The sequence below is a fragment of the Ursus arctos genome, unplaced genomic scaffold, assembly GCF_023065955.2.
Source record: "Ursus arctos isolate Adak ecotype North America unplaced genomic scaffold, UrsArc2.0 scaffold_12, whole genome shotgun sequence".
NCBI lineage: Eukaryota > Metazoa > Chordata > Mammalia > Carnivora > Ursidae > Ursus > Ursus arctos.
In genome coordinates this window covers 26458014-26746371 of record NW_026622786.1, presented here as the reverse complement: position 1 = coordinate 26746371, position 288358 = coordinate 26458014, and the positions used below count along the sequence as shown (strand labels likewise).

General features: G+C 37.5%; 1 pseudogene; it reads left to right on the top strand.

Moving 5' to 3' along the window:
- The first annotated feature begins 120978 nt into the window (after window positions 1-120978).
- Window positions 120979-123205, top strand: LOC113254302 (bifunctional 3'-phosphoadenosine 5'-phosphosulfate synthase 1-like; annotated as a pseudogene).
- Window positions 123206-288358: the final 165153 nt, after the last annotated feature.

Sequence of the window (288358 nt, the reverse complement as noted above, 5' to 3'; positions counted from 1 at the left end):
GAAAAAGGGGGAGAGAAAGCAGGAAAAAAGAGAGGGGGCAATGGAAAGGGGAAAGAGAAGAACAGAAAAAGAGGGAGGGATAAAGAAGGAAAGAAAACATCAGAAAGAAAAAGAGAAGGAAGGATAATAATAGAATTGTGGCAAAATCTGAAAGAGAGGGGTGCCTGGGTGGCTCAGTCCTTACGCATCTGCTTTCAGCTCAGGGTGTGATCCCAGAGTCCTGGGATCGAGCCCCATATAGGGCTCCTCCGCTGGGAGCCTGCTTCTTCCTCTCCCACTTCCCCTGCTTATGTTCCCTCTCTCACTGGCTGTGTCTCTCTCTGTCAAATAAATAAATAAAATCTTTAAAAAAAATCTAAAAGATAACATACCAGGATGTAATATTATCAAGTGCTGAATAATTAACTTTTGACTTTCTGCTTGTTTCCAAGAAAATTCTAATTTTTTTATTTATAAAGTTTCTGGTCATTGACAATGCCCTGGGTTTAAGGCTATCGTTGACTTCTGTAAGCTATGTTTCTCTTTGGCATTAGCTGTACAGAAATTATATCTAGATATTTGTTTCCAAAATTATTTTTTTTTACTTACTCTAGCATCTATTACCTAATATTGTTTTTAGTTCTCGATTACCCTTTCTTTATATTAAATAGATATGTGACATCTGCTAAAGGTCTTGAAATTTTTTTATTTTTTTAAGGTCTTGATATTTTAAAGCTTCTACAGCTCTCTCCTGAATTAGTTTCAAAACATTTACAAAATAGTTTCTCTATACTACTCAATAGATCCATAATATTCACATTTCTTTGATGTAGGGATGATTATATGTGTGGTGCAACCCTGGTTTCTCAGTTGCTGTTGAGATTCAGTGGGCTGACTGATAATAAATGGGTCATTTTGACATTAGTGACCCATATTTGGCTTGTCTGATCCAGTTCCTACCTGCTATTAGAGTCCTCAAGCATTGTAAACATCTTCCTCACCACTTACGAACTTCTGGAACTCCCCAAGGGCTTCCAGCACGTGCTTGGAAATAAGATTTGTCGAGCGCAGTATGGTTTCTGACAGGCACTGCTACCATTCCCTGAGCCCCACTTGCATGATCTACTAAGTCTGCACAACAGGACTGCCTATGCCACACTCTCCAGTTTCATCCTCTGGTACCATTGCCAACCCTTTTGCTGGGGCTGCTCAAGTGCTGCAATGTTTATGAAGCTGAAGTGCCAATGAATTCTGTGGCAAAATAGAGGAAAATGCTTCCTTCCTTCTTTCGTCCCACTCTATGTCTCCTCTTCTCCCCTCCCCTCCCCTCTCCTTTCTTTAATGCAATACCTTGCAACAGGCACCCAAGCTGTGCTACTTGTTCTTTAATTATGACAGTTTCTAGTGAACACAGATCCCTCAGTTTTTATTCACAACCATCCTCCTCTCTAGACTCCAGATATGAAACTAAAGGAATGACAGAGACTCTGCTATGGTTAGAATCCTTCCAACAGTGGATATGGTGGTAAGTGGGCAAATCTAGGCTGCCTGACTCCCCCTCTTTCCTAAGGAGGGGCTGGTTCTACCACTCTCTGCAGCCCCTTAAATCGAGAGACCCCTGCTTTGTCTAACTCAGACAGGTCAGGAGACATGCTCACAAGGGTCTTGCTCCCAGCAGCAGACACTGTTTAGGCATAAACTAGGAGTACCATCCTGCAAAATCAAGGTTTTTATATTCCCATTTCCTGTCTTTGAACACTTCACTACTTTAGGCTTTGACCACCTCACAATTTTACATTTTCTACCTCTTGCTAATCATATAGATAATTTTCCAATGCAGTAATTTCACCACTTATTTAATTCCAAGAGAGATTATATTGAGAAAGAGAAAATGATTATTTGAGAAATACCTTATGTATATCAATAATCCATGCTACTCATGTCTTCCATTTTAAAAGCTTACGGATAATTGACTCACTTGGCAATTAAATCTGAACTATACTACTTGTTTGCTATCTAACAATACTTCATTTTGACTAGTTAATATGTTAATATGTTTCCAATATGTTAATATGTTTCCAATATGTTTCCTATTACACACAATCAGCTTTATTATTTTCATACTTAAAACTATATCATGAGAAAGCAGACTTCAGCTAAGAAATATGTTCATTTGGGGTACCTCAGTTGTTAAGCGTCTGCCTTTGGCTCAGGGCATTGATCCCAGGGTCCTGGGATCGAGCCCCACATTGGGCTCCCTGCTCAGCGGAAAGCCTACTTCTCCCTCTCCCACTCCCCCTGCTTGTGTTCCTTCTCTCACTGTGTCTTTCTCTTTCAAATAAACAAAATCTTAAGAAAAAAAAGAAATCTGTTCATTTGCCAATCCTTTCCTCTGATAAATCCCCATAGTTTAAGGGTGCCTGGACCATGTGCTAAACATGTTGGATGATTGAGTAAATGAATGAATGCCTCAACCAATAATTCAATCAGGTTTTCCCAGGATACACTATGATCTTGTTAATTCAGTCTTCACCCATCCCCATGATTTATTTAGATTTCTGTTAACCTAAATAACTTCTACAAAAGGATTTCCCTAGCATCTACTTTTATTTACAGTATTACCTGTAGGGACCGGCCTCCATTCTTGGGTGCTCCATTCTGTATGCTAGGAGTTGTTTATAAGGAAGAGTTAGTTCACTGATTTCTTTCCATAATATTCTACCACACCTTTTCCTTTGCTCCCATTTGCTCTCTTTCCCTTCACTATCACTGGTCTGGCTCTCCACTTCCTCCTCTGCTTTACATGTCCAGTTCTCATGACCATTTACTACTCTGGGTCTTCACCTCCAACTCTGTTCTTTTGAATTCCTAGTACAAATTCTCTCCTTTTGATGGGCTATTTCCTTAGCTATAGCAATACAAATCAGGTAAGTCCGAGACTCCCTTTCCCTGTCAGTTGCCCCCACCAGGCCAGCATAGTCCCAGAGGCAGACAAATAGATGTTATGAAGTACTGTCTCTCAACAGGAGATCTAGGAATCTGTTGATTCAGAATTACCTGCAATGATTTAAAAGTGAAGATTCTCACCCTCCTGTTCCCAAGAAACATGCAACTGGTAAACTTGAAGATTACATCTAAATGCATCAGAACATACCCTTGCTTTTTCTTTCTTTAAACTGTGCTTTATCCTGATTGATGTGAATATAATAATATCCCCAAACTTCTTTAGATCCAGTACTACTAGAGTTAATTTCAATTTAATAATTTCAACTTGTGTGTAAGAAAGCACTCAAGCTGAAATAACTGGCTTACTTTGTAAAGCCCATCTTCACATTTGTGAATTCCTCTGAACAAAATGTGAGAATTCTCTGTGTATGTATCCTTGGGCATAGTTACATATATAAACCATTCTTAAGCTGTCAAAGTGCTTTACAGGTCAGAATTTTCTATTAGGTTTATAAAAACTTCTCCCCTAAATAACTTGAGGCAGCTTTTTGTTAACATATTTTGAGATTCACAGATTTAAGTTCTGATGTCAATGTCTTGAACTAAGTTTTCCTGGATTTCCCTAAGAGTGGCATTTTCCAGCCCAAAACTCCATAGCATTCTGTTTATCTCTAAGGGTACTTATCATGTTGTATCTTGAATTACATTTGTTTTCATTTATTTTATCTTGATGGCATTTCAGGGCAAACCACTACCACCTGTCAGCAAAATGTGAGGGTAATGAAGCTGAAAATCAGGGGAGGGTCAGGAATTGGATACTGAAGAATTATTATCAAAATGCAAAACTCATTCATGTTCCTTTCATGGAAGCAGAGTTGAAAATGTGGCTAATGGAACAAGACACATTAAATCTATACAGGGCACGTGCAAGAATCCAAGTCCATGGGGAAACATGAGGTCACAGTAGGAGGAAGCTAATAAAAAGGCACATGTGGAAAGTAATGGTGGTATTCACTTGTTCTATTCAGATTTATTGTCATAGATGGACTCTCATTACCATTTTGAGTTTTCTTTCTAAGGTCCAGGGCATCTCATCCCTTAGTCAGTCTTAATGAAGTGGTCTGCTTCATATAACAAGTAGAGAATCCTATTTCTTGTACTCCTATAACTCCACTGGCTATTCCTATTTTTTAAATCTCCATAGCATTTAACACTTACACATATAAAGCAATACATGTGAATGAGTGAATGAATGGTACATACATTTTTCGCTTTTAAGGGTTAACTAAAATTTTTGACAGACAGTGGTATTTGGTTTTACATACTTGTATAATTTTCTGTGGTTGAGGTAGTGAGTTCTCCAATTATACTTTCTATTGCCTCATTAGTCTTTACCTATTAGCAAGTAAGTTTTCCTTAATGGGGTATTTAGGATCATTTTAGTGATGGTCATTTATAATAAAAAGAAGAGACTACAGTAAACTCTTGCACCGAACTTTAATGTATTAATTCTTACTCCATCTGCAAGTGTTTATTTTCTTTTATTAACTGTATCAGAAGAGGCTAATTTGTATAGCGTTTACATGCTATTTTCCCCAGTGAGGTGTCTGCTGTCATGCTTCTATGGCTCTATTATACCAGAAAATGATACTGCATTGCTTTCAATTGCCTTAATATAAAAATCAATAAAAAGAATTATATGGGGGGAAATCCCCTTACAACTGAGAATATGTAATAAACAGGAATGAAGAAAAATCTTGTACATATTTGGTCAAACTTTTTTCTTCTTTTTTTACCTTTCTTCTTAAAAATAAAAAGTCACCTCCTTCATGTCTCTGAGGCACAGCTGTGTTAGTGATGTGCCACTGCTGAGTCATCTGTGGCAGTCACTATGTACTAGTTAATTCTGTACAGTGCACGGTAGGAAAAGGACCCATCAGAGAGAGTCTACAGCATAATTAAGAAACACTCTGCTCATCCCACTGCTCTCCATTATCTCTTCTTCTCACCTTGCCCTGCATTTTTCTTCTTTATGAAATGGTAGTAGTTTTTCAGTCTCAGTGAGAAAAATAACAATTCAGCTAACCCCAAATGATTTATGCACCAAGTTCCAAGTATGTGGCCCAAGAGAGAGATCTTGCTTAGTCATTTTCAGACCAAATCTGAGGCAAATAAAAGCAAAGCTAGAAAAATGTCTGAGGCCAAAAACTATTAGCTGAATTCATTAAAGAAATTGGATACTGTTTGATTAATTAGAGGCTTTTTATTTCAAGATGGCTTCCCCCCTCCCCCGTCTTCAGAGATTTTTGTCTTCATAAATCAAGCATTTTGTTTGAAGTAATCTCTACACCCAACGTGGGGCTCGAACTCATGACCCTCAGATCAAGAGTCACATGGTCTACTGACTGAGCCAGCCAGGGGCCCCTAAACTGAGCATTTTTGGCAAAGCATTTCTGGTAGAGCTTTTTTGGAGGGTAATACCCACACCAAGGCATGACTTGACATGAAATGAGACCTCACTTAAATACCACTTCGTTTCAAAGTCTCCAAGCTGGCAATCAGTCAGATTATCAACATATGACAAATATTTACTTCCTTGTGCGTGTGTGTGTGTAGCAAAGTTAGAGGTACATAGCATGGTGGGTTTGAAAATTTGCTTCAGGGACATGGCTTCACATTGTAGATATTTTATAACGGAAGCCCCAAGCATGCACACACCACCAAAATATTTTTCTATCTTCTCATTTCAGTATCTAAAATGAATCCTACAATATAATCCCCAAAGTATTATATCATATGTTTTATGGGTCAGAATTTTCTGTTAGGTTTATAAAAACTTCTCCCCTAAATAACTTGAGGCAGCTCAAGTTATACATTCATATATATATATATGGATGTATAATCACAAAGATTTTTAAGATTGATATGACTTGACTAGTAAAGCAAAGATTAAGTAAAATCATATATATGAAAAAGCATTATAAAAACTATAATTACATAAAATATAAGGTGTTGATTTTTTTTAAGTTTGCAATGGGACATACACTGTGTTTGTTTCCCCTAACTTCTACTTATCAAATTGGACCCTTTTTTGTTCTTCATAGACCATAATGGAGTCATTTTAGAAGACAGACTTGAGAGAAAGCCGCAAAAAGATCTTGTCATACTCTAAATAAGGAGAAAAATCATGTTTATCTAAAAAAAAAAAAAACAGATCAGGATGGCTCAAAAAAAAATGGTGCAGGAGGGAGCTTTTGCTAAGGCCACTTGGGAGCTATTCATGTGGGTGGTGGCCATTTACTTTTCAATAAAACATGACCACTTACCATAGCAACCAGATAGTGAATGGTACATGTGCTGCCTCTGAGATACGGTACTTTAATAAAGAAATACTTGCAGTGAAGAATGAACAAACACATAGGCACATTTTTATAATCTCATAATAGAAAACAATATCTTTTGCAAAAGCATTTATATTTTCCCGATTTTTAATACCCAGCTACTGTGTGATAATCAATACAATATGCTATAAGCCATTTGTCTTTCTTTGTGACTAGCTTGCCTTTGAAAGTGATGATTTTTATTTGTGTGCTTGTTTCAACAGGATGAATGTTGTGTTTTAGAAGGCACAAACCTGCAATGGGAAGGTAGCCTTTCTTCTTCTAGAGAAGAGAATACAAAATGACTAAAGGTCCTGAGAACTGGATCTTGTGATTCTCTAAGGTCTGTCCAGGGATATGGCTCACATATTATCTCCTAATTTCCTTCAAGTTTCACACAGGAAGGAGGAGCCTGAGGGATTTTAATGAACATAGTAGCTAGGTTGCGGTGGTCTGCTGAGGAAGCTGCTTTTGGCTACAAATTAGATCCTTGAGCTTTTTTCAAAGCTCATTTATGTACTTTGGCTGTATGTTTACAGTTTACAACACCCTAAGCTTTGCATCTGAAAGAGCTGAATTATCTTGTTATGACACTACTCCCTGTAAGTTGTTTCAAATTTTTACAATAATGTTTATTTTGCAAGTGTGGGATTATTTATGTATAATTACTATAAGCAGGTATATTCCACATGTTATAAAAGTTAAATTTTTCCTTGGAAATCATAGCTAAGGAACACTTTTTTTTCCCAATGAAAGTAATTTAAATTGAAGTAAGACCCTCTAATACCACCATCTGTACAAGTAAACTACTTTCAGAGTAATTAAATATGCATATCTGATCCACGTATTATACAGATGAATGAAGTTTTATTGAAGCAATATGCTATATAAATCCCCTAGGTATTAAAGATGAGGAACCAATGGCATTTTATATTCATGCAGATACAAATAAGCACAGAGAAGATATGTGAGCAGTTTCATTTTTTCTAGAAATACATTTTACCAACTTTTCCTAATGTTTTTACCAAATAGTGTGATCAACATTTTTATTGGTCTAATGTTCTGCATTGATTTCAAGCTTCACCAGCTATTTTCATGTTGTATGTATGTCTGGATTTATGATAGGTGCCCACTCACTTATCTTTTGCAGGTTCCTAGGGAGCTGAGCAATGCAGTGAAACTGAAATCATTATGTCATCTGAATTCATTACAGTTGGACAGGGCCCTCCTTGAAACAGTATTGCACAACCAATAGGTATTCATGACCCCAGCCTTTTATCACATCATTATGGTTTATAGTCCATAACAAATACAAATACAGAAAGGAACCACAACAATATGATACACCTGACCTGCCAGCCTAACTTCCAAGGCTTTGTCTGATGAACTTTCATTTTTACTGCATGGGGCAGAAGCAAAGGGAACACACTCTGTTTTTACCCCCTTGTAAGGCTGGACCTTGGGTTCTTAGCCCACATCTTTGATCATGTCATCACCACCAACTGTCATCACAACCAATCTCAGTTGGGAAATGTAGTCATTTAAGTAAGATCTTCTAGTAACAAGGTTTTTTTGTTTTTTGTTTTTTAAGATTTTATTTATTTACTTGACAGAGAAAGAGACAGCCAGCGAGAGAGGGAACACAAGCAGGGGGAGTGGGAGAGGAAGAAGCAGGCTCCCAGCGGAGGAGCCTGATGTGGGGCTCAATCCCAGGACTCTGGGATCATGCCCTGAGCCGAAGGCAGACGCTTAACGACTGAGCCACCCAGGCGCCCCTAGGAACAAGTTTTGATGAGGGTTTATGGATGGCAGTTTAAAAGTGGCTTCCCAATACAGTGAAATACCCCAGTTGCTTTTATAAAGCGTTACTATCTCCCTTACTAGAGCTGACAAGTGAAGTGGGTGCTAGAAATGGTCTTCCTTTAGGAAGACTCTGTCAGGGACATTTTCATCCCAGATCCTTAGGAATGGAGTATCTTTTTCTCAGATTGTTCTTAATCCTTGGGAATTTGGTAATCAATTTTAATTTCTTTCACATCAATAATTTCCATTAAAGTCAAATTATATGTTAACTGGAAAGTGTTGCAACTTTTTCTTTTCTTTAGCATCCTCTCATCTTTGTAACCATATTCAAAGTGGGTAAAATTTTCAAGTGATATGGAATATTTATTTTATAATTTATACTTAGCTGTCCTTCAACAAACAGACCAAGTAACTAAATGAATAATTCCTTAAACAAAGGAAATTCCAAATTGCCGTTAGAACAGAAGAACCATGGGATGCTCTACATATCTTATCATGTAATTTTTTTTGTTTTGGGGCATTTGACTTTTCTGTTTGTTTATAGTAAGTTACAAGGACACAAAATATAATACCTTAAGTATCATATTAAGGTTCCATATATCATTCAAAATGCATTTAAAACTATGGTATTAAAAACATGGATCTGTTGTCTAAATATTTTATCTTTGCCCATGAATTGAAACTGTTATCTAACACTGACTACAGATTCCAAAGTCAAATAGTAATAGCAAAACAGAGTCCAATATACCTTAGAAAATTTTAATCATGGAATCTTACAAAAATTTATATCCTATGGTTTGTCTATTCTCATCTACTCTGGATAAACATGTTTTTCTCTCAAGTCCCATTTAAGGCTCAAGGAACTCTTTGCAGAGGAAAGGTTTGGTTTTTATTGGGGACTGCTGATGAAGTTCCAGAGTCTCCCAGTCTGAAGTCTGTCACATCTGCTACACAGTGGTCACTGCAGAGATTCCATAAAATCTAAAAGACTCAATAAAGAAGAATAACTGGATAGTCTGTACACCATCATGCCTTACTTGGAAAAACTTAGGTTAGATGGGAAAGAAAGAGTTAACTCTGAATTTCCACATTTTCTTCATTTTCTGCAATGATTATATATTACCTTTCTAGAATAAAATAATGAATAGTTTTAAAAATAGCTGATCTTGGCTTTAGGCTGACTCTGTGTTATAATTTTAGAACTCTATGGTACACCATAACACAAACAACTAAGTCTTCCTGGTCCTCCTACAAATATAGTATAATCACAGTGACCATCATCATCTTATTAAATAGAGAGAGGGGTCTCACACAGAGTTGTTTTTTTTTGAGCTGTCTAGTGGCTGGAACTGGGAGGATTCATAAGGACTGGCAAGAGTACGGAAATGGAGTACCCTTCAGAAGAAATTAAAAACTGAACTATCACAGGAGGGTCAGGCTAGTTGAAATAAGCAGCAGATAAGCAGCTCTCTCAGAAATGTCTGCTTTCTCAAGGCATTTCAACCAAAATATGAAAGTAGCTCTTACTACCTTTAGTCTAAATGTAGAGGACCAAGCAAATGAACATATCTCTACTTTGCACATTTTCTGCCCTCAAATTTCCAAATACCTCTCAGTCAAAATCGGAGTAGCAGAAACTTTACCTGAAAACTTTGTCCCTTTAGAAAGTACATACTTTCTTATCATGGATTTCAAATACATGGTTTTTGAATGCCCTTTGTAGTAATCTTCAAATTCTTTATGCTACTCTAAATTAAGGATTCTCCATTACAATGCCCTTTTATATATTCACATAAATAAACCTATACTGCTTCTGAGCACTCCTCTCACTGCTACCATTATACAAAATCATGGAGCAAGCCAAAAACTCATTAGTAATCACCATTATAAAACTAAAAAATTACTATGGGGGTCAAAAGAAATTTGTAATTCAATATGGAAAATTATTTCAGATGTCTGACCTGCTTGCTTCTCCATGTATTTTGTCAGTTTTTTTGTTTGCTTTGTTTGTTTCTGTTACTATTTTTTTGGTGGAGTTTATGTTCATCTTATTATTATTACACTTTTACTGAGATTTTGCTGGACTACGGCTTTTGTTACTAAAGGAATCTGAGAGATGAAATCAAATGAGCCCTCTTACTGAAAACTGACTTATGCTGTCAAGTCCAAAAAGCATCCGACAGCATTTGTTCCCATCCTCCAACACAAGTAAGGTTTCACCTCCTCATTTTTTAACACAATCTAACTTGGATATTTTCTATTTTGTTCTACTCCAGGAAACGGCCAGTTACTTGAAATTTTTAGATACGCTTTAGTTTTCCACTTTAGAGGAAGATAGCATGGTGTGAGAGATATTGTAACTACGCAAGATTGAAAGCTTTCTCTTGTGCCCAGTGGGTATATTTATACTTGTTCATGACCTTGGAAAACAAAACTATGTACACTTCCTAAAATTACTTCAGGACCTAAATAAAGTAGATTTCAAGAACAATGCTTTTTAAATGGTAAGGAAAATAACAGAATGATCCTATGTTTACAATTCTCCCTCAGCTGTTTTACAGATAGAATTTTAAAATAGATTTTTGTCTCTGAAAGACAGTATTCATTTAAATTGTACTAGCATGAGATGATGCCACAAGGTATTATCATCTATTTAAAATAGTTTTTAGTCTCTTGAGATTTTTTTTTGAAATAGATAAACTAAACTAGAGTTTCTACTGGGGAACAATTGAAACTCTAGAATTTTTTTTTTATTCAACATTCTGCAAGGCAAAAGAAAACTTACACATTTGGGGGATAGCATAGGGAGCATCTTCTCAGACACTGAGGCACCATTTGGTGCTTAAATTCTAATATCAAATATGGTGTTGAAACTGCATTTGCTTTGAGATCTCTGGCAGAATATGATAAAGGCCAGATGTAAAATAGTATCTTTCACTTGATTCTCAATTTTCTCATTCTGGAAGTAAGAGTTAGAGTAAAAACTATTTACATGACAATATGTAGATGTTCAATTAAAAGAGAAATTTGGGGATTAACTAATATATACCCAAAATAGATATTATTGAGCCTCCCTAGACAAGTGCCTTGGTAGGCTTACTCACAATTCCACAATAGAAGAAAAATCTAACGAAAAAAAAAAAAATTCAGATTTTTAGCTAAAACTAAATTCTTTTTTTTGCACACAAATGTTTATAGCAGCTTTACTTGTGATAGCTCAAAATGAAAATGTCCATCAATTAGTGAACAGTGGATGCATGGTATATCCATATATATATGAGCTTTATAATCACCCCAGATTTCTGCTGGGAGACAGTTTCTAGACCATGGTGCAGGGAGGGAGAACCCAAGAAAACAACAGAAGTCTTACCAAAATGAGAGGACAGGGATCAGCTTTTGGTAAGGCCAAGGAGACTAGAATTTTCAAGGGAGAGTATGAAAAAGGAGGGAGATAGATATACAGAAAGTGCTTCAGAAATCTGCATAGAGTCCTCTTAAGTATGTTAATAGATACTAATCTGCACACACCTATGTAGAAACTCTATGAAGCCAAGCAAAAAGCAACTTTTAGAAAAAGAACAATTATGGGACAGCTACAAAAATGATTCCCAGAGCTGACACAAAGCAGAAAATCATTCAAATCTCAACAAGCCAGATTGAGGAAACCTCACTGACTATATGGGACATTTATTAGAGAACTCAGAAGGTTGACAATTTATTAGCAGGGCTAAACTAGGCCTAAAATAAATTCTCTATGCCTACCCTAAAATCCTAAAAATAAGACTCAGAAGGATCAAAGTGATTCTCAAGTAACTTGACTATTCTGTTTAAAAAAATACAACAATCTCCAGTGCTTACAAATGAGAAATTCACAATGTTTGATTTATAATCAAACATTATTAGATATAAGGAGTAACAGGAAAACTGATACATAATCAGGAAAGACATCAATTGATAAAAGCATAATCAGAAATGACAGAGATAATGGAAGAAGCCAAAAAGATGTTGAACAGTATGCTCAAAGAATTAAAGAAAATTAGCACCATAATGTGGAGAATAGAGGATTTTACAAAGACCCAAATGGAGTATAAAATAACTGAAATTAAAATCTCACTAAATAGTGCTAACAGCACAATAGATACTGCAGGAAAAAAAAAAAATCAGTGAGCTTCACAAAATAACAATAGAAATTTCTCAAATGAAGCTCAAAATGAAAAAAAAAAAATATCTGAACAAGAACAACAACAAACCCAGAATTTCAGTAACTATGGGACAACATCAAGTGCTCTAATGTATATATAATTGAAGTTGCCAAAGGAAAGGAGAATGTGAGGACAGAAAGAATACTTGAAAAAGTAGTGATTAAAATTTTTTCAACTTTGGTGAAAAGATAAACTTATAGATCCAAGAAACATTTAAGGTCTAAGAAGGATGAACAACAACAACAAAAAAAAACACACCGAGGCACACATAATCAAATTCTTGAACACCATTGATAAGGAGAAACTCTCCAAAAAGGCCAATAAAAAAGAAGACTAAAAATAAGAATGACAACAGATTTCTTACCAGAATCTCAGCAATCCAGGAGATAATGGAATGTAATCTTTAAACTGCTAAAGAAAAACAAATAAATAACCTGTGAATATAATATTGAACAACAATTTTTAAACATCTGAAGAATGAAGATGAAATAAAAAACTTTTCAGACAAACAAAAAATGAGAGAATTTATTGTCAGCAGGCCTTCACTTCAAGAAACATTATAGGAAGGGGCGCCTGGGTGGCACAGCGGTTAAGCGTCTGCCTTCGGCTCAGGGCGTGATCCCGGCGTTATGGGATCGAGCCCCACATCAGGCTCCTCCGCTATGAGCCTGCTTCTTCCTCTCCCACTCCCCCTGCTTGTGTTCCCTCTCTCGCTGGCTGTCTCTATCTCTGTCGAATAAATAAAAATAAAATCTTTAAAAAAAAAAAAAAAAAAAAGAAACATTATAGGAAGTTCTTGAAACAAAATATTAACAGAGGAAAACTTGAAGCTATACAGTGGAATGAAGAGAGACAGAAATGGTAAAAATGTGGGTAAGTGTAAAAAATTTCTTTAAAAAATTTCTTCAAAGCATAATTGACTAATTAAATCAGAAATTCTAATCAATGTTTTGTGGAATTAGTAACATATGTAGAAAAAATATGATATCAATAGGCATAAGGCATATGAGGGATATGTGAAAGTAAACTGTGGTAAGGTTTCTACATTCCACATAATGAGTATCATATTTGAAGGAAGATTATAACAAATTAAACACTCAACGTTTAAATCCTAGAGCAACCACTAAAAGATAAAACAAAGAGATATAGGTGACAACCCAACAGTGGAAATAAAAGAGATCCATAAAAATACTTAAACAAAAACAAAAGGCAGAAAAAAGACCCCCCCAAAAAAGAGAAAAATAAAAAATATAAGTAGAATAGAAAAAGAGTAAGTTTGAAGATTTAAACCTAGTAACACCAATCATACTTCCATTAAATGTAAAAGGAAAAAAAAAACCATTGAAATTAAAAGGAAGAGATTATTAGACAGCCTAAGAAGAAAGCAAAACTCACTTATATGCTGTCTGTAATAGAACCTGACTTTACATACAGATATAAGTAGATATAGATATAAACATAGATGTGAAAAGATATACCATGAAACACTCACCATAAGAAAGCTAGAGTGGCTACATTAATATCAATGTGGACTTCAGAATAAGAAATATTATCAGGGAAAGAGATATTTCATAATGATAAAGAAGACATAACAATCCTAAGTATGCATACGTGCAGACACAAAGCTTCAAATGCCCATAAGAAAGCCTGACAAACCTAAAGGAAGAAATAAATAAATCTGCAATTGTAATTGACCATTTCAACATTCTCACTCAGTAATTAATAAAACAGATAGAAAATCAATAGAAACATATACATGATTTTAAAACATTATCAACCAACTTACCTAACATTCATAGAACACTATACCAATAGGTGGTTAGTACAGATTCAAGGGCACATGGAACAAGTCTCAATTATTAAAGCAGTAAAATAATACAGATTATGTTCTCTTATCATGATAGAATTAATTTAGAGATTATAACAAAAAGTTATTTGTAAAATTCCCAAATATTTGGAAGTTAAATACCACAGATGAATACGGTACTGGAAATCCTAGTTAATGCAACAAAATAAGAAAAATAAATACTACATATACATTAGAATAGAAGAGACCAAATTGCCATTATTTATAAATAATATGGTTGCATGCACAGATAATTCTGGATGAATTAAATTAATCATTAGACTATTATGAAGGTTCAAGATTCCCACATATAAGGTCAACATATAAAATTCAAAAGCATTCCTATACATAGTCAGGATAAATGGTAATATTTAATGGAAATAAAGGATTTCATTAAAAAAAAAAGAAAGGAGTACTTTTCAAATCTATTTCCTAACAAAACATCCTGTGGAATTTAACAAACTAATACTAAAATTTATATGTGTAATTAAAGGACCAAGAATACCGAAGACAATTCTAAAGAACAAATATGGGTAGTTGCTTATTGTAAACAGACTAATTACACTTCCATAATAATTAAGACAATATAATATAGATGTAGTGATAGACAAATGGACAAACTAAAAAGGAAAGAAAGCCCAGAAATAGACCCATGAACACACATAAATTAATAAATATCTGTGGTGATATTATAAATAAGTAAAAAAAAGGACAGTCTTGTTAAATAAATGGAATAGGGGAAATTGGTCAAATATGCAAAAAATAGAAACTGGTTTCCTGCTTCACATTATACATAAAAATTCAAGCTGAAATTAGTAATTTCCTAAATTGTATTTGAATTTGCAAAATATTACATATTTAGAAGAAGACAGGACTGAGTAGAATTTCTTAAACATGACACAAAATAATACAAACCATAAAGAATAATAACATTTTTTTCAAATGTTTAGAATAAAAATCTTCAAGTAAAGTAAAGAAAAATAGCCACAAAGTTGGAACAACTAGACAAAAAATAGGGCAACAGTGGATTATAATCTCAAGTATAAAATAAATATCCATAACTCCATACTGCTATAAATAAATGATTAAATAAATAAATGGGAGAGAATAGACAAATCCCCATGCAAAAGAATTCCAAATAATTTACATATTCATTTCATCTCCAAGGAGGCAGAATATAGCTTCCCACTACTTAAGTGTGGACTGTGCCTATAGTGACTTCCTTCCAAAGGGTACAATATGGAAAGGGAAAAAAAAAATGAATTACTTAATAATGGAGAGATCTGACAAACACTACCATAGTCAGGTGATTGATGTTAATATCAACAGTAGTAAATCATGTTGATAGTATGTACTCTTCATCTGATGTGATGATAATGGCACTTATCTGTGATTTTCCTCCCCAGAACCCTTAACCTCTGTGTAACTATGAGAAAAATATCACACGATTTCCAACTGAGGGATACTTCATCAGTATTTCTCCAATTATTAAGGTCATCAAAAACAAGGGAAAACTGAGAAATTGTCACAGCCAAGAGAAGCCTAAAGAGACATGATGACTAAGTTAATGTGACATCCTGGACGGGATCTTGGAACGGGGTGGGGGAGGGGAGAAGAACATTAGGTAAGGAAATTTGAATATAGTATGGACTTTACTTAATAATACCATATGATATTGGTTCATTAATTGTGACAACTGTACCACACTAACGTAAGATGTTGATGATAGGGGAAACTGGGTGTGGGATATACCAGAATTTTCTGCTACCTTTGCAACTTCTTTGTAAATCTAAAACTGTTTTAATTTAAAAGTTTTCTTAAAAAAAGAAGAGAGCCATAGTCCAGGAGAAAGTTTTTGCAATATGTATAACAGATGAAGATTAACATCGAGGATATATAAAATAAGTAAAAAGCATGTAATCTAAAAGAAAAATTGGCAAAGAATATGAACTGTCAATTCACAGAATAGGTACTTTCAATGGCCATGGACATACACAGAGTAACTCAACCTCATAATTCATGAGGGAAATACATATTTAAATTAGCATGTGATTTAAAATTTTTAAATTTGACATTATAGAAGAGGAAGTGGAACAGTGATGATTCTCATGCTCTAATTATGGTGTGAAAATTAGATCAAACTGCTGTAAAGCTGCTTAAAAATATTTAATAGAGTTGAAGATGCACCATACATTTCAACCCAAGTAGTCACTTCAAAGTATATACAGTAGAGCAGTTTTCTTCCTAATGCTGTATTCATATAAATGGGGGTATACAATGATGTTCTAAGGAATATGCAGGCATAGATAGTTTTACCGCAACTTTGAGGTGCCTGGGTGGCTCAGTCAGTTACACATCTACCTTCAGCTGAGGTCATGGTCTCTGGGTCCTAGGATTGAGCTGTCAGGCTTCCTGCTCAATGGGAAGTCTGCTTCTCTCTCTCTCCCTCGCCCCTCCCCACTGCTTGTTCTCTTTCTCTCTCTCTCTTTCTCAAATAAATAAATAATAATAAAAAAAAGACCCTCAACTTCCATGGTACCCTTTTTAAACCAAGAGTCCTCAGAAAAGAGGTCTGCCTATTTATCCTCTTTAACTACCACTACCCTCCTTCATAATCATCCTTTACAAAGAGAAAGAGAGAGAGAGAGATCCTCCTCTTGGAGCCTTACAATGCTGGATTGCCCTAGGTCTAAAAAAATCTCTGGGTGCCAAAGAGATATTTCGAGAATGCATATAGCTCATGAGGGGAGAGTCCCAGGACTATAAGCAGTAAGCTTGGTTAAAAAACACAGAAGGGAGTGGGGCCTTATTTAATCCAAGTGACAAAAACAAGGCAAAGCCCATGTCTTTATCTTTTTATCTCTCCTTCTTTCTTTCCATCTATCTTAGAATTCAAAAGTGAATTGGTTGTCATAGAAATGAGTATAAAGCACTCATATTTGAATTGAAAAATAAAGCTATATATTTCTGACAGAAAATAAGTCTGATAAGTGTTTGTTTTGACGATGAAGACTGGTTTGCCCTTTTAGTTAAATGATAAACATTTCCCACAAATCAGATTAGCCAAACCTGCTCCAAAGTTTTGACCAAAATATTTTTAAAACATAAATACAATATAGAATATGCCAAAACATGTATCCTTTGTAATTCTTACCTTGGATTAAAAAAAAAGAGTTAACTTAAAAATGTACAGAGGGGTACATAGTTTTCTAATAAACTAAATGTCTATCAAAAGGAAAACAGAGTAATGAATTCTGGTATATTCATACAATGTAGTAATACACATCATCATTTAAAATGAATGAATAGATTTACATGTACCTTCAGGTACATCAAAAATGTGAAGCTGAAGAAATAAAGCAAGCTACAGAATACATTCTGTGAATATCCTGTCAATTAGTATTTATTGAAAAGTTATTCTATTGCAGGCATCATTTTAGGTGCTTGGGATATAGTGTCAACAAAACAAAACCTCTGCTCTTACAAGACTCACATTTCCTTGGAGGAGGAAAATAGCCAATCGACAAACAAACAAAATATTAACAAATACGTGTGATTCTAAAGCTATCTGTCAAATAATGGCAAGGATGGGAAAGCAGGACAGGGAGTGCTAGCACAGGCAGAGTGTGTGAGGTATCAGGGGAGTTACAATCATAAATAGGCTGGCCAAAGACAGCTTCACTGAGAAAGACCTGGAATACTTGAGCTAGTGAGCCATGTGTTCATCTGGAGAAAACAAGTTACAGGCAAAAGGAACAGGAAGGGGAAGACCAAAAGTGGAAAGGTTGAGAAACATTAAGTAGGCCATGTGGCTTATACAGAGTGAGTAAGGAGGACAGTAATCAAGGGGATCATACAGTAACAGCTTCTAGATTGTGAATCAGATAGGAACGAGTCTTTGGAGGATTGGAAGATTATCTAATTCTACTTATAAAAGCATCACAAAGCTTCTAAGTTAAAAAAACAACAACAACAAACTATTGAGGTAGGGAGCAAAAGCAAAAGGTGACCAATTAAGAGATTGTTGCAATAATCCAGATGAAATAGGATTAAAGTTTGGTCTAATGTGGTGGCAAAGGAAGTGGCCCAATGTACTCATATAGGGATTTACTTAGTAATTGGAATAAAAAATCAACTTGTCTTAATAGAATAATTTGCATGGCATGATACCATTTATAATATGTTTGTAACTATAAAAACCAATACTCTATATTGCCTTTTTATATACACAGTATAATTAACACATGAAAACCTGTATAGGAAAGATGAAGACCAAATTCATAATTGTAATAATCACTGAGTAGTCAGGGGACTTCAACTATTTGTATATTATAATTTAAACAGAAGATGTAATATTGCTTCTGCTCTCAAGAAACTTTCAATCCAGCCATAAAAAAGATCAGCATACATTTAAAGTAATGACTAATATAAGATAGAAAACGTGCTGAATTATAGGTATTGATTAAAAATACCAACAAATCCAAAGAATGCAGCACTATGACTTGAATATTTCTAGTGTGTAATACTGTTGCACAAAATCCTCCTTATGGCCAAGACTTAGTTGCATTCGTTCTTTTATACTAGCCTAGAGAAACAAACCTGGGGTGAGAGTGAAGCTGTGGAAGTACCATCTCAACCATATCAACATTGAAGTTCATAATCATATCAGGTCGACAATGTATATGCATGTGTGCTCAGGGCTGGGGGGGCAACAGAAGTCACATTTTAAAATAGAGAAAACAACAGTATTATACAAACTCTTCCAGAGTCTGCTATATACTTAGCAGATTTTTATGAAACCAGATTTCACTAATAATAAAATCTGACAATAATTTTAACAAGAAAGAAAAATGCAGACCAATCTCTCTAATAACATACTTACAAAGATTCTTAAGCAAATTATTAATTGAATCCAGCAATATATAAAAAGGATCGTTGAGTGTGGACTTAATATTAAAAAAATGAACATAACTCACTTTTTTAAGAGGATAAAATGGTAGAATGATTGTGAATATCTCAAAGATGTAGAAAAAGCATTTAATAGAAATGAATATCTATTGTTAAAAAAATTTACAAATTAGAAATAGAACGGTCCTCTCTTAATCTAATAAGAGTCTCTACAAAAAAATATAGAAAACATCATAATGATGAATTATTGAAAACTTTTCCCCTGGGAACAATCATAAGATAAGATGATGAATATACCATATCCATTCAGTATCACACTGGGGGTCCTAACCAGTGAAATAAGGCAAGAAAATGAAAGAAAAGGTATTAGACTTAGAAAAAATAAAATAAAATTTCATTGTCCCGGGAGGACATGACTGTGTATAAAAAAGATCCAAAACAATCTACAAACTATAAGAAGTAAATTTGGCAAGGTCACTGTACGCAGGCTAATACACAATATTTGTATAACTGCACACTAGCAACAAACTATCAGAAGATAAAAATTTTAAATAATATAATTTCTGAAAGCATAAAAAGTCAGAGATTATGAATCGATATAATAACTGATGTACCAGACCTCTATAAACTATAAAATACTACTGAAAAAGAGTAAAAAAAACCTAAATAAATGAAAGCTAAATCATATTTGTGACTTGAATAGCTAATGTTTTAAAGACAGCAATCCTCTTTTTAATCAATAGATTAATTGTAAATCTAATTAAAATTCCAAGATGTTTTATGGAAGCTGACAAGATAATTCTAATATTTATATGGATAGACAAAGGTCTAAAAATTGCCACCACATCTTGAAGAAAAGAAATGAAGGTGGAGAACTTACACTATCAGATGTCAAAACTATTAAGTATTGGCATAAAAAAAAGAAAAAAAAAACAGAATAAAATAACAATTCCAGAAAAATATTTACATTTAAGTATAACAAAAGTGAAAATCAGTGATGCTGCAGTGCAGTGGGGTCAAGAATTTATCTTTTCAATAAATGGTCTTGGGTCAATTGGAGATCCATTTGACAAAAAAGAAATCTTGACCCCCCCCTTCCTCACACATAAAGAAATCCAGAATGATTAGAATCCAGAATGAAAGATAAAAATAATTTTTAAATGAGTGAATGAAGAAATGTATAGTACATTTTAGAAGAAAACAGAATATCTTAATGAGTTGGGGTGAGAATAAGTTTCTTATACAGGATTAAAAAGAAGAAAAAATGGGTAAAATGGACATTAGGATTGAGAACTTCAAATTATCATTAAGACACCATTAAGAACAATAAAAGACAAAAGTAATAGTAATAGTTATTTCAATATCATGAACTCCTATTCCCAACATAAAAAGATCTCCCAACAAATCAATAAAATGAAGTTAGACAACCGATTTTTTAAATCGGGAAAAATTGAACAGATACGTCTCAAAATAAAATAACAAATGAAAATGTGCTCAACCTGGATTAGTTATCAGGAAAATGCAAATTAAAACCACAATTAACACAACTGTAACAACACCAGAATGACTAAATAAAAAAGACTGTCAAAACCAAGTATTGGCAGAATTTGGATCAACTAAAACTCTCATACAATGCTGGTAAAAATGTGAATTGATAAAACTCTCTGGAAAACTGTCCAGCAGTACCAATTAAAACAAAATAATGCACCTAGCAATTTGCATAATTTTCATAGGAGCACCATTCATTATAGTCATAAACTAGGGGTGCGTGGGTGGCTCAGTTGGCTGAGTGGCCGATTCTTGGTTTTGGCTCAAGTCATGATCTCAAGGGTCATGATCTCATGGGTCCTGGGATCTAGTCCCAAGGCAAGCTCCATGCTCAGCAGGAAGTCTGTTTGAAGATTCTCTCCCACAACCCCCCGCCAAGTCATACACACACTCTCTCTCTCAAATAAATGAATCTTTAAAAAAAAATAGTCAGAAACTGTAAATAATCCTGAAATCTGTCAAAAGTAGAATGAATTATGATATATTCATAAAATGAAATACTATGTACTCCATTGAGAATAAATGAACTGTAGCCAAATGTAGTATCATGCAAATCTCACCAACATAATGCTGATCCAAAAAATCACACATAGAACTACATACGCTATAATTCCGTTTATATAAAGTTCAAAACTAGACAAATCTAACCTATGGCATTAGAAATGAGATAATGGTTACCCTTAGGAAAAAAGACAGTGACTAAAGGAGGCCTCAAGGAAACTTCGGAGGTCCTGATTATGGTCTGTTTCTGAATCTGGATGCTTGTTATTTTGCTGTGCAAATTTACAAGCTATATATTTGTATCTCTACACTTTCCATAGGGGGGTAAGACTTCAGTATAATTGCAAAAAAACAAACAAACAAAAAAAACAAGACAAAATACACGAACATGTTCTTGAGGAAACTGAGGGAAAAATGCTTAAAGATGAACTAGGTTCTATTTTTAAGTTAAAACTTTAATAAATAAAAATAAAAATTTTAAACAATTTTTTAAAAAATTAGTAACAGAGCCCCAAGCATAAAATTCACTAGGAAGAAAGAAGTCTGGTAAGAAAAGCCAGAGCAGGGGTGCCTGGATGCCTCAGTTGGCTAAGTGTCTAACTTTGGCTCAGGTCATGATCTCAGGGTCCTGGGATCCAGCCCTGCCCCAATCAGGCTCCGCAGTCAGTGGGTCAGCTGAGAGTCTGCTTGTCCCTCTGCTCCTCCCCTACACCCCCCACCATGCTCTCTTTCTCTCTCTCCCTCTCTCTCTCAAATAAATAAAATCTTTTTTTTTTATTTGAGAGAGAGAGAGAAAGAGAGAGCGTGGTGGGGGGGTAGTGTCAGAGGCAGAGGGAGAAGTAGACTAGCTGTTGAGCAGGGAGCCTGATGCAGGACTTGATCCTGGGACTTGGGGATCATGACCTGAGCCAAAGGCAGTGGCTTAACTAGCTGAGCCACCCAGGCATCCTAAATAAATAAAATCTTAAAAAAAAAAAAAAAGCCAGAGCAGATGTAAGTCCTGATTGTAAGCAATGAATAATGCCCAGGGTGTTTGGTATAAAGCAGCATGTTCTAAAGTAACTCCTGGGTGTGATATAACCCTTCTGTTAGTTTGGTAGGGCTGTCACAACAAAGTGCCACAGACTGGCTTAAACAGCAGAAATTTATTTTTTCACCATTCTGGAGGCTAGAAGTTCAAAATCAGGTATTACCACCTTTAGTTTTTTCTTTCTCCTTGGCTTGCAGTTGGCTACCTTCTCCCTGGGTCCTCACATGGTCTCTCTTCTGTGTGTGCCTGTCCCTGATGTATGTGTGTATGCGTGTCTCTTTTTAGTTTTTAAAAATAGATTTTATTTTTTAGAACAGTTTCAGGTCCACAGAAAAACTGCGGGAAGCAGAGAAATTTCCCATATATCTCCTCCCCATACATATATAGCTTCCCCCATTATCAACAACCCCCCCAAAATGGTACATTTGTTATCACTGATAAGCCTACACTGAGATCTCATTATCACCCAGAGTTCATAATTTACATTAGGGCTCACTCTTGCAGTTGTACATTCCACGGGTTTGGAAAAATGTGTAAAGACTTATATCCATCATTATGATATCATACACAATATTTTCACTGCCTAAAAATCTGTGTTCCATCTATTTATACTTCCCTTACCCCTCATCTCTGGCAATCACTGATCTTCGTATTGTCACCATAGTTTGGCCTTCCTTAGAATTAATTGTAATCATAAAGTATGCAGCCTTCTCAAAATGACTTCTTTCACTTGTTAGTAACATGAATTTTAAGGTTCCTCCATATCTTTTCATGGCTTGAGAGTTCATTTCTAGTCACTGCTGAATCATCTCCCATTGTCTGGATGTACCACAGTTTCTTTATCCACTCACCTACTAAAGGATATCTGTGTTGCTTCCAAGGTTTGGTAATTATGAAAAGCCACTATAAAATCCATGCATAAGTATGTTTTGTGGACATAAGTTTTCAACTCCTTTAGGTAAATATGAAAAAGCATGATTGCTGGATCATATGATAAGCGTATGTTTAGGGACTGACCAGCTCTTCAGCATTTAGAGTTAAGGAGCTATAACTACTTCCAGAAACTACAATGCAAAAACAAGAAAGATTTCACCAGTTTGTGTCAGACTAGAAATTGCCCCATGAGCCACAATACATTTTTCACTTCCCACTCCCTTTTTCCATGTCCATATCTCTTCTTTTACTTACATTTCTTCTTCTTTCCAATCTGTATCTGCCAAGTACTTTCTTCTTTTTATGTCTGTTCATGAGTACTCCTGTTACTGTGGGTATATTTCTTTCCTTGCTGTTTGCCCTCTTTTCCTTTTATCTCTCTTCCTCTCTTTTCTGTCTTTCTACTGTCTCTTTCTACTTTATCTTTTTTTCACAATCTATACCTTTTCCCACTTAACATCAGGCACTGTGTAGAAATCAAGTGGATTTTTAAAAAATTATGTTATATTTAAATAAAGTTTGTTACTTCTTGATTTTAAAAGCAGATCAAATATTGATGTATACAATTTTAAGGGCAACTATAAATTAGTTGTATCCCAAGAACGAGAGGAATGGCCTCCTCGGTGTCAAGGCCAACTCCACTTCTTCAGGAAAATCCTTGACCTCTAGATTAAGTTAACAACCTCACCCTGCCTAGCATGTAATAAGAAACTTAATAAAATTCAGCTATTTTTTTTCTCATTTAATGACTTTTTTGTGCTAACGTTTAAATTCTGTGAAGCCAGGGAGTATATTGTTCTGTACACCCTATAAGGCCTAGCACCTAGTTGAGTATCTGGAGCACAGAAGGGGGTTAAACGACATTAAATGAACGAATAAAGTTATGAATGAAAAATTTCTACCCGTCTCCATTTCCATCTTGTCAGAAATAGCCCACCTTTCTCAATCTTTGTAACTCATCTGGAAGTTGTCTACTCATTCTACAGTTCCCTGAAAATGTGAAGACCAGGAATGAACTGTGGAGAATGTGATATGAAGCCATTCTCATAGGGAGTGATTTCGGAAATTCTGTAAATTTTAAAAGTTTCTGTTGTGATCTCATCTTTAAACTATAATGTGTGACACATTTTTCTATTTTCCCCTTACTCCTTGATGCTCCAGAAATATCTTCTCTAACATTACCTTGTTTTCTACCTATTTGGCTTTCTACTTATTAACCACAATGGGCCTCTTATCCTTACAGTTTAGTATCTAGTGTTTCTTATTCCCATCCTGCAGTGTGTATTTTTTTTTCCTAGAAGGGTAAAACACCAATAAATGAAGATAAATTGTTGGCTTTGTTCCAAAACAAGCTTGTTGTTTTAGGACCCCAAACTGTCTCAAACATCATTAAGAAGCAGCAGGCCACCCAAGGTTGTGCATCAATTAGCAATTAGGTCACACATTGGGTGGTTGGAGGCACTCAGCCTTTGGCCTTGTTCCTTGCAGCACACCCAAGCAGGGCACCAGTATCCAAACAATGCCCACCCTGCTGTATCTTGTTCCTTAATTGGGATAACTTAGAGATGCTAATGTGCACAGGCAGACCCTGTCGCTCCAATTAGGCCTCATTAGTGGCTCTGCCAGTGGTGACCACTGCAAAGTGATATTTGCTCTTGGGAAGGCTTTGTGAGGTGCTCTGGGTTCCTGCAGAGAAGCAGTAAGGACATGTTTTATGCTCTTTCCAGCAGCAAACTCCTACCCTCGATCTTCTACAGCCACTGTCAGTTTGGCGAGCATTACTTTTCGTGGTTCAGTTATACGACCATGAGTACTGCTGCCTGGGGTGATAGGTGGAAATTCTGACAGACGCCCACTTGGAGAGGACTGGTTTATGTGTCCTCCTTTGTCCCCACCCCTCACTGATCTTCCATGAAATACAGAAAATTTGTTCAGAGACAGGCTTCTGAAACCCAAAGACAACACCTCCCTGAACCCCACAGTATCCCATAAATAATTTTCAGCTGTATAAAAAGCAAAAACCAGAAGACAACCATCTTGAAAAATGCACAGGGAATGAAGAATACTTTTTTTAAAAGTCAGAGATATTTCAAAAGGACAAATTTTGAGAATGATGCTGTTAACTCTTCACTATGGGAAACTGGTTGTTGGTCTAACCAAACTGTTAGACAGAGGCACATGTCCACACTAACAGAGGACTGTAGGTATTTTAGTCCTTGCAAATTTAGTTTAAAAGGAGACACGATGTGATCCTTCATGACGGTCATTGGCATAAACCCATCTGGCTTATAACCATTGTTAGATTTTACCCCACAATCCTTGCAGACAAGATCTCCTTAAAGGTAAGGATGCCAAGACAATAATTCCCTGCATTGGGATGGAGCAGGACTGGGTAGGCATATGATTAGAGCCTGCTGCTGCTATCCCCTCAGTTCACTAAAAGGACATTAGAGTTCTTGTTTTAATATTTTCAATTTTTCTTCTTAAGAATAGGAGAAAGCAAAATAAATATACTCAAATGTGTAAGACGAGACAGATTGATCAATAATAGAGGACATTAAAAAATGGCAGATCTGACAGTGTCGCTTGCTTGTAATTGGTTATTTTAAAAATCCTTTTTTCTCTTTCCTTTACCCTTCTTTTTTTTTTCTTTCTTTCTTTTTTTGTTTTTTGTTTTTTTTTTTTTGGACCATTCACACTCTAGCGGCTGCCTAAACTCCTGGCATTGTAGTATGTATCAAGACATTCACCACCTAAAGAGCCGTTAGGAGAATCATAAGAGTAGAGCTTTCCTAGTGGCCATTTCCATCATGTGATTCCCCCCCCCCCCCCCAGTTACTTGCATCCTTCTTCCTGCCCCTTGACTTGTATGAGCAGTTGCTGCAGAGATGGCAGGATGTCAATGCCCCCAAAATTGAACCTGTGATTTGTTTTTCTTTGATTTATGTTCTTGTAGTCAATAAACTTTATAAAGGAAAGTATCAGACTGAACAATCAATCAAAGATAAACAGATTCCTGTCCTTTAAAAGCATTTCAGCCCAGTAGGTGAGTGCCTCATTCATCTTTTGCAGGCACGCTTTTGGCCTTTCCACTGAGACACAACCGACTGCTCACTACAGGCAGCTTTTCTACCAAAGGGCTGCTGCAGTTGAGCTGAGATTTATCAATTTCATGGCACCAGTGGTCCTGATATGGTATCATTTTCAGGATCTAAATGGTTAAGCATGCTGTTTGCATGCTGAGACCTGGCCTTTCCATCTACTGGTGAAAGGGGAGAGAAACGAGTAGTTTTAAACACTCTAGGTTTACAGTATATAGCTCTATAAAAACGCTTATGTATTTTTTTTATTCTAAAAAGCCAAATTCCTTCCTTGCAAAAAAGAATTCCCTCTTCGTTCTATTAGTGGTTTCTGAATCTTCCCTAGAATAAGGCAAATGTCATCCTGCATTTTTTGCTTCTCCACAGCACAGATGGTGTGCATATGCAGATTGGTGATTTTCTAATCAATACAGTGGCACTTGGGAATATCTGTAAGTATTGTAATAATGCATTAGTCAGGAGTGATGTTGTAACACACTGAGATCATACACATAAATCTAAGACACCATGTCTAGACACTCCAGGGAAGATGGCATGGCATGGGTTAGAGCAGGCATTAAGGGAGGGCAATATTTCAAATATGATGAGAAAATAATGCAATTTGCAGACTTTAATAAAACCACTGGGGAATTAATTTCAGTAGGGGTACATTCTCTCCCCAAACATTCTCATTCTTATGTTTGCTTCATGGACACTTGTAATGAGATACTTTTCACCTGTTATCTCAGGCATAAACACAGAATGGGATCTGTGAATTGAGCTAGATTTTTAATGTGCTGAATATGAAAATAATCCCTTTTAGGTACTGCTTTAGCTGTACAAAAGTGCATTATGCAAACAACACATAGACGGAATAAACCTTAGAGATTCAGAGTTAGGAGAGCTTATAAATTAATCTCCTACACGTACCTTGAGCATGCTCAGAGTCCACTCAATCATAAAACTTGACCAACTGAACCTGCAAAGTTTTAATAGAGATGGGTTTGAGGATGAAATGTGAAAACAATATTAAATGTATACCCATTTTAACACTTTCCAAAAGTTAATGGCTCGTTATACTTCTGCTACCTTCAATGCCATTTGCTCGAGTCCTTTACTTTAATCAACCAGACTCAGTTTAAATTCTGCAGGCTGATGATGGACCCAACATCACACACTTGCCTTGACAGAAATGCTGTGATAAAAATGTTAAATCAAATATAGCCAGAAACGAAAACTGTATTTCCAAGCCAAACACAAGTACAGAATGCACAGACTGCCCCCAGTCCCCTTGCCCATAAGTTTCAAGCAGTAACACAACAGGTCCCACACACTGCTTAGTCTGTCCTCCGGTTGTCATTTTGGTCCACTGCTCCCTAAGCGAAGTCCCTTCAAGTTTCAGGCCAGCTCTGGTCTTCTAACTCTCTCGAGGATTTTCAATTAAAATGCGAGAGAAGTGAAGGCTAGATGGAATCAACCCAATTATCTCTGTAGCCATAGAAATGCACATGATAAATGAACTCCAACCTTTTCCTTTCTGATGATAACTCGGGCTCTGAATAGAGGTGTGGGGTTTTTTTTCTTTCTTTTTTTTTTTCTTTTCTTTTCCTCTTTTTTTTTTTTTTTTTTGAGTGTGAGGAAGAATGTAGTTTTCTTTAGTAGAGAGTGAAACGCCACTTGCTTGGCAAAATATCTCAAGGCATAATGCTTCCAGCACCTGTACAATTTGGTTACATGAAGGCCTAGACTTAGAAAAAAAAATTTTTATCTCAGACTGTCCCTGCTGTCCAGAGGGAGAGAACATTGTAGCATCTCATTTGCAGAAGTCTCTTCTTGCAGCTTTAGTGATTCATTCCCTTATTACGTTAATTTTTAAATTTATGTTTCTAAATATTTTTCTCTGTATCTTTCTTCCAAAAATTGTCTTTAAAGGAGGAATAAGAATACACACAGAACATAATAAATCTGTTTTATTTCCTAAGCCCTTGACCTACTTCCCTCTTGGTGGAAAGCCCTTTTATCTACATTACTAATACTGGACATACATTTTGTGAGAAAGGTTAGAAAGCTCAGCAAGAGCAGAGGTCGGTGTACAGTTTTCCATATTTCTTGGTTCTTCCCCCATTCACACACACCCAGCAGTCACTCAGTCAAGGGTGCACAGTGCAGAGACTGGCTAGGGAGAACTTCAAGAGCACCTTAGTAAGTAACACCCACTCAAAACACAGGACACAGTTCCTCTTCCTTTCTTTCATATTGAGGAAAACTAGAAAATTCCATCCTAATATTTTTTTTATAGCTCTTATTTTATCCCACTATTTTCTTTTTAACTTTAGCAATCTTTCTGTCAAGTGAAGAGTACATGAGTCCTTGTTCTTTTTTTTTCTTTTTTGTCAGTGTGCCTACAGTTCAAAATACTACTGGAGTTTATCCCATTTGAATTCTTAGTCATACAATAATCAAAACTTAAACCATCATGTTCCTTTTGCTATTTTTTTCTGTCTTATTCTCAGGGCCACTTTAATTCCCTAGTTTGACATTTAAACATTTTATGATAGCTACCACCAAAATACATGTTTAAGACTATGTCCCTGCAAACACTAACAATTTGACTCACTTTTTGTAATCTACTCCACCATGATCTAATTACCCAATGTCAGTTTCTCCTGGCTCCAGAGAAATTTTAGATGGTGATATGATCACAGAGATAATGTGTATTCGCTTTTGTTTAATATTTTGTAGTTCACAAAGTGGCTTTGGGAACATAAGAAATAGCAGTCCCAGTTGGGGATGAAAAGGAGAAAAAGGAATGATTATTAAACAGCATTTATGCATGATCCTTCATATCAGTCAATCCTTAGGATATCAGCCTGAAGATGAAGGATGGGAGGTCTTTGTGAGGGGCTGAGCCTCATGTTATCAGCCTTCCATGTTGGAAGAGATCTCAAAAAAAGAGACACAACACTGTCCCTCAGAAAGGGGTCAATGAAGGCACAGGAACCATTTCAAGCAGAAAACAAAATCATAGAGTTCTTCATATCAAGATCAATCATAAATAAAATTATTTTTCAGGAGACAAAGTTCATTTCTACATTTTAACTCAAACTCTCATTGTGGCAGTTTCTTCTCTGAGCCCATCGAAGCTGTCTGACTTATTAATACAACCTTGAAGCTTACACTTCACGATCTTGCTCAGCTAATAAGATTGGATCCTACATGTGACAGAGTCCGGAAGAAGACCCCACTAAAATATCTGTCACCAAACCAAACAGAGAAATCCTGATTTCTTTGGCTTAAGGCTTTGTTTGTCTGTTAAAATGCAAATATTCCTATGGAAGATAACACTTTGTTAATCACTTACATTTCATTATTAATGATATTATCAGATCTTTACCTAATAACAAATATTAAGACACAGGTCTCAGAAGCCCATGGCAGAGAATATCTCAGAAAAATGAAGAATGTGTCACCAAACTGGGGAAGGAAGATAGGGGTAGCAGAGGATAGTGAGAAAGTTATAACAAAAGAAAGCTAGTGACACTGAAAACTCATTTCTTTGCTCATCATTATGCCCTGAGCTGTCCCTACCTGAAGTTGCAACTGCGGAACAGGTATTTCTAAAACAATAAACAACTATCGCTAAAATAAACAGTTTTCTATATGTACTCTCCATTTGATTCAAAACTGAAAACAGGCACTAATTACTGTTTCCCCAGCATGGGACATTATGCCCAGAGGTATGGAGCACGGGGTGAAAATGCAGATTTCTCATATTGTGGTGTTTATAAGGAATGCTGGGCTCCCTCTGTCTCCTTGTTCTTAGTCCCTTCCTATTTTCTCCAGGCATACCAATTTATCATCAGATGGCAGATTACTGATTAAACCAGTCTTAGAATCAGTTTAAGTCTGAGTCCTCTAGAGACAGAATCTGGCATTTGAAGGGCTATGGGTCTCATTCTCTCTCTCCCTTCCCCCAATCATTTTAAACAACTGAGAACATAAAGTTCTTAGAATAATGCTGCAAGTAACTTGAATTATTCACAAAACATTATTTCTCTATACTATTTTAATGCTTTTTTGCAACTCCATTTTTTTAATTAATTGTGCATGAAAATAAGAGGACTATTTTCTCCTTTGCTTCTCTTCTGACATTATTGAGGATTATGTAATACTTTATATCAATAATACCATATAAAAATAAAATGCCATTTCAAAATGTCTGCATTAAATTAAATTGCCTGAGCAGTCTGGTAAAGAGGATGAGAACTGGATCTGTAAATCAAAGTGGACCCAGTCCCAGTTCTGCCCTCCCTTGGCAAGTCTCACAGCCTATCTAGGACCCAGTGTCCTCTTCTGTAAGATAAAAGGGTTGGACCTTTTAGCATCAACAAAATTGTTCCATTTCATCTGCCAACTCAGATCAGTTTGCTAGTTGACTATCTGAACTGCTGTGTTGGGGTGCTTGGGTTGCTCAGTCGTTAAGCATCTGCCTTGGCTCGGGGCGTGCTCCCGGCGTTCTGGGATGGAGCCCCGCATCGGGCTCCTCCGCTGGGAGTCTCCTTCTTCCTCTCCCACTCCCCCTGCTTGTGTTCCCTCTCTCGCTGGCTGTCTCTCTCTTGCTCTGTCAAATAAATAAATAAAATCTTTCAAAAAAATAAAAAATGAACTGCTGTGTTAAGAAGGACTATGATTCCCAGTCCTAGCTCTTCCGTTGATGGGCAATATCTGTCAGAAGCAAAGTAGTAGAGGGTAGCAGGACCTGGACCAAATTCTGCCACCCTGGAACTAGACGATCTTAAAATGTTCCTCTTACTTCTGGAATCTCCATTCTCAACTACAGAATAATTTACTTTTGTTGTTAAAAAAAAAAAAACCATACACAGGTATAAAACCGAAAATTATCAATTTATATTTTAAAGAAAGCTGAAAATTATCAATAAATTACATATTTAAAAGTAAAACAAGCTGTTTATAGGGTCAGGTAAGCTTTATTGTAGCCTTGAGCACATAGTGCATTTATATAAAAATTTATCTTAGTATCTGCAGATTCTGTCCCATTATTTTAAACTATTTTGTCAATCCCCAGTGCTTAAAATAAAAAAGTCCTAGAGCTCACTTCTCTTTCTCAGTGCTGATGGCACTGTGGTGAAGTAATTCCATCTGAAAAAAATACATATTTGTGGAATTTTAAATAGCCTCATGTGTTTTTAGATGAACCATACTTTTCATCTAAAAGTACATGGTAATTGTCAGGAATTATGACAGGCAATGTGTAAGTCTCATTTTATACCAGCATATTCAATATGAAAAGATTATCATCTTGTGGTTGATATTAAATTAGGAAATCCCATGTGATCACACCATATCACAAGCTGGGAATGACTTTATGTTTAAGGGAACTTAATTATCATCTTCTTTTTTTTTTAAAGGAAAAAAAAGTTTTCTCTTTTCCTTAATCGGCAATATACCCTGTAAATAATGTTGTTCCCTTCACATTGAAAACCATTTAATTCCCCATTATCTCACTTCATCAGCCAAATGTCCTGTTTAGGCAAACTCTGAATATAAAGCACATTATAATGTAGTAGGAAAATAATATTTAGAAACAGCCTTTAACTGAAAAGAAAAACCCAGCAAAACAGAAGTCAATGCAGATGATATGTATTCATTACATTCCAGGCTATTTCAGAGATCTAGCTCTATTATGATTGACCCTGACAATCAACTGGGAGAAATTTCCACATGTACTAAGTTAACAATGAATTCTGGGATAGGCAAAAGTAAGAAAAGTTAGAAATTAATTTTCAGTAAAGATTTTGAATATATGTAAGACCTTGGACCAAACTAGAAGAGCTTATGGACCAGGAAAATCTTGTTTCATCAGCCCATATCTCCATCCATCACTGCCCTCTCCCCAGCAAAATATCCTTTGAAATGTAAGGAAATAGGAATAAGGAGTACCTTTAACAGGAAAAATAGTTACAAAGAAGAGCCTGCACTGTGTGTATAAAGAAGGTGATCCCCAAGAAGGAGGTATGGGAGAGGCAAACATAAACACTTCAGACGTATGTTAGCCTTTGCTGACAAAACCACTTCCTTCATCCTCTCAGATTTCCATTCTCAGTTCACTGCTCACTCACTACATCAGGAGCCGTGCCCTAAAATAATGGGACCTAAGTCTACCTAACAGAAACGACCCCTCACTGTCAAACTCAGGTAGTCCCCTTAAATAGGAGCAGAGTTGCAAACAACTGCTTTCCTCTGGAGGCTCAGAGAATGAGAGATAGCAAATGTCAGGTAGACCTTCCTGCTTCAGTTACTTCTCCTTCACATTAACTGAAGGAGCTGTTTCAGCTCCTTTTCAGAGACGAAAAAAGATCACTGGAAAGTACAAACCCATACATACTATGAAATAAACTTTCCATTTTTTACTTAGTACTGTAATAGATGATACCCTAGTGTCATCATCATAATGCTGCTCCTTCCTTGCCAGGCCTACCTTTAAAGGAGGATTAGACCTCTTATCCCACTGATATCAGACTTAGTCACGTCTTCTTTGGCCAATGAGTGAGAAGTGGAAGTGTCAATGCCATTTCTGAGTAAAAGATTTAAAAGCCTTCAAGAGGTCACATCATTTTTCTTTTTCTCTATATATGGACCTGGCAAAGTGTTGCCAGAGGAAAAAAAAAACCACCAAAAAAACAAACAAAAACAAAACATAGGACATGCAGTTAAATTTGAATTACATAAACACCAAATAGCTTTTTTGTATATGTATACCCCCAAATACTGCATGGAACACGCTTGCACTAAAAACAATCATTTATTCTTTATCTGAAATTCAAATTCAAATGGGTGTTTTATATTATCATTTGCTATATTTAGCAATCCTTGTTCTGCAGGATCCCAGATATCAGGTGCTCTATTGGTCTGTGTTCCAGAATGAAGAGCAGGTGCAATAAGACCTCACTGGACTTGCAGCCAACCAGAAATGCAGTCAAGCTTTGCGGTCTCAAGCCACTTAGAGTTGGAGGTCACAGTTTCTGAAGTGCAACCTAGAGAAATATGACTGATAAAATCATCATACATTCCTCACGAAGATAGTAGCAAAGCCCTTAACTAGGAGGAGCTAGGGACTGTCCCTCTGGTTCTAGTTTGAATCCCTTCAATGCTACTCTTCACATTAGCTTCTATGTTCACTGCTTATCTGCGCTGGTCCAGTCCAATGCTCTTCCTTGTGGGTTTGCTCACTTCTTGTTATCGGAACCCCTTGTTAATGGCAGTTCTCAGTCTTCCTACCTGCAACTACTGGTGAATTTAGTCTCCATGGCACAGAGGTTTTACTCCCCTGACTACTCACTACAAACTGTATTCTGGTTATGCATTGGTGGTTCCCACTAGCAGTTGAATTCCACTGGACAGAGAGCCAGGGACTGGCTTTTGTGTGATGAACAGAGCAGACGTGATAATTGGCCTCATGGAGTTTACAGTCTAGAGGGCTAGAAAATACACAGACTTCTTTTGATTTAGGAAAAATAGATAAATATCTTATGTAAGGTTTGGATATTTTCTCCTCTTTAACCTCATGCCTCCCACTTTACTCACATGCTCTCTTACTTTCAGATTTATATCTGAAATCTCAAATGTCCCTGTATCTGTAGTAGCTACTGGTTAAACTTTTTTACCTTCTACTAATATGAACTTTTTAATTTAATTATTAATGCCCCTTTAATTAAAATTTATAATCAGTTCCCTTAGGGAATATACCACATTTTATTCTTGCATGTGTTACTTCAAAAAAAGCATTCTACCAAATGCTCACTTTCGGTGGACACAGGGCAGGAGGAGGGTGCAGTTAAAAAAAAAATCAAAAGACACAGTCTCTACCTTCAAAGAGCTTACACTCCCAGAAAAAATTAAAACTAATACCTCTAAAACAGTTAATTAACTATATATGGCACAAATAGTAAAAGTTAAGAAAATGATTACAATAACAGCTACAAGATGTCAGAGAATGAAGAGCGTTCTGTGGGCTCAAGAACTTGGGAGGTGGAAATTATATGTGGCCATGAAGGATAAGTAAGAGTTTCACTGGGCACAGAGAAAGAGGGCAGGGCCTTGTAGGCAGGAAACATGGCAAAAGAACTTAGGTGAGAATCAGCAAGGAGGAACTTTACAGAAATGATGAAGAGTCCTTGCCACAGGTATCCTAGGGGCAGCTTGTAATAGATCTGGAACACCAGACTCAAGAGTTTACATTCTAATGACAATGGGATACAAATAAACATTTTAAACCAAATAATAAATAGCAAATATTAATTTGCCTCTTCTTAACAATTATGATACTTGTGGCCTTTATTTTTTATATAGGATAGAGTCTAGACCACATATTTTAGCATCTGTGTGGGGGTGTATGTGTGTGTGTGCACAGAGCTAAGTGACTGTTTAACCATTCATGGCCCTCAGACTTGTTTCTATTCAAAACTACATTTTCCTCCCATGGATCTGCAAAGGCAGAAGGTATTCATGATACATATTTTAATTGCAAGTGACAAAAAAAAAAAACACAACAACTTGAAAGGCTTATAGAAATAGGAGGATTTATTGGGAGAATAATGAGATATCCCATGGAATTCAACAAAAATCTCACATGGAAATGTCAATAATGTCGCAGGGCTCAGGCATTACCAGAATTACCAGGGAATAGAAGACCATCTCCAATCAATGTACCTTTTTATTCATCTTTCCATTTCTCTTTCTCTTTGTGTATACCAGCTGGTTCCACGGCATGGCATAAAATTGGCCACTGACGGAGCTCTCAGGTTAATTGACATTTAACATCTTTAATTACAAGAGAGATTGCCAGAACTCTCACCCTAAAATTCAGAATTTCACTAAGTAAAAAAAGTCAGAGAAAGACAAATACCATATGATTGCACTTACATGTAGAATCTAAAAAACAAAACAAATGAACAAACAAAAAGCCAAAACAGACCTATAAATACAGACAACAAATTGATAGTTGTCAGAGGGGGAAAGGGTGGAGGGATGGGCAAAATGGGTGAAGAGGAGTGGGAGGTACAGGTTTCCAGCTATGGAATGGATAAGTCATGGGGATAATAGGTACAGCACAGGGAATACAGTCAATAGTACCATAATAGCATTCTATGGTGACAGATGGCAGCTACACTTATGGTGTAGCACAGCATAACACATAGACCTGATGAATATATCGTACACCTGAAACTAATGTAATATTGTGTGTCAACTACATCTCAATTAAAAAATTAATTAATTAAAACTCAAAAATTCTAAATTTCAGGGAAGAGGTTCAGTGGCCCAGTTTGGATAGGATTCTAACTATTGAGTCAATCAACTGTGGCACTCAAGGGCAAAGTCATATTGTATAAAATGGCCATTCTCATAAAAAGTGTGGATGCCAGGAGGAATGTCCCTAGAAAAGTTGGAGACAGGCCACATACACACAAAAAGAGTCTTATCACAGAAGTGATAATTACAACCATCTTTTTACATAGAGAGAATGTATGACTTTTAACTAAAAAGACAGCTACCACACAGGAATACTAAATCACTACTCAAAACTTAAACCAAACTGAAGTAATTCTATAGACCACCAGAGTCTCAGTCCGGCTACACTACTACATTTAAGGGTCTGGGCTCCATCTCTAATATGAAAACAAAAAAGGAAACCCAGAAGACAGGACGCTGATGGAGAGGTGACTTGTGAATAAATAACCTCTGAATAAATACTGGTGTGCCCAACTGGTGTGCCCAACCTCTGAATAAATACTGGTGTGCCCTTCTGAAAAACTAGAAGGGTCCCCTCAAAATGGCCCTAGCCACATGTTCAGTATGAGCATGTACTATAATCACCCTTCTAATCTGCAAAGAGCAGATGGTGACATCAGCTACTACTACACAAGGTTTGCTGCCATTGCAAAATTGGTTGCTGTAACAAGCACACATGGGAAAGGACAGTGTTGAGATGATCACAAATGGGATTTTAAAGTCTTTTCAAACTATCACTAAGATTTACCATTAAACTAGAATTTTGAGGGGATGTATCATCTCAGGAATTCTAAGTGCAAAATGCCAAGTTTCTAAATGTACCGATTTGCATGTATAGGTACTCTTGCACTAAATTTTTAGTTTACTGCAATGTGCATTTCAACTGAAATACAAACTCTAAAGGTAAGGGCCCTATCTAAAATTTCTTTGGCTACAAATCCCCTTCTCTCCATGCCCCACCTCACTACTTCTATGTAGCAATTATGCCTAGAATATTGCCTTGTCCCAGGAATTGTTCAATTAATATTTATTGGTAGATTCATGACATAAAACACTGTAGAATCCCCAGATGGTTGTGTGCAAGATAGGTTGGGTAGTAGATAGAAAAAAAGACTAGATATGGCAAAATAAATTTGGCATGGCTTATTAGTCTACATACATACACTATAGTGTGATGGCAATGAATACGAAAATAAATATTTTTTTTCAAAAGTATTATGAAGAAAAGGAATTGATAGCATTTAGAAAATGGAAAACAACATAAGAAATAAAAAGAAATAAGTAGAGGGCAATGTGAGTTTTTAAACTAGGAAAATCATCAAGTTAGATGAATCTGGAGGGGGATTTGGGGAAAGGATAATTTTTAGGAGATAAATATTTAAATAAAAATATCTAACAATATTTTATTGCTTATGGTCATAACATCTTCCAAAAGGAAGCAACACATTGAATACGTGTTGTACTGAATACAGGATGAAATTCAGGCAAATTGTCATCTGAGATAATAAAGCCATAAGGTCTTATGCTTAAAAAATCTGAAGCAAATTTTATCTTCACTGTCACTTTCCTTTAAATTTACAAATACAAATGCGGTTGGAAAAAGTTCCATGTATAACTCATAATCTACCATAGTAAATAGACCTACAGTGGGTCTAGGGAGAAAAAATCTGGAATTGGAGTTCAAGTTTGGATTCTTATCTCTGCCACTAAATAGCTACATGATGTTGGTCAAGTCATACAACCTTGCTAGATTCACTGTCCATCTATAAAAAAGAGGATGTTTGCATAGATGTTCTTCAAATTTCCTTCCAGCTCTAAAATTCTAAGATTCTGCTTTCTATCTGGACTTGTAGACTTGGCTTTTAAGGGCTACCATTCTATTTTCATGTAATAGAAGTTGCTGATTCAGTCTGACATCTAGAGGTATTACGGAATAAGGATTCAGTTCATAAACAGAATAAACAACTTTGGCAAGGATGGTTTAGTAATTATATTTTTGCCTACGGTAATCCAAAATGGCTATCAATTTGACCCAGCCTGTCATGAGTAGAACAATAGATGATTTTGCAATATATCTTGACGTTTTATCTACAATAGTCTATGTTGGTATGACAATTCTATCACCCCATGAGACATTTGGCAAAGTCTGGAGATAGTTTTGGTTGTCACAACTGGCAAGGGGTGCCACTAGCATCTTATGGGGCAGAGGCAGGTATTCTGCTAAATATCCTACAATACACAGAAGAACCAACCCCTCCCCACCTGCAACAATTACCCACTCAAAATGGCAATAATGCTGAGGTTAAGAAATCATTTCTCTTTTTCATCTTTTGTAAGTCCATTACAAATTAACGGAAACCTCATACAGTATAGCCATTTCATGGATGTCCTGCTCACAGTCTTCTTACATTTCCAGCCTTACAAAGTTGAAGGCACACAACCCTGTTTTTCCTAATCTCTGGGAGATGAAGAGGGAAGGAATTAAGAAATGGACCTGCAAGATGATTTTACAGTTGTGTCTATTCTCACAACCTAAGTGATTAAATTATATTTGCAAAAGAAGTTTGGTGTCAGTAACATAACAGGCTTCATTTTTTTATTCTCTACTGAATTTTTCACTTTTGATCAAGTTATTTTGGCAAACAGAAACCAAGACTTGTAGGGGAAGCTAATGAATTTATTCAGGAAGCACAATGTAAATTAAGTGACAGAGTTTTAAAAAATTAACTCTTAGAAGAGGCTTATAAAAATTGATTAACAAGCTAGTAGTGACTATTGAAAGAACATGCTTTCACATCTTTTAGAAAACTGCTTTAAATTATTATGAAAGCTTATACATATTCTGCATTAACATACATTTAAGTATTTCAGTGTTCTTTTTTCTCCTAATGTCCCACTTTCAGCTTCTTCACATTTGATTCACAATTATATTATCTGGAAAACAGAAAAAAGTGTGCAACAGTAAACTTCGGCTGGTGTTAAAGCAATCTGTGTTACATGGCTCCATTTTTTTCCTTTTTGTTATTGTTTATTGGTATTTTGCCTGTGGCAAAACATAGGCTTTAAATGTGGACTTCATGGTGTTGTGAGTCAATCTAGAGAAAGCAAGGTATTTCAAAGGCAACACAAAAGATAAGTATTTCTGAATTTTAATTTTAAGCATTTAGCATACTTGTGCAATGGAGGTTTATTTATTGAATTTGAAAAATTAATTCCTTACAGCCTTGAGTGTATTGCTTTGTCTGCTCCTGGGTTTGTACATATTGGTGTTTTCTTTTTTCCTTTTTAATATTTCAACAGGTGAGGTTAGCAAGACGGCTGATGATGCTGTTTTACACCTAGAGGTCTTATGGAACCAGGACTGCATCCATAAGCGGAACAAACAACTTTGGGGGATAGTTTAATAATTGCCTATGGAAGGACTTGTCTCACATTCATTAAAAAGTCTAGGTGAGGCTGCTTCCTTGATCTTCATTCTTTTCAGTTGCCAAGCAAACAAAAATTCTTTCCTGAAAGCTGTTTAGTTATCTAACCTAGAATATCTTTGACTAGGGTAGAAGTTACACATCTCAAATATCTCCACGTTTAGATGTTGGAACTTGGCAGACATTTGCTGGAATGCGTGACTAATCTGCTTTTCTTGCTTTGGAAAGCATTTAAAGTAGTTTAGAATTTTAACCTTTATAGAATACCACCATATAACAGTTTTCACTCTTAAAAATATTTTTGTTTCTTCCTCTTGTGAATAAAAAATATCATGTTGCCTAATTATCTTTGATGTAGGAAATGACTAGAGAATAATTGATATAAAAGATCATGATTTTTATTATTTAGGAAATGATAAGGGAATACTAAAGCTCTCTGGTTTATAATTACAGATACTTGAACTCATCTATCTTCTTTCCTCATTTAGTTTTATAACTAACTCTGAACTTAGGCTTGTAAAAGTGAGAATATATACGAAGCCCACAGAAATGTATCTTGTATAGAAAGTAGACAGCAAGTATTCACTTTTGCCTGTCAAGGAAATGCCCATAAGAATTGTTGGTAGGCGTCTAAACGTGGAGGTAAGTAATAAGCAGGTATTGACTTCTGTTGAGATCAATATCAAGATTTGTTGACCCAAAGAGGTTAAAATTGACTGAAGAGTGGGACAATAAATCTTGTTATTGACTAGAAAGCAGAAGTCAATATATGTATTATTATAAACATTCTTCTTTTACTGTAGATGATAGAGGTGGAGTCATCTTTAAGACCTCAAATGCATATAGCCACATGTTGTTTATACCATGGTGGTGGCCAACACAGGCTCCTTGGCTTACTAAAAATGTGTTGACTCAGATGACATCAATAACATTCTTAGATCATTGTTCGTGGTGTCAACCATTCTTCTCCCTGTACTTTACGTACTTTCATCCTGATTAATTTCAAATTGAAATGTGGAATGCCCAAACCCGTATGATGTAAATTTGTTTAAAAGGGAAAAAAGCAGGAAAAAACACTTAATTTTTTTTTCCCTAGAGCGTAGTTCAGGTGCTCTCCAGATCTCTGATTACTGCTCCCAGTGTGTATGTGTGTGTGTGTACATGCACACATGTTTTTGTGGACACATGCACATGTTCTGTGTACCCACTTAGTATTCATATATTTTCAGGTAATAGAAAGACTTCCTTCCAGGTTGCCCATTGCTAAGATGACTCTGCTCTTCAAATGAGATATTATATTTACTAGATAATCTTAAAAGCATGTCAAGATAAAGACACTTTTAAAAAGGTATATTTAAAATAAAGTTTTCTGAAACCACAAAATATATGCAAACGGGGTGTTACCAGGTCATTTCTGAGTTTCTTATTCACACCAACCACCCACTCATACATAAGCCAAATAGAGATTTTATATTACCATAGTTGAGAGAAGTGGAAATGGAAAACAATTTTCCATTGTTCCAAATAGCTCTCATGTTGATAAGAAATCAAACTCTGCACATCCAAGCTGAACAGAGCGTGCTGGGTTACACTAAGTCTCTGTTTGTCTAGTAGCTTTGCCTGAACTGAGGTCTGTACACATGGATCACGAATGCATGAAATCCTGGAAGAATATTCGGCCAGGACATTGATGTTTCAGACTACTAACCCAAAATTCTCTCATGCGATATGAATCCACCCTCAAACCCCTGTCTCCAGCCTCAAGGTAATAACAAAGGAAAAACACATAAAGTTTCTTTCCTTTCTAACCAGCTCCCAAAAGATGGTACTTCATAAGGAATATTCAAATCCATAAATGCTCTGTAATCTGCAAGTTAGGAATGAAACATGAGAGATGCCTTCAATGTCTCACACTATGGGATGCCTCCAACTCCTCAATACACCCCATTGTGCCTCACGGCTGGAGAAAGCTCTGCACAACCCATTTCCTCCCTTAACTGTGAATTTCCTCGCTTCTATGGGTTTAGATTTTAATGGTTGAATTACATTTACATCTACTTGTGCATTTGCCATCAGCAACCAAGTTCCTGCCTAAAGCCTTTACTAACTTTGAGAACAAGTTTCTCATAAACAGCCTCATTTAGTTTATCTATATAAATTCACATAAGAGTTCTTAACTCCTAGGAAGCTCTGTGACACCTCTCTGTACTAAATGGCAGGTCTTCTTGGCTATCTATTGGTTTTAAGTACTTTACAATGAATTATAGCTCAAGACAAATTGTTAATTATGCTGAAATGATTCCAATGCCACTGGAAATGTGGCAAAATGTTGGTTAGCCAAAGGTACTGATCCACTGAATTAAGTCTTAGGATTCATGGTCTTCAGTGAGAAGGAAATAGTTCTACAATGAGAACACACCCAAATGGTACTGAAGGGTCATCTAATATAAAATAGTATATCAATAATACTATAGAAACACATCCATGTTCATATACCAAAATGTCTGCATTCCACCATAAATATGAGAAAGCACAGCATGAGGCAAGCATGTAGTTAGGGCATGGCTCTGAGTTACCCACAAAAAATTATATTTTTAAGGGCTCCTTGGTGGTTCAGTCAGTTAAGCATGGTCATGATCTCACGGGTTGTGGGATGGAGCCCCATGTCAGGCTCCCAGCTCACTGGGGAGTTTGCTTGAAGATTCTCTCCCTCTGACCCACCCCCCACTCTCATGCATGTGTGCTCTCTCTCTCTCAAATAAATTTTTTAAATTATATTTTTAATCTAACAAACCCTGTTATACAAATTCTATGTATCTCCATATGTATGTGAATTTTCTACAAAAATCAATAAATTTCATTTTGACTCCTTACTAGTTGTAATTATTGTGATAATACACAATCTTGCCCTATGCCTCACACACATTCTGCACATAAAGATGTCAATAACCTAAGCCCTTTGTCTTCTTGTGGTGACAGATTTACAGGAGCCACCTGAACTTTCTCATTTGTCCTACTATTTAGTAACTTAGGTGGGGTAACAGACGTCCTTGAGTAGATGAAGGTCAAGGATATTCAGGTTATGAGACCAACTTTTTTTTTAAGTTTTGATGCCCATGACAATAATGACTATGAGTAGGGCTCTACATATCCCATTTGATCACTGGAAAGGATTCATTCAATTGGCTAACCCATATCTGTTGATACTATACCTATAATTTTGACTAAGAAATTATCCCCCATCATTGCCTAAGATGATTTAATTGTTTCATTGGTAGATAAGCATTTTTTTAACTTGGAAGTTTAGAATTAATTTCAGAAATACTTAAGAGAACCACAGACATAGTGTTAATATTTATGTGTTAAGGAAGCATGATTAACTTTTGAGTATTTATAATGTTTAAGATATTTTAGTTTATTAGAGAACAGGTAAAATTTGCAATTCAACTTAAAATGCATAATTAAGCAATTGATTTAGACCTGTGGATTTAAGTAGAAATTTAATTTAGTTTATATAGTAATTACAGTAAGTATATAAAGTATTAAAACATTTAAGAGAACTTGAGGTTCATGGTATTTCTAGGTCTAATTTATTAGAGCCATTAGAGGTATTTTAAGTATTCTGGAAAGTTTGTTTTAATCACACATTTGAAGTATCTAAATAAGAAGTCACATATATTTAATTTATAAATTTAGTTTAAAATGTTTGAAGGAGTTTAATTAACTTAGTTTATACATGGGTCTAAACATTAATCAAAGGCTTCATAAAAGTGATTGCTAAATTTGCTAGACTTACAAATACAAGATTATGGAAGAGCTAAGTTTTCAAATTTTTACAACTAATAATTCAAATATATTTTTAACTAAACTCAACCTTTGAATAATCTTTCCTGTGCACAAAATCTGCCCTTGGAAATATGGACATTGACAAAGCAAAATAGGCATGAAAGAAGCAAAAAATCGACACTGACAAAGGTAGCATGTAAGAAGATAAAGAAGCATTAAATTATTGCACTATCCTACAACTACTGCCTACCACAAATCTCTTCAAATACTCTCAATTTCTGGCAAGTCTGATGGTATTAGTACTGAGAAGCAGAACAGAGCAGTGGTCACAAACTCAGGCCCTGGACTCAGATCTGTGTGGTTTGTACCCAAGCTGCTCTGTGTACTAGCCATGAAATTCTGGGTGATTGTTAAACTTTCTAAGATTCACTTTCCTTATTTGAAAACTGAAAATATCAATACCGCATAGTTATAAATTATTGAGAGACTTGAACGAGGTAATGCTTGCAAGTACTCAGCAGAGTACCTGGCATCAAAATAAAGGCTAAATAAATGTTAATTAGTACTAGGAGGAAGAATCTTCTCCTATAGGAACTACTCTCACTCTGGTTTTTAAACAGATGCCCTTAGAAACAATTCGTGATAATTGCAAATTCAGTGAAAACCTTTCTAGAAATTTATGTACCTGGTAGTGTATATAGAGAGGAAAGAACAACTTTTATTTATTTATCTATTTATTTATTCTGTTGAATAGAAACCACAATAATCAAGAATTAAAAAGGATACTGTTTATCAACAATAAGCAACTTTTATTTGTCTTCTGATAAAAACTTACATATTCTTATAGCTTTTTAAGTGCACCCAACAAGTTTATGACCTATTTAGTTTAGACCCTGCCCAAGTGTACCATTATAAAATGAACTGAGAAAAGAATCATATCAGTACTAAAAATTGTACATTTAAAAATATTTAATGCTGTACTGTTTATAATTAGAGGAAAGAATGGGAACCAACTTACCTTTATAACAATAACTAATTTACTAAATAAATGATAATACCTCTATAAATGGGTATACTATTCAGCTTTTAAGATCAATTATGGAAATGTATTTATGTTATCAGGGTAATGCATTTAGAATATACTAATGAATGAATTTTACAAGCAAGTTGCAAAGAAATATATATAAAATAGTTCATTTTTTGTTAAAAAAAAAAGAGGGAGAACTACCCCTATTTTACCTATGTATACCATAAATAACTGTAAAATATATAAATACATAGAAACAATCTAGTTCTATATGGTTACATGCATTGTTGGCAAAAGATTTTAATATCCATGTCTGAGGTTGAGAAAAAGGTCTCCCCTACATAATTTGCTAATAAAGGAATCACTACAACCAAACAGAAAAGTAACAGAACAGTTTCCACTGAAATGTTAAATGAGGAATCCTATTCTTAAGACTCTAAATAGATAAAAGTGCTAGCATATACAGAAAGATATATACTTTCAGTCTTTTTATCTGTTGACTAAAAGGGGGAACAGTTTAGATGCTCATTAGTGATACCACAGAAATGATGCTGTGAAACATCCATGGCTATGTCCTAAAAGACAGTGAATCCTCTGCCTTGTTCTCTGTTGGATTACTCACCCATGGGAAAGCCAATTGCCAGGTCATAAAGATACTAAAAAAAACGTAAGCAGAAGTCAATGTGTAAAGAAATAGAGGCCTCTTTCCAACAGCCAGCAAGAAGATGAGGTCTCCAGCCAATAGCCAGCTGCTTTGGAAACAGATCCTCCCACCTCAGTCAAGCCTCCAGATGACTGCAGCCCCAACCAACACCTTGACTGCAGCTTCCTGAGAAACCCTAAGACAGAATGACCCAACTAAGCTACTCCTAGATTCCTGACACTCAAACTGTGAGATAGTTATTATTTTAAGCCTCTATAAAATTTGTGAATGGTCATACAAACATTATAGTTTGTAACTAAAAAAGAATGATTTAGATATATAGATTACACTGTTAATTGAAAAGGAATGATTTTGGTATATGCATATGTATGTATATTAACATATTTAAATTTAACATAATAGTATCAAAAATATGATTATATAATAATGCATAGAGTATGATTCAAAATTTGTTTAAAATATCTAAGGTTATCTACTTTCTTGTCTATATTTGTTTGAGTACAGAGGAAAGTACCAAATAACTCATACCCAACTACTAATATTGGTTAACTTCAGTAATGTGTGAAAGAGAAGATTATAAGCTTTTTCTTAATATACGTTAGTGCTATTTACATCATATGAAGATGATATGTTACTTCTACAATTTTTAAAAATATAATAAACTAAAGAAAAGTGGGGGGAAACATCAGTAGCTGTATCTGGGTACTAGGATTTTGAATTTTTTTTAATTACTTTTCTTTCTTTTTGTGTCTAACTTTTGCAATGACCATAAATAAATTAGATAGATAAATTTAGTTTTTAAATGTTTTAAATAAATTTTAAAAATCCCAAGTCCACTATGAAAGAACTTTGAAATGTAAACAAGAGACCATTGCTCTCAGTGGAGCTTCACTTGCCAACCTCATTGTAAAGTTTGCTCACAGATCCATTTAAAATGGGAAACTCATCGGATGCGTTTCATCAGAAGAGTGCAGAGTGTTTCTAGTCTATGAAATGATTAATATTTAAAGCATTTTTTATTTCTGAAGTGGGCTTGATGGGGAAGACGGTCAAGTACTATCCCTGGGAAATGCAGTCACAGAGAAGTGAAAAGCATCACCCAGGGCTATCCAATAAACTGGGAATAGGGCACATCTCTCCATGTCCGTGCCATCCGTTGACATCTTATTCCTACCAACACAAATTGGTACAGTTGAAAGAAGTATGTGTACACTTAGACACATCTGGGATAAAACAAACAAACACAAAACCTCACTGGTCACTTTACATCAGTTAATTTTTTGTAGTTTGGCAGACAACAAGCACAAGGTCCAGCAGCCATTACTTTGACAACAGGATGATGAGCCAGAATTGGTTTATTCCATGGCAAACTACAGCTTTTACCTAGCAAACCACATGACGGGACTTAGTTGTCTCATGTTTCTATTTTCTGTCTTCGCAAAATTAGATTTCTGCTAGTCAACTTAAAGTGCCAAACTGAACTTTAAAGATATAAGTATATTTGCATTTCTTTTTTTTGAATACTTTAAAAAAATTTTATTTATTTGAGAGAAAGAGAGAGAGCGAGCATGAGTGGGGAAAGGGGCAGAGGGAGAAGCAGACTCCCTGCTGAGTAATGAGCCCGGACCCCCCCCCCCGGGGGGGGGCAGTCTCAGGACCCTGGGATCATGACCTGAGCTGAAGGCAGATGCTTAACCAACTGAGCCACCCAGGCACCCCCATATACTTGCGTTTCTTATATGAAAAATTTGTTTTGAAGAAGGTGAGAGGAGAGAATCATTAACCTTGATTATCTCTTCTGAGCCAAGATGTTGAAATCACAGCAGCAGCCACTAAAGTTAGGGGAAAGATATGAATAAGAAGGAAATGCATATATCCCAATCTCACTGTAAAAATGTTTTTGAAATATCATGTCCCTAACAAATAAATATACCTTTAATGAAATCTTGTAATTTTTTTTCTAAAAATAGGAAGAAATCTGCTTTATTTCCTTTTTAATGGGTTCATTGCTGAGAATGATCCAAACTCATGTTCCTCTTAGGCTTTAATTGAAAAGCCTTTTTTGCTTTAGATGACAAATCACTTCCACATTTGTGATCTGTCTAATTCTCACAATAACATTTTAAAGTCAGTTATCAGCCCTCTTTAACAGAGGCAGGAGATCAAGTGCAAAGAAACAGAGTGATTGACTCATAATGGCCATTCCATGCCACTGACAGGACTCAAAATTAGGTCCTCTCTCACTCTCTAAATGCTATATACCTTTTCTCCTCTGCATCTGCCTTCCATGCTACAGCCTCTGTTGCAGGCTTTGAAAGCTTCACAAGAATACCTCAGCAGCCCTACTTTGCTTCTAAACACCACCTTCAAAGCCTAAAATGGAAAAGCCAACACATCAGAATTAGTGATTCAAATAAACATTGGGCTATAACACTGATTATTGGCAACCTGCCCACATCTTTGATATGTGAGCAACTATTCAGTCTACACCCGTCACCTAAGAGAGGGGCTCATGGGAAAGTGGTGACTCATTACATGACGAGTTTTGGCAAAGAGAAAGGCTGAGGAACCACCTGCACATAATAATCAGGAGGTATTGACTTCTGCTGAGGTCAGGAACAAGATTTATTAACCTAAGAGATAAATATTGACTGAAAATTTGGACAGTTCCTCTTTTTCTTCCCAGAGACCTGGTAAATTACTCAGACTGCCACTCAGACACTAAAAACTTAAAGTTTTCCTCCAGTTTTATGTCCATCCCTAGCTATAGACCTCCTGGGGGAGGAAAATCTTTTACTATATTTTAGAGAGATATTTAAAATCCTGCTAATTATTGCTTCATATTTATCTATTCTAAGACTCACTGGCTAGAGGCCTTTTATTATACAGTAATAGGTTTTCACATCCTTAGGGCTTTTTTTCTATGGTCTTCAGTGTCTGGCTGTGAGTCCAAATTTCTATTCATCTCATATGATAGCTTCTATTCTTTCCCCCTCTAGTTTCCTCTCATTCCTAAGAAGTGGTTTGCCCCCTGTGGAAAGCCCTCCTAGGCCTGCAAATTGTGCAAATGATGCCTTGGGAAAGTTGTGTTCTGGAAGCCCCTTGTTGTGACATGCTTATCACTAAGTCAGAGCAAACTCTTTCCTCCTCAGATAAGTTATTCACAGATGCCTCAACCCAGAAGGCCTGGTTTGAACTGTCAAATATCCAGGTCTCTGTTCTTTTGCCCCATGGCTTGGAGTGGTTTGCATGTGTCTTCAGAAGTTGGTCAGATTTATTCTCTTCTCATTTTTGAGAACACATAACAATCACCTCAGATAACCTGCTTTCCTTTTCAGACCCTTTTCCTCAATATTTCTTTTCTTTTCTTGGAGATCTTTTCCTTTCAGTAAATTTAGAGGTACATCCCCACATTATATTAAAAGCTTCAAATTATAAATCTGTGAGGCTTCAAAAATGTACTCTCCTCATTTAAATATACTCCTTCTTGATCAGAAAAATCAACACCTTCCACAGACTGTTCTTGCTAAGAATGAGTATGTTTAAAGCTCTTATCTCCTTGACTCCAATAAATTACTAAAAGTATTCATTCTACTTTGAAATATCTTAGAAACATTTGTGGCATTAACACAGTGTACTGCAGATCTTGAAGTTTTATTGCTTTTCAGTTCTTTTTATTATTATGTATTTAAACTCCAATCCCCTTTCTTTTCTTGAGATGACTGTGTTTGACAAAAACCTGCATAGAAGTATGCCTATCTTCATATACATTTTCCTCCACCATCTCATTTCTTCAGAGACTGTTATGGATTTATAACTGCAGATTTGCTAACATATTTTCTAATTCTTTCTGAGAGTATCTACCATGCTTTGACATGACTGGAACCCACAAGGCACCGAATCCAGTGTGATGCCCAGGTAGGAGGTGGGAAATCTTGAGCAAGACCCTCTTCCTAGTAGTTACACATTTTCTCAGCAAGTAACATTTGAGTAAGTGACAACCGTGCTGTGTCCTAAAACAGGTTTTAAGTTGTGTTGAGCTGAGGCTTATACAGCATTCTTTCTTGATTCAATACTTTACATCGTGCTTGTGGCTACTAAGGTTGGAAAAACAGAGCTGAAGAATCAGGTAAACTGGGGCCACCAGCTATAATGTACTTAATGTGCTCTCCTAAACTTGTGAATGGAGAATATCCTTGACACAAAGAGACATATTCTCAGGGCTAAATTCTCAGGGCTAAATTCACATAGGAGTCCTTGCCTCAGGAAAGAGTTGGGGATAATCAACAGCAAGAAAGCCCTTGAAATTCTCCACCACAAGATCTAAAGAGGCTGAAAATCAACCAGCAGCCACAAGGTGGCGTAATCACATTGATGTCCTTCTTACTGCTCTGATTTCCCCATAGAAACCTTTTAATGTCAACTATCTGAGGACAAAGGTATCATTTTTACATTTAAATAAAAACCACTTATCACTAAGATTTACAAACCATTTCAGTGCATCCAGACAGCTATCTGCGTATACTGGATAGTGTATAAATAGGTAAGGTTGAGGCTGCTGAATAAAAAGAGAACCTACGCTTTCCCCACACTTTTGATGACCATTTTCTTTCTGGATGTAGTCGATTTCATATGATACAGCATCCCATGAAAAATGTAATTTAAAGATTAAGAATGGAAAACCTTTAGAATATATTTTAGAGCATATCAGAAAACTTTTGTAAAGTGCAATTTACCTTAGATACAGGGTGAGCATGAACAAGGATGCAGATATTAGAGAAAATGTCTTAAGTGCCATCACAGGAGGAAAAAACGGCAGCATCTGGATGCAGTCACGGCCATGTATCCTGCTGTTACTGTTCACTGGGGCATGGGTTCTGTTCTGACTGGTGTTTTCAAATCCTGGCACATTCACTTGTATTCTTGGGGATTTCATTAAACTCTCTGTGCAACAATTGCCTCATATTTGAAAATATTTGAAAACTGTACTCCAAAGCACTGCTGTGGAGATGAAATGGATGAATTCATATAAACAGAGCTGCTAGTAGCCAGGAGCACATCGTGGAAATTAGATAAAGGTGCCCTTCAGGGTGAACACATCCCCTCTCTAGGATGCACAGCATGGCAAAAAAGCTCCTGCTAGATTTCAGCCTACTCTCCCCCTTACCTGGCCACTCTTGCTTGGGAAACACCTTGTACAACTGTTATGTCTAGGTTCTGCATGTAAAGCACTTAAAATGAGGGCTGGTCCAAGTAACATAAACCCTTTAAAAATGTTTGCTGTTGGGGCACTTTCGTGGTTCAGTTGGTTAAGCATCTGACTCTTGGTTTCGATTCAGATCATGATGTCAGGGTCGTGGGATTGAGCCCCATGTCAGGCTCTGTGCTCAGTGCAGAGTCTGCTAGAGATTCTCTCCCTCTCTCCCGACTTGTGCTCTCTCTCTAGTAAAGCAATTTAAAAGATAAAAATGCTTGCTGTCATCGTCATCATCATCATTATGATCTCCCCTATGGCCTTCTTGTAGCCTTATTATGTCTAGTTTATTCTACAGATACATCAGAAATGTACCTATAGGTGGGATAACGTTGGGAAGCAATATTTATTAACAGCTTTATAAACTTATTTGTTGACCTGATGGTGAAAACTGTGATGAATCAAACTTAATAGTGGGAGTAGTGTGGGAGAAAGACCACGAAAGAATACAGAAGTCCCAAGGGGTAGGACTTGATTCCCCAATTACACCACAGTGTAGATCTCCCTTCCAGCTCTAGTTCCCTGCCTAGCTTAATGCTCACTCCAATGGGTATTGAGACCTGGCTACTCTTTTAAAATAGGCTTTTTGCTGTATTTACAGTGCTTTGGGGAACACCAGACCTCTCGGACCCAATACCACCACATGACCTTCTAGGTGATACCCATTCCTACAGGGTCTGATGTGTCAGCTTGCCCAGATCAGTTTAGAATGATGACTACACTAACTGGTGGAGGATTACATGGCATCCCTGACTGTCATTAGTGAGTATGCAGAGGATACTGGGCAAGGAACCAGTTGGCAGAATCAAGCTCTGACAAGCCACAGGGTTTCAAGGTGCCTTTTTATTAAAAGAGCATTGTTATTTGCTTTAACTGTGGCATTAGAAGCAGTGCCAATAATTTGCATTCAAGAGAGTGCATAATATAGGCAAGGTGCCTGACCAGGGATCTTTCAGTCTAAATAAAGCAAGTATTAACATAGGGGAGGTGAAGAATGAGATAGTTTTGCTCTTACAGTTTGCATCCAGTTCAGAGGAACTTGGCCCCCTTTCAGAAGAGGAATAAAGAGTATTCATGCCACGTCATAGGCCACTTGACATTAATCCTGTTTTACTGATTTATTCTCAGAATGCAGTTGGTGACAATATGTATATTTATATTGCAAAAGGAGAATTTCTAAAATATTGGTAGAACCTTATATGGGGGAAGGGGCTAGCTTAGAACTTAAACATGAATAATATGTTTTAGTAATATAGCAATTAAGTCAGTTTTGTTGTTTTGGAAGTGCTAATTTTCTACTCATTCAAGGGAGAAGGGGGCTTTTGTTTTCTAAAACAAAAATTTTCAAACTGTCAGGTTTTATGCTACAAGCTGCAAGCCCTTTTGACATTATCTTTTTGTGAGGCACTTCTGAAGTAAATGTGTTATTAGTACAAGAAAATTATGACTATTGTAAACAAACAATAACTACTAGTTTTTGTTGTGTTTGTCAGACACATGGTTATGGAGTTATGGCAGCACTAAGCCAGTTGAAAAGTCATTGATCCAAAGCACAGTATTTTCAGGGCAGCTATTGCAAATTCTTCTGTAACAGAGTCATATTGGGTAGTTTACGACAAGCTCTGAAGCAGTCACTGGTTACAACCTGGAAACATTCACAGGGCAAAAGGAGAAACATTATATAGGAGTCCCATCCACAGGGACAGCATGGGACCAATATGAAGCTGTACCGGGGGATCTCTCAGAGTGGTGGTGGGGCCTCCGCATCAGCCCAGGGAACTGCTGACATGGTACCTTAGTGACATGGTGTTCACTCTACAAGGAATAGCAGCTTGGAGAGGTAAGGGGGTAGATGAAGTGAAGTTCCAGGATCTCTACCTAAACTTCAGAATAAGCGGATCTGAACATCTGTTTTACATACTGGACTTCTGAGCAAGACTAGGTTTAAAGAAACTAACTATTTTTTAAACTGTTGTTTTATTTTTTAACTGATTTAATAGAAAAGGTTAGTGCTGGGAAAACAGAGAAACAGAGCTGAAGGGAGAATGAAATTAAGTCAAAACAAGAGGCATAATTCACACTGAGTTCTTGGGGCATCGTTCCTGAGAAGTGTATGAGGATGGGGTGTAGAAGCCGGGTCAGAATGTCTTAACAGCTTTGCTGGGCTCGAGGATGGAATTAATCTGGATGATGAAGAGCAGGAACAGAAACAAAAACATAACAAAACAAAATCTCTCCTGAATGGAACTTTTAATTCTGATATACCAAGCTAAGAATTTAGGTTATCTATTTTATCTATTTTTTTTTCTTAGCAGAAACATTTAGTTTATTTCAGTTGACATGGCTAATTTGATGTGTTAACTTGGCTAGGCTATGATGTCCAGATGTTTGGCCAAACACTCATCTAGATATTACTGTGAAGGTATTTTGTAGATAGGATTAATACTTGCAATCAGTTGACCTTATGTAAAGCAAATCAGCCCCCATAATGTAGATGGTTCTCATCCAGTTAGTTGAAGGACCCATTATTAGCAAAAAACTGAAGTTTTTAGATGAAGAAATTCTGCCTCAGTAACAGAAATCCTGCCTCAGTTTCCAACCTACAAGCCTGCCCTACAAATTTCAGAGTTGCCAGCCCCCCTTATAAATACACAGACACATATGCACATAAATAAACGTATCCTATTTGTTCTGTTTCTCTGGAGAACCCTAACACACCAGTCATCCTATTGAGGTTCTCATTACATTCTAGCCTTATACTAAGAGATAGGGGCATGACTTCAGGGGCCACACTGCCCAGATTCAAATCCCAGCTCTGCTAAATACTACCAAATTTCTATATAAGTTACTCAGTTTTGGAGTGCCTGGCCGGCTCAGTCAGCGGAGCATGCAACTCTTGGTCTTAGGGTTGTAAGTTCAAGCCCCACATTGGATACAGAGATTACTTAAAAAATAAATAAATAAAATCTTTAAGTTACTCAATCTCTTTTATCCCCAACTATAAAATATCAGTCATGTTCCTTATCTTCCTGGTATTGCTCTTATGAGAATTAAATGGGAAAATACCCATGAAAATAGACAAAACAAGATTTGGCATTTAGTAGGTAATCATAAATGGCAAAAATGTGGATTATCTATTTTATCTAACATACTGAAAAAACATTCAGACTGCTTTACCAGCTATTCAGGTCTAAGAATACTAATCCTATCTCAGTCCCTACTTCCAAACATAGTTAATTAAAAATAGCCTTAAGTATTTATAAAAATGTCCTAATTTGGATTCCATAAAACAATAGTACCATGAAATCATTGAAGAAAAAAGGGTCCCAGATTCAGATAAGAGCAACAGCCTGCATACTATGACACCCTTTGGGAGACTTGCATTTTACATTAGTATATTAAAGACTGAGAAATTCTGCAGTCTCATTTAACTTTGTGTAATCTAATTACAGTTGTCATTAGGCCTGTTTACAAATATCCAAGTTTCCCTCTACTTTCCTAGGAGCACGGTTTTACTTCTATACTCTGAAATTAGATGTGGTCATATGACTTATTTTGGATAAAAAAATCTCAGTGGAGTGACATGTAACACTTCTGGGTGGACCGATCAAAGCGACTTCCCTTTTTCCATGGACACTGCAGAAGCATGAATGAGATGGAACTTCAAGCAGTCTGTCGCTGAGTGATGACAATGAGCATTGCGCCCCTCTCTGCTGATCTGCTTTAGACATGGTACACATGACTGAGAAATCAATTTTTTGTTGCTCTAAGCCAAATTTTGAGGTTGTTTGTTGCTGCAGTGTAAGTTGGCTGATCTCATGTCAAACAGGATTTTGGGGGAAAAAAAAGTTAGGTGTTGCTGTAAGAAAACCCTAAAATACATGGCATGTGTTAGTAGTTAGGTTGCAAGTATTAAGAAAACTGTTAGCACAATCTGAAAGGACAGCAAAATGTTTTGCAATATCAGAATGTATATAACCACGGAATCATTTGTCCTGGAACCTCTATTAGCTAACATACTTAGGAAAATGCTAATCCAGAACGGTTCAGGGCAATCCTTTCCTTTCTCTTTGCATGTGAATTCTCACATCTGCAGAGTAATAGCAGTTTGCCCCTGGTAACCAATTCTGTCCCAAGTGACCCTCTCCTCTGGCCAAGTTTCCTGGGCTAGAAATGGGCTACTGGACACAACTGGGACAATCAATGATCTTCCTATCTTATTCTTTGACCTTACTTGATTTTTTCAGATATGATTGATCAGCTCCTTAACCAAGCTGAGTAAGAAAAAGAAAGTCAGGGAAATTGTCAGTCCTTTACTATGTAACTGGGAACTGTCAGCTCGACGTGTTCTGCAGTGTGCACCAATTATTCAATCAAAGCCTATCTGCAGAGATAAAATACATATTAGAAAGGAGCAGATTCAATGCACTTGGCAGGCCCAGCTGTGCCCCTACCCTGAACTCCATAAGACACCCAGTGCATAAGACATCTTATGATAATTATGAATTCCCCCATTCTGTTTAAGCCAACCTGGTGGATTTCAGTCACTTGCAATGAAAATAATTTGACTCAAGACCTCAGGTGGATCTTGGTGACGATCTGAAGATGCAATGTTAAGAAAATTGGCTGAAAACCAGAGGGGTTTAGAGAAATAGGACAAATGGTGAGATACTGAAAAAGTAACATGGCTTAGGAAGTTATGGTCCAGACATGGAGTAAGTGTCCTTTTATACTGCACCTGACATGGTAACAGACCTTCTGAGCAGGTAGAGTTGTTAGAAAATATGGTTCTGAACTGATCAATAGCACATTGTCATGTGTTCACGGGGGTCTCCCCTGGGTTAAGAAGGAGTTGGAATGGGTAAGATGTTTATTGTGACAGCCAATGACAGCATAAATGGTAAAGGGTAGCAGAATATGCCACCCCAAAATATTCTACTTTGGCGTAAGAATTATTATGAGCTGAAGGTAACTGAAAAAAAGTACATAGAAGCAAAGCCCTCTGTCCTTCCCCTAATTGCCCCTATAAGCAGCACATAATTTTGTAAAGCTTTCGCCCACTCTCCTCTCTACCAGGAAGGACAAAAGTTAATCACCAGAGACCACTCTAGATTCTTATCTGCCCAGAAATAGCACCAAAGAAATCTATATACCGAACTTTACTAACTAGCCCTTATCTTCCATTAGTTCCCCCGTACCTGACTGCCTTCCCATAATTTTCTGAAATTCAAAGTCCTTTTCCATTGTGTTTTGTCATTTGTCTAAAAATGCATTGTTCTTTTGTTAAGATACTGTATAAGCCCAAGTTCTAACCACCTCTTTGAGTTACTCATTGCTAAGTGCTCCCACATTTATGAGAGATGTGTATGTTAATGAACTTCTGTTTGTTTTTCTCTTGTCAATCTTTTGTCAGTCTAATTTATAGCACCCCAAGCAGAGAACCTAAAATGGGTAGAGGAAAGGATTTTTCCCTTTTCCTACAGTTTAGACAGAATTTGAACTATGGTTGAGAAAGTTGTTCCATTAAGTGGAATGGAGATGAGGTGAGGCAATAAATAAAAAGATCACAGATTTAAATATGCAAGTGGGAAGACAGGGGAACTCCTTATGCAATTTGTTACTATAAATAGTTCAGAGCTAACAGCATGGATGGATAATGCCAGGTTGGCAGCTGTTCATCATTTTGTTCTGTAGTTCACACTTTTTAAACCACATGTCATAATGGTTAAGAGGGTGGAGACCAGAGTCCCACTGCCTAGGTTCAAATCCCAGGTGTGCTACTTTTAGCTTTGGAACCACTGGTTAGTTATTATACCACTCAGTACCTCAGTTCCTCATTTATAAAATGAGTGTGTAACTTAGTCACGGCTATGTAATATAACAAACTCACTGGCCTGAGACAAACATTCATTTTTGCCCACAGCTATATGGCTCAGTTGGATTTTTTTATGATCTCAAACTCACTGTTTCTTCTGATCTCAGCTGGACTATTCATGAATCTGACTCCAGTGTCCATGTTCTTAAACCATATGCTATTTGGCTTCATAACCATAAACCATATAATCTGCTGATCTTGGCTTGGTTCTCTCACATATTAGATGAAAGCTAACCTAGGATGGCATTTGCTGGCACAGATCTCCTGTTTGTAATTTCTCACCCTTAAGTGGGCTACCTCAGGCTTGTGCACATGATGCTGGCAGGGTTCTGAGAGAGACAGAAGAAATGTGCAAAGCCACTGAGTCCTGCACTCAGAAATGCCATAACATCACTCCCAATGCATTCTACTGACCAAAGCAAATCACAAGATCAACACAATTCAGAGGGTAAAAATACAGACTTTACCACTTGACAAAAGAATCTGCAATGCCATATTATAAGGGATGTTTACAAAGAAGGATTAAGTGAGAGCATATTTTGCATTCAGTCTAACACAATGGGGATAATAGTATCTACTAGACAGTGTTACTGTAACAATTAAATGAGTTTAGCACAGTACTTGTCCAATGATCAGTGCTACATAAATGTTAACTTTTATTATTATCTTAATACATGAAAGGAACCAGACAGAACAACACATATGCCACCTTCTTAGCAAGGGACAACAATGCTATGATCATGGGGTTTTTTAAATCAGATTTTTAAATTTAAGTCAAAGTGTGTATCCATTATTGAACAGAGTAATTTTCTCTCAGTGTTCAAAACTGTAGGAGGCAAGAGGTCTAATCTCCATTTCCATTTTTGCCATTGCTTTACTGTGACTTTGGGCAGGATACCACAAATGCCCAGGCTTCCATGCCTTTCAGTTGTAATGTGAGGGTTTTGGACTGGATAAATCTTAAGTATCTCTGTTAACTGTTGATGAATTCTTCTAGGGATATTCTCCCCAATTTTATTCCAAAAACTAACAGGAAAGGATGGGTCTTCCTATTGCATCAATGGCTTTTAACAAGAGAGAAAGCCAGAGGGAAATGGGCTGCAGAGAGTAACCAAGAGCTCAAAGTGAATTGTCAAAAACAAATTGACCTAAAACAATTTTCTCAAAGTCAATTGTTGCAAAGGATAAATTGGTCAAAAAGTATTATCTGATATGGATTTTTCATCTTAGTAATTTTGATGCACTTGAAGAAGCTTGTGAGTTTTCATGAACTATTAAAGCCTTTTTGTCATTTTTTTAAAAATTTTTGGGAGGGAACAAAAGTTCCTTTTCTTCCTCATTCCTAATTCACATACAGTCAATTATGTGTGTTCTGCTCATTTATCTGAAACATAATTGTTCAAAAATCAATGTTTCCAACTACCAGTTAACATTTTATAACTTTTTGAACCTTGGTATAATTTTTACAGCTTTTATCCATATTTTTGATTAAAAATCTTACTTTTTTCTATATAATTTTGCTTTTTAAAATGTTTAGGTTCATTTTTTAGCCAGTGATGTTAACTTCATTTACTTACCCTTATTTTGTGTTCCATTTTGGTTGTACATCTAATGTATTTTAGCAAATTTTACAGAAAAGTATTTTTATTACTCAAGGCTGCTGTCAGAATTGAAGCTATAATGAAAAATATGCACAGTCTCAATGTGGCTTCTCAGACAGCTTTAAGGTTAGGTTTAAATTTATCAACCTAACAATGTATAAAGTGATATATGAATAAAACTCTTGATAGCAGATGACTCTGAGCCACTGATATCTTCACTACAGAAGGGAGAGAAGAGAAATACATGCTAGCTTTTCTAACTCAGTTAATCCTTACATTATTCTGATAGAAAGACTTTAATATTGAAATAAAAAACTCAGAATATTCTAGGTGAATAAAGTGAATACAAACTTCAATGACATCCAATAACTTTATTTTCTACAACCGACCTTTACTATATCATGTCTAATTCTGCAGATTCCCTGGGGTTTCTATTTGTTCTATAATAATAGAACAAATGACTAATTAAAACAGATTTTAGACTGGCTTGTTTTGGACAATTTGGTATAAAATCATTAAAGGTTTGCTGAGAAAAGCAAACATGATTGGATGAAAATGCACCATGAATTAAAAATAAAAGTTTAAAGACTGGAGAAAAACCCCCAAAATTCTGAAAAATGTTTTATTACATTAAAATTCTAAAGACCTTCTCCAATGTCTCAACACTAATAATATACAAGTAACCAACTACAAAAAGAGTCATGTTTAATGATTTTTACCAGTTTGGTTTTAGGCAAATTGTTTTCACCAAGATGGCTGGTAACAAATAGAACTAGTGATCAAAGCCAAGACCCTTCAAATGTGGCTTCAGCTAGTTCATGGTGCTGCTTCCAACAAGGCACAATTTGGTCTGAATTTGTTGACATTGACAATTGGTTTCTCTCTAAGTCCTCAACTTCCTGCCCTCTGGTTCACAGAGTTTTCAGTTCTGACTTCCCCACATGTGTCTGATCTTGGGATTCTGGTCCCTAGGCTGTTCCTTAATTTACATCTAGTTAGAACCAGGTCATGTGCTCAGCTCTCTGCTTTTACCCTTAGTTTTGTTTATTGACTCCTTTTCTTTTTTGGGGAACTAAAATGGGCCAAGATGCTCACCAAGATTTCTCCTCTGGGTTATTTCTAGTCATCGCCCTGTCTATAAAGCTACTGTCTCAGGGGTTCCCTCAATTCCCTCTGCCTCCTATAATCAAACCTGGGCCACAGCATCCTGGTCTCCAGGATCTGTCTGCCAGCTTCCAGTGGGCCTGACGTTCTTACCTCTTCCTCCAGAGGCACAACAGTGAGCCAACCAGCAGCCATGTTTGTATGAGATGAACCACCTTTCTTAATCATACCTTACTGGACCAGGAATGAGCACTTTAAAAAAACTGGGTCAGATTTCTAGAAATTTTGAAGATTATTATAGTCTTTTTGGGTGATTAAAATATATAAAGTCAGATGTTGAGGATGAGAGAACATTTTGCATTATGTCAACAAGCAAATCAGAGAAAGCAGGGTTTTTGGTTGTTTTGTTTTGTTTTTTTTCCACCTCATTCTTTATTAAGCAATATTCCTTCACCAAAAATCAATGCTGGACAATTTAACATTTATTGCTACCCACCACAGCCTGGCTTTCATTCAATTGTATGCAGTATGTGTCGACTACTTAGCATCATTTTCCTGCTTAGTAAATCCATGTGCACTATTACCAGACAAATTAAATTACCCACGATCATTTACTTTTTAAGAATTGTGGTAAAATATGCATAATATAAAATTTATCATCTTAACCATATTTAAGTGTACACTTCAGTAGTGTTAAGTACCTTCACACTGTTGTGTGACCAATCTTCAGAATTCTTCATGTTGCAAAACTAAAACTCTATACCCATTAAATAACAATTCCCCATTTTCCTCCTCCTCCTCCTCCTCCCAGCCCTGGCAAAATCATTTTAGTTTCTGTCCTTATGATTTGACTACTCCAGGTACCTCATATAAGTGAAATCATAAAGTATTTCTCTTTTGTGACTGACTTATTTCACTCAACATAATGTTCTCAAAGTTCATCCTTGTTGTATTATATGTCTCAATTTCCTTCCTTTTAGGGCTGAATAATATGCCACTGTATATTGTATGTACCATATTTTCTTTATTCTCTCACCCGTTGATAGACACTTGGTTTGCTTCTCTACCTTTTTTCTATTGTAAATATGCTATGAACATGGTACACAAATAGAAACCCAGCTTTAAAATGAAGAGAAGTTTAAAAAAAAAAAACATGCAGAGAAAATAAGAGTTTACAATAAACAGAGGTTTCTCATACCTTTCTTATTCCTGGTTCTTCTTATCTATTGAGATCCACCTGAATTTCTGTTGTTGGGTTATATGAGTCACCTCTACCCTTTTACAATAAATTCTCTTTTCACTTAAAATAGCTCAAGCTACTTTCTGTTATTCACAACCAAAGAGTCTTGACTAATATACGGGTAGGAGAATTAAATAAAGACAAGTTCAAGTCATAACATATATTCCTTTCATTTAGTAAATAAGAAATATGAGAAAATTTCAGTATTGACAAAGGCATTAAAAACTCTAAATATCAGTATAAGTCAAAACACCAGTGAACTTCCAGACCTTTAGTAAACAGCTAAAATGAAGGAAAAGTTTCTAGATGAAACCTAAAAAGGAAGGTCAATGAAATTTGAGATTTTATTATTAGTTTTTGTTGTGTTTTTGCTTTAATTTTTCACTGTTTGTCTGTAAAGCCAGAACAATCCAACAGGGATGGAATTCTCTGTGAATAGTTTGTCCTTCACGAACTTCACAAATAAATGAACCATCAAGAGAAAAGCAGATGATACTATCACTTCTGCAAGTTTGAAACAGTTCTCCCAAATAGTTATTGTATGCCTCAATTTTTGTTAATCCCTTAACTTCATCAATTTTGTGATTACTGCTATAAAAGTTAAATAAAACATACTGTTAATGTCCATGGTGTCCAAACAGAAAAACTGCTCTCATCCCACATCTCACAGAAACAGGTGAAACAAAAACAAACAAATCTCAACATAGACTCTCACTCCTGTCTTGTGGTTTTTATAACTCCGTTAGCTTGGAAATTTTATTGAGTCTGAAAAATGCTGAGTGGTCTCTTCCCAAAAATGGCAGTAAATTTTCCTCTTCAAGAGAAAATTAATTTCTGTATGTATTTGGCACAATCTTCTATCCATTTTCTCCAAAGTAATTTCAGTATTCAGACCTTGACTCCCCACCCCCGCAAAATTCTTGATGTTTCCACCTCTTGCTTTCCCATCACTCCTCTAATTTTCTCAGATGACCAGCTTCTTTTTCTCATCATCTTTTGGCCTTGTATTTTCTTTAGCTTTTTTTTTTTTTTTTTCATTTTTTCCACACTGTCTGGATGGCTTCCCTTTAAGACTTGATTTCTAAGAGACAGTGCTAAAAAAAAGTATATATAACATAGAGAGAGGGGAAGAGACAAATTTTTTAATGTTTCTAAGTGCTCATGCTGGTATTCTCTCTCTGTGCTGAGATGCAGCAACTTGAATTTATGGCATGTTTAGAGTTTTGTATTGAGAAAGTATAAAGACCTTTGAAAATCATCCCAAAAGTCACCTGACGAAATCCATACATGCTGACATAGTTGAGCAGACAGAAATCTAGGAAAAGTGGACTCTTGCAAATTTTCTTCAAGTTACAACCCTTGTCTGACTAAATTTCTTATATTAAATCAATGTTAGAAAATGCAACACAGAATTGAATAACTTCTCTTAAATGATTTTTCCCTAAAATAACCACTGAAGAATTACTAAAGTTAAATCTACTTTTGGCCTTACAGAGATTACTTTAATTCAACAATAAAATGTCCTAGTTAGTTATATTTTCATATATATTCATGCTCTCTGAAGGCCAGGAGGAAAAAAATAGTCTTGTGTAGATTTAAAACACAGATGCCTAAACAAAAGCAAAAATAAACAATGGGGTTACATCAAACTAAACTTCAGCAAAGGAAACAATCAACAAGATGAAAAGGCAGCCTATGCAGACCACAATGCTTTGAAACTCAAACTCAATCACAAGAGGAAAGTTGGAAAGAACTCAAATACAGGGAGGCTAAAGGCATCCTACTAAAGAATGAATGGGTCAACCAGGAAATTAAAGAAGAATTTAAATATTCATGGAAACAAATAAAAATGAAAACACAACTATCCAAAATCTTCGGGATACAGCAAAGGCAGTCCTAAGAGGAAAGTATATAGCACTACAAGCCTTTCTCAAGAACAAAGAAAGGTCTCAAATACACAACCCTACACCTAAAGAAGCTGCAGAAAGAACAGCAAATAAAGCCTCAAACCAGCAGAAGAAGAGAAATAATAAAGATCAGAGCAGAAATCAATGAAATAGAAACCAAAAGAACAGTAGAACAGATCAATGAAACTAGGAGCTGGTTCTTTGAATGAATTAATAAGATTGATAAATCCCTGGCCAGACTTATAAAAAGAAAAGAGAAAGGACCCAAATAAATAAAATCATGAATAAAAGAAGAAACATCACAACCAACACCAAAGAAATACAATTATAAGAACATATTATGAGCAACTATATGCCAACAAATTAGACAATCTGGAAGAAATGGATGCATTCTTAGAGACGCAGGAAGAAACAGAAAAGCTGAGCAGACCCATAACCAGCAACGAAATTGAAGGAGTAATCAAAAATCTCCCAACAAACAAGAGCCCAGAGCCAGATGGCTTCCCAAGGGAATTCTAGCAAACATTTAAATAATTAATACCAATTCTTCTGAAACTGTTCCAAAAAACAGAAATGGAAGGAAAACTTTCCAGGAAGAAACAGAAAACCTGAGCAGACCCATAACCAGCAATGAAATTGAAGGAGTAATCAAAAATCTCCCAACAAACAAGAGCCCAGAGCCAGATGGCTTCCCAAGGGAATTCTAGCAAACATTTAAATAATTAATACCAATTCTTCTGAAACTGTTCCAAAAAACAGAAATGGAAGGAAAACTTTCAAACTCATTTTATGAGGTCAGCAGTACCTTGATGCCAAAACCGACAAAGATCCCATCAAAAAGGAGAATTACAGACCAATATCCCTGATATACATGGATGCAAAAATTCTCACCAAAATACAAGCCAATAGGATCCAACAGTACATTAAAAGGATTATTCACCATGACCAAGTGGGATTTATTCCTGGGCTGCAACGTTGGTTCAACATCCGCAAATCAATGTGATACACTACATTAATAAAAGAACAAGAACCATATGATACTCTCAATAGATGCAGAAAAAGTATTTGACAAAGTACAGCATTCTTTCTTGATTAAAACTCTTCACAGTGTAGGGACAGAAGGTACATACCTCAATATCATAAAAGCCATCTATGAAAAACCCACAGCGAATATCATTCTCAATGGGGAAAAACTGAGAGCTTTTCCCCTAAGGTCAGGAACACAGTAGGGATGACCACTATCACTACTGCTATTCAACATAGTACTAGAAGTCCTAGCCTCAGCAATCAGACAACAAAAATAAAAGGCATCCAAATTGGGAAAGAAGAAGTCAAACTCTTTCTCTTTGCAGATGATATGATACTTTATGTGGAAAACCCAAAAGACTCCACTCCAAAACTGCTAGAACTCATACAGGAATTTAGTACAGTGGCAGAATATAAAATCAATGCACAGAACTCGGTTACATTTCTATACACCAAAAACAAGACAGAAGAGAGATAAATTAAGTAATTGATCCTATTTACAATCGCACCCAAAACCATAAGATAACTAAGAATAAATTTAAACAAAGAGGCAAAGAATCTGTACTCAGAAAACTACAGAATACTCAAGAATGAAACTGAGTAAGACACAAAGAAATGGAAAAACATTCCATGACCATGGATTGGAAGAAAAAATATTGTAAAAATGTCTATGCTACCTAGAGCAATCTACACATTTAATGCAATCCCTATCAGAATACCATCAACCTTTTTCACAGAAATGGAACAAATAATCCTAAAATGTGTATGGAACCAGAAAAGACCCCAATAAATAGCCAGAGGAGTGCTGAAAAATAAAACCAAAGCTGGTGGCATCACAATTCCAGACTTCAAGCTCTATTACAAAGCTGTAATCATCAAAGACAGTATGGTACTGGCACAAAAACAGACACATAGATCAATGGAACATAACAGAGAGCCCAGAAATGGACCCTCAACTCTATGGACAACTAATCTTTGACAAAGCAGGAAAGAATGTCCAATGGAAAAAAGTCTCTTCAACAAATGGTGTTGGGAAAATTGGACAACTACATGTAGAACGAAACTGGACCATTTCCTTACACCACACATAAAAATAGACTCAAAATGGATGAAAGACCTAAATGTGAGACACGAATCCATCAAAATCCTTAAGAAGAACATAGGCAGCAACCTCTTCAACCTCAGCTGCAGCAACTTCTTCCTAGACACATCGCCAAAGGCAAGGGAAACAAAGGCAAAAAATGAACTATTGGGACTTCATCAAGATAAAAAGCTTTTGCACAGCAAAGGAAACAGTCAACAAAACCAAATTACAACCGACAGAATGGGAGAAGATATTTGCAGATGACATACCAGATAAAGGGCTAGTATCCAAAATCTATAAAGAATTTATCAAACTCAACACCCAAAGAACAAATAATCCAATCAAGACATGGGCAGAAGACATGCACAGACATTTCTGCAAAGAAGACATCCAAATGGCCAACAGACACATGAAAAAGTGGTCAACATCACTCGGCATCAGGGAAATACAAATCAAAACCACAATGAGATACCACCTCACACCAGTCAGAATGGCGAAAATTAACAAGTCAGGAAACAACAGATGTTGGCGAGGATGCAGAGAAAGGGGAACCCTCTTACACTGTTGGTGGAAATGCAAGCTGGTGCAGCCACTCCAGAAAACAGTATGGAGGTTCCTCAAAAAGTTGAAAATAGAGCTACCCTATGACCCAGCAATTGCACTACTGGGTATTTATCCCAAAGATACAAATGTAGTGATACGAAGGGGCACCTGCACCCCAATGTTTATAACAGCAATGTCCACAATAGCCAAACTATGGAAAGAGCATAGACGTCCAGTGACAGAGGAATGGATAAAGAAGATGTGGTATACACACACACACACACACACACACACACACACACACAATGGAATATTATGCCATCGAAAAATGAAATCTTGCCATTTGCAATGACGTGGATGGAACTAGAGGGTATTATGCTAAGCAAAATAAGTCAATCAGAGAAATACAATTATCATATGATTACACTGATATGTGGAATTTGAGAAACAAGGCAGAGGATCACAGGAGAAGAGAGGAAAAAAATGAAACGAGATGAAACTAGAAAGGGAGACAAACCATGAGAGACTCTTAATTTCAGGAAACAAACTGAGGCTTGCTGGAGTGGAGGGAGGTGGAAGGGATGGGGTGGCTGGGTGATAGACATTGTGGAGGGTATCTGCTATGGTGAGCACTGGGAATTGTACGACTGATGAATCACAGACCTGTACTCCTGAAACAGGTAATACCTTATAGGTTAATAAAAATAAATAAATAAATAGGGGCACCTGGTTGGCTCAGTCTGTTGAGTGTCTGCCTTCAGCTCAGGTCAGGATCTCAGGGCCCTGGGATCAAGCCCCGCATTGCCCTCCCTGCTTAGTGGAGAGCCTGCTTCCCCCTCTCCCTCTGCTGCACCCAATCTCTCTCTCTGTCAAACAAATATATAAAATCTTTAAAAAAACAGACATGATTTTTAAAAACAGAAAGAAAAGGCAACCTATGGAATGGGAGATACTTGCAAACCACGTATCCAACAAGCTGTTAACATCCAAAATGTATAAGAAACTCATAACTCAAAGCACAAAAACAACAAGCTAATGGGCAAAGGACCTAGCTAGACATTTTTCCACAGAAGATATACAAATGGGCAACAAGTAGATGAAAAGATGCTCAACATCACTATCATCAGGGAAATGCAAATCAAAACCACGAGATATCATCTCACACTTATTAGGATAGCTATTATCAGAAAGACAAAAGATAAATACTGGTGAGGATATGGAGAAAAGGGAACCCTTGTGCCCTACTGGTAGAATTTAAACTGATACAGCCAATATGGAAAATAGAATGGAGGTTCCACAAGAAATTAAAAAGTAGAACTGCCATATGATTCAGCAATCCCACATAGGGACAGACACCCAAAGGAAACAAAACCATTATCTTAAAGAAATGAGATATCTGTACTCCCATGTTAATTCACCATTATTCATAATAGTCAAAATATGGAAACAACCTAAGTGTCCATCAATAGGGAAATGGATAAAGAAAATGTGGTATATACAGATATAGATATAAGGATACAATGAGATACTGTCCTAAAAAAGAAGAAAATCCTGCCATTTGCCACTAAATGGATGAACCTGCAGGGCATTATCCTAAATTAAATAAGCCAGACAAATATTGCATGATTTCATTTTTATAAGTAGAATAAAAAAAATGCAAACTCATAGAAACAGAGTAGAAAAGTGGTTGCCACAGTATGGGGGGTTGGAGAAACAGGAAGAGGTTGGTAAAAGGGTATAAACTTTCAGTTATAAAATAACTATATGGTCTTAGGATCTAATGTATAACTAGTAGGCAACTAGTTGATAACACTGTACTGTATAACTGAATTTGCTCAGACGCTATAACTTAAAGTTCTCACCAAAAAAGGGGGCAGAGGAGGGAGTAAAGAAATGAAGAGATGGATATGTTAATTAGCCGGAGGGCAGGAGAAATCCTTTAACAATGTATATGTAGAGCAAATCATCACACTGCACACTTTAAATATGTTACAATTTGTCAATTATAGCTCAATAAATATGAAAAAAACTGCTGCCTAAGTCATATAAAAATTACTTTGATTTTTAAAAAATTATTACATATTGGTAATATACAATAATAATACATAGGAACTGATAGCATAATATAATAATACAGAATACTAATACATAGCAATTAATATGATAGCATACTATCTAGGCTATAATTCCTATTTTAGTATGAACATGTAAAAGCAAATGCTGAATCTCAGGCATCACAGCCTCTATCAAAGCTAAAATGCACAGTAAATACATGAAATTTGTTATTTAATCAAATTTTTATCAATACCTATTATGGGCATTGTAGGGAAGAGATCCATACAAGACATGGGCAACTTCCCTCAAGGGATTCATTAGCCTAGTTGGAGAGACAACATACATACACAAAAAAATTATTTAAAATATAATGTATAAACTGATAAATGTAAAAATTTCAAATGAAAATTATGAACAAAATTCTTAGAGAGATCCAGACAAAGGAAATATTCACTGACATGGATGGCATGGAAGGTTCCACACAAGGGGGAGGCTAAGCTTACTTTGGAAGAGTTTGTAGGGATCAAGAAGTAAAAACTTAGAGTACTGCATTATAGGGACATAGCTACAGGATGGATAATACCAGTGATGACAAAAGCAAAATCATTCCCAGCCTGTTCAGGGGAGGAAAAAATAAAAGAATAGAGCAATGTATTGAGACAACAGAGTTTTCAAGGGAAAGAAAGAAATCTATCTGACTTCAATAAAGGAGAAAAAAACCTTTTCAACAAGTGATCTATTTATAGAGGTACAAGTGTTCTAGCTTGATTCTGTTTTATTCAGAGAATGAAACAGGTATCTAACTAAAGCAATCTTAATGACTTCCAACAAATATTTCAGTCACTTCTACATTCACAGACAGTAGATTTCTAGGCCAAGAGATCATTTAATGGGAAAGGCACTTAACAAAAAATCAAAATAAAGCAAATTTCTCTGTAGTATATCTGTGGATTTTTTTTTCAAGATAATATACATATATTACCTTGAAAAAAAAAACACATACAGATGCACTCACATGCGTATATGTTTAAATTAAATACAAATAAAGATCATATTGCTCGTATCTTATTTGCTTCTTTATAAGTAAAAGACTGAGATCTGTGAAAAGAACTTAAGGCTTTAAAAATCAAGAAGCAAAATTTAATCAGTAAGAAAGTTGAAAAATATTTCTTGTGCATCTTCATTAATGATTAGACATGAGACTTCCCTTATAGAGCATAAAGAAGACTATTACCTGGGCCTGATGTACTTTATTTTTACAGAGGTCTTCTCAGATTGGATTATGTGCACATCTCAGGGTATGTGGTCGTGTGCTAGGTGCACAATGCCATGAGATAAATGCAGTGCACCTTCCTAGAATAACAATTTTATCTGATGATTTAGAAGTAGGGTGGGCCAAGTAATTTAATAGTAAATAACTGAAAACATAGTTTTTACATTAAAGCACATACAGAAAAATTATAGTGCAGAATGCAAAATGCTCCTGAAACTTCATGAAAAAAATATGAGGCATCAAATAAATTTCCTCCATGTTTGGTTGCATAAGCTATTTCCCCAAATGGCAAGAGGAGCAAAAAAGCTACTTAGAGGGGTTTAGGGCACATTTATTCTCTTTAGAAGTTCTTTGGGAGAAACTTTTACAGTATCATTGCTCTAATAGATTCCTTATTTCCCCCATACATATGTATCTTACTTTTTACTTAATATTATTGGAAGAGTAGAAAAGTGATAGGCAAGTAAGGTTGCTTTCCAGATTTTAAGGACAAGTATAGTAGCCCGTTCTACGTTTAGCAAGGTCCTTTAGTTCTTTTTACAAGGCCTCTGGAGCTGGAGGTTGGTGACAATCCCTCCAACCCTATCTCCATCCTGTTTAGATGGTCCTGGGTCCCAAACTCTGTTCTCTGGGGCCGTGGGTAATGCCAGACAATCAGTTCAGTCTGCACCATTAACCTACAGGGATTAGTAGCTCTCTGTGCAATTGAATGTTCCCAGATTAGTCCCTGTGGTGAGCCACCTGCCAGGACTCAGCACATCACAGGCAAGCTAAGAAGCTGGTAAAAGATTTAAAGCTCAAACTTGAGCTGAGCAATCAGGATATTTTTCTCCTACAATTTACAGCCACTGTGGCATGACCTAATTTTTCATTCCCAGTTTGGCTTTTTTCTTTAAATTTTGTAGCCTGATTTACCTGATAGAATTTGTTAAAGGAAATTAATGGAAGTAATTTCCCTATCAGAAAATTGGAAAACATACTGCAATCCAACATATCCTTTAACCTTCATTAAGTTCCCATTGTGAATACTTGATATGTATTAAAATAAGGGTTCTTAGCCTCACGCAAGTTAAGGGCTAGCCTTTCTTTTGTGAGATAGAGACACTCAACCAATAACAGAAAAATGTGTAGGGAGCTCTGAGTCTGCAGAGTGTATCCAAAGTTACAAATCATAAAACTCAGGCTTGACTTGCCACTGCTGATACATTGATATGAAGTGGCATAAGCTTATCAATTTGCATGCTTAAAAAAGGATAACTGTTTTGCTATCAAATGAAATAGAGTAGGGAACAGATGTACTCTACTCCTGCCTGAAATAATGAAAATAAAACAGACAAAATATACAATAAAGCAGTTTTCATTATATTAGGCAATGAAAGGCAATAAATTCTGAGAGATGTAAAACAAGCAAGGAGTACACATAGGGATTTCCCCAGCTTACTGCCTGAAGTGTCCTGAGACCACAGTTCACAAAGACTCTCAAGTAAAGCCTACAATTTCTCTGAGTAGAGTAGACAGAACTGGAAATTTGGGGAGAACAAAGTAGCTAGTTTTGCCAGACAGAATCCTGGAGAAGAGACAGCTTACACAGAGAGAAAATCCCAGAGACTTACAGCATCCTCCTCAGCTACTGATCAGTGCTACTGATGTGTGGAGGAACTCCCCAACGCTGGACAGAATCATCTCAGAGGAATAGAGGGAACTATGCTCAGTGAAAAGGAATAGCACCTCTTTCTATCATGCAGACCAGAAAACTTAATTCATGGCACATTGGGTAGAATGTTCAAAAGGGTCTAGCCTCAGCAGTGAGCAATAATTAGCCCTAGACTAAATGCTGCTCTGTTCCCACATTTAACGAGATACAAATCTTTTAAAAATCTTAAAAGAAAGACCAAACTGGATCAAACTATTTCTTAGTAACCGAACTGTTTCAGAATAAAGCTCATGAATAGTTACAGGAATATAAAAATATCTAGCACTCAAAAAGGAACAGTCATAGCAGTCATGCAGAGGCAGGAAAATATGGAATCATAATGAAGAGGAAAATCAGTCTATTGAAACCAATTCAGAACAGAGATATCACAATTAACCAACAATGACATTAAAACCATAATTATAGCCATATTGCAGATGTTAAAGAGACACAAATTGAACATCTAAAGATGAAAACTACAAGATCTGATGTGAACAATACTCTGGTTGGGATTAATAGCAAATTAAATATTACATAAGAAAATATTGGTGAACCTGAAGACACAGCAAGAGAAACTATCCAAAATGAAACTAAAAGAGTACTATATGAAAGAGCATCAGTGATCTATGTAACAACTTCTAACAGCCTAATATAAATGTTACTGGAGTTTCCAGAACACAGTAAAAGTATTTGAAGAAATAATGGCTAAAAGTATTCCAAATTGATTTAAAAACATTACACACACACACACACACACACACACACACATATGTGGAAAGAGGCGCTATTCCATGTGTGTGTGTGTATATACACACACACATAAACTCAAATCCAAGAAGCTCAATGCATCCCAAGCATAAGACACACGAAGAAAACAATTTCAAAGTACTTCACAATCAAATTGTAAAAAAAAATGATAAAGAAAAATAACTTAAAAGCGACTAGGGAAAAAAGGCACATTAAATACAGAGGACTAAAGATAATAATAACAGATTCCTCAACTAAAACAAGGCAAGAGAGGAGTGGAGAAACATCATTAAAGTAGTCACAACAGAAAAAAAAAAAAAAAACTTGTTTACTCAAGAACTTTTTACCTAGAAAAAATATCTTTCAAAACTGATGTGGAAAAAAAAAATGAAATATAGAATTTGTTTTCAGGCATACAAAAGCCAAAAGAATTCATTACTAGTGGATTCACACCAAAAGCTATGTTAAAGAAAATACTCTAGGCAGAAAGAAAATAACATCAATTCAAAATATCTATTTACATAAAGGAATGAAGAGAACCGGAAATAGTGATGACATGGGTAAATACAAAAGTTTTTTTTTCTTTTTTTAATTTCATTTTTATTTATATTTTGCTTTATTTTAATTCCAGTATCATTAACATGCAGTGTTATATTAGTTTCAGGTATACAAATAGAGATTCAATAATTCCATACAACACTCAGTGCTCATCATGACAAATGCACTTCTTAATCCCCATTACCTATTTAATACAACCCCCTGCCTTCCTCCCTTCTGGTAACCATAAATTTGTTCTCCGTATTTAAGAATCTGTTTCTTGACTTTTCTCTCTCTCCCTCTCTCTCTCTCTCACCTCAGTTGCTAGGTTTCTTAAATTGCACCTATGAGTGAAATCATATGGTATTTGACTTTGACTGACTTATTTCACTTAGCATTATACTCTCTAGCTCCATCCATGTTGCTGCAAATGGCAAGATTTCATTCCTTTTTATTGCTGAATATTCCGTTGTGTATATATTGCTTACGGGAATGCAAAATGGTACAACCACTTTGGAAGACAGTTTGGTTGTTACTTATAAAACAAAACATACTCTACCATATCATCTACAATCATGTTCCTTGGTATTTATCCAAAGGAGTTCAAGATGCATGTCCACACAGAAACTGTACAGAGATGTTTATAGTACCTTTATTTGTAATTGCCCAAACTGGAAGCAACCAAGATGTCCTTCAGGAGGTGGATGGATAAACTGTGGTACCTCTAGACAATAAAATATTATTCAGTGCTAAAAAAAGTGAGATATCAAGCCATGAAAAGAAACAGAGGAAACTTACTAAGTAAAGGGCCATCTGAAAAGGCTACATAAATTCTAACTACATAACATTCTGGAAAAGGGCAAACTATGGAGACAACCAAAAGATCCGGGGTTCGGGTAGGGAGGAGAGATGAATAGGCAGAGCACAAAGGATTTTTAGGAAAGTGAAAATACTTTGCATGATATTATAGTGATGGATATATGCCATTACACTTTTGTCCAAACCCACAGAATATAACACCAAGAGTGAACCCCAAGGTTAATTATGGACTTTGAGTGATTATGAAATGTCAATGTAGATTCATCCCTGGTTAAAAAAAAAAAAAAATGCACCATTCTGGTGAGTGGTGTTGATAAAGGAGGAGGCTATGTATGTGTGGGGGCAGGGGGTACTTGGGAAATCTCTGTACCATCCTCTCAATTTTTTGTAAACCTGAAACTGCTTTTAAAAATAAAATCCCTTAAAAAAAAAAAAAAAGGTAATCATACTGGGAGAAAATATTTGCAAAGCCAGAACATACAAAGAATTCTCAAAACTCACAAGTAAGAAAACAACCCAATAAACAAGTGGGCAAAAGATTTGAATGGATACTTCTCCAAAGAAAATATAAAGACATATGGATGGCAAATAAATAGACAGACACATATATAGCATTAGTCATTAGGGAAATGGAAATTAAACCACAATGTCAGACCACCATTAGACACCTCTTAGAATGACTAAAATTAAGAGGACAGACCATAGCAAGTATTAATAAGAACTTGGAGAAAATGAGACTCAGACACTTTGCTGGTAGGAATTTTAAATGACATCACCACTTTGGAAAACAATTTGGCAGTTACTTAAAAAGTTAAACATCCAGTTTCTATATGGTCCAGCTATTCTACTCCTGAGTAGTAACTCAAGAGAAAAGAAAAGTACATGTCCTTACAAAGACTTATATACAAATAAACAACCCAAAAATTCCCATCAAAAGGTGAATGGACAAACAAATCATACTATATCCTTACAATGGAATACTATTCAGTAATAATTAGGCTGAATGAAAAAAGCCTGACTAAAAAAGAATACATTTTACATGATGCCATTTATGTAAAACCATAAAACATGGAAACTAATCTATAGTAATAATGGATTAGTAGTTTGTTGAGGAAGGGCAGAAAGAGTGGCAGTAGAGAGGAATTAAAAAGTGCATGAGAAAACTTTCACAGGTAAAGAATATGTTCATTATCTTATCTTGGTGATGGTTTCATGGGTTTATACATATGTCAAAACAAAATATGTTCAGTGTATTGTATGCCAATTATAAAGTTCTTTATTTTTAAAGGTAGATAAATCATCCCTATGAAAAGTATACTCCTACCTATTTAACATATCTTTTTCTATCCTTGAATGTATGAATCAAATAACAGTCATTTATATCTGTCACAGTTGGTTCCCTAAAACCATGGTGCCCATCTACACAGTTCACCCAATAAAGTATATTCATATACATGCCAACTGTCCACAGGTTGAGGATTTAGATTTTTAGGTTGTCCCTTATTCTAACCTACTTTACACTCCTGAATATAAACCTCGATGCTTGTTTCTTTTTTATTTTTAGTTGACCTCCTCAAATTTCAGTTTGAAGTCTGTCCTTCTAGTTGTAACTGTAGCTCATCTCCAGACAATGATTTTGGGTCTTTATCTCAGCTACATTTCCATAAACCCCCTTAGATCAAGTCTTCCTGGTCACCCACGACTTCTACATTGGTGGTCTACTCCCATTTGATCACTGACTCCAGGAGCAGAATCATGAAACCTTTGTCCTATAAGAACTTGAGGAAGAGAGCTAAATGACACAGGCAGAAATATGAAATGGTGGAACCACACGCTTGTTCCCCTAAAGGATTTTTAAAAGACTGAAAAAGTTGTTTAAAGAAACTATTCTTAAATAGTGATGAAGCATCAGAACCAATATGTTGATATCCTGAGAGACATGCCCGTTTTATGAGATTACAGAGTCTTAAAAGCTGAAACAAATGGAAGTATCTGCTATCTAGAAGGCATAGTTCATGGGAACTGCCACCACTTAGAGCCATTACAGGCAATGGCCGAGGATGCTCTGGAGCCCAGACTATGGAAGCAACAGACCTGATGACTAACTGGGCAAATAGATCTGTTTGGGAGGAGAGTCCATTCTCTTTTTAAACTAGCTATCACTCAGTATGACTTACTCATGAGTCCTGAGTCTGATGGCTTAAATTTCATTCTACTACTCAGAGAAGTAAGAACGACGGTTTCCTTTCAGATCTGATGAAAATGAAAACCCTGACACTGTGATTTGGGTCTCAAGTCAGTAATGATTCTAAATTTATAACCAGGCCCTTAAAATCCCAGTGGAAGGTATGGCCCAGAAAGAGAGGACCCTTTAAAGACACTTAGGAATGTAATTGTCCCCTACACGCCACTTCAGTGGTATCTTTTGGGGCTCAGGCCTTGTGGATCAAAATATACTCAACCATTCATCTAAGGTAACTAAGACATGAAGTCAAAGAAACTTTCTAAGGACAAATATGAACCTGTGCTAAATAATAAGCTATGAAATTATTAACTCGTAGATATTTGGGTTTCACTGAAGCCCCACACCCACATATAAAAAAGTAGCAAACATAGGAAATATGAAACAACTTAAATACAATAACAACGCTAAATAACGGATTTGACTGTATTTGGCTAGTTCTAGTTTAAATGACTACATTGATTACTTGACTTGGCAGCTTGGACAAGGAAAATAGACTGGGGTTATGGTTGCAGATTATGCAAAAAAATCTTGATATAGAGTTAATGTTTTTAACAATATATTATAGACTTCAAAACAAAAATTCAAATAATTGCTTTTAATTTTTCTGTTGTATACAGTAACTCTAAAGTTAGATCAATTAAGAATCAACTTAGGGGGCACCCGGGTGGCTCAGTAGGTTAAGTGTCTGGCTTTGGTCATGATCTCAGGGTCCTGGGGTCAAGCCCCACATCACACTGGGCTTCCTGCTCAGCAGGGAACCTACTTCTCCCTCTCCCTCTGCCCCTCACCCTGCTCATGCTCTTGTTCCTGCTCTCTTTCTTCTCTCAATAAAATCTCAGAAAAAAAAAAGGATCAACTTAGATTTTCCTTTATATACACAGTACTTGATCTATTTTTGCTCTGTGAGGCAGAAGGGGAAAAGAAGGAACAGAATGAGGGAAAAGTGGATAGTTAAAACTAGCAAATTGTGGGTTACTGATTCCATGTGAAGGGACAGAGACAGAACAACCCAGTGCCATATACTTATTATCCAGTTCTAAGTAGAATACATATACTTACAGCACATTTTTCCATGCTGTAAGTATAAATTCCACTAACTTCCACAGGTTTTTATTTTCCACAAGAAAAATTTTAGGAAATATGAATAGCCGTTGGCTTTATCTTAGGGGATTTTTTAAAGAATACATGGCAGTACACTAGGGCAACACCTGCCAGGATAGCAAAGGCCAACAGCTTAATTTGAGTCACAAAAGTAGTGTGAGAAATTTCAACACTCTATCCACAATGCAAGAGGCATTCACTGCCCTTTGCAGGGTAATAAATTGATTTTGCTCCCTTTAAAAGAAGACGTTTTACTTAAATTGTGCAAACACAATTTACAACAATTAGCAGCAGTGTGATTCTTAGACTATGGGGCCAGCTCAAAATGGGCAACTCACAAACCACAATTTCTAACCCAGCAGATGGAAAATGATCCAAAATTTTATATATGCTTTTATACCCTTTTTTTTCCCTAACATATATAATACAAAAATATTTTAATATAAAAAATTAAAAATAAAAACACTGTCCTAATATATATGAAATATATATATTTGAAAAAACAGTGTCAATATTTAACCTATTATTTTGGGTATTAATTGTAACACACTTACTTTTCCTTCCTTTTATTACACTCCTGGAATGTTAATGGCAAAGAGATAAGACTCTGATATGCTCTGGCATTGCAAAAGACATTACCCAGAGCATTTTGCTCAACTATGGCACCCCTCACATCGATGGAAGAAAATCAAACACTCTGATCCCCTGTGCACTGTTCTCTCTCTCCTTCTCCATCCTCTCTCCATGATCAGGGCTCCCTCCCCTCCACAGCACCCACAATCCTTTTCTCCCCCAAATCACATCTCCATACCTCCTACCTTCCATGATGTGGCCTCTTCTTTCCCTCTAGCTGTGTAGTTTGTTCTCTCAGTCCTCAGATTGATTTCTTGGGTATTCGGAATGATTTGATATTTATCTAGCTTTGTTCCAGGGATAAGGCAACCATAGGGTCCTCCTACTATTTCACCATCTTAACTCCCCTTGTCTTATAATTTTTTTAAAAGCCAGACATGAGGCACAGAGTAATAGGAACTAAAGTAAAGAGGCCTTTAGTGTGAGATTTTATGTTCATCTGACTGTAGGTATAGGTTCCAGAGGCTTTAAATTCATCTAGCAATTTTGCTTTTGTGTCCTTCCTTGACCTAGGTCTTCTCTAAACACTTCTCAGACAGCATCTGTGTCTCGCAGCTCTTTCACTTGTAATTCAGGATATATTAAATCAAAGCCCCATTGGTGTGGTGCTAAGGTGTGGGGGAGGGAAAGAAAGCATTCTATAATTTTATGATTAAATCTCAGTTGGCTCACATACCTGGCCCATGACCATCACAAGTGTTTCTTAGGTTACTTTTCCCTCTGCTTAGGTGAAACAGGAGGGCTAGAGGGACGGGAATGAGAAAAATGCCCCTCAAGTGAAATGAGGTTCTGGTAGTATTTTCTCTTGGAGAATAGACCCTTGTTATGGAGAACATGCTGGGCATACCATGTTATAATGGTTACTCCAACCTTGCCAGAGTTACAAGGAGGAGATCTTCAGATCTGCACAGGGAGAACTTGGTGGGGTTTCTGGAGGTAAAACCCTTGAAACTCCGGGCATCCCCTAACACTGTAGTCTCAGGAGTTTCTCACAGTCACACTTGCCCACACTTAGCTTCCAACAATTCATCCAAATATGGCTCCTGTGGCTTCTGCTCCCAAAAGGCAAATCTCACCTCTGACTCTAATCTCACCTAGCTGAATCAGATTTCAGGATACAGTTTGCCCTGTGACCTCAGATTTCCAGTGAATCAAGAAAAGTTAATTTTCAGTTTGTTCAACTTGTTCTTCTTTTAAGAATGGGAATGAGGATTTCCAAGCTCTTTTTATGTTGGGGCAGATTCCAGATGTCTACATAAGGTAATATTTTAAAAAGCAATGTTCTAAAAGAAATAACATGATAAATCCCTATAATTAACATGCACTGGGAAATGTATTATGTCCTTTATACGTGGTCTATTATTTAAAAGATATAAAAAAACTATAAGATAGTTTTCAGAAGATCTAGTTTCCAATACTGTATGCTTTCCACGAATTTATGTTGCCTTGTGTTTCAGAAACCTTGGTCACTCACATTTAAATGGAAAGAATTATGGGAAAATGTTTTATTCAGTAAAAAATATTTTGTTCAGCAGTATTAAACTGTATTAATTACTGAAACACTGTTTGACAAGCAGACTCCATGTTGAGAAAAGGCCTTGAGGCTTCTATCAAACCCTCTTTTTTCTTCTGTTTGGTCTTTAAATGAATTACAATTTATTCATACACCTTTAGAATAAGAATAGGATATATTTTTTACAAAATGAAATGGCTGGGGAATGGGGAAATTCTGAGAATGGGAAAAACTTGCTTCTTTAAAAATATTTTCCAAATAAAGGGAATTTTGATAGGACAATTGTCAGGACAGACAAATCCTTAATAACATATGAGAACTATGGGAAAAAAAATGTTGCAACATATGGCACTGTATTTTCTTTAGGAAAGCAAGCCTCCTGGGACCCAATTCTTTGATACTAATCACAGCAGTAATTAGAGATGATGTTGGTTAGTGTTCACGACTGCTCTCCACGTTAAGCGCAAATATACAACCAAAGTATCTTCCTTCTCCCACCCAGCTGGTGGCCTGACAAGTCCACCTCTAAGACTGGTTTCACTATTGCTGATTCCGGAAACTTGTCACACACATTTCCAAGGATGAAACCAGAAAACCACTCATTTGGAGGCAAGTGAAAGCTTTTCTTTAATTATAGTTGTTTAGCCTCTAAATAATAGTTCTGAGATTTGAGGGAAAATAAAGCAAATAGGAGGCAGTCCTAAAGCAAATTTGAGCATGTAAAATTAGGTTTATCAAGTAAGCATTCCAATAAAAGAATGCACATTGAGTCTCACAGAATTTTTTACCATCGTTATTTATGTGAATTGCATCGTAAATTTAAGAGAGAGGAGAACATCTAAGCTAAAAAATTATATTAAGAAACACTGCTATTACAATGTTACATAGAATAAGCCTACATTGTGACCAGGTTGTTTTCAAGTGCCATGGAAAGATTTTAATCAGGACAGCACGGGTAGTATTGCTGGCAGAATTTTGTGCTGGAAGTACAGAGGCCTGTCTAAGCAGGCTGATGGCACAAAATGTGGAAATAAATTAGAAATGAGGAAACAAAGAGGGGCAATTTCTCTAATATTTCCTTTTTACTTTCTTTTTTTTTTTTTTTAAGAGAGAGAAGGAGAGAGGGCATAAGCGGGAGGGGATGGGGGCATGACAAAGGGAAAGGGAGAGAGAGGATTTTTTTTTTTAAGATTTTATTTATTTAATTGAATGAGAGAGGGAGAGAGCACAAGCAGGGGGAGCAGCAGAGGCGGAGGGAGAAGCAGACTCTGCACTGAGCTAGGAGCCTGATGTGGGACTTGATCCGAGGACCCTGGGATCATGACCTGACCCGAAGGCAGACGCTTAACTGACTGAGCCACCCAGGCACCCCAGGGAGAGAGAGAATCTTAAGCAGACTCCACACCAGTGTAGAGCCCAATGTGGGGCCCGATTCACTACTCTGACATCATGACCTGAGCCAAAATCAAGAGTCGGATGCTTAACTGACTGAGCCACCCAGGCACCCCTCTAATATTTCTAATGGAGGGTGGGACTGGGGGAAAAGCAGCATTAGATGACACAGTATTTTTTTTAATTAGGATGTTTATTTGTAGTAATTTCTTTTGGGAGGTCTGTAGTATTCTTCTTATCCCTATCATTATTCACCTGTGAGAAGGTTAATGTCACTTCTGAGTTTTATATGGAAGGCAGGAGCTGCAGAAGTTTCCCCCGCTTAATACAAGGAAGGCTAGCAAGTCATGGGGAAACTCACTAGCTAAGTTGCAGAACAAACTCATAGCGCTACTCTGACCACTAGGTTGAGCAGTCTCTGAGGAACAGGGTCAAAAATACAGAAAAAGCAGACCTCTGTTGAATCACAAGGTTGAGCAAGCTGCAGGGTAGGCAAAATGAGTGCTACAAACAAGGACAAAAGGAGCCTTATGGGAAAGGTGTACGTCAAAACTTCTAAAGGTTGCTTGTAATTTTTCTCCACTGGAGAAATCATGTTTCTAACATTTACAGAAGGTGAAATTTTAGCCTGGTTAAACATGCTTCTTTCCTTTCCTAGCTGTCACCAGGCATTTATAACTAGCATCAAAACAAAATAAGTTCACAAGAAACTTTCTGAAATATCTCTTATTATGGATGTTCCTCAGAAGGTTGATTATTGTGAAGCTAGAAACATACTCAGGGTTGATACTTGATTATATACACTAACAGAGAGACAGGGAATAAACAATCTAAACCACAGAAATGCTTTCTTTGATATTCTCCAGAATACACACTTTTATAATTTCGCACAGTTTTCCTCCTTAAAAGCCTTTCAATTGTTCCTATAACCTACTGGATACAGTCCAAAATCCCTAGCATGGCCTTTGTGATCTGTGACCTTTGTTTCCATAGGTCTCTGTTCTCCAATCACACCAAATTATTTGCAGTTCTTTTCATCTCTGTAGTCTTTGTATCTATGGGCTAAAGTGTAGCTGAAATTCCCTACTCTTTTTGGCAAATTTTTACTCTCCCTACTATCATAAACTCAGACTCTCCTCTGAATATTTTTCCTCCTTCTGACTCAATTCACTGGAAGATACTAATGAGCTCTACTCTCCATTCTCTCAGAATTTGGTCACCACCTCAGAATTCATGGCACCATAGAATAATTACCTACATACGTAGACAAAAGACTGAGATACTTAAGGCCAAGAACCAGTCAGAATACCCAGAGATCCCAAATAGCAATATGATGAATGGTAAATGACTGAGGGACTGAGTTATAAAAGAAAATGTAGATCAGAAGACTGCAGGAAGAGAGAGAACTCTGGGCTTAGTCTTTTACAGGAGATAATCCACACAGTACAAAATTTCCCCAGAACTAATTCAGAATTAACATTTCATATGTGCACGTCCCCCATCCCCTAGACTCATGGAGACCAGAGAGAACATTTATACAAGTATTCTGCCCTAACAGAGTTCATTTTTCCAACACACTTGACAAGTGACTTCCAGAAAGGAAGAATTCACTGTCTCACAAGGAAGACCATGCCATTCTTAAATGTTTCTGTTAGAAAGATTTTGTTTGTTTGTTTACTCTAAATATCAAACTAAAATCTTTTTTCTCTTAATCTAGCTCTTCTCTCTTGAGAGTTAGAATTTGTACTGAAAGGCACAAAGAATAAAGTTAACATAATTTCACATATAAAACAATCATGAAATATTTGAAGTCTGAGATCTGAGGAAGTTACCTACACTCCCTGAGACTCAGGTTTTTTTGTTTCTTTTTTACATCTTTCAATGGAACCATTATAGCACAACCTTACAGGGTTATAGTGAAGATCAAATGAAATAAGGCAATGAAACATGGAATGCAGCTATTTTGTTATTATGATTTTGTTATTATTTGAATATATTATATCCTCCTTCTCTTTCTCCAGTTAAATAGCTCCTGGTTCTTTCAAACATTGATCATATAAAACTTCCTCCAGCATTCTGACTGCCGTCTTCTTGATGCACTGCTGTTTATAAAAATCCCTCTGGTAATAGTGTCCACAACAGTACACATTATAACAAATGTGGATAGACCAGCACAGACTCCAGTGGGATTATTTCAATCCTTGATGAGACACCATTCTTCCACAGGAGCAACATTTACATTAGCTTTTTGGCAGCTCCATTAACACTATTGATTTATATTGAGTTAACAGTTGACTAAAACTCCTCAGCCACTTGTGAATGAAATGCTCTAACCCAGGTCTCTACCACTCTGATCTTGTACAGTCATTTTGAACAAATGTGTCAAATTTTAATTTTGATCCACTTATATTTCGGGATCTCTTTGTTAATCTCCTCAAAGTACAAGTGCAACATAACAGTAGCTATCGTTTTGTACTTTTGCTGAGAAACTAAAATATAAAATAAGGAAAATAAAATTCTGACCTGGGTTGTAGAAAGGATTAAATGATACAGCATATATAAAATTTCAATCATATTACCTAGAACATAGTGAGCACTTAATAAAATATACTTTCCCTTTATGTCATATTCAAATTTGATAATTGACATCTTATATATTCCAGGATAGGACCAAAATAGACTACTTCTCAGCAATAAAAATGAAACAGATATTAGTCAACCATTAATACTATTCGGGGATGGCTTTACAATCTCCTACATGTCCATTTAATTATATTATTACATGTACTTTCTTATTATCTTACACTGACATAACTACCTTTGATTATGCTTTCCTTTACAAAATGGTTCACCAACAATGAGGGTGTATTTTATGAGCTCCCCTGCTTTCATTGATGATAGCGTTTGTGTGTGTGTGTGTGTGTGTGTGTGTGCGCGCGTGTACACATGCACATGTTTCCCAAAGGACTGTCCAAGGCTACAAGCATAGGGAGAATGCATTCCTCTAAAGAACTGATTTTCTTCAGGCTCCTCTCCTCTCTGCAGGACCTTTGTCTTCTCCTTAAGCTTCTCTTTCAGTTTAAATTATGCCACTTTTCTATAAGACATTGCCTTGGGTGACATATACCGATTCTGTTAAACTGATTCAGGTTTTAATTCTTCTGAAAATATTTTCATTTTAATAAAAGACCACTGAATCTTTCATGATTCAAAACACCGATGATAATTTAACAGGACTCCAGGTGGCTTAACTTTGGCAAGGTCTTCCTTGCCACATCCAAAAGAGCACCACAGATCTAACAGTCCATTGATAAAACAAATAAAAGCAAACTATCCACCACATTAATTCATGCATTCAACAAATGCTTACTGATTACATACTACGTGTGCCAGGCACTAAAGATAAATGATGAACAAGACAGATATGGCCCCTACCTCATTATGCTCCCAACCTACTGAGGAAGATGGACAATAAACAAATTAGCCCAACACTGGTTGTGATGATACTTTGTAGGATAATATTTTAAGATCTTAGTCTTTTTTAACCTTTTCCTTCCTTATTAGTGTCCTGGGGAAGTTTGTGGCAGGAAGAAAAGCTAAAACTAGGCTAATTTCTAGCTTTTGTTTCCAAATGCCAAGAGTAATTGAGAAAATTATACTAGGTGTTCTAAAAAGAAGGTCATTTTGTTTGAAAATAAAAGCAATACGTAGAGGTTCAAGGCCGAGAAGAATATAGGCTCCAGGAGGAGTAGAGACAGGAACCTGCCCCTGGCAGCACCTTGGGAAGGAAGCTAGTCCTCAGAGAGGAGAGGCCATTTAGTCTTCCCACCTCTGGAATGAGAAATGGAGCAAATGGTTTGCCATGATGGCACTGCCTCCAGAGTACCTTGCATCTTTCCACTAACCTGAGGGGACAAAGCCCCAAGACTGACTGAGTTTAAAATCCCCTCCATCCTAGGAAAATGACACCTTAAAATTAAAATGCATAGTTCAGGCATGTTCAAGTTCTTATAACAAAATGAATAATTCTTTAAATACTCTAAATAAAATAAATAGGGTATTATGACAAAGTAAGTGGTCAGAATACACCTCTCTGAGAACATTTTTAATCCTAGACCTGAAGGATATGAATAAGTCAGCTAAATAAAGAGCTGGAGGTAGAGAAAGAGTAAGCACAGAACCATCAAATAAAAAAGAGCTGGGCACATTTAAGCACCTGAAAAAAGACCAGTGTGGCCAAGACATAGTGAGTTAAGGAGAAAGTGGCAAGAGGTGAAGAGGCAAAGATCAATCTATGCAGGGCTTTCTAGACGGTGTCAAGGAATTTGGATTTTACTCTGAATGCAATGGCAAGCCATGGGGTATTTTATGCATGAGAATAGTTTTATCTAGTTTTCCTTTGACAACTACCATTCTGACTGTTGTATGAGACTGAATTAATATACGGCTGGCAAGTGTGAAGAGATATAGATAAGGGCAATAATCTAGATGAGAAATGAAAGCAGCCTAGACTAAGAAGGTAGCAGTGGAGGAGGTATATTTGAAATATATGGAGGAGAAAGAATCAACAGTATTTACTAGTGGGTTGGACAGGGAGTGGAGGATATAACATATCTAGGGGATTTATGGATATCTCCTGGTTTCTGGCTAGTGAGCAGGGTGAACACTGGGGCCAGTTACTGAAATGGGGAAGACCAGAGGACGGATAGGATTGGAGGAGAAGAATAAAAATCTCTGCAATTGCTATGTCAGGTTTAGAAACTCAGAGGCAGCTCTAGAGTGTTTGTATATATGAACTGATTCTAAGTTCCACTTCTGGCCCTGGCAGCTTATTAGTACAAATCCTTAAAGAGTTTTCTATGTCAGTGAAGGGCACAATATCATACAGGTTCAACATATTAGGCTGCTCATTGTGAAAATACATAAAACTCATAGCTAGCTGAGTGGGGGCAGCAGAAACACATGCGCCAGTCTCTTCTCTGATAAACATACTAGCATTGTTTAACGTAAATATACATAAACCTTCAAACAGTTGGGTGGAAATAGCAGAATTAACATGTTCACTAAACAAATATAAGACTGATATAACTTGGTTCAGTAAGCATAGAAACCTTATGTTTTCACAGCTCAGGGACACCTGCTTTTACCATGGGAACACATAAAGTCCCTTCATTCTACTAATGCTAGAAGATCAAGCCTTTAGCCTCTAGTCTGAGGCTATGGACCTGAGTCTGCTGAGAATCTCATACCTATCCTAATCTGCAATGGATTAGGAGCCCACCAGGAAGGGAGAAAGCACCCATACCCACAACAACAAAGGTCAGATGCCCACCCAGAGGCATTATACTTGTGTATATTAATAGAAAGGTTTGCTTTAGATATATTATATCACATTATATAAGTTTGTATTTGAAATCTTTTATTGTGGGAATTAATTCTTCAATAAATAGAAGTAATGCGATCAGCTTCCAAATTATCACATCTATGCTGATGGAGATTATGTAAACTGTTCGTTGTAGGTCTCAGACAACCCTGAGACCTATTTTGGCCAATCAGAGATGTCATAAAACACTTAAATACATGAGATTGAAATTCACTTTCTTATAGATGAAGGAGCAGATTCACAGAGAAGTTAAGTCACACACCTACTTGTAAATAATCAATTTTCTAGTTTTTAGTTTGGGAATTTGGTTTATAGATGTTTATTAGAATATTAGGGAAGGAGAAAGAGAAGGATGTAAGGAGAAAGAAAGGAAAAAGAGGAGGAAAAAAAGGGCCTTTCATATCCAATAATGAGAGCCAGGAGCCAAATATATCATTTCAAAGGAAATTGATATGTCATCTGGAAATTATTAAAAATTTTAGGGTTAGTGTATGAGAATCATGTTAATGCAATTATGCCATGTCTTTAATACCTCATTTGAAATTGAAATTATTTTTAATTAGCATATCCACAACCACAAATTCAATTAGCTTCTATAAGCCAATGATTCACAAAATCTGTATCTTCTGTCCAAAATTCGCTCTAATAGCTTGTTGGGCTCCTTAATCTGTATGTGGAAAGAATGACACACAGTAGTCTGGGGCTTAATAGAAGCTGTATTTTATATCCTGCCACCTACTGGTTTTATCATCTTATTTAACTTCTTAAAAATAATTTATTTGCCCTTTAAAATCTACTTTGATTTCTATATTCCCTTATATATTTAAGAGGATTATTACCCTCCGTCAGATCCAGAAACCTCTCTCTCGTAAAAACATCTACTGGTTTCATTTCCTAAATACACATCATATGCCTACCATTTCCTCTCTTTCTCAATGACTTATTTCAAAATTAGTAAATAAAATTAAACTGATTTGGCAATTTTATTGAAAAATCTCAAAAGACTTTTGCAACAGAACTGGGAGAACATAGATACTATCTATATCTATATCATCGATCTATATAAATAAATGATGACAAAAATCCACAAAAATGGGTGAGCTATTTTAAAATTTAAATCTAAACATTTTGTCTTATTGTCAGTAAGACTATTTTATTGATTAAGGTATAATATAAACATTTTTCTCTACTTTTCATATTAAACTTATAATGAAAAAAACTTTTGAGAGACTACACAGAGAAGAAATAATCAAAATATGAATTATAACACATTATAAAACAAAAATTATTTATTAAACAGATTATGTAATTATTAAACAGATTATGATTCATCAGTGTTTCCATTACAGCAAGAAAGACATTTAAGCATCAATTTAGAGTGTAATGAAACACCTTCATTGTTGTGGTAGCAATGAAAATATAAACAAAATAAAAAGCATGCTTTTCTATGGGGATTGCAAAGAATGGTAAGTTCAAGAAAGTCTTGATGAACTAAATTCCAAATGCCATATACTTGGGAACAAGTACCTGTTCTCTGTACAACTGGATGATGGAACAGGCTTGCTATTAATGGACATACAGTAATGGGACAAGGAAACAAGATTAGACAGCGAACTTGAACAACTTTTCTGTAGGAAAAATGTACAGATTGCATGTGAAATGACCTAGCCAAGAGCAGAGAAGTTGGGGGGGGGGGAATTACGCACCTTTCTGCAGGAGCAGAAGAGGGCACAGATATAAATAGGATTTGGCAAAATATTATGATGTAAGCAGCAAGGGAGATGGGCGTACAAGAAACACAACTCCACTATTTACAAGTAGGTGTGTGACTTAAGTTCTCTGTGAATCTGCTCCTTCCTCTATAAAAAAAATCCCCACAGAATTGTTGTGAAGACTAAATGACCTAATTATTAATTAATCTAATCATCACAAAACATCAGGCAATCCCAAATTGAACAATATTCTAACAAAAACCTGACTTGTCCTCTTCAAAAATATAGGTTATGAAAGACAAAGAAAGACTGGGTACTATTCCAGATTTAAGGAAATTAAAGAAACAGGACAGGGGTGTCTGGGTGGCTCAGTCAGTTAACTGTCCGACTCTTGATTTTGGCTCAGGTCATGATATCAGGGTCATGGAATCGAGCCCTGTGTCGCCCTCCATGCTCAGCAGGAATCAGCTTGAGATTCTCTCTCTCCTTCCTTCCCCCCACCACTCTTTTTCTTTCTCAAATAAATAAATAAATCTCAAAAAAAAAAAATGACAAAGACATGGAATGGATTCTGGATCAGAAAAATGTTTTTTGTTTCTTTTGCTTTAAAAAGCACCACTGGAACAATTCACAATAGTTGAAGAGCTACAGATTTTATAATAATATTGTATCATCATTAAAGTCTTGATTTTGAACCTGTACTGTAGTTATATAAAACAATGTTCTTGTTTTTAGGAAATACACACTGACTTACATAATGGTAAAGGTTTTTGATTACCAAGCTCCTCTCAAACAGTAAAATTTAATATGTATGTTATACTTAAAATCTACAGTTAACAGTTCTTTTCTTTAAAAGTTAACATTTCTACACTTCTGAATGATACACGTTTCAGAAATCTTAAACTCCAGTAATTCCAATTCTATCTTGTCTGTCATTGTTAGCAATTATCATTTTTAGCCCCCAAAGTGGAGATTACTATTGCTATTTACACAATGATTATTTGTTTAAAATGATCTACTCATTGTTTTTAACATTTATTCACCATTCTTTCTTTCACTTTACATCATTTTGCAGGGATCATTTTCTTTTTTGCCTTAACTACCACCTTGAGAATTTCCTCTAATCAGTATATGGCAAATTATTGTCTGAAAATGTCTTCATCTCAACCACATTCTGGAACGATAGTTTTGCACAATGTAGAATTTTACATTGACAGTAATTGTCTCCCAGATATTATTTCCCTTTCTTATGACTTTTGATAACTATAAGAAAGCCAGCTTCTACTATAATTGTTCTTCCTTGTTAAGATTATTTCTCTTTTTCTCTCTGTGGCTAATTCTAAGATTTTCTAATGTCGTCACTTCTCTGCAGTTTCACTCTAGTGTATCCAAATGTGAATCTCCTTTTATTTATCTTCTTTGGGTTTCATTTTTGATTTTTGATTCTGATCATTCAATCTGTAATCAGCCCCTATGTCTTCATTACTATCTTGCCTCCACTCTCCCTTCTCTTTTCTTTTGGAAATCCAAATAGAGGTAGCTTGGAGTAACTACTCTTATCTCCATGCCTCTTACATCTCTCTCATATTTTCCACCTCCTTTATTTCTCTACTTTATTTGACAATTTTTTTCTGGTCAATCTGCCATTTAACTAATTTGTTCTTCAACTATCTCTAACTGCTGTCTAAACCACTGATTTCATGTTCAGTTTCAATTATTATATATACTTTTTCATTTCTAGGAGTTCCATTTGATACCTTTTACAAAGGTATTGCCTAATCATTTTTATAGTCTTTTAATCGTCACTCATATTTTGGGTCCACATTTAGCCTCTTGAATAATTTTTAATATTATCACTTTGTGTTCTTTATTTAATTATTCAAAAATCTGAACTTTGGAGGTTTAGTTCTCTTTTATATGTTTTTCTTGAACTTTCTCTTACCTGGTTTCCCCACATAATTTTAATTTTGGTTTATTTAAGTGACTTTAATCTACAAGTATCCAGAGGAGTGTGAATTGAAGTATAACCCGCTAAAGAGGGTATGTGCTTCTTCCTGCCAGGCATTCTACGCATGAAAAACCTAAGAACACTTTAAAATTATTTTACTTGAAATTTATTTTATCACCCAGGCATTGAAAGTTCAAATGCCACAGCTTCATAAGTATAGGACTATGGCTACAGATTCTCTTTTTGCAGGTGAATGGATTTTTGTAGCCCTCATTTTCACCAAAGTTTTTGACTTTCAAGGGTTCGGATTTCAAGAGTTCCTACACTGTACTTAGGTGGGTCCAAGGCCTTGCCTCCTTTACATTTTTAAAATTATTTTTAAAGATTTTATTTACTTATTTGAGAGAGAGAGCAGGAGCAGGGGAGCAGAGGGACAGGGAGAAGCAGGCTCCCTGCTGAGCAGGGAGCTTGACGTGGGGCTCTAGCCCAGGACCTCGGAATCATGACCTGTGCTGAAGGCAAACGCTTAGAAGACTGAGCCACCCAGGGGCCCCTCCTTTACATTTTTTTAAACCTCAAAATATTTGTCTCCTAGCATTAATTTATGCTCATCACACTAGTGGCCATTTCTCTCCACAGAATTTGCCTGCTGTACTTTTTCTGCAAACTCAGCTAGAATATTTAACTTTTCACTCTAGTACTTTTAGCTGTTGGTAATAAAACTTTTTCAAAATATCTAAACCACCTTATTATTAGAAGCACAATTCAGAATTGTTTTAATTGCAGTTATACTTATATTAGGTATAGAGAACTTGTTCTCTTCAACTAGTTCATGATTGTCTTAGTTAATTTGGGATAATACAGCAAATTACCATAGACTGGGTGCCTCAAACAACAAATAATATTTATTTCTCATGATTCTGGAGGCTGGAAGTCTGAGATCTGGGTATCAATATGGTTGGGTTCTTGATGACAGCCCTCATTCTGGCTATAGCCTCTCATAGTGAAGAGAGAGATCATTTCTCTCATGTCTCTTCTTATTTATAAGGGCACTAATCCCAATTATGAGGGTTCCACCCTTAAAATCAAATTACTTCCCAAAGTCTCACCTCCAAATACCATCACAGTGGGAATTAGGGCTTCAACATATAAATTTGGCAGGAGGAGTGCAGGGGACACAAAATCCAGTCTATAGCAATGATCCAATACCATCATTTTCCAGAAAAGGACCCTCTTTAGAGTTCTTATTTATTTATTTTTCATTTATTTATTTATCTACCTATCTCCTTTCATTCTCTATCTGCAATTCAATTTTCTTCTTTCCTAATGGCCATTCATTTTAAAGTGTTTAACGTATAATCTTTCATCTTTAGGTGTACTTGTAAAACATGCAATATTATTTTACATGCATATGTTTTAACTGACATTAATGCTATTACACTCAGTTGACTTGATTTTTACTCTGTCAACCCAAGCTGTTTTTATGGTCTATCATGTCAGTATACTTCCATCTGTTCCTTTGCCTCCAATTGCTGAGAAGCATTTTACAGTGAGCACTATTAGTAGCATTTACCTAGATTGCCTTCAACTCCCTGTTACCACAAACAACATTGTAGTGAATACTCTAGTGCATGTTTTTAAATGGACACATGTGAGAATTTCCCTGAAACATATATTTACAGGGGACACTGCTGGGTCACATTTATTTATATTTCCAATTTAGTTAACAACTAACAGATTGCTCTTTAGAATGCCTGCACAAGTCTACACTCCCAGAATGTGTATCTTTACACCTTCAAAGATTTGAGGGAAGCATCTTGGCTTATTCATCTTTCTATCTCTTACAATTTGCTCATCACCTGTCATATAGTCTTAGTACAATATATTTATAAACTTCAACCAGAAACCTCATCCGTAGAAATATGAAAAAAATTGTTTCTAAATGTTTAATACCAATGCTAATATTTAAGACTAATACTAAAGTAACACTTCATAAAATAAGAACATAGTACGAGCATTATTGCAGTTTTATTTCCTTTTAAGCTTAATAGTTCTGTTTTAGCTCACATTCTAATGTAGAAAAACTACTATCACTATTGCTTTCTTTCCTCTATCATATTTCTATGGATGAATTACTGACACAACGAAAGTCTTTTTCATATTATATCCAGTTAAAAATAGTCTTAAGTCAATAATTCAGTTCAGTTTTCAAACTACCCATGGCTCCTACTAATCTTTATGTTTCATTATGATGTCTTAGTTCTTCAAAGAACTTTGTTTTCTTCACTGGAACCAGGTGTATTGAAGTTGAAATTTTGTTATGTAAGAAGAAGTATTTTAAATACAACTTATTAACAATGTAACTCTAATCTTTTTTTAAAGATTTTATTTATTATATTTTTTGACAGAGAAAGAGTGAGAACACAAACAGGGGGAGCAGCAGGCAAAGGGAGAGGGAGAAGCAGGCTCCCCACTGAGCAAGGAGCCCAATGCGGGACTCGATCCCAGGACCCTGGGATCATAACCTGAGCCGAAGGCAGACGCTTAACCAACTGAGCCACCCAGGCATCCCAAACAATGTAACCTCTAATCTTGACAGCATTTCCTGAAATACTGTACTCTGGAAAATCTGTAGCTTCAACTGGGAAAGCTAATGTTTTCCCCTCTCCAGACTAGTACATAATATCCCAGGTTTGGGGCAATAAGCATATACATCCCTGTTTCAAAGATATTGTTGCTATTGTGAATTGATGTTTAATAAGATGTTCTGTATTCAAATACCCCATCTTACAAAGTTTCAGATCACAATGCTCCTAACAATAATGTGTGATTGAGATAGGTAGAGATAATTTGTAGAAAGAGCAGTTTACCATTCACTTCTATTTCCTTTAAGATACATGCTTTTTTACTTTGTTTCTAGATGAATTTTTTCTGCATAATTGCTACAGTCATCTTCAATTTTACAATCTTTGTCACAAAGTAAATGCATTATGATATCTTGTGCTTTTATGTATGTGGGACTTTTAGAGCTTTTCATAAACATGAACTAATCTATACCCCCTGTGATTAATAGCTGATTCTTATTCAAACTACCTGATTAAGTCTTTGTTGGTAAAATAATATTTTTGTTGATCACAGCTTTATCCCCAGCTTAAAAATGGTAAATAATCATTTCAACAAAACCAAGAGATCAAAAATGCTTGCCTGAAATTACTCAAGTTTTTCTTTTCCAATATAAAGAAGAGATCCGTCTCTACCTTGTTGCCATTGCTTTAAGTATGTCAGAGCATATAATGATATTGAAAAAGGTTAGATGGACCACTGAATTACGATATAGATTCAGTTACTAGACTAGAAAGCCAAAATAAAAGTTATTTAAACATGACAGAACTTTACTTCTCTCTCATGTAACAAACTAGACTGAAGCATCCCAGTGATGATATGAAAGCTCAACAGTGTCAGAGACCAGACTTCTATCGTGTTGCTCTGCCATCCCTAAAATATTGCTTTCATCCACGTAATCCAAGAGTAAGCAGCATGATATCTACATTCCAACTGGCAGAAGAGGGAAAAGAAAGAGGAAGGAGGGGAAAGGCATGCATCTTCCTTTGAAGGTCATGATTCAGAGGCTGAATATATCCAATCAAATCCCTTTGACCAAATATAGTCATGTGGCCACACATAACTTCAAGACAGAATGAAAATATAGTCTTTATTCTGTGTGGTCATCAACCCAGTTAAAATTCGAGCACTCTATTAAGATAGAAAAAGGGAAGAATTGATACTGGGAAGTAAGCACCCATATTTTCTATACACTGTAACTTAATTTTAACTTATATTCCCCATTCAGAATGGATAACACTTAAAGATGTATGAAAACAATCCTAACATTTTATTTACAAATGATTAAATAATGAGCTTTCCATTTTTGTGAAGATGCCATTTGTCAGTCACACACCTTACAGATTTCCAATATAAGAGTAAACAGAGATGAGTTTTCTATCAGTGGAAGAACAAGTGGATTCAAAACTCTCAATTTCTATCTTCCAGTGTTATCTTTACATTACCTAAAAAGGGGGGGTCTCTACCTTTAAAATATGATTGTTGTGCTATTCCTTATTGAGGATGAAACAGCTTCTGTTTTGTGCCCAATGAGCATGATGCAGAAAAGGAAGTCTAGGTGTTTCTAGACAAATCTTGAGCAGGAGTAAAGCTCAAAAATGCAATTGGCATAATGGGAGAGGTAAGCTGAGTTCTAACCATTTAGCAGAATTCCCATCTCAGGTTCTGCTTCTAAAGAAGCCAAATGAAGAATTTTTCTTTAAGTAGGTTTAATTTTCTGTTAATGTGAGACGTAATCAAACAGACACAGATACCATGCTCAATCCATGTCATCACCAACTACCATTCTGAAGAGACACATCCACATATTTTCACTAATGATTTGCTCATTCATAATGATTGATGTTCATAATCCATTGATGTTCACATCAATGGATGTGAACATTACAGTACAGATAAACATAGCTTATTTAATCTTTACAAGAAATATTTTTAGCCATAAAAGATGTAGTTATAGGCCTAACACTAGTCAATAAATAACTTTGATAAACACATACAATAAAATTTTACCATAGTGTTATTAGGAGAAAAAATTAATTACATAAAATGCACAGTCATGTTTTCATGAGGCTAATGAAATAACACAGATGAGCCTACTACCAAGAAGAGGGGCTAATCTCTGATTATGCTACTATATATCCAAATTCGTATTATTGGAAGGTTTATTATTACAAGTTGCCACTCTATGTGACTACTTGAATATTCTTGAGGTCTACAAGATAAATTTGGTCCTGGAACATCTCAATTCTGACTCTTGCATTACATCTAACGTTCAGTGTCAAGTTTACCAGTTTTATAGGGGAAAAATGTATTTTTCAAAAGCCCATAAGATGTAAAAATTCCTCAGAGTTTAACCACATAGTCCACAATTTTAGAATAATTCTACGAAATATATACATATTTATAAAATGCTATTCTGTACTTTTTAATGGGCATTTTTAATTTTAAATAAAATCTGTTTCACTTGAAACTAAGTCATACTGATTCAACAGATACTTAATTATTGAGATTTACAGTCCAAAGGCAAACACAAGAATGTAAAGTATGATTCTGGTCGCTACTCACATCTCTCTTAAATGTCATATTTTCCTGTCACTACACACCGGGAAACCTCATCTACTTCTTGGTTTTGTGTTCCATCTCTATGTTTTTGACTCTCATGCCATTTGTACAGCTTCCTTTTTTGTCTGCAACTTAAACATATTTACTCATTTGTTCAATCCTATAATACCTAAAAAATAATTTCAGGATTGCTATACCCATAGCATTACCAAAAACAAACCGTATAAGCAAAGTTCATAATTTCTCTGCAATTCTCTTTATCCTTAGAATATATCCCTCTGATGACATATAGTCAGAATACAGCATTCCAAAGTTACGTGGATTATTTTTTCTGCTTTGTGGTTAATGAGATACAAAGTTTATTTGGTTCTGCTTGTCTTCAGTACCAGGTTTCTTCTCCTCAACTTTTGTTCTTTTTTTTTTGAATTTGCAAAAATACATGACTCAAAATCAAAACTATATAAAATACATACTCAGAGAAATCACAGATCCCTATTCCTTCCACTTAATTCATGTGATAATCAATTCATTACTTTCTGGTTCATTATTCCTGTATTTGTTTTGGCAAAACTAAACTTATATACACGTATGTATATACCCTTATATATATGTGTATATAAGTGTATGTATATATACATATGTGTAGATATGTGTATGTGTACATATAAGCAAATATACATTTATTTATATTTGATATAAAATATTAATAAAATATATTTAGATATGTTTACTTACATTTAAGCATATATGTATACACATTACATATATATATGTATATCTATATAATTCTAAATTCTCCTTAATTCTTAAAGGAAAGGTAGCATATTATACATATTCATTTGCACCTTGTTTTTTCCTTATAATAATATAACCTAGAAATTACTCCATGTCACTTTAAAGAGATCTTTATCATTATTTTTATTAATTTTTTGGACAGTTACATAATACTACAATGTGAATGTGCCAGAACATATTTAACTTTCTACATGGCATTCAAGTTTCCAATTTTTTGCTAATGTCACAATGAGTAATCTTGAGTGTATGTTCACTTGTATTCCTGGGATTGTATCTTCAGACTGAATTCCCAGAAATGTGATTGCTGGATCAAAAAGTAAATGAATATATAATTTTTTAAAATAATCCCAAATTCCTCTTCATTGTGGTTATACCATTTTGCATTCCCACTAGTAATGTATGGAAGTGCCCTTCTCTACTCATCTCGAACAGTCTGTGGTCAATCTTTGGGTCAGCAATTTGATAAGTAAAAATTGATACATCACATGAATTAAGTGGAAGGAATAGGGATCTGTGATTTCTCTGAGTATGTATTTTATATAGTTTTGATTTTGAGCCATGTATTTTGCAAATTCAAAAAAAAAGAACAAAAGTTGAGGAGAAGAAACCTGGTACTGAAGACAAGCAGAACCAAATAAACTTTGTATCTTATTAACCACATAGAAGATGTATCAATTTTTTCCCTTAATATGAGTAATATAGCACTTTTTTCCATATATTAAAGAGTCATTTGTATATCATTTTGTATCCACTGTTCATGATTTTGTCTATTTTTTCTTTTTTTCCCTTTTATTCTCCATTTTAAGAGTTCTTTATGCATTAAGTCAATTTTTCCTTTATAGTTGATGTATTATTTTCCTAGCCCTATATCAACACTGTCTAAGAAAACTTTGTTCAGAGATGGACATGTTCTATAACTTCATTGTTCAGTGCACTCACTGCTAGCCACATATAACTAATTGAGCACTTGAAATGTGGCTAGTGCAATTAAGGAACTGAATTTTTTATTTTAACTTCAGTTAACTTAAAATTAAAGAGCCACATTTAATGAATGGCTACCTTACTAGGCAGCATCATTCGACATAGATACTTAAATCTTTATCTTTTGAATTTATGCGTATATATACGAGGAATTTATTTATAAGTGTGTGGTACCAGTTTTATTTTTTTCCATATGGACAATCAATTGATACAGCATCATTTATTGAAAAGACACTATTTTGCAAGATTATATTATAATAAATCCAGTAACCAGGAATATACAGTTTTGTTCCTGAACTGTTCTGATCCACTAACCTATATTTCAATCCTTGTACCATTAACACACTGGTGTAGAGTGGATTTATAATAATCTTAATATGTGGACATATAAATCTTCCAACTTTATCATCTATAAGATACTATTTTTGGCCCTTTAATTTTTCACATAATTTCTAAAGTCATATTGTCACTTCACACAATTGGGAAATTTTACTCTTTACAACAATGTAGAGAGAATCAACAACTTAAAACACTGAAATCATCTAATCTGTGAACATGGCATACCCTTCTATTTATTAGTTTTCTTTAACTTCACTGAGCAATATTTTGTAGTCTTCTATATCTTGCACACCATTTTTAGATTTATTCATAGATATTTAAAATATTTTTATACTCAGTAAACAGTATCATTTTAAAATATCGTGTTTCTAATTATTTATTGCTGTTAGCTAGAAATACAACTGACTTTTGTATACTGACTCCACATTTTTAATATTTGCCAAACTCACTTATTAATTTAAGTAGTATATCCATAGATTTGTGTTTGCTTTCTTCAGTGAACTCAATCATGTCATATATGAATAATAAAATTTCTTTTTCTTTCCAATCCCTAGCTTTTATTTCTCTTTTTTTATTTATTTCATTAGCTAGAAACTTCTGTATTGTTGATTAGAAGTGGCAATGGGCATTTCAGGGGAAATATTTCTATATTTTACTATTAAGTACAATATTTGCTCCAATTATTTGTAGACAGACTTCACCAAATTAAAAAAAAATCCATTCATTCCTAGTTTACAATACCTTTTATTATGAATGAAATTTGAATTTTATCAATAATTTTTCTATTTATTGAGATGATCTTGAGACTTTGTTCTTTCATTCTGTTAATGATGAGAAGTATACTGTCTGGTATTTTCAACCAGGTAATTCCTACATATACTCTTTAATGAGATTCACCAATCGTTTACAATTCTCCCCATTCATTCTATTATTTTTTTACTTTCTCACTTATTCTAGCATATATATGTGCAATATATATATATATATATATATATATATATATATATATATATATGTGGTTTTTTTTTTCTGAACCACTTGAGAGTAAGTTGGAGACATCATGTTCCTTTACCACTAAAAATTCAGTCTATATTTCCTAAGAACAAAGACATTCTCATATATAACCAAGTAAAGTTAACAATGCACATTAAACTGGACACATCAATTGTCCAAATAATGATTTTACCTCTTCCTTTCCTGGTAAAAGATTCAATGAATAATCCTAAACACATTGTTAATCCTAAATGCACTGCATTTAGTTAAAGTCTCTTTGTATATTTTAATTTACAAATGCACCTACATCTTTGATTTTCTTGACCTAGATATTTTTGGAGAATCCTGACTAGTTATTTCATAAAATGCTCCACAACTAAGGTTTGTCTAATATTTTCTCATGATGAGATTCATACTATGCACTTTTGGTGAGAATACCAGAAAGTGATACTGTGTCCTTCTCAATGCAATGGGAGATACATGATGTAACAGATGATACATAATGTCTGTCCTAATAACAGTGACATTAATTTTGATTACTTTGTTAAAATGGAGTTTGTGAGGTTTTACTACTGTAAAATTAGAATTTCATTGATTTTGTTAATACTAAACAAAATATACATTTCTGTAAGAAGTCCAACAAGGTAGTAATATATTATTATAATTTATATACATTGCTGAATCTGACATTTTAATATCATTTTAAGATACTTAATCCATGTTCATAACAAAGATTGGCAACTTCTGGTTTTATCAAATTTTGTATCAAGGTTATGCTGGTCTCAAAGATTAGTCAGAAGTCGTTCTTTCTCTTGTATTTTTTGAAGAAATGTTTTATAGATATGATTCTGATTTCATTTTATCTAAACTTTCAACTTGGTGGACAAAAAGTGTTTATAATATTTATTGATTATGTTTTAATGTTTTGTAGGGTTTACTGTAATGTACCCCCAATCATTCCTAATAGTATTCATTTATCCCTTTTGATTTTTTTGTAATCTTGCTATTTATTAATTTTTGTCATTTGGAAATAACAACTTCTGGTTTTGCTGATTTTCTCTGTTTCTTTTTTTTTTTTAATTTTTTATTATGTTATGTTAGTCACCATACAGTACATCCTTAGTTTTTGGTGTAGTGTTCATGATTCATTGTTTGTGTATAACACCCAGTGCTCCATACAATATGTGCCCTCCTTTTTTTTTTTTAAAGATTTTTTATTTACTCATTTGACAGAGATAGAGACAGCCAGCGAGAGAGGGAACACAAGCAGGGAGAGTGGGAGAGGAAGAAGCAGGCTCCCAGTGGAGGAGCCTGATGTGGGGCTTGATCCCAGGATGCTGGGATCACACCCTGAGCCAAAGGCAGAAGCTTAATGACTGAGCCACCCAGGCGCCCCAATATGTGCCCTCCTTAACACCCATCACCAGCCTATCTCAATCCCCCACCCTCTCCCCTCTGAAGCCCTCAGTTTGCTTCCCAGAGTCCATAGTTTCTCGTGGTTCATTCCCCCTTTTGTTTATCCCCCCTTCATTCTTCCCTTCCTTTTCCTACCAATCTCCCTGCTATTTCTTATGTTCCGTAAATGAGTGAAACCATATGATAACTGTCTTTCTCTGCTTGACTTATTTCATTTAGCATTATCTCCTCCAGTCCCGTCCACGTTGCTGCAAATGGTGGGTAATCGTTCTTTCTGATGGCTGAGTAATATTCCATTGTATATATAGACCACATCTTCTTTATCCATTCGTCTGTTGAAGGGCATCTCAGCTCCTTCCACAATTTAGCTATTGTGGACAATGCTGCTATGAACATTAGGGTGCATATGGCCCTTCTCTTCAATACCTCCGTATCTTTGGGGTAAATACCCAATAGTGCAATGGCTGGGTCATAGGATAACTCTATTTTTAACTTTTTGAGGGATCTCTGTTTCTTTTTTATTTCATTAAATTCTTTTATTATTTCCCTCATTCTACTTTATGTAGATTTAAATTGCTGCTTTTTTGCTTGCTTCTTCCGATAGATCCATAGAGATAATTAATTAGTTTCAAGCCTTCAAATATATACACTGAAGGCTAAAAATATTTGTCTTTAAAGATTGCTTTAGCTCCATACCACAAATTTTATATATTCTCTTTTCATTACATTTTAACTGAAAATCTCAAAATATTTTCTAATATTTTGACAATTCTTCTTTTACTTATAGCCTATTTTTCTTTTTTAAAGTTATGCTAAGCAAAATAAGTCAGAGAAAGACAAATACCAATATGATTTTACTCATATGTGGAATTTCGGGTTATTTAATTTTCAAGCTTTAAGGAAATTTTCTAATTATTTCTGATTCAAACTTAATCAAACTTAATTCAAACTTAACTGATTTCAAACTTAAACCTATTGTAGTCAGAAAACACATCTGCATTATTTTAATTATTGAAATTTGTTGAAATTGCTTTATGCAGTCAAGCATACAAAAATTTTGTAAAATATTCTATGTGCACTTATGCATATTTGTATTATGTATATTTATATGCTCTCTATCAATTAGAGCAAAGTTTAATAATCTTTTCACATATTCTATTTTTATTGTTTTTGCCTGCTTTTTCTATAACTTTCTGGAATTTTGTGTTAAAGATTTTTCCTGTGACAGTGGATTATTTATCTATTAATTCTTTCAGTTTTTGTTTTATAAGCTATACAATTTAGGTGCATACAAATTTAACATTGCTATGCATCCTGGTAAACTGACCCTTTTTTACCATTATGAAATGCCTTTCTTTACCTCCAGGAATGCTTCCTGTCTTAAAGCCTATTATGTTTGATAATGGCATAGTTTACATAAAGTTTATTTTAGTTGCTGTTTCAATGTTACACCCTTTTTCATTTACTTTACTTTCCAACTTCTTGTGTCTCTATATTTATTTTCATCTCTTGTAAGTAGCATATAATTGTATTAATTGTCCATATTGACAATCTTTGACTATTAATTAGATAAATGAATAACTTTATTATTAATTAATTACTGATATATTTGGGTTTAAATCCACCATCTTAATATTTTATTCCACTTATACCACATGTTCAAGCTTTCCTTTTCTCTCCTTTCTTGCCTTCTTTTGGGTTTATCAAGTATCTTTTAATCATATTTTTCTTCTCTTCTAAATTATAGACTCATTAACCTTTAAAAATTCGTCTTTTTGGTTGTTCTTCTATGGATTCCCTCACTTCCTAAGTCTTATATATATTTGCATTCCCTGACAATGCAAAAATATTAAAACACTTTAACTCCACTTATCCCTTCCCACTTTTGTGTTATTCTTGTCATGTACTTTGATTAAATGCCACAGTATACAATTATTGTTGATTTGTATAGTCACTATTTATTTGAATGTATTCACATTTCACCACTTAAATAGTTTTCCTTTCCTTTCTCTAATTCCCCTCCACCCTATGACATGATATTCCTTATACTGAAGCAAATCTTGTAGCATTCCTCCTAGTGACGTTCTGCTGGTATAAAATATTTTGTTTTTGTTTGTAAGCAAATCTCTTTTGTCAATTTTAAATGGCTATTTCCACTAAAGGAAGAATTCTTTTTTTTTTTTTTTCAGCATTTAAAGTTTTCATGTCAGACTCTTCTGGCTTCCATTGTTTTGCTTAAGAAATAAGTTAAGAATTGTACAACTGTTCCTTTCAAAGTAAGTTGTCTTTTTCTCTATTTCCAAGATATTTTCCTTTGTCATTACTTTTCATTAATTTTACCACAATGTGCCTGAGTCTTCTCTGTTCGCATCTGGTTTAGGCTTCATACTGTTTAGGCTTCATACTGTTTCAGGTCTGTCTTCCAGTCCTAAGAGTCTATTTGTCACAAGTACAGACTCTCTGTATATTAGGTATCTCTTCTTCTCTTTTCTGTATCTTCAGTCCTTTTGGATGTTTACTGACTTACCTTTCAGAATCATTAATCCTCTCTCTTGCACCTCTTGGTAGCCAGTTAGTGTAGAAGCTGATCATCTTAATGCAATTAGAAATTGAGCTATTTGTAAATGTTTTTAGGCTTGGTCTTCTAATTCGCTATTATTCCTAGTATACATTCCTTCAGGAAACTTAATAAATGCCTAGAAGGTTTAATGTAATTTTCCCCCTTGCTTGACTTTTAACTCCATTTTTTCATCTCCAAATATCACTATAATTCTCTTTCTTTTTGCATCTGTCTGCTTTTAGCTTCAGAGCCTTTCCACCCACATTGCATATGCATTAACTAATGACTCAAAGGAAAAGGCTGCCAAGAATAACACACTTAGCTAGTCTTCCTTCTCTCTGGAATCCAAGGCCTCCCAAGTTTTGTTTGCCTTGATTGCTTTCTGGTGTGTTCCAACAACTTTAAAATTTTATCCAGCTTTTACTTTTCCTCTCAGTGGAAGGGTAGTCTGCAATGAACTAGTTCTTCCTAGCTGGAGTACGAAGTTCTAGATATTTTTATAAGTCTGTGTTAATAATAACTCCTTCATGAAACTTTTTTCTTATCATCTCATCAGAGATAATCTCTCCCTCCACTAAATTCCTATGAATGTAGTGGTTAATAGGAGAGAATCCGTGGTCATTTGAATCAACCTCCACCATGACTTTGGCAAGTTATCTATTTCTTTTTGCCTTAGTTTTCTTATTTATAAGATGAAGATAAAATATGTATTTATGTCACAGTGTTGTTATAAAGATTAAACAAGATAATATATGTAAAACACATAGTAAGCATATAGCAAGCATTACATAAGTAATACTCTAATATTATTAGTAATATGATGGCACCTTTCTTAAATACTTGTTATCTGAGTGCATATATACCTGACTAGACTGCACATTCCCTGATAGAGGACAATGTCCTCCTCGCATTCATTTATTTCCCAGGCTTAGGATTTTCCCAAATAAAATATCTATTCATTGCATTAATGAATGAATGTAAAATTAATTGAATACACCCAGATTGGCTAATTCAATGAAATGAAATGAAATGGTAATTCATTTTGGAAGACCCATGGCAGGAGGAAGAAGTTTAGCTACTGCAAATGAGAACTGGATTTATAGATTTTCCATATCCATTTTAACATTTTTTTAGCTCCCTGAAAGATTAAAATTGTTTTTATTTCATGTCTCCATCTCAGCACTTAGTTCAATCTTGGTTAATTTGACAACCAGTGTTTATTGAATGACTGAAAAAAATGATCATTTGGTCATATTTATTACTACTGATTATCTAAAATTGTCTTTACAAATACTTGCTTAAGTTTCAATTTATCATATCTTTTCTAAAATGTAAAAAAAAGTTCTAATTTTTCTTTTAAAAGCCCATTTTCTTTCTCTTTTTCATTAAGTTGTATTTTCCACTGACTTTATTTTTAAAGCGTCTTATAAATGATCCACGTCAGACAGGTATGTTTCTGTTATGCTGAACTCTTAAAATGCAAGTGTGGTGCAGAAGTCCATAAACCAGCACACCAAATAATTTAAATACCTCATATGCTACAGGAGGCAATGAAAGATTCTCTATATTTTTCTTTTAAGCTGAAATTATCCTTTTAAACTTTTGATCCTAATCTTTATTTTTCATAACATTAGCCAAAATCTCGTGGATTTTATTTTCTATATTTTGCGTTCCCAGATGTCCTTTGATGAAGAGAAGAAAATGTTCAAAGAGTCAATCTGGACAAGAGAGCACCACACAGCTGTGCTGTACCTTTTTTTTCCCCCCTCTGCCTTGACCTTACCCTGAAGAAAGTACTCCTCTAGGCTCAAACTCCTGAAATTGACTGAAGTGTCTCTTAGGATATACTACAGTCATAGAAAAAAAAAAAAAACTTATTTAAATTCCATTCCAGGTACAACCTCTCTTTATTTTATAGATTAAAGTGGAAGGTACCATTGGGAAGGGAAAGGGGATCATGAGTATTTAAAGTTTATCACAAATGAGAAGTTTGTGAACAAAGCCTGCCCATGAGACTGGGGTTTGCATTACATCACCTCTTGAAATCAATCTGCAAAAAGGAGTGTGCACCAATTATACCAAAAAAGAAAAATCCAGTACATGCCTCATTATCACCCTGAGAAACGCCAACACCAATGGTCTTTTTTAACCTCTTGATCACCTTTTGACATTTTTCCTTTAAGTCACATAGGCTTTGGTGGCTCTCACAAAAGAAAAATTATTTTTTTAGTCAATTATAATTGATTTTTGTTTTCTTTCTCACAGGTTTTTTTAAATGAAGACAATACAAGAGAAAGAAATTTCTTATATGAAGACAAGGCAAAGGAAATACTGGCATAAAATGACTCATTGCCAATGTTATTATTTTACTAGAAAGGAGAACCAGTAGCTTTTGAACAAAAGTTTATAATAATAATGTTAACCATTTATCTATCAACAAACATTAATTAAAATATGCTATGTGCCAGACACCACAAAATGGTAATTGAATTTATACTTGCCATGATGCCAAGTTTCTATAGTCACATACCAAGCTCTAATCAGCATCCAAACCATAAAACAATGCTATTGGGTGAGATTATATAAACCCTATAGCACAACTCCACTCTCAAGTATTCCTCACTTACATTGCTTTCACAATACTACACACTAAAATCATGGTGTCTACTGGTGAATAAATGACATGTAATCCATTTTCCTAAACATCACTGAAAACACGGAATCCATTCAATAATTGATTCATTTAATCAACAAACATTGTAATGCAAGGACACCCTACATGAATCACACTCCACTTCAGCATACTCCATATTGTTGAAGTTACAGGATCTAAGACAGGGATCAGTGCACTTTCTATAAAAGACCAGGAAGTAAATATCTGGGTGCTGCAGGTCACACACATCTCTCCTGCAGGTACTGCTGTACCTTCTTTTTCTTCTTCACCACCCCTTTCCCCAACCCCTACTTCTTCCTCCACCTCCTCAACCCTTTAAATATGTAAAAATCATTTTCAGTTCAATAGTTTTACAAAAATCAGGACTTGGGCTGGATTTGGCCAGGAGACCATGGTTGGCTGGCACCTGGTCTAGGGAAATGTCTTCATCAGGATATCCAGGTTAGTTTAACACTCTTACTCTCAGCCTCTTTAGGATCCTCAGTCACCATGAGGGGAATATTGGCCTGCATATTTCTCTTCCCATCATTAGGTTTTTGCCTCAGTCCTCAGAGAGGACTGATTAAACAAAGAAACACACATATATTTATATTTTGAAGTCATTTTTCTAGTGAAACATAATCACCATGTTTGCAATTCCATTCAAACTGAAGACCCCTTCAAAATTATCATGCAGTATGGTTTTTCTCCCATTGATTCAAATCTCTCTAACAAAATCTAGAATTTTTATTTCCTTTTCAGTAATAGAAAGTCCATTAAGGTGACCAAAATACAATTCTCAAAAAAACAAAGCACTGTGGTTTTTAAACATCAATGCCTAAGCTCTAGACTCTGTTCTCCAAGGTTCCAAAATAGTCTCAAGTCTAGGCTTGGAAAATATAGTCATACACAGACACACAGGCAGACTAAGAAAACATACATGCAGAGAGAGAGAGAGACCCTCATATATTGTGACAATGAAGAAATTAGGCTGAATTTTGTATTATGGTTCTTAGAATCAGTATCATTTGTTTAGTGTTATATCTAATATGTGTATATATAGGTATACCGTATTACATTAGAATTAGGAATACTAAATGACTATATTAATGGGGATACATAGTTATATGTAATAGAACCCAAAATAACAATGGTTTAAACAAGACAGGCATTTATTTTGTTCTCACATAAAAGTCCTGATATAATTTGTTTCATGACTGATAATGGCTGCTCCATAGATATCTAGGACCTAGGTAATATCTGTCCTGCTCTTTATCCTCTGGATGAGTCCCTCAACCTCATGGTCCAAGACATGGCTTCACCTCACAAAGGACAGAAGAAAGCCCATATCCCTTTCATTAAGAAGAAATTCCAGAAACAGCATATATCGTAAGTCTCTCACATCTCTGAGGCCAAAACCTAAATCTTAAAGCTACAGAGTGGGCTGAGAAATACAGTGTTGTGAAAGGCATGAAAATGATGTGTTCAAGAAGAGAAGAGATATTGAGAAGCAAACTAACTGTGATCAGAAAGTTTTAAGACCATTTAGGGACATTTAAAACTAATGTAATTATGGTGAAGTAGGTGAAGGGGATTAAGGGTACACTTACCATGTGATGAGCAGTGATAAATGTATAGAATTGTTGAATCACTATATTGTACATGTAAAACTAATATAATACCGTATGTTAATTTAACTTTAAAAATAATTTACAACTTTTTAAAAATTAATGTTTTATAATAAAAAAGATGGAATTATCTATAAAGAAGAAAACCTAGAGGAACTTCCAACACAATAAGTAGAATAAGCATCCCATTAAAAGCTATTTGCAAATATTCAGTAAAGACTTAAGAACCTTAATTAGGAGACACTAAATGGCAAATAAAATCATATATTTTTACATCGGGACCATTTGTGATATTTTTAGCATTAAGAAGAGAGGGGATAGTGGTCAAGTTTCATTCTTTTGCATGTAGCTGTCCAATTTTCCCAGCACCATTTATTGAAGAGACTGTCTTTTTCCCACCGGATGTTTTTTCCTGCTTTATCAAGTATTAGTTGCCCAAAGAGCCGAGGGTCCATTTCTGGGCTCTCTATTCTGTTCCATTGGTCTATGTGTCTGTTTTTGTGCCAGTACCATGCTGTCTTTGTGATCACAGCTTTGTAGTACAGCTCGAAATCCGGCATTGTGATGCCCCCAGCTTTGTTTTTCCTTTTCAACAGTACCTTGGAGATTCGGGGCCTTTTCTGTTTCCATACAAATTTAAGGACTATTTGTTCCAGTTTTTTGAAAAATGTCCTCGGTATTTTAATCGGGATAGCATTGAAAGTGTAGATTGCTCTGGGTAGCATGGACATTTTAACTATGTTAATTCTTCCAATCCATGAGCATGGAATATCTTTCCATCTTTTTATGTCTTCCTCAATGTCTTTCAAGAGTGATTTATAGTTTCTAGAATATAGGTCCTTTACGTCTCTGGTTAATTCCAAGGTAACGTATGGTTTTTGGTGCTATTGTAAATGGGATGGATTCCCTAATTTCTCTTTCTTCGGTCTCGTTATTCGTGTATAGAAATGCAACTGATTTCTGAGCATTGATTTTGTATCCCGCCACGTTACTGAATTGCTCTATAAATTCTAATAGTTTGGGAGTGGCTTCTTTTGGGTTTTCCATATAGAGTATCATGTCATCTGCCAAGAGAGACATTTTGACTTCTTCTTTGCCGATTTGAATACCTTTGATCCCTTTTTGTCGTCTGATTGCTGTTGCAAGGACTTCTAGTACTATGTTGAATAATAGTGGCGAGAGTGGGCATCCTTGTCGAGTTCCTGATCTTAAGGGAAAGGCTTCCAGCTTTTCCCCATTGAGAATAATATTTGCAGCTACATGCAAAAGAATGAAACTTGACCACTATCTCACACCATACACAAAAATAAACTCCAAATGGATGAAAGACCTCGATGTGAGATAGGAATCCATCAAAATTCTAGAGGAGAACATAGGCAGCAACCTCTACAACATCGGCCAAAGCAACCTTTTTCATGACACATCCCCAAAGGCAAGAGAAACAAAAGATAAAATGAATTTATGGGACTTCATCAAGATTAAAAGTTTCTGCACAGCCAAGGAAACAGTCAGAAAAACTAAGAGGCAGCCCACGGAATGGGAGAATATATTTGCAAATGACACTACAGATAAAGGACTGGTATCCAAGATCTACAAAGAACTTCTCAAACTCAATACACGAGAAACAAATAAACAAATCAAAAAATGGGCAGAAGATATGAACAGACACTTTTCCAATGAAGACATACAAATGGCTAACAGACACATGAAAAAATGTTCAAAATCATTAGCCATCAGGGAAATTCAAATCAAAACCACACTGAGATACCACCTTACGCCAGTTAGAATGGCAAAAATAGACAAGGCAAGAAACAACAATTGTTGGAGAGGATGTGGAGAAAGGGGATCCCTCCTACATTGTTGGTGGGAATGCAAGTTGGTACAGCCACTCTGGAAAACAGTGTGGAGGTCCCTTAAAAAGTTAAAAATTGAGCTACCCTATGATCCAGCCATTGCACTACTGGGTGTTTACCCCAAAGATACAGACGTAGTGAAGAGAAGGGCCATATGCACCCCAATGTTCATAGCAGCAATGTCCACAATAGCTAAATCGTGGAAGGAGCCGAGATGCCCTTCAACAGATGACTGGATTAAGAAGTTGTGGTCCATATATACGATGGAATATTACTCAGCTATCAGAAAGAACGAGTTCTCAACATTTGCTACAACATGGACAGCACTGGAGGAGATAATGCTAAGTGAAATAAGTCAAGCAGAGAAAGACAACTATCATATGATTTCTCTCATCTATGGAACATAAGAACTAGGATGATTGGTAGGGGAAGAAAGGGATAAAGAAAGGGGGGGTAATCAGAAGGGGGAATGAAACATGAGAGACTATGGACTATGAGAAACAAACTGAGGACTTCAGAGGGGAGGGGGGTGGGGGAATGGGATAGACCGGTGATGGGTAGTAAGGAGGGCACGTATTGCATGGTGCACTGGGTGTTATACACAACTAATGAATCATCGAGCCTTACATCGGAAACCGGGGATGTACTGTATGGTGACTAACATAATATAATAAAAAATCATTAAAAAAAAAAAACAAGCAGAGAAAGACAATTATCATATGATTTCTCTCATCTATGGAACATAAGAACTAGGATGATCGGTAGGGGAAGAAAGGGATAAAGAAAGGGGGGGTAATCAGAAGGGGGAATGAAACATGAAAGACTATGGACTATGAGAAACAAACTGAGGACCTCAGAGGGGAGGGGGGTGGGGGAACGGGATAGACCGGTGATGGGTAGTAAGGAGGGCACGTATTGCATGGTGCACTGGGTGTTACACACAACTAATGAATCATCGAGCCTTACATCGGAAACCGGGGATGTACTGTATGGTGACTAACATAATAAAAAATCATTAAAAAAAAAAAAAAAGAAGAAGAGAGGGGATAATTGTAGCTTTGGAGTGTCCCCTCCATTCTTTTTGTCTAGTGAATAATGCCTAGTTTCCTTTGGAAGACTCACTTCTATTCCATTGTATGCAGTATTGGTGTAACCACCAATAGGTGCTTTGCCCAATTGATGGGTGTGGGAACTCAGTTAAGCCTATGCGGTTCTCTTTTGGGACACTGAAACCCAATTAAAATGACACCAAGTTGGGAAAAGAGGTTGAACTGGTTCATTCCTGTGACCTTCTGATGACCTGCTGACCCCATAGCTTCCCCAGTTCCTCTCTATTTGGATCTTACATCTATATACCAATTTCTTTATTTCATTGAGCCACCCCAAATCATTCCAAGTAATTCTGTTTCTGCATGTGCTAGAAAGCATTATATCCTGCTACTTACAGACAAGAACAACAAAAATCTAGCTATATCTGAACAATAAATTCTATACTGGGGGGAGTATCTCTCTCACACACACACCACACACACACACAATAGAACTCATGAAAAAAAGGACAGAATTTACTGTAATTCTTTCTTTTTTACGTGTTCTTAGTCTGTTTTGTATTTCTGGACATATATGCTGAAGGATGAGATATCCTACTCTAATCATATGAGAAACAACTGGAGGAAATATTGATAGCTAGGACAGAAAGCATATGCTTTGGTGGATGGGAAAAGGTAAAATGAAGCATTTTTAGGCCAGATGGAATATCTACTCAGCAGCTTAATGATCTCAAGAAAGTGATTTTTCTGGGTTATATACAAGCCTAATATTTTTAAGGATCTTGTTCCTAAGGATAAAATCATGCAATACAAATGAAAACACAATGCATGTATTAAATGCCTCTGGTCATATGAATATTGAGGGCTTTTTAAGTGTGTGTGTGTGTGTGTGTGTGTGTGTGTGTCTTTATTATTGCTCTTCTATTGTCATTTCAAAAAAGGAATTCTAACAGAGCCCTCCTAAAAGGTACTTCAGGCTTAATGGCTATAGCATTTGTGAAAGTGTTCACAGGGTCAAACTGATTCAATTATTTTCATTTGGATAGAAGGAACAAACATTTTTGAGAGTCTACTACGTTGGTTCTTAACCTGGGTTGAAATATTAGATTTACCAGGGAGCTTTTTAAAATGCAGATTTCCAGAATATTTAAAGCCCTCCTCCCCATCCCTATGATTTTTATACATCTTGTAAGTATGTGCAAAGGATTGCGCTATATACTTTATACATAACATCACACAGGGTAGTTCAGCAATTAAGCAGCCAGGTTGTAGACCAAGATTACATTCAAATCCTGCTTAATCACAAATTGGCTACATAACTTTGGGCAATTTACTTAACCTCATTGTGTTTCCAGTTCTTGTGGTATAAAATGAGAACAATATTAGTACTGTCTTTTTTTTTTTTTAAAGATTTTATTTATTTATTCGACAGGATAGAGACAGCCAGCGAGAGAGGGAACACAAGCAGGGGGAGTGGGAGAGGAAGAAGCAGGCTCATAGCAGAGGAGCCTGATGTGGGGCTCGATCCCATAACGCCGGGATCACGCCCTGAGCCGAAGGCAGACGCCCAACTGCTGTGCCACCCAGGCGCCCCTCTTCTATGTAGTTAGCATTCATTAATGTGAATTACATAATGACTGATTTTAAATTCTTATAAAAACCTACTGAGGGGTGCCCTGATGGCACAGTCGGTTAAGCTTTTGTTTTGACTTTTGTTTTTGGCTCAGGTCCTGAACTCACAGTTGTGGGATCAAGCCCCATGTCAGCCTCCAAACTGAGCTTGAATTTCTCTCTTCTTCTCCCTCTGCCCCTCCCCCATCTCCTGCACACACACACTGTGTCTCTAAAAAATAAATAAATAAGTCTTTTTAAAAAGATTGAAATGACTATTATTTTCACTTTACATATAGGGAAACTAAGGCTTAGAGATGAAAAATAACTTTCCCAAGGTCATCTAGTTGCCACCAAGCTAAAATATGGTGTGTTTAGCAATGATGGAGAATATAGGATAAAAAATTACTGGGGGTAGTTTTGGTCATGGTGACTTTGAAATGGTTATAGAGCAGCTAGGTGGAAATACCTAGTAATAAGTTAATTGCGTAACATGGCTCTAAGTCTCAACAGAGTGGTCATGGCACAGGAATATTAATTAGGGGTCTTTGATATATAAATTGTGATCAAATCCATGAGTAGGAATGAGCCCAGGCAGGAATATATATAAAGAATAGCAGAAGGTTTAGGGCATAGCCCTTGAGAACTCCAACATTTTATAGCACAAGTAGTCATGTCGAGATTAAAGGAAGACTAAGAAGCCAGAGGCAATAGTAAACTCTGAGAAAGTGTTAACATTTAGAGAGGAAAGAGTTTCAGAAAAGAAGTGTTGGTTAAAAGTGTTAAATAACCTCACAGTTCAAGGGAAAAAGGTGTCATATGGCTTGGGGAAGGGACCTAAGGCACACAGTTTCATTAGAATAAATAAGTGGACATATAAAGTATGCACTCCCCTTATAAAGTTTGGTGTTAAAGGGAAAGAAAGAGAATTATATATAGGAAAGAACATAAGGTAGAGGGTTTTCAGTGGAAAATAAAGGTAATGGATCTGGGGCTAAATGGCCTTAATTTTCTCCGGCCACTTATTTTGAATTGAACCACTTCTGAATAAGTACGCCATACGAGCATGTATGTGTACATGCATAAACATGTCAGAGGTATATATATTTTGAGGACTTTGTTCAATGGGCTTATAAAACTTAACCTCCTCGAGTCATAAAATTATTCAAGTCAAATGACTCATACAAGTCAAAACTGAGTTGGAAGATACTTAAGATATGACAATCATTACCAAGTAAAAACAAAGGAAATTTATATTTTCATTTTAAAGTTAACTGTACACAGGAGAAAACTGAGGTTTTTCTTTTTATTTAATTCCCAATAGACTAAGGATCAAACAAATTTTGGCAAAAAACTGCTGTCATCTTACAATGTCTTCAAGTACCTTTCCTTCATTATGGTGTTTTTGGAGATAGTTTTAAAAATTCAATAATTGTATATTAATATGCCAAACATTCAAATTTCTAAATAGACAATGAATGATTCTTTCTCCAAAATTAATGTATGGAAGTGAAAGCAAAAAGAACTACTGTTTGAAGAATATTTATAAAGTTTTAAAGATCATATACCATATGAAGATCCCGGCTTCCTTACTCTTAAAAGTAGTACCAAAGTGTCACATGTGAACAATTCCTTTCACATGTAATCTTTTTTATTTTAAAAACATATCTCTATGAGACATGACTTTGTGGAAATAGAACTCAACATAGACTTTCATTCTATTTTATGATATGTTAGAATCATTGTATTTCCTTTCAGTTCTGTGAATCATTTTAATTCAAATGTGGTGAAGCTGGATTTGATACTTCAACTATTTCTTTAAGGGAAAGTTTTAACTGTGAACCAAACATACTGCTTCACGCATCATATCACAAAGCTTTATTATCACAATGTTAAGAGAACCCAATTACTGAAGTGTTTCTTGAATAAATTTAAAAAGCAGTCATGGTCTCTTTGTAGATGAACAACTATGAATGACCTCCAATGAAAAACAAAACACCTAAAGGTGGAGTAATGAAAATGATATAGCTATCAATCCTATTACTACATGCCAAGGGACAGTGGGGTGGGAGGCCTCTGGAACAGTTTCACAGAGTAGAAGCTGACTGGCTCCCCAAATGAGGTAACACTGAAGAAGTTGCAATAAATTAAAGGAAACAATCTACCAAAATGGATGTAACTGCATCTCATAGAACATGTGTGTAAAAGAAAACATTTTATGTAGGAATATCTGAATGACTGGATCAAACAAATATTTGTCAACAGCCTCCTACTCAAGGACAATGGTTGTGACCAAGTACTTGGTAAGAGACAAATACAAAGCTGAATGCAACTACAGAGATGAATACAAATATAAAACTGAACTTCTGTTATCCTTCTATTGAGCTGCATATCCTCTGAGGGCAGAAACTGACTCATTCTTGTATTCACTGAAGTGCTCAGAAAGTTCCTTGTTAATATTCCATGTTTAATAAATGTTTGTTATTTGGGGAAATGTGGGCATTGTAAGCATACAATCTTAAACAGTGTCTATCTTGACCTCACTAAACACTAGACCTGTGAGTATTAGCAAGTTCCTTCAGCATTCTGAGGTCAATTTCCTTCATTTCCAAATAACAATATATAGACTAAAAGTTTGTCATAAGAAGTAAATAATATAACAATTGTGATACAATGCCTTAGCATATCTTGGCAGAATGTTTAAGATTCATAGTGCTGAATAAACACTAGTTCTACCCTTTTTCCCCCTTTGTGATTCCTTTTTATACCCAATTCTTGATTGCCTCTGAAAACTCAGAAACTTTCATTAATAGCTCTCTTCTCTGATTCTAGCCCAGGACAATCCTCTGTTATATAATTCTTGCTTTCTGACTCCTGGCCCTGCCTAACCTTGTTGTCTCACATAGTTCCTGTGCATACATGATCCACTGCCCCGAGCCCCCACCATCAGGTCCCTCATTTCCAGGACCACTCACTCCAGGAGTTCTTACACCACTCTATCTATCATCACTTGCCCCACACTCCTCTACAGTCTTGACCTAACCCTGTGGGTACTGACCAATAACTCCAGGTTCTGGCTTTAACTTCCATTTCTCACACTTTTTAGTGCCTTATCCCATATCATAGCCCCCTCTGGGAATGTCTTTCTTCACCATCAACTCCATTCCACATCCATAACTTTCTTCAAAGTGCAGTTCAAATAATACCTCTTCCAGAAAGGCTACTCTGATCTTAGAAACAAGGAGCAATTTAATTCTAAATTCTAATCTGGAGGGTGCTCCATTCTCAAGTCTTATGTTGTCAGTTTTAACTCTGACAGGCTGCATTGCATTGGAGAGACAGCATAATCCAATGATGATCCATATGGTTTTTGAATGCTGGAAGATTTCAGATTGGATCCAGAATCAGCAAACCTGTGTAACAGTGGGCTAGTTACTTCACCTCTTAGTGCCTTAGTTTCCTTATAACTAAAATGGAATTAACACTTACGTCACAGGGTGTCTCTGAGGATTAGGTGAGGTAAAGCATTTAGCCAAGTTCCTGGAATATAACAAGTCTTTATTCAATGGCTATTGCTGTTAATGGGTTTGTGCATGTGTGTGTATGTTGTATTACTTTTTGTATTACCTTGTAGCTGTCTGTGATGTTTAATGAATGTTCAACTTATCATAATTTCTCAAAAACTAAGACTCTGTGCCTTATTTGTAAATCCAACTCTTGACTTTCCTGATTAAATACCTAATATGTTGCCATGCATATGTTAAAGCTGAGTGAATGATTCAGCTGACATCTATGAATGAAATTACTATTTTTATAGTCATGTCTAAGTACTACCACTTAGGGCTCATAAAATATATAACTACTCAAACTAAGTACTGAATCTGGAGACAATATGAAGATATTGTCTGTATTTACTTCACTAATATTTTACTTGTTGACATTTTAAAGCACTTTATAACTATTTTTAATAATTAATTTTTTAAAAATTTGTAAGTTAGGTAAAACATATATAAAACTTTATATACACATACATATACACATATACACAACATATACATACATATATTTGCAATAATATTTTGAATTTGTTCATTTTTTCATTTGAATCCAGCTTCATCCAAACACCTGTTAAAAATGTAAAAGGACACTGACATATACACACATTATCACTGGGCAATAGGTAGAAAAACAAAAGGAGCAGTAATTTCCTCATATATTCCACCAATCCCATCTGTTGTACAGAGACATTCAGAAAAATGAGCTTTAGCATTCAGGTGCTGATGTTTTAGTAGGAAAAGCTGTAAGTTTCTTGACGCAGAAAATAGAGAGAGTGGGTTTTCTACATAGCGTGCACATCAACACATTATATGTATCTTAGCTCCACTGTTGTTCTTGGGTTAGTTGTTGGTAAATGACCATATATCTTTTATCCATTTTTAATAGATCAATATCTCCTACTTCACACTCTGAGCTCCTAAAGTCAAAGCATGGAACTATATGACAGGTAATAACCAAATTGCATTTTTATTGTAGTAAAAACGAAAAAGGGAGAAATACAATGATTGATATATCTTGTAATTGTTTATTATGTGAATCGAAATTGTAAAATAATGGATGTTAAATACTAAGCAGCAAAGAACAAGCAACCATGAGCATAGTTCTCACTATACCTTAGATTTGTAAGAATTTTAGGTCATATAATTAGGCTCATTTGGTGGGGAACAGCCTGTCCTTGCAATTGAATATTTAAAATTGGCCTTCACCCCAAAGACATGACCTGTTCAAATGAGAAAGCTAGTAATTCTTAAGCATCCACACAGTTCAACCATGGACTCAAACTTCTCTACCCAAATACTGCTCTTCTTTATGCCCCTTCTACTACAAATCTCCCTCATAATCCATCTCTGTCTTCACTCTTTTCTTAAAGGTTCCAGTAGCTTCTGAGTTAAGAGCCCTACCTACAGGTATTTTCATCTTGTCACTTGTCTTATCAAAGGGAAGCTATCTATAATCTTTGTCTCCTGAGGAGTCTTAGACAGCAGGTCTGGTCACTTGACTATGATTATGTATTTGATGGAGTACCCAAGTGTCCCAATTGGCAATTGTATCTAAGGAAAAGTAATACTAATTATTGTAATTTATCTAAATGTCTTAGAATCTATACCTAATCACTATGCAAGACAATAACATTTATGCATATTTTTAAGCATGTCAGATTAATTTTATTAGACATCTGGTTTACTGTTAATATTGAATGCAGATCATGCTCATTTTATCTTTATGGTTTGTACCCATCTAGCTCAGCACAGAATTTGAAACAATTAAAAGTGAACAATGATCAAGAGACCAGAGCTCTGCTCTGAGCTCTATCAGTAGGTAACAGTTGACCTTGGCCAGAGCACTTAAATTCTTTGAGCATCAGCTTCCACAGTTGTTAAAAATAAATAAGACCTTGCCCACATAATTCACAATACTGTTATAAATAAAGTACCAACATAGATATCATAGCTTTATACAAATTGTTGTACAAGTAAAAGTACCCTGTAGCATAAAAAATTTGAGACTCAGAATTAATTTATTCAATCAAAAATTTAGCTAAAACTCATCTTGTCAATGTTTCAAACCACTAAAATAATGTTTGATTATTGCATCTTGCACAAAGCACTTTTATTGCTGGATCTAATTCCCTTACTGAATTATATTACACTGGATGTTGTCTGCAGATACTAATCATATATATGGAGCTGTGTCACCATTAAATTACCCATGTGAAATGTTTCAACATTGCCAAAGGCTGACTAGATAGAGTTTTCCATGGTTCCATAGCAGGACAATAACATACTGTTAATCTTTTTGAAATATATCAGAACCACCAAAGAAAACCATTTCAAGTTAGTTCCTCAAGAAACTGATAAGACAAAAAATACTGACATCATTCCATAATACAGCCTCACACAATGGGTAACTGCTATTAGAGAAACAACATTCAGTACTGGTATCAATTAATGCTGAAGTGCTACAATAATAAAAATTTATAAAATCTACCAGGAAAGTTTTGGATTTCATACCTGCTAAATTATTTGACTTGGAAGTTTGATCCTAAAGAGCAAATTCTTGTGAATCATCTTTCCTTCTTAAAAATGTATTTTGCTGATTGATAAAACAAAGGATCACCTGAGAGATGCAATTTTCTCCATGTGCTGTTAAATAAATTATGAAAAGCTAAAAATATTTATTGCACAAAATATATCTACACTTGGCGTACAAATGTATACTGATGGTTGGCATTTACTTCTGTAAGTCCATGCTCCAAGACAGAAAAAAAACGGGTTCCTAAAGAGAATTCTTTTTTTAGTCCTCTGAAGTTTTTCCACCATTTAACCTTTCTGAGCCTCCATTTTCCAATCTGTAAAATGAAAGTATCTATTTACTATGTTATGCTCTTAAATTTAATCAAGCAATACATGTAAAGCATCTAGTATCCTCTCTGGCACACACTTGTAGTGTTTGATTATTAGTTTTCCATAAGAAATCAATTAGCTGCGTAAAGTCTTCCAAAATTCCAAAAACATTTATTCATGCACTCAGAAATGTTCATTCGTTCTCTAAGGATGAAATCACTATATTAATACTTGCCTAGATTCAACGGTAAGTGAAACACATAATTCTTAGGAGAACTTAGAAACAAAAGAGGACATAGAAATTGCTGTAAAATATTTTTAGCTACCAATTGAGATAGGGTATAAACTATACACACAGACTGGTCATGATTTACAAGCATTCTGTGCTTCATAAATTTCGTGGCAATATCAATAATTACATCTGAGAATACATTTTCTAAAAGAAATATTAAGTATGGAGGTTGAGGCCACACACCAATTTCCATGGGCCTAATTATTTCATTCATTTTTTTCAACAAACATTTAGTAAGTATCTACTATGTGTAAGGCAACAAACAGGTAGCCTCTGCAATACAAATGTGAAAAAAATGAAATATGAAAAAGTGAGCCATTATATAAATTAACCTATAGAGCCACTAATTCATATGTAAGTACAAACTGTAATAAACCCAATAAAGGAAATACAACAGTGTGCTAAGAGTGAAGACAGTTGAAGCTTTTTATAATTTTGTTTAAAGCTTTAGGAAAACTTCCTTGGGGAAATAACATTGTGAGCCATGAAACAAAAGATGAGTTAGCCAGTTGAAGAATTAGGAGGTATGAGATATCTTTGCCGGCCCCATTCACCTTCTCTCCATTCTGGGCAGAAGGCTGAGCCACTGGACTGCATTAGTGGGCTCCCTTATCCGCTGGCTTCTGGTTTGGTTAGGGCAATGGGAAAGAAGATATTATAAAATGGGAGAGAATGAGTTTAGGTATTTATTTTCCTAGTTTTTTCCTCTGTTGTATTACAGTAGATGACTGTGTCCCTCTGCTAAAGACTATAGCTCTTGCTGGTTACCTTCTCTAAACAACCCTTTCTAGTTCTAGTAACCATTCCCTTCCATTGCCTTTTCACGCTTAGAAGTAGTAATAGCCTTCCACTTTTAGTAGCCTCCAGGTACTTACTTAATACGGTGGCATGGGAGGAAGTACAACAGGAGAACAGACATTGGGAGAACAAATGACTGCGTTAGTTGATTACAGTGACATCAATAATGATTATAATGATTATGAGATCAGCTGGATGCTTCAGATGACCCCACAGAGATTACCCAGGGAAAAAAAAATTGACAGTCATGAATTTCTAATTCAGAATCAGGACTGAAAATCATAAAGCCCTAATGATAGCTCTGAAGGGTCTTTCATCTTCTGTAGTCTCAGGGGAGAATGGATGTAAACTAAACCCAAAGCCTGGCTATAAGGTTTGTAAAATGGCAGTACAGATTGAGTGCTTAAATGTCCTGTGCTAAAATCAGGTTACTAGTGGGAAGGAGTAGAAACTCTGAGTGAAATCTATTATGGTAGAAAATGACAAATGAAAACCCATGGAACTCCCCGCCTTCCTCCACATCTGTCAAGAAAAGTAAACCAAAAGCAATTTTGCATTCTCAGAGTCATTATAGAGGTTAGTAAAACCATCAAAGACTTTAAATATTCCTATAATATCCCAATTTCTTACAGCTGTATGTGTAGTTCACAAACCAAATGGGTCGTGGAAAATGAAAGTAGATTATCACAGACTTAATCAGGTGGAGATACCAATCACAGGTGCATTTCTAGATGTGATATCTTTAATGGAGCAAATCAACCCAGCCCCTGGCAGCTAGCATGCAGCAATTGACCTGATTGACCTGGCTTTTTTTTTCTTATACCCTTCAGCAAAGATAATCAGAAGCAGTTTGCCTTCACAGGTACAACAGTATACTTTTATGGTCTTGCATTAGGGTTATGTCAACTCCTGTGCTGTCATAATATAGTCTTGAGGCCCCCTGATCAGATATACCATAGAACATGACACTGGTTCATTACATTTGTGACATTATGCTAACTGGATCTAATGAACAGGAAGCAGCAAGTACTTCAGATGCCTTAGTAAGACATATGCATACCAGAGAGTAGGAAATAAGGCCTACAACAAGTCAGGAATATACCATACTCTAGGGGTCCAATCATCTAGGAACTGTCAGGATATCCTCTCCACAGTAAAAAACAAGTTGCCTGTAAATTGTATTTGCCACCATGAAGGAGTGTAACTTGCTGATTTTCTTTGTGTTTAGGGGAAAGAACATAAACCATATTTGGTAACCTATTAGGCTTCTCACTTTTTTCCGTGCAAAGTTGCCCTTTTCATTGGCATTGTAATCTTCTGGGCCCAACAGCTTTGGCAGGGTCTGTGGCAAACAAAGATATCATATGAAGCTTTGACCAATCCCAATAGATGAGTTGCAGCTAAGACCACTAAGAGTTGGGAAGGAGGCAATGCCCTTAGCTAACCATTGTTCTTCTTTGGAAAAAGAGTTCTTGACTAGCTTGTGGGCCCTGATGTTGCCTGATCCTATATCTATGAAATCCAAGTGATTTGTAATCTATAAATTAGAAGTTATCTGATTCATTACATCATCAATTTAGATGTGCACTATAGCACTACACTGTAAAAAGAAATGATACACTCAGCTTGGTACCCAAACAGATTTGTAAGGCACAAGTTAACTTCATTGGTTGGTGGTTCAGATTTCCAAGATACTTGCTGATACAGTTTCACTGACTATTCTACAACCCATACACGTAATCACATAGGGCTTTCCTATGCTCAATCAATGGGGAAAGAAAAAGCAAGACCATAGTTTATAGATAAAACTGCTTAGTATTGTCATTTATGCTAGAGTTGATAGTCACTTCGATATAGTCCAACTCAGGGGTTCCCTTAAAAGACAATAAGCAGTGAGGGTAAATATTTCCTGTGGGCAGAAATTAAGGTAGTACATCTGATTGTCCATTTTTCATGGAAGGAAAGCTAACCTTAAGTGCAGGTCTATACTGATTCATGAGCAGTGGCCAACAGATTGTCTAAATGGTCAGGAACATAGAAAGAATAAAGCTATATGAGTGATGGTTTATGAAGGAGGTTTAGAGTACAAAGTGTGAATTTTTTTTTCCCCACCAGAATAAATCCTCTGTGGAGAATGCTTTCAATAATCAGGTGTCCTTTCAATAAGCTGTCCTTTCCAGTGGCTATCAGTCAGCCTCTTTATCCAGCCATGCCAGTGCTTGCTCAAATGAGCCATGTCTAGAGTATTTGTGAGGGCAGGACTGAGGGCTATTCATGTGTTCAATAACACGAATTTCCCCTCATAAAGACTGGTCTTGCCACCACCACACCAAGTGGCCAATCTGCCACAAGCAGGTTGATATGACACCATTCCCTAGGATACTGGTCTACTTCCTGGTGGCAGTTGATTACAATAAACATTTCTATTATAGAAGAGACAGTGATTTGTCCTCACAGACACAAACATATATTTCAGATAGAGAAATTCCTTTACTGTCCACAGCACTTTTGCCAATACCATCCTTCCAATTACCTTATCTGCAGCCATAGCATTGTAATATAACCTTACAATGGGTGACACATATTACAGCCAAAGATGTGTGGCAATGGACTTACACCCACATAATTCACTGGCCTTACCATGTCCCCCCATCACCCAGAGAGCAGGTTGCTAAACAGAATAGTATGATAGCCTTTTAGCATGGTTATGGAGTTAGCTAGTAAACACGATGAGAAGGTGGGGTTCTAGCATAGAAGATGAAGTATATTCTTAAACCAGGAGCCAATACTTAGCACTTCTGTCCTATGGCCAGAATTAACAGATCCAGGGATCAAATCATACAGGTGAGGATGGTCTTTCTCAGTACTATACCAAGTTTTTCTTCCCTTCAAATTTGCTTTTGGGAATGTTAGTATACGTAGAGGAATGCTGGTATCCAATAATGAAATCGTGTATCCACTAGGATACAAAGTCATAGTCTTGTTAAGTTAAACGCTGAGATTGCCTTCTGAAATTTTTGGATCCTTGTGCCATGTAACAGACAAAAAGGGTATCACTGCATAGTCTGATGACAGATCATGATTACAAGTGAAAACTGGGTTGCTGCTACCCAGTAGGTACAAACTATTACAGGAAGCAGAAAATTCACTACGGCATTTAGTATTCCCTGAGCTCAATAATTCTGAACTATAGAAAACTATGACAATCCAATAAAAATGGGATCACTAATGACTCAAATCCTACAGGAATAAAGGTTTGGGTCACCCCACCAGATAAAGAACACTTTTCAGCCAACACGGATAATAATGGGAACATAAAATGCATTGTGGAATGCAGCAACCCAACTTAAGCTCCATGATTATCTACAGAAGTAGAGTCTATAGCAGTTATGTTTTATGCTAGTTAATTGTTTCTCCTACACTGTTTCCACCTCTCCTTCCATTACCTTCTATGAAGAACACTGGTGGTAGCTAAACTTTTCAGGTTAAGATTTTGACTGAATTAGGGGCACCTGGGTGGCTCGCTCAGTCATTAAGCGTCTGCCTTCGGCTCAGGTCATGATCCCAGCGTTCTGGAATCAAGCCCCGCATCAGGCTCTCTGCTCAGCGGGAAGCCTGCTTTTCCCTCTCCCACTCCCCCTGCTTGTGTTCCCTCTCTCCCTGATTCTCTCCCTAATAAATAAAATCTTAAAAAAAAAAAAAAGATTTTGACCAGATTAACATACTCCATGATCAGATATTGTATTAGTTCAGGGAACTTTGGGTATCCTCTGCAATGAGGAAACAAATATTTCACCTGGACAAATGACAAGAGGATGCCAAGAGACAAATGTGTGTGGCTGTGCTGGGTATCTTCCATATAACCTTCATATTCTTGCTTCACCTTTCTACCTGGGCTATGTCCCAGGAATGAACTGCATCAACAAGCTCCTTTGCTTTCTGTTTCCATTTGAATTCCAACTAGACAGGAATTTAAGGGGAAAGAAAAGGCAAAATTTAGGACTTTCCTTTTCTCTGTTTATTCCTTATTGTACGACAGCTTGTCACGGGCTGTTTCTCTAAGACCATAGTTCATGTTCTGTGGTCTTTTTATAGCTACAGCTCTCTCTCCAACTCCAGATTCTGTTCATCTTTCACTCCTTTGTTCCTTCACATCTATGGGTCACAGTAAATCTTATGCATTTGTGGACAATTGATTTAAAACATGTGAAGTATTGCTAAATCATGGGAGAAAGATGCTTTCTCAATCATGTTTCATTAATTAAATATCTATAATGGAGAAAACATTTTCAAAACATATAACCAATGAAGGACTCTTACCTGAATATATTAAAACTCCTACAAATCTAAGAAAAAAAGTAGATAACCCAAAGGAAAAATAGGCAGGTGGCCCAACAGGCAACTTTCAAAAGAGGCAATCTAAATGACAAATAATATAAAAAGGAGCTCAACTTTGCTGTGATAAATGCAAATTAAAACCATAATGTGATACCACTGTACACCAATTAGTATGACTAAAGATTTTTTTTTTAATGACAATACTAAGTTTTGGCAAGGAAACAGGGCAATGGAAAATACTGCTAATGGGAGCCTCAGCTGACTTAACCACTTTGAAAATCCTTTGGCTTTACCAATGAAAGCTGAGCAGACACAAACCCTATATCCTGGCAGGTCATTCCTATGTATAAATCAATACAACTATATGCTTGTGTGCAACAACACATGTTCAAGAACATTAAAAGCAGTGATTTTTATAATATTCAAAAAAATAATAATCAAATGTCCCTAAATAAACTGTGGTATAGTCTTTCAATGGAATAGTATACATCAATGAAATGAACAAACTACAGGTACAGGTATGAATTTTACAAACATAAAATTAAGAGAAACCAGACAAGAATATATTCTGTATGATTCCATTTGAAATTCACAGAACATTTAATATTAAACTATAGTCTTTAGAAATACAACTTTAAGGACGTGTTTGCCCTATGAGACATAATAATGATTACCTTTAAAAAGTGGTATCACTACCAAACTTATAGAAATAAAAAGTACCACGAGGAAACAAAATAATCAATTGTATGCAAACAAACTAGACAATTTACAGGAAATGGACAAATTCCTAGAAACAAATTACTGAACTGGCTCAAAAGGAAACAGAAAATTTGAGATCTATAACAAATAAAGATTGAATTGTAATTTTAAAACTTCCCACAAAGCCAAGCCCAGAACCAGAAGACTTCACTGATAAATTCTGACAAGCATTTAAATATGAAAACCAACTCTTCACAGACTTTTCGAAAAAAGAGGAAAAGGCAACATTTTCCAATTCATTCTATAAGCCCAGTTACCCTGATACCAAAACCAAAGATGTCACAAGAAAACAAAACTAGCACACATACTTTTATCTGCCAGAGACCCAACAGCTGCGATCGCCGGCTCCATCGAAGTCCTGAGCGGGAGCGCCAGCTGACGTCAGTGCGTCAGTGCGTCAGTGCGTCAGTTCGTGCTCTCCAGGCGCAAGGACTTCCCGGCTCTTCGGCCTGCCCCCTCTTCTCGCCCCGCCATGTTCCCCCTCAGGCTCAAGTTCACGCCTCCGGTGCTGAGAACCCCAGCACTGTGCACTCTCTGCGGCTTGTAGGCCCCAGGAGCCTGTGTGAGAAAGTCAAACTGAGAAGCTACGGAGCTGCAGCGAGCAACGAAGGCCGATCAAGCTGCCATGGCCGCGCGTAAAAGAGAGGTAAGGTAGTATGGACCAAAGCGGGCTTTCGTGGTTGTATAGTTTGACTGACTGCCTCATGTGGAGCGGGGAAGACCACCAGTGACTATGGCTTTGGAGGAGTACTTGGTTTGCCATAGCATACCGTGCTATACTTTGGATGGTGACAACAGTCACAGAGGTCTCAATAAAAATCTAGGCTTTAGTTCTGAAGACGGAAGAGAATATTCCGTGCATTCCAGAAGTTGGTAAACTGGTTACAGATGCTGGCTTAGTGTGAGTCACAAGTTTTCTCTAACCTTATACTCGGAAGAGCAACAATGCAAGGCAAATTTATAAGGGTTTACCTTTTTTTTTTTTTCAACTTTTTATTTAAATTCTAGTTGGTTAAAATGTGTAATATTGGTTTCAGGAGTAGAATTTAGTGGTTTACCTTTTTTTTTTTGAAGTATTTGTTCATTCTCCTCTGCATGTTTATTATGCAGAGATGTCAAAGGACTCAACAAAAAAGCACAGGGCTGGGGAAATTAAAGGTTTCACTGGAATTGATTGTGAATATTAAAAAAAAAAAAAAAACGAGGCCCCTTAATTGGTGCTAAAAACAGACTCCTGTGATGTAAATGACTGTGTCCAACAAGTTGTGGAACTTCTACAGGAACGGGATATTGTACCTGTGGATGCCACTTACTAAGTAAAAGAACTCTACGTGCCAGAAGATAAACTTAATTTGGCAAAAACAGATGCAGAAATATTACCAGCATTGAAAATTAATAAAATGGAAATGTGGTGGGTGCAAGGTTTAGCAGAAGGCTGGGCAACCCCACTGAATGGCTTCATGAGAGAGAGGAGGTCCATGCAGTGCCTTCATTTCCATTGTCTTATGGATGGAGGTATCATTAACTTAGCATTGCCTATAGTTCTGACAACTAGTCATGAAGGTAAAGAGAGGCTGGATGGCTGGTCTGCATTTGTTCTGATGTAGGAGGGCTGCTGTGTAGCTTATTCTTCACAATCCAAAGTTTCTTGAGCACAGAAAGGAGGGTTGTGGTGCCAGACAGTGGGGAACAACATGCGAGAACCAACCTTACATTAAGATGGTTATGGAACAAGGAGATTGGCCGATTGGAGATCTTCAGGCCTTGGACTGAATTTATTGGGATAATGGTCTTGATAAGCATTGTTTTACTCCTATTGAGTTATATATAGCAGGTGTTTAAAAATATGAATGTTGATGCTGTCATTCCATTTCAGTTATGCAACCCAGTGTATGCTAGGTTGGGTCTAACCTTGTGGTCTAGACATGCTCTATATAGGATACCTATAAGCAACTTCTAAAGGGTGGCTACAGGCACCCTGTCCTTCTTCACCCTCTTGGTGCCTGGACAAAGGATGATGATGTTCCTTTGATGTGGTGTATCAGCAGCGTCCTTCAGTGCTAAAGGAAGAAATTCCATATCCTAAAACAATAGTAGTGGCCATCTTCTCATGTCCCACTGTGTATGCAGGACCAAGTGGAGTCCAGTGGCATTAGAGAGCATGGATGGTTGCAGGAGACAATGTTAACATTGTTGGACAAGAGCCTGCTGGCATACCTCATTCAGAAACAGGGAGGATCTTTATGAGCCAACTGGTGGCACCAAAGGACTGACTATGGCCTCTGGCCTAATCACCTTGAAAATATTTCCCTTCTGAGTTGCAGCTGACAAGAAAAAGAAGCATACAGACTATGACCCTGAACACCACGAAGACTTTGAATTTATTTCAGGAACTTGAATGTGCAAACTTGCCAAAGAAGGCCAGAAACCTCCTGAAGGTTTCATGGCTCCCAAGACCCGGACTGTGATGATGCAATACTACAAATCCTTAGAGAAAGCTTAAGCTGTTAACCCAGTCACTCCAACTTTGACCTTCACTGTATTACAAGTGGGGCCCAGATAGTTACTGTTGGCATTTCTTTGAGGTAATGTCTGTCTGGATACACCTTCTAAAAAGAGACCATTTTCCTTAACTAATATTAGCTTTCTTCTGCCTTATGAGTTCTTTTTGAACCAGGGTAACACACTGCTGGTTTTAATGTCTTTTCCACTGCTTATAGGTAATATTCCTACAATAAAATTTTAAAATCTTGCCTTTTTATATTATGCTTCTATCTCATGATTTTTTCAAGCTGTTGTATTACTTGTAACCAATAATATGTACATTGACTCTCACTTTTCATCCCTTGAAAACAGAAAAAAAAAAAGTCCACTAAACAGTAAATTTGGCTAGAACTTGTTTGTTGAATTTTATAAGACATCTCTAACAATTAGTTTATTTTTCTACATTAAAAATATGAACTGTTTTCTTTCTTCCTTCTTTCTGATCAGCTGTTGATCTTTAGCTATTATAAAGTATTCTTATGATCTGAGGTAAGCCCCGAATGAACTATTTTATTCAATAAAATTAAAATTTTGTCTTCTTAAAAAAGAAAAGAAGGAAGGGAGGGAGGGAAGAAAGAAGAAAACAAAGATCAATGTCCCATATGAATATAGATGCAAAATCCTCAACAAAGTACTATTAAACTAAATACAGCAATAAATGAAAAGAATTATATACCATAACCAAATAGGATGTATCCTAAGAATGAAAGGTTGTTTTAACATCAAAATCAATTAATGTAATACATCGCATTAATATCCTCAAGAGCGAGACTTGAGGTGCCGTAAAGTGAAAAGGTTCCCCTTTTCCTAGCTATTTGGTTCCATCTCCACAAATCTTTCCAGTAATTCCCATTCTCTGATTTGTATCTTTCTGTTCTTGAAACCAAAGAATCCTTGAATAAGAATTAAGATATTTGTCCCTCTTTAGTCTCTCAAACTCAAAATATCCCTGTAGGACTTGTGATAGAAATATTTCAGTAACAAGTGAAAAAAAAATGAAATGAAATACAAAGTTCTAAATTCAAAATGACTTAAACAAAAAGGGGATATTGACTTATGTAACAGAAAAGTCCGAATGAGGCTTGATCTTGCACCTCAGATGAGATCTCCAAGGACCTTCTTTCTCATATGCTCTCTATTCTGCTGCTCTCTGCTATTTCCCCCATGCTGCCCTGGTAGCCCTCTGGGAGTTCCAGGTTCTTCTGGTAATTTCAGCAAACTGTTTTCAGCAATCCCAGACGTCATATCCTCATAGGAAAACACTCAGGAAAGTTAGAGTCTCTTACAGTAGCTGCTGTACATGTCCTAGGAATCAGTTCCTTTCATTGATAATTGGAACTCATGGCCTTCCCTGATCCAATCACTGTGACAAGGTTACAGTACTCTCTGACTGGCTTTTAAACAGAAAAGATCCACCCCAAAGCAGGGCATGCATTCAGTCTCACCCAAACTGCAAGGCTGAGAAAATGGAAGGAGCAAATTTCCTCCCCAAATATAAAAATATTCTTGGTTACAACAAACATACAAAGAAAAAACCCAAGTGAGAGAGGGGTAAAATAGATGCCAGGTAGTCAATAAAAAATAATCTTCAAAATGGTTTCCAGGAAATATTCTATAACATGGTATCAAAATCATTCTATGTAGGCCAGAAATTTCAAAAATTATTTTCAATTACTTTTCACCTTTGAATCAACAAAAAAGTTAACATCAGAATAAAGCCTTCCAGGCTAAAACAAAAAGAAAGAAAGAAAAATAGTATTTTGTATTTTCCTGTATTGCATGATGGAGCAAAGGCTTGAAATTGTGGTGATGAATGTTACCATGCAAAGTCAGTGCACTGAATATATCGTCTATTCCCATCTTTCATTCAAATTCTTTGCATATATTAGTGAGGGTCACTCAGAAGCACCTACGTTAATCAAAAAAGAAAAACTGTTGTTGCATGCTGCAAACAGCCTCTATTCCTGGATGAATTAATAACACTTAAAGTTGCTTGCCTTCCTTTATGTAGCCAATATCCTGCAGGTATTTTAAGGGAATAGTGTTCCTAAGACAGCCACAGAAAAATATTAATGAAAATTGGTGATACATCTTATTAGTCTATGAAAAGATAGTTTTTGCATTTTCAAATTAGTAGAATATTTAAAGCTACCTCCAAATAAGTACATCAATGAAATTGCTTTGTTACTTAAAGGGGAAAAGAATACAATTATGAATTATACCTTTATCGTCATTTTCTCCCTTCAGATACACAAAGTATTTATACCTGCCTCATGTATGCAATCAAATGAACAAAAAATCCCATGTTTGTAAAACCCCAGACTATATAAAAATCAGTTTGACTTTTCAATCATGCTACAGTCAAGTTTGTCATTAACAATTACACTAAAATACACAATCACCACATTTCTGTTGGCAAAAGTATTTTGGCAAAATCTTCAATTTTGTATTTATAAATGAGATCCTAAATCAAGAGGATTAAGAGTAATGTACATTGCTATAAATATTCTGTAATTTTTTATTCCAAATCTGGAATTTGATGTAACTATATTTTAATTCATCATGTATATGAGTTTTTCAGTGAGTTTTATTTTTAAATATACACTTGTTTTAAACACAAATTTTCTTATTCTTTTAAAAGGTAAAACTAAATGCTACAACCCTTTTCCCCCTATTAGTTGAATGCGCATTTCAAACTCATTTTCCCCATGTTTAGAAGAAAAAAATACAATACCTGAGGTTTGAAGAATTTCACCTATTTAAATTCGGTTTTAAAATTACTTGGCTTGAGCTATGAAATGTTATTGATTCTTTGAACAATAGTATTTTACTCAAGGGAAGAATAAATGTGACCCACCAAGGCTCTGTATACAGAACATAGAAAAACCAGTTCAGGGGTGCCTGGGTGGCACAGCAGTTAAGCATCTGCCTTCGGCTCAGGGCGTGATCCCGGTGTTGTGGGATCGAGCCCCACGTCAGGCTCCTCCGCTATGAGCCTGCTTCTCCCTCTCCCACTCCCCCTGCTTGTGTTCCCTCTCTCGCTGGCTGTCTCTATCTCTGTTGAATAAATAAATAAAATCTTTAAAAAAAAAAAAAGAAAAACCAGTTCAGGAAAAAACTAATAACAAAATTATTACATTAGTAAAAATTATTAAGCAATCCTAATGTTTCAGTTCATATTACTAAGTAAACAAATGATTGACGAAAATTTACACCTTTCCTTATTCTGAAGTTGTAAATATAATCTCTTATAATTTCCTCCAAAACATTTTAAACTATTGCTATCACATTAGATCTTTAATCCACACAGGATTACTTAATAGTGTTTGGTTAGGGACAGAGCTTCTCAATTTTTTTTTCCTCCATATTGATAACCAAAGATCTGAACACTGATCAATAGCCCATCCTTCACTGGTAGGCAGTGCCGCCTCTGCCATATATCAGGTTTCCATGTGTGCATTGATCTATTTCAACTCTCTGCTCAGTTCCATTGGTCTATTTATCTTTCCTAGAACAATGCACAGTGCTGTTATTGTTCATAACTTTATATTATTTATAGTTTGTAATAAGTATTTGTATATGGTAAGGAGGTCTCCTTATATTGTATTTGTTCAAAATTATCTTGGCTATTTAAGCCCTTTGCACTTCCATATGTTATATAATCATCAAGTTCTGTAGAGGTAAAACAAAAAAAGAAAGAAAAACCTTTTGAGATTTTGATTGGAATTTTGTCTTATTTCACTGGCTTACATAGCTGGGTTTGATGGGTCTGGGGAGGGTGTGGCTTAGATGTTAAACATCAATTCATTTTCTTCAATAATTAAGGATTAGTGAGGTTTTTACTTTCTTCTCAAATTGCTATTGGCCAAATATATATTTCTAGAAAATGGAACATTTGTCTTAAGTTTTCAAATTTAATGACCTAGAATTGTTTGTAATATCTTCTTTAAAAAAACATGTTTCTGGGGTTATAACACTACTCTTTTCACTGCCAATATTTTTCTTTAATGGATTCTTTATCTCTCTCTTTCTCTCTCTCTCTCTTTCTCTTTTTCTTGCTCAGTCTTGCCAGGGGCTTTCTATTTTATTAGACTTTCGAAAACTGTTTGGCTTTGTAGATTGTCTCTTTTATCTTTTTTTTCTATTTAATTAATTTTTCCTCTTATTATTTTCATTTAAATTTACTTTGAGTTTATTCTGTTGTTCTTTTTATAACTCCTTTAATTTGGAAACTTAGATGATCAGTTTTCAAACTTTGTAAATCACAGGATGTTAAAAAATTATTTTAAGTAAAGCTCTACCTACATCCCCTAAATTTTAAAATGTAATGTTTTCATCAGTTTTCCATCCTAAGCATTTTCTAATGTCCACTGCTCTTTGTATTTAGACCCAAAGGTTATTTGGAAATGTCTTTCATTATAATTTCCAAATCAATTTTTAAATCAACATTTTTAATGATTTCTAAACAAGGTACATTTTAACAAAAAAATCACCTGTTTAACAACAATTCTTTGACTCTTTTTAATAGCTGCTTAATAGTATAGAATGTGAGTTCTAATAAAAGTTCCATGTATGCATTCTCTAATTGTTGGATATAGAGCTGTATATATGTGCCCATTACATCAGACTTGCTAATTTTGTTGTTCAAATCCTCCATGTCTTTACTAGTGTTTTGTCTACTTTCTCTATCGGGTACTATGAATGAGTTAAAAATTGCCTATTATGCATGTTAACTTATAATTTTACTTTATAATTCTGTTAGTTTTGCTATATATGTATTAAAAATATAGTACATATATAAATATATACACATAAAAAGACTATGCTTTTGGGTGCTTATAAGTTTAGTTTTTAGTCTTTCTGTGAGAATTGGACCTTCTATCATTAAATATTATAATGTTTAATTAGATTGAATATTCTTCACCCCCCCCAAAATTTTTTTTACTTTAAAGTCAGTTTTGTCTAATAGAGATAAACTTACATAGCTCTATTTACATATTTATAGAGATGTATTACCAAATTATTTTGTTTAGTGTTTGCCTAACATATTTATCCTTTAACTTTCCACTTTTATGTGGTAACTATTTAAGGTGTGTTTTGTCATTTATCCAAACTTGAGAATATTTGTATTTTGACTTGCATGTTTACTCTATTGACATTTATTGTGATTACTAGTACATTTTGAGTTGGTTCTACAACTTTATGTTTTATATTTATCCTGCCTTTTCTTTGTTTCTTTGTATTTTCTCCTTTCTGCTTGCTTTTGAATTGATCGGGTTATTTACATTTATTTTCCCTTTACCAGTGGCTAGAAAGTTATATATGTATTATGTAGGGCAAAACTAACTTTTGTAATAAATCTCATATGTTAGTGGCTTCGTACAATACTGTACAGCTTACCCAGAGCTGGAGCAAATAACTGGTGGGAACAGAAATGGCAATTGATAAGTTGCTGAAGACTGAGTGTGGAGTAGCTCAGGAGTTAAAACTCCTAGGAGACCAGTTTTAGGGAGGCCCCCTACACTTCCATGAGTTCTACTTCCAGTAGCCCAGATAAAAGAAAACCCCCCTCCTGTTTTGGAAAGGCAAAAAGGAAGAGTAACTATTTTGAAATATACCCTGAGCATTCTGTTCTTCATAACAAAGTCCTGCCCTCAAGAGAAACTACTATAGCAAGCATAAACAGGGACATAATGTAATGATAAAGGAGTCAATTTTCCAAGAAGACCTACCAATATAAAGTGTGTATGCATTTATATACGTATGGGTATACACACACAAATATGTATGTGTATGTGTGCATCTACTAATGTGTATGTGTACATACACACTCAGGTGGTTATGTGCATGTTCTTTTATGTGTGTGTGTGCATAGTATATCAAATTTGGTTTAGCGGTCTTAACAGATGTACGTACTAATGTAAAATGTTAATAATAGGGGAAACTAGAGTGAAGGTGAGGAAGAGTATATATAGGAACTCTGTACTATTGCTCAATTTTTCTGTAAACCTAAACTGTTCTAAAATATAAAGTCTATTAAAAAATCAACACTCTTAGCTCTCAGGCCTTACAAATTCAGGCTGCAGACAAGATTCGCCCTGCAAGCACTAGTTCCTCGACTTTTGATCTAAGAAATCTTTCTGGTGTCTATCCCCATCTTCTTGGAGTCTTTTGGAAATGTCTTTGGTGAGGTATGACAAACTCCATTGGTGGTAAAATCTCATTTTCGTTTGTCAGAAAACATCTTGATTTTATTCTTTTTTCGAATAATAATTTAGTGGGAAATTTAATTTAGGTCAACAGCAAGTTCTCCAGACATTTTTAAAGTAGTATATACCTGTCCTTTTTCATTCTTGAAAACTCTGCTCTAGTTTTTCTTTTCTTTCCGATTACTTTTAACACTTCCTGTTTGTCTCCAGTGTGCTGCGTTTTTGGGAATAGCCTAATTGTGTGTTCAGTGGATTTCTTGTTATTTCTCTGTGAGATTTGGGGAGGATTCTCAACTTTGCAGTTTTACATCTTTTAATAATTCTGGAAAATTCTCAACCATTATCTCTTGGAATATTTCCTCTATTCCATTTTCTCTGTTCATTTATTTTGGATTCCATTTAAATATATTTTAAAACTTTTCACTCTGAACTTGGTATTTCTTAACCTCTTTCATATTTTCTACCTTTGCATTGCATTTTGTGTAATTTTTTTATACTTATTTGATTGCACTAAATCTCTTTTTAGCTGTCTCTAATTTATTTAACTCATCTACTCAGACTTTGATATCTGGATTTTTTTTCCCCTCAAAGTTCTGTTTAGCTTATTTTAATTCTGCTGGTCATCTATTTTCCTAATAGTACCATGCTTTTTAAAAATATTTTTATTGCAGCCTTTATTTCTTTAAATATTCTGAGCAGTCAAATTCTGATATTCCTGCTCATAACCCTTTGACATTCACCTCTATAAGCCAAAGTCTATTACCGGATGCCTGCAGCTCTCTGCCTGATTAATTTTTCCTGACCCCAGGAGCATACTCAGCCCACACACATGGCAAATCCAAAGGCTGGGAGAGTTAATGTTCCCAGAAGCATCCTTCAACCAATGATGGATGAGAAGTCAATGTCTAAATCAGCTTTCTTGTCTCTCATTTGGAATAATACTGAGGTATGTTCTGTCCTTTCTAGTGACACTGGGATCCAGTTGCCCAAAATAGAAACTGGTTTAGTAACATTTTGTCTACTAACTTTTTTCCCTTTTCTGTCTAATTTTCCCAAGTTCCTACTGGTATATCCTGGGACCATCGATTACATAAACTACTGCATTTGAATTCTTCCTGTAGAATCTGCTTTGGGTGGAGGTGGAGGGGTCTCAAAATTTTATATTTACCATTTGATATTCTCATTATGTGGAGCTCTTGAAGGATGCCTCTGCTGGGTTTTCTTTTCCATTCTTTTTCTTATGACTCCTGAGAAAAAAATGAATTATGCAAAAATTATACAAAAAATTCCTATGATGACCTCTGTGTGTGTGTGTGTGTGTGTATTGCTTGTTATTTTTTGAATTGTGGACTTATGTCTTGCATGGTTTATCTGTGGGAATCTTACAAGATTTGGGTTATGGTCTCTTCTAAGAGATTTATTCTTGCCTCTGCTACGGTTGCCAGAGTGTTATAAACCAATACTCAAATTATGATCATTTTTTAAATTGAATTTCCCAAACAATGCAGCATGGTTCTTTATTTGAATCCATAAGTGGTTGGAGGAGCCAGAGTGTCTCCTTGAGTGCAGTTGAGTTGGGCCTGTGGGGTCTTCTGGGTCTCCAGAACTGCTGCAGCTTTCATGGAAAGCAAAGAATCCATTACAGATGCTAACAGATAAGATGGTGGCAACAACAGCTGATCCAACAGAGGCCACGGCTAAGGATCTCCATGATGGAGCTGCTGCAGCTTTCATGGAAAGCAAAGAATCCATTACAGATGCTAACAGATAAGATGGTGGCAACAACAGCTGATCCAACAGAGGCCACGGCTAAGGATCTCCATGATGGAGCAGGCTGAGGTCTCCAGAGATGTGAGAGGCCAACCGAATTTGAGAAGGCACATAAATTTTGTTCAATGCATTGGGTCTGTGATACAAATTGTCAGAAAAGAACTTTCTTCTACCTTGAGCCCAGGCTAGTATAGACAACTTACTTTTTTTTTTTTCCCTTCCTAGCTTACCTTTTTCATCAAGGGTAAGCGCTTTCACGTACCTTTCTTTATTAGGGATCTCAGTTCCAAGACTTCATCTTGCACAGATCTAGCACATTTTCTCCATTAGAAGTTATGCCATTATCACCTAACCCTGGCCCAACTATAGCCTTAGAATTAACACTAGCCTATAAACGTGCCTTTCATCTCTCTTCATATTTTATTTCTGGCAAATTCTGTCACTTTCTTAGACACTCTTTTATGCATTCCAAAAAGCTTTTAGCTAGCACTTTTAGCTATTGTACTGAGTCTTTCAGGTTTCTATAGATTGCCGAGGAATGATAAGTATCTTTTCTTTTGAAGAAACATTTATTTGCAGCTCAGCAAATCTTTGGGTTTCACTTGTTTTCCTTCTGTTAAATTGAATTAAAATTCAATTCATAACATGTTATTAAAATGAATGTTATCATTGATTATCCTAATTTTCTTATATTTTTATACTTTACAAATTTCCTATTAGGAATATATCTTTATTGGGGCACCTGGGTGGCTCAGTCAGTTAAGCGTCTGCCTTTGGCTCAGGTATGATCCCAGGGTCCTCGGATGGAACCCTGTGTCGGGCTCCCTGCTTTTCCTTCTTCCTCTACATCTCCACCTGCTGTGCACTCGTTCTCTCTCATTCTGTCTCTCTCTCAAATAAATAAAATCTTTAAAAATGTATATATATTTATCTATAATTCAAAAATATTTAGAAGTATAAATAAATGTACAAATAACATACATATATGTCACCTAAGGACTATAAGCCAATTTACATTAATAATGGTTAACTTAATCTGAAATATTAATCTACATTAGTGGTTCTCAGCCTTGGCTGCACATTAGAATCAACTGGGGGAACTTATAAGAAATGGTAACATCAGGGTTTCATCTCCAGGGAGTGATTTTATTGGTGTGAGGTAAAATCCACACATGGATCGTTTCATGAGCTCCTCAGGTGCTTCTAATGAGCAGATATGGCTGAGAACCAATGATCTAGATCTGTTTAGAGAAAGACTTCTCTGTAAGGAGAGAGAGGGGACTAGACTTGGAAAGGACAGATTCAGGTATGGTGGAGAATGTTACAGCGTGAGTGAGCATGCACATGCTGACTGTGAGATCCAGTGTTCCTCTATCTCTACAGCTTGTGGCTCTGTTCTCTAACTAGCACCACCAGTCTGAGCTTTGGAAGCAAGAACGACCTAGGTCCTGTGTCCCAGTTCAAGAGACCAGCTCCTTTCTTGCTTCTACAACTTAGCCTCCACTTTAACTTCCTATTCAAGGAAATAGATTTCTGTTACCAGCCCTTCAGATCAGTTTCCTGCCTTAATAACCAGGATTCCATCCCAGCTCTCTCCAACAGGGGCTCTTTACCTCTTGCCGAATCCCTTGAGGGTTCCTGCTTTGTAGGTGTTAAGCGCCCTCAGTTCTGAAGGCTCGCCAACCTGAGCTTAAGTCTCAGTTGTGTCACACACCATGACTTTCGGCAACTAACTTGCCTTCTTTAAGTTTTTGTCCATAAGATGGCTATGGTAATAGTGCCTGCATTACAGAGCTAATATGACAATGAAATGTAATAATGAATGTGGTGAAATATTCTGCTGTAACACCTGGCAAACAATAAATTTATAATATCATCTTTGGTGATATAATTATTATTATTTAGGGACTCCTTCAAAAACTCAATTTCTCCTGCTGCCTCATCTCAATCAGGGTGACTTCCAAGCCAGTCACTGCATACTCCTGCTTTAAGACACTCTGACACCATTCTCCTCCTGCCTGCTCTGGCACGACTGGGCACTCCCTGACTTAGACCACTCATTTATTTATTCACCCATTATTTATTGAGTGCCTAATATGTGCTAGTACCTCTGCTGGAACTGAGGATACACTGACGAGCAAAAATTGTCACAGCTTGAAATGTCACTTACCATATCTTACCTTATGTTCTATAATAAAAGACAGAATTATGTGAATTTTTTAAATGTGCCCTAGTTATTGCTGAGTGATGCCTGCTCACTTTATCCCTCACCATACACACACACACACACACACACACCATCAGGGATTATTGATCCAGCTGAACATTTTCTCCCATTCTCTTTGCTAACTTAGCTTCCAAATGCTGATTTCATTATAGTGAACAAGTCTTTCCTTACCATCTCCATCAGGCCCTTTTAAGATCTTCTGAGATTCTAGGCACATCATAGACATAATATCAAAAATACTAAAATATGCCCACAGCACACAATGCATAATATAGTAACTCTATATAAATTGGACTGAGCTGAAGTTGGAGCCAAAATTATTTTTTCAAATCTCAAACTCTATCATAGTTCCTGAATTTTTGCACACCCGAGACACTGAGCCTACATGTCATTATCCTTGCCCCACTCACTTTACCATCCTCTCAATCCTCCTATTTTGACTGGCTCTCTGGAGAACATGGAAAGAAGAACTGAGTAGACAAGGTATTCACATGGAAATTAGGAAGATTCAAATTTTGCCTCCTTTGCAATTTTGTCTAAGTCCCTGATAGTAACTGATATCAAATGCCTACATAAAAATAGCCAATTATATTTAGAAGGGGAAAAACCTACATTCTCTTTCTTAAATGAGTCCAATCTAGTGGGAGCAATTTTTAGCATTTATATAGTGCTTGATATATAGTGCAACCTCTTTCTTTTATTTACCCCCAACGTTATAAACCAAATATAATTATAATCCCCTATTATAGATGGCACAATTGAAAATTGCAGGACTATAACTTGCCCAGGATAACACAGATAGTAAGGGAGAGAGCTAGGACCTGGATACACATGTGGTGTTTTGATACCCTGATTCTTTATTCTACAACCAACTTCCTGTGTAATATAGTGTTCCCTGGTGGAATAGGATACCTCCCTCAGTGAGGCCAGGAACGTATGCGTGTATGCTCTCAGAGTACCACTTCTGGCTTTTTAGAGCTTTTCAAACATCCCTAAAATGCGAGTGTCTGCTGGTTTTAAACCCTGAGTGGATGGAATTGCATACACATATGTCTGTTTAGTGCCAGGACATTCTTTTAATATGGCTCCCCTGTCTTTAGCAGCAATCCAAGAACAAGGACCTCCAATCCCATTTCAAATTTTCACTGCATCAAGGTTAGCCTTCCTCTTTTACCAAAGTCATAAATGCATCCTGCACAGTTTTAAACCAAATAATAACATCCCATACAGACTGGGTCTGACTTCAACATTATTGCTTTCCTTTTGCTTTTTTTTTTTTTAGGTCCATAACTGTCTTAAATTACTGTCCCCTCCAGCATTGGCAATGCTGTAAAAATTTCAGGGACAAGACTTTACTGCCTACACCGCTTCCCGCTTTATTGTCAGTGGCAATTTCAATTCATTTCTGTGTCACTGTCGCTCCAACTCCTATCTTCAGCTCTATGTGGTGTCCTAAAGTTCAGAGTTAATGTAGAAACCTTTGCTTTAATAGAAAAATAATGTTCTTTGACTTTTTCTCTAACATTAATAGAGAGCCAGCCAAGGCCAGTCTCCAAATTCAGCAAAAATAAAATTCTTTCCAAATGCCAAGGGGCTCTTCACTGTCTTTGTGTGAGTTATAGTGAGGCAAGGATTGTCATTTACCTGCAACAAATAAGAAAACAGAAGATTTGGGGAAATCAGTGTACTCATTTTTCCAAGGCCTGACTTCAGTTTCTTGTGTTATCACTGAATGGATGGACCTATGACTTCAGGTGAAGGTCTTAATCTTTCTAAGCTTCTCCCTCTCTTTTCCTCTCCCCCTGCCCCCTTGTAAAAATTGAGATACAGCTATTGCCATTTATTTTCCACTCAGAGATGCTTTAAGTTTGAGCCCAATAGAAAAAAGCATGGTACAAATTGTTACTGCTGACAATGGGTCTGATCTTGTGTTGAGCTAAGATGAACAAAATGCTCTCTGGAGAAGAGAAAGGCTCTCCTATATGAGGTAAATGAATTCCTCCGTGGCTCGAGGGAATGGTGTGATTGTTGTACAGTATACGGATGCCCCAAAGAGTTTATTATCTTCAGCCTATTTGTGGATAACTTGCCTGACTTGATATAGAACCAAGTCAATAATAATGTATTTTTGGATTTACACAGAAAAATTGGATAATATGTGTAGTATTTTGTTTTTGTTTTTGTATCAATAAGTATCTTATATCAGAGGTATAAAAGAAGGTGTGGCTATTTCTTAGACCCAACATCTGTCCCTACCCGGTTCCCCACCCCAGCCTAGATTTGTGGGATAACAGTACCTGAATTGGCACCTAAAATTGAAAAAAGGGGTGTGGAGAAAGGAAACAGAAAGCAGATAGGACTTAAATGTCTATAGCACAATTTCCCCATGCCCAGTTCTCTGTCCCTTGCTTTCTCTCTCCATAGGGAAAATGCACTGGAAAGAAGGAAATCATAAACAAGGTGAGGGGATTTACAAAACTGTAGTTATTTCTGGGCAGCTGATAGAGTTTCTGGCAATAAACCATGGGATGAATCATGTGACGTGTGGTCTTTACACTCTGTGATACTTGAATCACTGAGGTGAACTGAATGAATCAATCCATATTAGAAATAGGGTTTTTGCAGGAAAATACCACTGTATGACTCCCTTACCACTACCTGTATCCGAGAATGAACACTTATTAATCCTAGCTTCTACCTCTCTTTTCATGCAGCAAATATGTTAAACAAATAATTATGTCTGCTAACAATAGGCTAGCCACTTTCCCAAGCACTTGGAAAATTATAAATTAGTCGTTGGTGAAAGGACTTTTACTAAGTGTTCCCCAAGTCTTCAAAGTTGTCCATTCTTCATTTAACCTATAAGCAAATAGCTTTTCTTTTCAGACTCCATAATTTCCACAATAAAACTGAAAAGCATGATGACATTTTTTTCTTCAGTCTTATAGATGTTATTTTGTTGTTAGTTCTTGATATATGTTGAAATTGTAGATTTTCCCACTTTCTATCCCATTCATTTCAAAAGTGTGCCATTCCAAGATGAGACAGAAATGTATACTGCTTTACCTTAAACAGATTTAAGTGTTCTTTTATTATTTTTTGTTCTTAACTTTAAAATACATAGCAAAATAGGAAGAAAGAGCAGCTACTTAACATTTGGAAAATTATTTTTCTATGAGCAATACTCTGCACTAAAAGTAAGCAAGTGTGAGTAGTGACTGGGACCAGTCAGTCAGATTTTCTGGCTACAAATAACATAAAACGCCAAGTGAAGTTATTATATCACTGAAAATTAATTATATCACAAAGCAAAAGTTTGGCGGTAAACTGTTCTAGACTTAATTCCCAAATCCACAGTCTCAGGTTTCTCTATGATTCTCTTGGATTTTGCTCATGTCACTAAATGGCTTCAATGGCTCCAACTATCACATCCTTATATAACAAGATTCAAAAATGAAAACACAAGCTTTTATTAGACATTCCTGTTTCAGGGCAAGAAAAACTTTTCATGGTGCCTCCAAAGGACTTCCTCTTCTATTTCATTGGCCAGGGAATCCTTATATGTCCATGTCTTTTGCTAACATAAGAATGAAATTATGACCAACCTCAGCATTCATCCCTCTAGGTTTGGGAACTGACTCATGAAGAACTTGAGGACCCAGTGCTTGAATAAAATCAGGATGCTATTAGGAAGAATGAGGGTGGGAGCTATTTACCAAAGGAGAAGGTATGGTTGAGGAAAAGCATCAAGGGACTCTGAAGCTGTTACCATGCCTGAGGCACAAAGAGGCAAGGGCATGAGAGAAAGAGCTATGAACCATGGGCCACCTGGCAGGAGCTGTGGCCTTCCAGAGAGCAAGGCAGCCAGTTCACTGTAATCCTGCTGAAGGTAGCAGGGGAATAAATACCTCAATCTAACTCTCTCCTCCCTCTGCAGTCTCTTCTATTGGCAGAACCTACCCAGGAGCCAGAGAGTATGGGAACCAATGACTTGTGCTATGTGTCAGCCTCCTGGGACACAGAGCAGCACTTGTAGAGTTCAAGGAGTCTAAAGTGTGGCTCAGGAGAGACAGAAGATATCTATCATAACTGTCATTAATGAAGCACTTATCCTGTGCCAAGCAGTATGATAAGTGATTTATATGCATACAACAAGGTTTGGTAGGGCAACATTAACTGAAATAAACACCCCCTTTACCATACGCTCAGGAAAGAAATAGCAGCATTGTTTGTAAAAGACCCTCTGAGGGAAGATTATGTGACAAATGCCCAAGGTTGAGTGGATAGAGGTTACAAATTGTGAACCTGATAAGGGGGAATCCCCCGAGTCTGGGAAGGGTATGGACATTTCAGCTGATTTTGCAAATAGTAAAGATCCATACCCAACTGTTTCAGCTTTCTCAGAAAATGTATTATAGACTTAAGAGTTCTCTCTCAGGACCTCAAAAGGGAATGGTTTATCCTATACCTAGGAGCAATGAAAGCCTAAGCTCCCAGCCTTAGCAAAACCCCCACACCCAAGCTTGACACAGAAATGACAGAACCTCTCATATTTGAGTGAATCATATGGACCTGGATAGTGAGCATCCAAATAGCAATGACAATGGGTTGAGGAGTTAAGACTTTTCTTCTTTCCAGCCACAAAATACAACTAAGACTCTTAGGCAGTCTTTATCTGTGACTAGAAGCAGAGAAGAACAAATATGAATGATGACTGCCTCAACATCCTGGTGGTTACTCAGAGATTTAATTTTCATTTTAAAAACACTTCTTATACACAGGTGTGGTGGAGTAAATCAATATCCTCAAATCTGGAATCATCCGTTTCATCAAATCAACTTTGTGAAGGAAGCATGACTATCTCCCTTTTATCAATAATAGATAAAGGTGGTTTAAAGAGTTCCAATAACTTGTCTATGATCATACCACCAATAAGTGGCTGTCCTAGGGCTTGTACTTGGGTCAATGTGCTCCAGGGTCTCTGCTGTCAGTGACTTCTATTTCACACAAAATTGACTGGGATGGAAATGTGCTCATCATATCCAGGCATCATGAAGCATTCTTCACAACACACCAGATAATTCCATTGGATAAATACTCACTGCAACTGTGCTTTACATAAATAACAATCCAAGAGAGTTTCACTGAATCTTTATAACCACCATCCCTCTTGATCATTACGTTTTGTTCCTGCAAGGCAGCCAAAACATTACCGCCACCACTACCACCCATCCCCATTTTATAGATGAGGAAACCAAAGTTTAAAAAAGGAAGGGAGGAAGGAAGAGAAGAAGGAAAGTAGGAAGAAAATCTGCCTAACTTGAGGAACCAGGACAAGAACCAAAACTCTTTGACTCCTGGTTCTTTATTCTAACCCCTCTCTGCTTCAAATACAACAAATTTTAAAAATCAAAAAACAAAACATTGGTTCTCCATCCCAGAATACAGACAGTGATTTAGTGTTTGTGCAATGAGACTGAAAAGGCAAAGAGGTCTGGTTGTATCAGCCTGGGAATGCCAATAGACCGCTAATGGAAGCTGCGGAGAATGGGTAAATGTCAGACAAGGATCAGTGACTCTCTGAGGATCACTTACCTTTTCAATATGGATCAAAATCCTTAGTACAAACTGTTAATATGCCACATCTGTCATATTACCCCTCACTTCCATCAACAATATCAACAGGTGGCAGATCTCCCAACCCTGCTAGGACTACAACTCCAGCCTTAAATACTGTATCTGTGACATAAGATTTTTCTTCTGGGCCATATTATTTCAGCCCAAGAAATCATTCCTTCTCTCCATCTCTGTTCTTTTTCTTCTTGGATTAATTGATCTTGATTGAGGCCATCATAATTCCCTCAGTTTCCCAAGAACAAATTTGAGTAATCAGCCTTGAAACTATTTTTCATGATTCTTCAGAGCCATTGTAAGCTCTATACTATTTCTAAAATGGCTGTTAAGTCTTACTCTTTCCCCACCACCATCCTCTTAGTCCAGTCTTATACCTTCTTTTGTCTGACCCCTGCCCAACCTTTCTCTGATCTCTTTACCAGAGGTCTCTTCCACTTCACTTTATTATAGTTGATTTCATTAAAAACAAATAAAGAAACAAACCTTTAATCACTTCAGTCCCCTGCTTAAAAATGTATTCAGTGATAATCATCTATGTGTTAAAACCTAAGTTCCTCAGACTGGCCCACAAGACCTTCACAATCTGATGCCAACTTCCCTCACCAGTCCCATCTCATCCCATTCTACCTCCTCTGCTTATATTCTCAACCTACTAAATTTCCCTTAAGTCCCTGATTATATCATTCTATGCCTTTGCATATGCCATTCCATCTGCCTTTACTTCCCTCTCTTAAATTCTTAAGTTCCCTACCTCAAATTCTCCATCTTATCTTTTGAAACAAGCCAAAGTATCATCTCCCCCATGAAATCTCATCTAACTCCTTAAGCATGGTTTATCAGTCCTGTGTCAGGATTATAATAGTACTTTGGCATGGAACTGGGGGTCACAGCTGGAGCTTAAGCTATTTTATGGTGGGATCCAGCTATATCTAGGCAAGGCTGGCCGCTTGGAGGGAAAAGCTTTGTGGAACCCCTTTACATGAGGAGCCAGGTGCCTTGTAAGTGTCAGACCCAAATACTAACCAGATCCAGTTTTGTGGGAGGTGATGCTATACACACAGCACTGGGTGTGTTGCTCAGATTCCCCCCTCCAACCCCCGCTCCCTACCGGTCAACCGGTACTACCCTACCGGTCAACTACCCTAAAGTCCTGTCTAAATCCTTGGGAATGAAGGTTGCAAAAAATACAAAAATTATTTCACTGATAGTTCTATGGACCACTAAAATTATGATTCACAGATTGTTTGATCATAGCCATGAAAAACAAAAGGAGTTTTCCTTAGGGTTGTATGGAAATAGCTCCATGACCTATATGGATTTGTTGACCTAACTCTAGAAAGCTAGAAGCAGCTTTGAAAATGGGAATGCTTGAAGTGTCCATTGCCTGCCTCCCTGTGGTAAGGGGTACGGGGTAGAGGGAGAGAAGAGATGGGCTGCAAAAACCCATCCCGTGTAGCTGTAGGACAAGAAGAGTTTTCAGCCAAGTGTATCCCTGAGGGGGACTGAAGCAAGAGAAATGTGGTGATTGCCACAAGATAGTTTTAAAAAATATATTGATGAACCCAAATAAGATACACCATATTCATGCATTAATTTAACCCTTATTCATGAGAGTCTACTGTGTGCATTCATGGTACCAGATGCTGAGGACATGGAAGAGAACGAGACAGGCACAGGTAATAAACAAGTCCACTATGAAAGGAAAAGGCCATTGCAGGTATCAATAAGTGCAATGAAAAACCAAAATAAGCTGATGTGATCGAGTTGGGGATAAGGTTAGGTCTTGTTGAGGAGGTGTCACTTGCACTGAGACCTGAGAAACATAAAAGAATCAGCCACGTAAGATCCCGGGAGAAGAACATTCCAAGTACAGTGAATAGCTGGTGCAGAGGACTTAGAGTAATAAGCTTGGCATTGCAAAGACCTGAAAGAAGGTCATTGTGAAACCACAGTGAGCAGTGAGAACGGTAGGAGATGATTCGTGGAGATAAACAGGCATTGAGTCATGTAGGAAGTTTTAGAACCTGCTCAGCAGTTTGGACTATATTCTGTGTGTAATGGGAAGCTACTGGAGGTTTTAGCTAGGAATTGACATGATCTGAATTTTGTTTTTAAAGCTTCACCATAGCTGCTCTGTAGAGAGTGGAAGGTGGAGAGAAGGGGCAGCAGAGAGGCCAGTTGAGAGGCTATTGCAGTATTTCAGGCAAGTACTAGTGGGTGTTCAGACAAAGAAAGTAGCAGTGGAAAGGGGAAAAATGTGGCTGACTTGGAATGTATTTTTGCAGGTATAATGGACAGGATTTGCTGACACGTGGGATATTAGGGTGAAGAAGAGAGCAGAATTAGAAAACACTACATGGTTTCTGGCTAGAACAACCCTTACAGAAATAGCTGTTGAAAAGGGGAGAACTAAGAACAGGTGTGTGTTGGGGTCAGGGGAGCAATGGGCTATTAATTTCATGCCCTATTAAAAATCTAGTGGATTTGTCAGGCAGGCAGTTGGATAAAAATTCTAGAGGTCAGGAGAAAGGTCATGGTTACAGAATTAAATTGAGGAGACATCAGAAAACTGTGGGTGTTTAAAGTAGTGGGAGCAGTTCTGGAAAACAGTAGGAGAGCTTTGAGGAAACAAATTGAGGTCCCGCAATCTTATATGGAAATGTTATTTGTTAGGAAATAATAACATTCTTCTTAATAAGGGAATGTTCCTCAAGAATGGAATGAGCTGCAGGAGGCACCAGGCCAAAAGGGCAGAGGTCTGAAGCCAGAAAAACACTTGTCAAATCTCCATTGATATTCTTTTTCCTTTCTTTTGCTTCCCTAACCTATCATTTTAATAGCTCCTAAATATCATACATGCCTTTCCTTGAAGATGCATAACTTCCTTTGGTCTTTGAACTCCTGTGGCATCTTCTTTTGTGATTATAGTAATATCTGGGTAGAGCTGGAAAAATTCACGTTTTCTAATTTAATGAACAATATTTATGTCATTTGAGAAAGATATATATATATATAAAATGGCAAAGTGTCTTCCTAAAGGACTGGTTTCTAGAGTCAAATAAGGGCAAAATTTCAATTATTCTTGAAATTTTTTTAAATTGTCCGTATAAAGCAAAAATACATGATATCAAACCTATACAGAAACAGATCTCTCAGGAAGTGCAAAGCATCCTGCTTTTCTTCTAGTATTAACAGACTGCTGCTTCTGAGGTTAAGTACTAACTAGATGAAGCCGTGGATTGTACCAGAAAATAGTAGCTGGTAGAGATGAATTTGTGAATGTTCAAAAGATGTATGAAATGTCTCCATGTTATATCTAATACTGGTCTAGGCATCTCCAGGGCCAGATATCCAGATTATAAAGGAGGTAATAATGGAGGGGAGCTTTATACACTAAGGTGTCAAGAGTGCCAAGCACCCAAAAATGAGTCTGCTGAGAATACGTCTCTGATTCAAGACCAAAAATTGAACTTGCTTAATACAGAACACAGATGTGCTAAGGTTTGAGAATGTGTAAGCCACAACACAGTAGTCAGGTCACATTTGCTCATAATTTTCTAAAACAAATTTTATACTTTGAGTTCCCACTGGCAAAAAATTTGATCTTCCTTATCACTGAGGCTGCTACACAAAAGACTCTGGGATTCTGTGTGGCCAGACTCTCTGTGAGGACCTTCTGGTTTCCTGCTCAGGAGGTTCGCTGCCCGTTTGCTTATTGTTTAAGAGAGAAGTATCTCTTGAGAGTTGGGGCTCCAATACATCTCTGTCAAGCACAAAGCATCCACGTTCCTGGATGCACCAGGGAATGATTCTCCTCAGTTTTCTACTACCACCCTAGGCAGGTACTGTATACAATTCTCAAAAGTGCAAAGTCCGGACCTGACCTCTCCCTGGGCTCTTCCCTACTCCAGAATGGTGCCTCTACTTTTTTTTTTTTTAAGATTTTATTTATTTATTTATTTTATTTATTTTAGAGAGAGCGTGCGTGCACAAGCAGGGAGATAGCAGCAGAGGGCGAGGGAGACGCAGGCTCTCCACTGAACAGGGAGCCTGCCATGGGACTCAATCCCAGGACCCGGAGATCATGACCTGAGCCAAAGGCAGACACTTTACCTACTGAGCCACCCAGGTATCCTGAGAGTGCTTCTACTTTTAAGCCCCACTCTTAACTCCATCTGTATTACTGCCCCCTCCAGCAAAGTCTCTTCATTTAGGTTGGACATTTTAAAAACAAAGAAACTTTTCCTGTGTCCACAATACAAAAGAAACTCTGACAGGGAATTACAAAGCCTTGATATACAGGAAGGAAAATTCGTAAATTATCCTACTGCCATGTTTATGGTAGAGGGAAACGGCTTTACTGAATGGGGATTGCAAAGTATTTTATAAATACTGACAAAGGATATAATCTATTAAAACTACAAACACTACAAATCCAACAGCATTCTCCAAATTTAGTCCTTTGAGTCAGGCTTGAATTGGCAAATTTCCTATTCCAACTCCTAAAGAGTACCACCCAAGTCAAAAATTCTTCTAAGCCTAGGCAAGTTGGAATGGCCTTGTTCTCACTACACTACCCTGGAAACAAAGAGGGGCTTCAGATACTAAATACTGGTGCTAGCAAGAATCTAAGCCCATTTTTATACTGAATTTGGTGAAAAACAGGATGCATTCCAAGCCTGAATGCAGTGCGGTGGGACAAACAGATTTGCAGATAGGACATGTACTATGTTGCCGCATATTTTATCTGTCTGCAACCCTGTCTGTCCCACCAGACTATAACTTTCTGTAGACTTACACTAACAGCCAGGCATACAGAGGACATTTAGTAAGTGAAACACATTGCCGTGACTGGGAAAAGGCTTTTCCCACTTAGTTTTCTATTTATTTGTCATGACAGGACACCCCTCCCATAACTTGAGGCCCTCACTTATTTCTTAGATTCTGTGATCCATTTACCTACCTATCTGGTGGGGCAATTTCTTTGGAACTTTCCATGACAAAGTCAGTCATGCCTCAGCCCCTTGGCCTTTCTCACTGCAGGGCTATTCCAGAAGCTATAGAGGATACTTTTTTATCTTAGGTCCACTGCTATTCTCTGGTTGACTCTGGTTTAAGAATGTTCCTATAATCCCATTAGGATCAGCTCTACTCCCTGGGTTCTTTATCACAAATCACTGTTAGAGGGAAGATAAGAAATCCTATCACTTTGGTTAACTGGGTCACTAAGAACTATGGCATTCCTATGTTCCTGCCCTGAAAGCGTAATTAAAGCGTTGACTAATTAGTATTAAAGTAACCTTAATTAACTAACCTAACTTACCACTAATCAAGGGAATGGGTCTTCTGAGGGACCGTGGATCATTTTCCAGTCAGTATGCAATATAAGGTAATATACATATATACCCCTAGGGATGCACTCATTTAAAAAAAAATTAAAACTCTTCATTATTAGCATTGTAAGTTGGAGGTTACTTGCTTACTTGCTTATTTATTTATACTCTGCCTCTTCCCACAAAGAACTGGGCTCAGAGGACATTAGCTTGCATTTGTACTGCAGAGCTCTTGCCATAATTATGAGACAAGAAGGTATTTAGCATGCTCCTTACTTGCTCTGGGTTATTAGTAAGCCCATGATAATTATTTTAGCCGAGTAATGCAGAGGCTGCTATATCTGATTTCCACATTACAGATTCTTACTAGTTATCTATGTGACTTAGCACACATGTCATTTCACTTCCCTGGACCTCAGCCTCCCTGCCTATAAAATGAGGCCAATATATTAAGACTCCTGCCAACTTGAACAAGGTCTGTTCCATGAGAGTAAAGTTTCTTTTGATCCCTAAGTCCTCTGTCTTACAAACCAAATAGATGAGATGTCTATTCTGCAACACACAGTCATTTGTGTATGTGCGACTACTCACAATCATGGCCCCTCTTGAATTTTCCAAACTTTCCAAAACTGCTTAGTGAGAAGGCAAAATAACAAACTGCCTCTATCAAGTGATTTCAGGAACACAGGAGAGGATCCACCAACATACTTACCTTACTCAGCTCTAATGTCTGAAATTCTACACTTCATTTCTATAGTGTAAGGCTCTATGCATCTGTCAATCATCTGGCATTGACATGAATGAGTTTCCAAAACCATTTCCTTAACCCAGACTTGGAGTTAGAGGGGGCCAAAGAAACAAAACAAAACAGAAACAAAAACAAAACACATTATGATGTTGGTTTGGAGATAGCAGTGAAAGAAACCAGAGTAAGAACAGGGGAACCAGCATCATCAGCTTCTTAATATTTCTCAAGTGGGCACCATAGTTTCGCCCCAGGCCAACCCTGCTTTTTCCATGATAAGAATCTATTATCTGTTGTTGACACTTAGGAACTTGAAGTGGAAAAAGTAGCACTAAGCACTAGATCTAATATATAAAGGAGGCTATGAAATCTCTTGTCCTAAATAGGCTTAAGAATAAATTAGCTTTCTTTGAGTCTGAGATTGTTTGAAAGAAATCTGCAAAAAGCCTGGGGGTGGAGATGCCTATAGGCATCCCTGCCAGCACAGTGTTTCTCTGTTCCTTGACTGCTGAAAGCCTCAGCTGCTGATTCATCATCTGATAGCCACAAATAATACCTAAAAATATACCCTTCCCATCTGTGAAAATAGATTCCACAAAATCTTCAAGTTCTTTCATTATGTTTTAGTCTTTGTCACCTGTTTGTAGGAACATAAATGAATGAATGAAAAAGTAAGTGAATAAATGAATGACCAGGTAAATTAAAATGGTTTCTTCCTTTTCACCTGAGTAATTATATGTTTCACTCATCTGTGTAATAAATATGAAAAATAGACAAGAAAAGCCTTTTTTTTTTCAGGCACCACTGTCTAAGTGATTATCAAATTTTAGTGTCTATAAGTATCACTCAGAAAACTTACCAAATATACAGATTCTTGGTCCCTCACAACTAGAGATTTTGAGTCGATAGATAGGCATGAGCACAGGAATATAGGAATATAAATAGTAAATCACATACACATACACACTCAAGTTTGTTTTTGATATGAGTGGTCCACAGGCCACACTTGGAGGAGAACTGCTGCATAAGGACTGCACATCCTCTGGTCTGTCACACTGATATCAGAATCTTTAAAAATTGTGAGTTGCAACCATCCCACATTTGGGACCAGGGTCAAATGGAAGCAAGCAACACCCAAATAAGAAAATTCCAGAGACTTGCCAAAGTGCAAATGGGAATTACAAAATCTAGCTTTAAGACTTACTATAAAGATACAGTAACAAGAAAGCATGGCATTTTCACAAAGATAGATTACTAGATCAATAGAAAAGAGTGGAGTCAAGAAATAGATCCATACATATATGGGTTATTGATTTTCATCAAAGGTGAAATGAACTCATTAATGAACGAATAGTCTTTTCAACAAATGGTGCTTGAATAATCAGGTATCTGTATGTAAAATATGTACTTCTATCCACCATATTAAAAAAAAACTCAAGATGGATAGTAAACTTAAGTGTTAATTGAAAGCTACAGAAACTTAAGAAAAAAACGATAGAAGAAAATCTTTGTGATCTTGTGTTAAGCAAAGAATTCTTAGATGCAATACCAAAAACACAATCCAAAAAGTGAAAGCTGGTACAATGGATTTTACCAAAATTAAGATCTTCTCTTCTTTGAACAACATTTTAAAAAAGTGAAAAAATGAACTGCAGACCGAAAGATAATAATTGCAATCACAAACAAAATGATATTTGCAAATTACTAATCTGATAAAGCACTTGTATCCACAATATATAAATAACTTTAAAAACTCAATAATAAAAAAATTTTTTTCAAATGGACAAAAGATTTAAATAGATAGTTTACCAGCAAATATATATGGATAGCAAATAAGCCCATGAGAAGATGCTGAGCATCATTAGTCATTAAGAAAGTACATATTAATCACAAAGAGACCACAGCATGATTGGGATGATTATAATTTAAAGGACTGAATAAATCAAATATTCTCAAGATTATGGAGAAACTGGAATACTACTCCACAATAAAAGGAATGAATTGTTACTACATGCAACATAGATAAGTTATAACATAATTATACTAAGTGACAAAAACCAGACCAAAAAAAGTACAGATTGTAAAATTCCATTTATACAAATTCTAGAAAATGAAATTCAATCTATAGTGACAGAAAGTAGATTAGTAATTTCCTGAGAAGTAGGGAAGGGAATGATGAGAGGGAGGAAGGGATTAAGGGGGGTAAGTGATACTTGGAAGTTGATGGATATGTTCATTATCTTTTTTGTGGCCTCTTTTCATAGGTCTGTGATATATATGTCAAAGCTTATCAAATTATACACTTAATGTGCAAATTACTGTACACCAATTATATCTTAATAAGACTTTTAAAAGTGAAAGGTAAATATTTAGAAAGATAAGGAAAAGGAGTAATTGAGGAAATAGTAATCATCAAAAAATTCAAAAGTAATGCAAGAAAGAAGATATAATCGCAGTACACTGCAGATCTTCCTCAACTTATGGTGGAGTTACATCCTGATAAACCCATCATAAGTTGAAAATATTGTGAGTTGAAAATGCATCTAATACACCCAATTTACCAAACACCATAGCTTAATCTAGCCTACCTTAAATGTGCTCAGGGAACACTTACATTTGCCTAGAGTTGGACAAAATCATTTGACATGAAGCCTATTTTATAATAAAGTGTTGAAGATCTCATGTAATTTATTGAACACCGTACTAAAAATGAAAAACAGAACAGTTGTATGGGTACAGAATGGTTGTCAGTGTATCAGTTATGTACCTCCACATGGTCACATGGCTGACTGGGAACTCTGGCTAACTGCTGCCCAGTATTCCAAGAGAGCACTCTACCACGTATTGCTAGCTAAAGAAGAAATCAAAATTCAAAATTCAAAGTACAGCTTCTACTGAATGCATATCGCTTTCACATTATCATAAAATTGAAAAATCATAAGTAGAATGATCGTAAGTTTGGGACCATCTGTATTTGACTAACCAGTGAATAATATTCCTAGAGTTATGGCCATGTAAACACTGAATATTTATTTTACCCAAATTATGATATAACTTTATCCTGAAGAAAGAAAAAGGAAATATAAGGTGAGGGGCAGGGTGGAGGAGCATGTAACAGTGTTGATTGTCTTGCTCTACTGTAATAAGAAGTCAGGAGATAATGGGTAAAGTTATTATATCCAGAAATGTGGGATATGCAGATTATATAGCTATATGGAGGTAAATATCAGAAAAAACAACTAGAAAAAGAAAAAAGAAAAAAAACCAACTAGAAGAGTTAAAAAAACATTTACTTCTTAGGAGTAGTACTGGGGGGACAGGAAGAAGTAAGACAGAAGACTGCTGGTTTTATTCGCACATGTATAACTTATGGTGCCATTTTACCATTGACTTAAACAATTGTTGGCAGGCAATGTTCCATGAATATTTTCATATTTCTGCACAGCCTAGACTTTATAGTTGAATGGAAAACATGTCTTGAAAGTTAGAGAAAGTAAATTGCTCTGGATCAGATTTAGAGATTTATCTCCCCTAAAGCCATTTGCTTATATTCTAAGAGTAATAAAATCCAGAGACAAATTTCCCCTGTCATCCAGAGATATTTGCTTACAATATAGGATATTCTTCTCCTCTCCTTGAGAGGATTTGTTTACATTAGGCATAAAGTTCTGTCTCTCTGTCAGAAAGAGAGGAAAAGTAGATATGCATCTGCCCCATATAATTTTCAAGTCTCCTAATTTGGGGGTTCCTTTCCTATGGTGCAAAACCTCCATACACATGTCAGTGTTCTGGTAAACATCTAGGCTACATTGACTTGCCTTATGGTACATTGGGGTATGGATAACCATCTTAACCATGGATAATATCCTTTATGAATAATATATATATAATAGTATATATATAGTATATATAATAAATAATATTATATTTAATATTTAATTTAATTAATAAATAATATTATATAATATAGGTATATATTTATTATATATATACTATATGCTATCTGGTACGTGTGTGTGTATATATGTATACACACACACGTACCAGATCCCTGGACCAGAGTACACACACATAGAGAAATATGCATATGCATACATATAAATGAAACTATGGTAGGCCACTTCTTATAAGCTAACTTCTTAGCTTGCAAGTAGAATAACATATTACATCTTTCACAGTTTTGGGACTTAATAATGTGAATGTATTATTTCTATATAGTAATTTGGGAAATTTAAATTTAGATAAAATGACAAAAATTTTAAAAATAAAAAGTCAGGCAATATAGTTGCTAATAACAATGTGTGAGAACTAGAACTCTCATTTCTCTCATTTTCTTCTGGTTGGAGTAAACATTCTTATAATTACTGTGATTGTCTTGAAAAGTGTGAAGTGTGGGTGTGGTTAGCTAGGTCCCCTGCTCAAGGTCTCACTGGTTGAAATCAAGGCTTCAGTTCAGGGCTGCAGTTCAGGGTACTCTTCCAGGATCACTGGTTGTTGACAGCATCGAACTACTTGTGGTTGCATTAATGAAGCCCCATTTTCTGGCTGATTAGTAGCCAAGAGCTACTATCAGTTTCTGGGGGCTTCCTGAAAGCTCTTTCTATATGACCTCATCCATAAGCACTTCACCACATGGGCATTTGTTTCTTCAATGTCAGCAGGAAAATCTCCTTTATGCTTCAAATCTCTTTTCAAGAAGGGCCCAGTCCCTTTTAAGGATTCACCTAATGAAGTTAAGTCCACCCAAGATAGTCCCCTTTTTATTAACTCAAATTCAGTTGATTTTAACTACATTTGAAAAGTTATTTCATCTTTGTCATATAATGTGTCCTAATTATGGGAATGAAATCTATCCCATTCATAGTGTTGTCTGTACCCAAGAGAGAGGACTATACAGGCTATGCACACTAGGGGACAAGGAACTTGGAAGTCATCTTAGAATTCTACCACATTATTACCCATCATACCCAAAGACAGGTGTAAGTACAAGGATGCTCATCACGGTATTGTTGGTAATATGAGAATTTATTGCCTACTATTCAAATGTCCAAAATAGAGAATGTATAGATAAAATGAGTAATACTCTTAAATTGGAATAAAAGGTCAGCAATAAAAAATGAATAGGTAGGTAATAAAATATATGCATCTTAACATGTATGTTCCTTCTTTCACTGAATATGATGGTGAGTGGAAAAATAAAGTTAGATGTGTAAGTTTTAAAATACACACATTATATCTTATTTATGGATACACATCATGCTTTTTTATTTCTGTATTTCTAATGCTTTGACATCAGAGGCCTTGCAGACCCTAGAGACACTGCCCCACCTAGGGTTGGGCAATTCCTAAGAGATAGTAAATGACTATGACCTGCCTTTCATAGTCTCTCATGGTTCATCTCCCCCTCTGATTACTCCCCCTTCATTTTTCCCTTCCTTCTCCTAATGTCCTCCATACTATTCCTTATGTTCCACAAGTAAGTGAAACCATATGATAATTGTCTTTCTCTACTTGACTTCTTTCACTTAGCATAATCCCCTCCAGTTCCATCCATGCTGATGCAAATGTTGGGTGATCATCCTTTCTGATGGCTGAGTAATATTTATTGTATATATGGACCACATCTTCTTTATCCATTTGTCTGTTAAAGGGCATCTCTGCTCTTTCCACAGTTTGGCTATTGTGGACATTGCTGCTATGAACATTGGGTTGCATATGGCCCTTCTTTCACTACATCTGTATCTTTGGGGTAAATAGTAGTGCAATTGCTGGGTCATAGGATAACTCTATTTTTAACTTTTTGAGGAACCTCCACATTGTTTTCCAAAATGGCTGCACCAACTTGCATTCCCACCAACAGTGTAAGAGGGTTCCCCTTTCTACATATCCTCTCCAACATTTGTTGTTTCTTGCCTTGTCAATTTTTGCCATTCTAACTAGTGTAAGGTGGTATCTTAATGTGGTTTTGATTTGAATTTCCCTGATGGCTAAGGACATTGAACATTTTTTCATGTGTCTGTTAGCCATTCATGTGTCATCTTTGGAAAAGTGTCTGTTCGTATCTTCTTCCCATTTTTTGACTTGATTATTTGTTTTTTGGGTGTTGAGTTTGAGAAGTTCTTTAGAGATCTTGGATACCAGCCCTTTATCTGTAGTGTCATTTGCAAATATGTTCTCCCATTCCATGGGTTGCCTCTTTGTTTTGTTGGCTGTTTCCTTTGCTGTGCAGAAGTTTTTTATCTTGATGAAGTCCCAAAAGTTCATTTTCACTTTTGTCTCCCCTGCCTTTGGAGAAGTTCCTTGAAAGAAGTTGCTGTGGCCGATATCGAAGAGGTTACTGCCTATGTTCTCCTCTATGATTTTGATGGATTCCTGTCTCATATCGAGGTCTTTCGTCCACTTAGAGTTTATCTTTGTGTATGGTCTGAGAGAATGGTCAAGTTTCATTCTTCTGTATATAGCTGTCCAGTTTTCCCAGCACCATTTATTAAAAAGACTGTCTTTTTTCCACTGGATGTTTTTTCCTGCTTTGCCAAAGATTAGTTGACCACAGACTTGAGGGTCCATATCTGGGCTCTCTATTCTGTTCCATTGATCTATGTGTCTGTTTTTGTGCCAGTACCATGCTGTCTTGGTGATCACAGCTTTGCAATATAGCTTGAAATCAGGCAACGTGATGCCCCCAGCTTTGTTTTCTTTTTCAACATTTCCTTGGTGATTCAGGGTCTTTTCTGGTTCCATATGAATTTTAGGATTGTTTGTTCCAGCACTTTGAAAAATGGTGTTGGTATTTTGATGGAGGTGGCATTGAAAATATAGATTGCTCTGGGTAGCGCAAACCAACCAATTCTGAACCCACATCTCAACTATACTCTCTATTGGTCCCCCACACCCAGGGCCACTATTCCCCTGCTCTAATCACCCCAGGTCCAGGTACCAGGCAGCTAAGGACTATCCCAATACTCTTAAACCTGCTGAAAGTATTCAAACTACCCAATCTTAAACCCACTTACCCTGCCTTTCCCATTCCTTTACATGGAAGTCAAAATAAAAGCACTTGTCCATGTTTTCCCCTCATTCCCTCTGACTCCTGACCAACCCTGGTGCTTCCCTGTGTGACCCTGTATGGCCCTGTATGGCCCAGGTGTGATGTGCCTCTTCCTCTTGGGAACTGTGATGAACTGTCTTCTCAGTGACTATTGTTTCCTGATCTGTTGGCTTCACCATAGCTGAATAATAATAAAACCTACCTTTTAAAATTCTTTTATGAATATATATGTATGTTAAAATATTTTTTTAGAACCTTGGTAGTATATACACTAAATCCATCAAATGACTGCCTCTAGGAATGAGGAGGGGAATGAGATCCAGGGAGTTGGGATATCAGAGGTTTGTAACTTCATAAGAAGCAGCACTCTATCATAAAGTAAGAGACCTGAAGCAAATACACAAAAATGTTTAAAACTATCCATTCTATGTGGTTTATTATATGATTTTTTAAATCTTTTTTTTTAGTTTTTAGAGTTTGAGAATAAAAATTACTTTAAAAAATTAATGTTACATATAATATTCAAAAGAGGTTAAAATACTAAATAAGGAGCAAAGGTAATAGTCAGGAGGCTTGTATACAAATTGGGATGAAATTTATAAAACAAGACAAAGTTCAGGGAGGAGACACAAGAGCAGGTGTCTATAAGTAAGTAATGGTGTGCCAGACACTTCAATTTATTTATTCATGGCTTGTTCGGCATCCCTTCTGAGCAGAGTTAATATATCAGCTATTTATCACCACAGTAATGTATGTACCAACAACAGAAAACACAAGACCTCAATGGCTTAGCAATAAACACTTACTGCTTACAAGTTGTGTTGGTCTGAGCTGGGCTCACCAAGACTTACTCATGTGTTAATGGCTAACTGTAGGTCAATTAAATGCCGACCATGACTGGGTTCTCTCCATGTCTGTACCATCTCAGCTCTGTTGTACATGGCTATTCTCCAGCAAGCTAGCCCAACCTTATTCTTAGGAGAGGACAGAGGAGCAAGAGAGAGAAAGAGGAAGCACACAGGGCCTCTTCAGACCTAGGCTCAGAACTGGCACACTCAACCCCCACATTATATTTCCCAAAGCAAGTATAGACAGCCTTCTTGATGGAAGGAGTAAAAAAAAAAAAAAGTCAAGTCCACTACTATGATCAGTCTACCATGATTAGGTAAGAACTACCCTGTGTATAGTTTCTCCAGTTTACTTCATTCATTGTGAGAATTTAGGAGTTGCTGGACAGAGTGGGGATTAGCCCTGGTGAAGGTTTTTTGTTTTGTTTTGTTTTTTAAATGGATCCTTATGTGTTCCTGCTTAAGACAATACTTTAACATGTCAATATCTTTACCTTCCCAGAGTATTTTAACTTAAAAACAACATTAGGCTCAGGTTCTTCAGAAATACAGTCCGGAAAAAAAGGCTAACATCTCTGAATATCTGTCAAAGAAAGGACAGGATTACATGCAAAAGAGATTGAAGTTTGTGAAAGCCACCTTCAGGCCATAATGACCATTATTTCCTGTCAGAATGCCTGTAAAAGGAACTGCTTATGAGCACTTGCTCTCCCCCCATGTTTCCTATCCTGATGTATAGTCAAATGATTGACTCTTTGAACCAGCAAGCAAGGACAAACCAAAGAACTGTGGAAAAAGATGGTGTGAAAACTTGCATGTGACCATATTCCCTTCTTGGGAAGTCACAATGTACATTAGTTTTAGACACTGCTGGTTGCCAGCCCAGAATCCATTCCCTCTTCTTTTTCTTACTAATAAATTCCTGATGGTGCTTGGAATAGCAAAGCATCAGTTAAAAACACTCATTATTCTAGACGCCTATATAGGGATGGATAGCCCCATGACCTAACTGCCAGTGAGATATAAGCACAAGTTAAGCAAGTGGACAACTGAGAAAAACATTCTTCTCTGAAATAAAGGGACTTATTTTGCTCTCATCCAACTTTGTCCCTTGACTAATCCCTATTCTACTTACATAGAAAGCAAATAAGATGCCTAGAAGTACAGCAGCCACCATGTGAGCATGTGTGTGAGGAAGAAATCCCCACACTGTGCTAAGGAGAGTGGAGGGGAATGAGGGAAGAAGTCTGACTGCTAGTGGCAGCCCAAACTACCATCCCATTCTGGATGCCTATCTCTGCATTTGCTTTTCCTGCATGAGAAAAATAAGCCCCTGCTTATTTATTTATTTATTTATTTATTTATTTATTTGAGAGAGAGAGAAAATGCATTTAAATACATGTGTCGATCTTTCTCAAACTTATTTCCACACAACACTTTTTTTTAATGTTTTTATTTCCAATAACCTTCTACAACACAGTGTTCCACAGAATACTTGTTCTTTTTTTTTTTTTTAAGTTTTATTTATTTATTTGACAGAATGAGAGGCAGCCAGTGAGAGAAGGAACACAAGCAGGGGGAGTGGGAGAGGAAGAAGCAGGCTCCCAGTGGAGGAGCCTGATGTGGGGCTCGATCCCAGGACTCTGGGGTCATGCCCTGGGCCGAAGGCAGACACTTAACGACTGTGCCACCCAGGCGCCCCAGAATACTTGTTCTGTTTTGAAAAATACTTTTATAATAACCAGTCTGTTTCATTGCTTAAAGTACTGAATGAATGAGGTCAAGGCATACAACTAACTGGTCTCTATATGGACAAACTAGTTTCACCTTGTTACACTAGCTATCTTAGAAATGACGCTATTGGCTCACCTATGAGTCCATTCATCACAAAAATATTTACTGGTCACATCATGGGTTCCAAGATCTCTGCTAGTTTCTGCAGAAACAAAGATAATTTAATCTTGTTCCTAATCTTGGTTAGCTTAAATCTAATAAATGTGACCATGAAAATTATAGTGTAACATATCTAACATTCTGTTAATACAATTTAAGGAAAATTCCAAACATCCAGAACACGTAGTCATAATTCTTCTGAATCATGAATATTGACCTATGTGTTGTCAGGCTCATGGGAAAACTGAGTTCCTCTATTAGGAAGGGATCTGAAGCAACTATCCAGCACTGACATTTTAACTCTACTTTGATTTTCTTTAATTGTCCTCAGACACACAATGATTCATGTCAAAAGACTAAAATGTCAATTCTTTGTGAGGTCTGTAAACTAACAGTTAATGCCGCTGATAGAAGTGCAAATACCTGATATGGTTAAAAGAGGAGAAGGATGTGATTATAACTAAAAGGAGATGTTTAGGTTAAAGGGATGGATCACTTAGTAGGATGAGGGACATATAAGCATGTTTTTTCATGCAGGGGAGTTTTTAGTGGAAAAAGCAGATGAAGGAGCCAAAAAGAGGGGTTCGTTAATGAAGCAGAGTTTCATAGGAGATAGGAGGGTTTGGAATAAAGAACATTGTATTAACTTGAACAGAAAGAAAACCTTATCCTGTGATACAAAAGGAGGGGAGTAAGATGAGAATATAGGAAGTGTGTAGATAGAAGAGGGATTGTTATAAGTTGAGTTGTGTTCCCCCAAAATGTGTGTTGAAGTCCTTACCTTACATACTACCTAAGAATGTGACCTTATCTAGAAATAGGGCCACTGCAGATATAATTAGTTAAGATGAGACCACACTGGAGTAGGGTGGGCCCCTAATCCAGTTACAACTGGAGTCCTTAAAGAGGGAAATAGGGAAATTAGGAGACAGACACACACAGAAGGAAGAGAGCCATGTGACAACCAAGACAGAGATGGGTGTAATGCATCCATAAATCAGGGAACACCAAGGATTGCCAAGAACTCCAAAAGCTAGGAAGAGGCAATGAAGGATTCTTGTCTATAGGTTTCAGAGAGAGCATGGCCCTGCTGATGACTTGATTGTAGAGTTCTAGTCTCCAGAACTGTGAGACAATAAATTTCTACTGTCATAAGCCACCAAGTTTGTGGTACTTTATTTCAGCAGCCATACAAAATTAATACAGGGATGCTGGAAAAATCCCACTGTGGCCTTATCTTATTGATGAAGAGGGAGTTAAGGGAGTAGCATGAAGGTTTAGAAGGGGGCATTGAGCTGTAGTGAAGTTCTAATACCTGAAGGGAATAGAAATGGAAGCCAAGCATGAAGATATAAAAATGAGTAATAAGAACCTGGCTGAAGTCAGTGACTATGAATTTATGGCAACACTAATATGATAAAAACCCCAGACACAAATATGAATTTAGCACATGATAAAGGTGGTATTTCAAGTCAATGAATAAATGATGGATCCAGTACAATACAAGTGACAATTTGGAGGAAATAATAAGGTTAAATATTTACAGACAGAATTGCCTGTTCTCTTGAATCTAAACAATGATCTTAAAGAGTTACTTATAATAATAGTAAAAAAAGAAAAAGGAAAAAAAGCCTAACTAGTCAATGACTAAAAATAGCATACAAATGATATTTGGTTGTTAACAAATTTTCCATAGTGAGAATATATTATTTTTGTACCTAAAAATGTCAATACATATTATTTTCAACTATTCTTACAGTCTTATATGTACATGTTATGTATATAGAAAACAGTGGAATCCTATAAAAAATAAATGGTTAAACTATAATACAATGTTGTAACTGTTATTTCTAAATGATAGAACTATAGGCTTTCTTTCTCTTTAATTTTCTTATTTTTCAAATTACATAATAAAGTGTGGCTTTCGTCATTTGTAACTTTATTTAGAAAACAAAGGACTAAAACAATTATGATTCCAGAATCTTAGGGTCTTATTTACGATTGTGAGTTTGTACGCGTGAGACCCAGTTGCTGCCTCAGAAAATGGTGACTTCCATTTCCTCTGCATAATATGAAACACTTGAGAAAAGTTAACGAGAAAAATAATTTGCCTGAAAGGAATATATGTATATTTGTGTGTCTCTATAAACATACATCTATATGTGCATGTTCAAGTGCAACATCTATAAGAATGTTAAAAAAAAAAAAACCTTCGCATCTATTATATGTCACTTTCAAATCCCCAGACTCAATGAAAATAGAAGTTCCGCTGAAAATAAAATGTTCTGAAAAGAAGAAGCGGGTCAGCTTAAGAACAATTAGGCGCAAAAAAAGTTGAGTATTATCTTCCTGGTGGGCTCAGTTGTGTAATATAGTCGAGAAAAAGCACAGTTTGTAGAATATTCTCAGAGATGAGTTTTGAGATGTTTTATTTTAGTGCTTTCATTTTCTATAATGAAATGAGATAATAAATCCCTATTTGTGTCTGAGTATTCCAAAATAGCTTATAAGAATAGAAAAATCTGACAGTTGCTGAGAAAAAAAAAAAAACATGAAAATAGCTGAATCTGTCCAATCTTGTATTTATCCATTCAAGCTAAAAATGGTGTTATTGTTGAAAAGAAGTTAAGAAATTTTCTCCAGAAAAAAAAACTTTTTGGGGAGAAAAATGGCATTTGTTGCTCACTAAATACAAATGTGCAAAATTAATTTGATTCTCTTTTATTGATAACTAAGTAAAAACATAATAGTGGGTTATCATTCATTCATTCTGCAAATCTTACAAATCCCAGCCTGGGCTAGACCCAAGGCACAGTACTGATGAAAATGAACTCCAGTAGGAATAAAATGTAGTCTCTTCCTACAAAGAACCTTATAATCTTCACAAATTAAAATCATGACAAAGGGCATGAACAGGCAATTCACAAAAGAAGAAAAACTAATTGTCTAGAAACATGTAAAATATTCATCACCACTAGTAATCAAGAAATGCAACTTTAAAATAAAAATGAAATTTTGTTTTTCATCAACCAACTTAGAAAAGACTTTCTAACAATAATACACAAGATTGGTGCAAAAAAAATAGGCCCTCTAATTAATTATTAGTTGAATGTAGATTTGAAAATCTTTCTGGAATATAATCTGGCACATGTAGCAAAAGAATTAAAAATATTCATATTGTATGACACAAATCCAGTCAGGAATTTCAACTGAGGGAAAAGATTATTGAAGTTCTCATAAATGGAAATGAGAACGTTTATCATACAGTTTTTAATAGTTTTTGATAGCTAAAAACAAAAACAAACAAACACCTCCCCCCAAAAAACATTAACAACATGGAAGATTTGTTAAAAAAATATGGTACCTTCTCATCATATAATACTACACCGCTATTAAAAATTAAACAGGGGGCACCTGGGTGGTACAGTCAGTTAAGTGTCCAACTCTTGGTTTTGGCTCAGGTCATAATCTCAGGGTAGTGAGATTGAGTCCCATGTTGGGCTCTACACTCAGCATGGAGCCTGCTTAAGATTTTCTCCCTCCCTTTCCCTCTGTCCCTCTGGCTCACACTCGTTCTCTCTAAAATAAATAAACAAATCTTTTAAGAATTAAACAGTAGAATAATACTGACACCAAGAATTTTATGGTATAATCAGTGAAAAAATAAAACACAAAAACTGGGTACAGGATGATGCCATTGCACATAATGCATATGTATATATTTTAAAAAGACATAGACACAGTTGGTGGGATACACACCAAAAAGATAGATTAGTTATAACATGAAATAAGATTATGGGTAATTTTTATGTTTCTTTGAACATACTAATTTTTTATACTGAACACATAACCTTTTTTCTGTTAAAAATTCACTTTTAAATAAACAACTTTAAGCTGTCTAAGGTTTGGACCCAAACTTTATGTGCTTTCTCAGATTCCACTGAGGGCTTCTTTTTCTCTCTCAGTTGACTACCCATCTTCATCAAATTTCCCTCCACTTTTACATTTGAATGAAACACCATATAGTGGAATGTGAGATTTAGCTTCCTGAGAAGCTACTGAGGAGCCAAGTGAAAAATTAGTTATTTCCCATAGGATATGGGCCCATTGGCCTTGCCCAGTAATAAATAAGAGATGAGAGAAAGTCTGACAAATTAATTCTCTTTTCTTCCTCTCATCCATACATCACTCTGAGGCTTGATTCCTCTTTGAAATCTGTCTGGTGAAGTCTCAAGTGCCAAGTACACATGTGAGCTGAGAAATCTGCTGTCTCTCATTATGAAGTTGTAGATTCACATTAACATATCTTTCCTTGCTTCTCTTCTCTTTCTCTTCATTTGACTGCCTTAGGGCTGCAAATATCAACACCTTTAAATTTTCTCCAGATTCTCTTTTCTAGAGAACTCAAGCTATTATAGTCAAAATGGCAAAAGAGAATTGTATAAAGACACATATGAATTCTGGGTAAGAGATGCTAATTGAGTATTAGAGCAAATATGGTAAGAAGAGGTCACTCCCAATTGGGATTTTGAGAAATTCTCTTAAAAAAGATCACATAAGTTGGACCTTACGACATGAGTATAATTTTTGACAATGGAAGTGCATGTAATGACAAGTAAGGAATTGCACTGAGCCGGACCATCATATAACCAAAATTAGGATTTTTCATTCAGCTGCATGTAAAAGAAAAACAAAATAGCAATTACTTACCTAAGTAGAGATAGATGCTTCCTATTAAGTTTGCAAGTAGATAGTTTCTGGCATTAGGATTGAGTGGTTCAAGGATTAAGAGCCAAGATATCAGCAATTCTCTTGGACTTTCCTTCGTAGTAAAAAGATGGTAGTTGCAGCTCCAGCTATTATATCATATTCCAAGAAGGTGGTGGTGGGTGCAAAATGGCTTATCTTAACTAAACTATCCACATTTTAGGAAACTTTACTCAAAGCTCCATCTAACAACATCCAACCTTCATTTATTTCTGACCAATAAAGTGACATGTGGCCATTCATTTATGGAACTGGAACTTAGAAATGAAGGTTGTTGTTTTTTTTAAGAGTTTGTTTATTTTAGAGAGAGAAAGAGAGAGAGCATGACTGGGGAGAGAGGCAGAGACTGAGGGAGAGGAAAGGGAGAGAATCTCAAGCAGCTTCCACACTGAGCACAGAACCCAACATGGGGCTTGATCTCGCAATCCTAAGATCAAGACCTGAGCTGAAACCCAAGACTCAGATGCTTAACAATCTGCACCACCCAGGCACACCTCTATATATAAAAGGATGAATTTTGTCATATGTGAATTATATCTCAATAAAACTATTACTTTAAAGATGTTGTTACTGAGAGAATAGATCTTAGAAGTTCTCATCATAAGAAAAAATTGTAACTGTGTGGTGATAGCTATTCACTAGACTGATTGAGGTGATCATTTCATGATATATACATTTATTGAGTCATTCTGTTGTACTCCTGAAACTAATATAATGTTGTATATTAATTACACCTCTATTTTTAAAAAGCTGATATTAAAAATATTGTGAAGACCAAATGTGGTTATCTCTATAAAGTGCTGGGTATGATGTCTGGTAAATAGCCAGCAGTCAATAAATATTAGTTATTACTATTTTAGATTGGTTGAATTTATGAAGCTTTTCGTGCCAATAAAGTCATTGGGGAAAAAGTATCAGATGAGTCAGTTGCTTTTGTAAATGAGAAAGAGATCACCATCATGGTATGGAGTCCTATGTTCTATTTTGGCCATAACAGCTATGAAATCCCATCTTCCTGAGGCCAGCTGAGGTGGACAGTGTCTTAGTAGCAGAGTGTGGGACAGGGTCAGGGTACAGACTTCGAACATTTCAGGCCTGTGTCTGTCAGGTATGAACAAGACTTTCCAGTGACTTAAGGCTGCAACAGAGAACAAAGTCCTCACCAGAACCAAGCTTGATGATGAGAAATTACAAATGAGGGGAAAATTTCCCACAGAACATCAGATGTTTTGTCCGATGTCATGAACACAATTTCTACTACTAAAAGAGGAAGGTGGGATTTAAGCAGAGAAGAACTACATTAAAGCTGAGCTTTCCACACACTCTGGATCTATGTAATCCAGTAAGGGGGTTTAATGTTTTTGCAGTATGTTCTGGAGGAGCCACTTTACTGTGACAAGATGGTCTATTACTTACATACATAGGGTCCTGTAGGTGCGCACAACTGAGGATTAGTTAGCTGTTAGATGTGTTCTTTTACTGATTTTTCTTTTTGAAATAAGGGGAGAACACCTGAAAAATGACCTGTAATAGAGACAATTATCAAAAATCCATATATATTTTTTTACCTGAGATGCTCCAAATCCACTCTTAAGAAATGCCCTGTTGAATTTTAACATTTAAAAATCCAAATCATTTAGGAGTGCCTGGGTGGCTCAGTCAGCTAAGCATCCAACTCTTGATTTTGGCTCAGGGCATGATCTCAGGGTGATGACATGGAGCCCTGAGTCAGAACTTGCTTAAGATTCTTTCTCTCCCTCTCCTTTTGCCCCTCCCCCATATCTTTCTCTTAAAAAAAACAAAAAAACAAAAAAAAACAAAAAAAAAACAAATCATTTAAAACTCTTAAGCAGCACAATAAGGACCAAATATTTACCTAGCATTCCCAATGTTCCTTTCATTGTGAAAATCCTTAAAAATATGGAAAAACTAACTTCTAAAGAAATCTACAAAAATTCAGTACTAGGATTTATATCAGAAATGGGGTTTTCCAAACCTAAATCTCTCTTATTCAATTAAATCAATTGTAAGCATGATCCGAAAGTATGTTATTAAAAGTACCCTAAAAATGTCAAAAGGCTATAACAGTAAAGATGTGTTAGAATGATATTAATAATAATAGTGCTACCTTTTCACTTTGAATTTTGGGGATTGATGATAATGTGTGTCTAAAGACCACATAGCATTTAAGTTCTAGATAGAGATCATTTAAATTGCACTGAGCATACACAAATATACACGTGGATTTATTACATGTCTACATATGTATTCAACGCCAGTGTATACTCCCAATTTTGCACTCTTTGTTGCATTCAGCCAACCTTTATGGAAGCCTACTATACACTTGTCACTGGGCTAAGCATTAGGGAAAATAGAGAGATCTTGAGCACATGATGCCAGATGTCAAGAACTGGCAATCTCACAGCGAAATTACAAGAAGAGCACTAACTTTACCATTCTGAAGCCCAATGCCAACGCCAATAATAAAAGGAAGAGTTATAGGGACATTGGCAAAGACTAGTTGTTGAAGAGGAGATTAGTGAAGAGTTCAGAGGAAAGCAGGCATTTGAGCAGACTTTGTTGTAGTGAAAATGACAGTGAGCTGAGAGGAAAAAGAAAAAAATAGCTCCAGTTCTCTATTCTAAGAGAATCTGTCTTCACTCTCATCTCCCAAAATGGTGATTCTGTGTTGTCTTGTTTATATCCATGATTGGACCAGAGCTGTACATGTGACTCAAGGTGGACCAATGAGCTCTTCTCTCTAGACTTTGTTCTAAGAAATACAGAGGTCAAGCAGGGCCAGACTGCAGTCATTGGTCCTGTAAATTGAGAACAGGAAGCCATTTTTAGGCAAGAGCACACTGAGAAATATAGAGACAATGTCTGTGGAGAGAAGCATGAGAATTACTAACTTGGTGGAAGAAGCAAGGACAAAGGTCCATGTAGACTGAGAAAGCGAGGTTGTTTTTGACTTACCAGTTCCCAGTCTGGACTCAGTTCTATTCCTGGTTATTGAGTTCCTTGAGTTTGGGTTCATCATATCCTCAGGTGGTATGAATTAATGTCTGCTCCTTGAAACCAAACCATTACTAATTCCAGCAAAGCCTCATAGATTGAGGCTTTATCTGCAGATGGCCTCTCCTAAGAAAACTTAGAAATTTGATGTAACTAGAGTTTTGCCAAGAAGCACTCACTGCATTCTCACTGAGAAACTACATTCCAGCCACATTGAAAAACATCCAATACCTCACCTCACCTTCTGGGTACTAAAAGACAGGTGGGACAGCCTGCCCCCATAAGTGGGTACTTCTCATCTTTCTGAGGCAGTCTAGCGTAGTAAGTAAGAATGGAGAGTACCTGAATTTGTATCCCAGTTCTAACTCTTGGCTGTGTTACTGAGGTCAAGTGCTGTAACCCCTTTGTGCCTACGATTGTTCATCTGAAAATGGGGTAATAGTGGTACCTACCCCATAGATTGTGTAAAGATGAAATGAGATTATGTTTGTACTACAGTTAAACAGCTCTTCATGTAGGCAAGTACTCAAGAAATATTAGTCATAATTTTCTGATTATTATTTATAACTCTTCATTTCTCACCAACCACTAAGTCCCTTTAATTCTACTTCCAAGATTCCTTAATTCTACTACCAAGATTGCCACTATACTAGCCCAGGTTGCTGTTAGCACTTTCTACTCTCCATAAGTAGTTATACGTATCTGTTACCCCTGGTCTTAGTCTTACCTACTTCAAATTAATCTACATACAGAACTAGAGTGGTTTTCCTACAATTCAAATCAGTTAGTATCTCCTCCACTTACTGGCCTCAGTGACTCCTTTTTGACCTCAAAATGAAATCCTATCCCTTCATGGTTTCTAAGGCCCTTCTTGATGTGAATGATGCTTAGCTCTCCAGCCTCTTCTCTTGCCACTTACTCTCCCTGATCCAGTTTCTGGCTTTGAAGAGTTCTTTTATTGGACTTTGGTACACTATGGAACACTCTTTCCCCTTACTTCTCACCACGTTCTGCTTATCCTTAAGTTATCAGCTTAGATATCACTTCCTCTGAGAGTAACTTTTGATACTACAAGACTTATCTTTATCCTCAACTACAGTGTAAGCAATTCAATTTTGGGCAAGGTATGACATTCCTCATTCTCTCCTTAACATTTAATATAGTGCTTGACACTATTTTTTTAAGTGAATGAATGGATGGATGAATGAATGAAAAAATGAATGAATGCAACTTTGTAGTGCATGAAGCCAGTTGGAACACGGGAAGTCATATGCAGGAGAGAGGCCAACAACGAAGTCATGTTAATATATCTAAAACTGAGTTATCAGTCCTAGTGACCAACAGAATGAAGTCCAAGTAAGGAATCAAAGCAAGAGCTGAGTACTCCAGAAACTCCAAGGAGCAGGTGCACAGAGAATACTGAGTAAGGATTCACAAGGTACAGTGGAGCCACTCATCATCACTTTTCAAGAGGTTCCTGAACTGCTTGACTGGTATATGGAGTTCATTTAAAAAGGGACTATAGAAGAGTGGACAATAAGCAATGGGGAGATATTGACAAATATTAAACAGAAAGATGACATGATCAACCTTGTTTTGGAGAAAGATGGAATTTTCAGCATTATAGAAGGTAGTTTGAAGGAGCCGGACTATTGGTAGAGACACTAGTTAAGAGGCCATTCTAAAAACCAAATGAAAGATTCTGAACCAAGGCTACGGTAAGGATGGGAAAAGGAAACAGATTGAAGCAACTGTGATCAAACACACATTTGAGCATGCTCAGAATATAATTAAGATTTTAGCTTGCAGAAGAAATTGTAGAAAATACCTTTAAAAAAGCAAAGCAAATATTGGAAAGTATAGGATGATTGTGTATCTTCCATGAATTTTGAGTTTGGATTCAAAACGAGAAGCTAACCATCACTTCAACCTTCCAGAACTACAATGCCAAGAGATTAAAACAAACACAAAATAAAAAGACTCTACCCTAGATGAATTTAGAAACAGGGTTTTCCTACATTCAGATCAGGCCTAGAACACTAGGGTAAATGTATTTGGCTTGAGACTTTCTGCCTTAAGAGTTCCTACCAATCCCTTCTGACAGTCAGTTCCTGATGGCTATGGGCTCCTGTTGAAGCACAACAGCTCTGTCACCCACACACAGTGTCATCCAGGACAGATTGTGAAAGCTGCCAGCTTCCCATTTCACTGAAGTCGGCGTGCTTTTCATGCTACTGACAACAGTGCTGCCATTATGCCCTGGGTGAGGAGACACTTTACCCTGGAAAGTGATCAGTATAAGAAAAATGTGCTTCAGTTGTCTCTGAAAAGCAAGGAGCTAATCAGCTTGCTTTTGTGGGACTTCCCTTTTCTAAATTTAAACAAATGATTTTTGATGGAAACACCAGTTGAGGTGTCACAGTTAAAATTCTTCCCCAAATTATCTAACACCTGTTGGGGAAATTATCTCAGAAGGTTACAGAGTGAGTCTTGAACTTAAAATATCAAATAACTGTTCACAGTTCCTGCTCTCTACCTCACACCCTCACACTCTTTCCTACCACCCTCTCCTTTAAAAAGAAAAATGTCTTGAGGCTAGAACAGAGTATAATCACAGTTGGGTTTTTTAGTTTTTTGGGGTTTTGTGGGTTTTGGGGTTTTTTGTTTTGTTTTGTTTTTGTTTTTGTTTTTTGAGCCTGGGAAAAAAGGGTGCTGAGAAGGGGAAGCATGGCTTGAGCCCTCTGAGGTGTCACAGGACTTGTGCAAGGTGAGAAGCTGAGCTCTGAGAGCTTGTGCTAACCTGCCTGACAGTCAAGGTCTTGTTCCTTTCAAAGTAATCTCCCCTGAGCACTCCAAGACAGGCTGGCTTAAGTGGGCTCAATCCAATTTAATGGATGATTTGACAACGGAAAATTGAGGAAAGAAGGAAATGATACACGCCGGATATCAGCCCAGACGAAACTGAAAAGGGTGTGATACCTGTCATTCATTTACCAAGTGGGAAGTGTCTGAATGAATAAGGGCTCAGTATGGGGGCAAATTCTAGCAGTCTCTGGGGAGAAGGAATGTCCATCCATCCTCTAATCCTCCTTCCTAGTATTCAGACTTTGGGGGCATTACCTGGCAATCTCTGACAGTCCAACTCTGCCCAACTTGGCACACTCCTTTTAGGGCCTTCCTTTTCCCAGGCCAGTATGAGAGCATCTGTAATTGTGGCCTCAGCTCTAATCTGTCCTCATTGCCAGATGTCTCTCTTGCTAGCTAGCCCTCCTCCTCCCTCTATACTTCTGTTTATGTTTATCACCATCCAGCTCTAACTCCCAGTTGATAATTCCCAGGTTCTATTGGTAATGAATGACCATTAAATTGGCTGCCTTGGAACCTCTACTCATGAGGTATTCTCAGAGGCATCCGTTCTGGGCATAGTACAACTCAAGGGGACTCAAAGCAATCCCCTTCTTATATATTTCTTATTATCCACATTTCAGATGGCATTACAGTCTGCCAGTGTATTAACATGAATAGAGAAGGAAATGAATTAACTAGTTGTAGCTTTCACTGTTTTTTATCACTTTTACGTTATTGCTTACTGCCATTCTTCAAGGGTAGAACAGATGTCAGTGTTCGCTTTTAAGAACTAGATCTCCCAGGGAAGGTCAGCATAGTGCCCTGGGAAGCTTCTGGATTCATTTTAGAGGTCCTAATGATTTCTTTCATGGTGCTTTTAAATTACTCATCTCAGACCTATCATTATATACCTCTTGCTTTCATGGGCAGCATTGTAGGACCTCTTGGCATTATTTATTGTGCTTCAGTGGTATCAACAGGAAGAGGATCCAATTTCCCTTCAGAAAGACGATCATTCATCTTTAAAGGCCCTAAGGCTTGTGTTTGAACAACTGCCTTCCCTATCTACAGTTGGAATGCTGGTTAGAAAAAGACCAATCTACAGTCCAGCTGAGAATATAGTCAAAAGGACAATTCTCCACTCCACTTCATTGAATGCAATTTATAGAATAGGTAATAACAGTATCTATCATTAACAAGCACGTATTATATGCTAGAACAGCTAGTTGGTTTACATAGATTATCTCATTGAATCCTCACATTTAAATTAGTAAATAGATGCTATAATTATCCCTAATTTATATCTTTTCTTTTTTTTTTCTTTTTTTAAAATTTTTTAAATTCAATTTAGTTAACATATACTGTGTTATGGTTTCAGTGGTAGAATTTAGTGATTCATCAGTTATGTATAACACCCAGTGCTCATTACATCAAGTGCCCTCCTTAATGCCCATTGCCCAATTACCCCATCCTTCCACCCACTTCCCTTCCAGGGACCCTCAGTTTGTTTCCTATAGTTAAGAGACTCTTAGGGTTTGCCTCCCTCTCTGTTTTCGTCTTATTTTATTTTTCCTCCCCTTCCCCTATGTTCATCTGTTTTGTTTCTTAAATTCCACATATGAGTTTGAAATCATATGGTATTTGTCTTTCTCTGACTGACTTATTTCACTTAGCATAATACCCTCTAGTCCCACCCACATCATTGCAAATAGCAAGATTTCATTCTTTTTGATGGCTGAGTAATAATCCAATATATATGTTTATTGGACTGCAACCATATATATATATATATATATATATATATATATATATATACCACTTCTTCTTTATCCATTCATCTGTCGATGGACATCTGGGCTCTTTCCATAATTTGGCTATTGTTGATAATGCTGCTATGAACATTGGGATGCATGTGCCCCTTTGAATCACTATATTTATATCTTCTGGATAATATCTAGTAGGGCAATTGTTGGGTCATAGGGTAGTTCTATATTTAACTTTTTGAGGAACCTCCATACTGTTTTCCAGAGTGGCCGCACCACTTTGCATTACCACAAACAGTGCAAGAGGGTTCCCCTTTCTCCACATCCTTGCCAACATCTGTCGTTTTCTGACTTAATAATTTTCGCCATTCTGACTGGTGTGAGGTGGTATCTCATTGTGGTTTTGATTTGTATCTCCCTGATGCCAAGTGGTGTTGAGCATTTTTTTCATGTGTCTATTAGCCATATCCTTAACTTATATTTAAAGGACCTGAGCACCTAAATAATTTTCCCAAAATCAGATAGCAAGTAAGTCAGAGAACTCAAATCTAAGTCCTGTCTGTTTCCAGAGGCCCCCATTATACTTCCCCAAAAGTTCCATTCCATTTACAGGAGACAGAGAGATGCTTTCCCTTTGCAGCCTCAGCCACCACCCCTGACTTTGCATTCCTGGTTTTCCACTCCAGTAAGTTTTCCTCTGTTCTCCTCATGCCAAAGTTGTCTCAGGAATTGTAGTTGCCTATTTCCCGAGGAGTTTCTGTCATGCTGCAAAGCCCTGAATTTTAAATTAGGTTGCCAGATTTCTAAAAGTGATGAATCAGACCTTGAAATCATGTAAAAAGTTTAGGTGTCACTTCTACATGATGATCACTATCAGATACTTTTCTATTTTTATATCATGTCTCACTCAGTTCCTGTCACTATCATGGATTGTGACCCCAAAGCAAGAAACTTCTTGGAGTATGTCTTTTATTGTTGCTGTTACCTGAAGGCTAGGAGGAGAAAATGAATAAAGAATGACTTTTAATATCTAATTTAGTGCGGTTCAACTCAGCCACTTTTTTTACTCCGTGTCTGTAATATGCAAGACATGGTGCTTTATGCTGGTCCAAATCCACAGAGAACAAGAACACACACGGCTTCAGCTCACAGTAGCTGAGAACTACTGGGGAAAAATATATACCCACACATATTAATAGAAATCACCTTGGGTAAGTTGCTCCATAGTAAGATATCAATTTACATTCTAGAAAATTATGGCTAAAATGTGCAAGTTGCACACTCTCCAGAAACTTATTCATTCTTATTCTACAGCAAGATATATTACAAACAGAAAAAATTTCGAGGAGGAAAAGTAATCCAAACTCAACAATATAGTTTACATTTGTCCTTTCAAGTAAATAATATCAATTTCTGGGGTGCCTGGGTGGCGCAGTGGTTAAGTGTTTGCCTTCGGCTCAGGGCGTGATCCCGGCGTTCCGGGATCGGGCCCCACATCAAGCTCCTCCACTGGGAGCCTGCTTCTTCCTTTCCCACTCCCCCTGCTTGTGTTCCCTCTCTCGCTGGCTGTCTCTCTCTGTCAAATAAATAAATAAAATCTTAAATAATAATAATAATAATATCAATTTCTACTGCAAACTCCTTAGGCACATTAAGCAAACACTAACCCTTATTCATAAGCTACAGGGAAATCTACTTATTTGTGTTTTCTCACTTTGATTATTTGTGATTTCTTCCTAATGACCAATTCTAAATGTTTCTTAAGCCGTATTATTAATGGTAATGGTAATTTGAGCTCTAAACATCTCTTTAGCAAGATTCACTATATTTCATCAATCTTTACATTACAATATGACCGTTAAAACTTTTATATTTAAGTTTTGTGGTGCTTTAGAAAATATGCATACTTGAAAGTAGTTAGGTTGGCTTGGAGTTGCATTATGATTAACTGCAAAAGTAATAATTACATTACAGAGATAAAATCCAGTAAATGATGTAATCTTTTATGTGACATAAATAACCATATTTATAAGTACAGTATGTAGAACAAGGCTTTTCTAATAGGAGAGATATGAAACAATCCTCAAGATTTAGCATTAAGCCACTAAACAGGGTACAAAACTGTGTCTACTATTCTACCATTTATTTATTTATTTATTTATTTATTTATTTATTTTAGAACGTGGGTGGGGGGAAGTGTAGAGGGAAAGGGAGAGAGAGAGATCTTAAGCAGACTCCACACCCAGCCTGGAGCCTGAGACAGGGTTCAATCTCATGACCCTGAGATCATGACCTGAGGAAAGGGAGAGAGAGAGATCTTAAGCAGACTCCACACCCAGCCTGGAGCCTGAGACAGGGTTCAGTCTCATGACCCTGAGATCATGACCTGAGCCAAAATCAAAAGTCAGATGCCTGACTGAGCCACCTAGGCACCCCTCTACCACTTAATTTAAATAAAAAATATAGATACATTTAATATATATGTGTGTGCACACACATATATATAAAATTTATATGTGGTAGCTACTGAGATTTTTGTAATCACATTCTGATTTTTTTTTTTAATTTCTAAGAACTTTGCTAGAAACCATTTCTCCTTCTTATTTTACACCATCTTTTGTTTCTATAGCTTTAGGTGAATTTTCAAGGCTTTGTTTAGCGGTTTTCGTCAGAAGAGATCTGCTAAGCCTTAGCTCCGGGGAATGAAATCCTGTGCCATACTGAAAGTGTCCCTTCCAACAACTCGGGGGCTAGAGTCAACTCAGGAGTCTCTCTCACACCGCTCTTTGATACCTGAAGAGACACTGCAGGGCAATAGCACAGGCATCAGTAGGTGCTGATGGATGTTTGGCAGTTTACCCTCCAAGTTGTAATCTCCACTCAACTTACTCATTATTACGGGTCCTAGAAAAGACGAGTTGAGAGGTGAGGCTAGCTAGCGTCGCCCTAGGTATCCGGAGGACACAGTCGTGTTATCACCTGCTTTCGCTGAAAATTTAAAGGATGACATTATCTTCTCCTGGCTAGAATCATTTGGGGCTGAGTTTTCATTCTGACAATTGTCTGGTGATGAGGAAAGGCATGGGGAATGTGGCTTACCTGAAACCTCAGAGGGAGGCAGCCAGATTGAGGGGGAAGAGGTAGTTGAAAGCACAAACATCTTGGAGAGAGCAACAAATCAAGGTAAGACATGCTTATGCCACTTGGTCATATTGCCGCTCTGTCCGTCGCTGTAGCTGGGGCAAATCCAGCATTTCTAAGTAGGGAGGACTCTGGCAGCAGTCTGGTAGAAAGTGAAATGGATAGAGAGGAGACTTACACTGAAACTGCAGTGTCTAGTGAGGCTAATGCTTTTACCTAGTTTCTATATGCCCTTCGTGTCTATGTTAAATGGCTTGAAGATGCATTATCCTAGCAAGCACACAATTGTTACTAAGCTTAGTAAGATCGTGTATTTATTTGGGGTGATAAGGCCACTGATAGAGATAGTAGGAAGGTAAAAAAAAAAAAAAAAAAAACCCTGTCCAATCACACTGCCATTTCCGCTAAGCAGTACAGTCTGCAGAAACAAGTAGAAATGTACCAGCAGAGCTGGCAGCAAGCGCTGTCACCTCTGAGACAGCTGCCAGGACTCTGCACCTGCCAGGTGGAGGTAACTTGTTCTTCGAATGAAAATTTTCACCCCCCTTACAAAATGGCCACAGTGCCCCTGTGGTAGCACATCTACAACAATACGGCTGAACCCTCAAGAAAAGAAACAGAGCAGAGAGGAGAGATGAACTCACCACATTTCTTCAAGCTGCTTCAGCTGGATGAACTATATCTGTGATTACAGCTCTTTCAGGTCCAAATACTCCAAAAAAAATATTTTACATATAATCATCAGATTTCACTGGTTTTAATGCAGCAAATTGATTTGTATGTGAAAAAGTTTTGACTTCCCCACACAGCAGAATGTAATCCGCTACATCAGAGATCAGCAGCTGCTACCCATCCATTGACTCACTGCTGTTCAAAAATACCTGACATTAGAATCTCTAAAATGAAGCATGTCAGTGTCTTAGGTTAGATTCTCCAAAAGCAGATCTAGAGACAAGGATTTGAATGCAAGTAGTTAATTTGAGTGTTAACCCTAGGAAGCCCCAGTAGGGGAATAGGGAAGTAAAACATAGGAAGGAAGGAAGACCATGAAGTGTGCATTAGAGCTGAGTAGCCACTAGAAAACTGTCAGAGATGGTGTGAGAAATGCCCCAGAGGTATCCCCTACTGAGGGGTGAGGATGGTGGGTTGCTTATTCCCAAGTCCCATCTGTCATAGACTGAGGTATGCCCCCAGGTACACTTCAGACCTGCGGAGGTAAAACCCTCAGGAGAGAGGAGCAGGAGCTGAGAGTAGACACCACTGACACATGATAGAATGACAAGAGCCATGGAGGTTTGGATGGGGCCACATCTGCCATCGTTGGGGTCCCAGAGTGGTTCAGCTGTTGTCAGTCCATCATCTCCAGAAGTGGAGCCAAACAAAGGACGGAAGGTTAAGCAGCATCTAAACTTCTGGGCCACAATCTCTACTTCCCCTCAGTTGGGCCAGACAGGTGGCTTGGGACAAGAGTTTTCCCTATAAAAATTCCTACATAAAATCTTGATGCTAAAGATTGGAAAACCTGAAAATAAGATGTCAACTGCATTTGACTGCATGTGTCCCATCTCATTTCCTCACTGGGAGGCTGGATGGAGGGCCACACGTGATATCTGGTACTTGAGAATGCGGCTGTGGGAGAGGTCAGGAGTAGGCCAGTAAAAACCTTCATCTATCCAGAACCGGGGCTTAGAGCTCACTAGCCCAAGGCAAAAAGGGTAATGCTTTAAAGCCCACCTATATACAAAGTGAAAAGCTAAGGAGATGAGTTAGGAAGTAAGGTCACTAAAGCTAATAGGCCAGTGGATAGTCATTAAAACTAGCTGCCTCAATCAAAGTAAAACTCTGTGCCATCACCAATAAACCCAATTCTCAGTGGCTTCATGCAAGCCAGAACTGTTTCTCCCTCATGTAAAATCCCCTGTTCTTCTTAAGCATGAGCCCTGCTCCTTCTGACTGTGGCTTCATTCTTTATATGTGCCTTGGTTCTGCTGAACCCTCTGATTCTGGCTGACGGGTTGGGAAAATAAAGGGTGAAAGCCTGAGTGGGAGAGTATTATGGGGCAGGCCTGGGAATGGCATGCATTACTTTGGCCCACAGACCATTGACAGAAACCTAGTCACATTTCCCTCACCTAAATACCGAGGCACTGGGAAAAGTAGTTCCTGATTTAAAAGAAACTTCCTAGCAAACTGTCTCCATTATGAAAGGAGAGAATGGCACTTTGAGAGAGAGTTAGCCATCTCTACACCAGAAGCCACATCTAAACAGCTCAATAAGACAAGGCATTTCCAAGTTCAAAGCACTTGGAAAAAACGGACAATATGCCAGTTCTGAAGCCAGCCAGAGACCAGATGCCTCTGGTAGAGTCATTCCTGCCAGTTAGGCCATGACCTGGTTGATTAAGTTACCAGGTGGAGTGAACAATGTGGGAAAACTGATCAATCAGAGAACAAATCCCAGTGTGAAACCCGGGATTTCTTTTTCTGTCCCTTCGGCTCATCCCAAGATGGGGCTGCCTGGCACAAAATTCAATCCAAATTTGAATTCTGCTTAATATCACCAATAGATTTTTTTCACTGGGTTTGTTCTGCATTCAGTGATAAAAGCAGCATACAATTATTTTCGATTGGACCAATAAGATTGTACTGAGAAGTCTCTGAAGATTGTCTGCTGAGTGCCAGTTGTTAATGAATCCCATTTGTCTTTCTTGATTAAGTCTGCTATTACCCCCGTTTAGTCCTGTCACCGACCCTTTAGCAAGAATTTTCATATCACTGTTCAGATGAGAAATTAGCCTATGAGAGCAGCACTCATCAATCAGAAGGCAGTTTATTTAATACAGTTTACAGTTTATGAGTTCAAAAACTGTAGCCTCATACATTAGAAATGGATCACTGTCCTAGGCAGAGACAATCAGGGGGTTCAGTTCACTTGACAGGCATGGAGAAATGTCTGTGAATTTGAGATTCACACTAAGAGAAGGCCTGCAGTATCGCAAGCCTGCAGCTGAGTATCAGGAGGCTTTCTCTTCTGATTAGAAAATCCCCTTTGGTTTAAGCAAGGACTCCATTTTAGGTACTTAACCACGCCTTCCTACAGAACTACAACCAGAAAATCCAAAATGAAATTTTAGAATCGACTCACTTCTTTATGACATCAAATCTTTTTTCTTGTTTGCAATATTTTGAAAAGAGCTCATGTAGAATATTTATCTGCTCCTTGGCATTATATTGTGCAAGATGTCCATGAAAATCTTAATTTTGCAAAGAATAATGCAGTTTCCATTCAGTGGCCACATCAATATAGCACAGAAGAAAATGGAGCAGATACCTGACAGGGCAAGGCGGAGATGGGACCATACACACTGGATGATTCTGGCCCCGAAAGGATTTTGGGAGGCCCACGTTGACAGGATGTGTTGGTTATTTGATATACGAAAGACTGTAGTTATTTTAAGAATTCTATTTAACATCAAAATGAAACAAGCCAGATTTACAGAACCGCTTCCCGTAATATTATTTCATTTAAAGCTATGGTTCTCAATTTATTTTACCTGTCGTTCCCCCCTTATTTTCTAAATCAATGCTTTACCAACAAACAATGTCATTTGTATACTTGGTTAAGTTTAGAGAAGTAATAACTAGCAAACATTTGCCAGGAGTCCTCAACTCCTGCCTCCCACTTGCTATGGCCTTAAATCTCAGTAAGAGAAATGCCTTAGAAGGACTTAGTCAGAAAACGCTAGCTATTATCAGAGCATATAAATTTTGCCATTACCATCAGTCTTTGATGACTATCTGGAGATATATACCTGCAACTTTTGTGACCTCTTCAAAAGTCTTAATGACCCCATATGATACCAATCCCTATTTTAAAGAATAGTCTTGGTATTCCTGGGTGGCTCCGTCAGTTAAGTGTCTGCTTCAGCTCAGGTCATGATCCCAGCTCAGGGTCCTGAGATCAAGTCCCTGCCTTGAAATCTTTGAATGTGAGATATTGAAACATCACCATATTTCTAGTGAGTGAATGAACAAATGAAATCTTTTTTTTTTTTTTTAGATTTTATTTATTTATTTGGGGGAGGGGGGGAGACAAAGATAGTGACAGAGAGCACAAGGGAGCCAGAGCCAGGAGGAGAGGGAGAAGCAGGTGGGTTTCTTGCTCAGTGGGCAGCCTGCTTCTCCCTCTGTCTGCTGCTTCCCCTGCTTGTGTGCTCTCTCTCTCTCTCTCTGACAAATAAATAAATAAAATCTTCAAAAAAATAATTTAAAAAATAAAGATTGGTCTCGTTTTCACCTCAGAGTGATGTCTTTTATATCTAGATTGGAGTATGCATGCCAAAAAGTGTTTCACTGCAGTCATCCACCAACTATCATTTCAGTTTTTAATTGCTTCAGTTGTTGTCTCACATAAAGAATATATGCTTGTTGTAAAAAAGAAATGAAATAACATAGAAGTATATGAAGTAAAAAATCAGTCTCTCCATCAACTCTTTATTCCCACTTGCCAAGTTGTAAGCACTTTTAAGGTTGTTGTGTATCCTTGAAACCATTCTTATGCGTGTCCAAACACTATTTGTAATTCTTAACCAAAAAACCAAAATGAGATTATACCATATGTTGTCCTAAAACTTTCTTGCTCTGTTTATACAATATTGTATTGGTCAGTGTTATACAGAGGAAAATATCCCTATCTAATCTCTATCTATCTATCTATCTATCTATCTATCTATCTATCTATCGACTTATTCAAAGGAGTTGGCTTACACAAGTATGGAGGCCAAGAAGTGCCCATAATTTGCCAGCTGTAAGCTGGAGACACAACAAAATTATTGGTATAAATTTTAGTCTGAGTCCAAAGTCCTGTGAACCAGAGCACTAATGGCATAAGTCCCAGTTCAAGGGCAGGAAAAGACTGATGTTCCAGTTCCAGCAGTCATGGGAAGAGAAGGAATTCAACCTTCCTCCATCTTTTTGTTCTATTCAGGCCCTCAATGAATTGAATAATGCTCATCTCACTGGGGAGTCAGGATGCTTTCTTCAGTCCACCAATTCAAATGTTAATCCATCTGGAAACGCCCTCAGAGATACATCCAGAAATAATGTTTATCTGACCACTCAGTGTCTCAGTCAAGTTGACACATAAAACTAACCATAAATATATCCCACCCAATCTTCCATTTCGCTATATTTATATATATCATGTTCTTCTTATTGGCTGCTAAACAGATATACAGACTTTACTAAACCATTACTCTATTGAAAGGCATTTAGGTAGTCTCCAATATATCTGATAGAACGAAACAAAATTTGCACATTTTTTAACTTTTCCTCTTGACCATTTGTGTGTAATTCACCTTTGCTAGGGGGTGCCCGGGTGGCTCAGTCGTTTAGCGTCTGCCTTCGGCCCAGGGCGTGATCCCAGAGTCCTGGGATTGAGCCCCACATCGGGCTCCTTCACTGGGAGCCTGCTTCTTCCTCTCCCACTCCCCCTGCCTGTGTTCCCTGCCTCGCTGGCTGTCTCTCTTTCTGTCAAATAAATAAATAAAATCTTGAAAAAAAAAAATCTCCTATGATTAAGAGTCTCTTATGGTTTGTCTCCCTCTCTGGTTTCGTCTTGTTTCATTTAAAAAAAAAAAAAATTCACCTTTCCTGAAATGAAAGCTATGTGTTTCTAAACTTTAAGTATTACTGACAAATCTCCCCAAGATAAAATAGAACTTAACAACTCTTAATTCTCATACACTATAACATAAAATTTTTTACAAGCTGATGTTCTTGAGATGTATTCACCTCATGGTTAACAGAGATTCAAATACAGCACAAAACAAAAATATAAGTAAAAATACATGCAATAACTCAACCGCTGCATATTTCTACCATGCTAAACTAAGCCGTTCTGTAGCCATCTGAGTCTAGGAATAATTTATATCAATGTTTTGTGAGATTGGACCATGTTCACAATACTTTGGAAAATGCACAGAAGTAAATCAAAGAGTATATTCAGTTTTGAACCTACCTTTTATTATTGTCGGGATGTGTTAAGTTGTGCCGTGATAACAAATTAATTTGGACACACATAGCTTTTACATAACTTTAGTTCCTACTTATCATACAGGCACATAGTATGCTCATTCTACTGCACAGGGCAGCAGGGGCCTCCCTGTTCTATGTAGTCCCTCGGGGACTCAGGCTGAAAGAGGCTCCTCTTTTAATAGCACTTTCTGGAACACATGGCTTCCTCAATCACTGTGTCAGGGGAAGAGTGACTGTGCACAAACATGTTTGGTTCTGTACTACCACTACGAAAGAAGGTCAGCCACATTTACTTTAATACCACAATTAAAGCTCTGAAGGCTCAACTTGTCCCCAGTACTTCTACCTCCATGCCAGGGGGAGATTGTCAGTATCTCTCATAGCACTGCAGAAATCCTGCAGGGTGCAAAAATGGGACCTGACTGGGCCACTTTCCTTTGCTGTCCTATTCTTACTGTCTTTGGCATCACCACCGCTGACTGCAATTGATAGACCAAGATCTCTTTTTATTTTTCTAGTTCTAGGAGATATGTTCCCTGTCTCAGCATCATACTCAGAATTAGAAACAGAACGAATACTCTAATATATTAGATCAAGAACAATGTGATTGATCAAATCATGATTGAGTCATGTAAATAATCACAAGGATTATTTTTAATTTTTAATATTTCTTCAACTTTATATTAAATACTGCCCATCTGGCTGATAAGACAAGAGATTCTACAGTTCATCATGTGTCTATTATAGTATGTTGGGTAATTGACTTTTCAAAAGAACTCCTAAATCATTTGATATATTTCAAACTCAGAGACAGGTGCAAGATTTGTGATGATATTTGGCCAAAAACGTTATGGTTTTTGTAAAGACATTACTATTTAAAAAAGAAAAAAATTGGAACTCTTTAAAGAGCAAACAGCAGGTTAAAATAGGTGTAGCTTTTTCTCCCAGTAAGAAATTCCTGTTGCTGGCTAGGTTCTGTGGCAGACACTCAGCCTTACCACAGAGGCTCTCGAGATAAGATGCCAAAAACCTGGTGGGAAAGAGAAAGTGAGATTTATACTCAAATCTCCCCAATGATGCTTCATCACCCAGAATTCTAGATGGTTGTATTATCTCACCATTCACATCTCTTGCATATTTATTCAAAAACAATTCTTGGACAATATTAAACATTCATTGCTTGGCAATAAAATTACTAAAATGTGAGTCTTGCCTTCAAGAAGCTCACACTTGTGTAGACACAGCCACAGTGAACTATTTTTTAGAAATAAGTAAAAAGTAAAAAGTAAAAGAAATAGATCTCCCAAGATTAAGTCTTGACCTTCTCGATGCTACTTCCAAGGTAGATGTTTCTTCAAGCCATGAATGTTGGTATGGTTCGTTTACAAGAACACAACACTGAATATAGGTCAATGGCAGGATTTGTGGCCCCATCAGGAGATAAATGACTTGCTGAACATAACATGATCGAGGCAAAGTGGATTATGAAACCTCTCATGCTGGGATGAACAGAAGGTTCTGAAAGCAGAGAGCAGATAAAACAAGGCAGGTGAGGAGACAGAAAAAGAATCAGGGATTTCAGAGAGCACAAAATAGGTGAGGCAAGCACAGAGTGCAGTTTTCCATTAGCAGCTAGATTTCCAGTGGGGTCCAGGATCCCAGTGAACTTTCTCACCAGTTTATTTGCAAAGGGGAAAATGTGGGTTAAAGCTTAAGAGGGGACTCTCGGACTTCCAATTTGTCAAGAAACTGGAAACGGAATAATCAGAATACGAACTCTCAACCAAGATACAGAATCTATTGAAACAGTCACTTTGATATCATTAGTCACTTCCCTCTTTCCCTGTATGACCTTCTAGTTGCTTCCTAATGTCAAAACTGTCAAGATCTGTCCATGAACTTATTTGGGCTAAAGCAGTCCAGGATAGGGAAAAGAGTAATGGACAGAAAGTCAGAAGTCGTGGGTGCTGATTTTGGTTCTGTTTGTAATTAGCAGAGTACTGTAACCAACAGCACATGTCTTTGTGCCTCAGTTTGTTCTCACCTATAAAATGAGGGTCTATAAGCCCCCTCCCAGTTCTACTCTTCCTGCTAGTTTCCATGGTCCTATTTTTCCTATTTCATCTGTCAACAAAGTGCAAAGCAAATTTTACCTACTGTTGCATTTAATTTACTATTTACATTTCCTGAATATTTGATTGTTAATGGACTGGAAGAAAGAAAATTGTAGAAGGTTTCTTGTTAGAGTCATTTGAATATCATTACTAAATCTACAGCTCTTATCAAAGCAAACCGTGACAACTGCTCCTAAGCCTTCCTTTCGGAGTCACTCACAAATGAACACATTTTATTTTAATAGAAAACAAGAACATTTTAATTGCCTGAGCTAGGTACTTTTATTTTGTTTTATGTGTGCAGTCAGAACCAGACCCTTGTGGATAATGTTAAAAGATGGATATTCTTTTCCCTGAGCTTTTTTCTTTTTTGTGTAAATTACAACAATTGCTTGGGGGATTGGACATTTGGACAAGCCATAAAATAATCAAAATTTTAATGCCGTTTGGTGGCAGCCTAGGACTCTTTGAATTAGTGGCTAGATTAACCATTCACAGGTATAAGCATCCCGTTCCTAGCTGGATTTAATAGTCCTGGTCATTGGGGAAATAAATTCTCTTGGTTGGTTCAGCGCTTAACAAAATAATTTCTTGAACACAAAAAAGTGACCCCAGCATTTGTCACTAGGTTTTCCTTAGGTCTACTGCTATGTCTACACTCTATGCCAAAATATGTCTAATGCTATGCCAAAATAATTTTTAAAAGCAAATTACTCATCACCCTTTACTAATAAAGTATGAGTCCAACCCCAAATCATTTAGCTGCACTTGCCAAATTGTGTGTGTTTATGTATGTTTCTAGCCACCGTTTTAAGTCTGTTAATACTGTAAAACTTTCCAGCAGGGTTAAAAACCACTATCTCAAGAAAACTACCTTCAGAAATAGCTACAAAGACATGGTATAGATCGTTCAAACCACAAATGTCTTGGATTTGGTCTGGGTCACTGTTGAGAGTTTCAAATGCAATTGCAGATGAGACAGGCCCCAGTCCAATTTTTAGTTTGAATAGTTTCTCTCTCTCTCTCTTTTTTTTTTTTGGTCTTAATTACTTTAAATCTACTCTGTCACTTTAACATCTCAACCTCAACTGTTTTATGACTGTGAAATATTGTCACAATATATTATGCTAACGGGCCTAATTAATTCCCAGGGAAACTCCTAGGGATTGTGGTCGAGTATATGATAAAGCCACCAGTTCTTGATAGCAAGCAGATTTTTTTTTTTCAAACTTGATGTTTACAACTCCTGTGTATGATTTGACTTCTGATGTCAGAAAGCTAGTGAGCATATTTTAATGGCTCCAATGCATCTATGTTCTTCATCAAACTGCTAGTTATCGAAGTGCAAATTATCACTTGCTTCACATCCAGGCAAATATGAGAAACTCGGCAATTAATTGTCATGGCTGTCGGTCTGTCTAGACTTCAAGCTGCCATGGAGAAGATGGCTATTGAGAATTTTTAAAATCCTTATAAAACACTCTGCCCACTCAGGATTTCCCACCTTACAGTACTCAACATGCAGAAATTTGGGGCAAGAGATGACAGAGTGGAGAAGCTCCTGATATTCAACTTGGAACTCTTTATAATAAATAATTCTTTCTCCCCCGAAGTAGAATCCAAATTGTGATTCTGAGCTTTGCCAAGTCCTACTGTGCTCCAGCAAAGATATCAAATAGACTATGTTCCTCAAGGCTAATGATACTTTAAAGGAGAGTAAATGTTCAAGCTGGATCTGAGAAACTGGAGGAAATGGGTAGGGCTGGTTGGTCCAAGAATATAAGCTCTAGCTATCCACAGAATGCCTTAGTATGACTGAGACTCATTATATTGGGTGCCAGGAGACCTGAGTTTGAATCTTGGCTCTGGCATTTAATAAATATGAAATTTTTTTTTAAAGATTTTATTTATTTATTCATTCTACAGAGATAGAGACAGCCAGCGAGAGAGGGAACACAAGCAGGGGGAATGGGAGAGGAAGAAGCAGGCTCATAGCGTAAGAGCCTGATGTGGGTCTCGATCCCAGAACGCCGGGATCACGCCCTGAGCCGAAGGCAGACGCTTAACCGCTGTGCCACCCAGGCGCCCCCAATAAATATGAAATTTTAAACTTCAGTTTTCTAATCTGGATACAATAATATCTACCTCAAAAGGTTGTTAATGAGTTAACAAACAAAAGCCTAAAAATTTGTGGCTAAAAGTAGGTGCTCGATACATATTATTTTCATCTTCTCCAAAAACCTCAGCTCCTCCACTTCATAGAGTTTTTCCCCTCTTTGTGGTTAGTAGAATTTCTTATCTGCTCATCACACTTGGGCACACAATCGGGCAAGAGCTGAAAGGAATAGCCCTTCATTTTATGTGACTGCATCTCCTTTTCTGAAAAGATGTTAATTTCTTTGAGGTCAGGAATCCCATCTTATCCTTTTACTGTTCTATCTACCACCTATCCCCACAAGTATATCAGGTATAGTGTACTGATAAATGCTTGTTGAATTGAATTAAATGTTTTCCTCATCCTTTTCTCCCCCTCCTCCTGCTATTTTTTGACTATTAATTTATGCACTCATTTTTGGCCCAGGTTAAGTTTTAAAATATATGGTATAGCCTTGTCTAATTATAAACTGAAGATTTGTATCTACAATTATACACATTGTATAATTGTAGACAATTGAACAACACTAAATTAAAACAGCAACAATATATTTACAAGAAAATATATCAATAGCATTGAGCACAAATAATAGCCTATGAGACATCCAACAATAGCAGGACAACTATTGCCTTCTCAATGGACTTTCTACAAAGTGATGAGCTTACTCTGCTCGGCACTGAAAAGATTACTCAATTTTTCTAGATAGGTTAACAGAAATATCTTTAAAAAATGACTGTGTATATTTGGTACAAATAACCCGCACTACTTCATTGAAACCAACCAATAGATAGTATCAAAAATATTTTTCTTGGGGCGCCTGGGTGGCGCAGTCGTTAAGCGTCTGCCTTTGGCTCAGGGCGTGATCCCAGCGTTCTGGGATCAAGTCCTACATCAGGCTCCTCTGCTGGGAGCCTGCTTCTTCCTCTCCCACTCTCCCTGCTTGTGTTCCCTCTCTCCCTGGCTGTCTCTCTCTGTCAAATAAATAAATAAAATATTTTTAAAAAAATATTTTTCTTAAAAAAAGTAAGTTACCATCCATCACACATGCCAGCATGCTTGGGCTATATGACACTGAACAGTAGCACTGAAATCAGGCCTTGGACTTTGGGATACTAAGTCTAAGTTGGGCATGTTAGTTATACACACCATGTTGGCTTAGTGGGGAACCAACAAACTGGACCCATATATGCACAGGCTGAGGTGAGGGCCAGTCAGGGGTTATTTAAAGAATAGAACCACCTATGGAAGAGGTTCCCATTTCCAACACTTGGCAGAGATCAACAACAGTCCTCACATTCTCAATTTCAATAGACACACCAGTTTTAATCTTATTCTAGCAGAGATGGCTGTCCACCAAAATGTGCCCTCTCTTCCAGAGCTTAGAGTTGTTTCTGGGAAATGAACTATATATCTCAGCCTCCCTTGCATCTAGGTGGACCCATATTATCGGTTCTCTCCAGTGGAAGTTGAGTGGATAGTTAAGAAGTGAGTGCACCATCTTCTCTTTCCTATCTGCTAGATGGATACCAAAGACTATCCAAGATACTAGGGGATGCACAAGCCATATAATGGATAGGTTCTGCATCTCTGGATCACCAGAGTGGAAGAAAGTTGCCTGATCACCGGGATTATCCAGTTTAAATGATTAGGTTTAATAACTTACTGTGTTAAGTTATTAAATTTGAGTTTTCATTTGTTATAGCACTCTCTTACTCTAATACATTTATTAAATCTCCGTGTTGCATTTTACACTGCTGATTGTGTCTTCCTTGATATTTACTACTTCCTCTAGTGATTTCCTCATTTCTTTGATCACCCTACAGTCCTGAATCCTTTTTCTCTACCACCCCCCCCTTAAAGTTGTCATCCTTAGCCCACTGTCTGTGTTGTCTGCCTCCCCACCCCCAGACAATCCCATGATAGCTTTAAGGCATATTGTTCATTTCCAAATTTTACCGTTCTCAAATTTTTAGCCTGACATATTCAAATAACCACTGAACTTCTTTTCCTAGGCATCTTACTGACATTTCAAACTTAATTTGTCCAAAACTGAAATCAGCATTTTCTTCCTTTCCTTCCCCTCCACCCCAAGTGCACCCCCTACTGCATTGTCTCAGTAAATGGCATCATTATTCTCTCCGGTAAAAAGCACTGAAAACCATCCCAGACTCCTCTTTTCCCTAATTTTCTAATAACCAGTGCATTTTTCCAGGAAATTTTACTGACCAAATAGTTTGTGAATCCAGTCTGTCATCTCCATCCTAAATAATACTGTCCTGGCTCTGGGTCCCATTATTCTTCACCTAGGCTGCTCCAGAACACAATGATTTGTCATATAGACTTTGGAATCAGGCAGATGTCTTAAAGTTTGAACTCCGCAACTAGTTCTTAGCTGTGTGATTTAGGGAAGCTAACCCAGTGCTTAAACTCACTCCTTCCTATCTGTGAAATAGAAATATTTCTATTTCATGATAGAAATACAGTACTAGTACATTCTAGAATAGAAATATACTACTAGTACTTTCCAAATGAGGTATCATAAACAATGAAGGAAATTAGGTATAGAGAGACCTTAAGACAGCCTGGAAGCGAGTAAGGGCACCATAATGTTAGCTATTTTGGTTGGAGACTCAGTGCTTCTAAACTCATCTCCATGAATCCACCCTTCATAAGGGAGTGATCTCTCTTAAATATGAATTCTGCCATCTTCCACCCCTGCAATGTGGATGGAAAGGAAGAGGTTGGGCATGAGAAATATTCAGAAATAGAACTGTTAGGAATTGGAAACTGATTAGGGTAATAACTGGTAGACACTTACTAGAAATCTCTATATCAAAAGACATAAATTGGAAAAATTTGCCTTTGTGAGTAAATTCAATGTATAAAAAATCCTTTATTTCTTTTTATCTTCTCTGGTTTGGGTCTGCGCATTAAAAACTGAAATACTAAATTAGTGATTATCTAATTTTAGCATAAACCATGCTCAGTGCATAATGGCCAAACCATTTCTTTACTTACAGTATATGCATGACAGCTTAAAAATAGGAAATTCAAATTAACCAAAATTTCCCACTAAGAGAACATAATATGAGGAAAGCTCCAAGTATAGTATATTTTAATTCTCATTACCACTCTTTCCACACACATCTCATCCCAGTAACATTTTCCGCTCCTTTTTTTAATCTCATCCACAGGGTATCCTGAACAGAGTATCCTTACCCATGTAAGAAATACATGGGTGAATAGAGTAGAAATAACTGAAGAAGGATAAAATCAGGACTGACTATGTATCTACCATGTGCCAGACAATGGGGATGTCCTTCGCATATGTTGTCTCACTTAATTCTCAGAACAAAAAATAAATAATGAAATAAAATAAAATACATGGTTTTTATGTACCACGTACCATAAGGAATATAAAATTCCTTTTTTACAGAAAAGAATCTCAATGAAGTTAAGCTACTTGCTGAAGTCATAAAGGAAAAGTATTTATTTGCCAGGATTTTAATATATTTTCATTTGACACCAAAGCCCACCGGTATTGTACTGTTATATCCTAGACTCCAAACTATTATTTAAAAAATCTACAAAACTATGTATTTGACCACTCTGTACTCCTTTAGTACGTATGTGAATAAAAAAAAAAGAAGAAGAAGAAGAAGAAAAAGAAGAGAAAGAAAAGGAAAGTATGGTTTGTGGATAGTCACTTCTCACATTGTCATATTGTTTGTGTCTACATGGGAGCTGAAGCTGTGAAACACAGAACTTCTCTGAGGAAGAAACCAGTCACAAAAGGCACCAGAAGCACCAATAATACACACACATATCCCAGTGGGAACATCCTCCATTCTTCACGCCCTTCCCACTGGATGAAATAAACATCCCCCAGCTTCCTGTAATTTGGGTTTCAGACTCTTAGGAGAGTAAATTCACATTCTTCTATATCTGTGCCATAGAGGGAAGGAGTTCTATAAAGCAGGAGAAAACAAATGATTGGTGAATAATTTTTTTTTAATCAGATTTTTTCTGAGACACTGATCTCATTATTTGTTCACCAGACGAGCTCCCACTAAATCTATTCACAATTAAAAAAAAAAAAAATTACCCAGCTAGTAGTATTGAACTGTGCCTTAATTAGGGCAGCCAAGAATGTCTTGTATAATTAACTGGGCTTTGTTTATAATTATTTCCTTGTGGTTAGAACTGTTTTCTGCGTGTAACTGGGGCAATGCTAATAGTAACACTAACCTTTGATTTTCATACGAGAGTAACTGAAGGACAGGCAGAAGATACAAAGCCAGACCTGGGAAAGCAAAACCAAGAGACATGAAACACAGGATTTCTTTTTACCTTCTGTTTTGCCTCAGGATGAACACAGTCTCCCTAGCCTCTGACCCAATCTGACATCTAGGCTCCTTAATCATCTGTCAAGTTAAAGAAACTGTTCCTTCCCTTTTGGAAAATGTAGTGATGCCCTTTCTTATCAAGGTCCGTGTGCTTGATTTGCCCACTCTAGATCCACTCTCTGATCTCCCAGATCCAGCTCTGTAACCTGTTGGATGACAACATCCTTTGACTTCCCATGAAGTTTGACCATTAGGCAACCCTAGCAAGAGATTTGGAAGGAGAAAGGAAAGGAGGGATAGAAGAGAGTGATCTCAGTATTTATTCCCCAGGCCCCTTCTTTGCAGAGTTATCTTGGGACTGTATATAATCCTTAAGCCAATGTATTAGCTCCTATAAAGTGCCTTCTCCAAGTGGCCACTCTGTCTATGGACTCTGGCAGTCATTCTCTCTCTCTCTCTCTCTCTCTTTTTTTTTTTTTTTTTTTACCACTTATCTCTAAGTTTGGTAACAGAACACTGCTGTTACACTTGTTGAAAATACTACACTATCTCGTGTGGTTACCTTACACGCTACCAAAACTTTGTCTATAGTCCCTATTAAATTCTCTTCAAATATCATAATTTGAATTAACCTCTATTCCTGGCTAGCAAAATGGACACAGGCTGGATTTGTAACACCGTGTACTCCTGCCCACACACACTCCTTTATGTTCTAGAAGACTACAGGAAGGGTAGGATTTTACATTACAAGGAATTTGGAAATTCACCAAATGAGTAATTAATCAACAGTATTCAGTGTACTAGAGTGTGGTTGGGTGAACTCAGGCCCTTGGTCAAATATGATTGTCCGGGTCACGATGAATAACAACAGGAATAGATATTGACAAGTAGAAATTATTTTTATTTTTACTGTAAATCGTGCTCATTGTGGTTTGTGCAGTTAGCATATGAATCTAAAACCCTATAAATTCTTACCACATTTCTTTTGCTTGATGTTTCAGACACACTTTCCTAGAAAAAGAGGTCGAGGAAAAAGAATTAGAATAGAAATAATGATAAATGAACTTTATTAAATACATTACTTTTTGTGGGACAATTTATTAAGTATCTAGGTTCCTTTCTGCAGATGGCTCACAGCCCAGTGTGGGAGACAGACCACTACAGGATATAAAAGAGAGCAAAATTAAATTTTTTAAGGAGTAAAAGTAGCCTTAAACGGCTTGACAGAGAGGGTAGCCATGAAGGCAAATCTGGAGGGATCCTGTCAGGTGGATCAAGTGAAGGATGGGAATTCCAGACGGAAGAAGAGCAATATCAAAGGAAAGGAGACATTTAAAAAAATGCAACAAAAAAAAAGATAGGGTTTTAGCAGTGGAAATTTGATAGAGCATAAGATTCAAGAGGGAGAGTGTCTAAGGATGAGACTAGAAAACTCCTTGATAGTGAAATAATAAATTTCCTACCAAACCAGCACAGCTTAAAGAAGCCTTCATATAGAAGTAGATGTTATTGGGGCGCCTGGGTGGCACAGCGGTTAAGCGTCTGCCTTCGGCTCAGGGCGTGATCCCGGCATTGTGGGATCGAGCCCCACATCAGGCTCTTCCACTATGAGCCTGCTTCTTCCTCTCCCACTCCCCCTGCTTGTGTTCCCTCTCTCGCTGGCTGTCTCTATCTCTGTCAAATAAATAAATAAAATCTTAAAAAAAAAAAAAGAGGTAGATGTTATTTTATAGACGATGATGAACAAATAAGGTTCTTTGTAACAGAATATTTATGTGACTAAATTTGTTTTTAAGAAATATAATTTCAGGGAAATCATATTAAGACCAAGAAAACAATTATAAAGATAATTAAATAATCATGTTAGCCTAGTCCAAGTTGAAAGTTCTTGAAAGGACTAAATAGCAAACATCTAGGAGAATGACCAATGGAAAATGAGAAAAGACACAAATTACTAATATCAGTAATGAAAAGGGGGACAAAATGAAAAATCTCTTATAGATATTAAAAAGATCAAAGAGGGTATTATTAAAGTCTTTGAAAACTGAGATGAGAAGAAAGAGAAAATCTGAATAGTCTCATTCTGTCAAAGAAATTGATTTCATATTTGAAGATTTTCCCACAGACAAATCTTTAAGCCAAGATAGATTGTGAATATTTCCAGGCAGTTAATGAAAAAAATCACAGAAATTGTACACAACCTCTTCCAATTTTTTTTAAATTATCAGTGCAGTAAGATAAGAAGAAAAGGCGTAACAATTAAAAGTAAGTAATAACATAATTGCCATTATTCATAAATTACATATTGTTGAACATAGAAACTCAAAAATAACCTTCATAAACTATTAGACTTATTAAGTAAAATTAGTAGGGTCAATATATAAACATCAATTGTATCTCTACATACTAGCCCCCCAAAAGGAATAATTTTAATGATACTATTAACAATAGCATCCAAAACACCATGGTTATAGAAATAAATCTAACAAAATTATGTAAGACTGCTATACAGAAAATTATAAAACAATATTGACAGAAATTAAAGAAGGCCTAAATAAATGGAAGATTATACCATGCTTATAGATTGGAAGTTTCAAGATCGTAGAGATGTCAGTTCTCCCCATATTGATTCAATGCAATCCTAATTAGATTTCTGGCATGTTTTTGTGTTTGAATGTGGGAAAAATTACACAAAAATTCTAAAATTTATATGGAAATTCAAAGGACAAAGAGAATCAGGATAGACTTGAAGCAAAAAAAATTATAAAGTTACAATTAAGATAATGTGGTACATATACTAAGTGAGTCAGTTAGTCCAATAAAACTGAATTTGAGTCCAGAAACAGATTGCTAGGGCAATTGGACATTTCCATGAGGAAAATATTTATCTCAACTCTTTCCTTATACCAAACACAAAAGTTAGTAAGTAGATGATTGCAGATATAAATGGAAAGCTAAAAAGCAAACACTTCTAGAAGTTAATATAAAAGAATATTTTTATGACTTTAGGCTAGGCAAAGATTTCTTAAGCAGAGCACAAAAAGTTCTAACCCAAAAGGAAAAGATTGATATGTTCAACTATATTTAAATTAATAACTTCCATTTATCAGATATACCACTAAGATAATGAAAATTCAAGTCACAGAGTAGGAGAAGATATTTTCAAAACATATATCCATCAAAGAACTCATACCTGGAATATATAAAGAACTGTTACTTATCAATAAAGAAAATACAGGGGCACCTGGGTGGCTCAGTTGGTTATGCATCCAATTCTTGATTTTGGCTCAGGTCATGATCTCAGGATCTCAGGACTGTGGGATCAAACCCCAAGACAGTGCTCCATGCTCAGCGGGGAGTCTGCTTGGGATTCTCTATCTCCCTCTTCCTCTCCCTCTGCCCCCCTCCAACTCATGCTCACACTCTCTCTCTCTCTCTAAAATAAATAAAGAAATAAAAATAATAAATAAAAGACAGACAGACTGATAGAAAAATAAGCAAAATATTACAAAAAGGATATGCAGATATCAGTAAGTACCTGAAAAGATGCTCAGCTTTAATGGTTACTGAGGACACATAAATTAAAACCACGGTGGGATACCTCTACAGCTAGAATAACTGAAATACAAAGGACTGCGTTGTCAAGGATTTGGAGGAACGGGAACTCTCATAAACTGCTAGTGGGTGTGTTAATTGGCACAATCACATTGGAAATGGACAACATCAACTGAAGTTGATCATACATATACCTTGTAATTCAATAATTCTATTCTTAGGGTTCACCCATAAAAAATTACATGCACATATACATGAAAAGACATATATAACAATGTTCCTAGCAGCACTATTTATAATAGCCAAAAATTACACTCAAATATCCATTGACAGTAGAAGGGATAGATAAAGCATAGCATATACTCATAAAATGGAATGCTGGAGAGCAATGAAAATATATGCAATATTGCCTCATGTACCAACAAAGATAAATATCACAAACATACCACTGGCAAAGAAGCCAGATACCAGAGAGATCATTGCATTATTCCATTATATAAAGATCAAAAAGTAGATAAAACTCATCTATGGTAATGAGAGTCAGGGTAGTTTCTTTCGGAGCAGTGGTCACAAGAAGCTATGAGCAATGCTTCTGTTGTGGGTAGTTGTGGATTATTTCATGATCTGGATAGTTTTACGTGAATTTGTTGACATTGTGAAAATTCATTAAGCTGTGAACTCATGATTTGCTAACTTTATGGTATATATGTGATACTTCAGTAAAAATATTTCTTAAATAGATGCAGAAATTATTCTGTCAGTATGTAAGTAGTAATTGGTTCAGGAAAAGGAAAACGTACAGTACATGGTATCATGAAATCAAGGGAGAAGTGAATTTCAAGAATGAGCAGGGGGTTAACAGTGCCAGTTGCTAAAAATTCACAAGAAGACCCTTTAAAGGGACACTGGCTGTGGTATGGAGGACATTGCTTCCCTCTGGATAAGGTTTGTACAGGCTCCAGATTTAGGATGAGATAATCTGCTCTCATACCACTGTTCGCTGCTCTGAATAAAGGTTATGACAGAGGGGCGCCTGGGTGGATCAGATGGTTAAGTGTCTGCCTTTGGCTCAGGTCATGATCTCAGGGTCCTGAGATCAAGCCCCACATCGGGCTCCTTGCTCAGCCGGGAGTCTGCTTGCTTCTCTCTCCACACTCAGGCTCTCTCGCTCGCGCTCTCTCTCTTGCTAAAAAAAAAAAAAAAAAAAAGTTACGACAGAGTTTTCTTGGCACCATCTGATATGTTTTTTATTTTTGTGGGGTTTTTTAAATGGAATTAACCAAATTAATTCAATACTTAACTGTTCCTTTACATAAATACAGGCCCCAAAAGGTTTGGATTAAAATGTATCTAACATGTTCTATAATTTTGGTAAGTGGAATGATTTTAGGTTACTATTCTTATTTAATGTGTGTTCAGAAAGTAATGAATGGGATGGGCTGCATTGTAATTCAACACAAGCAAATCAACTTGCTTAACTTTAGCTAACTTTTTATAGTTCTGTTTCCTTATTTCCTAATAGTAAGATTATAAACTACCCCTACACTAAGCTGAGCAAAGTAAGTCCATTACTAAAAGAGTTAGGATGATAACATTTGTTAGTTTGTTCCATGAAGATCTTCTGGAGGAGCCCCCAAATTCCAAAGCTCTTTAATGCCTTAACTCTATCTCAAAGCTTTGTTCATGTATCAAACATACGTGGAGTGAGCACCACGAGACCTTAGAACCTCCAACACATTTATTAACTTTTATACCCTCTTGTAAAAGTACTGAAAACTTCAGCCAATATTTACTTCATACTGAGCTCTCCTTATCCTTTAACAACTTTGTTCTCTCAATACCTACATAAGTTTTATTCTTTTATTTTTTTTTAATATTTTATTTATTTATTTGACAGACAGAGAGCACAAGCAGGGGAAGCAGCAGGCAGAGGGAGAGGGAGAAGCAGGCTCCCTACTGAGTAAGGAGCCCAATGCGGGGCTCCATCCCAGGACCCTGGGATCATGACCTGAGCTGAAGGCAGACTCTTAACTGACTGAGCCACCCAGATGTCCCAATACCTACATAATTTTTAAAAGTGGAGAAAGGAGATGTGAATTCTTATTGGATTTATGTATATTTATTATTCAAAAGTACTCAGTTAACACTTTGAAACCAAAACACTGCAATCAGTAAATGGGTTAAAAATGGATTTAATTCTACTTTGTAAAAGATCTCCTTCTCCTGTTCTCATTCCTCTTTAAATATAAGCATAATTAAATTGTTGATATCATTAACAGACAACTGATGGTGGATGTATAATGCATTATGGAATAATTTTATTCACTAGTGTATTAAGAGTACAGTCTCTTTAAGTATGGGCTCTGGGATCACACAGACCCGATTTGGAGTCTCACTACCATCATGTAATTATGTGACGCTGTGCAAATTTCTTAGCATCTCAAAGTCTCATTTTTTTCATATGCTAAATGGGAATAACAACTACCTTAAAAGTTGTTAAGAGAAATTCACAGTATAGGTGTAAAAAGCTTTTAGCAAAGTGTCCAGAATGTAATAAGCACTAAATAAATGAAAGCTACATGAGATTTTTAAGGTTTATCTACAGATACTTGATATGTTAGTAAATATATCTTTCCTCAATAATGCTCACAATTTATGAAAAAAGAAATGCATTCTCCATTGTTTTTCATCTTTATTCTCCTCTATTATTTTGAAAGCTCAAGTGAGCTCTAGTTATTTATTGACAACTTTCCATGGAGGAAAGAAGAGATAGAATGGAAGAACAAAGAAAAAAGAAAGAGCTTTCAAGCTTAACCCAACCTGCCTCTTTGTGACGTTAATGTCTCAGCCCCTATACTCTGATAATTCCACTTTGTGTCCAGGCCTTTTGTCCCCTATATAGTATCCATTGCCTAAAAATTGCTGGTTTTATGTGGTCATACATGGTACTTCCCCACTGTATCTAGAACAGACATTGGGTGAGATGAAAGAGTTAGTCTCCTGGCAGAGATGCTGAAGTGCAGACCAGGCCCATTTGACTTATTCTGCGTTATCTCATGCACTTCTTGCATCAATTTACTTAATTTTACTTTATAACAATATTCACAAAAAGACTATTACAGCTATTGTTCCTTTAGATTCATATCCAAATTACTTGTAAGTGTTCATTTTAGATTTTGCTGATGTTCTTTGGAAAAGAAATAGTCAGGGGATGCTTTCTGTACTTAAAAGAAATTGATTCACATACAAAGGAATAAATTTTCTCCACGAATATGCAACATTTGAAAAAATTAGGTAAGAAAATTAAATGAAATCTACTTTGGTACCACTAAGGATTTGATCTAAAACTGAATCAAATGATTTGCTGGTGAAAAACATGCCAAATTTGAATATATATTACTTTCAGAAACTCACCTTATTGTCTGAGGGCAATAGTACTGGCAGAAAACTAAGAAAAGGAGCTTTGGTCTTACATTTGCTGGCACTGACCAGATCCGCACATCACAGTTCAAGAAGTTATTGCTTTTCCTGATAAATCTCTGCTCTTTTGCTTTGGTAACTTCAGTTTATTCTTTTCTGTATTTTTTTAATGTTGCAACAAAACAAATTGAAAAATAAAATGGCCTATTAACTGATCTATTATTTTATATAACAATTACGGAAAAACGGTTTGACTACTTGTTTCTCTAATGTAACTGATCTGATGCGTGTTCTGTCATTATGCAAACATAGCCCAAATGGAGCAGATTATATAGCTGATGGTCAAGTTAGTGCTCATTTCATGAGGCACTCATATGGAATCTAGACTATTTTTTTTTAATAAACTGCCCTGATGGGGCCAAGTCACTCACGTATTCATATTCAACCAACACCGAGTGCATAGGTGCACCAGCCATTGTACTACAGTGTAGCAATTTGATATGGAAGTTTCTTGAGAGAACTGTGAAAATTAATAAAGGGACACCTCACTAAAATGGAGTCAGGAGGCTCGGCAGGGGGAGCTCTCACACCCTAACACTCACTGTCAATTGCAAATCCAACAGAAGAGACTGACTGTGCATGTGGCTACTTGACTATCCTAACAGGAGGAAGAAGGGCTTATCTCCTCCTCCTTCTGGACAGTGTAGCCAATGAGAGGCTGTCAGAACACAGTCAATGAGAAGCCTCTATACTTCCAACTCCCAGTTTACTCCAGTGGACTTTTTTTATAACGTTATTTATAATTATGTTATTTATAACAACGTTCCCAACTTGTTGCTTTCCTCTCTAAAAGAGCCTTCTTCTCCTCTGATGGTGGACTTGCCTATGGTTTTTGCCTTAGCTTGCTTTTCCTGGATTGCAATCGTCTGCTATTCCCGAATAAACCCATTTTTGCTGGTAAAATAACTGGCAGTTTTATTTCTAAGGTGAACAGACGAAGTGCTTTCTCCACCTTGGTATCGCTGGTACCTTGTACATAACCTTATATTGGCAATCGCTAAAGATTTGTTATTATTGTTTTCATAATTACTTGTTGTTACTGCTGCCACTGCTAATGAAGATAGGTAAAATAAGAAATTGACACAACGGAATTCATCAGACTGCTATATGTTTATGTAATTTGGGAGAATTTATCTCTAAATGAAGTTCCTTGTCCCGGGGGCTAAGAAAAATCCAAATAAAGAAAATCCTTCAGATGGTAATGCATCTCTGAAAAGAGGCTACGTCATTTTCTAAGTTAAAGAAAATATTAGTCCCACATTCTGGAAATACTGCATTGCTCATTATATCAAACAATTTGTGGTCCTTTTAATCACTGCTAAAACACTAACAGCTCTCTTTAATGCCTAGTCAATAAGCAGATTAAAACATAAATGCCACTAAATATGCTTTAAATATCAGCTCCATTGAAATATTTCTAAATTCTGTATCCTCTTAAAATAATCCCCATTCAAAATTGAGAGGAAATGTCACCCATATGAGTTTCTTCAAAATTTAAGCTCTGATTATACAAGGAATTATGTACTATAGCTTTAGAAATCGGATAATTAAAGAAGCACCAGACTCTGTTGATGACATTTTTAAGCCTAGAAAGTTTTTATCAATGCTACAGTAAAGTTTTATTTTTAAATAATGTTGCACATGCTGAGTATATTTCTAACCCCAATTAAAGCTAGCTACCTTAAGAGTAACTACGAAGAAAGGCAAAGATGCATAATCACACCAGACAATCCAAAGACCCTGGCTACAGAGCTGCAAAAAGGCCATTTACTTTGAGCAGGTCTTAGTAGGGAAAGCACGAGAAGTATGAAATTATTAAAAAACAAAACAAAACCCTCTAACTTTCAAGGAAATAATGGTCTGCTAAAGAAATTGAACTGGTTCCATTGTGAACTGATCGGCTCTCTCCAGATATTATTTTTTTAGTCTCACTTTTCAAATATGATATATAAACAGGAAGTCTTTTTTTTTTTAAGATGTTATTTATTCATTTGAGAGAGACAGAGAAAGCACAAGCAAGGGGAGAGGCAGAGGGAGAAGGAGAAGCAGACTGCCCACTGAGCTGGGAGCCCGACATGGGGCTCCATCCCAGGACCCAGAGATCATGACCTAAGCCGAAGGCAATCACTTAACCATCTGAGCCACAGAGGTACCCCTATACAGGAAGTCTTTTATACGACCTCAAATCTAGTTCTTTATTGGATGAATGTACACAAAAGTGGCCCAAATATATGTTCATGTCTAATGCAGGCTAAAGGACATTTGGCATTAGTTTTCCTATTATCAAAGACTTTAAGAGTACTTTCTCTAAAAGGATCCATCTTTATCCTCTTATCAGTCTCGTTGAAATATTTAATTCCAATAACCAGGGACTATATTACAAAGCTCCTAAAATACACATTTTACTAAAGTTTTGCAGATATATAACAAACCTCTATTCTTCTTAATAACTTCCTTTATTAAGAAAATATACCATCCTCAATCCTATTGAGAACCTAGAATCTAAACCCAATGTTTAGAATCGCCCACATTGCTTCCCTTCTGGATCTATAACTTTTTTTTTTCCTCTCATACTATCTTCTTTCCCTCCAACAAAAGGCATAGACTCATGAATCATCCCTCCCATTAAAATGGAGGAGATTTCTCACCATTCAGGCACAAATCATAGTGTTCAGAATTGGAGGGTACCAGAGATCATCTATTCTTTTATTTTCCAAATGAAGAAACTGAGCCACAGACAGGTTAGGAGTCTTGCTCTAAGTCACACAGCCAGGAAGTGTCAGAGCTTGGATAGCTTGTTGTATAACCTCAAGCTGCCACTAAGATGGAAACTTTCCCACTCAGAGATGCTCCCGGAAGAGAAGGACAAAACCATCATAAAGGCACCTTTTGGAGCAACTTGATTGAAAGGACAAAAGGGGGCTTTAGAAGTCTCCTGAGAGCACTGACATCTGGGATTTCTGAAACTGAATTAGTTGAACCTGATAGCAACTCAAGAGGAAAGGTCACACAGGTTTGGGTGAGAAATTCATGATTTGCAAATGTCAGCTAAGATTTGGATAAGCATCTGGCTTTTGGTTATATATCTGAAAATGAATAAACACTGAAATCTGGACGATTCATACTCACTGGACCTAATCCACCCAGGATTTAACAGCCAGAAAAGAAATGCTGGTTATGGCATGGATTTCACAAACTTTTAAATCATTTACACACAAAAACAAAGAAGCACATATGTATATGTCTGTATACATATGTAAACATGTCTATACATAACCCACACACACAAATATGTGTATATTTCTACGCATTTCATGTATATATGCATGTAGGTTTGTGTGTGTGTGAGTGTGTGTGTGAGTGTGTGTGTGTTTAAATATTCCAAAACATTGGGCCAGTTGGCCATGCATCTAGTTTCTCTTGGAAAAGATTTGCTTCATATCTAATAGAAATATACAATCTGGTTAAATGTTGCTGGTAAAATGTCTAACACATGGGTGGATTGAGATTGTGAACAAGTAGAGAATACTAAAGCAGCCTGATGGAGATGGGCCCTTGGAAGGGAGGCCAGAAAACATTCCATTCCAAAGAGAGAGGATACGCATCTATTGTTTCTCCAGCTGGCTAAGCAACGGCAGGGATGTTTCCTACTAAACAGCCTCATTAACATAAGCATAACTACAGGGTAAGTTTTCAAGCTCATTCCAAGTGAATTCAAAGGGGTGGGGGAAGAAAGATGCCTGTTAATATGCACAACTCATGCAGACAATGATATGAAGCTAATTCATTTCATCATATTATCACCATAGCATATTAACTTAAAAGAAATAATAAGACAACATGGAAATGTTTGCATATTAGAGAGAATTCTCGTTGTACCCTATTAGCACCATATCCTATTAGTATTGCATTAGGCTACCATGCTGCAATGCTAAAATGATGAAATCCCACTGTGAAAACTGATATTGAATTCTTGTAATGTTTCAGAATCATTTTTAGCACTGCATATAAATAATTCATGTGAGCAGATCTAATGAATTGATGGAAGAAAAAAACATCCCTTGGCATTGTGAGCGTATTTATGAATGTAAAGTCACGAGCAAGTCGCTTTCTCATGGAAGGTGGGCAGGGGCTGAAGTGTGACATCTATTCCAGAGCTGGTTATTAATATAATGAGGAATTCTAGGTCAAGTCCCGTTGAAATATTCCTGAAAGCACATTTCCTTCTAGGAAAGGTGGCATGATATTGGTTGGCACTCTCCTGTCCTTTCTGAATCTAGATTGTAGATCAACTGAGGTAGGGACCCTCACTTAAAGACACTAGCTGCACAGAATCCAAATTCAATAAACTGAGAATCCAAGTAAACTAGGGTCTTTTTGCTCCCAGTGTCTTTGTTCAAGCCTTCTCAAACGGTGTTATAATTATCTGAATCCTCACTATCCCTCCCACTATACTGCACACTCCTTGAAGTCAGAGATCATAATTTATTCATATTTGTAATCCTAATTCCCAGCACAGTGCCATGGCCCTGATGGGTACTCAAACACTGAATGAATGGATGGATGGATGAATGAATGAATATATTTATTCAATTCCAAAGATTCCAATTAAAAAGTTGGAATAAAGTGGGGGATGGGCCATTTACTTTCAAATCTGATTGTTTTGCTAAATTAAATCTTTATTTGCAATGTTGAATTCAGCCAAAGCCCTTTCAGTGTGGAAAGGCATTCTAATGCAATGGAATGCTTCCTGAGTTAGCCGCAATTGTTTAAGTTCCTGCTTTAGATTAATGGCTTTTTGGTTTCTCATACACATATTGCATATCGTTGTCAGTGTGCTTGCAGAGAAGTAATCCTAATGCAATTTCAACTCCCCAGGATGGAGATTTCCTGCAAAGAGGGCTGTCTTGCAAAGCGTGTTCCCCTATGTAGAAATATCGCTGGCAGTTACAGTGAATTGCAGGGCAGAAGCCAATGACCTGGTTTTGGTTCTCTGTGTAACTGGCTTGTGGGCACTGTGATTCTTCGCTACTACTCTCTGGAGTTCACTACACTTAAGCTCCAGATCCCTCATGGCCTATTTCCTGCATTCTGCTCCGAGGACAGATCACACATAGCCACTAGTTCCAGGCTTGCTTTCTACATAATTATTTGTTTTAGAGACGAAGAAACTGGGAAAAAAGTAACTAAGACATTTTCTGGAAGAAAAAACTGTATTTCTTTTTCTCTTTTCCATGCCAAAGAGAATATTCGAATATGCGATTGAAGGGGACCACTTCACCGTTCAGCACCAGCCCTGTTGTGTTCACATGCACACACTTGCATGCATGTGCCCACACACACGTGTCCCTATGCATGCGCACACATGTACACACACAGCTCTTTAGCTATGGTTGTGTGTTCGTTCAAGCCTTAGAAACATTCACCTGGAAGAGTATCTTCTTCATTAGCCCAAAAGGCCAAAGCGTAAGTTAGAAAAATGTGGACCTCAAAAACAATGGCTATGTTGAGAAAATAAAAGGTCATTTGTCCTCTAGTAGACTGCTTCAGGCAGCAGAGCTAGGTGAGCAAGACACTAAAAGAGTTCCATAGATGCTTTTCTGTGCTTTTCTTGCTTTTAACTTCCCAAGGGCTTCATGTGGTGGCCTCTCTCATAAGTCAAACCTGGGGAAAGTAAAGGCTCCCTTGGGCAGGGTGACAGCACTGGAAACAGAGGACCAAACGGAGCACAAGTATTCCCATTCCTTTCAGGTGGGTTAACAAAGCCAATATTTTTCACGCTCTTCGCAACCCACCCTAGGTTTGCACCTGGGTTGGACAGGTTGAAGTAGATTGTGCAGTAACATATATGTGGTATTGAGATGTGTCGATAAGGCATAGGAAACAAAATGAAAACTCACCATCTTATTTCATCAATTAAAAAGCCGTTTTGTAACTAGGCACCTCAATATGCAAATGAAAAGTGTGAAGTTGAATTTGAAAGAGTTTGGATTAAGGAAATGATCAGCAAGCCGAGGTGGTGTCCTTCAGCAACAGCTTGTTTTGTTCTACTGGTGCATAGATTTGAGTTTCTCTGCCATCCTTTAGTGACTCCCAGGTCACCACAGGCCACCTGCTGAAGTGATTTCCAGGCCATGAAATACAAGTCAGAAAAACCTAATTGTGAGGTTTCAGAGGCTCTTTTTTTTTTTTTCTTTTTTGCTTGGACAGATAATGGTGAAAGGCATTTTCTCCTATTTTTCATTTCCATGTATTTGTTCAGTATCCGCGACATGTACTATGCATTCACTACTTTATTTCATCCCCATTTTACAGATTAGAAAACAGATTCAGAGAGGTTAAGTAACTTATTCTGTGGGTGGAGAAGAACAGATATGAATCAAGGTTGATCTGATTCCAGAGCCTGCGCTCTTAACTCTTTCCTCAGAACACTTAAAAACCAACGCCTACGCACGCCCCAGCTGATCTGAAGACTAATACAGTCTAAAACTGATGAAATAAATACAAATTCCCCATCTGGACTCTATGAATAACTTGCCTGAGCCTGAGCTGTTTCCATTGCTTTGTGAAGAACAATCAACTGGACAAAATAGGTCTGAGGTCTCCTTAGGTGTTAAGAAAGTTAAGAAAGTCAGGTGGATCCCAAGTAAACCTACTTCCTTTCTTAGGAGGTCGCCTATCATGGGGAAGAGCATGGATTTATTTACTGACTCAGATAAAAATTGTTTTACATCTCAACCTTGGTGATTACTAAATGTATGGATCTGGACGTGTGTCTTAGTTTCTCTAGATTACTGATCCGTAAAACATAGGAAATGCCTAATTCATAGAGCTGTGGCAAGTAAGTGGGATCATCGCAGTGGCTGGCACAAAATGGTACCTAGCAACTGTTACTTCTCTTTTCTTTCTTCACTCGGCTAGAAGCTGACCTGGGTCCAAGCACAGAAGACAGCTTTTCCCTGTTCTGCAACCCCCACATCCGTGCCTACAAATTTGCCAAACAGCTCTGGGTCTCAGATGCATTTTGCCAGTCCAAAATTTCATCACCATGGTCTTAGGATTCCTAGAGGATCCAGAGCCAAGTTCAAAATGTAGACTTCTGCTGTCAAGTGGTATTATGTGCACAGCCAAAGGGCATCACCTAAGTAATGTTTAACTGTAAAATATTCTCATAGTAAATATCTCCACAGGAGCTATAAACCCCAATGATCTCTTTCTCAATGTACCTGTCCCATACAATGCCCATTTTTCTTGGTTCCTATTTCCCATTCCAGCTAATTTCAGTTCTTCTGATTCAGAACAAAATCCATAAGTACTGGACCCTGATCACCTTAGCAAGATTTCCTAGCTGCCTTAGAGGCTGGTTCTCTTCTGGATCAGTCAATAGCATGTGCTTCAGGTCATTCTAGCCCCGGTCAGCACAGGGTTGATTCCAAGAGCCCTGGAGGGTATGAGGAGGCTCAAGTAGTGTCTTAGGTACCAACAGGGCCCCAAACCTCACCAGAAATTCAACATAGTCTCACTCTTGAAAGGACTTTTAGGGGGAGGTTCAGCACGCCTTGCCTTCGCTGCGTAGGCCAGGTCTCATCAGACAGCTGGGCACTGAATGTGTACTTCAGTGTGAGTGCTGACCCACTGCCATATCGCTGAAATCCAAAAATTTGCTGAGGGACATTCACGGGGCCCGTAAGGCAGTGGACAGTGCAAGCCTCCCTCCTGTATTTCTTGCTCACTAAAAACAACCTAAAATTATACACTAACCCTTACACTGAGACTATCTGGGAGTTATATATGACATAATTTCCAACTATCATGGCAACTGCAAATTTTTAAAATGCCTTTTTAAAGGCTTATTAAATCTCTCTTCCTAATTAAGCCTTTCCTCAAAGAAGATTCGTAGCTTCCATTGTTTCTCTGAGCTAATAAAATATTCAGGACACCTTTCTTGTAAAATCAGGACATAGCAGGGTGACCCCACACACCATCACAATTTCTCAAGGTATTTCACCTTTCAATTAACCAAGACAGATCTATGTTCATCACAGCAAGAAATTCTGCTTTTAATTGGATGCATGAGTAATACAGTAGCTAAAATGTAGAGTTATTGCCCTAGATTGTTTACATTTGCAATAACAGTTTCAACTCAATGTCTTCATGAAAATGTCAAATTTATTTCTGACGTAACAAAACACATTCAATGGCTAATCATGTATTCATTAATATCTTGTGTTGCCATCATGTCATTATTGGGTCTAATAATACCTAATTGCAATAATAAATACCTAATTTGGGGGATTTATTTATTTTCTAATTAGACATTTTTCACATTTCTATTCTGTAATTATTCATGAGTAATTATTGTGAGTCACAAAATAGAATTATCGTTAAGCCTGTATAAACTGCAGCCAGCTTCTTATTGAAAAAAGGAATTAAACTTTTCCCGCTTTATGTTGTAATTAACTTTTTTCTCTATTTTGTGGAATTGCTCGGAACGATGTTGAGGGAAAATGTAAAGCAGAGACTGATAACTCAAGACATTTTCATAATTATAAACTTGCTGAAGGGAAGTTTAAAGAATCATATAATTGGGGTTTTATTCCCACCCACTCCCCTCACCCTCCAGAACCAAATAAGTTCTTGTCAAAAGACTTTTGATTTGTCAGGCAGGGGCTTGGGGCTCGAGCCACCTAAAGCCTCGTTGTGCAATGTTAAGTTACCGGGCAAACAGCAACAGCACGAAAGCCAGTCTGGATCTGGCTTCAGTCTCCTTCTCCATCATCTCCTTACCGGCTATAGAAGCATTATATCCCACCTACACAGAGAACTGCAGCTGTTTCTAATACGCCTTTCCACTTCCCTGCCTGTTTACACATTGTTCTTTCTTCTCCGAACGACCTTTCTTTTTTCAGTCTCAAGGACTCATGCTCATCAATTCAAGTAACAATTCCTTCATGAAGATTTCCTGATGCCCTTATGGAAACTTCCTTCTCTTCTTCTTACATTATAAACTGACCTTTACCATTACCACATACCCTGGGATTTTAAATATGGCATTTCTTGACTATCTTGCCCACTAACCTGTGTCTCCCAGTAGAGGCTACAAGTGTTATTTATTTATTTTTTTTAGCCTTGCTCTTGGAAGTACGAGGGGCTTAACGCTGCCCTAAGGCGTAACCAGTGGGGATGGGAGCTGGTGGATAATTACTTGCTCAGAGGGTCCGCAGTGGGACTGAGCCCTAGTTGCTTACAGGGGTAACCAGTTCAATAATGTGCCTTACTTCTCTCTTATTCCTGGTTTTATTCTCCCAATCCCCAATTCCTTTCCCCTGGCATATCAGTTCTTTTGTTGTTGTTGTAACCAATTACCGCAAATTTAGCCTCTTAAAACGATACAAACTCACTCTCTTATCATCCTGGAGGTCAGAAGTCCCCGTTCAGTTTCAGAGGCCTGAAGTCAATGTGTCAGCAGGCTGGTTTCTTCAGGAGACGCTAGGGGAGAATCTACTTCCTTGCCTCCGGAGGCTGCCTGCATTCTGTGGCTCATCATGCTTCCTTGCCTCCCTCCAACTTCTTGTTCCTTGATCACATCGCCTACTTCCTCCTTTGACCTTCTTGCCTCCCTCTTAAAAGGACCTTTTGATTATATTTAAAGCCCACCCAGATAATCCAGGATCATCTACCCATCTAAAGATCCTCAACTTAATCACATCTTCAAAGTCCTCTTCGCCACATAAGGTAACAGGTTCTGGGGGCTGGGGTGCAGATATCTGGTTGTGGGGGACAGGCGAGTATCCAGTCTACCACACCTGGGATCACTTCCTAAACTGATTTGCCACACGCGTACTCATCTTTCAAATTCTGTGTTTGGGGGACAGTCAAACTAAGACAGAATCCAAAGAAAATTAGAAGAATATTAAGATGGGAATAGTTATTATTATTAAAAGCTGCAGGTCAAATGTGGCTTAGAAAGATAATACCAGGTTTGTAATGAAGAGGCCCTTGGTAGACTTGGTGAGGACAGTTTTGAAGGGTAATTGCTAAACTGCAGTAGATTTAGAGTTCTTTCTCAAAGTTGCCCAAAGATGTAAATGTAAAGAGGTCTCAGCATCAGCCTGTTCATGAGAAATCATGAGTATCTATAACTGTAAAAGCAGCTCAATGTTCTCCCAGGAGACAGTGGATATAAAGCTTAAACTTTGTTTTGCAGGGAGGCTTTCCTGGCTGACCACTGGATGCTTTCATAACTCCCAATGTTTCCTCTGTCCTCACATGCATCACCCTATGTGATAACCTCATTAGTACCTGGCTTCCCAGCACCTGGAGCTCTGTGATGGTGGATGCCATGTCCCTCTTGTTTACTTTTCATCCTCAGCCCCTCACATGATTCCTGCCACAATGTACAGGATTGAGAAGTAATTATTAAATAAAAGAATGAGGCAGCAAAATCTGTACGTGTGACCGAAATGAAGCCACAGTGCGTATATTATGAGGCAGAGCTGAAAGGGAGAGGGGAGACCCGCTTTTCAGGCTGAATGACTTCATGGAGCACCTGGGGGTGCAGCTGAAGCATGGGTTCTGTTGTGTGCAGTGGGTCCCAGATTCTGCATTTCGCAGCAAGCTGCCCAGGGATGTTGGTCCCGCTGGTTCTTAGACACATATTTGAAGATCCTGGTCCGGTGGTTCTAAATCTTACCTGCTGGTTAAAAAGCATCTTGAAAGCTTTGAAAATGCGTCCTAGGTGGCGTGCCTGGATGGCGCAGTTGTTAAGTGTCTGCCTTTGGCTCAGGGCGTGATCCCAGCGTTCTGGGATCGATCCCCACATCAGGCTCCTCCACTGGGAGCCTGCTTCTTCCTCTCCCACTCCCCCTGCTTGTGTTCCCTCTCTCGCTGGCTGTCTCTCTCTCTGTCAAATAAATAAATAAAATCTTTTAAGAAAGAAAGAAAGAAAAAAGGAAAGAAAGAAAGGGAAAGAAAGAAAGAAAATGCATCCTAGGGACGCCTGGGTGGCTCAATCGGTTAAGCATCTGCCTTTGGCTCAGGTCATGATCCCAGAGTCCTGGGATCGAGTCCCACATCGGGCTTCCTGCTCAGCGGAAAGTCTGTTTCTCCCTCTCCCTCTGCCACTCCCCCTGCTTGTGCTCTCTCTCTCTCTCTCTGTCAAATAAATAAAAGTCTTAAGAAAGAAAGAAAGAAAGAAAGAAAGAAAGAAAGAAAGAAAGAAAGAAAAGGAATAAAGAATGCATCCTAATGCCAGAGCCCTGTGCACAGATTCTGATTGAACTGATGGAGAGTGGAGCTCCAATGTTCGTTTTTTTGTTCTTTTGTTTTGTTTTTTAAGATCCCTGGACACCTCTAATGGGTAGCCATGGTTAAGAACCACTGGCCTAATCCAAATTCTCATTTAACAGATGAAGAAAGTGAAGCACAGAGAGGGTCAGCTCAGGGCAAGGCCGCTGAGCAAGGACCTGTCAACACTGGGAGCAGAATTCTGCCTCTCACCTCCCCTTGCAGTGTTCTCTGCTGCACCAGGAATTCAGAAAAAACCGGGGTAGACCTGCTGGCATTGAGATCCAGGCTCTGCGATCCCGGGGAGGGGACTTGGAGAGAGATGACTCACATGTGAAACCCCTGCTGGCTCCCATTTTCATCCCCTTGGGCAGTGCGTAGGGGAGGTATTACTGCACGAAGAGAGCATTGTCAAAGAAAATATCCCGGCTGATCTATTTTAGTTAAAACAGCTCTTTTCCCCCCAGGTACTGTGAGATTGCTTGTCTGTCAGGGTGTTGGCCTCGAGCAGGAGCTGGGCACCAGGAAAGGTGTTTTTAGTGGAGGGAGAAAATAGAAATAAAGAGGAGGGCTGAGCGGCGGCGCTGGGAGCCGAGGGAGCGAGCGCTGTCTGCTCAGCGGCGGCTCTTCAGTGCAAATATCTCTGGGCTAACGCAGACCCTCTGCTCACGCCGTGCCAGCCCAGATTAGCATTTCCCACGTCCCAGGATTTGTCTGTCCTTACCGCATCGCGCTAGGTATCCAGCTCTTCTTAATTCTGTTATGAATTTATACTCTCTCGAAAATTCAGGCTGCTGTCTGGAAGGAGTGGCTGAATCTGAATAATAACTAGAGTGTGCGGAATCCGCACGTCAGGGCCTGCGCAAGGCCCTGAGAAGCAGAGGCCCCTGTGCGGAGCGAGGGCCTAAGCAGCATTCGCCGGAAGTGAAAGGGTGGAAGCTCTAGGTGCCGGTGATGGCAGGGAGGGGAGAAGGAGGCTCTAATGAGGGGGCCAGGAGACTAGAGAATTAAATCTGGAAAAGTCGAATTGCCAGTTATCTGTGACAAAGAGGGGAAAGTTCCTCAAACTTCAAAATTCTTAACCTGAGGAAGATGGCTTGTCCTCCACGTCACCAACTTCTTGGCATGGTGGTCGTCACCTTGAGGATGGACGTGTTGCTGAACTCTCTGTTTCTCTCACTTAACAGTAGGTGTCACGGATGTGTCACTTTCTGCCAGAGGTTCTCTTTACAAGGTCTCCTATTCCAAAATTTTAATGGACCTGCGAATCACCTAAGGATTTTTTTTTTTTTTTTTTTTTTTTTTTTGGCATGCAGATTCTGACTCCCTGGGTGTAGGTTGAGGCTGGAGCTCTCACATTTCTAACAGGTTCTTCGGGTGATGCTAATGCCACACTCAAAGCAGCAAGGTGATGCTTTGCTTCAGCCCTGACAGCCTTCCCTGTGAGGCCACATGTGCAGGACTGGGCCTGCCTGGGCTGTACTGGGGTGGTAGAGAGAACTCAGGGACACAGCAAGAGGCACCTAAAAGGTACAGGGCAAGATGGAGGTCTCCTCCTGTGGGGACGTGGCTGTGCCCACACTTTGCACAAAGGAGCCCTCCCTCCCTGGCTTTGGTCACACCTTTTCCCAACACACAAGGAGCTTATTGAAATCAAAGCACAGAAAGGACAGAAGCATCTGGTCTTATCCACAGCTTTCCCTTCCCACACTCAAAGCACACACTGACCGCAAGGACCTTAATGTTTCCCTCAGTTGGACGAACTTTTAGGCTGGCTTCTTCTTGACTCTAAGCCCCTGACCTCCCTTTTGTTAGAACAGTCACTTACAAAACTTATAATTGTAAATTCTTTCTCTGCCCTTTGAGATGTGAATCTTTTTAAAAGCCTCTTTCAAATTTTACAACCCAAGAATGTTTTTCTCAAGGACCAGGGAGCCATCTCTTTGAAATGTGAACATCAAGGGAAATAGCACCCCTATTTCCCAGTTTCTAGGGGAGGATAAGGTGACTACCACGGTGGGGGTGTGACTTCCTCCAAGTTGTAAAACTATCTCTTCTCAGGGAAGATACAAGAAAGCTTACTTTCCTTTGGATAAGGCCAGTTAGCAAAGGTATGTTGCCCAGGATCAACCCTACCCCAACTCTTAAAATCTCTCCTCCACTTTGTTTCAGTAGAATTCAGTTCGCACTGCATTCTGGTCTCTCTCCCCTATTGCTACAGCCCTAAATAAAGTCTTCCTTCTTTGCCTGTTTAACTTGGCCCAGCGCAGTTTTTGGTTTGATGAATACACGTACAGACAGACAGACAGACACACACACACACACACACAAACACACAGTGTATTTATTTATTTATGCAAATAATGTAAGTATGTATGTCCTTATGCACATACAGATTTTCTGGGGAAAGGGAAACTGAACCTCAGTGAAGGTAAATAACTTGTCCACTTGTCCCAGTTCCTAGGGTTTTGGTGACAGATTGTCCATATGTGTGCTGTGTTCTCCTTGGTTCTGTTCTTCCCAAGACCTGAATGTAAAAAGGCCTGACAACTAACTCTATCCACTATTCAGTGACGACAACTTAGAGAAAGGTAGTGGAATTCTTAATATACTTGAAAGGGTTTATATTAAAATCCAAAATATGCATACCTCATAAGACCACGTATTCAAATTAAGAGACCATGAAATTACAAACACAATTCCTCTAACCTTTCACCAATACCTACTTTATGCATTTGCTGAGCGTTTGCCTTTTTCCGTGTTCCCAGTTATCTTTGTCACCTGAAAGAACCCTTTAGTTTCTCTAAAGGGAAGCTGGGAAATGATTCTTGGAAGAGTATCTGAGAAAAGTGAACACTGGGGAGATATGCCAGTCGTGTGAAGGGACATGCAGGAGCTCATCATCCGTATGTTATAGAAATGAAAAGTGAAAGGAAAAATATGTTTGACTTTAAAAAGAAATGTTTGAGGATCAATATCCACTTCCTGATTGTATATATATATCTGAAAGTAGCATAGAGAGAGGATTAGGTGAAAAGGATCAAAATAACCACCGCACATATGCATTTGGGGATATAGGGATGTGTATCTCTGTATGTAACAACCCACGTGGGAACACACGTGATGACGCGTGCCCTGCAGAAGGGACAGATGACCACTGCCTGCATTAAGGGAGCTGTTCAATGCCCTTCAAAACCAGCAACTGAAATGTCAACACACTTTCAAAAAAGATTTTTAATGATGCAAATTCCAAATTGCCCCCTGACTTGCTCTAAGCAGAATAAACAAAGCAATAAACGCATTAGAAGGTACTTGTGAGACATTTAGGTTTTAAGAGCCTTGCTCTGATGACTATGAAAATAGAGCTAGTTCCCACTTGGGAAGGGCTTTTGTTATTCTGTTTAGTTTAAATCACAGCTAACAATCCCACTGGCTTTGAAAGAATTGCAATTATTCCCTGCCTTCCAGTAGGACCCAAGCTTTTCCAAGTAAGGGTGTTTTAAATGTTTAGCTGCAAATGGGCAGATAACTATTTATGAAAGGCAACAGGTGTCACTTCAACGTACTTCACACATTTCATGTGTAGCTTTACTCTTTGTTTTGCTCTTGTCATTTCAACTATCAACCCTCAGAGAGCCAGAGGACCACCTCCTGTAAATTCCAGATCACATGGGCTGATACTCCCAGTGAATTTCAGTCCTTCTCTCAAGAGCTAAGAAAACAAAGGTTTGGATTTCCCCCATCCTCTTCAGTTTGGAAGTCAAGCAGCTGCCCTTCTCCTGCAGCCACAATGTATCTAAACACACAAGTTTAAGGAATCATTTTCTGTTTTCTGAACTGAGTCAGACATTTTATCTATGACAGTCGTTTTATCCGTAAATGACTCAACCATGCATGGAAAAAAAAAAGTTTGAATACATTGATATTATCAAGTGTTTTGGGAAACTGAAAGTGCACTGAAAGGCCACTTCCTCACTTGTACCTGCAGGAGACCAACTCCTACTGAGGTCAGGAAACTGAAGGGACCTCACGAAGGATTGCTTTTTTGCTGCCTCTGTTCTTGCTAGACCCTGCACCCCCAGCTGACACAAGCCTTATAACAGCGATAATGTACGTCCTCCTGGTAAAGGTCAAGGACCGAATGATTCCTATGGAGTCTTCCAGCACAGTGGATAACATCTAAGGAATGATGGGCAAGGTTGTCTTGTAAGTTCTTGAAGACCACTGACTCTAGACACCTTGATGCCAAGAGCCCTGGCTCCAGGGCATAAGAAACTTATGGAGGACACCTGAGCACTTGTCCTTGTTCGACCAGTTCCTGGATGCCTGAAAGGACACGTACATCACACCATGGTCCTTCTTAAAAACCCCAGACCCTGAGCAGAGATGAGACTCATTCTTCGTTCCTTTCTGAGTCTCTTGGACGCTCTGCCAGTATCAGTACTCAGTCTCTGTATCTTCAGTAAACTGTCCTCTCATTTCCTCTCAGCTCACATTTGATTTCTATCCTACTCGAAGACAAGGACCCTCTTGGCTGGTCCCGCGGGACCCCCTTTGGGTCCTTGGACCCGGCCAGCTTACATGACTACCTCACTGAATCACTACGGGAATAGAACGAGATGTGGAGTCTGGAGCCCTCAGCACGTTGCCTAGCACGCGGTTAAGTGCTCAATCAATGAAAGTTGTAAATGCAAAGCAGAGTTTCCACCACACCATTTAGGACTGGTGCCAAACTGTGGCCTTGCCTCAACACACTTCAATTAAGTGTCGACTGTGTTGTCCTTTGGCTTTCTGGTTTTACAACCCTCCTTGGATTGGCTCTAGCACAACAGTGAGATTCCAGGGTGAAAAGCTTCTAGAAACTACATACCCTTGAGGGCAAAAGGAGTCAGTTATAATAATCATCCTTGTCAGCGCAGCAGGATCCCTGTCTCACACATCTGCCTGAGTGCAATGCTCAGGACAGCATTAGACAAGTATCATTTTGTCAATTAACCTTTTTCCATTCTTAGTTTATTAAGGCCTAAGCAAATGCATTTAATAAACTGAGAGGGGCTTTTATTTTTTTGACACGGTACTTACAGCTTTAAACACAAACTACCTGCACTTTCCCCTTACAAGAGACTCCGTTGCCCCTCTCTGGCAAATTGGATAACCCTGTGTCATGCTGCATAAGGAAATCATTTTAATTTATGGAAGGCCTTGGTTTATTTAACATAAAGAGCAGTAGATGTCACGGTGTTTAACTCTGCTTTTCCTATCCAGCGGGCATGAGAAAGCAGAGGATGTAGGTGTTGCCTGTGATCAGTGACTGCTTACTCCTCTCCGCCTATAACCCCCGCAACCCCTCCACTGGGTCCAGGGACAGGTGCTATGATGCACATGTCCAGAGTGCTACCTGACATAAAAAGTAAAATCAATTGTGACCTCCTACCCATTTCTTATATCTTAATATGAACCCCACCACACACAATCTTCTAAGGAGTGTATAATAACAGATACCGTTTGGCCAGTCCCTTATAATGTGCCAAGCTGTGAGAAGTGCTTCTTATTTACCGTTGCATTTTAATTTCCCAATAACCTTATGAGGTAGGTATTATTACTTCTATTTTACAAAGGAAGAAACTCTTAAATGTACTCTAACGAGCCAGTGATCAGGCCAAGTTTGGAGTCAGGTCGCCCTGACCATCATACACCAAGTTAACTCCAATTCACAGAAGTAGCTTGGGTCATAACTCCCATCCTATAAAAAGACAAATTAGAAGTTTGATCCTTTCACTAAATAACCTGAATTTTAATTAAATGTGATACCAACTAAGAGCTGAAGCCATAGCTAATAAAAATAATTAAGAATAAGTCTGGTTGTACCGTACTCCTTGGGAGTGAACGGCAGCATTGAGCGTGGTGCTAAAACGTGCAAAGTTTCTCATAGCACATGTTTACTCAGATAAGGAAGTTGAAATTACAGACCGACGATTAATCTAAGAGCAAAAAGAGGTTTGAATTAGAGCAAGCAAAGAGTTGCTAATTCAGTCTTCTAGTTAGGAAAGATGGTGTCCGTGGGCAATTCCTCTCCAGAATGGCACGACCAGAAGGCCCCCCATCTCTCCTGCTTCTCCTTCTCTTTCTCTCTACTTGGCATCCCCCTTCCCATTATGAGGGTGACTCCTCGTCCACCTCTGTTTCCTTCCTTCTCCATGGCTTGGTAGTCACCTCATCTACCTATGGCTGTGGCCACACTGTAATCCTCTTTGCTTCTGCTTTGCGCTCCTCTCTCCCAAGTTACCAGCGTAGCTTCCCTTCCCTTCCCTGCAGTCAAATACATCCTTGGGCACTTCTCCCCTCCTGCTGGTATGTAGTTACTTCATTTCTTTCATTCTCTCCTGTGTATAGCACTGTGGAATGAGAGCCTCGATTTGAAAATATGAACTTTGATAAAGTCGGGGAAGAAAGCACACATTGGCATTTAAAAAAAAAAAAAAAAGCTTTCCCAATCCTCCATTAAAAAAAATAAGTTTATCCCTGAGAATTTAAGAAAATTAAGATTAAGTGTGCTGTTGCAAAAACACACACACACTCACACACACACACATATGTACACAAAATACATATACAAAATGATGGTCTGCAGGCTTCTTGCTCTTTTCCTGGTTTCTGAAGCAACAGTTAACAAACGAATCTCCCTACCCTAGCTGTGTTGCCTTCACCAGTGATTCTGGTAAGACGAACAAGGAGACTGATGGGAAGGCCTTTAATTTAATTTTGAGGCCCATAAGGAAAAAAACACATGAAAACATTAATGTTTGCCAAATAGACAACAATCAGAAGGAACAGGGAACAAGGAATGCATTTTCGAGATTGGAAGAAGTATAAACCCTGGAGTGTAAACATGGGAACCAGAGGGAAAAGAGTTTTTTTAATCCTAGCTTTGGGTGTTACTGCAAAAGATTCTAATCATCAAGTTATCATTATTGGTATTATTATTGTTATTACCCATAATAAACATGTGTTGGCTGCCAACAGGATGCCAGGCTCTGAATCAGGGAGAATTAAGACTCTGTCCCTGCAGTGCAGGCTTACAACAGATTATAATTGCAATAGAAAATCATATTAATAGAAATTCAATATTTTATTAGAAAAATAGCATTGTCTCTCTCCTCTCTCCAGGTTTCCTACCACCGAGTAGAATACTGACTCTAAGCATGATGGTTCCTGGTCCTAAAGCCAATAAATCTCCCACTAAGAATTCACCCTCTGCAATTTCCCAACATTGAACACTTTGCTTCTGCTTTTACATGATCCAGTGGAGTCATCCTACATCTGTTCAGTTTGCTTCCCTTTGGATCAAGTGGATTCTCTGATTTAGGCTGAGTTAACTGATTTTACAACAGTTATCTCAAGCAGAGGTTTTCAAAATGCTGGTTATGGCTCATTAGTGGGTCTTGGAATCCATTTAGAGGCTCACACCATGACTCTAATAAAAATAATAGAACGTAAAGGAATAGTATAGAAAAGAACCCAAATGTAACATCTTTAGTAAGAGTATTTTTTCTGAAACTTTTGTTACACTTTTATATGTGTATATGTATGTGTGTTTAATAGGTTGTAAAATTTTAAGTATTTATTGCTATTACTCATGATCAAAAAAGGTGAAAAAGCACAAAAGGTATGAAGATATACTTTTCACTTAATTTGAAATTCAGATTACCACCCGAACTGCAAACATGGCAGACAGGGAACACAATTTTCAGGAGATTCCAAAAATTCAATTATTCATTGTATCTCAAAGTCAACTAATATTTATTATGGTTACAATGACCTTGCATCTCCGAATTAATGCTAATCTCAAATATTCTTTTCCATTACCACCATAAATACATCCAGACTTGTTAGACCCCAAGTCCTAACTATTGGTTTATAAAAGATACTCACCATATGATGTCGTTTATAAAGCTGTTCATTTATTCTGTATTTTTCCTGGGTGTCATAGGCTCGTCTCTCCCAAACTACTTGTTGACGACCTCCAGTGTAATGACCAGTCCCTCCTACTGCACACCTTGCTAAACTATAGTAGAACTTGCTTTTCCCCACCCCTGCCCCCCACAAAAGAGAAGTCTTTCCAATCTTAATTCTAGAATTTAGACATATAATTAACATACTACAAGAAAAGTTCCCATCTGCCTCCAGCAGATAAGTGACATCATTTATCACATCTTCTTGGTAAGATTTCCTTTGCTTTCCTTTGCTTTTATTCTAGTTAGAATTCCTATGCTTTTCCTGTACTGATATTATTTAATCTTTTTAAGTTTGTCTAAGTTGAAGAATAGGTTATATGCTTTCACACACTTTCCTCTAATTTTAAATTTAATCCAAGTAAAAATCAATGAACTGGGGGTGGAAAGAAGGAAGCATGACTGAATTATCAAGATCATCTTCTAGTAAAGACCCTGCAGGAGACTGAAGAATTCGAGATAGCAAAATATGTAGCAAGTACCATTAGCATGAAGAGGCTTGTCTGGTGAGGTTTCAAACAAAGACAAACACTGCTTTGGGAGAGCCTTTACAGATCCACAATTCCGGGGATGTTTCTAATTGTTCTGTTCATACTAACTAGACATTTTCTACCGCTCATGGAAAATACCCTGACATTTTTATATTCCAAGCTCACGTACATCTCTTGATGATGCCAATGTTGGCCATAAACACAAACTATGGAATTCTCTCTCTGCTTAGAAGAAAGCTACTTGTCGATAGACTTATTTGTTTATAATTTTTACTCTCACCAACATCCAAAAGGACATAAGGGTAGACATAAGGGCGGTTTAAAATGCAATGCAAGATAAGGTATTTAAGGATAACACAGAACAAAGCTTTTCTCATAGAAGAAGTGAGAAGAGATGCTTTTAGTCACTCGAGTTGAGCAAATTATAAATCTGGATGTAAATTTTCTGGCAGCTGTGGTAAAAAGGAAAACATAAAAATGACCTGAATGGACACAATCTTTCTTAGAATTGAACCCAAACAGAAATATACCATATTGTCTTTGTTTAAGAGGTTTGAATGTGGCCTAGGTATCCCCTGTCTAATTATGGCCCTGCCTCCAACTTACTGTGTTGTCCTAGACGAGTCATTTCACCTTTAAATTCTCTCTATAGGGTGGGGCAGTGGAAGGGGAGCTTGGAACTAGAGAATTGCTAGGATCCTTCTAAGAATTAAAATCCAGATTCTATGACACAGATAGATGTGAAGAAGTAGGGATCTTTTAAGCTAAGAGCTGTATTAACCACTCAACAATTCGGAAGTTGAAAAACAGCATTTTTGTGAAATTCACCAATTGTTGTTTTTCCATATGGAAATAGCAGAGTCATCCATCCTTTTATGCACTATTCAAAAATTCATTGTTTAATTTCAAAACATGGTAGAGTCATTCCCAGCACTAATCAGTCACAGACTCTTATTTGGTCTCTCTCTTGCATTTATTCACCTATTTCTCTCCCCCCTGCAACTAAGCATGGCAGAGCCCCTGCCTTTTGTCTCCCTGCTTCCAGCTTTCACCCTCTCACTCATCTGTCACACAGCCACCGTGGGGATTTCTATAACGGGACTACCATTCATGGTACTCTTCAGTGACTACTCAGCGCCTGCAGGATAGGGTCAAAACTCCTTAACTCTCCATCCAGAGCACCCCTGACTTTGAGCCTGCCCGTGAGTCTAGGTTGACATCTCTGTACAGTCCTCTCAAGTTCTAACACTTTATCCAGCCATTCAGAACTGCTCACAGATCCCCCGAGGACCCATGTCTTCATGCCTTTGCACATCCTGTTTTCTCCCCTAAATATTTTTCTTTTCCCATCTTGCTTCCCCAGTTCTCTTGGCAAAAGCTTCCGTACCTTTTAAGATCCTGTGAAATTGTTGCCCCTTTGTGAGATCTCTTCCCTAGAATTTTAACGACTCTTTTCCTCCACAAGTTCTATCATAGCACTCATGACATTTTATTGTTTATATGTCTGTTTTTCCCTCCTTGATCTTTACCAGCAGGAGGTATGAACCATTTGCTATTTTTATCCCTGGCATTCAAGGAATGTTTATGGAATGTGGGATTGTTGGGTCCTTTCCATAATTTCTAACTCCTAAAAAGCTGAACAATACCCTTCTTTGTCTCTTTTTTGTTATTCATCATCTCAGTCTATCCCCTATTGACTCCTCTCATAGTGGTATCTTTTGTTCTCGTTCCCCTACTCAGGGCTGTGGTTAGCCAGGACAGCCTGTGGAATTTAAAAGCTTACTTAGTTCCTTCACCTTCTTTACACTTATTTCTTTAACTGACTCATCCATATTCTATACTACTTCATATATTTCTCATTGCCAGATTCCTTTTAGCGATTTTTTGTGTGTGTCTATTAAATCCTTTGCTCATTTCTAGCACTCCATAAATACTAAATGTGCTTGTTGAAAAGCAGTAGTGTTTGCTGAATTGATTTTTGCTGCCAGGTCAAATCTAGAAGTATCTTCTTAAAAAACAAAACAGAGGCAGGATAGCATAGTGGATAACAAAGGCAGCAGAGTGGTTCATGGTCTTGGCTCCACAGTCATATGGTCCTGGGTTGGAGCACTGCATCCAGTCCTAACCCTCTGGATGACCTTGGGCAAGTGGCTCAACTTCTGAATTGGTTTGCTCATTCATGAAAGGGAATAATCACACCTACATGTTTGCATTATTGTGAGGACTAAAGAAGATAATTCAGCAGAACATGTAGCCAACAACAGCAAATAATGAACAAATGATAGTTGTAACAATTGTTACTGTTTACTTATTATTATTATTATCAATTATTGTTAATAGTAGTAGTAGTAGTAGTAGTAGTATCGATTCCACACACTTCAGGTGCAACACTGAAGAATATCTGGGGACTATTTCCCCTTTGGGTTTGGTGTGTGACTCAAAGTGTGTATGTGAAACCAGCTTTTATTTTTAATATTAAGAGGTTCCCTGAAGATATTTGCTGCCCATTGGTTTTTTTAACCAGGGCTCATCCTAAGAGACTATTATTCCACAGTGATTCCATCTGGAGTGGATGTTGAGCCCAACTCACCATCAGCAATTCTCTGTGATCCTTAGTCTGGAAAGCTACACTCTGGAGACACTGTGACAAAGTGGAAACTGGCAGCAGCTTTTCTAATTGGCTTTTCCAGGATCGTTCCATTATTGTTGTGGTTGTTTTTTTTATTATTATTCCCCTTTTCTTTTTTTTCAACAGAGAGCTGAGAACCACTAAAGGAACAAGAAAAAGACCCAGTAGCTTCAATAATGTGATAAAGTGTCACTGGCAGCAGGAATTTGCACAAACTCACTACCGACCCAGGTAACAGCTCCTGACTTCATCTTGGACAAAGGAAATCACTGTCTTTGATGAACACTTTGGGATGATTTTCAGCTTCTGATATTCTCTTCCTTTTAGACAGCTACTGTAACAAAAGCCTGTAGGGAGAGCTAAAGCTTCGCCTATTTACAATACCCACATGCTGACTCTATTTAATTTTAAAAAACAAACCCAGAGCTCCAAATCACTCTCATATTTAATATTTTTGTCTTAAAATAGCTCTTTATTTTATTTTGCTTTTTAAAACTAAAACGTAGCTTTATATAACGAGCACCAGGAAAAATGGCGAGAGAGAGAGAAAGAAAAAAAAATAGTGACAACGGAATGGCTTTAACAGAAGCTCATTTCTTCTCCTGTGGAGGCAAAGAAGGTGGCAACAGCTATGGCGTTATTTCTTGCACGCCAGCTAGAGCCCAGAACGACGACATGCCATCAGTTTCAATACTGCCTGTGTGTTCTTGAGGAAATACACACACCTATGCATACACACACAGCCTTACTTTAAATAAATTCTACCAGGAGCCACCTGTCCATTACACGCGATTACACAAATGTGGTTTAAGACCCTTTCTGAGTTTTCCTTTTCCGTTCCCTTTTAATCGACAAATTGGGAGCCACCTGTGGATTCCAGAGCATGTATGATCCCCTTCCTGGCTTCTTTCCAGACTCAAAACCAGTGGCATAATTGCCAGTTTGGGTTCAAGGCTTTCCCACCTCCTGAATAAGTTACCGGCCAGTGAAATGGTATACAAAAGCACCTGCAAATCATATAACTTGGTCAATCACTTCAAAACCTCTCTCTGGCTTTTTGCAGGCGGGGCTTCCCGCTGCCTGCCCCAGCATGCTGGTTGTGTTCAGCCATTATGTGATGACATTCTATGTTGCCAGTAAACCATGGCTCTATGCCACGGTTCAGTATAGCAGCTCGATTTAGCTTTATTTGTTGGATTTTTAAATCCTCTTGTATAGTAGGTGTTGATCTCTCCTGAAGTTGTGATTATAGCTTTAACTATTGACACTTCTATCACAGCCAATCCCTCCATTCTTTGCTCTCACGCTGACATGAAATGGTAGTTTTTGCCACACTGCAGCCAGAGCCCTTGAAGCCCAGCCCCACACACTTTGCCATGTGAACATAATAGGGAGTACCTGGATGCTGATTAGCTTGTTTCCTTAGCAAGTTGGAGTCCTCGAGTTTGCCTTTCCTGGCTGTATTGCTTCTTCAAGGAGTTCCAGACTGGAGACCAAAGCCTGACTGGAAGCATTGCACCTGCTCTGGGACTCACTTGCATCCAAAAAAGCTGCCTCTTTCCTGTTCAAAAATGTGGTGTCTTCCATTACGCACCTAGAACACTGTCTATTGAGTTATTAACATAATTGACAGTGAGCACTTCCTTAGAAGAAATTCTACCTTTCTGTTTGTTATCTAGTCTCGGGCATACACTTTGTAAGTTCTAGCAGTTTGGGTACAATTAGAAAGAAGCTGTGTTGAAAATCAAAACATCCAAGTATGAATAGCAACTCAGCCAGTGATTGGTTGTGTGACTTTGAGCAAGTAACTCAACTCCTCTGAGCCTCAGTTACCTCATTTATAAGGATGAGAAGACCTCACGCTTCCTTCCAGCCTTACTGTGAAACTCACGTGAGGAAATGTGTGTGGAAGTATCTGACACACAACGAAACGTCAGTCCGTCTTCCTTTCATTTCTAATTTTGCCCTTTGTTCTATCGGGTTCACAAGAGCAATGATACAGTGATGCAATGAGTCTTGATGAGCTTTTTTTTTTTTTTTTTAAGAGTCATCCATTTATTTGAGAGAGAGAGAGCATGTGCACACACGCTCACACAACTGGGGGGAAGGACAGAGTAAGAGAATCCCCAAGCAGACCCCCCAGTGATCATGGTGCCCATTATGGGGCTCAATCACATAACCCTTGAGATCATGATCTGAGCCAAAACCAAGAGTTGGACACCCAACCAATTGAGCCACCCAGGCGCCCCGAGGCTTGATGAGTTTTTAACCTCTTTCTTAGTTGATCAAGTAACTTTCAGTTCTAACATTTGTTTACATTAGCTTTATTTTTTTAAAAAAGATTTTATTTATTTATTTGAGAGAGAGAGAGAGAGAAAGCACACAAGTGCGGTGAGGGGCAAAAGGTGAAGGAGACTCCCCACTGAGCAGGGAGCCCAAAGTGAGGTTTGATCCCGGGACTCCAGGATCATGACCTGAGCTGAAGGCAGATGTTTAACAGACTGAGCCACCCAGGTGCCCCCGTTTACATTAGTTTTAAAACAGACTGCTCCAAGTAGGTCCAGGATCTTTGTAAAACATTCCTATGTAATTCTTATGAGGGAAATATATAAGCCTTGCATAAAACATCCTATGCCTTTGGCAAAGGAATTTTCTACTCAATGTGACATCATTTCAAGAAGGAAATACCTAGAGGACTGATGTGAAGTGTGTTAGCTTTATTCCAATATTTAAGAGTTAAGTAGATTATTGTCTCTTGGTTTGAAAGGGTCAACTTGTCAAGAGAACAGTTTGTATGTTGGTTTTAGAAAGGCCTAAAGTTGCTGTCTCTTTCTTCTTGCTTTTGAAATGTGGAAAAGAAGGAAAAGGCACTATTTAGGAAGCAAGAAAGAATGTACAAATTAGTTAGATGACAGATTGTCAAAGTTACTTGCTGTGACTTCCCTAAACATCGCAAGAAGTTGACGGTTCTAGAATCTGGATGAAAGCCAAACACCCTCAGTTTTATCATTCATAGAATCATGCATCTCAGAGTCAGGAGGCACCCCAGAAACCATCCAGTTTATAAATACTTGTTGCTGTCCCAGAAAGGTGAACACCGGGTTTGATTTGGACATTCCAGAGCAGAGAACGCACTTCCTTGCAAGAAACTCCATTCCACTTTGAACAGTTCTGTGAGGAAATTAGATCTGTTACTTATTTTGAATCAAACCTCTCTCTCCATTACTTCTATGCATTTGTGCTTATTTTACCATCTGGAGTCACAAAGATAAATCTGAACCTTCAAAAATATGAAGGCAGCTGTCGTCTCCCACAGGTGTGTTACTCTCTCACATAAATATCCCCAGTTTCTTTAACCATTCTTCTAATAACAAAGTTTAGTTTTCCTCAACACTCTCAGTACTCTATTTTAAATGTGTAACAGTTTTCTAATGTGTATATAAATTATAGCACCCAAAACTGAACACAATATTAGGCATGTGTTTTTTGTGGCCAATTAAAAGAGAGCAATGCTCTCGCTTCCATGTTTCTCAAAGTACCTGCGTACTAAGATGGATTTAGCATTTGCTATAGGTGTCAGGCACTGTTCAGCGTGCTTCCAGTACATTAGCACGTTAAATCTCACCACAAACCTGTGAGGTAGGTACTTGATTATTCTTATTGTTTTAATGAGGAAACTACCGTGTCGTCTACAGCAGGGCTCCTCCAACTTTAATGTGCATAAAAACCATATGGGGTTTTTATTAAAATTCAGGTTCTAATTTTGTAGGATTTCTGTGGGTCCTGAAATGCTGCATGTTTAACAAGCCCCTAGGTAATATAGTCCAGGGAACATAATTAAAGTAAGAAGGGTCTACATAACGTGATAAAATGATAGGAAATGATAAATCAGAAAAACTTTAAGCTGCAGTAGCAAAGGACTTCTTTAATCACATTATAGGAAGTTTCAGAGAGAATTTATGTTTATTTAATTGGAGAACTGTTTTTAGCTTACAACCTGATTTGAAAGATGGTCTTCCTACCAAAGAGAACTGGCTTATATAACCCCTTCTACCCCTGGAGTATGAAATAAGTATGAAATAAGCACAATAACTAACATTTATTAAGCACTTGTCATGTTTCAGGTCCTGCTCTAAGAAACTTACACATCTTATCATGTCATGTTTCCAACAATAACTAACATTTATTAAGCACTTGTCATGTTTCAGGTCCTGCTCTAAGAAACTTACACATCTTATCATGTCATGTTTCCAACAGTCCCACGAGGTAAATCCTACCATTATCTTGTTTGGAAGGTGAGAAAACTCTAGCGAATAGGAGAGCAGAACTAACATGTCTAAGTTTCTGTTTCATGGAAACAGCCAAAATCAAGTAAATTGACCAAGATCACACAGCTAGTAGTGGCAGAGTTGGAAGGCAAATCCGCCCGGCTGCAGGGCCCACGTGCCATATCACCTGCCCGTGCTCACGTCACAGAAAATAAAGGCAGCAGTCCAAGAGAGTCAGGGGCAGAGAAGTGGCAGAGGCCAGCAAGTGGGAAGCTAGCGGTCCCTTCCCAGCTAAGACAGTTGCTATGCAGCAGGCATTTTCTCAGAGCAACGTGTGTTACATCCTATGTGAAAGACTATAAAAAGTGAACACTGATCAGGCACACAGACAGAGACCACATATTTTTTTATGGTTAATAATAAGGACCTTAATGTTTAAAGTGCCAGATCTAGCTCAGATCTTGTGCTAGGTGCAAATGTGTGCACGTGAGTCCTGCCTACCTGCCGTGAGTTCCTAGTCTAGCTGGGGAGCCATTTATAAGCAGATGATTCTCTAATAGAATATAGCAGATGCTATAGTAATATTGGAGTGGGGCGAGGTGGTTAAGGGAGAGCAGCTGTGAAGATTAGGTAGATTGATGCTAAACAGCATCCTGGTAGAGAAAACCAGAAGACCAAAGGGAGGCAAAACCTAATCTTACTCTTTCATAGGCAGTTGCAATGGTACATAGAATTTTTTTTTCTTTAAATATTTGCTCCAAAAGGGGCAATTCATTTTCATGATTCTCAAATTATGCTCCTGAGGAAGACTGCTCTTATATAAAAATAACAGAAACTCTCAATTTTAATTTTGATTTTCCTATATATTTTTTTTAAACCCGTTGGCAACTACTTTTGCTGGCTGTTAAGAAATATCAAGTAGATATTAAAGAAGCCATTGCAAGCAGATGTTTGAGCCTAGTTTTAATTGCTTGGATGGTAAAATTATTCCTATATTCTTTTCGTCAATGAATTAATATAAATCAATTTCCATGGTGTTGTTGAACATGATAGTTTTCAGGAGCTGTGCTGTGTGAAAAGTGCTCTTGTCTGTTAAAAATGGTCAAATTCATCTGTTTTGATCAGACTTATATTTGTGTTTTAGAAGTTTACTGTGCCTCTTAGGCCAGCATACATAACACGGCAAAGGTAGACTTGTCCTATACATCAGTAATACAAGCAAGTTAAGTCCTCTGGCTTTTTATGGGACACAGGAGCGTATAAATAATACCAAAAAAAAAAAAAAGTTTATGTTGGGGAATTTATTCTTGAAAGTACATAAGAGAAGGATTGATGAAGAAACCCCATGTGGATTACAGGCACAGCATATGGCTTGTGGTTTGGACACTGTGACCAAGACATTTACCACCAGCTGGTACCAGTGTAACTAGTTGCAAGAAAATATCCAGGAGTAGCAAAGCCACTTCCAGGGCTGAAAGCCCTACAATCCTTATTTTGCTAACATAGAGCAAATGTCATTTGGATAGAAATTCTATACCTATTTGGGAAGGAGAGTGACCTAAAGGGAAACAGAGGCAAAAGAGAAGGTTGGTAAATATTGCCCACCTCACCGCTTTTCAGGAACGGCATCCTGTAACCTCTTTTAAGGTATGCTACTTCAGAGCTAGCCTATACCTGAGCCTTGGGACATTTCCTCCCTATTGAAGATGTCTGCTTATTCATCCAGTAGGATTCCCTGAATTCATTGATTATCACTGCTAGGGGCTGGGGACATACATGCGTCATGCCTCCTATCAAAGCAGTGTGTGGGAGAGAGAGACAGACATGCAAAGAAAGACAATTAGTAAGGCATTAGGTGCTGCACTCGGTACAGTGGGGACAGAGGAGCATAGCCATTTTTACCTAAACCAGTGAAGAGAGGAAGGAAAGTCTGAAGGGGAATGGGAAGTGCTTCACTTGAAAGAGAACTGACCCCTGATTAGAATATAAAAAATGAATGTAGAACTTTAGGAAGACTAAACGTTAAGAGCTCTATAGAAAGGAGAAGAATTAGATACACAAAGGCATGGGAATCTGAAAGAATAGGGCCCATGTAAGGAACTAAAAATAATTTGGTATGGCTGGAGCTTAGCGTGGTGCTCCTTACTACACAACTCTCTGCTGGGGTGGACCTTGGAGACGAGGAGATGAAATCTGATTCTACTGTAATAGTTCGAACACAAGATGAAAGTCTGAGTCCAATGGAGAGATAGGAAGGACACCTAGATAGGTCTGCCCGGAACTGAGCCAACTTAGTCACCAATTGCCTCCTTGGAATGAGGGGAAAGGACACAATGAGAATGATTCTCTGGATTCAGGCTGGGAGTGTGTGTTGGAAAAACCTACAGTTCTCTTCCTGTGTCTTTCTTTTATACTTTCACATAGAACACTTCACTTTTGACGCTTTGGCCACCAAATGTATGGTGGTTTTTCCTCCACCAAGCAATCCTCTGACACAGCTGACTATCCTACAATTTAACTCAGTTCTGACACTCTCTACCTGGAGATAGCGCAGGTTAAGGACTCAATCCCAAGAGCCTGCCCTCCATTTCCGGAGCCAATCATAAGTAGGAGGTCCCCAGGTTGCTCCCAACTTCTGTGTGACTTGGCTATAGATCATAGGTTCCCACCATCTCCTTCCCCTTGGATTTGATTATTTGCTAGAGTGGCTCCAGAATTAAGTTACATTCACCAGTTTGTTCAAAGATATGATAACAGACACAGATTAAAAAACAAAAACCAAAAAAACTAGATGAAGTGATACATAGGGCGAGGTCTGGGAGGGTCCTAAGCACCGGAGCTTTTATCCCCATTGAGTCGGGGTACATGGATGTGTTTACCCACCTGGAAGGTCTCCAAACCCCATACTATTGAAATTTTATGGAGCCTTCCTCGTGTAAGCATGATCCATTATTAACTCCATTTCCAGCCTCCCTCCCTTCTCTGGAGAGTGGGGTGGAGGTGGGGGAGGAGAGCTGAAAATTCCAAGCTTCTAATCATGTGTAGTGTTTCTGGTGACCAGCCCCCTTCCAGGTGTCCTCATTAGAATACAAGATGCTGCTAGTGCTCTTCTCACTTAGAAATTTACAAGGATTTTAGGAGTCTTGTGTCGGGGTTAGGGTCAAAGACCAAATATTAGAACAAGAGATGCTCTTATCACTTTAGACATTACAAGGGTTTTAGGAGCTCTGTGCCAGGAACTGGGGGCAGAGACCAGCATATACATCTTCTATTATGTTACCAGTAGCATGAATGGTGATGCCATTTGATACACACATGGAATATGTATCAACTTTTGGAAATTTCTATTATAGATCATTTGATGAGCTTCCTTCAAATTAAAGAAAAGGATTAGGAAAGGATTCATTATATTGTTTTATCTAAGTAAGTTTTAAGAATATTCGAATGATCCCACGTAGTCTTTGGGCTAGAATGAGATACTATATGTTGTTTTATTGTACCACATTATTATAATATTTCTTTTCATTTGGGACATGGCAATCCCTTTGGAAACAGCCTGGAAAAATAAATCACAAGCAGTTAAAAATGTAAGTGAGAAGCATCAAATTATTAGGCAAGGCTTTGAAAAGATAAATGGTTTGTGAAGGAAAATGTAATTAACAGGTTACACTGTATATGTTTGCAAAGTGCCTATGATGCATGAAAATGTTTTTGTCTACTTAATTTTCCTAACATTGTGTGTTTATATTTAAATTAATTAAAGGCAAGCAGCCTTGTGCTCTTAAATAACTCTCCACTAACTGATAGGTGCAGTAGCCAGATTGATGGCATGTTATTAAAAAAATAACCCAGAAGCTTGTGGTCCAAGAAACCATGCTCCATGATGAGAGCCTGAGGACAGTTGTTCACAGAGTCAGCTACTGTCCTTAAGGGGAAAGAATCTTCAAGCCTCAGTGTGCAGCAGAAATGGCCTTTCCCCACAAAGGGAGATTTGCAACTCATTATGGGAGAGCCAAAAACATACGCACCTTGAGAGCGGACATCTTCATTTAATTTGTTCACTGGCATAGCCCAAGTGCTTAGAACAGCCTAGGTGGTCAGTAAGTATTTTCTTAATCAATGGATTGATTAATTAATTTTCTCAGAAGTTTGGCAACTTGGTATGAGAACAAGGAGTTGGCATCAGAAGTCCTGGATTTTAACACTCATTGGCAATGTGATCCTGAGTAACTCACTTAATTTGAGCTTTAGTTTCCTCATCAGTAAAACGGAGACGATAGTTATAAAAATGAGGTTGCAAAAGACAGTTTAAGTGAAAGCACATTATAAGCATTAAAGAGCTGATGTGTTCATTTATCTCCTTGAAGGCAGATTCTGCTTATGCATTACTAAGTAATTTCCAATCCCCACGCCTTATGTATTACTTATTTTTCAATCCCCTGATGCATGATCAGTCCTTAATAAATATTTATGAAAATGTCTTGAAGTCACCATAGCTGTTACATTTTACATTGGGTAGTGGGGGAGAAAGCAGTTGACATGAATGAGAAGAGCTCATTGCCAGAAAGTGTTCTAAGTTGGTTCAGGGGTTTCTAGCATCTGGGTTTCTTTCTCAGTCTGGAGGCTCTCTCTCAGCCTGATTCCTAGGAACACATTGGTCATGACAATTATTCCCATACCTCCATTTAAAATTACTATATTATATGACAGAGTAAGCTATATCTATTGGCTCTTTGCAGCATATTATATGAGAAAGAGAGTGTGTGCACGTGAGAGAGGGGGGCGGTAGGGGAGAGGGCGGAAGAAGAGTAGAGAGAGAACCTCAAATAGGCTCCAGGCTCAATGTGGAGCCCAACACAATCTCAGGACCGCAAGGTCATGTTCTGAGCTGAAACCAAGAGTCAGGTGCTTAACCAACTGAGCCACCCAGGTGCCCCAGAGTACATATGTATTTAAATAATTCCTTGTCCCATGGACAGGTTGGTTTTCAAAACTTCGCTTGTAAGAACTTTATTCAAGAATTTCTTAAACAAACATTAAATCCTTATTGTTCTGGACTCTATATTAAATACTGCAAAACAAAGATGTCTAATATGTCATCTTAACCATTTCTGGCGACTCTATTTCCTAGAAGCATAGAGAACAGGGAGATAGCTATATGGTATATGAGCAAAAGATGCTTTGGTGGCGATGCAGATTTGGAAGAGGGCTTGGAAGAGTAAGATATTTATTTAGAAGGTAGAATTGAAAGGACTAGTGATTGTTTGGATATGAGAATTGATGAAGTAGGTATAGTCTAAGATGGCTCTCGAGATTCATGGCTTCAGTGATTGGGTAAATGGTTCTACTGTTTGCCAAAATAGAGATACCCAAAGAATAAGCCATTTTAAGGCAGGAAAAAATTATCCTAACTATGTATAGTACTTAGCATGACTCTGGAGTTTCACCAGTGTCTTGCACATACTAGGCATTTAATATGTATTAAATGAACCAATCAAAGAATCCCTGCTCTACCACTTACTAGCTATGTGACTTTGGGTCAGCCACTTAATCTCTCTAAATCCCATTTTTTCAACTGTAGAGATAGCAATACCTACTTCACAACATAATTAATTGTTCTAAAAAATAGAATGAAAAACTGTATATAAAGTAGATAGTACAATATCAGGTACAAAATAAGCTTTCAATAAATGGTGACCACTTTATCTACCCCTGTCCCTCAGAGATTATGTCTCTCGGACAGGACAGAAAAGAAAACAGGTGTCAATCATCATTAATTTTATTAATAGTATTAGCACATTTTTTTTACAGTTGTTGACAGAGCCTCTCTTTAATGCAGAATATACAGCCTTATATACTTTTGTAGAAACATGGCACTCTGATTAATTGGGTCTAGTGCTTTCCAACCTATGGTGTGGCTCAAATCCCTATCAGCACCCTACCTTCTGCTAGCCTGGTCTCTATGCATCTTGCCTTCTCCTTTCCCACAAGACGGCTAGATCATTGACAGAGGATGAGTAAGAAAGAAGCAGCAAGAAAAAGTAAGAATTGATTCCCTCCAGCCTACTAACGGAAAGTTCAATATTGTGCGTAAGGGCAGACCTTACTGTCGACATAATTATATGCATAGTACGTGTAGATATGCAAAAACATGTAAATCATACCACTTTAAATGCAAATATATACATGGTCTTTTTGATTATCTGTGCCACTTGGATATGACCCTCAGGATAACCTTAGTGGAAACTACTGCCCTAGGTACCATTTTTTAACTGAATCACTGATCTGAGATGTTTTTTAAAAAGGAACTCAGGAATGAAAAAGAAATACATTTTACAGTTCACATCTGTGTGGGTTAAACCACCTGCTATGATTCTATATGTTGTATTCCTTTTACTGTCTTGTCCTATTAGTTACTTTTTATATGTATGTGTTTTCTCTCCCACCACCCCTTACCCCAGATTGTCAATTCCTTGAAAGAAGACACTGTATTATAATCCATCATAATGGATTATAACCCGGGCAAGGAAAGTCTTTAAAAATGGAGGGAGTGCCTTGACATAGGAATGATACCATCTTATTTGTTCCTCGCTTTTTACTCCATTCTCTTTATCCCTAGCTTCCACATTTTTATCCCTTTCTTCCCTTAACAGTCCTTCTTGGCCTCCTCCCCTCCCTTCTCTCTGGACTGAGCCTTTGTCTCTCTTCCCTAGCTCAGCATATTCATGGATGGCCTGCATAGTTACAATCCCCCCACTTTACCTGGTCCTCCCAACCCCCCTCACTTTTCTCTTCTCTTTGTTGCAATCTCCTACCACTGTTGGAGCACACTCATTCACGATTTTTAATCCTCTTTCAGATCCTACATGAATCTTTATGTCTGGTTTGAAACCATCCAGACACCTAGAGTGTTTAGGGTTGCTAAAAGACAAAATTCAACTGAGTAAATTTTAAAAATCTTACCAGCTTTATTCAAAGATTCATGAATCAGGCAACATCCAATCTAGCAGATAAAAAGGAGCTCTGAGGAGCTGAACAAAATGAGACTTATAGGCAGAAGGGAGCAGGAGCAAGGAAGTTATACCAGACAAAAAGGCAGATTGATTATTGCAAGGTCACTCTCCTTTAGGGGATATCAGTGGTCTATCGGTCGGATTACCTAACTAGTGCTGATCAGGTGATTTCTGACCAACTGCATTAAGGTTCCATTTCCAGGAGAGCCGAAACTGTAATAAAGTCTTGCTTTGGTGATGTGGAGCTTAGCATAAGTGACTTCATTTGGGGCCTGTTGTCTTGTTTTTAACAGGGTTTAGATGTTATCATGTCCCTGCAGGGATATTACTGTTTTGTCCCATAATGAGACGTATGGCCTGCTTACTCCTCAGGTGTGCTCTAACAGAAAAGGCCTTCCCAGATCTCTCCCACAGCTGTGTCTCACACTGTGGACGTGTGGGCTGTAGGTCTATATGTAATAAGAAATTGCTAAGAGTAATGCCCTGTCCAGGGGCTCCTTAAGTTGCTTCTGGTGCAAACGTCCTTGTTTTGTGCTTCCCTTAAGTGTTCTGAAATTTCCATTTCATCTAGGAATTCTGCATACCCAAGTTCACGTTCGTTGGCTGCTACTCTTTTCTCATTCCCAGGTACTTGCCCAAGTCCCAGGTCTGTCTGCGCTGGGCTTCTCAATGGTTTTCATTGGGTTTAGGCATATATTACCTGTTCAAATAGCTTCCAGCGTCCACTGGGAAATGAGCAATTCATTGTTACTCTGTCAGCACAACCCCAGAGAAGGTAGCTCAAGACTGTGTCTCTGGTCTTTAAGGAAATAGCTTCTTAAAGAACAGTTCTGCTAAATATACCAGGGAGGTCCAATGTCTTTGAGATTTTGTTCCTGCAAAAAAGAAAAATCAAGATAATTTGAAGCAATTAAAAACTCTGCAAGCCTGCTCATTTCTGTTTCGATAACCCCTTCCTATACGGCAGGTTTCAGCAAACTTTTTCTGTAAAGGGTCAGATCATCAATATTTTAGACTTTGCTGGCCTTACAAGGATTTAACTCTGCCACTGTAATGCAAAAGTAGCCATAAATGAATGGGGTGTGGCCCTGTTATAAGGCGGGATGGGAGAAAGTGAGGAAGGGAGAAAGGAAAACTGGAGAGTTTAAGGGGGAAGGTAAAGGGCTTGCTTTGTTCTCTAATCTGGTGGAGCGCACATAATATAGCTAATATTTTGATCCCCAAAGGGGATCCATTCTTTCTGTCTATATTCAAGTCAGTATCATAGAGTGGAAGAGTAGTAAGTGGTAGGATTCAAATACCCTCTCTTTATATAATATATTTTTAAAGATTTTATTTATTTATTTGACAGAGATAGAGACAGCCAGCGAGAGAGGGAACACAAGCAGGCGGAGAGTGGGAGTGGAAGAGGAAGAAGGGAGGGAGTGGGAGAGGAAGATGCAGGCTCATAGCGGAGGAGCCTGATGTGGGGCTCGATCCCATAACGCCGCGTTCACGCCCTGAGCCGAAGGCAGACGCTTAACCGCTGTGCCACCCAGGCACCCCTACCCTCTCCTTATATTATCATCAGTGAATGACCTGGCTCCTCAGAACACAGAATATGGAATCTGATTTCTAGACCTAAGTAATGAAAGTAACAGTAAGTGCATCACTGCTGTTAAATTAATTAAACAAGGAGGCCACTGAATTGAAGTGTCTCTTGTGCCTGGGTGATCTCATCAACAAACCAGATTCTAAACCTGTAAATGCCTCGAGGCTAAAAAATTGAAACCTAAAGGCAACCAATCACAAACAGGCAACTAGGCTTTAAGCTATAACCAATCAAATAATTTCCTTTCTTTGCTTCTCTAGAGAAGTCTTATCCCTGGTTTCCGAAGATCTAAGCTCCCTAACCACTTCCAGTTTGGCGCTGCTTGATTTGAATCAATTTGTATTCAAACAAACTCTTAAAATGTTTAGTATGCCTCAGTTTATCTTTTAATACTGGTTACAGACCACAGCAGTTTCTAATCTATATAGAAAGCTTCAAATGTGAGCTTTTCTCATAATTATCTTTTAGATATTTAAAATCTCCAATAAAATAGCTTGATAAAAACTTTATCCTAACTCTGCAAATATACCATTTGGCCCATCATTGCAATTTAAAAAAATTATTTGCTGATGTATTTAATATAGTAAATAGACATATTCATATTTACTATGTGTCACATAGTAAATGGTGTGACGCCCTCCAGAAACTCTTTTTCACTGACTCCAAACTGGTATTTTTAATGGCCCATGTCTAGCCAACAAGATTTTGTTGTCCTATACGTAACAACAAAAGGAATAGCCCCTTTCAAGCTTAAAATTTTCCCTCTGATTATAAAAGGTTTCATTTGAAATAATTATAAATTTTAGGAAAAAAGAAGACATATACAAAGAGGAAATTTAAGACCATGTTTATAGTAATTACCCAAAGATAACAATTTTTAATATTTTGGCATTTTTATTTTCTCTTCTTTTTTTGAGAATACACAACCCCTTTATATTTAATTGAGTTCGTACTTCATATGTTAAAATCCTATGAACTATTCTTTCCCTTTAACCAAAAGAAAGGTAAGAATTTCTTGCATTTTATTAAATATTATGTGAAAAGATTATCTGCCTTCAGAGTATGGAATCATATAGATCTCCCTACTTTAATTAATTACCAGCTTAGGATATTTGGATTATTTTCAATTTTTTAATATCACAAGTTATGTCATGATAAACTTCCTTTAACATGGTTTGCCTTTGTTTCTGATTATTTTCATAGAAACATTACATAACAAGTTGAAGTTTAAGTGTGTGTATGTGCAGATTGTGTCCAGAAAAGTTTTAGGGCACCTAGCTGTCTCAGTCAGTACAGCATGTGACTCTTGATCTTTGGGTCATGAGTTTCAAGCCTCACTTTGGTCTAAGAGCTTACTTAAAGAAAAAAAAGTCTATTAACAAAAAAGTTTTAATAATTTATATCTCTATTTTTCCTAAAACCTGTCAGTACTGTTTTATACTTTTATTAAATTAATTAGTGAAATTTATATCATATTATCTTAATTTACATTCATTTTAGTACTGGTGTGGGTAAATAAATTGTCATGAGTTGATCAGTCATTCACAATTTCCTTTTGTGAGTGCTTTTATTTCTGTTGAGTTGTTCATGTTTTAAATATATTTTGAAGTAAAGAAGATGTGGTTCGTATATACAACGGAGTATTACTCAGCCATCAGAAAGGATGAATACCCACCATGTGCATCGACATGGATGGAACTGGAGGGGATTATGCTAAGTAAAATAAGTCAAGCAGAGGAGGACAATTATCATATAGTTTCACTCATATGTGGAACATAAGGAATAGCGCAGAGGACCACAGGGGAAGGGAGGGAAAACTGAATGGGAAGAAATCAGAGAGGGAGACAAACCATGAGAGACTCTGGACTCCGGGGAAAAAAAATTGAGGGTTTCAGAAGGGAGGGGAGGAGGGGATGGGGAAACCGGGTGATGGGTATTAAGGAGGGTGCATGTGGTGATGAGCACTGGGTGTTATAAGCAACTAATGAATCATTAAACACTACAGCAAAAATTAATGATGTACTATATGCTGGCTAATTGGACATAATAATAAAAAAATAAAATTAAATATATTTTGAGAAAGTAATTTTTTAAGTAATTTTTACCAGTCATTTATTGCAAATATCTTTTTCTTATTCAACATTTGTCTTTTATATTTTTATTTACCATTTATCATATCAACAGTTTATTTTTATACATTTTATATAATCAAATTGATTAGTCTTTAGTTTATTGTTTCTATCTTTATTTTTATGCTTATCTTTCCCAACCAGATTTCAAATTTATTTTTAGTCAATTTCTCCCTCTTCCTTCCTTTTGCTCCTTCCTAGTTTCCTTCTGTCTTTCCTTCCTTCCCTCTTTCCTTCCTTCCTTCCTACATTTCACTGTTTCATCCATCTTGAATTTAATTCTGAATGTCCCATGACATAAGGGTTTAACTTTTTAGCTTCAAAGTAATTAACTAAATATCCCCAAACCATGGAAATATTACACTTATTCATATTTATACATGCACAAATAAAAACCCAAACACATAGGGCTGTGTTTCATCAGTTCTCATAGTTTGCCTATCCTTATACTATCACTTTGTTTTTGTTTTAAAAAATTACTGTAGTTCTGAATATACTTGAATTTATCTGATAGCACAAGTCACTTCTTGTTAATCTTTTTCACAATTTTCATGATTGTTCTTACACAGCTATGAATAGTGCATCATCTTGGGGTCAGTTACAGCCAGGAGCCATGATCACTTCTAGGCCTGAAGTTCCAAAGAGCTGTGCATCTACCTGACAGTAGAGGGCTCATCCAACCTAAGGTGGCCCTACAAGGAGGCAGAAGTTGGGATAAATACTCCCTTCACTTCCACCCCCACCCCCCCCACACACATAAATAACCCTGCCCCTGCCCTTCCATCTGTTGTCGGGCAAACTTGTCCTGGAACCAGAATATAAGAGAGCCCTCTGATGCAGTCCTTCCAGGTCAGACTTGCAGGACACAGAGCAAGGAGGAAAAGAGTCAGGGGGTATAAAGGGAACATCTAGCACCTAATCACCTTGGTTAGTTACAAAAGCAATTTCCCACAAATGTTTTATGGAACTAAATTACATTTATGACTAAATTTTCTGAAAATTGGCATCTTTATAATTCTGAACTTTGAAATCTGAGAACATGACATGCATTTTCTTTTATTTTTTTAAAAGATTTTATTTATTTATTTGAGAGAGAGAGCAAGTGAGAGCACAAGAGGGGGAGTGATGGGGGTGGGAGAGGGAGAAGCAGACTCCCCCCTGAGCAGGGAGCCAAATGCAGGACTCTATCCCAGGACCCTGGGATCATGACCCGAGCCGAAGGCAGGTGCTTAACCAACTGAGCCAACCAGGCACCCCAACATGCAGTTTCTTTTAATCAAGTCTTCTTTTTAGTCCTTCAAAAATATTCTGCTAATATCTTAAGTTTACTGTCTTGTTCTTTCCTTCTTTCCTTTCCCTCCTCCCTCTCTCCCTTCCTTCCTTCCCTCCTTTCTTCCTGCCCTCCATTTCTTTTTCTTTTACCCTATCTTGCAAGGCCTCTTTCTTATTTATTTATTTATTTATTTATTCACTTGGAACCCTCTTCCCCATTCCCATTTCCTTCCTTACCCTCAAATTTAACTATTTTCATTTGTTTTTATCTTTTTTCAGTCTTCATATGTGTATCTGTGAAATGTGTATTCACTCATCTGCATGAATTGTTAATTTACACAAATGCTATGGTGTATTATAAATTTCATTCTTTCTTGCTTTCCTCATTCCACCCAAGTTTTTAAAAATTTATCCATGTTGCTGTTAGTGCATATCTACACGTTGTTCATTGGTCCTAACCAGTATGTTTTTCCATAGCATGCAATCACAATGTTTATATATCCATTCTTCCAGTGATGGATAACTGGATAGCTTCCAACTTCTGCCACCACAAACAATGCTTCAAGGAACATCCTCATTCATTTGCACTTAGGGTTCTCTAAAGAGTGGAATCGCTGGTCCTATGGCATACCCTTATTTAATTTGGGTAGGTCCTGCCAGTTTGCTACAGGTCCTCTGTGTTCTATACTCCAACCAGCAGTGCCTGACTATTCCTATATTTCCTCCTCCCACCAACACTTAACAGTGTCAGCTAATGTTTTATCTATCTGACAGGTCTTCAGGGATATGTCATTGTTATTTTAATTTGCATTCATCTAATTAGTAATGGTTTTGAGCATCTCTTTGTAAGTGCATTAGTCCCTAGGGTTTCCTCTTCTATGAATTGCCTCTCTATATATTCCTGGACCATTTTTCTATTGGGGTTCATATCTGTTTCTTGTTCATTTGTATGAGACTCGTGTATATTCCAGATATTAGTCCCAATGGTATCCAACAACGAATAAAAATCTTTAGTGTGATGTAATCAAATTCAGCAATTTTCCACCTCATGATTCTGGAATGTTGTATTTCCCCACAATTAGGGTACTAAGATGTACTTCTGCATTATTTTCTATTAGCTTTATGGTTTTACCTACACGTTTAGATCTTTAACTTATCTGGACTCTTTCTCTATTAATGTTTTACTTGTCTTTATACTATAAGACATTTTCCCCAACGCTATTTACTAAATAATCTGTCTCTTTTCTATTAATACCTTGAGTCTCCTCTATTGTATATTAATTTTCCACATAAACTTGAGTCTGCTTCTGAGATTTCTGAACTGTTGTATGGTCTATTTTTCTTTGCAACAGATTCTATAACAGTAGCTTTAGAATACAATATATGACAACATCTAATAAGACAAATCTTTCTTTTCCTTTCAAAATGGATTTTGTTCTCCTTCAACATTGATTCTTCCATATAAATTTTTAAATTGCTGAGTTCCTTTCTTGTAATTATTTATATATATATTTCTAAAGTGACTAGTGCTTCATTTAATTTGCATTCTGATTATTGATAATATATAGAAACATTCATTTGTCTATATTTCATTCACATTTGACATTTTCACTGAACTATATGTTATCAGTTTTTCTGTTGACTTTATTAGGATTTCTATTTAATTCATATCATATGGAAATCTCTTCTTTTATAATACTTATCTATCTGAATTATTTTTCTTGACATGTTGCATTGGCTAGAACTTCCTGAAGAATGTTAAATAATAGCAATGATAACAGACATCCTTGTCTTGTTCCTTATTTAATGAGAATGGCTTGTGAATATTCCATTATGATAGACATGCCCTACCATCATAAGGGAGTATTCTTCCATTATTAATTTGCCAGTAGACTGCACACCTAGAGTTTGCATGTCACTAAATGTTTTTTGTTGCTTATGGATCAAAGTACAGTCTTTCTCATTTTTATTCTTAACCTGATTGCTGTGCAAATGAATTTCCTAAATAAATCAATAAAGCCTATTGATTTTGCCTGTGAATACAGCTTTGACTGCATCCCTTACGTTTTGATACGTGCTATCCCTGTTTTCTAATCATTAAAACTTCAATTTTGATCCCTGTTTTAATCCAGCAGTGATCGAGGAAAATTGTGATAGTTGTTTAATTCCCAAACGGCTGGAACAAAGGAGTTATTTTATATATTTATAATTAGCTTCTTACACTGTGGTCAGAAACAATGAGTCCTGCACACTTTTTGTGACTTTGCATTTATTTAAGGAGTCCTTTGGCCTAATATACTTTGAAATTTTAAAAAAATATTTATTGCCTCCCTCAATAAATATATTAGCTGTGATTTGGGAAACAGAGTATTAGTTAGGTCTGTTAAATCATCTGTTTCAAAGCCATTTAAATCTTTTACAGCCTCATTTGTGTTTTGGCTATTAATCCTTGAAATATAGAGAGCTATTTCTCTCTCCCACAATGATTGTATAATGGTCAGCTTTCAGGCATTACTACCTGTTTCAGTATGAAATTAATCTCTTTATTAAAAGTACATTTAAGGTTATTTTGCATTAAAATCTACTTTAATAATAGCATTTGTCCTTATTTATGTTTGTTTTCATTTGCTTTAGATATTGTTGCCTATCTTGTTACTCTTAAACATTCTGAGTTACTTGAAGTGGAGGAGAAGGTTGCTCTTATAGACAGTGTAGAACTGGGTTTGCTTTTAGTTCTATTTCATGTGTTCACTCAATGTGAGCCTTTTTTTAAAAAATGGGGAATTTCACTTAATTGTCTTTATCATCTTCATTAATATGGCTAGTCTTCATTATGCCAGTCTTATATGTTGTACTTTCTATGATTCATTGTTCTTTCCTTTATTTTTTCTTGTTATTTTTAAATTTTCTTTTATTTTTTTCTTTAGATAGATTGAAAATATTATTTTATAAAATAAGAATATAAGCACCTACATCAAAATTCATTGGGAGGTTTTAATTACTTATATAAAGGCATATGACATAGTACCTGGTGCATCAAAATGCTCAGGAAGCGTTTTGTTATTATTTTTATCATCATTAAGCACCAGCAGCATTATTTGGCATTTAAAGTCATCAAAGAAAATTCAGAGACCCGCTTGACTTTTATACCTCTCTAAGTGTCTGACGGAATGATGATGGAAATCATTTTTGAGTCTTTGAAATTCATACATTTCCCAATAATATGTCCAGATGGTGTTCCATTCTGACATTTCAAAAGTTACTTCCTTTTTAAACGTTGATCATTGCTTCTGTTTCTTTTCTTTCTCTTTCAAGAACATCAAATATCTATATGGGTTGGATTTCCTCACTGAGTTCTACACACCCACTAATTTTTACCATCCCTTCTAAGTTTCATAAACTCCCCTCAATTCATTCCCTGATGTGATTTTCTTCAGTGCTCATTCTGCTTCCTGCTAGCGCACACATTGGTTCTTCCATCACAGTACTGTTATATAATTTCTTCATCTTGTTATTTATGCACAGAAGACAATTCCTATCTTCTCTCGTCTCTCATTTCGTTTTTCATCTCTTTTTTGCCTAAAGTCTATATATTCTAAGTTTTATGGAGCACACAAAGTAAATGTTATAAATTTACTTGTGCTTCATTTCAAAAAAAATGTTTAAAAAACTTTCCTTTAACTTTTAAATATTATATTTTCCTTGTAATTTTATGTTGAAAAGCCTTTTTTTGTTGCCCGTCCTTTGAGTGAAAATTCTGCTCTCCTGACTTCATATTTGCCTAGGAGCAGAAGAGTGGATTATCTCCCAATCTCCATTTTATCTTCTTGGTGAGAAACCTTTTTCCAAGCCTCACGTGTGAGGGTGAAAGAAGCAGGATATATTGAGATGTAACCACCTGAGGGATGGGAAAGTGCCCAAGCCCTGGGAAGTTCATGTCCATCTCTAAGCAGATGTTTAGGGGATTGCCACACTTGGCTCTACCCAGCTTTCTATTGTCACTTTCTCCATATTATTTACCTTGTGTGGCTGTCCATGCTCCCTTTCTGGTGCTGCCCTTAGGTTGGGGAAAATAGCCACTAGGATTCAGCTAGAATCCTGTTTTACTACTGCATTGTCTATGGTGTGTCCATTTGCATAATCCTCCACAATCTCGCATTGTAGCCACACCTACACGTGTTATCCTTCAAAGAAAAAAGAAATTCTAAAAAAAATGTTCCCATTCGTTCCATGGTCCACTATATTTAAAAGGTGTTAATTGGGTTCTACCAGGTACTTCCTTGTTTTCCAGAACACTTCACTGCTATTATAGAAGAGAGTTGTATAACAACCTGCAATGACTTCTTTTAATTTCATTCCATCTATACCATAGTTAGTTCAGTCAAAGTACCTGGCAGGGAAAGGGTAATACTCCCTAGTTTCCCTTACTGATGCAGATCTTCTCCGCTCTTTTTTTTTTTTTATTGTATTGTATTTTTTGGTGATTTTGACATACTTCTCAGGCAGAATTGTGAGGGCAATTAGAGAATAAATTCCATGCATGTACTCAAGTTGTCACAGAGCCTGTAAGTACAGAGAAGCAAGCATATACTCTCCATATTACAAGAGTCTGGAAGTTCTTGACAATGATCTATGAATACTACTATTACCAGACTGTATGCCATTGAAATCTACTCTTACATTCATACACATCAGCCATGTTCAGAATGTGAAAGGTTGCACCATCTTAAAAGGGTGTTCAGAAAACTTCAACAGAAATCTCACCAAAGGTTATCGCAAGTCATATCATCTGGCATTGGAGTGTTTACCTTGCAATCATGACAAACAAGCCTGGGAATTCATGGGAAGGTTCAGAGGGTTCATGGGAAGATATTTGAGAATACTGCAGTCTTTTGCACAGAATTAGAAAATGACCAGAGTGCCAGATGGGAGTCAATACCAGCTCTGCTGTGTCAGTCAGTAAAAATACCAACAATGAGGCTTTTTGCCAGTGGGTGGCGGCCATAATGCACTTCTCAAGATGGTAATGATTATACAGATGGTATCCCTAGAAACTACAGGCTAAATCGGCTGCATGGGTCCTTTAGAGAGAAATCTTCCACCAACTCTGAAAGGGACATTAGAAGCCTCTTAATAGGGAACTAGTCTCTACCACAAGAACCTGGAACCATGGCATTTATACCACCAGAACAGCCTGGCCATAGGAGTTGGTCAGACTCTCGGAGGTATCCTGCATGGATTCCGTCTTAAAAACATTCACATTAAAGATTCTTTTTGCCCCAAAGAAACATTTTTAATTGTTTAAGTATATAATCCAAAAAGAGTTTCTTGAGACAATTACAAATAGACTCTTTGAAAGGTGCATAAAGCCTTTTGACTACTTTAGGAAAAGAAACTGGATAACATAGTCAGGACTTAGAAAGATTAACACCCCTTCCCAACAGAGCCTGATCCACACCAGGAAGCAATTTTTTCACTTGGTAGAAGCTGACCTAACCGTCTCGGACAGGCATAGCTGTTGGTCAGAATGCGGAATTGGTGTCCAGCAATTCTCCAGCCTCGTCTTCTAGAAAAGGCTTTAGAATTGTGAAGGGAACAAGCTAAATGATATATGGCAATCTTATAAATAGATCCATAACTCTAAAATATATCCAAGGCTGAATATCTCAAATGGCCTAGCTCCCATTAGTCAATTGCCTTAGCACCTCAAGTGTATTACAGTCTTGCAATTCTTCCAGCATCATCTATTATCTTACTTATCATTGACATGAAATCACCTTTACAGAATTCAACACATGAACGTTCTGGTTTATTTTCAAGTGGGATGTGTTTGCTGGATGTGGTAATAAATGCGATGCCTAGTTTAAAGTCTTTCAGAATTTGCTTCAACAAGTTAAATACGTGGCAAAATAATATATGAAGACCTTGGCTAATTCTGCTGTTTGGGTCTCCAAAACATCAAAATAATACAAGTCTGAAGGCTTAGCCAGACTGTTGAGGGAACGTCCTGCCATCAAATGGGCTGCCACATACCCTCCACTCCCAAGCCGAGGGTAGAAGGCAAGCAAAATGTTTCTGCAGTTACATTGCCTGTTGGTTACTGTTGGTCTCTTCAGTTTTCTGCTGACACATCCAGAGAAGAATAAAGGCAGGGGAACACACCCACTTTCCTTTCTTGACAAGCTGTCTTTCTCATGTTAATAGAAATCTTTAATATTATTAGGAACCTTATCTCATTTAATCCTCATGGAAATTCAGAGAAGTAGCTTCCGTTACTATTGCTATTTCACAGATGAAGAAACTAAGGTATGTAGATTAAATACCGTGTCGGAGGTTACAGAGCTCATAAAAAGTAGAGCCTAGGATTCAAACCAAAGCCTTGTGACTTAACCCCTCTGCTCTGCTCCACTGCCATCTACTGTAATTTACATAGAGTTGGTGCAAGTTTCCTACTGCACAAAGGACCCTTGAGGCACAAAGCAGTAAAGATTAAGAGCCAGTTACAAATGTAGGCTTCCATTTCTCGGGTACTCCAGCATGAGCTCGAATCCAACAGTCCAGGTGTGAGCTCATGTTCCTCTCTCTCTCTCACCCATCTACCCCTCCTCAGACCCCATCCTGGCTTTTTCCTAAGACTTCCCTGGGGTCTCTGCCAGGCTTTAGTCATGACCTCTCCTCAGATCCTTAGGTCTATGAATAAATACGTCTTTTCCTGTCTGGGCCCAAACCCTTTTGACTTTGAGAAAGCACCTGTTAGTGATGGTCTGCTTCCCCAGACTGAACTGGAGACCCTTATGGTTCAGACCATTGAACAGTTTTCTTAACTCCGAGGACTCACTTGTTATTCACTCTCCCTAAACTGAATTCTGATATAATCAGCTTTTCCTGATTTCTTTTGTCTCTCTCTCCTTCCTGCACTCTACTCTCCCGCCCTCACTGTCACCATCTAATCTTGTTTCTTTTCTATTTGGTCTCTCCTACACTTCCCCCTAATCCTTTTCAAATTGCTGTTTCCTCAGGCCCTTAACCTGGGCTCTGTTCCTCCCTATTCCTCTAAGCCTCCTTCTTGCTTCTCTCCGTAAACACACAGGTTCACTGAAAGCGCTCTTTCCTTTCTAACTCTCCTTCAGCAAACCCCTGGCCCAGGGCATTCCAACCCTCTCTCCTGTCCCCCAGCAGGAATGAGTGCATCTCTATTACAAGGTGCCCTGTCACTTAATAAATGCCCCTTGGCATGTTGAAAGACAGCCACCATCTGGCTCTGGTAAAGTCCATCAGCAAACATCCTTAGAAATATTAACATTATTTATATTTGATAACATTTACTTCACCTTTCCAGAACTTTCCATCCACACTCTCTTCTTGGATGTGGATGCTATGCTACTCTATTTGTTCATTTGTTCCTAAAGGGCAATTATCTCACAAGCTGGAACTTTTTATACAAATATTCTCCATGTTACAATGTGTGATAAACAATATATTTTATACACAGGGCTTGGTAGAGGACAGGACAAACTGAACTCATATCTTGGTTTTTGAAAGTTTAGCCAATTTCTTGTTAGCAAATTATGTTCTAAGCACAGTTACAGACGCAGAGGGCAGGACACATTCCCAGCAGCAGGAAATCGGCAGGAAAAGTCCAGGCAGATGGCAAATGTGCATCAGGGGAGAGTCAGCAGTGAGCAACAGGTGTGCTGGCAGAGAAGGCAAATGCAGCATCAGGAGCGGGGTTGGCAACAGGAAGAGTCAATATCAGGGAAATCTGGCAACAGGTAAAAGGCGCCAACCATAAGCAATAAAGTTTAGGTCCATAAAATGACTCAGGTGGCAGGACAGGATCATAGCAGTGGAAGGTCTAGGGTACTGGGCAGAGGCTGCCAGTAAACACAGGAGCACCAAGAGCTTATCCCAGTTACTGGAATTGAGATTCAAGATACAGTTTTATTTATTTTTTAAAGATTTTATTTATTTATTTATTTATTTATTTATTTATTTATTTGAGTGAGAGAGACAAAGGGAAAGAGAGAGAGCGCACACGTGCGCCCGCATGAGCAGGGCAGGGACGAAGGCGGCAGAGGCAGAGGGAGAAGCAGACTCCCTGCTGAGCAGGCAGCCCGACTATCCCAGGATCCTGAGAACATGACCTGAGCCGAAGGCAGACACTTCACTGGCTGAGTCGCCCAGGCACCCCTCAAGATAGAGTTTTATTCATGAGGAAGGTGATAGGTAGGGTAGATAGTTCACAAGACTGGAGGCTGAGCCATTGAACAATTGACTTCCTCTCATTTCCACCTGCCTGGGACCAGGATTGACCCAGAGGTTGATTATGATGGAATCGAACTTCCAGGTGGAAATCAAGCAGCCTAAGCTCTACAGTTCAGGGCAACCATCAGATGGTTACTGGGTGAATCACAAGTGGCTAAAAGATTACGAAGGGGGTAATAGCAGCATGAGCAATTTCTGGATCTACTGGGTTGACAAAAAATCCTTATCCCTTAGAGGAATTTGTCTGGCACAGGTTCTAGCCTCCCAGTGGAGACCTGCCTGTCTGCCCCTGGGCAGGTCTCAGGGGGACTGCTCTACAAATCCAAAAGTCCGAGGCATAGAATAACAACTTCTGTTATACACACTAGAAACAGACAAAATTTGCCCTGATAGAGTCATCTCACATGCATTTGACAGATATGTTACGATTACGGACCTCTTTGGACGTGCAAGCCAGAGAAAGCAACGTGACTTCCAGAATACCTTTTGGTCAGAATGGGCACTCGATAAATATTTAGAGAATTGGTTAATCCTGCCCTTATGTTTAGGTTTCCAGGAAAGTAGAAACTTGATTCTAACAAAGTCCCTGGCCACTCTCATTTATCCAGGAGCCAAAATATGAGTAATCTTGACCTCAATGTATTCTTTGGTGATGGTCAGGCTTTGAGTATTGCATAAAGGAATAATCTGCTAAATGCAGGGAGAACAGATTTTCTGACTACAACTTAGAATGCAAAATATCTACTGTCTGGGAAATTGTCCAGATTTTCAGAGCTGGCAAGTTGCTGAGTTGCCCAGGTAAATACTTTTGTTTAAATACAAAGAATGGTGTGTATAGGTGTGTACCATCTATTTGAATGCTAATTGTTTCAGAGTTGATGCACCTTTAATAACTATTATTTGTATGTTTCTCAATGAAGTCACTTTTGCCAAATAAATCATACCCTAATTGAGCATGGCAGAAACTCGTACTTTTTGCTGTCATGAGCAGTTTTAGAGACCCACATTTCCCCTGCCACAGAGCAAATACTCATACCACTCTGCCATTCAGGTATGTACAGGGTGACCAATAAATGCTGGAAATGGCTCTACTTTGACTGTCCAAGCAGGAGGTAGAAAGAAGTAATCCATTTCATTTAGAGTTGTGAGTATCATCTTGGCATCAAAATGACAAATGGTCCTTCTCCATGTGTGAAGCATGCTGGAGTTAGTGGGCTATGTACCAGGGCTATAAAAACTTGGAAATGTCAACGGCATTTCCGAGCATCTGCTCTCTCTAGCCCCACATTTCTGGGCAACTGCAAAAATTCTTCAGGATGATGCATTCAAGCCCCAGTTTCCAGCATAAACTGTCAGGAGAAATTTTAAATTTACATCAAAGAAATTAGGTGAATCATCCTACTCTCCCCTGTTACTGCTCCATGGGGGTCTCTGGGATGAAATGAAATTGTGGTTACATTTCCAAATGGGTTATAAACCCAGTACAACTCTCCTTAGAGACTTACAACTTACATTTCTCCATTTCCTGATATACTAGTGCGTCTCGAAAGCTGCTCCGTACACACTCGGTGTAGCAGTGAGCCTTAAAGAGAGGGCAAAAATAGGGAAGAGAGTCCTGACAATGGATGGTTGAAAGTGTTGTGGACCTGATTAAATATGTGTGTGTGTGTGTGTACACACACACACACAATCTCTAGCCCTGCATCGCTGTTTCCTGGGTAACTCTGTCCCATTATATGCTGATATAATGGCATACTAGCAAATAGCTAAATAACTCTCCATCCTGACAGAGAATTTACACCCGGTGAAACCTTTATTTTTGTGACTACTGAGCTTTCAATGGGACTTCCTTTCAAAGCTTTCAAAGACAGCATTTTGGGGGGGTAGTGACACCCTAAATCTAACTACATGTTTTAAGTAAAGTTCTTGAGTAGATAATTGTGTTAGCCAGAGGAGGATTTCCAGTTGGAGGCAGAATCATTTTATTTTGAGAAGACTTATCTCTTGCCTTAGCCCAGAAGCAATGGTAAGAACCCCCAAACGGCAAACTTGGGCAGCCTTTATCATGTCCTGTTTCAGCTTCTAGGGAATTACCAAGATACACATGGCTTTCTCCAGGTATTTTTAGAAAACAGACAATAACCGAGAAATAAACACATTGACTAAGTGCACACGTCACGGAGATGATTGCTAATTTAGAAATACACTTCTAGCAACTCATTTTCTCCTACTGTTTCCAGGCACAGTACCAGCAAGAAATTAATTGCTTAGGAGAAGGGGGGAAAAAAGTAAAATCAAATCAAATAAACTTGTCCTTAAAAAAATAGCACATATGGAATTTTAAGAACATTTTGCAGTTGCCCAGTTAACTGAAGATTCAGGCTTCACTTTAGCAGGCAGAGACCAAAGTTGATGCACAAAGAGCACGTTTCCCAGTCTGTACCTCTCTGGCAGTTTCTGTGATATATGCACACTTCTACTCATCTTGAAGTTTTTGATTAATGTGCAGTTAATCTTTCTTCTTGCTAATAGACCAAAATATTTCTCATCAAGGAATAAATGATCAGACTACTGATACAAGTGGCTTTTGAGAAGTCCATTTATAATGCAGCACCTTCAGCAAAAATTCTTGATTTAAAAAAGAAGAAAAACTAAAATTGATGTCTTCAGACTCTTACAACTCTCTCCCATTCCTTTTCTTGGACAGAGGCTTTTCAGTAGCAGGAATGGAAGGGAGAAGGAGAGAAAGAAAGCAAAGTAGTATTTACTGAAGACTCATAATGTGCCAGGACCCATACTGGGCACTGAATTAACATATTATCTCATTTAATTCTCATATCAGCCTTTCTGAGCAGGTATCATTAGCCCCACCTTACTAATGATAAACTGAGCTTCACTGATGTTAGGTTGTTCAAAGTCATGTAACTAGCAAGTGGTGAGAACTCGTTTCAAACCATTATCCATCCAACCATAAGAGCCATGCTATTAACACCCCATAGTACCGAACACCTACAGGTTGAGCATAAAGAGCGAGTGTGTATTTCTGTGCTTTAGAGATGTTAATTTTAGACAAACTGCTATAAAAATATGCAATGTTTCTTGATTAGCTGAAGTAAGGGTGCTGAGCTTCCACACAGATATTAAAACAGAAAATAATGCCCAGGGCTTATCTCCTCACAAAAGCATGAGAACCTCAAAGAGACAGAAGTCATCAGCCAGAGGGTCAGAAGTGTTTTACTCACAGGACCAACACTGACATGGAAAAAGACCTCTTAAAAATCTATCGCCCCAGTCCACTTCATCCCCTAGGAAAGAGTAATCACTAATTCTTGGCCAGATAATACAGGCAGCAAAAGTTTTTGGCATGAAGGCTAGACTTTGGGGCCAATTCTGGGAGGAACACGAGTTGACGTAGGTAAAGTGGCCAACCCAGCCTTTGAGAAGGGCATGAAATGCTGAGAGGTTGACAGGTGCATTGACATGATATAAGACTAGAGTCAGGAGATCCACCCGAAGTGGATTCTGGTCCTAGTTCTGATTTATGGCAAGATTCTAAACAGGTCACTAAATCTCTCTGAGCTGAGTTTCCTCGTCTCTTAAATAAGAGTTTTTATATCAACATCTTCAAGGTTTCAATATACAGTAGGGTGTTGGCTTGCAGACCGTTTTAGCTTCTTTGTTCAACAAAGTAGAGCTAGGAGAGGATTCAGAGTTGGGGCATAGAGGAGGCTACACTGATGTTCCGACTTGCATGCAACCAAGAGCATGGACAAAACGTGAAAATTCCTTGTTCCCAACCAAGCGATGACAATGAAGAGAAAGCCAAAATCCAAGCAAAAGATAGCGTAACAGTGACAAGACATCAACAGTAAAAGATTCTAAGAAACAGGGTTAAGTTTTAATCCCAGGCTTTCTTCCTCAAGAAAGTTAAAAATTAATATGGCAGTTAGAAGTAGTGGGAATACCTGGTCTGAATGAGAAGCAGCCTGAAAGAAAAGTCTCTAACCAGCTCCTACATATTGACACACTACTTTTATTGTCTCAATACGATTTTGACCAGCATTTCCAAGCATTTAGTATTGGTCTCAGTTCTGTTAGTGATTCCCATATTCTTCAAGGAGCAGAACTAAAGAAATCAATAAACCACAGAGACATTTTAATAACATCCTTCTAATAAAGGAATTCGAATCCTTAGGTTTTTCCTTGAGGGAGATTGGTTTAATTGACTTAGAGTAATAGTGGCTTGATTCATAAAGAATTTTTTTTAATCTTCACTACATTTTAAATCAGTTTTGCTAATAGCTACCACCTCACTTATCCAGCTTTAAATAACATAGCCCTAGCCAAGTGATTAAAAAAAAAAAGGTTTTATTTATGTTACAGTTGTATAATTTTTTGAAAAAGATGAGTAGGTAATGTGAGGAGTTCTTAGGATTTGCAAACTGACTTCAAAGTCAAGTGGAATAGTGTTTTGACTATAGGAAGAAATACATACATATATAAAACATATATCAATATATATTAATTACATTATACTATAATTCTTATTTTATTTTATATAATATATTGATTATATTAATATATATGTGCATGGGTATCAGATCATGTGCTTTGACTCCTAGATCTAAAAGCAAAACATGGAATTCTGGGTTAATAAGTATAGTTAACAAATATATACAAGAATGAATTTTTATAGCACTCATTTTTGTAGGGAGTAACTGTTAATAACCCAAATATTAATTAAGTATGGATTGGTTAAATAAGCTATTGTTTAGCCTTACAGCAAATACTATGTAACTGTTCAAAAATATAGATGTGGATTTATATATGCGGACATGAAAAGACAATCAAAACATATCATCCAGTTACTCTGGTGTTGTAGCACAGTGCTATATGCGTGTTCCCATGTTGGTATACGTGTAAGACAGTTCGAACAGTATGTATCCTACTATTGCTAACGGTTCTCTCTGGGCAGAGGACTTTTGTTTTCTGTACGATATATTTTCTGTTATGTGCAAATTGGATAACAACGTTATACTACTATTATAATCAGGGAAAAAAATTCGAAGGAAAGATGCAAGCTATTTTAAAGATAAAATGCAAGCAGGCCGCCCATAGACGTGTATGCTTCTTGACATCTTAATCTAAGTTAAGCATCGGGGCGGAGTTTGGCAGTCTGACATTAAGTCTCATTTCAGAGGACTCATTATCTTTCAAATTTGTATATACGGTATCTCACACATGTATCACTCAGGAATCTCTTGATGATGATGATGATGATGATGATGATGATGATGATGGCTGGAGTGATCTTGGCTTTCAAAAACCTTTTTGAACACATTATTTCAGAGGGGAGACAAGATGGGAACTGCAGTTGATAAAATCTTGTATGTGTTTAAGCCCCGGCAATACCAAATATTTCAGGACCTGTAACTCAAACCAACATGAAATTATCAATGTATTAATGAATACAAATAGAAAAGGCATGGAGGAGCTGTTAGAAACCTATATAGTGTTTCAAGGTCAATAAATATAGTTATCTAGCACTGTGCTATGTATTTCAAAACCTAAGCTGTGGCTGTTTTTGTTGCTTGTAACATATTCCACAAATGACAACAGAGCTCAGTGCGTTAAGCAGATTCTGGCCTGGAAGTCAGAAGACCTGAAGTCTATACCCAACTCCACCAATGGCAGGTGAGCAGCACGATGCAGGCCAACCCATTCACCCTCCACGGTCTCAATTTCCTTTTAGGGATGACAGTGTGTTTTGTCTTCGGTTTCTTCCACTGAGTCTGTCTCACGTCTCAAGTCAAGAGTCTGAACAGCCTGTGGTGTTGACTGCTGCTGCATCCCCAGCATCTAGAATGGTGTCTGCCCCGTAGAAGATGTTTAACAAATACACAATGAAAGGGCAAAGTCTTTAGCATGACCTGGAATAAAAAATGGGAGAGCAGCAAACAAAGATGAGGATCTGTTTCTTGGACGTGAGAACATCTTTGCCTGGAAACCCAAAACAAACAAAACTGAAAAACCCGTGGCAAAGCCATCACCGAATCTCATTGTGCATCACAAACCCAGGTGCGAGCCTGCAGAGTGCCTGCCGGGAAGGTGACACAGACAAAGCCGAGCCCACTTAGAGTCTCACTCAGGGTTCCAATAATTGGGCCCCCTCCCCTTTGCCCTCCTCTCTCCCTCTTTGACTGTCTCTGAAACCTGCCCTATAAATCAGATTTAATTATCTATAAAATTTGGTGTAGAAAAGGATTTACTCATTAAAAATGTTCATCAACTTGCTACCCACGTCCCAGACTAATAGAAGCGGAAAAGGAACACCATGGAAACACCAGACGGGCTGGAGAGATAAGCAAGCTTTGAAATACCTGAACCTCAATTAAATATCAAGTTCCAGTTTCTGTATTTGCCTTTTAAAATATCAGGTTGGGAATAAGTAAATGTCACCAAATAAGCAGCCTATTTCCCCATCTTTTCTCTATGTTACTTGCTTCAACAGGTTTTTAAAACCGGGTTCTCCTAGTTGACCTCCATCGCCTGTGTGTTACCCAAAATATTCTCCCCACTCGTGTGTGTGTGCTTTTGCAAAATGTCATAATCCTCTCTACAGTCAAACACAAGAGCTCACATTTAGTCACAGAGTGAGGAGCAGTTCATTAATGAGCGCCAAGGGAGGCAGTAAGGAAACTGGAGAAAAACGTCGCCAGTAGAAGATCAGAGGGGACATGTCTGAAGTCAGTCCAAGATAAATCTACAGTCCTCAGAGATAGCCCTGGGACAGATGACGCTGGCTGCCAGCTAGGCTGCATTTCATGTGGGTATGTGCGTGTGTGTTGGGAGGAGAGTTTGTTGTTTTTGTTTGTTAAGGTGGTAGAAGCAGGGAGTGTGGGAACTTAGGAGAGCGTTAGAGTAACTTTAACAAAGGCAAAGCTCCCATCTAAAATTGCACATCAATTTCCATGCAACTTTTCATTTGTGAAAAAGGCAAAGATCTAAAACTTTTTCTCCTTTCCCAGCACATGACAGGATTTTTGTCGTGACTTTCCTCAATTCTCGCTGTGCCAAGAAAGAAAGTGCCCACAGGAGTGGGAGGGAAAAGACACATGGAGTGGCAGCAAGGAAACCTGCCCAGGGAGCCAGCCTTGCCTTCTGGCCCCTCGCTTCCTTCCAGAAACAACGTCTTTCCTTGACAGTGCCTGCCTCCTGTCGTTTCTTCCCCACACTCTGCCCAACCCTGGAAATCTGGATTTTCTTTTTAAAGAAAGATGTCTAGAGAGAAAAATAGACCATGAACAGCCAATAGAAAATACAGCAGAGCTTGTTGATATGGTCCTGTCAGATATTTCAAGTGCTAGCGGTAAGGCTCACTTCTTATTTCTAGAAACTTGTTGCCTTTCATTTCACTCTTTTTGTTTATTTGTCTCTAGTGTACATAGTCTTCTGTTACTTGTCCCTTGAGTCTATTGCTGAGCTTCCATTCTGTGATGTATCTACTCTCATGAACACACCAAAACTGACCCAAAGTAAGGTTTAAGATGTCTTAAATAAGTTTTGGAAAAGTGGGCTGCTCCAATTATTATCTACTGATTAATAGAATGGGTCCATGCTCTCACCTCACAAATAGTCTTCAGAAACTCATGTTCTTGACCATACAACCATGAGAACATTCCTCAGCCACACCACCCAGTCTAATGGTCTGACTAAGGAGGCTTGGTCTTGTCCAGTATTTGCCCCATGAGACTATGAAATTAAAAAAAAAAAAAAAGGATATTATAGATTGTGCCTTGTGGTGACTTTTTTTCTCCCTGAACTTTTTTTTGGGGGGGGAGGTGAATGCACTGCATAGATGGCTCCCTTAGATTATGAGAAATTCATGGACTAGAATCTTGTTTTATTCCTTTCGTATCATTAATGTCTAAGACAGTGCCTAGCACTTGTAAAGATTTTAATACTTTGAAATAATGAATGAACAACTCAGCTTTTTGGTAGTAGAGCTGTAGAACCATTTTATTCAGATGCAAAAACTTAAATTTTAAAACCCATAGCGTTTTGACCTCTGGGTTCACCCCATTATTCAGAGTGCAAGACACTGAGTGATGGCCCGGGTATTTTCCATGGGCACTGTGTTTTCTATGTCTTTCTGTTCCTATTTTGTCATTATCCTTGCTTCTGTCACAAATAGCCATAGAAGGCATAGACTCAAATCACTGTGGTGTCAGTAAAGAAAATCTTTGGATTTTATTCAAATTAATACCTACTAAATCTAAAACTCTGTGCCACTCCATTTCTGCCGGCCATGTAAGCACATTCATTGGAAGTAGGGGTAGAGCAGGTTGCAAATGAGGGGAAGGAGGAGGGTGTGAAGGGGAGAATCAAAGAGAGTGTTGTTCATTCAACCACTACTTATTATTTTCTTACTCCAGGCCCAGTCCTATGCTATTCTCTTGCAAGACAGTGGTAAACAGGACATAGTCCCTGTTCTTAATATGTTAAAAATTTAGTGGAGCCAGCTGTATATGAACCTGGTAGCCTTACTGATTTCACTGCCCTGAAAACCATACCATATAAATGGTTGATAGGCCTTAGGCTGTTCTCCCAGCATTGAGGATAACTGATAATGGATGAAATTTCCCAGAACTTGAGCCATGAGCTTGACTGTTAGTTATGCACTGTTGAGTTCTATGATCATTCTTCCATGCCAATAGGCTTACTGCCACTGCCCAAGTGAATACTGAATATACTCCTTAGGCAGTGGCAGAATCTGATGGCATCCAACACAAGGCCAGTTAAAAACAGAAGGCAGCCATCATTGTCTTTCCAAATTTTGCAAATCTAGCAGTTGGCATCCATTGGCAGAGAAGACTGACACCCCCATCAAATGACTGAAGGAACCTCAAAACCCATCCTGTCCTCAAAATACGCGCCTCAAACCAGCCAGGAAATTCTTTAATACCCCCTCATCAAGTCATCAGATTCTTGGAAAGAAAAACTCATGGACAGATCTTACCCACCATCAGGAAATTTGTTATTTAATTAATCCACCACCCTCTCTCCTTGTAACCTCCTAACCTCCTATGTTCATCCTCACCCATCCCCACCTCAATTTCTGCTCAAGTAGCTCTAATTCCAAAACTGGGAGATCGAGTGAGGTGGTGGTGATTAATCCTTGATTGGAGAAGAGCATCTGCTCTTTTCAAAATGCTTTGTCATATCTCAGTGAGGGCGGCGGGCGGAGGGGGGGGTGTCCTTTGGTTGTGGGGTTCTGGGAAAAAAAATACAGGGAAATGGAAAGAATTGCCAAAAACAAATTTCCCCATGTCACAGTTTTGTGAGCTACTTGATCTGCAAGTGATAGCTCTTCACCTCAAATCTCAACCCTGGTTCAGAGCTCTCTAGAATGTCTGCTATAGGCACAAAACCCCCATTAAGATGCTTGACAATCTAACCCATGCAGTTCCCTCTCAGTTGCAGCTACGTTAAGTGACATCCAAACGTTGGTAATAAGGAGACATCTGCATACACACTGGTTTTGAAACATAAAGCACTGGAGGAGTTATGAGCTGTCAGTCATTTCAGCTCTTCTTGGCCCTGTGTTTATTCAGAAATAATTTTCAAGGCTGCAGGAAGTGTTGTTACTGACTGATGAGCAAGTTTGAACACTAAGAATGCAGAATGATTGATGTTCTTTTAGGTAAGCTGGGAGACTCTTCCTCCGCTAGAGGCAGCCACAGCTCAGGATGCTGATAAGGTACTGCCATGGAGAGTGAGTGATGAGTGGTGTGTAATGTCGCGAAAATGAGAAGCTATGACAACAATGTGAGGAGGAATCCTCCGAGCACAAATCTTATGGCTCCACACAGCAAGTTAATAGCTCTGAGATCTGGACTTGATCTATGGCAGAAACCCCAGTCAGGATCACTTTTCCTTTTCTGTCAGGAGAGACAGTGGAAGCAAAGATTCATTAATTGGTAATAAAATCCCCTTCAATTTACTGATTGGCTGGTAGTTTCGGAATTTTCTCATTTAAATGCTCGCTTCCAAATAGTTTCCAACTCTTCGTATGTTACAGTATTACTAGAGAAAAGGACAGGAACTTGTAGGAACATTAAAAGTATTCGAATCTAGAAAATGTGGATCCCATCTTGGGATTCATGTCAGGAAGTCAACAACCCTGAAATATCACCCAGCTAGCTTTCCTGAAACTTGATGTCAGAATTCAGAATGTGACTCAATACAAATCCATGTTTTCTGACAACTGCAGAAAATTTCTTTTGATCATTGGCCATTGACTGGCTGGCCCACAAGCTATGGCAAAGTCCCACCACTTTTCTCCTCAAATTCCCACCCTTACCTGCAGCAGCTGCACATATGTATGCTCTCAAGAACATGTAGCTGGGACATCTTCTGTGCCAGGCATGGTGATGACTCCAAAGATACAGTGGTAGACAAAACAAAAATGCTCCCTGTGTCCTTGGAGTTCACAGAGCAGCAGAAGTCAGAGACACTGAATGCAACGGATACATTTTGATAAGCGCTCTGAAAGGGAAGTTACACAGAGTGTTGTGAGAGAATAAAGAAAGGGGACCTAATGGAGTCATGGAAGGCCTATCAGAGGAAGCTCTAAGTTGAAATGTGAAGCTGGAATAGGAGAAGGCCAGGCAAAAGACAGGGTGGGTGAGTCAGGAAGTGTCGTAAGCAGAGGGGAACTGCATATGCTAAGAACCCACAGCAGGTTAGAGGAAGAGAATAGCACATTAATGCAACCTGTTTTCCTCAGACAACTGAAGTCATTCAAATTCAGTGAATACCTTCTCTATCTTAAAATATAAAGCCTCTAAATTTCTTATAACTAGCGAATTATTATGAATCTTGACCCTCTCACTTGCTCTGGATTCTCAATACTTATTAACCAGCATATGGGGACTCCTTCCTCTGGCTTCATCCTCATTCCTTCAAAGATTTTTGTATCTTTTCTAGTAACAGTGAGAGTGAGATAGGATAATTTGTTAGGCTATTACTCTGTGAGGTGGACTCACTGCCATGGAAGACTGGAAGGATTAGAAAGCTGGTAGAAGCAGGCAGTGGGAGGATTGGAGAGAATGTTAGAGTAACTTTAACAAGACAAAACTTCCCTCTCACTCTCCGCCTTCCGGGCAAGGAAAGTCAGGTCTTATCTTCTAAGGTCTTCTTTTTTTTTTTTCCCCCAATTAGTAGACAATTAACAGCTTACTTTTGTGTCAGAGGCCCCCTAAGTTTCACCATTGTGCAAAATGTCAGTCAAAATGCCCATCAAAAGGAAACCCCTATTGAGATAGTTCTTCAAGTTGGGGAGGAGGAGGGATGATATGCCTTCGTGGCAACTCATTAATACATCTTTGGCATTCTCTTACTCAGGATCCTATAACTGGGCACCACGGTCTATAAAATTCAGTCAAAACTGTAGCTCAACAAGTACTTTCCGCTACATTGAACCTGACATCTCCTCCCAGACTACTGCCCTCTGTGACCAGCTTCATTTTCAATGCCAAGTTCTTGCACATCAATTCTACCTCTTCTATAATAGATCTCAAGTCTCTTTTTCTCTATTTTATACCCCTATCCACTTTGCACTTCATCCTTATTTCAATCTCTCATTTTCCTGATGTTCCACAATGCTCATTGCCTGTCCTATGCATGCTGTTAGGAATTACATCCTCTTACATATACAACAATTAGAGAGCAATGCATGTACTTTTTTTCTCCTCCACTAATTTGGAGAATCCTTGATTACAGATATGAAGCCTTACAATTCCTTGAATCTCTTCCAATGCTGATGCAAAGCTGGGTCCAGGGCAAACTCTCAAAATAAAAGAAATAATAACAAAATAAAATCATTTGGCGTTTCGTCTATGTGCAATGCCATGCTATGAGCTATAAGATTTGTAAAGGACGTGTCAGCCTGGCCAGCTCCTTCTCATCTCTCCAGCCTCGGTTTATATATGCTACTTTTCTGGGTAGCTTTCTCAAATCTAAGTACAAATTAGATGCTCCTCCAATGTGTCACTAAAGTAATCTGTACTCCCCATAGTATCCCACTTTACATAGTAAGCTGCTTTATGTAAGAGCTCATTCACAAGACTTTCCTCCAGGCTGAGAGCACCATGGGGATGGGACAACTGACTTATTCATCATTTAGCCTCAATGCCTACTGTCCCATGGTAGACACTCTGTAAATATTTGTTGAATAAATAAATGAAAAATTTACTGACTTCAAGGCATAAACGATCTACTTATTGAAACAGAAGAAATGCTTATGTGTACATACAAATTATATATGTTCACATATACTAATGCACTGTTTAATCGTTTGCCTCAAAGACTAACTATTGTGGTTTGAATCTACTTTTGAAATGGTAAGAGCTCCTCATAATGACAGTTGATAAACTGTAAGGCTGAAAATAGTAATTATTAATGCAATATATAGATCTGTAGATTTGCCATGGATAATAGCAGATCATAAAACTTGCCAGGTACTCACCACAAACCCCTATACAAACTCTCACCTTTCATTGTTCTCATCTTTCTGACTGCTCTTTATTCCTTTTTGGGACCCCAACCCAAGCGAAACATATTCACACTTGAGTTAAGTAAAAACACTAATGTGAATAATTTTTATGCTTGTGTTTCTGCGAGTTCAAATGGGAAAACTGAATTAAGATGGAGGAGGTTTTTATGAGCCACTATAACATGTTCTCTACTTCAAAACCAGACTCATCAAAATCTGCATTCCCAAAGCACAAACACTGACTATAGTATAAAATACTTGCAATGACTAACATTCCTGAATAAACTTCTCCCACCATTTAACTCTACTTCAAAGACACTTCCACCTTCATACCTGGATTGTAGATACTAATCGCTATCAAACATAGCCAAACGCTTTCTAGCTGTCTGTCAAAGTAGATACCATTTGAAATTTACTAATTCCCACCCAGGACTGGGAAGAACGGATACATATTTGGGCACCATAACAGTTCATTCATTTATTCCTGCCTGAACAAATATTTCAGGAGCATCTACTATGTACCAGGTCTGGTACGAGGTGCCAGGAATTTAGCAGTGGGCAAATAAAGAAGTGTTTTCTTCCTGAGGTCCCTATCCCAGAGGAGAGAGACAATCCAGTCTCTCTTTCCTTGCATCTTCAGCACAGGTGTCTAAGTTCCTCGGGATCTACATGATCATGAACATGAGTATGAGGCTTCGGGGACCACATGAAATGGCGTCATTATGTTTGAATTCCTCTAACTTATTTTTTTTCAAGTAGTCTCCAACCCAACGAGGGGCTTGAACTCATGACCCCTGAGATCAAGAGTTACATGCTCTACCACTTGAACCAGCCGGGCACCCCTGAACTCCTCTAACTTAGTTTTGATGTCGTTAATTTGGACTATCTTACATGTTACCTGTACTATTAGTCATAATACATGTACCTGTTTTATCGGCCTGAAGAAATTATAAACTCCTGAGGACAGCGGCCTTGACTAAGACTTCGTTGTGTCCCCAGAGCAGTGTGCCTTGCTCACAGGAAGAAAATACTACTTATTTTGCAGATTTTTTATTTTGAACTTCCTTTCAGGAGCCATTCTGAAGACACCGGCTGCAACTAGAATGCATCAGCAGGAGTTCAGTCTGATCAAATAAATTATTTTTTATGAACCATAAAAATAAAAATGAGGAAATCTTATTTCCAACAGATCCCATTAAATCCCACTCCTGGAATTTCTACACATTTCAACATTAAATGGGGGGCAGAGAAGCTATCCATTTCAAAGTACCGATCAGGAATCACCTTCAAAGAAAACAGAAAATGAGGAATATTCATAACCCAATGGAAAGACTACTGGAACATGATTGGTGGAGTGTGTAAGAGATCAAACCTCAGAAAGGTAATCTGGTCATTCTCCAGGGTGTTGTGCTGGTACCAGACAGGAAGAAAGATCAGGATGAGTTGCCCTTAGGGCTCCCCTGCCCAATTAGCATACATGGGCTGTGGTAGGAGTGGCCCAGACCAGGTACCTTTGGCCCTCAACACCCGGGACTTTTCATATCCCACCTATTGAGAAAGGAGTGTTCTTTAGTGTAAAATTGTAGAGGATATCCCCAGCAACTTCTTGATTGGGAAATGAGTGCTTTGGGCTGTAAAGGAAGGACTGAATTAATTAATATACATCCAAAAGGTCAGTTTTACTTGTTCTCTCTTTTAGGGAGGAAGAAATGTTAAAATGTTATTTCAACATATGATTGTTTAAAACTGGGCTTTAAAACAATCCTCCTGGGAACCCGAAGCTTCTGCCAATGCCAAGCTTCTCCCCGGGGGGAGCTGTGTGGTAACCCATAGCCTTTGGGAGGCGTCTAAGGGAGTCTCCAGTCTTTCCACCCCTACCTCTACTTGAGAAGCTCCATTTAATTTTTTTTTTTTTTCAATTTTAGAGTTTAGCGGGAAGTAGTTTTCGGATGGTCAGGGGAAGAGAGAATCCTGCAGCTTTATACCGTATATAAACTAATAGCTTAAAAAATGAAAAACTGCATTATATGCACATGGTTTTTACCTATTTCTGTTTGAGAAGCACATTGAATTTCAATGATGTGCGCAGAATATGAGGGAAAGTTCTTTGTGGATTTTTGTTTGTTTGTTTGGCTTTTATTTATGCAAGTTAGTGTCATGAAGATTACTTCTCTAGTAGGTCAGAGTGCTATGGAATAAACATTTAGGAAATGCAAAGTTACTTGTCAAGACAACTTAATATCGTTACTTAGTTTTCTCCAAGAAGACCCAGTGGAATTCGGCATCACTATCAAATATTGTTTCCAAGCACTGGAAGGCGAGCCCACGTTGAAGTAAAACATATACCAATTTTGACAGGAAGCCTACATATATAGAGTGCTTATGTAAGATAAAGATGTGTTCATTTCCAAAGGTAGTTTTAAAATCCAACCAAACTAAAATGCCATGCTATTCATTATTTGAATTCTCTCATGCATTTTTACATCCTCCCAGTGCCCACTGTGAACTATTGCTACAGGGTGTAATTCCCATTAACAATATGACAGAAACAGCAACTGTGTAACTAATTCCCCACATTGTGTGTGTCTTCTGCTCACACTACATTGAACATACTCCCTCATGAGTCTGAAAGGAAGCAAACAGTACACCACCCCTTTGAAGAGTGGAGCAAATAGAGAAATTTCAGGGATTGTGTTCAGCACAAGAGACAGAGTCAAGTCTTGGACGTTATGTGTGCTGTGTGCTGTGTGCTGTGTGTTGGAGCCATTATCTCTATGCACGCACAGGACACTAATGCTGGCATCTAATTAGCATTACGAAACTGATTAACTCCCAATAAAGTCAGCACAAAGTACAGAAATATGTCTTGATGCAAGCTATTAGGTCATTTATTTAATAAATTAAAATACTTAAGGAAGGCAACTCAATCTGGCATTTTCTCCAGTCTATTCTCCTTTTTGGTGGATGACTGAATTGCAGAGAAAATTCAAAGAGTGGATGCAACACTACATTAAAAGCTCCACAATCAACACAGAGAGCATAAAAACACTTGAGCATTGTCTAATGGACAATTTATCATCCAAACAGATGCATTCATTAAGGGAAAAATTACCTTCAAATATCAGTAAAATAAATTGAGTCTCTTCTGATTTCTTATTTCTGCAACAAGGGTGTTCCAAACTATAGAAACAAGTATATAAAAGATGCTTCAGTGCACGAGCAGGACATTTTAGGCATTTAAGTTTATTGTGCAAAGCTGTTTGAACTGCTTGAAGATGGTAAATCAAGCAAATATGGAACATTCCAACTGGTAATGTCTTTCTGGGCCAATTACTTTTCTCCTATATTTCAAAGACAGAGACTGTTTTGTTACTTCATGGCTATTGTTATTATTAATGCGACAAGTACTACTAATAAGAAATCATTTTCTGCTTTGCCTTAGCAATACGGACTCCAATCACTCACCACAGTTTCCCCTTCTGTGGCAGGGAAACAACACATCTCTTAAGCGAGGAGCAGAAAGACCAGCCCTCTCAGCCCCCTCAGCCCCCTTCTCTCCTTATGTGAGTTCTTGGTGCTAAGCTCACAGTCAGATGGCAGAGGGAATCACTCCGTGCAGCTGGTGGCCTGAGCCTCCTGCTCTGTCAGTTGGCTGCGCTGCTCTGAAATTAACACCGAGAAGCAGCTCTGTAGTTGCCCTAAGGCTGCAATCCAGCCACTAAATGGAATCAAGAACTTTCATAAATAAACAGGATAAGCAGTAGCTCACTGAGCTATGGCCCTAAGGCACACGGAAAGTTCTTTTCCCTATGAATGAACTTACAGAGAACTTCTCTAGACTTCTGGGCAAATGATGACAGGATGCTGCTGCTGTTATTTACAGAGCACCTACTGTGTGCAAGCACGTGCTAGGGATTTCCCTGCATTACTCCAAATCCTCACAACTATCCTACCTAGCGTATTATCACCATTTTACACCTCAGGAAACCAAGGTTCAGCATCGGATACCAAAGTCTTTCCATTGTGTAAACTTCTTCTCTGCTTACTGATCTCTGATTATAGAATTAAAGGATAATAGTCTAATGAACATCTGGGTCATTTTATTTTTGCATATGAGAAAATAGAGGTAGCAAAAGGTAAAGTGCACGCCATGAATTTGCATCTCACCAGGCAAGAGTATGGATAAACCACATGTGGTTTTAATTCACTGAGCCAATCTGCTTCTAGTTAGAGAGCGAGGCATTATAGTGACTAGGGCAAGAAAGGACTTCGGTGTCAGTCCAGCCCATGTGATCTTGGGGAATCTAGTTAACTTTTCTGACCTTCATTTCTTCATTTGTGAAATAATAAGAGTAGCCAAAATGTATCAAGCACTTACTGTGTATGAAATGCTTTTCTAAACCCTTTACAATATATAAACTCATTTAATCCCTGGAACAGCTGTATTATTAACTTCAAGGATAAACCTGAGTTTCAGAGAGGTTAAATGATTTGTCCAGGGTCGTAAGGCTAGGAAGTGCCACAACACATGTTCCTCATCTTGGGGCGGCAGTTACCTTGTGCTTCCCTGCTCACATGGTGTTTTAAGGATCAGAGAATATATACAGTATAGGAACTACATGGTCACATGTGATATGACTTATTGAGGCAGTGGCCACCTTTTAAAGAGTATTAAATGCTACTATATCACACATAATACAACTACATTATTATAATTATTTAGTGTAAACTGACTTTGCAAATGAGACTAGGTATACGCTATAGGAATTTGCCAAGTTATGAAAGAAAAAATAAGCTTCCTAGAAGATTTCCTTATTTAAAATGTATATTTAAGAGGAATTAAATGGTAAGTTTGGGAAGGAGAAGCAGTGTCTTGGCATCTTGTTAGTTTTGAAAGCCATACTTTGCATTTAGAAAACACTCAGCAAAGTGACTCAAATTGTATTGCAATAGGAGAAAAAAATAAGCATAACCATTGTGTCTATATTTTAGTCATAACTTCAGTCAACTATGCACCAAGCCCTGACCAAAACTCTGGGGATCCAAAGATGCATCTGACGTGGCTCCCGTCCCTGGGGAATCTGTAATCCAGTATGTCCTAACTCAAACATGCTCTGAGTTACTCTTTGCTAATGAACAGTTTCAAAATCGCAAACACAGAAAATTTCAAATCTTAGCAAACACAAAAAAGCCACTTGCTCCCACTCAGCGACACGTCCCTTGTGGGTAATCTTTGGAGACTCTGCGCAACATGGCCCCTCACCCCCAGGCTAATGGGGGCTCTGTGCTTTGAAGCTTCACCGTCTGGACCAAGGGGCTCCTCATCACCAAGATAGAGAAAGAGGGTGCTGAGGGGTTCTGCACAGGCAAGTCAATGCCTGGACCCGGAAGGGGGATCTGTCATTTCTTCTCATAGCCCATGCCCGGAACTAGCCACACTGCCCGCTTTCCTACAAGAGGGCAGAGAAGTGCGGGGCTTCCCTGTGCTCAGGAGCCGAGAACAGGAAATGGGTGAGAACTGGAGGCCTCTAGTATCTGAGGCAAGCAGAGGAACTATATCGGGGCATCTAGGACAGCCTGTGCTCCCAGCCTTACAGTAGAGAGATTGAGGAGTAGGTGGACAAAGCTAGCTAGCAAAGCAAAGTGAACAGAATCTGTTTTCTCCATCTCCCCGCAGTCCTTGTAAGGGGAAAAAATCCAAACTATCTGGAATAATTACAGCATCAGCTCTTAGTATCAACAGCAGACTCCCAGTTCCCATTGGTTTTGTTTTAGAGGGCTCATTTTTTTTAAAAAAACAAATAGTCACTTTCCAATGAGCAAAATTTTTTTGTATAAGTTCTTTGTACCTAAAGTCCATTTGTAAACTTGAAGCTTTTATTCAATACGAGAGCCAAATCACATTTTAGCAATGGCTACATTGCATCACACTGAATGCTTTGATTTCTCCCATCTAAGTTGAAAAAGTTGTCACAAAACACCAACAAATTCAAAACAGCTCTCAAAATGACTTTTGTTAAAGGCAGATTCCTGAACTATTCATCTGTGTTAAAATGCATTTTGCCTTGAATCATATGTCATGTTGCCAGCAAAGAGTTGTTTCCATGCCAACTCGTTTGCAACACGGGGGAAAAAATCAAAGCTACTAACATCTGGAAGATGTCAGTACTGATGTAAGCCACTTGCAATGAAAAACACGGGACTGCAAGTATCTGCCAAAGAGACCCTATATAGGGGGTAACATTTTATAATATAATTACCTAACGATGCATTACTACTCCTGTTTGGGGTGTTTTCTTGATCTAAACTCTATTCCAGAAAAGGGTTGCAGCAATAAATAAGTAGATCGATAGATCAATAGATAAATATTAATGTGCTTCATAGGCAGTGTTGATGTTTTTGTTTTTATGAAGCCATTGCATTTTTCTGCCATGAGCCTTTTACCAAGCCACTTAATTCAATGCTCAGTCCTAAAAGTGGAACAAGAAACAATTGTTTCACTTGCTACAACTTTTCCTTTCCATCTGTGGTCCTACAGAGCCCCTTTTTCCATAAACAGGATCAGTGAGATAAATGAGACGTCGTGTCTCAAACAATGACTCTCCTGCCCAGCAGTTCTACGTACTTAATTCTCTTTCTGTGTATTTCTCTGTTCTTCGCCATCGGTGTGTGTGCTGGCTCGCGTGCACGCATGCAGGTGTATCTGTCAATACCTTTTTGTAACGTGGATTCATTTATTTATTTCCTAAGGAATAAAGAATGTCACAGACCAGAGTGGCTTCTTCGAATAGTATTCAATGGCCAAAGAACCTCAGGACGCTAAATTTTTGAGGTGATGCTTAACGTTGTCACACTAGCTTGGGTCTTTTACAGGTAAGAAGGATCCACTGACCACACTTAATTGACAATAGAAAAGCACAGGTGTTCCATGGTCTTTTTTTTTTTTTAATGTTTTTTTATTGTATTATGTTAGTCACCATACAGTACATCTCCGGTTTCCGATGTAAAGTTCGATGATTCATTAGTTGCGTATAACACCCAGTGCACCATGCAATACGTGCCCTCCTTACTACCCATCACCAGCCTATCCCATTCCCCCACCCCCCTCCCCTCTGAAGTCCTCAGTTTGTTTCTCAGAGTCCATAGTCTCTCATGCTTCATTTCCCCTTCTGATTACCCCCCCTTTCTTCCCCTACCTATCATCCTAGTTCTTATGTTCCATAGATGAGAGAAATCATATGATAATTGTCTTTCTCTGCTTGACTTATTTCACTTAGCATTATCTCCTCCAGTGCCATCCATGTTGCAGCAAATGTTGAGAATTCCTTCTTTCTGATAGCTGAGTAATATTCCATGTTCTGACTTAAAATTGGAACAAAAGTTTGTACTAAGCCTTAGCAGATTGTAAGCACACAGGGGCTGATGTTAACAGAAATAGTTTATGTTTCTGACTCTGGCTTACTCAAGCAGGACTTCAGATTCTCCTCCAAGTCCTTGTCTCCCCAGTATTTCTGGATTTCAGCAAAGTGTACCTCATCCCCCATCTCGGGAAAGCTCTGCTCAGCTGTATTGCCAACCATATCTTCCTTCTGCTGCTCTGCTCACCTTCACCCGAAGACACCGGCTCTGCCACCAAGCACTGTTGCCATCAGGTTAGGGCTCCAGGGTGTCCAAGCTGCCCTGGTGAATATTACAAGCTGGGAAAGACTCTCCTTGTTTAGTGTCTTCCTCCCCTGGGAATGTACTCAAACAGTAGTATTTGGGCCCAGAATATTTGGTGAAACAACTTTTAAGGGCTTTTTTATATAAAAACCCTCTGCTTCCCGTGGGACTCACACACGAGTCAGTGGGACCTGGGTCAGTGCTAATCCATGAGATAAATTCCCAGAACAGTCACTCTACGGTATCTCCCCCTCCCTGCTGGCATTCAGATTCTCTTCCTGAGTCAATGGAGTCTTGTCTGGCTCCTCTTCATTTGAAATGAGTTCTTTTCAGAGAAGCTTATCAGTCCTTCTTCCAAAAAGATTCTGGCAGGCCCATCCCATCAGTTCACCAGACACGCCCAGGTAGGTCTGGATGCCCACTAAAATGCTAGGTGACAGTTGGCTGCAAAGTGGTCAGAATATCTATTGCTTTTCAGAGGCCCAAGGTCTAGAGTCATTTTCAGAGAGGACTCTTTCTCACAGGCGGCCCATGATCGTTCCTTCAGGCCCTCCGCCCTGGGCTCTCACTGTCTGCAGGGGATTTGTCAGCATGCTTCCAGATGTTCCCACCACGAATATGTTCCTCTCTCACTGAAAGCACAGGTCAGTGGCCTCTTGAGCCATCATGCACTCTTGACATTTTGGCCTTCCTGGTTCCTTTTGCTCAGAGCTGAGTTCTAGTCAGAGTTCTAGCTGACGTGCAGGCTCACTCCTGTTTTAGGCTTTGGGGCAGAGCCTACTCTGATGGCTGCAGGAAAAGAGCGCCCTAATTCAAGCACTGGAGTGTGTCACGCCATCTACTCCAACACTGCATCTAGTCCACATCAGAAACAAGTAACTGCCTGGCAGTCCTGGCGCTTGTCTGTCCTGCTCCTCTGTATCCCTTTATCTCTCAGCAATCCTGCTGCTAGCGAATGTCAACGGGCCTTGGAGACAGACATCTCTGCCCACTGTCTGCTCTCACATTCCCACCTCTCCCATCTGTTAGGGCTTGCAGACATGCCCTGAATGACTCTCTGGGACATGCACTTCACCTGCTGCTAAGGCTGCGTGGACCTACTGCCCCACCCTGGGGGCTGTGCCTCGTTTCTAGTTATCAGCCCCAATATTTAGATTATTTATCAGCCCCAATATTTAGCCCACTGCCTACTGAGCTCAGAACACAGGTTCAGACAATGGAGTCCCTCCAAGTCCAACCCAGGTACTGGCGAATCTCAGTTTCAGCGTATTAAGACATTGGAGTACCTCAGAGAAGCCAGACCTAGAAGAGAAATCACACAAGCCATTGGACCACATTCAAATGGCAAACAGATTTTATTTCATCCATGTGGTGTCTTAAAAATATTTGTGTCAATCTTGAAATTTGGTAAATCTCACATAAATCCCCAGATTTCCAGTTTTTCTTGAGAAAATCAGAAACTCTCACGTATGGTCATGGTAACAATCAGCTGGAGCCGAGCAGTGGCTCCCCCAGAGGACACATGTCCCACTGTCCACAATAGTACTCAGTGTTCCCTATGCTGCAAAGGTTATTTAATATTACCTTGGCACTGATGATTTTCTAACAGTAGAGAAACATTTCTCCGTATTCCCATCTCTATGAAAAGTAAGAAAATGAACCAGAGAAAGAGAAGTCTGTGTATTTGAAGAAATATGCAAGAGAGAGACTATCATGCCTATATGTGTGCATGGGTACGTGTAGAGGAAGAACAGAATCACATGTTTAATAAGTAGAATGTGCGCATGCTGGTATTTCCTATGCACTGGCCACTGTGCCCATTTATAGCTATCTTGATCCAGCCCCTAGCCCGGAAGATTGATAGGGCATCTGCAACCCAGGTCTGGCTCTATAAATGCTTCAAATAAAAAGTTACCTATACATTATGATTTAAAAACCAACGAAGGGGGCGCCTGGGTAGCGCAGTCGTTAAGCATCTGCCTTCGGCTCAGGGCGTGATCCCGGCATTCCGGATTGAGTCCCACATCGGGCTCCCCCGCTGGGAGCCTGCTTCTTCCTCTCCCACTCCCCTGCTGTGCTCCCTCTCTCGCTGGCTGTCTCTCTATCACATAAATAAATAAAATCTTTAAAAAAAAAAAAAATGAAAGTTGGCCTTATTCATCAAGAAACTCCTGACAACTGGGTCATGCCTTACCTCCCCCAATCCCCTACCCCGCGACAGCCAATAGCACAGAGGCAAATGCCACTATTAACGCTATTAAATTCATTCAACCACTCTGTACTAAGCTCCTCTACGTGCTTAGCACCGAACTGTGCACTTTACATAATTATATTTACTGTCATTTGCGGCAGGCCTACTGTGTACAGGGCTCTCTACCAGTACCTTTCCAGATACTGTATTATTTGTAATCCTCCAAAGTAACGATTATCCCCGTATTATGAGAAGGCAGCTGGGGCTCCGGAAGCTACACAATTGGCCTATGGACACATCTTGAAAATGGGATGCCAAGACTCAGACCCAGGCCGGTGTGAGTTTAAATGTCATTATCTTTCGGGAGAATAGAATATCATCATCTGACGACTGCTCACTTAGATGGCTAAGTCTCTCTATACTGCTCAAAGCTGAATAGTATTCACCTTGAACAGAAGGGATGGCTCGGTCTGAACCCGCGTGCTCCTTTCACTTTCCCTTGCATTAACTCAGAAGAGACTCACCTAAAAAGAACAATTGTCTCAGTGGACAGAACCCAGCCTGGTTGTTAAAAAGGCTTTATTTTTAATTTCTAAAATACCCTCAGCACGTTACAATACTGGTAGGAAGCTGGGTTTTTTTTATAATCTGACTTCCAACTGCATTCTCCACGGCAGGGCGGCACTTAGCCTTCCATAATGTTATGATCGGCATTTTACACAAACTTTAACCTCTGCATGTTAATAAATAGCGGCAGAAACCCATATGTAGTAGCACAGTGAAAAAAAGTAATAAAGCTGTTCATTACCCTTGACTCCTCTGCTCCTTTGCCCTTGTTTTCCCTCTGCACGTGGTCAGAAATTGAATTGATATTGAATTTGCTTCACTTGTGTAATACTATTCATACATGCTTTTGTAATTCATTCACTTCACTCACATTTCACCTTTTGTCATTTCAATCACTTTAAATCTGCTTTGGCCTCTTTCACATTCAGTCTACTAAGTTCCTGGGCATGAGCAGAAGATTTATTAACTTTACTTTCTGGGCGCTGGTTCCAGTAGCAATAATCTCATCAGGAGACAGGTTTAGATATTGACAACACTGTTGGCCTGAAATAAGGCCGGGAGAGTAAAGAGACACCAGCCTCCTGCAGCAGACCCTCCAGAGCAGGCCGCACTTTGCAACAGTAGCACGGAGTGGCTGAGTGCACAGGGCTCTGTAAGCAGGTGGACGGAGTTCATATCCTAGAGTGCCGTTTTCTGGAAACTTTTGCAAGTTACTTAGCTCCCGAGTGCCTCAGTTTCCTTATCTGCAAAATGCATACAAAAATAGTATCAACCACATGTGACTGTTTTGAGGATTCAAATGAAAAAAAAAAAAATACACCAAGCACTTAGCTCACAACACACATTCAGTAACTATGCACTATTATTATTATTATTACAGTGAAGCCAAAAAAAAATGTAGAGCTAATGTCTTTACTTTTGGAATGGACTGCTGAAAACATGAAAAAAGACCTAAAACCCACACTACTTCATCGATGTATTGAACATAAAAACAACAACGACAAAAATGCTTCCTTTGAAACAATTGTTTATTCAGCCTGTCAACAGTTGTACGTGGTGAACAAACCTGGTGCCTTTCAATATCATCCTCCAGTGTTATAAATGCTGAGTGTAAGATAAATTTCCTTCAGCCACATAAAAGGATCAATCCTTCTTTAACTGATTCAAGCTCTTTGGGGGCTTTCTTTATTTCTGTTCTGTATAACTCTCGGATACTAATATTCCTTGGGCCTGCTACTTGCTATGGAAGGGGCATAATTTTTACTCTCCTAGTTCTTAAATTTTAGAAACTTGGTGAATGAATCACAATTTTATAGATTCATCCATAACTTACTTTCCCTTTCTCTTTGCAGAGAAAAAAAAGTGCAAATATCTCTGTCTTGGGTGTAAAGGCAAAGCCGAGTGACCAGAGACGTCAATGAACCAAAGCAGATCAAGGCCAAGGCAATGTCATAGAAGGACATGGTTGACTTCCTGGGATTAAAAATGACGGTGACATTGACATGGGTATAATTGACCCAAGTAGTGCTTACAGTAGGAATAACAGATGAGGAAACACTGAGTCTAGATGCAGGTACGCTTCAGAATTAAGCCTGGTTTAGCAAACTGGGTAGTTTAAAAAATAGAATCTAGGGGGAAAATCCTAAAGGTAGTTAGTTGCTCCAGCAAAGACACGGAGCAAAGTAGACTTGATTATCTGAAGGCAAGCTAGGCGTTTTCCCTCTGAAGAGACAAGCGTCTCTTACTGCAGGCAGAGGTGATCTCCTCATTTGTTCAGGATAACTGATGGCTGTATCTGTGATAAAGCTACACATGCCAACCGGGCCCTGGGATCTTCTGCCACCCAGTGTGAGGATCTCTCAGGAATCCAGCCCAAAAGAAGCTACCCCCTTGGAGTTCTCACAATCTATTTCCCTGAATCTTCCTTCTTTATACTCCCTATTATAGATGTTTCCCTGGTAGCAAAGTCTTCTAAATGAGCCATGACGGTAGTCATTTTAGCTTGTTCTCATTGAAGCTACTCCAGCACCTTTATCAACCCAAAACTGCCCATCTCTGGCCCCTTTCCAGGTCAGTTATAGTTTCTGGAAGTGCAGTGACTAGAACATGTTCTTCCTCAAGGGTAACATAATACTTTCTATTTTCATTCTAACACACCTCTTGGTGATGCCAAGAACACTCTGGCCTTTTTTTCCCCTGCAGCTACATACAAAGTCTTCAAGACCTGATACTCCACAGTCCCTTAGAAGCCGTTCAGTCCAGCCACTATTTACTGAGCTCCTATGGAGGACACCAAAAGAAGCAAAAGACTCAGTCTTGTCCTCAAGTAGCTATAATCTTTCTGAAGACATGAACACCTTAAATAACAAAGCCATATATTATTAAGTATCATAGGCTAGATTGTAAATATTATAGAAATTCAAAAGAATCCCAGTACCTTTATTTTAAAGCAAGTATATTGCTGGGGTATAGTAATGGCAATATAATTACTCAATACATGGGACATAAGAAAATAAATTGGGTGATTATCTCTTCTATTAGCTGTCATTCAATGGTAAAATATTTTACCAGGATCTTATTGTTATTGCACACTCTCAAGGGACACCCAGACAAACACAGACGTCAATATGAACTAGAACTTTGGTGCTCCTGGCCCTGGGGAAGTGGGTTATCTCACACGCAAGCTAGAAGAATTTCTTTTACATTTCTAGCCTAAATCGGAGCTGGCAAATACAGAGCCTATGTATTCCTCCGCCTCCTAAAATAAATATCTCTACTAGATCACAGGCTTTTTCTCACTGAGCTCGGAAATGGCCACAGAATTTTCTCTGTTCTCAGTTCAGCCCTCTTGGTGGCCATCACCACTAACCAGAAATTAGCATTGAAAACGGATACCTGTTTCTCAACCTGACCTCAGGGCCAAGTATGTCTTCACCCATACCGCAGCCTGGGTATAGAGGCAAAGCATCTACCATGTCCTAATAAATTCCTGGGATGCCTTCCATCTTTATGACTCTAACAACTTCAAGTCAGAAACAATTATAGACAACTTAATTATAGTAGATTTTCATTTCCAAATAGAGGTGGAAGACATGAGTATAGTTTCATGCAATGAGTCAGCTGCAATACAAAATATATGATGGGCTCTGATAACAGGAAAGGTGTTTATTATGTTAACCATACGCTAAAGGGCACCATTTCAGTCAGGGTTCTCCAGAGAAACAGAAAAAAAGTAGAATGTTTATATAAAATGAGAGATTTAGTTTAAGGAATTGGCTCCTGTGATTATGGAAGCCAGCAAGTTCCATACATGCAGAGTAGCCTGGCAGAGTGAAGACCTAGGGAAAAGCCAATGTTGCAGCTCAAGTCCTAAGGTCACCTGCTGGCAGAATTCCTTCTTGCTCGGGGGAGGTCAGTCTTGGCTCTGCAGAGGGCTTCATCTGATTGGATGAAGACCATCTGGATGATGGAGGGTAATCTGCTTTCCTCAAAGTCCACCGACTTAAATGTTAACCTCATCCAAACACCCTCAGAGAACACATCTACAGTAATATTTGACCGAATATCTGTGCACCGTGGCCCAGTCAAGGTGACACATAAAATTAACCTTCACAGGCACTTAAATTTCTTCCCAATTCATAATCTGCAAAATCAATAACTACTTAGAAGTGGGGCACCTGCACAGCCACAGTGGGTGATTTGGCGGTGTGTCCGCCTCCTTGGCACGTTTTATTTACCAAAGCTTTTCTTCCTCTTAGGCAAGGGTGACCCCTATCAAAGAGTGTATAGATATAAGCTTCCAATCGTAACAGATTAATATCATCTGAAGTTTTACAGTCTATTCTCTGCATCCAAAGACGTCCTTTGGTAAGTGCCATATTAAAAACCTATCATCAGAGTGGTGACCTCATGCAGTCTCAGTGTCAAATAGGGGGAAAAAATAAAATTCAAAACAGTATGGATGTCAATTTCTTGATATACTGACCTTTTGTAAAGTTCTTTTTCCCAAATATTTAGCATATAAAAATATTTTCTAGAATAGGATCTAGACTATAAAAAGAACTCCTTCAAATTAATAAGAAAAAGACAAATAGGAAAAAAATGTGTAAAATGTAAAAAGGCAAATTTACATAAAATGGCTTATACACTTACAGTGAGACAATCTATCAGTGTTAGGGGAAATGAAAACGGAAATCCCAATGAGATATCATTGCACACTGGAGATATTGTCAAAAATTTAAAATTTTGGATAGTATTGAATGTTGCAAAGAATGCACATTGGCAGGAGCCCTTTTTTGAGTAAACAATAACTATATGGAGCAAAGTCGAAGCGACACATACCTTCCCGCTAAGCAATTCTATTTCTAAGAAAGCTCTTACACGCTAAAATATTTGCAATGACATTTTAATTTTTTTGTACTAGCCAAAGTGTCTTTACTCCTATTGCTACTCTTGGGAATAGGAAAATGGTAACTAAATTGTGGCGTATTTTTACTTTGGAATACTACACAGCAATTCATTAAATGGGCTACATCCATGTGTCCGTATTTTTTAACCTCAAAAATATGTTTAAAAAAGGCAATCACAAAAGAAATATTTTTTAACATGCATAACTCTATATTCTTAACGTATGCATTGTAAGTGGAGAAAGAATAAACATCCGATTTACTGGGAAGAGGAGGGAAAGCATGAGATCAGGTTAGGGCTGAAAGGGGCTTCAACTAAAACTGGATTTTCTTTTTTAATTTTAAAAAGAGAAGTGAGGCAAATGTGGGGAAATATTGATATATGCTGAGTCTGGGTACACATGTGATTATTCAAATAGTCTCTTTATTTTTTTAAAATTTGAAATATTTTATAATTATTTTCTTTCTTTTTTTTTTTTTTTTAAAGATTTTATTTATTTATTTGACAGAGATAGAGACAGCCAGCGAGAGAGGGAACACAAGCAGGGGGAGTGGGAGAGGAAGAAGCAGGCTCATAGCGGAGGAGCCTGATGTGGGGCTCGATCCCATAACGCCGGGATCACGCCCTGAGCCGAAGGCAGACGCTTAACCGCTGTGCCACTCAGGCGCCCCTTATAATTATTTTCTAAATAATTTTTAAGGTGTCATAAGATTTCTCTTCAGGGTGTGTGTGTTGGTTTATTTTATATTGTCAAGGCGACTTTTATCAAATAGAAGTAAATATAGAAAACATACCTTTTTGGGGCATTTCACAAATCAATCCATTAAGTCCAAACAGAAATGTCATTTCTGACCTTCTCAAAGCTGGACAATTGTAATTTTCTCCTCTTCAGAGCTCCCTTCCTTTTAGAGCCAAGGACTTCCTTTTGTGTTTGTTTTCATTGTTCCAAACTTCTGCCTCTAAAGTCACCTGTTTTTTTTCCCCTGACCCAGCAGTGGTTACACTTTTCCCTCCTCCAGCTACCCATGGCTCACTGCATTACTTCAAGCCCTTCGGTTTTGGGTAGATATCAAGACCCAAGGTTTGCCTAGAGAGGCGGTAAGAAAACTTGGATTCCAGCCTTAGATTTTACTGCTTTGACTGCAGGTGACTTACTCAGCTATTCATATTCTTGTGTTACACGTAGGTGCCTCACTTTCCAAAAGTGCACTCAGGAAATAATATCATTTCTAACTGTAGAGGATTGCTTGGGACATTCAAACAATAAAACAAATGAATTTGTTGTAAAAGTACCAAACAAGCCAATCTCCATTTTCTCATTATGCCTTGACTTTGTTCAGTCCATCCCATCGACTCATTCATTAATTCATTCATTAAACACATTTTCATTCTGTACCAACAACACGCAAAAAACTGTTAAGAACTCAGGAACTCTCAAACCCGCCAGGTCATTTTTTCACACAGTATATAAACTAACAGAAAAAAACATAAATTCTTCAATAGGCATGAAAAGCATTCCATCTAAGAATATAATTCAAACACATAGACTCTAAGACCACAGGGGATTATAGATGGAAAAAAATTAAAAGCTAATAGCTAGTGTTGTCCAAAGAACTAACAGGTCAAGGACAACGTCGTCTGGCAAGAGAGGGCAGCATATTGTGCTCTTCCCTTGATAGCAGTGGTGGCCAGACTTTGTGATTTAATAAACCAATGAAATTTCCCTCCCATATTATACATAATGCAAAATTTTATTTTCCAAATAAAATCATTAAACAAACAAACAAATAAATCCTTCCAAATTTAATTAGAAGAAAGTACATAATTAATGTCTTAACCCATTCAGGCTGCTGTAACAAAATACCGTATCTAGATAGTTTATAAACAACAGAAATTTATTTCTCAGTTCTGGAGGCTAGAAGTCTGAGATCAAGGTGCCAGCATGGTCAGATGAGGCCCTCTCCTGGGTCTCAGCTTTCTCCTTGTGTCCTCACATGGCAGAAAGTGTCCAAGGATCTCTGTGGAGCCTTTTTTATAAAAGCACTAATCCCAATTATGAGGGCTCCATCTTCCCAACCTCCCAAAGACCCTACCTCTAATACCTCCACCTTGGGGATTTCAACATATGAATATGGCAGTGGAGGGGGCACACACATTCAGACTACAGCACTTATAGAATTAAAAACAATCTTTTCAATGGATAGACTGTTTTCTCATTTTGCTGTGATTTGGGAAACCCTACTGTAGCGCCATGCGAACAATGCAGTTTCATTTAGTCAATAACTATGCCTATCATGTTCCAGGAACTACTTGAGGAATTTTGGCACACATCCATGAACAAAATTAAGGTTCTTGCCCTCTCTTTATTTTTTGAAGATTTTATTAATTTATTTCAGAGAGAGAGAGGGAGAGCACAAAGGGAGAGTGAGAAGAAGAAGCAGACACCCCACTGAGCAGAGAGCCCAACGTGGGGCTCAATCCCAGAACCCTGAGATCATGACCCGAGCCGAAATCAAGAGTCAGACACTGGATGGACCGAGCCCCCCAGGCGCCCCTGGAAACTTGTTTTTTATTAGTTATGCCAATTTTCTGAGGCTAACATTATCTGATTATCTTCATTTAGATTTCGTTTTTACCAGTAGTCTTGCGTCAAGCTATATCTTGTCTAAAAATTATTGAAACAGATTTATGTGCTCTATTAAAGTACATTTGTCAGAATTTCCTTAATTTCCTTAAAATTTGTGGATTATCAGTGAACTAATATGTAGTATGAGTTAAGAATACACCTAGACATTTAGTAATCCTTGAATTCTTGGCTTGCACTTGTCATCAATAAAGCTTTTCTCCACTGGTGCTTCATTCAGAGGAGATATGCCTATTTCTCTCTATCACAATTCTTAATACTTTTACCTTAGTCTTAAACCAGAGATACACATTTAAATGCCTAGAGCAGCCAGAAAGATGAGAGATATGAGCTGTTCATGAACTTAGCTTATAAGATAGTAGGGATAATGATGGCGACTACAGTAGAACCAGAGCACATATGCCCTTCTAAAGATATTCAAATATGTACCATTTTTTAAAAGCACCATGCGTGAGCAAATCAAACGCATCTGCAGCTACAGCCTGCAAGGCTGCACTTTGCAGCCCATGTCTTAGACACTGCTTGCCTCGATTACTGTAATATACTTAGCATACGTCAGCCTGACATAAATCCCCAGGTTCCAATTATTGTTACGTAAAATGAGTACCATTAAATAACCAATAAAGATCTAGTACTATGCTAGCTACTATGATTAATCAAAAGAAGTATAACGTACGACTTCTTTCCCTAAGGAATGAGAATAGAAGGGAGCAATTATTTGGCACCAGCTATGTGCAAAGCATTATACAAATATAAAATAAATTGTACTTCTTTTAATCTTCATAACTTCACAATTAGCTGTTATTTATTACAGTTATTCATTCATTCAACAAATATTTATTAAGGGCAACTACACAGCTAGTACTTTGCTAAGGAATGGAATTCTTAAGGTGAAGGAAATGAAAGGCAGAAAAATTAGGAAATTTGCCCAAGGGCCAGGATTCAGCTTCATACCTTTCTCAGCCCATGATCTTTCCCCCAGAGGAAAGCACAGAGGAAGAGTGTGGGCTCTGAGTAAATCTGACATGATTTTGAATTCTACCCAAATACTTTATAGCTACATCTCTTTCTTTCTGTTGCACTTTTTACTGTCTCTCTCAGAGTATTGTGGCATTGGGAAGGGCTTTATAACCAGTCCTGGCTTTTTGATGGATAGAGAAAACCTTCCAAGCTGAATTCTAACTGAAATTGTTTTCCCACTGTGCAAAAGTCATTGATTCTATGATACTTCCTGTGTAACCATATCAAAGAACTCGCTGCCTTCAGAGACTAAGGTTTTGCCATTTAATTGTTCCTAGAATATGTGGGTTAGGCTGATCAATCTGCAAACTCAGAACCCCTCTCAGATTTACACACACACACACATATATATATATATATATATACACATACACATGTATACACACGCATATGTACATGCACACATATACATACACCCATATATAAATACATACACATATGTACACACACATATACATACACACATATATACACATAGGTGTGTATATGTGCAGTTATCAGCAATAAGCTGGTCATTGTTCAACATGAATAAATAGTTTTGCTCTTGAAGTTATTATTTCATAATTAACATAATAGATTCAGCTGCTTTTCTGAGCTATTTATATATTTTGGAGTCCACTAACGATCAAGCATCGATCAAACTGGTTCATTTATGCCTTATGTTGGTAGGACATTACCTAAAGACCAAAAGTTCTTTAAGGACAGGGGCTAGAACTCCTCTCATTTATTTACTTATTTTTTTCATCCCTCACAGCACAGGGAGAACGGTTGATGAATTAGCGAGTGGGGGCGTAGATAAAGAGGCTAGTCCTTCTCCAGATGGTCTCCAAATTTGAACAAGTCATTTTTTAAGGGAAACCCATATCTCAGGGATTCATTTTCTCTCCCGTTTGACAAATTTCAAATGTTTCAGGACATGATGCAGTGTCCTGGCATTCAATCAAATTTTGATAGATGGAAAGAGGTAGGTTTATGTTTGCAATAGAAATGTTTGTAATTGAATGTTGTGTTACTGTTAGTAAAGTTCTGTGGCCTAGGCATTAAAGAAAATACATAAAAATAAAAATATTAACACCAAAGTGTCACTTCAGGAAATTATCTATAAACTTCTTCTAGGGGAAAGAAGGATCCATTGCTGTTTTCCCTGGAATTTGTAAGCACTTATGCCTCCATTTCCATCGGTCATGACTTTCTTGATCACACTTCTATTTCTTCACGTAGCATCCAGTTGATGTCCTCAAGGGTACATTTCATCTGGTTTATATTGAGCTAATTGGCAATTTTACTCTGTGTTGACCTCACTTCTCATCTGTAGCGATTATTTGCAACTACCTCTCTTTGGTCTCTAAGCTGTTTGAATAGTGACCCTGATTTTCTCTATTAGCCTTTCACGTGAAGAGGAATTGACATTTTTGCACTGGGGAAAGTACAACTGCCCTCTGCCTGTTGTCGTTTCTGGAGGCCTCATACAAGGCACTTGATTCCTTTTTTTGTTCTGGCTTTGCCACTCCAGGGTGAACCTTCACAGCTGACTTCCCCTGAGCTCATTGAGCACCAGCACTGCTAGGAACTGCCACGTCTTCTATTTCATTTGGCTTTGGCCCCACCCTGGGCTCTATGTCTTTTTTCCTGTGTGTGCACATCAGCTATCCTGATGTACATAGCTTCTTCCAAAACGCACCAAGCAATTTCCCAAGATAATAACTGACATTATCGAGTGCTTATCTTGAGTCAGACACTATTCCTGGATTACTTCACTTAACCCGTACAACAACCCGGAAAGATAGGTATTATTATTATTATTCCTATTTCACAGATGAAAAACCGCGTTCTTAACCACGACTGTGCTTACAGGGTTGCTATTTCAAGCCGTGGTGCCTTTGCAATCTTCCTTCTACTTTTCAGTCAGTACTGCCTTATTCCCCTTCTTCAGCCTTGCAAGCTTCTGCTTAACGTTTACGACACATCTCAGCCTTATCTGTAAACTCTTTTTGAATCCACCGGAAAGATTTGATCGTTATCTTTTTTGGGCCAAAACTATGCTCCCGACCACAAAACTTTAGTATTGTTTATCTCACGCTTTGCAACAGTTTTTGTTTGTCTTTGTTTTTGTTTTACCTATCTGCTTCCCTTACCAAATTCTAATGACTTTGAGAGCAGGAACTTGAATTGTTTGCCTTTAAATTCTTGTCTCAGGTGCCAAATAATTGAACCATCTCAGGGTTAGTTTCTAACCACTGCTTTGCTTCTTGACTATGAATCGTAACTTCCCTATTTCTTTGTATGTCCAGTGAGTTTTTTATTGAACACGGGACATTATCGCTAATACATTGTAGAGACTCTATTCTGTCATCTTCTGAAGAGTATTGATTCTGGTGTTAGCAGACAGTTCAGTTGCCAGCTGGTCATTGTGTCTGGGAGTAACTTGGTGTTATGCTTTGCCATGTAGATCCAGGCACAGTCTAATGTGTTTCCTGATTACTTCAATATCCAAATCCTGTCTTCTCGGAAGATCCGATGGATTTGGGGTTTAGGCTTTGGTAGGGAGAGTCTACTGTAGGCCTTACTTGGGTTGTGGCCCTTATTCCTAAGGTGTGGCCTTTCTAGTGTCTCAACTGGGTGGAGGATGTTATTGAGGTAAAATGATCTCTCCATTCTGGGAGACCCAGAATCCCAGTGTTTCCTGGCACTGCTCTGGCCACAGATGCTCATCCTCTAGTGTCCCTGTCCTACTCTCCAGTGAGTCTTGATGGTTCCACCCTGTATACCTAGAGCCTAATCCTCAGCCATGAGCTTATAAGGGATACCACACCATATTCTGGGACCCTTACTCTGCATAATCCCCTATCTCTGATACCTCATCCTGCAGAATCCAGCCATTTCAGCTGACTCAAACTTTGATCTCAGTCTCTTTAGCTCAGTGAGGTCACCATGCTTTTCTCAGACACCAGCCTTCTGCACTATTATCAGGAAATTATCCCCAGGCAGAGTTAGACAATCATGAGGCTCATCTTTTATTTCCCTTGTCTCTAGGATTGCAGTGTTGTGCTGGCTGTTGTCCAATGCCTAGAAATAGTTACCTCATTTATTCCAGTCTTACAGTTGATTATGGCAGGGGAAGTAGTCTGGTATCGGTTATAATAGCATAGCCAGATGCAGAAATCTACTTTCTTATTTATCTTTATATCCCCAGCACTTATAAGTATCTAGCAAATAGTAAGTCCCTAATAATCAGTAAATCTTTATTTAACAAAGGACTGAAAGAATGATGCTTTCCAATGAGTTATACTATTCTAGCTAAGTAATATTTTTATTATCCTATGAGATCACCAAAATAGATTTTATTCTGACATAAAATTAATTTACTAAAATTAATGGGGAGTAAGGAGAGAATTTTCTCTGCTGGTTTTCAGTTGTTTCTATTTATTTATAACTAACACAAGTTTCTAGTCCTTTGATGGTAGACAGATAAATACATAGGCAAATTAAAGTAAAAATCTAGGTTAACAGGAATGCCTCAGAGAATGGAATTTTCTGTTAATATAATTTTCCCACCCAGTGAGGGTTAACAGAAAATCCTTCTGTTTTGTTACTTATTATTAAAAATGTCTACGAAATAAAGGAATTCATTTTCCTTTAGAAGAAGCCCTTTAACATACAGCAAATTTGAGGGAGATGACTCTTCCTTCAATGACTCTAAATACCAACGCATATTGTCCAGTCCAGACAGGCCCTAACACCTGGAACATGTTCACAAAAGGAAGAAAATATCCAGGAAACTCCTCAGAATTAAAAATTCTGATCATGCATGATATGTGAGCTTCAGGGAAATGAACATGACTCTATCCCACAGTTCAACTGTGGTTCCAGAGACAAATGAATATTCTCTCACAGCACCTCCTATATGCAAAACACAGTCTCTCACCCAGCTCTTTGCAGAACGAACTGACGGGACACACACTTGCTTTCCCTATTTCCTGCCAACATCAAAAGAAGAGCAATACCCAAGCCCTCCGAAGTCCCTGAACTCTCTAATGACGTAGAGCTGCGCCGGAAGGAATCCTGGACCAGCTCCTGGGAGAAGCATCTCCATATTGTGGCACTTTGTTTCTTCTCAGTTACAGCCCTGAACACAAGGTCACCAGCCAGTCACTTTGCTGGCTGAGGAATAAAGTTTGCTCCCCTTCTCCTTTCTTTTTTAAGAAAATTTATCCTACTTGGGATTTATTTGAGCTCTTGAATCTGTGAATTGTATCTTTCATCACTTCTGAAAATTTTCAATCATTATTCAAATATGTCTTCTGCTACATTTTATTTCTCCCCTCCTATTCTCCAGAGGTCTTCATCTCTCTCTCTTTTATATTTCCCATCTATTTATGTTTCCTGGATGGAGTCTGTATAATTTCTTCTGGCCTACCATCCAGCTTATAAATTCTCTCTTCAGCTGATTTAAACTGTTTCCAAACCCATCCATTGGGTATTTGTATTGATAACGGTGTTACTCAAGTGTAGCCTTCAGAGCCACAGCACTGGTATCACCTATGAGCATGTTAGACCCGAAAATTCTTGGGCCTGACTTCAGACTAACTAAGTCGGAATCTGTGAGAGTAGGGTCCAGGAATCTGTATTTTGACAAGCTCACCAGCTAACATTTTTGTACGGTAAACTACATGAAGCACTGATTTACAGTATTATTTTTCAATTTTATAAATTCTATTTTTAAAAAATATGGTAATCTCTTGTTTTCTGTTTCCTAGAACATTTTTTTAAGTTTGTCTTTTATTTCTTTAAACCCAATAACCACGTTTGTTTTCTATTCCAATATCTGAAGTTTCTGGGGACCTGTTTCTGCTTTATGCTGTTTTTGCTGGTCATACTCACAGTACCATGTTCTTTCCTGTACCTAACGCGGCTTTTTTTTTTATTGTAAAATGTTCATTTTTTTTTTTTTTTTCAAAACTGCTTGCGGGTGCACTTTGAAGCCTGAGATAAAGGTGCTCTCCCCAGAGATAACTGGCATTTTCTTGTATCAAGTGTAGAGTCACTTGAGATTTACAGAGTGTTTTGAACCACTCATGTGGGCTCCCAATCCATTTGAGAGCTAACTAGTGGTTAAAATTTCTCCACAGCAATTTTGGGTTTTCTTCCTTATCTGTTTAGCTTAATGCTAAATTTCTGTTTAGCCCCCAGCGACGGAAGGAGGGTTGGAATTACTTTTGAGTACACTGAAGATCTAGCTCTTTGGGTCCCTCTACAGAGATATAACTCTCCACCTTGTATGGTCCGGAGCTTAGTCTCCCATTCCTTATGCTCAGGAGACCACATAGTCTAAAGCTCAAAGTCACCAGCTTCAGCAAGTGACCTCTAAGCAGCATCCATGTTTAACTTTATTTAGGTTTTAGTCTGATAAGATAAACCATTTTGTCAGCACTTCCACACATGCAAGGTCACATATATATGACACACATACACGCAGTGGTGTGCTGGGCTGACTTGTGCCGGATCCTGAAGTTGAATTGTTAGCATCTCTTCACAACTATGTATTCAGTGATACTGCATGCTACCTCAAAATCAGCTATGGTGGGAGTCTTTACACCATGAAATTCGACAAATACAAGAAATTAGGACACTTTTTTTCTAGAAAGCTGATTGTTAAATATTCAACAGCACCCAGCAATACACATATCCAGTTCAACATTTTCACTCATGTTATTCAGAAGGATCAGTCTAGCTATTGAAGAAATGTATCTGCCTTTGCTCCTTCCTCCCCACTATCGTAGACCTTGTTTTCACTAGAGACCCATTGCGTATATTCAGGATAAAGCTGGTTTTCTTTTGCTTCTCCTGGTTCCTTATTCAACCATGAATATTGTTCCAAATAATTCAACTTCAGATCAAGACTCTCCTTTTTTGGTTTTCCAATAACTTAACTGTGGTCTTCAAAAATACCCTATAAGTTTGTTATTGTTATTTCTTATAGATAAAGGAACTGAGGCCCAGAAAGATGATGTAACTTGATGAAGTTTACAGACCTAGAAAGGGCTAGAAGTGAGTTTAAACTTGCCTAACTCTGAAGCCATCCTACCTCAACTGACTATATCATTTCTAGTCCCCAAAACTGACTGGTTTCTCAAAATCAGTTCTTTCCTCCCTTACTGATCTTTTCCTCCTCCATAGTCTTTTATAACATTTACCATTTCTTCTTTCAGCTTTAAAAGGATAAATTCCCCCAAGTGTGTTTCATGAAAAATTAAGGATTGGGAAAATGTACTGGAGCCAATTTAGTTTTAGAAATGATAGATATTATAGCTCATTTTTGGAGATCCATATGTACAATAACATATCAAGAACTCTGAAGAGTACTACAATTAAAAAACCTTTTTAACTATATTTAATTCAGCATTTTTGAGATTTAATTTTACCACAGAACTCCATTTTTTTCTAACATTTATTAACCGCTATTTCCACATACATTTTAAGAAGTGACGTAATATAGAAAGATAGCTTCCTGAATCATTATCCTGTTCAACTCAAAATTAACTATATGGAAACTCCTTTTAATTTAATTTTATTTGCCACAGTGCATTTCTGGAAACTGAGTTATAAAGCAGCTTGGAATAATGTTATGATTTGAATGCCATATTCTTAATGAAGGACTTACCATCAAATAAATTATAAATATGAATGATAATCTTTCTAAAAAGTAAAGGCACCAAAACACTAAAATGAGATTTTAGGGGCACCTGGGTGGCTCAGTCGTTGAGCGTCTGCCTTCGGCTCAGGTCATGATCCCAGGGTCTTGGTATCGAGCCCCACATTGGGCTCCCCACTCAGCAGGAAGCCTGCTTCTCCCTCTCCCACTCCCTCTGCTGGTGTTCCCTCTCTGTCTGTGTCTCTCTCTGTCCAATAAACAAATAAAATCTTTAAAAATAAAAATAAAAAAAATAATAAAAAATAAAATAAAATGAGATTTTATAGGATTTTAAAATACTAAAATAGTACAAATAGACTGCATATTTGATTACTGAAGAGAAACCATTGTACTATAAAGAAATTCACATCTCATAAAATAAGTAATCCTGCTGTCTCATAAATTTGATCTGAAACTAATATTCTGCCATAGTAAACATGATTAAGCTTTCAAGGAGTCATTGACTTCTGGGATGTTAGAAGGACTTTAGAAACTAGTGGAAACACCCAAATCAATCATGAAATCAAACACATTTACCTGTGTGTTAATATGAACCTCAAAGATGGTAAATATTGCCTTTTCTTAATTTATATTTTAACTATTGGTATTGCAACCCTATAATTTTTTTAAAATTACAAATGTAAAGCATATCATCTGTTCAGGTCTTTTGTGAGCTTGATGTGCAAACCATTGCATATTATAATGATGTTATTGAAAAACATGCTCTGAATTTCAAATAATCAAATGAAAGATGAACATTGGAACATGACACTCTGGAGCTGCCTACACCCAGATTAAGAAGGAGGAGCTGATTGGTCCGAATGCCTACTGAAATCAGGGGCTATATATAATTATATATATTCCTGTAGGAGTTTATTTGCTTAAAAGTTATCCCTTTCTATTAAAACTTTAACCTTGGAATTATAGGTGACTCTGGTTAACTAAAGCTATCAGTCAATTAAGAGTTTAATCTAGGGGCACCTGGGTGGCTCAGTCTGTTGAGTATCTGCCTTTGGCTCAGATCATGATCCCAGAATCCTGGGATTGAGCCCTGTATCTCGCTCCCCTAAGGGTGGGGAACCTGCCTCTCTCTCCTTCTGCCCACTGCTCCCCCTACTTGTGTTCTCTCTCTCTCTCTCTTTTTCTCTCTGTCAAATAAATAAATAAATAAACCTTAAAAAAAAGATTTTGCTCTATGCTGAAATATTGCAAACGGACCCAACATTTTGAGAAGCTGCTAAGATTTCTTACTTTTCATCTCCACAGACTCTAACAAGATATTATTTCCTTACCCATGCTTCAATTATTGACCTTTGCTATGTGATAAATTGACTAACTGAGGCATCTGAGGATTGCTTGTCTGAGAAGATCTTTATTGCTCCTTTTCTTTTGTAGTATAATTTTGTGGGGTACAGAATTCTGGGTTGGTGATTTCTTCTCTCAACACTAAGTCTTTCACATTACTTTCTTTTTGCTTGCACAGTTTCTGAGGAGAAGTTGGATGCAATTCTTGTCTTCGCTCCTCTGTTGGTAAGGCATTTTACCTCTCTGGCTCCTTTCAGAACTTTGTCTTTGTCTTTGTTTTTCTGTAGTTTGGAAATGATGAGCTCAGGTATAGTACTTCTGTCATTTTTTCCTACTTGGTGTTCTCTGAACTTCCTGGATCTGTGGTTTGGTTTCTGACGTTAATTCAGAGGAAATTTTCAGTCATTATTGTTTCAAATATTTCTTGTTTTTTGTTTGTTCATTTGTTTGTTTCTCCTTCTGGTATTACCATTATGCCTATGTTATATTTTTTACAAAATATACACTTCTTGGATGTTCTGTTCTGAATTTTTTTTAAGCCTTTTCTCTCTTTCCTTTTCAGTTTTGGAAGTTTCTATTGAGATATCTTAAAACTTAAAAATTCTTTCCTTACTGTGTCCAGTAGGCAAATAAACCATTAAAGGCATTTTTAATTTCTGTTACATTAGCTTTTAATCATTTATTTTATTTTTTGCTTAGAATTTCCACCTCTCTGTTTACATTGCCCATCTGCTCTTGCGTTTTGTCTGCTTTATCTATTATAGCCCTTAGCATCTTAATCATAGTTGTTTTAAATTCCTGGTTTGATCATTCCAACATCTCTGCTGTATGTGAGTCTGGTTTGGATGCTTACTCTATCTTTTCGAACCATGTTTTTTTTGTCTTATACTATGTCCTGTAAATTTTTCTTGGTAGAGGGACATGCTATACTGGGTAAAAGGAACTGCTGTAAATAGGCCTTTAATAATGTGGTAGTAAGTTGTAGGGGAAGAGGAGACATTCTGCAGTCTTATGGTAACGTCTCAGGTTTTTAGCATGCCTGTATTTTTTTTTTTTTTAGATTTTATTTATTTATTTGAGAGATAGAGAGGGAGAGAAGGAGCAGGGGGGAGGGGCAGAGGGAGAGGGAGAAGCAGACTCCCCACTGAGCAGAGAGACGGATGCGGAGCTTGATCTCAGAACTCTGGGATTATGACCTGACCCAAAGGCAGATGCTTAACCAACTGAGCCACCCAGGCGTCCTGGCATGCCTGTATCTTTGCATTGTGGACTCAATACATACTTTTTAGTTCCCCTCCTCTCCCTCCCCACTTCTTCGGTAGGAGAAGATGGCTAGACTGGGCTGGAATTAGGTATTTCCCCTCTCCTGGGTCAGTTGGGCTTTAATAAAACCCGAGAAGGTTAGGTTCTGGTTAAATAATTTCTCCCAAGTGCAGACTTTGTTAAGAAGAACAGAGTGTTCTGACATATCTCATATTTCCCCTCCTTCTGCCAGAAGCACAGGGGGATTTTTCTCCAGTATTCACTGTGAGAACCAGGCCAAGTTGAAGGTAAAGCTTACATAAGTGTGGGGACCTCTTTATGACTGTGTCCTCCTGGAGTTTTTAACTCTGAGTTGTACACACTGAGCCTCCAGCATTTGTCAATTACATTTTAGGTTTCCCTACCCCGGTACTGGTTCCCATGGAGGTTGCTTCTTGGGCGTTTCTTCATTGGTAATGTCTTATTCTCTATATTTGCCTGTAGGTATCTCCAATTTGGGGGACAGCAGTTTGCCTTGTGACCTCACTTCTCTTATGGATCTAAGAAGAGTTGTTGATTTTTCAGTTGTTCAGCTTTTCCTTGTTGTTAGGATGAAAGGGAGACTTACAATCTTCTTACATGCCAGACTGAAAATTTTCTTTTGGGATCCGGGGATTGTTGACAGAGTCTAGACTCGTGTTGACTTGAACACTCTTCAAATCTTTTTTTAGTTTGTAAGTATCTTTGCAAAGGAGAAACATTCTGTTGATTCATTTATTGAAGACTTTAGCTGGATTCACAATATTTTTTCAAAATTTTGTTAAACTTAAAACATCTTTGGAATTTAGGAGTATTTCTTTTATCTCTACCAGTCCACTTGCCTGGTGAATTTTCTACATTTGAAAGTATAAACTAATGGAACTCAAGATAATGTCTCATGTTATGATTCCAGTGTTACATTTCTGGCTCCTTGTCTTTTTTTTATCTTTTTCATTTATTCTTTTCCCATGGTCTCAGAGGATGCTATCATTGCTCTTACTGTCAAGGTCAGGCAGACTTCTTGTCTCCCTGACCTTGTCCTTTTGGGTTTTCTCCATAGAATTCTTTCTCTTTCCTTTCTTATCTTATAGCAAATAATATCTCATATCCTGGATTTCTTGGATTTTTCTATGCAATTTTAGTTATCCATTGATCACCTCCATTATATGAAAAGAGAGAAAGTTAATGTAAGAATCTGAGGAAGATTCTCTTTTGGACTAATCAGTCATTACCTATTAGATTCAAACTGTGGAGACTGATTTCCCTCTACTTGTAGTCTCACAAATTTGTGAGACGCACAATTCAAACCAAGATAACAGTGTGACTCCTTCATAAGTTACATCATTGAAAAATCTAGTGAAAATATAGTCACAAAATTAAATGATTTATCATTGGTTGCCATCTGGATTCTTCTCATGAGAGAACTGAAGCTTTCATCATAATAAGATGCTTTGCTATTGATTGGCTATTCTTAAATTTCAGATTAAATATATACATATAAAGCATCTGTTGGTTCTAATATGGTTCTAATAGCCGTTTTCCTGGTTTTGCTTATTTGAATTCCCTTGTTCTATGATCTCGTGTTAGGGTTTCTCAATGTTATGATTTTTTAGATACTTGGGTACCTGCTGAGGTTTGGTGATTTTTAAAATTTTAATTATCATTAATATGCTGGTGATGTCAAACATTAAGTGGCTTTCTCACTTTTAGAGAGATATATGCCATCATATCTTTCTGTTTTCAAATGATATGGACTATTATAATTCAATGTCATTGACCATATTTTATTCCTGACCTTTAAATTCTTAGTAATTTCCCTTCTCCTTAAAGTACAATTTTAGACATGAATCACGAATGTTTACCCAGGCTACCTAAAAAACAACGTGATTAATATCCATTCCTTCAAGTACTTTAAATATTTAGTAAATTAATACCACTAGTTTTATTCTTTATTTATGATTTAATTCTTGAAATTATGTCCCTTGGTAGTTTCTGGTTGAAGTAAATGTAATGCTTAACTATGCTGTCTGAATTATATACACACTGATGATAACTCTTATTGAGTGCTCATGCTTATGTGACAGTAACCTTACATATATTTAATCCTTTCTTTAAGAAAACTGTTTTACAGATAAGGAGGCTAAAGCTCATAAAGATTAATTAATTTGTTCAAATTCAGCTAGTATATGGAAGATTCATGATCTGAGCCTGGAGTTTTGCAACTCCAAAGCCTGCGTCCTTTCCTCTATACTGCATTACCTCTCCATTACACAGGTGAGCCATCTCTTTAGTGATCATGATGTCTGATTAATACCTCAAGTCCCTACCTCATTTTGTCTGTATAGATTATTAATATGCGGTAGAACTAATGAACTTGGCACAGTAAATCCATTTATTTACTCTCTAAGTGACTGATATAGATCACTGGATGGTCATTAGTGCCGTAGCCATTAATATACATTGTAAAGATGGCTGAAATGAATGAATCAGCCCCAAGATAGGGGTACAGGGCACTGTGTTTCCCAGCCTTCCATGGTGATGAAACTCAGCACGCTAGGCTTGAGGTCAAAGCTTGATTTGAGACTCTGCTCAACTGCTTCTTAGATATGTGACATTGCACAACCCACTTAACCTTTCTGAACCTCTTTTTTTCCACGTCTATTAAATAGGGGTATTGACCCCCTAGCATTGTCAAGAAGATTAAATGAGATAATGTGCGTAAAAGGGTATTACATTCTGAAGAGCACTCTATAAATCGAAGCTATGATTATTATTTTATTAGAGCAGTATTCACAGATAAAATCTTATGATACTGAGACTACTTGGGAAAGAGAGAAAATGTGTTGCATGTTACTGTTCTATTATTTAAATCTTTTCACACTTGGACTCCTACATTGCTTTACAGTCTGGATCGTGCTTAACTTTCTGTTTGCAACTTAGCATCCTGCAAATGATTTATCGCTTGCTTTACCATCTGTGCCTTCTATAAAATCTAGGTTACATTATAGGATTTTTGTGTATTTAGTGTCCTATGAAGATTTGACTAAATATTTTTGGGATCTTCTAATGCAAATTTAAGTCTTCATTCTTCCTTCTATAATATTCCTCAATATTTTACAATGAGGAAAAGGGAGTATATGAATTCATCAATAATAATTAATAAACTTTTGACTGTGACATATGCTGAATACAATCAAGTCCCGAAGGGCAACACATACAGTCTGTCACAATATGTATGATTTATGTATGTAAATACTAGGTCATAATCAATCTTCATTCGATGAAATCATATATTTATAAAACAAAATAAGTCAGCATTTAATATTACTTCTGTCATCAGCAATGTTGTTTGAAGCTCTCCTATTCTACTGTATCATTAGAATAATGTATTATGGTATTTACCAAGAAAAACACTTCATACAGGTATTTCAAAGTAAGGTGGAAATAAAATAGGGCATTGCTTCTTTTAAAATATCGTATTTTTCCCTATTCCAAGTAAAATACACAATGAACAATAATTAAGAGGGCAATTTGATGGTCCATTGACAAATTTTAGTGGGTCCATTTCCCATGGACAGTATACATAGTTGAAATACGCAAACATCTCTCCGTGTGTTTTAATTAGTGAGATTTGATAATATTCATTATAATAAATTATTTCAGCTGTAATGTTAGCACAAAGATGTAGCACACAAAGCAAAATTGAACAAAGGTCCAAATGGGATATTATTAAAATGTCAAAGTGAGTAAGCAGATGGGGTTTGTATGGCTCAGTGGATTAGTCACCAGGCCCCATTACCTTGGGGACTCTAGTGAAATCCAGTCTCAGTAGAATGATCAGAAAGTAAAAATAAAGGGTATGTACAGAAGCAAGTAAATCATATCGTTTGTGTTCCCAACTAAAACCCAGAGATTTTTATTTCTTTTTTTCTTTAATCACAAGACTACATGAAGATTACATTACTGCTACATTTTGTTTTTATCGAAGATTTTTTTCCCTCTTAGGTTGTATAAAAGGAACTGGAAGGAGAGATTGGACACTATGCAGATTTGTCACGCTCTTCGCATAACAGCGCGTGCAGTGCGGTGGCTGGATGAAAGCACACTCTCTCTGATGAACCTTCAGCATAACGCACGAATGTGTGCGAAGGCGCCACGCAAAAGCAGTGACTTTGCAACAATCCCATAAAGAAGAAATTACAATTTTTTTACTGTCTTTCATCCTGGTCAGCTCCCTAAAGCAATTATTAGCGCCGACTCTTTTCAGACACAAATGGAATCATAGCCATTTACATTTCCTCCGAATTTTGACAAATCACTTTGACTTGTATTATGATTCTACAGTTTAGCACACATCGAACCTCACGATCTGTACTAGGGAGTTAAGGTTTAGAACACAAACCTACATCCTACCGGAAAAATTAGAGTTAGTAGAAAGTCCTTTCCCTCGATCAGATAAAAGCGTCCCTCCGGTATTTCATGATAAGAAGAAAGTAATTGCATGTTACACACGAGAGTTTGTGAAGTGTGCTTTCTGGATGACTTTTTGGGAAGAGCTCAGACATGTTCGGGTGGCACTCTACTACCTAAAATAAACACTTGCTGAATGCAGATTCCACGTAAGTAGCTCTTGAGACAGCAGCTGCAGTGTGATCATGGAGCCATTATCACGCTAGAGACGGAGGTCAAAACCAGCTGACAGAGTAAGATGACAAACCCAGACTACTCAGAGTACTGTGTTGATTTGCTTTGGGGTGGTTTTGTTGTTGTTGTTGTTGTTTTTGTTTTTGGAGTGGAGGGCGGGGTGGGTAACATAGATAAGCACAGACTTCTATTAAAATTCAGTCTGTTCTTTGAGGATTCTTTGAGGCCATTTGTGCTAAGAACATGTATGTGCCTGTGTGGGTGTGTGTGTACGAGGTTTCCCAGAGAATCAGAACCGATGGAATTTTATATGTATGTGTGTGTGTGTGTATAAGATTCTAAATCTATGTGACAATATATATAATCAAGATACTGCAATAAAGGACTAAACTGAAAGTAGAATAGGAGTGTCTAGCAGTACACTGTGCCAATTATATAACTACATTGTTTCCTCACTGCAGACTGATAAGAGTCTACAAGACCCAGAGCCCGAGGGACTTGCACATGTCTGGTGAAAATTGGAAATCAATAGGAGTCTATAATCGCAAGCAAACGGCATCATTTTCATTGAGGTAAAAGATGACAGGTATCCTCGAGCCTGAACGGAGCTGTTGCACACGGGGCCAAATGACACCTTTCTCCTCAGCCTGACTTGAGTGTTCCTAGTTTGGATGCTAGGTTTTTCATTCATTCAATCGTTCGTTTGTTTTTTAACACAGATCTTGCTTATAAAAGAAAAGCAAATTATTCTTTAATTTTAGGCAACAGAAGAATGGCAAACCTTTTCACTGAACTCATGCTAATTAGATAATGAATATTTTTCTGAATTTACTAGAAATGGGAGCGAATTCATCATCTTAATTTGGCACCTCTGCTTATCTGCACTCCTGGTATCAAGTGTGCAAATGTTTCCAGGCTTTCTGTCAACTCACCGCAAATTCATCTCAATTCTGGCTTGAGGTGAACTCCATTTCCAGAGCTAGGAGGTAATTTAGTCTCCAGGGTCATTTGGTTCTGCCTCTTGTTTGAGCAAAGTCTACCAATTCAACATGAAAATGAACATTACTATCCACTAGGGGCCAAGCTAAACCAAACATTTAATTTTGTTACAAAAGACTATTTTATCCCGGTTGAAATTACAAAATTCTTTTTTGTTGTTGTTCTCAATTTTTAGCCTATTACACGACGTGTCCTATTCAGAGCTGTCCTTGAGTTCTCTAGCTGAGACAGAAAGACACAGTTCAGCCATTCGAATGTGCAGTCATTACGAAAGACGCGACCGCATTTACCCATAGAAAGGCAAGTGGTGCACTCGATGACAGCCTCTCCAAGACAAACACAGAAAGAGATGTCACTCTTCAGACAACGGTGCCTTCAGAAGATTTTCAAAATGTGAACCAAAGTTAGCTTCACGATATTCATGACTACCCTGTCCACTTTTTGAGCAAAGGAAGATGTGTTGAATTTGATGGGTGCCTAGGTCAGTTCTCAAAAGACGATGCCTGGCCAAATGTCAATTTATTTCTAACACTTCGGAAAATATAAAATCCTAGGACGCCACCATGTTAGTGGAAAGTGACTAAAGGTTGTAAGTGCTGTCCGTGTGGGATGGCGGACACATGCCTGGATTTGTGGGCATTTTTGAGGGTGGAGGGGTTTCTATCTTGGTGGTCCTATAAAGGAGCATAATAGTTTTCAGAGAAATCAGGACTTAATTTGCTGAATGAAACACAGTCACGCAAAATTCAGATTGAAGAGAAAATGACTTTTACTACAAATGGACTTTTCTATCCATTCTACACTTCAGGTAATTTAATTTGTTAAAAGGAAATACTCAAAATAGAGACGAAACAAAAAAGAAGATTCAGTATAATATTTTGTGCAGATGACATAGTAAATAAGGGTTTTTTGAAATTTCCAGCTCTAGATGCCCTACCTTTCAGCATCTTGGACTCATGCAACATGACTTCTCTTTTAGAGAAAGCTGTCTCTTCCTGCCATGAATTCAGAATATTTTCTCAAGTGTGCAAATTCCACAAGCACAGGCTAGTTCTGAGCATAAGCACAACAGACATCAACTTATGGACTCTGATTTCATAAGAACCCAAGAACTTCTCTTCCAAGGCTTTCAGAACTGACTTGAGCTTGGCTCTGGGCTGATCTTACTCTCTCACGGAGTTCTTGCCTCACTTCATTCCAACAGAGCTGTCATTCTCAACACATCTCTCACCTGTTTGCCTTTGCTCATACTCACCTGTGGTTTGTCCATTGAAGGGTGAAGGGTGGAGGGGGTCAGAACATTTTGAGCATTTTAGAATGCCTTTGACAGGCTTCCTCATATCTTCCTAATTTTATTTCTCCTACATCTCAGCAGCATGGTAAACAAAGGTCTTAACGCTTGTATCCACCTGAGTCATTCACCACTCCCCACCATTTGGCTTAGCAAATCCCTACCCAATAAATCAGGCACCTCACCAGCTGGCACACAGTATATGCATGATAAGTATGTCATCAATGAGTGAAGGCATCAGGGGGACTCAGATGACAGCTGTCTTCAGGGCACCCACTTCAACTGATGCCCAAAGGGCATCCCCCTGGGACTCAGAATCTTATAAGATTCTCTTCCTTCTTGTTCCTGAGAACACTTCCTGAAAAAGTTAGCAAAATATATCCATTTTACAGCTATGAAATTTATAATTTAAAAAAATGTTGATTCCTTCTTTTCAGGGAAAAGGGGTGCTTTTTATTATATAATGTAACGTCTAATGTGTTTTGATACAACATTGTTTAATCTTCTATCTTTACCAGGTAGATTCTCAAATATCCTTGATTTTGGATATTCAGTATGTTTGTGAAAGTGGTTTCTGGAAAGAATCTCTTTTTGCCCTAGGCAAAAGGTAAAATATCAACATTTGATTGTATAAAATTCAACATATAGGAATATCTTTTTGTCTGGTTTTATTTTTGCTTTTTATTGAAGACAAACATTCACACACACACCCTAAAAAAAAAGTTTGAGAGAAATTAGTTTTCTTCAATTAGAGTATTCGTTAATACTTTGGCTTATTAATGTTTCTTTAGTTATTACTCAGATTCCTTGTCTCATTGTTCAATTTGTATATTATTAAACATATAATAATATGTTTTATTCAGTACCAAGCTGATTCCAAAAGTACTAAATTAAAAAGAAACTTGTTATTTGGTGACTGGTTCTCTCAATAAATTTCTGTGTTTGGCATCTTCATATTTTCCAAAATATATGTGTTTATCAGAAATACCATTATTTTAAGTATCTTTTTAGTGTGACTTCCTTTTAATATTGTACATATGGTGCATCTTTGTTTTATGAAGAAATGAGTAATTTAAAAAATAGACTTATAAAAAGTAAATTAAAAAAATAATGAAATAGGATGTCCTAACGGAAAGGACAGAGTACAGGGCAAGAGACTGCCTCGCAGTTCAGTTCATTAGTCTTCGGCAGAGCCCAACCAAAGCCATACTGCCCCAGGATAACTAATAGCTGTGAGCATCTCCACTGAGTCAAGTAATCAATGGACATGCTGAATTCAATTTTTAAGAATTTTAATGTTGCAAAAGGTGTTTATTTGTGGGTACCGTTGTGATATGAGGGATCACTTCAAAATACATCAAATTAAAAATAATCATTTAACTTCATTCTACTGGATGTTTCTAACTAATCATGATTTTGTAAACTTGCTGGTAAAACTGTGTGGTTTCAAATCCACAAAGCAGAGGTTAGCTACAGTGAAAAGCCAACTGTCTCTACCCACAACTTTCCTGTACATACGTTCCAATAGGCAGCAATATTTGCAAACATGCTTTAAACTTTGGTAAAGCTGCATGACATTTTACTTTCCATTAAATCTTTTACACTCTTTTGGGACACTTAACCCGAAAAAAAAAAAAGCATATTATGTATGGCCCAGCTGTAAACACTGCTGGTTTGGTTACGAGTATTACATTTTGACCAAAAGTTTGGTAATTTTGTGTTGACATTTTGACCTAAATAATATATAGATATGTATTTTTTAAAGAATTTATTTATTTATTTGACAGAGAGAGAGCACAAGCAGAGGGAGCAGCAGGCAGAGGGAGAGGGAGAAGCAGACTCCTCGCTGAGCTAGGAGCCCGACTGCGGAATGGGGGTGCCATCCCAGGACCCTGGGATCGTGACCTGAGCCCAAGGCAGACGCTTAATGGACTGAGCCACCCAGATGCCCCAACCTAAATAATATATTAAT